At 39.1% G+C, this 283,266-nt stretch overlaps 4 protein-coding genes and 1 long non-coding RNA gene across 12 annotated transcripts; 3 read left to right on the top strand and 2 right to left on the bottom strand.

Moving 5' to 3' along the window:
- Positions 1-63,516: 63,516 nt before the first annotated feature.
- Nudcd1 (NudC domain containing 1) lies at positions 63,517-102,283 on the bottom strand. Of its 2 annotated transcripts, none has more exons than XM_075961053.1 (10): positions 102,060-102,283; positions 94,487-94,641; positions 82,163-82,345; positions 81,714-81,894; positions 78,954-79,136; positions 76,874-77,081; positions 74,440-74,584; positions 71,616-71,741; positions 68,575-68,734; positions 63,517-65,003 (listed from the first exon to the last, which is right to left on the bottom strand). In XM_075961053.1, the coding sequence occupies exons 1-10, from the start codon at positions 102,172-102,174 to the stop codon at positions 64,711-64,713; spliced, it is 1,749 nt and encodes a 582-aa protein (XP_075817168.1). In that variant the 5' UTR covers positions 102,175-102,283; the 3' UTR covers positions 63,517-64,710. The 2 variants fall into 2 exon arrangements, with proteins under 2 accessions (XP_075817168.1, XP_075817167.1); XM_075961052.1 differs by having other exon boundaries at positions 76,874-77,078; positions 102,060-102,282.
- Eny2 (ENY2 transcription and export complex 2 subunit) lies at positions 101,764-112,757 on the top strand. Of its 3 annotated transcripts, none has more exons than XM_075961055.1 (5): positions 101,764-102,567; positions 103,965-104,041; positions 107,391-107,461; positions 108,622-108,696; positions 110,046-112,757. In XM_075961055.1, exons 2-5 carry the CDS (start codon positions 103,974-103,976, stop codon positions 110,120-110,122), a joined length of 291 nt encoding a protein of 96 aa, XP_075817170.1. In that variant the 5' UTR covers positions 101,764-102,567; positions 103,965-103,973; the 3' UTR covers positions 110,123-112,757. The 3 variants fall into 3 exon arrangements, with proteins under 3 accessions (XP_075817170.1, XP_075817169.1, XP_075817171.1); XM_075961054.1 differs by having other exon boundaries at positions 102,477-102,639; XM_075961056.1 differs by having other exon boundaries at positions 102,548-102,571.
- An 8,716-nt stretch (positions 112,758-121,473) lies between these two features.
- Pkhd1l1 (PKHD1 like 1) lies at positions 121,474-247,764 on the top strand. Of its 3 annotated transcripts, none has more exons than XM_075961047.1 (78): positions 121,474-121,621; positions 123,468-123,557; positions 130,218-130,362; positions 131,295-131,403; positions 133,165-133,222; positions 134,477-134,570; positions 137,598-137,651; positions 138,140-138,213; positions 139,636-139,678; positions 143,343-143,413; positions 145,009-145,119; positions 146,031-146,120; positions 148,094-148,362; positions 150,190-150,281; positions 150,905-151,064; positions 151,415-151,550; positions 152,189-152,332; positions 152,906-153,063; positions 154,288-154,401; positions 156,016-156,165; positions 156,732-156,856; positions 157,809-157,972; positions 158,542-158,714; positions 163,054-163,201; positions 164,263-164,417; positions 166,306-166,428; positions 167,409-167,514; positions 170,835-170,945; positions 172,144-172,308; positions 173,643-173,764; positions 175,550-175,682; positions 176,417-176,609; positions 178,074-178,216; positions 178,852-178,956; positions 181,329-181,517; positions 182,240-182,410; positions 182,677-182,900; positions 183,611-184,595; positions 186,662-186,910; positions 187,537-187,686; positions 189,313-189,487; positions 190,435-190,591; positions 191,173-191,329; positions 192,276-192,355; positions 193,024-193,153; positions 194,089-194,218; positions 197,741-197,982; positions 199,720-199,856; positions 201,634-202,663; positions 204,348-204,539; positions 207,662-207,813; positions 209,021-209,180; positions 211,305-211,476; positions 212,715-212,803; positions 213,558-213,706; positions 215,434-215,563; positions 216,762-216,880; positions 217,478-217,607; positions 219,058-219,231; positions 221,136-221,239; positions 222,796-222,925; positions 224,150-224,271; positions 226,174-226,264; positions 227,176-227,324; positions 227,405-227,527; positions 228,094-228,205; positions 228,286-228,402; positions 231,293-231,458; positions 234,619-234,851; positions 235,052-235,219; positions 235,976-236,133; positions 237,565-237,700; positions 240,016-240,357; positions 242,834-242,985; positions 244,114-244,260; positions 244,595-244,748; positions 245,688-245,936; positions 247,552-247,764. In XM_075961047.1, exons 1-78 carry the CDS (start codon positions 121,549-121,551, stop codon positions 247,560-247,562), a joined length of 12,738 nt encoding a protein of 4,245 aa, XP_075817162.1. In that variant the 5' UTR covers positions 121,474-121,548; the 3' UTR covers positions 247,563-247,764. The 3 variants fall into 3 exon arrangements, with proteins under 3 accessions (XP_075817162.1, XP_075817161.1, XP_075817163.1); XM_075961046.1 differs by having other exon boundaries at positions 182,674-182,900; XM_075961048.1 differs by lacking the exon at positions 172,144-172,308 and having other exon boundaries at positions 182,674-182,900.
- A 272-nt stretch (positions 247,765-248,036) lies between these two features.
- On the bottom strand, positions 248,037-252,577 carry LOC142843545 (uncharacterized). The gene is made up of 3 exons (XR_012909649.1): positions 251,254-252,577; positions 248,712-248,752; positions 248,037-248,180 (listed from the first exon to the last, which is right to left on the bottom strand). It is a non-coding gene; the product is annotated as an uncharacterized LOC142843545 (long non-coding RNA).
- A 9,561-nt stretch (positions 252,578-262,138) lies between these two features.
- Ebag9 (estrogen receptor binding site associated antigen 9) lies at positions 262,139-279,010 on the top strand. 3 transcript variants are annotated; one of them, XM_075961049.1, is made up of 7 exons: positions 262,139-262,385; positions 266,977-267,074; positions 270,211-270,289; positions 270,968-271,126; positions 272,542-272,649; positions 273,874-273,965; positions 278,274-279,010. In XM_075961049.1, exons 1-7 carry the CDS (start codon positions 262,212-262,214, stop codon positions 278,392-278,394), a joined length of 831 nt encoding a protein of 276 aa, XP_075817164.1. In that variant the 5' UTR covers positions 262,139-262,211; the 3' UTR covers positions 278,395-279,010. The 3 variants fall into 3 exon arrangements, with proteins under 3 accessions (XP_075817164.1, XP_075817165.1, XP_075817166.1); XM_075961050.1 differs by having other exon boundaries at positions 262,384-262,912; XM_075961051.1 differs by lacking the exon at positions 262,139-262,385 and adding an exon at positions 262,584-262,951.
- Positions 279,011-283,266: the final 4,256 nt, after the last annotated feature.

Genomic DNA, 283,266 nt, shown 5'->3' with positions numbered 1-283,266 from the left:
TCTCAGTCATCAAAATCCTATTTAAAGGTTGTCCACTCTCTACATATCTATTCAATATAGTTCTTGAGGTTCTGGCTAGAGAAATAAGACAACAAAAGGAGATCAAATGGCTACATTTTGGAAACAACAAACTCAAACTCTCACTATTTGCTGATGACATGATAGTTTAGATAAGTGACCCAAAAACTCTACCAAGGAACTTATACAACTCACAAACACATTCAGTAATGTAAGACGATACAAGATTAACTCAAAAAAAAATCAGTAACCCTCCTTTACACAGATGATAAATGAGCTGAGAAAGAAATCAGAGAAACATCACCCTTCACAATAGCCACAAATAGCATAAAAAATCTTGGAGTAACTCTAACCAAACAAGTAGAAGACCTGTATGACAAGAACTTTAAATATTTGAAGAAATAAATTGAAGAAGACACTAAAATTGGGGGGGGGGATCTCCCATGCTCTTGGGTAGGTAGAATTAACATAGTAAAGTGGCAATCTTACCAAAAGCAATCTACAGATTCAATGCAATGCCCATCTAAATCCCAACACAATTCTTCACAGACCTCGAAAGAACAATTCTCTACTTCACATGGAAAAGCAAAAAACTGCAGCATAGCAAAAAAAATTCATGTACAATAAAGGAACTTCTAGAGGCATCACAATCCCTGACTTTAAACTCTACTACAGAGCTACAGTACTGAAAACAGCTTGGTATTGGCATAAAAACTGACAGGAGGACCAATGGAACCAAATCGAAGACCCAGACATCAATCCGCATACGTTGAACACCTGATTTTTGACAAAGAAGCAAAAAACATAAAATGGAAAAAAGAAAGGATATTCAACAAATGGCTGGCATAACTAGATATCAAAATGTAGAAGAATGAAAACAGATCCATATCTGTTGCCATGCATAAAACTCAAGTCCAAATGGATCAAAGACCTCAACATAAAACTAACAACACTGAACTTCATAGAAGAGAAAGTAGGAAGAACACTAGAACGCATTGTCACAGGATATGACTTCCTAAATATAATCCTAGTAACACAGACACTGAGAAAAACGACTAATAAATGGGACCTCCTGAAACTGAGAAGCTTCTATAAAGCAAAGGATGCGATCAACAAGACAAAACGGCAGCCTACAGAATGGAAAAAGATCTTCACCAACCCCACACCAGACAGAGGGCTGATCTCTGGAAATACAAAGAACTCAAGAAATTGATCACCAACAAATAATCCAATAAAAAATGGGGTACAGACCTAAACAGAAAACTCTCAACAGAGGAATTTAAAATGGCTGAAAGACACGTAAGGAAATGCTCAACAGAGAAATGCAAATCAAAACAACTCTGAGATTCCATCTTGCACCTGACATAATGACCAAATTCAAAAGCACTGATGACAACGTATGCTGGAGAGGATTTGGTGTAAAGGGAACATTCCTTCATTACTGGTGGGAGTGCAAACTAGTACAGCCACTTTGGATATCAGTGTGGTGATTTCTCAGAAAATTAGAAAACAACCTTCCTCAATACCACTTTTAGGAATATACCAAAAGGATGCTCAATCAATACCACAAGGGCATGTGTTCAACTATGTTCATAGCATCATTGTTTGTCATAGCCAGAACCTGGAAACAACCTAAATGCCCCTCAACCAAAGAATGGATAAGGAAAACGTGGTCCATTTACACAATGGAGTACTACACAGCAGAAAAAAATAATAACATCTTGAAGTTTGTGGGTAAATGGATGGATCTAGAAAACATCATATTAAGTGAGGTAATTCAGACCCAGAAAGGCAAATATTATATGTACTCACTCATAAGTGTCTTTTAGACATAAAGCAAAGAAAAACCAATCCACAATTCACAATCCTAGAGAACCCAGACAACACTGAAGACCTTAAGAGAGACATACATGGCTCTGATCTACATGGGAAGTAGAAAAAGACATGATATTCTGAGTAAATTGTGAGCATGGGGACCATAGGAGAGGAAGGGAGGGGAGCATAGAAAAATATGTAGCTCAATAAAATTAATAAAAAAAATTTAAATCCTATTTAAATTAACATTATTGTATAAAATCATTACTTCAGTTAAACAATACATCTTATGGGAAAATCATCTTTATAATAATTCACAGGTAAAAATACCCAGTAAAATAAGATATTTCCATGAGATAATCATACCACATTAGAGTCAGTCAGCAGGGATCTCCCCACATCCATTCACACCATTCCAGATACAAGAGAAAAATGGCAGTGGCAAACATGCAAAGGCACAGCAGTAGCAAGAGACATCCTGGGGCCAAGGCCCTGGGGGCCTTGCCTATTTGAGATTCACCCATCAGTGCCTTGCCTGCTGGTGGGGTGATGCTCTGAAGTTAATTGCTACCTGTTGTTCTTCTGACTGGCCTCCAGCAGGTGTGGTTTATGATAGGTCAATTCCATTCCTGTGTTCATACCCAGGAGTATATGAACAGCATAAATTGGAATTGATGTGCTATTATTTTAAAAATTAAGAGAACACAAAATTGGGAAGTTAGCAAGGTTGGGTTGAACTGGGAGGAGTTGTAGGTGAAGGTGATAAAAATACATTGTATGAAATTCAAAAATTAATAAAATATTTTAATTAACCTAAAAAGAGGGCCAATTCTACTATTGCAACTAAGTAAAATATACAAAGTGCCCACGGAGGCAACAGATTGCTCATTCAATATAGTGTTTGCTGGGCAATTATGAGGACCTGAGTTCAGATTTTCAGAAGTCTCTTAAAAGCCAGGCACAGCTGTACACATAACCCCAGGACTGGGGAGGTGGAGAAAGGTGACTCCCTGGGATTCACTTCCAACCAAGTCCTTGCTAAAGCAGTGAGTTTCCGGTTCACTGAGAGACTCTATTTCAAAACTTAAGATGTAGAACAATTAAGAAAGTTGTTTCACATCAGCCTTTGGCTCTACATGTACCCACATTTACACATGTGTAAATATACGTACATACACACACACATGCTTACAAGGAATCAGACAATAGATGCTGGTCATAGTATTGTTAAAATACTGTTGTTACAGACAATTGAATGCTAAATAAAAGGCTAAAAGAATGTTATTTTTCTAAGGTGATCGCCAGGTATAATAGATCCACTGAGTTGACACTACCCACCTAGCAGATCAAAGGACCACTGCAGAAATGCTTCCCACTGTTGCTGCTCTCTGCTTGTGTCCTCTCTTCCAGGGCTATCAAAGGGCTCTGTTATAGTTGGTGTAGAATTTTGTAAAGATAGCAGGGAAGGCACTTGGATTTGTCTATAATGAGAACATCCAATGCCTATTTATTCAGTTCAGCAGTTGGTCAAGGGAAACACAATGATCCCCAAGTGATGGTTAGAACAAGTCCATGTTGCCAAATAGAAATTAGCCATCTGACTTATCTCAATTCCCAATGCTTGTCTGCAGCAGACACGGGATTCACATTAAACCTGATTACAAGTTTGCTAACTTTCTGTCACAAGGTTATGGCCCCCAAGAGTTGATCTCAGATGAGGGGAGGCACTTCTGATTTTCAGTGTAACTAAAGTTCAGAAAAAGAAATGTGTGAATACACTGAGCTAGAGAACAGAGTTGGGGTGCCTTGTAATCAAATTTTGTACTCAAAATTCCATTTTGCTTGATTCTCTGAAGAGAAGAGAGTTTCGCAGATTAGATTTCATGATTGAGTAAAAACAATAGGGTTGGTACAGTGCGTGAACCATGGTGGGTGTGGGTAGTCATGAGAGCTGATACTTATCCTGCTTTTTACTTTAAGCTTGGAAACTATTTGTGGGTCTGTCTGTGACACGGGTTCAGATTTTCTGTTTTCCAAAGAATGTTTTCAGCTCCCAATAGTTCACTTCTAGATGCAACAGATGTTCCTTCTAAATGATTCATTTCGTGGAGCTTAGAGAAAGCCTTTGGGATGGCAGCTCCCTTGATCTCTTGCTGAACTTCAGAAAATCAAAAGTAATTCTTTCAATCTGGTAAGGATTCTTTTTACTCAGTCCTGTTGAGGTATGACTTTATACAGGAAACAGTATGGTAATACTTAATGCATGCAATTATTAAATGTGTTTGGATAAATGCATAATTTGTACTTGTGCCTATGTATATATGTGTATGTATATATATATATATATATGTATATGTATATAATTTGTGTGCATTCATGTGTGTGAGTGTAAGTGTACGCATCATAATGTACATGTAGCAGTTGAAGGACACCCTTGGGTATCTGTCATCTTCCACCTTGTTTGAGGGAGGATATCTGAAATTGCCGCTAACTGACCTTGAAGATTCTGAAGATTGTTGTGTCTTCATAACCTAGACCTCCACAGTAGTACTGAAACTACAGACAGGTACTCTTGTACCCTGCTTATGTGGGTTCTGAGAACTCAACATTAGCTCCTCGCACTTGGAGGGCCAGTGTTTTACCCCTGAACCCAAGTAATATACTTTATGTGAAAACTTTTGGTGTTTCTTTTTCCTGGAATGTTCTATCATTATTAAGTGTAATACATGTTTTTTACTGTAATTCTAAGAATTTATCTTATAGTATAGAGCTCATAAAATTTCTATTGAATCATCTAATGACGAATTTCTGGGTGATATGGATTGCATGGAAACATCAAACCTCACAGCATTAAGTTCCCAGTATGGAAATAGTGTTCTTTTGTTATAATCTTTGCCAAAGTGCATAATCAATGTTATTTTCTTACCAGACATTCTTCTGGTTTGAAATTTTGAAAGCCATTTATTCATAATTATCTTCTCAAATTTCTTAAACATTTTACAATTTTGTATTGAAGCAAGTCAAGGTCAATGAATGAATGACTAGATAGTTCAAGGGATGTCTTGGAACTTAGGATCAATTATTCCTCAATAACAATCCAATTACATCAAAAATGATTGAAATGCATTTAATGGTAATGATAATAACAATGTCAGACACTATGGTTACAATTCTGTGTTTTCTGTATGCCAAGTACTACATGCAGAATTCAACTCACTTAATCCAAACCATTCTAAAAACTTAGGCCTAATTATTATTGAGCTACAAGTAGATACATGAAGACATCGGAGACTGTAATTTAGCCAAATTTATACATTTAGCCAGGTTTATACACAAAGCAACCTGTAAACAAATTTATCTAAATGCTTAGGCTCAGGCTCTTATTACTACCACATCCCATCATTCAATTGCAGAATTGTTGGTATTGGTATGCATGTGCGTGCATTGCCTTGTAATTATCAAATTCCTATTTTTACTATCAATATGTGTCTCTAAAGAACAACTAAAAGAGACAAAAGGGGAAGTTTGGTAAAACTGATGAATATTTCTTAATTTCTACAAGTTAGCCAGGAGTTGTCTATATTGACACAAATAGAACAATCTTAATTTTTTCTTCCTTGTCTAAATTCTCATCAGTGCCACTATCTTGGCTTTTTTCCAAAAGTAAACAAGGTGGCATTTGAAAATACTGCTGGGGTGATATATGTGGTATGCATTTTACATTTTCTAAGTATTTCCCTGCCATGCAAAGTATTGTGTCCTAGGAAAATATGTTTTCATAAAAATAAAAACCTAATAGTTTTGACATATAGTATTTATTCTACACGACAAATGTTCAGAGTTAAGTCACACAGCACAGCCTATATTGTACTATGTGCCCTGTTCATTAAATCTAAGCAAGGTTTAATACAATAAACAGTTGTTCAATCCCTACTGTGTACCGGGGTTTGCATTTGGAACCAGTGAGACTGTCGTGAACTACTCAGACACTGCCTTTACTTTCAGAAGATAAAACCGATACATATGTTTGCAGAAAATATTTCAACAAAACACATAATCCGGTCTTGAAAGGGGAGGAGGGACATGGGTGGGAAAAAGAGATGAAGGCTTTTCTTCTAGCAATAGGAATCCCCCTCACCCTTGTGTTCCAGAGCTAATGAAGAGTCTAGTTGGTTTGCCTGGAGGACAGACTTTAACATGAAAAGTAAATCATGGCCCCACCAGTCAATGCATGTCAGCATCTTTAGTAATTCTAGATTTTACCCAGAACACAACAGGAAGTCTTTAACAAGTTTCCCTTTACTACATATCTAGAAATACCCTAAAAATAACCTGCATTCTTGCTACAGAACAAAGGAATGAATTAGAATCAAACTGAATTTCTATAGGGAGACCAGGTGGGTGACAGTTATGATAATGAGGAAGACAATGTTCAAAACCTAGAGGAAGAGCCCCAGAACTAGACAAATTCCATCAGTACAAACACAACAGAATTTCCGTGGATTTATATGATTTGGTGTGATGAAATAGAGATTGATGTCAAGACTGACTCTCAGGTTTGAGGTTGTGTTCAGAATTACGGAAGGTTCAATTTTGCATATTAATTCAACAAACTTATTTCTGAGCAGAGATGATAGCCCTGGGCTGCTTTGGGTGCTGGAGAAAATTTTTGTGGGGAAAATGAGTCCCTGGTGAGCTGTGACTTATCTCCTAATATGGAGATATTCAAGCAGAAATGTCGAACAACTGTTCCCAGTGTTCTAAAGCAGTATCTCTGCCAAAAAGTGTTATTTCAGTGCTGTTCCAACATCTGGCCTAAAACTTAACATCAGTTTAGATTTAATAGCTCCCAATCGAAACACTGGAAATACAGCCATGTGCGAAATAAGGCCGCTCTTTTGATTGAAATGCAGTTCTTGTTAGATAAGAGTTCTGCTAAACTATAAAGCACAGTATGGCATGTGAGCAAAAGCCACGGTGCATTAAAGGAAGGCAGGGTGGAGAAGGCTAGTAGAAGTGAGGCTTGGTCATATTGTAAAGAAGGACTCTCAACTTGGTAGGAACATGAAGCTTTGGGGCTTGGAGAATTTGATCAACTCATGGAACACTGAGAATCAGGGAGTTTAAAGGATCCATGTCTTACTTTGGGTGTATGTGTTCATATAGTTTTCTTTGATAAACTACATATAGTCTTTTTGGGGAGAGAAGGGTACAATTTTAACCAAAATATAAATTTACCTTATTTCATTTGTATTTTTGCTTGGTTAGCTGTCTTGAGCTTTGTTTGTGCTGTGTTTGTGTTTTCTTAAAACCTTATAGCATGTAGCCCTGGGGGCATTACATACATCCCTCTCATTCACATTGGGGCCACCACATTTTCAACTCTGACATGTGCTAAAGTCAATTGGGAAGATAGCTTTTGCTAAATATTAAAGTCTCAGATCCCTCTTCATAGATTGAAGTTTGAAGGGTTCTTAAGTGGGGCTAGAGCTTTGCTTTATTTAAACTCCCGAAATCATCCCCAATGCTGCCCGCCTGAGAAGTACCCTGCCAAGGAGATGATCAACCAGATGTCAGACAGATCATTTCTGCTTTGGGTTGTCTTGGTAAAAGCTAATTAAATTGGTGTTTACACAGTTCTTGGTATTTCTCGACAAAAAGTCATCCCTAATTTCTTTCCCTAGCAAAATGCTAGTAATTTCTCTGTGGAGATAAGCAGAAAATTAAAATTCAAAACTGCAAAACTCAAGCATAAACAAGCCATCATGTACAGCCTTAAATGCATGTTTGTATTTTTTCTTATTCTCGTCCTCCTTCGAGGATTAAAAACAATGTCACAGTGTTTGAAGCTCTGAACAAACTGAACTGTATCACATTGTTATTTTATCAATAGAAATGAAGGACATCAGAATAATTAGGAAAATAGTGATTAAGAAGCAAGCGTAAGTACCCTAATTGAAGGTGCAGATATTATGTCGGCTAGGTGATGATGGAGATCAATGACAGATAGCAGGCTTTGATATATTCAGAACTCCAGGTCTGAGGATGCTGTTTATCCCAATTAGCTGTGCCTCCTCTTAAAGTGGAGGGTCTGAGAAACCAGACTGGAATATGTTTTGGAAAAATCTCCAATAATTTGACAGATTGGTAGGAAGTGCAAATTATTCGCAACTTGTCTGTATGCTGTGTTGTGTCTTGTGTCAAGGCCCTAGACAGCTTCCCTTTTTGACTAAATCCCTTCTATACATCTACACTATAAATAATAACTAAGAATGACCTCCCAATAAATATTTTGTTGTTTCTCTGACAGGAATACATTAGCTCATCAAAAGATAGTCTCACTAGTCAATCATGCTTCGTGCAAGCCCACAGGAGGCCTGTCCCTTTCTGAATGGACATGAAGGAGGAGTGGACGGGAGGAGAGGTGGGTGGGAAAGGGAAGGCAACAGGAGGAGAGGAGGGAGGGGAAACTGGTTAGTATGTAAAACAAGTGAAAAAAAGAATGTTTTTAAATAAAAACAAGTAAAGATTTCTCTATAAGAATTAAAACATTCACAATATTTCTCATGTGATGAGCACATATGTGTCAGGATTTAGCTAGTCATAAATGTTCATCATATCATTTAATTCATCCAGGAATGATCTGATGAAATATCCTTTTTAAGCCTCACATTACTGAATAAGGAAAAAATATTTCCTGAGTTCTGAACCCAAAGCCAGCCATCACGTGGTCGTCTTGGAGGGCATTGCAGTGTGTGCAGCCTAGTGCTGGTGTGCTGCAAAGTGGCACAGCATGCCAGTTCTCCGGTCCTTATGAACTCATAAAGAAGATTCCCCTCCCACAGTTGTGTGATATTTCTGAAGCTTGGTGGCTCTTCCTCGTGATCTCATGGCTTAAGTTACTTATACGCATCGTGTGATCCTCGAAATGCATTTGTGAAGAAAACTGTGCAACTTCCTATTTTTCAAACAAGAAAACAAAGGCTTTTCTAAGTTCAGTACTGTGTTTGAGTCTATGAGGAGTTGGTGGCCCTGACTAAATTGGTTCCAGGATTCACAGATCCTAACTCCTCCACTTCTCATCACTGCCCTATAGTGCAGCATCATCAGACAGCAGCCACTGCTTCGTAATTCTCCAAAAGGAGCTCCAGTCCTCCTGTAAGAAGAAAAGCATGAGTGGAAACAGATTTCAATACAAAATACGTATCGTTTTATCTATTCATTTTGTGAATTCTAATTTCCTTTTGCTATATTATACATATACTGAATATAATTCAAGTGTATGTGTGTGACCATGTGCAGTTAGGAATATACCTTGGATGAAATTTCACTTCTAAAGATCAGAAAGGGATCTATCAGCCCCCAAACTTAAATCTTCAGCTTTTACACTTCAGAATGCTCTCTTCCATTGGCAGTGCTTATAGACTGTGCAGAGTTGCCTCAACTGAAAATAGCTTCATTCAGTATCTTGATACATGTACTCTAAAAAGGAAAGGAAGATTCTGGGAATGAACGGTTATTTGACCTAGGAATCAGTACATCAGTACATTGACCTTAATCCTAAGAGACGTCAGAATGGCACTACTTTCCTTAAGCAAATTTGTAAAATGTTCAATTCTTAGAGCTTCTTACATATATATAGACACATATGTTCCACACACAAAACAGACTGACAGAGACAGAGAACGTAATATTCCTTTCTTTCAAACTTTCTGCCTCTGGTTGTATTATGATAATACTGCGTCTTGTTCTAGCTTTTCTCTCACCATCTTGGAGTCACTAGTTAGATGAAAACCTCTCATCCTGAACCACACATTGCAGAAATGTGAAGACTGAGTCCGATTTCTATACCTGTTGTTTTTGACATCATTTCTGGCACATACTCGGCTTTTGGTGTTTGTAATGGGGATGACTATAAATACAAATAAATAAATACCTTTCCGACAGAGTTAATTATGAAACATACACACTTTTCTGAACTATGAAAAGGCTTCCAAGACTATTCTTCCTTGGCTCCCCTTTAATTACTGACGTCTGCAGCTAATCAGTGTAAAGCTTCGGCAGGGTTTCATTTTCCTTCCTGAGTTCTAAATAGCTCCTTATTTTACAGTTATTATTTGCATTTTATGAAAAAATGTCTTTTTTCAACAGCTTCCGAGACTTGTCTTCGGAATCACTTATTTATCTGCTTTTAGAAAGATATTTATTCCCAGCAGAAACTCATGGTATCAGAAACTCCAAATTCCCTGTCCCCTCAGCTCTCACGGTGAATGGGTGTCTCCAATGATGAGGTTAGCTGCAGTGCACCTTTTCCTTCCCAGTCTCCCGTAGCTGTGTTCTCTCATAGGTTCGTGTCTTACACATACCCCTGCCATGCCAAAGAAATCGGAAAACACCTTCAGAACCAAACACCTGGTACTATTTAAGGGATCTAAATGTCTGCCATGATTTTTGTGTTAAAAGCTTTGTCTCTGCCTGTGGTGGTTTTTGTTGGTGGGAAGAGGAAAGGCGTAATTAGAAGAAGCCTGGTCACTGGGAACATTTTCTTGCCAGGGATACTGGGAGCCCCATTCCATTCTTCCTTTCCTTCTTTGCTTCCTAGCCATCATCAGATGAGCAGGTCTCCACCACACACTCCTGTGCCGGTATCTGATGACGTCATGGATCCAAAACAATACACTATGTGACCATGGACTTCAAACTCTGGAAATATGAGCCTACCAGTCCTTTCTTCATTTAATTATCTGAGATGTTGTGTTTCAGCGACTAAAATCTGATTGGCCAACCCATAAATGGAAAGCTAGCATCCATGGCATTTGCGCCACACACACGCTATCCATCTACTTAGGCAACTCTACTCCTTTTCCAAAAAGGAATCCATAGAGAAAATACTTAGTATCTGCTATCTGTCTTCCACAGCATTTTTCTGTCTCTGAGTATTGTCTATCAGGATGAGTCAAGTGTTCAGTCTTTCTCTCCAGTAATTCTTAGTACATAGTGCTCTGAGTCACAAAGAATGGCAGGAAGCACCAGATTCTGTGTCCGTGTTCACCTAATGGTGGGACCTCAACAGTATCTTAATTTTTCATCTGTCAAGATTTTCAGCATTTTCCTAGGATCTTAAACCATCATTCTAAAATATGTTTGAGAAAAGGGCAACTGTAATAAACATGAATATTATTACAGAATAAAATTTAAGTTGCATACTATTCCTAATGTACCTTGCAACAAAATGGTTTTCTCTTTCCATAGCTGATGAATTGAACTATAATTCAGACAGGGTAATGTTCTTCCCTGTTGGTTGTTGTTCAAGTGAGAATAGACCTCTTCCTCATATGGCTAATTGACTCCACCATACATAGCTAAAATAAGAAAGATTAGTAGAGTCGAGTACTAATGCTTAGTCTTCTGGTTTACACAGACACAGACACACACACACCAAATATTGCATATTTTGAAATGAATTTTCCAAATGTCTATATTACGGCACTAAGACAGCACCCCACACACAAACACAATGACGTGTTGCAAAGATGGAAACAGAAAGGAAACTGTTTCTACTGTAGTTTCTATGATGAATAAACACAGCTTTAACCTATAGTAGTTACAGAGAAAGAAGTGAAACCTGGTGTGTTTACTGGATAGAAAGGGGATCAAGGTTCCCACTGGGAAGATGAAGGGTGTGGGAGTCTCTGCAGCCTTCACAGCCAAGAAAGTATTGATCTATATGAAGCAGGACGGAAGTCCAGTTCAACACACTCAGTAGCTGAAGATAGGTCAAGATGCCAGAGTCTGACACTGGGCAGTTGACTTTAGGCATATTTTTTTCCATTATACAAAATGGGGTGCTTATTAATGTTTTATCCGAAGGATAATCAGAAACTAAAGCCTTATAACTCTCTACTACAGCTGTGGCAATGGAAGAGGACATTAGGGCTGGGCTTGCTGGCTAAGTACTCATTGAGCATATGTAACAGGCCCTGGATTTGATCCCCAGAAACCCCAAAACAAAGGGAGAAAATAAAATGGAGGTAATACCATATTGATAATCAAAAAGAGGAACTGAAGAGATGGCCCAGAGGTAAAGGATGCACAGTGCCCTTGCAGAGGACCTAGCTCGTTCCTAGTAGCCACACAGCAGGGTGGCACACTGTCATCAGATCTGTGGGATCTGACCCCTCCAGCCCCCCCAAACAATGGCACCACCCACTTGCACAAACCCAAACACACACACCTAAAAATAAAATAAGCCTCTTCTTTCTTTTAGAAATCAAAAAGGCCAGTTGTGTTTTGTGCATACTTGTAGTCCTAGGGGAGGATCTAATATGGTCTCAGTCATACAGATAGCATAGTGGTCACCTAGGCTACTAACCATCTCTGGCCTTGCTTGTAAGAGTCTGGGAGAGCCAGATGTAGTCTGGCCCTACTGATAGCTCAGAGGTCAGCTAGGTTATTAATCACCCCTGCTCTCAAACTTCTGGGCAGAAAATAGGTTATATAACTACCCCTAAAGAGACAACCGTGAACGTTCAACATTCCTGGTTTCGCTGGTGCTTAGCTGTGAGCACGAGGACCTCTATGCTTCCAGCAGAAGGTGATGTCTGGACTCAGAGTCTGGAGCAGGCCTCAGCCTGTGTGGGAATGTGAATTTGAAGGCCAGACTTCTAGGAAAAAGTAGGTGGTGCTTTGGGTGGAAAAGGAAAGAGGAAGCAATTTGGTGTCCTTAATTTAAAATGTATTGGAAAAAAATTTAACTTGCACCCTTGTCTTTGTGCATCCACTCCCACTAGGACCAAATTAAGGGACAGTGTGAGCTTGAAGCAGCTTGAGTCAGTAACCCAAGTCTCCAAATAACACATTTGCAGAACTTGGTGTGCCTTAGTAACTGGAGCATGATTTCTGATTGGTCTTAATAATAAAAACCCAGAGCCAGATATTAGGGGGTGAGAACTGAGAGATCAGAGTTCAGAGCAGCCAACCACTAATGCTTACCTCCAGGAAATCCTCAGACTAAATGGGGTATCCTGTCTCTACAAGTCCTCAGACTGAATGCTGTCTCTACGAAACCTCAGACTGAATTCGAGCTCCTGTCTCCTCCTACTTTATATTCCTCTCTCCTCCCAGGCATATCACTTCCTGTCTCTATTTCTCCAGTGCTGGGATTAAAGGTGTGAGCCATCACCACTTGGCTCGGTTTCTCTTTTAGACTGATTTATTCTCTCTCACCTAGCCCAGGGTGGCCTTGAAGTCACAGAGATCCATCTGCCTCTGTTTCCCAAGTGCTGGAATTGAAAGTGTGTTCCACAACTGCCTGGCCTCTATGATTTACTAGTGTGGCCAGCTCCCACCCTGATCTTCAGGCAAAGCTTTATTTGTTAAAGAACACACAAAATATCACCACACACCACAAGTAACTCCTAACTTTTTAAAGTTCTCTCTCTCTCTCTCTCTCTCTCTCTCTCTCTCTCTCTCTCTCTCTCTCTCTGTGTGTGTGTGTGTGTGTGTGTGTGTGTGTGTGTGTGTGTGTGTGTACACAAACATGATCAAGCTAAAGTCTCTAGGACAGTACTCGTCTCTCAGATTTGCCTTTGGAAGTTCACTTACCAATAACTTCCTCAAGATTTTTTAGATCTCAACTTTATAGAGAAAGAATGGGGATTGTGGTAGGTGTGGTCCTATCTCAAAACTGTAATCCTTAAAAAAAACAGGTCTGTTTGCAAAGTCATCTGTGCCTGGCAAATATGAATTTGACTGTTTTGCTGTTCTCAGCAAACATTTAACTGATAAAGTGTGACCGATCTACAGCTACGGAGTTTAAGCTGGGTATCAGATCTACATCTGAGAGTGTGGGATAATGTCACTTTCTCTGCAGAAGATGCAATTTGGCCAAGCTCCATCAATAGCCATGGACATCTCTAATAGGCTTGTCTAGGCGGAAACATTATATGACCATACACCATTTGTATTGGTTGAGAATATGCTGTGTGTCTCTTTGTGGGATGGAGATGACATAAGAAAGATCACAGAGACTTAAAAACCTTTTCTTCTTCCCTTCTGATCCATGTATGTAATTTACCGTATAGTTACAGGGTTAGTCATCTACAGTAAGGCTTCTTGGACCTTTCTTGAAAATCTCATAAGGCGTTTTGGACTTTTTCAAAATAGTACTTCCTATTTTATTTCCTAAATTTATAAGACACGAACTCTCAGGGTCCTCATGTTATGTTGTGTGAAGAAAACTGTATGATAGAATGAGTTCAGGATGCCCTGGAACACAAAAAGAGAAATCTTTTCTGTGTCCTTATAAAGGCGGGCAAACTTCCCTTGAGAATTTAAGCTTATTCTGACCCCCGAATGATTAGGGGAGAGCCAGATGGCTGCAGTTTTTAGATTCTGGTATGTTCTTTAATACAATGTCAGAAAATAACCCTCAACACAGCACTCGAAACTGTAATTATCAGGACACTGAAATTTTAAGAGTACTAGCAATTTGCCCTCTCACAATCACAGGTCTTATCTAGTCCAAATATGTCTCCATGGCAACAGGAAAGAACCAACTTATTGTCTCCAACTGGTTCAGAATTCATACTTGCTTTGTTCATAAGTACTGATCATTAACCACTGATCCTGCTTCCATGTCGTTTCTTGAGGACATGTTATCTGTGTTTTTGCATCCACTGTCTCCTGGATAAATTGATCTTCATAGGTAAGTTATAGGGACCATTCACAGAGCCTACACTCCAGTCTTTAAGTAGCCTGATTCTGATGTTCTTCGTCCCCTCTTTAAAGAATTGTTTATAAGAAGTTTTCTTTACTAGATGGTTGATAGTTTAAAAATATTTTAATGATTTATGATATAAACACTAATTCATATGAAAATCCTAGTAAACAACTAAAAAAGAAACATTCTCCATCGCTTAAGACACTGCTTCCTGTTGTATTCGAAATAAGTAGAAACTGAAGCAACAGCTGAGCTCTATTTCTGAAGTTCTTGGTTCAATCAACTGACAGTACAGCTGAAGAATTTCTTTTCTGTTAAGGCTAAGGATAGAACCCAGGACGTCACTCATGCTATGTAAGTGCTCTACCACTGAGTTTTACCCATAGCTCAGGAATTGTATTTCTATGTCCTCCAGTCATACAGACGCTGTTATTCGGGGGTCAGATTTTGAGATTCACCGGTCTAAGCACTAGAAGAGCAAACTAATATTTCTCAAACCAGCAGATGTCACTACCTGAAAACCCAAAAACAGCGTCAAAGACCTGGCTTTGCTCTGTAAAAGGTTTTAATTATTATGATACTATCATGATAATTATAGAAAGTTAATAGTTTGTTCTAAAGCATCTAAATGACCACATCATTTTCATATGATTCAGTATCTATATTGCATTTATACTTAAAATTGCATTGATACTAAATAGCACTCCTTTAGTTGCTAGACAACTAGACAATTGGATATAGAGAGAGGTTGACTGATTACATAAACGGCATATTCATACTTGGTGAAAATCAAATGAGATTATAAACATGACTAACAAAGATTTAGCAGCATTTAGAATACAAAGCACGCAGCAGAGAAAGATTGGCGCTATCCATCCAGAGCTCAAGAAATACAGGCAAATCTCAATTACAATAAGCCACATGGCAGTAGAACGTACCGTATTCTCTTGAGGAATAGTGATTTAGTTTGGGGAAAATATGAGTTCTCACACTGACTTAGTTGCCATTGATTCCAAGAATTGCGTTTCAGTGAAGTACTGTTTGAAACATCAGTAGGAGAATATATCTCTTCTCATTTGAGCTGCTTTGGCAAACTTTTGAAACTTCCAGTGCCTATAATCTTATCAAGATTAGCAGTCTTTAATTATAATCTTATCAGGCAACCTCCTGGGTAACTGGAGTTCAGCCATAGAGGACAAAGCTGCCACTAAGCTTCTAATTGTTGCTGTAATGAGAAGCTTAGTGTTTCAATCTCTTTTAAATTCTTTCTGTGAGGTGCCAAAAGCTAATGAACAAAAATGTATTTTCATATGAGAGAACTACAAACCACAAGCAGATGTGGATGCAAACTAAGGTACAAAGTAAGAACATAGAGTAACTGACAGAAATCAGAGAGTAATGAAACAGGGAAAAGAACTCAGCATGAGTGTGCCTGAGAATATAATGAAACATCTCTGGAAAGGGCAAAGACATACATTATGCCTTATATTTGAGGCGAGTATGAAATCTAATTGCTATGATAAGATTCTTGCGGACAATGAGGACTACTGAGAACTCAAGAACAATGGCAATGGGTTTTTTTTATCCTACTGCACGTACTGGCTTTTTGGGAGCCTAGGCAGTTTGGATGCTCACCTTACTTTGGATGGAGGTGGGTGGTCCATGGACTTCCCACAGGTCAGGGAACCCTGATTGCTCTTGGAGCTGATGAGGGAGGGGGACTTGTTCAGGGGAGGGGGGGAAATGGGAGGTGGTGGCGGGGAAGAGGCAGAAATCTTTAATAAATAAATAAATAAAGATTTGTAAAAGAAGCCTATGAATCTTTTTCTTTATGCTATGCTAGAATTTATCCATCAGTGTTAGCTATCTCTCAACTTTATTCAGCATCGACTGAGCAAACAAATGACAGTAGCTTAAGGGAACAGATAGAACTGAGCAGCTCAGCAATTCACAAGTACGATTGCGCTTTAAAATGTCACAAACTAGGAGCTAGCCTAGGTCTACAGTCATAAGTAAAACCTATATAAACATCATTTTCATGGGATTCATAGTATTGAGGATAAAATTCCAGAAACACAGAGGGGACACCTGCCTGGGTTAAGATGGCCAGCCTTGCTTACATGAGCTGGTGAGGAAGGGAGGGGTTATCAGTAGGTCTGCAAATTATCAGTAGGTCTTTCCTAAAAGAGGAGGAAAGTCTGTCTCTGAAAGATTTGAAGAATACCTATCTAACTGAAATATATCTCTATATATCTAGAAAACCTAACTAACATAACTACAAAGTGACTATTATAGATCATTATCTACTAACTTATATTTCTTATTTATACATTACATTTTTAAATGAGCTGCACAAACACAATACCTTAATCAAAAGCAGAAATATATATACACAGTATAACAAAATTGACCTTAAATTGTATCAATAGACCAAAATCCATACCAATGCAAAGTATCCATCTCTGTAGTATATCCTCCCTTTAAATGTAAACAAACTTTTATAGGCAATATTTGAGAATATGGGCATAGTCATTCTCCAAACTCCTTCCGGCTGTTTATTGGACAAAGCAATTTTTTGAGAGGTGTTCAAGGCGATCCTTCAGGGGTCTTGGTCCATCAAGCCACATTAGTCTGGAAGCAATCCACATGTTCTCATCCTCTGTGGAAATAAAAGAAGAACCTCTTTTGCAAAGCAATATATTCTCAAATTCAAATTTTGAAGTCAAGAAACCTTTAAAATATATGTGTTGGTTTAGCTTAGCAGTCCCCAGAAACAAATTTCTCTCTGCAGTCAAAAAATTCAAAGAAGGCTTTGTTTACGAGCTAACCAACCAGCACGGAGACCTGATCTCAGCGCCAGGAGAGCCAGCATTGGGGAGAGCCATCATTGGGCATGGAGATCTGATCTCGGCACCAGGAGAGCCATCACTAGGGAGAGCCATCACTGGGAAGGTACATCAGTAGGCAAGGAGACCTGATCCAGTAAAAGAAGATCCATAGGGGAGCATTTGGAGGAAGAGATGGGCAGACGCCAATGCAAGAATTCACCCAACAATTTGAAAAGCAACATGAAGCCACCAGAAACCAGCAACCTCACAACGGGAGGACATGAACACCTTAATCAAAAAGAAGTAGAAAAGATTGACTTCATGAAAGTGATTGATACCCTTAAACAGCATGTAAAGAACGCCCTTATAGAAATGGATGAGAAGTATAACAGAAAGTTTGAAGAATTGAATAAATCAGTGAATGATACCCCAGAAAACCAAGGAAAAACAATCAAGCAGATAATGGAAACAGTTCAAGACTTGAAAACTGAAATGGAGGCAAAGAAGAAAACACAAACAGAGGGCCAGCTGGACATGGAAAATTTAAGTAAACAAACAGAGTCTACAGAAACAAGCATAACCAACAGAATACAAGAGTTAGAAGAAAGAATCTCAGATTCTGAAGATACCATAGAGAAAATAAACACACTGATCAAAGAAAACAGCAAGTCCAACAAACTCTCATCACAAAACATTCAGAAAATCCGGGACACAATAAAAAGACCAAACCTAAGATTAATAGGAGTAGAAGAACGAGAAGAAGTGCAGCTCAATGGTCCAGAAAATATATTTAATAAAATTATAGAAGAAAACTTTCCCAACCTAAAGAAAGATATACCTATGAAGGTTCAAGAAGCATACAGAACACCGAATAGGCTGGATCAAAAAAAAAAAAAACACATCCCCTCGCCATATAATAATCAAAACACAAAGCATACAGAATAAGAAAAGAATATTAAGAGCTGCAAAGGAAAAAGGCCAAGTCACTTATAAAGGTAAACCTATCAGACTTACACCTGACTTCTCCATGGAAACCATGAAAGCCAGAAGGTCCTGGATAGATGTACTGCAGAAACTGAGAGACCATGGATGCAAGCCCAGACTACTATACCCAGCCAAGCTTTCGTTCACTATAAATGGAGAAAATAAAATTTTCCAGGATAAAAACAAATTTAAACAATACACAGCCACAAATCCAGCCTTACAGAAAGTAATAGAAGAAAAATCACTAACCAAGGAGTCCAACAATGACCACAATAACTCAGACATCTAGAGACCCTTCACCAACACAACTCAAAGAAGGGAAACACACAAACCATACTACTAAAAAGGTGACCGGAGTTTAACAACCACTGGTCATTAATATCACTTAATGTCAATGAACTCAATTCACCTATAAAATGGCACAGGCTAAGAGACTGGATATGAAAACAGGATCCAACATTCTGCTGTTTACAAGAAACACACCTCAACCACAAAGACAGGCACCTACTCAGAGTAAAGGGCTGGGAAAAGGCTTATCAAGCAAATGTACCTAAGAAACAAGCAGGTGTGGCCATACTAATCTCTAACAAAATTGACTTCAAACTTAAATCAATCAGAAGAGATGGAGAGGAGCATTTTATACTCATAACAGGAACAGTTCATCAGGATGAAGTCTCAATCCTGAACATCTATGCCCCTAATATAAAAGCACCCACGTACATAAAAGAAACATTGCTAAAACTCAAGGCAGCCATCAAACCGCACACACTAATAGTAGGAGACTTCAACATTCCTCTCTCACCAATGGACAGGTCAATCAGACAGAAACCTAACAGAAAAATAAGAGAATTAATGGAGGTAATGAAGCAAATGGACTTAACAGACATCTATAGAACATTCCACCCAAATAGGAAAGAATATACCTTCTTCTCTGCAGCTCATGGAACCTTCTTGAAAATCGACCACATAGTCGGTAACAAAGCAAACATCCACAGTTACAAAAAAATATTAGTAACCACCTGTGTCTTATCAGATCAACATGGATTAAAGTTAGAATTCAACAACAATGCTACCCCCAGAAAGCCTACAAATTCATGGAAACTGAACAGTCAACTACTGAACCATACCTGGATTAAGGAAGAAATAAAGAAAGAAATTAAAGTCTTCCTGGAATTCAATGAAAATAAAGATACAACATACTCGAACTTATGGGACACTAAGAAAGCAGTCCTAAGAGGAAAGTTCATAGCACTAAGTGCCCACTTAAAAAAAACAGAGAAAGCTCACATTGGAGACTTAACAGCCCACCTGAAAGCTCTAGAAAAAAAAGAAGCAGACTCACCTAGGAGGAGTAGAAGACTGGAAATAATCAAACTGAGGGCTGAAATCAACAAAATTGAAACACAGAAAACAATCCAAAGAATCAATGATTCTTGGAGAAAATCAACAAAATCGACAAACCCCTATCCAAACTAATTAAACGACAGAGAGAGAACGCACAAATAAATAAGATCAGAAATGAAAAGGGGGACATAACCACAGACACAGAGGAAATTCAGAGAATCATTAGATCTTACTACAAAAGCCTGTATGCCACAAAACTGGAAAATACAAAAGAAATGGACATTTTTTAAAATAAGTACCATATACCAAAGCTAAACCAAGACCAGGTGAATGATCTAAATAGACCTGTTAGTCGCGAAGAATTAGAAACGGTTAACAAAAATCTCCTTTCGAAAAAAAGCCCAGGACCAGATGGTTTCGATGCAGAATTCTACCAGAACTTCCAAGAAGAGCTAATACCTATACGCCTTAATGTATTTCACAATATAGAAACAGAAGAGGCATTGCCAAATTCCTTTTATGACACTACAGTTACCCTGATACCAAAACCACACAAAGACCCAACCAAGAAAGAAAATTACAGGCCTATCTCATTCATGAATATCAATGCAAAAATTCTCAATAAAATATTGGCAAACCGAATCCAAGAACACTTTAGAAAAATTATCCATTATGATCAAGTAAGCTTCATCCCAGAGATGCAGGGCTGGTTCAACATATGCAAATCTATAAATGTAATCCACCATATAAATAAACTGAAAGAAAAAAGCCATATGATCATTTCATTAGATGCTGAAAAAGCATTCGACAAAATTCAACACCCCTTTATGATAAAGGTCTTGAAGAGATTAGGGATACAAGGGTCATACCTAAATATAATAAAAGCTATTTATAGCAAGCCGACAATTAACATTAAATTAAACAGGGAGAAACTCAAAGCCATCCCACTAAAATCAGGAACACGACAAGGATGTCCACTCTCTCCATACCTCTTCAATATAGTGCTTGAAGTTCTAGCAATAGCAATAAAACAACATAAGGGGATCAAGGGAATTCGTATTGGAAAGGAAGAAGTTAAGCTTTCGTTATTTGCAGATGATATGATAGTATACATAAGCGACCCCAAAAACTCTACCAAAGAACTCCTTCAGCTGATAAACACCTTTAGTTATGTGGCAGGATACAAGATCAACTCCAAAAAATCAGTTGCCTTCCTATACACTAAGGATGAGGAAGCAGAGAGGGAAATCAGAGAAGCATCACCTTTCACGATAGCCACAAATAGCATAAAATATCTTGGGGTAACTCTGACCAAGGAAGTGAAAGATCTATTTGACAAGAAATTTAAGTCTTTGAAGAAAGAAATTGAAGAGGACACCAGAAAATGGAAGGACCTCTCTTGCTCTTGGATTGGGAGGATCAACATAGTAAAAATGGCAATTCTACCAAAAGCAATCTATAGATTCAATGCAATCCCCATCAAAATCCTATCAAAATTCTTCACAGATCTTGAGAGGACAATAATCAACTTTATATGGAAAAAAAACCAGGATAACCAAAACAATCCTATACAATAAAGGATCTTCTGGAGGCATTACCATCCCTGACTTCAAACTCTATTACAGAGCTACAGTGATGAAAACAGTGTGGTGCTGGCATAAAAACAGAGAAGTCGACCAATGGAATCGTATAGAAGACCCAAATTTTAACCCACAAACCTATGATCACCTCATTTTCGATAAAGGAGCTAAAAGTATACAATGGAAGAAAGAAAGCATCTTTAACAAATGGTGCTGGCATAACTGGATATCAACCTATAGAAGAAGGAAAATAGACCCATATCTATCACTATGCACAAAACTCAAGTCCAAATGGATTAAAGACCTCAATATCAGTCCGAACACATTGAACCTAATAGAAGAGAAAGTGGGAAGTACCCTACAACAGATGGGCACAGGAGATCACTTCCTATGTATAACCCCAGCAGCACAGACATTAAGGGCAACATTGAATAAATGGGACCTACTAAAACTGAGAAGCTTCTGTAAAGCAAAGGACACTGTCACTAAGACAAAAAGGCAACCTACTGACTGGGAGAAGATCTTCACCAACCCCGCAACAGACAGAGGTCTGATCTCCAAAATATATAGAGAACTCAGGAAACTAGACTTTAAAATGCTAATTAACCCAATTAAAAAATGGGGCACTGAAATGAACAGAGAATTCTCAACAGAAGAAGTTCAAATGGCCAAAAGACACTTAAGGTCATGCTCAACCTCCTTAGCGATCAGGGAAATGCAAATCAAAACAACTTTGAGATATCATCTTACACCTGTCAGAATGGCTAAAATAAAAAACTCCAATGATAGCCTTTGCTGGAGAGGCTGTGGAGGAAGGGGTACCCTCATCCATTGCTGGTGGGAATGCAATCTTGTGCAACCACTTTGGAAATCAGTGTTTTGGTTTCTCAGGAAATTTGGGATCAACCTACCCCTGGACCCAGCAATACCACTCCTGGGAATATACCTAAGAGATGCCCTATCATATGACAAGAGCATTTGTTCAACTATGTTCATAGCAGTATTATTTGTAATAGCCAGAACCTGGAAACAACCTAGATGCCCTTCATAGGAAGAATGGATGAAGAAAGTGTGGAATATATACACATTAGAGTACTACGCTGCGGTAAAAAACAATGACTTCTCAAATTTTGCATGCAAATGGATGGAAATAGAAAACACTATATTGAGTGAGGTAACCCAGACTCAAAAAGATGAACATGGGATGTACTCACTCATAATTGGTTTCTAGCCATAAATAAGGGTCACGGAGTCTACATATGGTGAACCTAAAGAAGCTAAGTAAGAAGGTGAACCCAAGGAAAAACATATAGTTATCCTCTTGGCTAAGGGAAGTAGACAAAATTGCCGGGGAGAAAATTGGGATCTTGGGGGTGGGGTGGGATGGGTGTAAGGGGAGATGGGGAGAGAAAAGGGAAAAGGGGAGGATGGGGGGAACTTGGGGAAACAGGAGGATTGGGATAAAGGAAGGTTGGATAGGGGAGCACGGAAGCACAATTCTTAGTTAAGGGAGCCACCTTAGGGTTGGCAAGAGACTTGAACATAGAGTGGCTCCCAGGAGCCCAAGGCAATGTCCCCAGTTAGTTCCTTGGGCAGCTGAGGATAGGGAACCTGAAATGACCCTATCCTATAGCAATACTGACTTATATCTTGCATATCACCATAGAACCTTCATCTGGTGATGGATGGAGATGAAGATAGAGACAGAGACCCACACTGGAGCACTGGACTGAGCTCCCAAGGTCCCAATGAGGATCAGAAGGATGGAGAACATGAGCAAGGAAGTCGGGACCACGAGGGGTGCACCCACCCACTGAGACAGTGGGGCTGATCTATTGGGAGCTCACCAAGGCCAGCTGGACTGTGACTGAAAAAGCATGAGATAAAACCGGACTCTCTGAACATGGTGAACAATGAGGGCTGATGAGAAGTGAAGGACAATGGCACTGGGTTTTGATCCTACTTAATGTGCTGGCTTTGTGGGAGCCTAGCCAGTTTGGATGTTCACCTTCCTAGATATGGACGGAGGGGGGAGGACCTTGGACTTTCCACAGGGCAGGGATCCCTGACTGCTCTTTGGACTGGAGAGGGAGGGGGAAAGGAGTAGGGAGAGGGGGAGAAGGGTGGGAGGAGGGGGAGGGAAATGGGAGGCTGGGAGGAGGCAGAAACTTGTTTTTTTCCTTTTCTCAATAAAAAAAAAAATTCAAAGAAAACACGATATACATAATCCAGACTCTCTGTGTGTATATTCTCTTTATGTTGCTTATTTTTCTTTATTCCTATTACTTTTTCTACAAGTTTACTCTATTTCCTTAAGAATTTTGTTTTATTTTTATTATAAATCATTTACTTCCTTTTTTAACTCTTTATACTCTTTTTCTTCTCTCTCCCAAGCCTACGTAGATTTATCCAACACTGTGATCCATTTAGAGGTCTTTTTCATCTGAATTTGTTTTTATTGTGTATTTGTAATCCTTTTCTGGCCAGGATTGTTTCCTAAAATGCTAAGTGCTTCTTAAACAGCTAAGCAGCGGCATGACTAGGACCAAGGCTGTTTTGCCTTTTGGCTCTGCCTAGTTGAACTTGGTGGATGCGTATTCACTGCCTCTGCAAGCAGCACACACACAGAGTTCCAAGTATGCAGCGGGTTTATGTTGCACCATTAAGCCTTTTATAGCACTCTGCTCACAGAACCTATTTAAATGCTCAGCCTCCTGAAAGAGCCAGAATTTGTGCTGGCAGCACAGCCTAAGAAGCAGCCATTTCGAAAGTATGTGGTTTTTGCTGCTACTCCTGAGTCAGGAAACTGTCTCTTAAAAAAATCTTGCCTTTGTTTGCTTTTAGCAAACAGAGCCCACCCCATCCCCCAAAAAATGCTTAACTTCTTTTTTGTCTAGAATTCCTTTTCAAGTCTTGTCAGGTTTTATGCAGATTTAGCTAGCACATGTTGGAGTGCCAATGGGAGATCCCTCTGTCTATGTGTTACTTTTATTGGTTAATGAATAAAGAAACTGCTTTGGCCTACAGCAAGGAAGAACTCAGCTAGGTGGGGAAAACTAAACTAAATGCTGGAAGAAAGAAGGTGGAGTCAGTGAGAAACCATGTAGCCCTGCCAAAGACAGATTCTGGAACTTTACCCAGTAAGCCACAGACTTATGGCGATACACAGATTAATGGAGATGGGTTAATTTAAGATATGAGTTAGCCAGAAATACACTTAAGCTATTGGCCAAACAGTATTGCAAATAATATACTTTCTGTGTGGTTATTTTGGGGCTGAGGAGTCAGAAACAAACAAGTAGTCTCCTACTACAATCTTGAACCTAGAACTTAACTGCAGCATGTAAAAGGAATCGACAAGCAGTTTTGAGGGCCCAATTGTTATTCTCTTCACATCCAGAAAGATGGCTTCCTAAGGCATGAAGAAACAAGTGCTTGGCAGCTATGAGGGAGGAACTCTTGCATCATTAAGGTAAGGATTAAGAAGTAAAATGAAAGCATCTGTCATCAATTGAGAATCTATAGATACTAATCCTTCTCTCAAGATATAAAAGGGATGGATGAGACCTTCAGTGTCTTCTGGGCCACCATCTGACTTCACGAAGGAAAATGCAGGACACAAAGTAAGCTGTTCTCCTATGTAGTTTGAGACTTAGGCATGGGAATTTGGCATTTGGTAATGTTTATTCATATTTTGCAATGTCTTCCTAGCACTTTAAGCCATCTCTTAGCTTTAAAGCCACCATGAGAAGAGAGAAATAACTGGCTGCATCATTCCCTGTAACTACAAAAAGCAGTCATCAAATCATTGCCTAATACCTGTGTGTAAGGTAAATAGTTTCAACTTATTTAACCTTCCTTCCTTCCTTCCTTGTCCTGCTTTAACACCTGTTTTTAGATTCTCAGTGCTAAAACCTTTTTGAAAAATATGAAGATCAGAGGAAAACACAATGCTTTTATAAGGAGGAAAATTACCCATCAATTTTATGACATAAGCAATAATTTTATTTTAAACAACACCCAAGTATTGCTAATCTGTAAAACAGTGTTTTTAAGAGGTGAACATTAAGTGGATTCTTCCCTGAATGTAATTACCCAGAGGTGCTTTAATGGAATAAGAAAGGTCAGGGGCTTGTTCATGTGCAGACTGCTAGTTCAGTAGAACCAGGATTATGTTTCCATCCACTCTCTTGCCTACTCTCTGTTTCTGGATAAACCCCCATCAACTGACCTAAACAACTGCACTGGCCTCTTCACTGCTATAGCCCATATATTCACATCTTTTCTTCTTTAACCTACATTCTAGACTTCATCCAAAGTTCTTCTCCAAAGATTGCATTAGCTCCTCAGTTAAAATTTCAAAATGACTTTCAGTGCTCTGGGGACAAATGATCAAGATTTTAACTGTTCTCTTTTAAGTGTGCCTCTTTGGCCCATTCCACCACATAACCATATCTTTTCATTTCAAAAAGCAGTTCCTTCTTCCTTTCAATTTCATCAGGCCAATTATGACTAGTAGGTCTTTACATATGCAGCTTTCTCTGCTTGAAATGCTCGTTCCCTTCATTTTCTCTTTTGTCAATTGTTCACTGCTTTTACCCAGGTTCTCAAGTCATCTATTGTCATCACACATATTCCAAGTAATCATATAACCATCGCTCCCCTATAGCTGGTATCGTTCAAATATGAGATGCTCCAACAAGTTCATGTACTTAACATGATAGTGCTGCTGTAGGAGGTTATGGAAGCATTACAGGCAGGAGATGGAAGGTCAATGGCAGAAGACTGTACAGGGTTGTAGCCTGTCTATCCTATCTATGCTTTAGGACTGAGTTATCTGCTTCGAGATTGTGACCAGGTCCCGAGAAATGATCCTTTATCTTGTGTTCCTACCAGCATTATCATAAGTCATAATAAAATTGTATTTATGCCATTGCTGAGTTTGTCATAATCTCAGCAATTATGGCATATGCTTTTTTTCCTACTTACTTAAAATTTTCCCTCACTATTGCTTCTTGAAAGGGGGCTTATTTTGCTTTTAACTCTACACTATTTCTGTCCATACAAGATGCTTCAGGCTCATACTGTATATATTCTAGCCCAGTCCGAGAAATAGTCATTCTAAAAGAAAAGTGGAGCTTTCCATTGAAATAAAATACACACACACACACACACACACACACACACACACACACACAAACTGGGTGGTGTTAGGTATACTGAGAGATGATGCCATTGTTTCTTGGTCTTCTGTAAAAAATTTAAAAAAGAAGAAAATTTAGAGGGGGGGTGAGAGAGGTCTGTGTGTATGCATTATTAGTATGCATTTTAGCATATATAGGGATAGATAGAGATAAAGTCTTTCAGGTTGAAGTAAGCATGAATTTGTACCCAAACCTCCAACTTCAATTCAGTTATCTAGACATCTCCCCTTGTTCATCTAAACCTCTAGCTCAAACAGTAAAAACCTGGTTAAAATCCATCTGCCTTCCTGTTACTAAGCTATTCAATCACAGTAAGCTTGGATAATGACATCAAGTCATTGGCTCACAACTCCATAAAATACAGCTTTATCAGCTAGAGTGTAGTGCTTACGTGCAGTTCTTTTTGCCTTTCGACCATTGATTTACACTCATTTGCAGTATCACTTAGTTCATCTTTTTTTTTTCAGTAAGGCTGTTTTGTGCCCTGTAGGGGAGTTGGAGTCCTCCTTCCTACGTTCCTTTCTCCCCTTAAGGTACTCTTTGGAGATTTGCCATGCATTGTGCTTTATGACGACATCCTCCCAGTCTGCTCCAAGCAAGCAGACCTCAGTATGGCTGTCCTTAGCCATCTTGTTTTCTTGATCTGAGCATACACTTTGTCCTGGGGCCATAAGGAAAGTCATAAACATTCAGTGTTCAGTGTATTCTACCACTTCTTGTTGTGAACAGGAATGAAGACTTCTAAATTCTTCCTTTAGAGTGTTGATATCAGTGGCTGTTGCTGTTATTCAGGGCCATGTAGATGACCAGGGTCTGGGCCACCACCTGGGGCCATGTTAGAATCTGAGGACTATGCAGTCACTGGACCCCATAAAGATCTGAGTGTCCTGTGATGCTACTCCTGGTCATGGCAACATCTGGGCCCAAGCTGCTGCTGAAGGCCACGTCTGGGTCCGTGGTCCTGCTGCAACTGAGGTATGTGTCAATATCCTGCCTGTGTTAACATGGGAGCCCATTCAAACCATGCGTGTAGAAGTCTAAGGGACATTCAGAGAAGGTTTCATCCTTCACTGGCCCTAGAAGAGCTGGCCCCTGTTGACTCCGGCATGGGAGAGATGGCCCCATCCCTCAGAGGAAAGCTGGCTCCACCCTTCAATATGGATGTGGGAGAGCTGGCTTAATCCCTCATCGGAGAAGGTGGTCGGTCTCAGAGGTCCAGACTGTCCAACTCAACTACCAGACAGACACACAATCAAGCCTTTGAGTTGGCTCACCCCCAACATCTACCCCATCTATGACCATGGAACCATAGCCACAAGATCTCCATGACTTGGGGCAAAAACAGGATATCCAAGAAGAATTTCAATTTGTGGAAATAAATGTATCTTTTCTTGATATCCTAGTTTTCAATGTTATTGCTATGATTTTTTTCAGATTAAAAGTAATTATTGAGGGGGTAGAAACATGTATATTGACTCCATAATAGATGTGTATGAAAATATAAAACAAACAAGGTATATAAAGCAATTAGGCGCTGACAGAGATCTATTACTGGTCAATGTCCTGAGACTAAGTGACTATAAATGCTTAACCCAAAGGAGTTAGCTATATGAGCCTCCTCACACCAACGTTTCAGGGAACGTTGTGGGAGAGTAGGCAGGAAGAATGTAAGAGCCTGAGGAATGGATTGAGAGCTATGACACTCAGGGTCCTGGACATGATGAGATGATGTATGCATGAATTCGCGGCAGTTGTGGATCCCTGCATAAGAACTGCACAAATTCAAACCAGTCATAGTTCCAGCATGGATGCCAGAGGCCCCACCTCTAGCTAAGGAGCTATTGTCAAGTGGCAGCTGCCGAGGAAGGGAGAATCAGTTTTCTTTGGAGACATGTTTGCTGATAGGCTGTCCCTGGCCTGGTAGATGACCCTACAGCTATTTGCATTTGTTCAACACTCACTGGACTCAGGGAATTTATAATGATAATAATAAAAAAATAGGACATGCAGTCAGAAGGGATATGGGTTTATGAGTCTGGTTAAAGTTGAAAATAGGTAGAAGAAGATGGATGAAATCAATAATACATTGCATATATATGTGTGTGTGTGTGTGAAATTTTCAAGGAATAAATCAAATAATATTTCCATTTTAACTAATTAAGAATTTAAAAGAAGCACAAGAAGCTAATTACACTTCTAAAATTAGCAATGTTTCAGACATTCATATATGAATCAATGAAAGAATCATTTTATTTTTGCTGGAGTGTTGTAACTTAATGGCATGTAATTTTGTTGTTGGTTTTTGTTTTTAAATTTTAGTTATCTGGAACATTTTTCAATATGAAATTTTTGCAGTTGTAGTAGAAAGTGAATTCCACATAGAAATTTTTATGTTATTTGTTTTAGATTTAGTATTCATCATTCAATAAAGACATTAAAATATATCAAACCAGAATTTAAAATATTTATTCTGATTTTCTGATGCTTTATTTTGTAAAGGGTCAACATTTTATATATCCTATGACATAATTTAAAATATAATATAATTAACATGCAATTTCATGCTAGTTGCCTTACCAGATTAGGAAGTGAAACATTTCATTCACAGAATTCGGAGAAAAATTAAATTTGTCAAAGTTTTGATAGGGCTTTTAATACCTATACAAGATATTCAAGAGTTCCAACACTCTGAAGACAGGTCACTGCATATCTACAAACCCATTTAGGAAAGAGAGATATGTTTGTTATGCCCTTTCTTCACAGCTATTTATAGTAGTTATCCATTACATTGAATGTTACATGTAATTACATTATAACAAAGTGGCCATCGTAGTAAGATGATTTATTGGTTTATAATTTCTAAAAACTGCCTTGTTGCTTATTTCTGGTTCTATATCATCTTAAATGAGAACAGACCATGTTGGGGAATCTATCACTCGAGGAGCATTCATAATTGGTTTTTCAGTAGTTGTTGAAGCATGTGTTAAGGCATTACTCAGAAGATGAAGCTACATTTCTTCTCAACAAGCTGAGAACTTGATTTAGTATAGGCTTTATTGATAAGAAACAGAATGGAGATTTTTCTATTAATTTAATTAAAAGCCTAAAGCCCCCAATTTTGACAAAATTTATTTAAGACATGTGGAAAGATGAGATACAGCATTTTATAAAAGTATCCTGACAAAGTTATGTAAAATTATTTTTGCTTTGAATCTTACCTCCATTCTTAGTTCACTGGATTAAACTATATGATTCTAAGTGCAAAAATAACAGATATAATTACTAGTAACTTGAAGGGTACTGGAAAAGTATTTTTGGTACAACTCCCAGCATCTGAGAAAACAAATGACTTCAATAATGGCTAGCAAACCTTAATAAGTGAATTGATTTTCAATTCTTGGCATCAATGAAACTGAAGACTGGCCTAATAGAATAGGTCAGCTAATAGGTCATTAAATCTGACTTCTGATGTCAGACCATAATGAGATACTTGGCTGATCACTCAGAAAATATCCAAAGAATTAAGTTAATTACATTCTCATCTACTTATCAGCAGGTAAAATCCATTTCACTCTAGGATTCAAATCTATATGGGCTGATGATGAAGCTTCCCCATCTTACTCAAGTGGTCAGTATATTCATCCAGAGTTTCATTATATCAGTCAGGGTTCTCTTCAGTAACAGAACTTATAGAACAATGTTTTCAGGCTGCAGTCCTACTGATCCAACAGTGACTGACTATGAATGGAAAAATCCAAGAATCTAGAAGTTGCTCAGCCCACAAAGCTGAATGTCTCATGTATGCTGTATAGGCTGGAATCCTGAAGAAGTCGGCTCTAATGTCAGTGAATTGCTAGTGAGGTGAGGGCAAGCAGGCAAAGAACAAACTCTTCTTTCTTCTGTGATGTTATATAGGCTTCCAACAGACTGGCTGGCCCAGATGAAAGGTATGACTTCCTTCCTCAAGAACCGGAAATCACAACAGTTCAAAATGCAGAGAACAGGTGATCGTGTACTACTCAGCCCCACCTTATCCGTCTGTCAGTACTTGTTTCATGTTTAGATGATATAAAGGGAGATACAATTATGAGGTGGTATGATGGCTATACTTGGTTGTCAACTTGACTGTTTCTGGAATAAACTATAATCCAGAAATGGGGGGCACCCTTATGATCTGGATTTTGAGGCTGGAAGACATCTGCCTTTAATCCAGATCTTGGGGCGGGGGGGGGGAGCACACCTTTAATCTGGGCCACAGTTTCTTTTGGAAGTCTATAGAAGGGCAAGGGAAGAAGGAAGGGAATGTGTTCATTCGTATATATTCATGTACATATATATATATAATATATAATGTATATATAGAGAGATTAACTCATAAATTCTGTGACTCCAGAAAATGCTGAATAACACAGATTTTGGTACCAGAGTGACTCTAGAGAAACAGAAGTATAAGGATGACTCTTTTAAGTATCTGAAATAGGCTTTTTAATTTTCGAGCACCTTCAGATTCACTAGCATCTTCAGCTACTGAAGCCTCGCCAGTCATTCTCTTTCCTGGGAGCTCAGAAACCACCAAAAGGCCATGGTGTAAACTATAATTTTCCTTTCTCCTCTCCTGGTTGGCTTTCCCTGAAACCCCTTCTTAGGCTGCTGCCAAACTAGGTAGCTGCCTTGAAATCCAGTCAGGCTTTTACTGTTCTATGCAAGAGCAATAAGCCACACATCTTCATCACCTTCGGCAGCAGATTTAGTGAGAAAAATGGGCTCAGAGCTAGCCACACTAGTCAGCCATACAGGCCAGGCAGTGGTGGCACACACCTTTAATCTCAGCAACCACATTAATTAGCAATGGAGGCCAGGCAATGGTGGTGCATGCCTTTAATCCCAGCACTAGAGAGAAAGATGAGGTAGGATGAGACAGAAATTTGCTCTCTTTTTACACTGAAAATTTCATAGAGGAAAAAGTATTCTAGTAACTTGGCTTCTTTGCTTTTCTGATCTTCAGCTTGAACCCCAATATCCATCTCTTAATTTTTATTGGGCATGCTATACTTCTCTCCAGCAGCCACAGAGCTGGAGTTGTGGAAAATCAAACCAAAGGCCTCATTATAAGGCTGGCTAAATTATAGCAAAAATTCCAGTCTCAGCCTCAGAGAGTGCCAGCCGTTAAAGTCGGGGCATTAATAGGCAGAGAATGGGATGATGCAACTTGGGATGGGGAAGTATGGGAAGACTATTAAAACTGAGAATTTTGAGCCCTCAGATTCTCAGGGATTTATTTTGCCTGAGGAAGTAGTGGCCTCAGCCCCACCCCTTGAAATATTCCCCCTTTTCAGCTTTTACTGAGGAAATTGATCCTTCAGTGTCTGCTAAACCAGCAGTGACTTTTCTGAAGAAAATCCCGGGTAGGACGATACTGTGTTCCTTACGGCCCACCAGTCACTGCCTCTAGACACCTATAACCAGACTCAGGGTAAAGCTGGCTTTTAGAGGGAAGGAAGAAAGTGGGGTCCATGAGGATATAAACTATACTACGGAGGAGCTTGATGATTTGCTAATTTATTCAAGCATAATTCTGGGGAATATTTGTGAAAATGCATTTTAAGGGTGTGGGATAAGGGTAAAAAGAAAATAAAACTAGATCAGACTGAGTATATTAATATGGGCCCTCTGAGTGGAGAGTCTCAGTTAAATATGGAAGCTTGCACAGTTGAAAAAAAGGTATCAAAAGTTTGTTTGAATGGTTGATTAAAGAGTTTATCAAAAGATGGCCTACTGACTAGGTGTTGGAAATGCCTGATATACCTTAGGTTCGAGTTGATGAAGGCATTTTAAGTCTCCAGGAAACTGTAATGTCAGAATAGGTGTGCTCTATAAAATCGAATCCTCCATGTAGAACTTTGAAAGAAAATGGACCCAAAGGGAGTGGCACCAATGGGACATGTAGCCTTGCTGGAGGAAGTGTGTCACTGTGGAGGTGGGCTTTGCGCTCTCCTATGCTCGAGATATCACTGCCTGCCTGCCACCAAGTTTCACCATGGTGGAATGGACTGAACTTGTGAACTGTGAGTGAGTCACCCCAATAAATGTGTTCCTTTATTGGAGTTTCCATGCCCATAGTGTCTCTTCACACAATACAAACACTGACTAAGACAGTCTACAACGGAAAGGCTCAAAGACATGCCCTTCACAAATCCTATAAGACATAAAATAGCGAGAGGGGCGCCAGCATATTTGAAGAGTTTTGGTTTTTGTCTTATGCCAGACCTGAGGGTTGGAGATGCAGCTGCTCAACTGGATGAATGAAATGGAATGGTTTTAATTTGGCTCAAATAGCAGGGGACAGGTGGCAGCACTGAATCACCAAAGGCAATTCGATCATAGTTATTATAATGAGCAACACAGAAAAAACAATATTCATAATGACCAAACCCATAATGGTCAGCACAGGCAAGGTGAATTTTATAGTGGCATGACTCATTTGGACCTTTGAAACTAGCTAATCAATCATGGTGCTTCCAAGCATGAAATAGATTTTAAAAAAAAAACTCTACTGCATTTCTGTTTGATCTGTGTATAAACAGAAAAATTCTCAAAGAAAAAAATGGGAAAAAGCTGTACAGAATCATAACAAAATGCAATCCCTGCCATGAATCACTTTCCAATCTTGAGCCAGTTTACAGACCTACAACCCCTTGAATGAAAGGGTGACCATGTTCACCTTAGGAAGGACCCTAATAATCTTTCCAATTAGCCCTTTTCCCATTCCTTCCAAAAAGAAACTATGGCCTTCTAAAAGGGTAACTGTACATTTGATGAGAAGAGAAATAATCAGATTTTCTGGGGTTTGTTGAATACTGGTTCAGAATTCACACTAATTCTGGGAGGTTCCAAGTAACATTATGGTCCTCCAATTAAAGTAGGAGTTTATGGAGACCAAGTGGTTAATGGAATTTTGGCTGATGTCCAACTCACAGTAGGTCCCAAAACTCCTCCTGTGGTTATTTCCCCAGTTCCAGAATGAATAATTTAGATTTATCTACTTAGAAGCGGGCAGAATCCTCACATTGGTTCCCTGACCTGTGGAGTGAGGGCTATTATGGTTGAAAAGGCTAAATGGAAGCCTTTAGAGTTGCTGCTGCCAAAGGAAGTAGTAAATCAAAATCAGTCTTGCATCCTGGAGGAACTGCAGAAATTAGTGCCACCATCAAGAACTTGAAAGATTCAGGGGTTGTGGTTTCCACCATATCTCCCTTTATCTCTTCTCTCTGACCAGTGCAGAAAACAGATGGATCATGGAGAATGACCATTGACTATTGAAAACTCAACCAGGTAGTAACTCCAATTGCAGGTACTGTACCACATGTAGTGACCTTACTTGAGCAAATTAACACATCTCATAATATGTGTTATGCGTGATATGCAGCTATTAACCTAAAAATTGCCTTTTTTTAGTTCCTGTCTATAAAGACCACCAGAAACAATTTGCTTTCAGTTGCCAACAGCACAGCTTTTTACAATTTTGCCTCAGGGATATATTAACTCTACTGTGTCATAATGTAGTTAGAGGAATACTGATTGTCTGTCTCTTCCAGTAGATATCACACTGGTGCACTGTGTTTGTGACATTATGCTGAATGGAGCAAATAAGTAGAAGACAGAAACCACTTTTAATTCATTGGCAACACATATGCTTATCAGAAAATGGAAAGTAAATCCAACCAAAACTCAAGGACCTTCTACCTCAGTGAAATTCTCATGGTGTGGGACATGCCGAGAAATTTTTTCTAAGGCGAAGGATAAGTTGTTGCATCTAGCCCTTCTCAGAACTAAGAAAGAAACACAATGTTTGGTGGGCTTATTTGGATTCTGGAGACAGCACATTCCCCACTTGGCTGTGTTGCCCTGCCCCATACACCAGGTGACTAAGAAAAGCTGCTGTCTTTGTTTGGGGCCTGGAACAGGAAAGAGAAAGCTCATCAACAGGTCCAGGCTGCTGCTCACCCTGTTCTACTATTGGACCATAGACTCATCAGAGCCTATGGTACCTGAGGTGCCAGTGGCAGTTAGGGATGACTTTGGCAGGCTAGTACAGGTGAATCACAAAAATAAATGAGATTTTGGAGCAAGGCAATGACATCATCTGAGGACAACTCTTCTCCTTTGGAAAGAAAGCTCTTGGCCTGCTATTGGACCTTAGTGGACACTGAACATTTGACAATGGGCCACCAAGTTACCAAGCAAGCTGAGCTGCCCATCATGAACTGGGTGTTATCGGAGCCACTATAAAGTGGTGAAAAGGGGAATATTTATTTCCCCTTACCGTCACCCTGTAGCCCACTAAGAGAGTGTTTGCTTCCTATTCTTGCAACCCTCAATTCTGATGGCCTAAAAAGTTTTGTTTCCGCAGAGGGAGTGCTCTTGCCAGGAGCCACAGCAAACATTCCATTGAACTGGAAGCTCAGATTTCCCCCTGGTCACTTTGGGCTTCTAATGCCCTTAAACCAATAAGATAAGAAAGGGATAACAGTGTTAGGAGGGATGATAGATCCAGATTACCATGGGGAAATTGGATTGCCTCTCCAGAATGGAGGTAAGAAAGATTATGTTTGGAGTACAGGAAATCCTTTAGGGTGTCTCTTGGTGATACCACATCCTGTGATTAAAATCAATGGGAAGCTACAACAGCCTAATCCAGGCAGGATGCCAAAGGTCACAGACTCACCAAGAATGAAGGTAAGGGTCACTCCTGTATCAAAAGAGCCAGAGTCTGCTGAATTGCTTGCAGGGGGAGGAGGAAATGCAGAGTGTGTAGTAGAGGAGGCAGTTTTAAATACCATCTAAGGCCATATGATCAGTTACAGAAATGAGGATTATAATTGACATGAGTTCTTCTGCTGTATTTGTTAAGAATGCATTTGTACAGATATTTGTGTTTTCTTTCAATTCCCTTATCATACATTGTAACATCAATCAAGTGAATATCAGTAGTTATCATTTGTAAGTTTGAGTTACTAGAAAGATGTCCCCCCTATCTATTCTAAACTTGCAATGCCTTTGTAGTTGTACAAGGGATAGTTATATCATGTTAGGTGTAATCATGGCCTGGTTCGATATATAACACATTTGTAATTGGATATGAGATAGTTAAATAGTTTAAGTGTTATTATTACAACTCAAATTCCAGTTTCTAGTGAATATATGATGCTTTCACATATATATTAAGTCAAAGAACAAAACCACAAAACAGAAAGAAAACCTGCCAAACAAAAGAAAATAACCAAACCAGAACACAAGATGTCTTCTTATCTTAAGTTGGAGACCATTTGTACACAGTTCCCAGCAAATCAATAACTGAATTATTTGAAAGAAAAGTTGGAAAATGAGCTCAGGGCTGAGAAGAGTAACTTTTTTCTGCATGACTGGATGGACTAGTTTCCTTTAATTTCTTTTTATTTTTCTTCTGAGAGTGCAGAAAAGGAAAAGAAAAGAAAGAAAATAGTTACACAGTGAGAGACCAAAATATCCTATAGTACTCCAGGTCCTTTAAAAAAAAATCCCAGCACACACACACTCATTAATCAAAATGTGGCTACTAGTAAAAGTACAAGAACAGCTTTGTTTTTTTTTTCTATTTATTTATTTATTAAAGATTTCTGCCTCCTCCCCGCAACCGCCTCCCATTACCCTCCCCCTTCCCCAATCAACTCCCCCTCCCTCATCAGCCCAACGAGAAGTCAGGGTTCCCTGCCCTGTGGGAAGTCCAAGGACCTCCCACCTCCTTCCAGGTCTACTGAGGTGAGCATCCAAACAGCCTAGGCTCCCACAAAGCCAGTATGTGCAGTAGGATCAAAACCCAGTGCCATTGTTCTTGACTTCTCAGCAGTCCTCATTGTCCACTATAAGAACAGCTTTGTGATAAACATTCTGGGGGATGTAGGTGAGATCTGGTTCTATAGATAGCAAAGAGATATCTGACACTGACAAGTGTCACTAGGTTCCCCTCTTTCTCTGAGTTTATATGAGCAGCAATGACTGCTTAGAGACAATTTCAGACAAGAGGAGCTACTGAAAAATGTACAAAACAGCCAAGACACGGGAAGAGACTTTTTCTGACTCATTGAGTTGCCTGCAAGCTATGCAGTAAGCTCTAGGATTTTCATCAATTGTTATCCATACTAGGATGTAGTTTTGATAATATAGCTATCTTGGTGTCATTTCCGTACCTGTAAAATATCCATCACCGAAAAATTCATTGATTCACCAAATTGGACTTTGGTGGTATCTAAATCTGTTGTCAATTCACTGCTGTAGGATAATGCTTTTGTGTACTGTAAAGATTTGTCGCTCATATTGGTTTAATAAAGTGCTGATTGGCCAGTAGCCAGGCTTGACATATAAGTGGGGCAACCAGACTAGGAGAATTCTGGGAAGAGAAAAGGCTCAGTCTGCAGTTGCCACCCAGATGCAGAGGAACTTGATGAAAATTGTGCACTGAGGAAAGGTGCATGGCTAAACATAGATAAGAATTGAGGGTTGATTTAAGTTTTGGAAGTTAGTTGGTGATAATCCTGAGCTAACAGGCCAACCAGTTTATAATTAATATAAGCTTCTGTATGTTTTGTTGGGACTGAACGACTGCAGGACCAGGCAGAACAGAAATTTCCATCTACAATTCACTGTCTGGGGTGAATCTCTCCAGAAGTAGTATCAACAGTTTGAGTGTGTGGGGGGGGGGGGGTTCAGGTGACTGGGGAGGACAGATGAGGGCACTGCATCTCCTAGAGCTGGAGTTACAGGTGTTTGTGATTAGTACTTGGAGCAGTAGTACAGGAACCATGCTGAAGTCCTCTGCTAGAGCAGCAAGCACTTTTAACTGTCGGACCATCTTTCTAGCCCCACAAGCTGTGCTTTTCACTCTCCACTTTTCTAAACTGTAAGTCTATTTTCCAGTTTCCTCTTTTATTTGTTTAAATATTTTTGAAAACTTTAAGATTTCTTATAGAGCATTCTCCATTCACACTTAAATCAAATGACACAGATCTTTTCATTGTGTGCACACAAAAAAATGTACAGATTTTTTTTATCGAAGTCTTTTGCTAATATTTTCCCCATTTGTAGTTTGTGGTGTCATTCTTTTGATAGTATCATAAAGTGGATAAATGTTGCATCGCAATCAGATAGCCTACGACCTAAGCCTATGACCCCAAACTATTACTTCAGCTTTCTCTGAGAGTCCTTCTGCTCCACGTTCACTGTGTGTCTCGTATATTCTGTTTTGAATTCATTTATATCTACCTCCCACTTCTAAATCCGCAGATCTCCTATAGCCTACTCATTTCTTCAAAACATTCCTTCCTGAAATTATAATTGCAATGTACATCTTTAATACTCAAATCAGAATAAAAATAACTCTAATAAGTCGGATGCCAGGAGAAGAAGTCTTTAGGACATAGAATCTAAGGAACCAAGAAAGAAATGATGCTTATCACAGCTATGGAATAATGAAGATCAGAGGTGTTTCAAATTTAATTTAGATTAACTTGGCACAGCTGGCTGGTTGTGGTGACTATGAAAGGGTGCCGATATTATTAAATAGGTTAAATTAGAAACCTTTAGAAGAGTCTTTTAAATGGATCCGGCTATGCAGGCTTGAGCTGTCTTTTCATGGGCCTAAAGTGTACAAATATTCCCTTCTCTTTGTGTTTCTATACTTGGCATAGCTCAGTAACACTTTGTAAACATAGCATACCCCAGGAGAAAGCTCGATCTGAGTTTTTTTATTCTAAGTTTTCTCCAAATTCAATTAATAATGCCACTTTTCATTAATCTGGGGTGAATAGGAACCAGCTGCAGCCCTTTTTTATAGTCTACAGTTCATATCCAATGCATCAGGACGTCTGGTTAGCTCTTACTTTCTGGGTTTCTTAAATGATTATTTTCCCATTCTTCCATGGCTCTCAAATTAGAACAACACATCATCTCTTCTAACAGAACAATAATAATCCTACATAAAGGCAAAACTGCAGAGGGAGAAGACTTCAGGAAAACAGAAATCCAATGCCCTTAAAAAGATCAATACTTATTATGTATACTGTCCAACCAAATCTAAAGAAAAAATCAGATATGTTCATAGATCTCATTAACCATGCACAATGGAAAAGTCACGCCGAAAGGGCTCGGATATTATTAAATAAAACCTGTTATAACAGACCTCAGCCCTTAAATACCTGGAAGGGACTTCCTTGGTTGAACCAGCTAAATTTAGTTACCTACTCATTGATTACATTGACTCCCTCTTGTTTCTCCACAGTCCACATGTAGTCAAATTGCTCTCCTAAAATCTAAGTCAGACCACATAATTCCCTTGCCAGAATCTTTCCAATGTAGCCAAAGTATGAATTCTTGTCATGGCACACAATAACTCTTCTGTCCTTTGCCTACCTCTTTAATCTCATCTCCCTCCCCAGGCTTAGGGCTCTCCAGACACAGCGTCTTTCTTACTATTGATTTGTATGATTAGGCTTATCAGGATTTCAAAATCTTTACACTCCATTCGTGTCTATACACAAATGTCCCCTTTAGAGATTGATTCCCTGACCATGGATCTCATCAAAGTTAGTTCTCCCCTTGCTTCCATCAATTATTCTCTGACCTTTTAACTTGATTTGTGATTTTCACAGGGTTTACATTCACTTGGACTCACTCGATTATGTGTTCAACTGTCTTCTCTTTTCCCATGCCGATTCTTGAGAGATAAAAACTATCTGCCTCATTCATCACTGCACCTCCAATAACTAGAAAAAAAATGTTTTATATGCCAAATAGTAAAGACTTGGTTTTTAATGGAGGAAGAAATGAGTTTTCTCTTATTCAATATGACCATCTAGTAAAGGAAAAGGTGTAGATCATCTAGTGTCATATTTTGCATTTACTTTCACCTCAGTTGGCATCTAGGCTTACTTTTATTTTAAAGTATTATCCAAATGCATTGGTGGCAGATAAAAAGGAAGAAAGCTCCAATGAGATTCTTGGTGGCAAAAGAATGAGTATGGTGAAAAATCTATTTATAAACTCTTCATTCCTTTAGATCGATGCTGTAAGTCACAAGATTCCAAATCATAACACACCAATAAAAATTAAAATATCCCAAAAGCCATAGTAAAGATGAAAGCTACCCTTCTTACCTCTTTGGACAATGAATCTATTTTTATGTTTAGTTCTTTCCGTAATTCAAGTAGTAAAGAATTGCATGTTGCAACAAGAGACAAGGTTTTGCAAGATTAAAGCCTTAGATATGTCGATACCCTCTGATCAGAGGCCACAGGACCACGCCTGTGCTGGGACAAAGTTGAGCTTATTGATTTATTCTGAAGAGGGAGTTGATACACCACAAGGACCCATGGGGTTTCTCGGTGAGGACTCACAGAATTGATCTCTCATTTTGTTTGTTGGAGCAAATTGGAATTTGTGCTGGGGACATCCAAGTTGGCAGGACATTATTCTGAATGGGAAGCTACCCAGAAGTGCAATAATTTTATGAATTATTTTAGGAAATCTTAGCTATTCTTTGGAAGGTTATGAAATTAGGATAAATGTGTGGTGGACAATGGCACAACTGTTAGCTAACACAAGAGAACACTGGGTCATCTTGTTCAGACAATACTTTGTCTGTATTCATTCAGACATGGTTATAGAGTAGTCTTGTTTTGTCTTGAATTTTCTAAGGGTGGTGTGGCCTGTCTAACATCATCATTTGTGCCTCACCTCAGAGTTCACGTTCTTGAGCCCAACTATTCCTCATCAACTGAAGGCTTTGGTTCAGTGATGGCAAAGTAAAATCTGTGTTCCAAATCTGGTGCACATATATAGGTTTTATCTGTGTCTCCTGCTATCTTTTCATGATGAAATGAGTTCCTCATGTTTTAGTCGGGGAATTTTATGGAAGATAAATTCACATTGACTTGTCTGGAAAAATACATATCCTTTGCGATTCTGGATCTGAACGCTTGCCTGGCAACACTCAGCTGGGGCTGAGGAAGAGCCTGGCATGTGCCTTGCTCCCCTCAGGCATATGGGCTTGGCTGATCTGAGCTGGAGGTTCAGGTTCACATCCTTCCCTTCAGGGCGTACTCTGCCAGCATCCACAGTTGTTTCAATGACTTCTGGGAACCCGTCCAGCACTGGGAATCCAAGTCGCATAGCCTTCCCTCAAAGCGATCCTGGTTCTCCCTTTATGTCAATTTCATAGCTCTATATTGGCTGTGGAAGTCTCAACCAATGAAGATATCAATGTCAGCCATCTCTGACGACAGCTTATAACCTCTACCCACCCTCTTTGTCTCCTACTGGAACTCTCAGTCGTCCCATATAGACCTTGTATTCTTTTAATCAGCTCACCCCCTTTTTCCAATATTCCCTTTTCATCATCAGTGCTGCCAGCCACATTAGAGTGTAGTGCTTCTAAAAAATGGTTAGTTCATCCAACAGTCCATTCATAGGAGCTCTTAGGCAGTACTTGTGTTAAAGAAGTGAGGTCTGTCTGTTGTTCTCTGATCTGATCTTCATTCATGTATAACTTCCTGACAAAGAGATTCAGGAACCACATGCTTGGCATCCCAGTCTCCAGAACTGTGAGCCAGATAAATTTCTATTCTTTTCCATAAACAGTATGTGACATTCATATGTAACACAGAACATGGATTCAAGTAGACAACTTCCTGAGTACCTAAAGACCATGGAACCTTTAAAATAGCAAGACAGTGCTATCTGAATTATAGCTCTATTTTAGAGCATGTGAGGAGTTGTAGAGAGAAAAGTATTACAACTGAGGATACCAAAAATAAACAACCATAGAGATGGGAAAGAATAGGAGATAATGGTGTCATAAAAAGTAAGACAAAAAGATGTTCACGGAATGCTGTGCAGTACCAAGAATGAATGTGGGTGGAGGCTGAAAACTAACCACTGGGTTGAGAACTGGGGTCGAACTGATATCTTAGTAAGAGACCTTACAGCAGGTTGCTAAGAGAAACCAGGGAGCTGTGTGGGAAGAGATTAAAGGAAAGTAGGAACGCAATTACTGTTTACTTCGTCTGGATGTTTTATAGGGTAAGAAAGAGCAGACAGGGAGAATATAAACGAGGTATACGTTTTCATTGAAAAACTAGTTTGGGGGCTTAATTGCTTTTTATGTGTTATCTAATCTTTGAAATAAAACTTCGAAAATGACAATGACCGTAATTGAGGTAATTTAGGCTTCTTAAAAGGAGTATGTAATTTCTTTCCCTAGCGTCATGCAACCCTTCTCTACCATGACTTAGTATCAATTTGAAATATTTAGTGCTTTCCCTATAATTAATGGGCTTTAGCAATAGTTCCTATTTTATATTTGATTTCCTACTGACATTTTGTGTTGCTTTGTATTATCTTAATATTTTGAATCTGTACAATGCCATAGAAATCACTTCTCAAGAGTAGAGAATTAGATAATTCATTACATATAGAAAATCTGTGGTTTCTCATTTTCTGTTCTTCTAAAATACCTACTCATTGTTACTAGTTTGGAATGGAAAGGAAAGAAGTAGTTTCAAAAAAGCGTCTGTGTGACTTAAGCCACTGAGTATATAATGCTCAAGTTTGGTTTACTGTTTTCAGTAGAAACTTTTATCAATTTTGTTTGAAATTTTTAAATCTATTTTTTGCTTTTCTTAGGAATACCAACTCTTGCTAAATAGCAAAGCCTTATGTTTTTGACTAGTACCTCTTATGTCTCAAATAAGCCCCCTCCCACCAAAAAAGCCAAAAAATTAGTATGTATTCCCATACATTTAAATCATTAAGTGAAGTTATGTTTAATTCTTTCAGCTACTCATTTTTTCTCCTAATGATAAATATATAAAAACCTGACACATGTGAGGCGAATATCAACAAGAATCTGAGGCACCTGAAACTAATGTAAACAATGCTTCAAGATTGTTACCTGGGGGAAAAAATATATAAAAAAAAAGAATTTCCTTCTTTCAGACACACTGTGTCTCCAGAACTCACAGAAGTGGTACCAGCTGGGTAAGGAAGTATCCGCGCTCTGTTTCAGCAATAAAAACACGGTTTACAAATTGAAATCTTTCACTGCACCTATTGCTCAATGTTTCTGTTGGTTTCATTTACACTTCCGGTTTTTTGGGCTCTTTTTTTATTATTGATTCTTTGTGAACTTCACATCACACACGCCAATTCTGCTCACTTCCCAGTTTCTTCATATCTGCTCTTCACCCTTGCAGAGTCCCCCCCAAAAGAAACTTTTTAAAAATCTGAAACAAAACAGACAAAAAAATTAAAAAAATATAAAAACTTTACATTCCTCATCTTTCTTGCCTCTCCAACACCTCTTCATTCCTCCTAGTGGCATTGGGAGCTAAGGTGTGTCTCACAGTAGACCCTTTTGTCCAATCAGCTTTACTAGCAAATGTTCGTTGCAATGAGTCATTGGTCTGTCCAAGGCCTGTGGTTTCTGGTACACCATCATCACTGGGTCTTCACTGAGACTCCTCTGATATCCTGTAGCCTCACCAACTCATGGAGATCCTGTGGTTATAGTTCCACAGGACCAATCCCTTCACGTGATCCAGCAGGACATAGATGAGGTAGATATTAGGATGAACCAACCGAAGGCCCTGGATGTGGGCCTGGCAGGCAGCTGAGCTGGTTATTCCAGGCCACTGGGGCTCCAACCCTCCCTTAGGTGAGGGGTGAGGCCATCTCTCCCTAGTGTTGGGAGCCCTGTGACTTAGTTTTGGACCAGCATATGAACACTTGTCCAATGGGTCTCCAAGAGGCAAAACTCATGCAGATGGTATCTCAGTTGACAAGAGCCGGTGGATCTCAGGACAGCACAGAATACTGCTGAGACCACACAGCTGGCATGCTCTCTTTTCCCTCATAATGTGGATGATTCTCTTGGCAGCTCTTGGTTTCACTTTGCCAGTCATGCATGGGACAGTTGTGATCATTCCTGGAAACGCCATTTTTTCTCCAATATTTTCCCCTAAAATTCTTTGGGCACTGACACTTCTCAGGTCTCTTATAGAGAGGCTTAGTTGTGCAGGACCCTTTTGTAGGACAAGGGAACAGTTGGAGAAACTGTGTGCATGCAGTTTTTGGCAAATCATCCCTAGTTCCATAAATATGCCTTGTTAAAGTTTGGATGACATTGTAGTTCTTGAAAATGTGTGCCTATGTTTGTTATCTTTTAGCTTTGTAAGGACAGGACGTGACTGACTTTACATTTAGCCAAGCTAACAAAATGCTTGTTTTTGTTTTAAAAGTTGTCTTGATAAACAAGATGGGGAAACAAAACCTATTTTTGTTTATTCCAGAGGTTAATCCTGGAAGGTAAGAAAAACACGTTTATTTTTAAAGTAAAAATAAAGATGGTTCGAGCTCTTCAGAGCTGGCCACTTGTGTGAAATTCACCTGGTGGTCAGACAATTCATATTCTGCTGATGGGCCTTCTTAATCAGGACCTGAACCCAGGCTGCGGCAGGACCGAGGCACCCAAGTGCAAAAAGCCAGCTCTCCCGTGAGAATCGGGGCCAGTTCTCTTGAAGTAATGTCCAGCAAAGGGCAGGGCCAACTTACCCAGGGCCAGTGAAGTATGGGGCTGGCTCAGCATGACCTTCTGATTTCATCACACATGGTTCATATAACCCCCTGTGATAACACAGGCCATAGACAGCAATGCATATCCTAGCTGCAGCAAGACCACGGACCCAGACATGGCCCTCAGCAGCAGTTCAGGCTTGATCAGCACCATGACTCTGGGACACTGAGATCAGGATAGTTCTGGCAGTGAAACAACCCTCAGACACCAACAAGGCCACAGGTTGCAGCCAATATCCTGACTTTTGGTGGCTACATGGACCCTAGACTCCAACACAGACCCCCTGCTGTGGTAGGATCACGGATCCAGATGTGGTCCTCAGCAGCCACCTGACCTGAATGTCACCATTACCTCAGGTGACAGTGCTGGCCACTCAGATTGTCATGGCCCCAGTGGTATCATGGCCTTCAGACACCTACATGGCCACAGGGAACAGCCTAGACACTGGGCATCCTTGTGGCTCTTGGCGGCAACTTGGACCAAGGGTGTCAACACAGACTCTGGCTGTGGTAGAACCACAGATCCTGACATGTCCCTTGGCAGCTGCTTGGGCCGGGATGTTCCCATGGCCCTAGGTGGCACACAGGCTACCCACATCAGCCCGTTTTTTACCACTTTCTCTTCTTCCACCATGTCTCTCTCCACAGCACGTGAACCACTCCACTTCTCTTTCCCTCCCATTTCTCCACCACACATTTGCTCATCAAAACGGCATCCACCTGCCCTGAGTGTCTGTGGCTGTCTTCCTGCCAATCAAGGCCTTGAGGACCCAGGCTGGTCCACAGGTGGTTAACACCCGCCTGAGCAAGATTGACTCCCTTTAAAAATTCTGTTCTTAGGTAAGTCATATTCCCAGTGGGTACTCATTTTCATACAGTTATCAGTTAAGATCAAAGAATCGTACACTTTAGGCTGTTAATTATTGTCAACTTGCTGAATATATTTTGCCAGCCTTGGTATGACAGTTTGTGTATACTCCTATTGTATCTTGTTATGCTGTATACCATTAATACTCCTAGGAGAACTCCTCTTTCCTGAAGGGAAATGGAGGTACAATGAATCAGAGGGAGAGGGGTAATGTGGGAGTGTCGTATATCAATCTGTTGATTTCATTGGTTAAGCAATAAAGAAACTGCTAGGCCCATTTGATAGGCCCACCCTTAGGTGGGTGGAGTAAACAGAACAGAAGGCTGGGAGAAAGGAGCTGAGTCAGTGAGTCGCCATGATTCCTCCACTCCAGGCAGAAGCAGGTTAAGATCATTCCTGGTAAGCCAGCTCGTGGGCTAAACAGATTATTAGAAATGGGCTAGTCCAGGTGCGAGAGCTAGCCTAGAAGAGGCTAGATATAATGGGCCAAGCGATGTTTAAAAGAATACAGTTTCCGACTATCCTGTGTGAGGTATCCCAGACCCAAAAAGATGAACATGGGATGTACTCACTCATAATTGGTTTCTAGCCATAAATAGGGGTCACGGAGTCTACAATAGGCGAATCTAAAGAAGCTAAGTAAGAAGGTGAACCCAAGGAAAAACATATAGTTATCCTCTTGGATAAGGGAAGTAGACAAAATTGCCGGGGAGAAAAGTGGGATCTTGGGGGTGGGGTGGGATGAGGGTTAGGGGAGATGGGGAGAGAAAAGGTAGAAGGGAAGGAGGGGGGACTTGGGGAAACAGGAGGATCGGGATAAAGGAAGGTTGGATAGGGGAGCACGGAACCACAATTTTTAGTTAAGGGACCCACTTTAGGGTGGGCAGGAGACTTGACCCTAGAGGGGCTCCCAGGTGCCCAAGCTGAGGTCCCCAGTTAGTTCCCTGGGCAGCTGAGGATAGGGAACCGGAAATGACCCTACCCTAGAGCAATACTGACGAATATATTGCATATCATCCTAGAACTTGCATCTGGCGATGGATGGAGATAGAGACAGAGACCCACACTGGAGCACTGGACTGAGCTCCCAAGGTCCCAATGAGGAGCAGAAAGAGTGAGAACATGAGCAAAGATGTTGGGACCACGAGGAGTTCACCCACCCACTGAGACAGTGGAGATGATCTACTGGGAGCTCACCAAGGCCAGCTGGACTGTTACCAGAAAAAGCATGGGATAAAACTGGACTCTCGGAACATGGCGAACAATGAGGGCTGATGAGACGCCAAGGACATTGGCACGCGGTTTTGATCCTACTCAATGTGCTGGCTTGGTGGGAGCCTAGCCAGTCTGGATGTTCACCTTCCTAGATATGGATGGAGGGGGGAGGACCTAGGACTTACCACAGGGCAGGGAACCCTGACAGCTCTTTGGACTGGAAAGGGAGGGGGAGAGGAGTGGGGGGAAGGGGAGAGGGGTGGGAGGAGAGGGAGAAGAGTGGGAGGAGGGGGAGAAGATTGGGAGGAGGGGGAGGGAAATGGGAGGCTGGTGGGAGGAGGTGGAAATTTGTTTTTTTTTTTCTTTTCTTTATCCTCCTTTTATCAATAAAAAAATTAAAAAAAAAAAGAATACAGTTTCCGTATAATTATTTCGAGCAAAGCTAGCCGTGGGGCAGCCGGGTGCAGGGGACACAGCCCCGCCGCTCCTAATTACAACAGAGTGGCACCCAACGTGCTAATGAACTCCATGTAAAACCTGAGAGGGCTTAAAAAGGAGAGAGAGAGAATTTAAGACAGATCTATGCTGTTTGTGGATTGAGTGCCACAAAGAAATTTTCCTGACTCAGCAGCAGGAAAAAAACTGGCTGTTTTAAAATGCCGGCTTTCTGGGCTGTGCCGCCATTGCGATCTCTGTCTGGCTTCTGCAGCAGACAGAGCTTTTAAATGGAGCATTTGGAGTAATGTGCTACGGTTTTGTTGATGGCAATGTGGACTGCTGTGTGCCTGGAACTGTGTGTGGCTCAGGGACACCAAAAGGCTCTGAGGCAGGAGCTGCTAGGCTCCGCCATGATGAACTGTGCTGGTCTCAGGCAGGAACTACCATAATTACCATAAAAACAGCGCAGTTAAGGTTTAGACTGGGCAGGAAACAGGCTGTACCTTATTACCATATTACTTGTACATGGTGCAACTTAAGTTTTTAAGAACTGCTTAACATTTTAAGAAATGCTCCTGGATATTAAAAAAATTACAGATTCACAATAAAACAGATTCAGACATAAAAGACCACACTGTTGGATGAATGTACGTAGACTTGGGAGAGAGAAGAAAAAAAATATACAAAATAAAGTTAATGGTTTTAAAAAAAAGGTAAAGTCTTTAAAGAGACAGAGTACAGATAGTTAAGAGATTAAAAGAAATAAAGAAAAATAAGCCACGTAAAAATGGAAAATTCACAGAGAGTCTGGATTATGTACATTGTGTTTTCTTTAAAATTTTTGACTGTAAAGGAGCTAATTACAGAGAGACATTTCATTACATGGGCTGCCAAGCTAAACCAAAATGGATATAAGGGTATTACGATTTCAAAATTTGGGTCTAAGAATATGATGCTTTGGAGAGGGTCTTCTTTTGTTTTCACAGAGGACCAGACCCTATGGATTTCTTCTATTACAATTTGGTATGATAGACCACGCCCTCCTGAAAGGTTGCTGTGAACATCTTCAGAAAATTGCTTCGCTCAACTGCCAACTGAGATAAAACTAGCACACAGGTTATACCATGAAAGACCTAATTAACAACGCCCCCATTCAGCAGGAAGCAGTTTGGAGAGAAAAAACTGCGCCCATGTTCCCAAATATGGTTTATAAATGTTCTTTTACATTTAAAGGGGGATATGATATAGGTATGAATAATTTGCATTGGTATGGATTTTAAGGTCAATTTTGTTATATGTATATGTATTTCTGATCTTGAATAAGGTGTTGTGATTGTGTAGTTCATTTTTAAAATGTAATGTATAATTAGGAAATATAGGTTGTTGATGGATAATCATAAATAATAGTCAAGTTTGTAGTCATGTTACTTAGATTTTCTAGATATATAGAGATATATTTCAGATAGGCATTCTTCATATCTCTCAAAGGCTATAGAATATGGCATTTAAAATATTTTAATAACTTAGGACTTTTCATGACAATGAGACACTCTGCTCCTGGCAGCACCAATCTACTTCAAGAGGAAGATGGGCATCAAAGAGGATCCTTATGGAGTTTGATAGCCATTTGGGCAAGAAACTGTTCTTGCCTGGACTGTTGCATAAACTGGACAAAGAGAACCCGCAGAGAGAGGACTGCTGAACTTGCCTAAAGGTGAGATGGTCTTTCGGGGTTCCTGACTCATGAAAGAGTCTGCGAGACATTCTGCAGGACACAGCAGATAGTGACTGAACTGTCTTTGGAATTTCCTGCTTCATGGAAATGTCTGCTGGATACTTTGGGCCTGAAGGCTGAAGATGGATGCCCCAAGGGTACAAAAGAACTTTGGGTGACTGTCCAGGCAGCGAGATGTCTCTGTCATTTCTAGAGTTTTCTTATTTCTTGTTAGGTAGTATTATATCCTTCTGGAGTCTTTGATGGAGTTGAAGAATGAATAGATAGTTATAGTTTTCCTTAGTTATGATAAAAGATAAAATAGATATAAATATTATAACTATAATTCTTGCTTGATAACTTTTTGTTATATGTAATTTTACTATGTTAAAGTTAAAGCCTTCCTTTTTTTTGTTTAAACAGAAAAAGGGGAAGTGATGTGGGAGTGTCATATATCAATCTGTTGATTTCATTGGTTAAGCAATAAAGAAACTGCTAGGCCCATTTGATAGGCCCACCCTTAGGTGGGTGGAGTAAACAGAACAGAAGGCTGGGAGAAAGGAGCTGAGTCAGTGAGTCGCCATGATTCCCCCACTCCAGGCAGAAGCAGGTTAAGATCATTCCTGGTAAGCCAGCTCGTGGGCTAAACAGATTATTAGAAATGGGCTAGTCCAGGTGCGAGTGTTAGCCGAGAAAAGGCTAGATATAATGGGCCAAGCGGTGTTTAAAAGAATACAGTTTCCGTATAATTATTTCGAGTAAAGCTAGCCGTGGGGCGGCCGGGTGCCGGGGACACAGCCCCGCCGCTCCTAATTACAACAGAGGGGGAGTAGGAACTGGGAGGAGTAGAGAGATGGTCATCTGTGGTTGGGTTGTATTGTATGAGCAAATAAATGAAAAGGAAAAAAAGTTATACTACAACAGCAAGAACAAAAAGACTTGATTTTCTAAGGTCTCATCACTGGACTCAGGGGGCACATCTAGAACTTGGACAGTGTTTGTCAGGCAGGACACTTTCTACCAAACCAGTTCTTCCCTCTCTCATTTAGAGAGAATTTATCTCTGCTTACTAAAATTTCTTTTGAGATAAGTTTTCGAAGAATCTTTTATCCCTGATGACAATACCTATAAGCCCTTTAGTATGATTCTGACTCAGCCTTCCAGAAGTAGAGTCTTTGTACATTGAATCACAGAGTCTGTGGCTCTATCAAATATAGTAGAATATAGTAGGAAGATACTTGACTTCGAAGACTGACCCATGAAGTATGACACATCTTCTGCCAGATTTTCAGAAGCTGTTGAGATTGGGGACGTATACCACTATGGAAGAAATGGGCAATTCAAGACATATAACCCTGGCCTGGGACCAACAGTCTACACGGAAACCAAGCAATATGAGGAAAACATATCCAGACACCTTAGTCAGGATTAGAGTCTTTGATCTAAACAACTGAGGAACCAGATATGAATCCAACCACTGAGTCCCCCTTTGTGTCCTTCTGGCTGAGGTCCCAGACTCTGGATGGGAAACAAGTCACCTACAATACACGCTGATGGAAAGAATCCTCAGAATCATGACAGCAATAAAATAGTCATTGTTTTGAGCACCAAGTGTTAAGGGAGTTTATTACGTGTCAGTAGTAACCGCACAAATCAAAGAAGAGTCATAGAAATCTGTGGAGTGCAATGTTTAAGAGTGCTGAATTGTTGAGCAGTCCTGTCTGCCCTCCTCTCCAGCTCAGCAGGGATAATGGCCTGTCCTTGTACCTTAGAAGGAGCTCCCCAGTTAATGACTGCTTTAAACAACGAGGTGCCCACAAGGATTCAAACTGCCTTCTTCATGTGCCACTTTTGCTGTTACTCCTGTTCACACTGAACCAACATGAGCCTTGTTCCTTTCCTTTCAGTTTCCTTTTTGGTGGTAATGAAATTGAACCCAGGACCTCGAGCATGCAAAGCAAGAGCTCTGCTGTTGAACTACAGCCCTAGCCCTACACTGGCTTTTGAAAATTAGTCAACTTATCTTCCCCCACTTGACCTGCTGCTGCTTCAGGGACAGCAGGTGCCCTCACTTCTGGATTCACTTGACACTATCTGAATTGCATTGACATTACTTTGGCCTCTTGGAGGCAGCAACAGCTGCTGATCTTGGGGACCCCTCTTCAAATCTCTGATCATCATCTTGGAGGCAGTAAGTACTGGAGCCTGTGCTCTGAGTGACCAGGTAATGCAAAATTGGCTCCAATTTTTTTCCAGCCCTGGAGTGCAATGGTTGTATAGGTTCTTCTGAAATCAAATGTCCCTCAGCTTAGGTCAAACCATCCTGTGGTTGCACTTGCACTTCCTTTTGCTATTGTAACTGTTCCCCTGTTTCAAATCTTAGCCCTTGAAATCTCTTTTGCAGGTTGTATTGCAAACTGTTCCATTAGAGTGATGACTATCGTCTTGACATAAACCAAGCAATAAGGCTACCAGGAGCCTGAGATTTGTTCTTTTGTTTGTTTTGTTTTTCTTCATTCAACAGACTTTTAGCAAACATCTACAAATAGAAGCATTTACTTGACTTTGGAAATAAAAGATAGGCACTACCCAGTCCTTTTATTCAGGGAAATAAAAGGATGTAAAAAGCCAACCTTAAGTGGATTATGTACCCATCATATTGTTTGCAGTCTAACATATCACTGGCAGCCCACTGATCAATACCAAGAGTATCTTGTATTGCATTTACCTCTACTAATTTTGACTGCTTTGGGTATGTGTCCTACTTTTTTAGGTTTGGCTCTTAAAATGAAGACACATACATTGTGACTCACTCACTTTTATCTTTCTTAAAGATGTACGTAACTCCATGAGTCCTAAACACCAAATTATTAGCCAGAGTAGAGATAGGTTAGTAAATATGATTTCATTTAAGCATCTTTTATATATATATATATATATATATATATATATATTTATTTATTTATTATGTATGCAGTGTTCTGCCAGCATGTATCCCTGCAGCCCAGAAGAGGGCACCAGATCTCCTTATGGATGGTTGTGAGCCACCATGTGGTTGCTGGGAATTGAACTCAGGACCTCTGGAAGAGCAGCCAGTGCTCTTAACCTCTGAGCCATCTCTCCAGCCGCTTAAGCATCTTTTTTTATAACACAAAAGGGTATATTGCAGAAATATTTAGTAAAATGGATGAAGAGTGAGAGAAAAGTTGCAAACCAAATGTAGTTTTAAGATGTTTGAGAATAATTCTTTGAAGAAAAAAAATCCATACTCTCTCTTCTGTTTGAAAATGTATCATAAAACAAGAAAAGGCCTTATTCATATAATTATTCAAATAATCTTGTTTATTTTGAGACCAACTTTTTTTAATGGCCCTTTCCTCTTTCTGCTATCTTGTGAAACTGCCAGTATCTTTGCCTGAGATACTTGCTGGCAAGTATCAACCTACAAAAGTCAAAATGGTAAATTTATCATAAGAATATTGGTGGTTCTCACTGACATGAGAAATACATTGGATATAGAATTATTGAAACCAGGGTATTAAATGTTTAGGTGTAATGGCAAAAATAAAATGATGCCATTACCAAGGGGCCCACAGGTCACGAAGGGCAGTGGGTACCTGGCAGGGAGCAGCATGGCCAGTGAGAGACCTCGGAGGGAAGAAGGAAGGGGTGACTGTTGTTAGCCTACCCATTTCACTGACCAGAACGGCCTGTGGGTTTCCAGGGAATGCCTACTGTCATTGGAGGCAAGGGTAAACAGATGAGCAAGTTAGGATAGGAAGTCTGTAGGACCCCCTGGAGAAGGGACCCACAGGAGGAAGGGAGGCTGCAGCAGGTGTTTGTTGCAGAGCTGGGGATGTGACCAGGGGATCGGACTTGGAGGAGTAGAAGTGGAGACTGCAGTTAGCCTACCTGCTTCCTTGACCAGTGTGGTCTGTAGGTTCCCAGGGAGGGCCTGCTGGAGTTGGCGGCGGGAGTAAAGCAATGGGTGGGGTGAGAGAGGTGAGGAGGGAAAGATTGATGGGATCCACTATAGAGAGGAAGAGGAATGAGACTGTCACAGGCTCTGCTACAGAGCCGAGGTTGAGGCTGGGTGATTGGAGTTGGCAGGATAGACACAGAGGGAAAGATGTGGTATAAGTTACCCTCCATGTTTCCCTGACCAGAGCTGATATAATTCCTCTTAAGCATCTACTCTAGGTGTTCTAACATATCACCCTAAGTATGACTTTTAACAATCTTGTAACAAACCTACATCTATCCACGCTAGGCACTGTGACTCTGCTAAGTGGTTGTATCATTCAGGGACTGACCAGGAAACAAAATCACATGAGCATTTAATACAGATTTGATATCAGATAGCTTTATCCAGACTTTCTTAATCCAAAGTCTCTGCAGCTTTTCCCAAAACACTTTCTAGCATCATAGCTGGCCTTTCAGCTCTTAAACCCTAAAGAGCAATATTAAGAACGACTAAGATCGCTCTGAGAAATAAACAGGCATATAGTCCAAGTCACGAAGATAGGGTAATAAATAGGCAAATGGGTCCAAGTGGCAACGACAAGGGTACAGGGCACAGTTGTACTTAAGAGTCTGGCCACAGACCATGAATCTTTTTCTGTTAAACAAAACAAAAATTTTGCTCTAACTTTTTACATAAATCATTATTGTTCTATTTAATGGGGCTGCTGTAAACTCAATAACCTGAAGGATTTGCAAACATTTTAATGAAAAATGGACTGGCATTTTAGAGGAAATTAATTTGGTCCAGAGAGAGATAGTTTGGATACAGGGGGAATTTATCCTAGATAATCTGCCATGAGTTCTGTTACCTGGGTGATATAACACATTACAAAAGATGAGTTTATGCGATAAATTGCTGCAAGCAACATGCAGAACCTGAAGGTGAGTGGAAGGGCTCAGAAGAAGGATGAGTTACCCAGGATGCCAAGTGGAGATGAGGGAAGATGGGCTGGGCTGTGAAATAAAGAACACTTTGAGAAGAGTGGATTGCTAGGAGAAGTTTTCTGGATTTGTTGTTAGGAACTTGCTAACCAATCACTAACTTGTAAAAGTGTGTGCATGGTTGTGCCATGTGCTAAATTCTCCATCTTGAGTTCTTGAAAACCAGGTGTTCACATATTCCGATATCAAAAATAAAGTTTTCTGTGCTTGATGATTACCATTATTTTCCTTGAAGAAAATGAGAGCATATATAATACTTGAGTGTGTGTGTGTGTGTGTGTTAGTTTGGGGGTTTTTCTTGCTTGCTTATTGTGCTGTGCACACAAGCTAAGCTCAGAACTCTTAGCTTTTCTTGGCCTCTTAAAATGAGGGAACAGAGGAATTCCCATCCCACAGCCGAGCTGCTGGCGAACCTGGTTCCTGTCACCACAATTACGGCCGAGAGAAAAGTTTACAAACCAAGGCCATCTGAACGCCAACACTGGGATTTCTTCTCTTTCCTTTTTCTTTCTTCTTTTTTGTGACTAGCAGATTGTAAATCATTATTAGTGAGGAATATTGTAAACTGTGACAAGTCAAACTGTCAGCAGACAGAGAAATCCTAGAAGCAGCATGATAGTGTGCAGGTGATGTACAAGAAGAAGAACCCAGACAGGATGTGTGTCAATGGTTTTGAAGTTCTAGTTCATGTTCTCAAGTCCCACATAGCTCCTGGTTCATGAAGCTCATTCCTCCCAAGAAATGCATCTGTTAGAACCAAAGTCCTTGCTGAACGTAGCTGCTATAGGCGTAATAACAGTGATTCAAATCCATAAGATTTCTTTCAAACCACCTCTTTATTCGTGAAGCTTTCTCCCCCTCCCTGCCCCGGTAAGGCCTCTCCCCTATTTTCAAAGACAAAAGTTAATTCCTAGGGAAGTTTACATTCTTCCTACCACTTGAGTAAGTGGACTCAGCTTCTTGTATGTAAATTACCTGTACCAAATCACAAATTGAAAACACCATAGCCTCTTGTGTGAACCTCCTCATAAAATTCACGCATTCACATATGTGAGTTCAACATATTGTACAATGATTTAGTGGCACTTGAGGAATAGCCACATGGTATATCTCATGGCCTTTTGTTTTCCACATTTATTTGTACATACGTTTGTGTGTACACACTCACATGCCTGGGTGTGTGCCCACACACAAGTGTGCCAAGGCACACTCAGTGGACAACTTGTAGGAGTTGGTTTCTTATTCCACCGTGTAGGTCCCAAGGTTGAAACCCAGGTCACCAGTTTTAGTCACAAGCACCTTTATCAACTGAGTCTCCTCACCAGCCCCCTCAGGGCCGTTTACTGTAGGTACCACATTCTCCCCTGTAATCACCCCTTCCTCCTCTCTAGGATATATGTTCATATATCAGTTATTTGGTTGTTAGAACTACATTTTCACCTCTGTGAACACAAAACCATTTCCTAATGTCTCACAAAGGCAAAGACGAGGGTTAAAATTTAAACTTCAAAGCCTGAGATCACATCACAGTATTTGAATCATGCCTTCTTTATCTTCAATTTTGTATTTTGTTCAGGAATCCGATTTACCATTTGCTGTCTTATACATAATAAGTATGCTTAGCATACTGAGTAGGTAAAACATGGATTCCACTCCCTGAGGCTTTTCATCTTGAAACCTTGTTCCTCAGTCTATCAACTGCTGATTCCTCTGCTTCTATAGCTGTCCAAGGAGACTCTTCTTATCACTTCATTTCCTGGTCTGGTATTTCTTATGCTTTCTCTTGGTTCTTTCTCTCATGCATTTGACAAACCGTACTTAGTAAGAAAATCTTCACCATTCTGAGAGCTTACACACAGCAATGTATCCAATCTGAACTTACATTGAACTGATGGTTTGTAGGATAAAAGTTTCTAGATTGGAAATAACTTTATGACAGAATTTTTAATTTACTGTGTCCTTATTTTTATTTGTCAGTATAACTTGGGGCAAATTAGTGAACTGGGTTTTTTCCCTTTGAAGTACATAGGTTTAGAATTTTGTGTTGTTATTGTGAAAGCTTGGTCTCCCTGTAAAAATTCAGTCCTTTTAGGCTTAGGACTCTTTTTTGTTTTGCTAATATTCACACAATTGTCATTACTGATAACCATCCAAATTTGTTTAAAATGTCATGTCATAGCACCATTGATCATATTCTCTGATATTGAGAATATTGATTATTTTTAGATGAAGTCATTTTCCAGGGAACAAGAACAGCAACCAAGCCCCTCCTTAACCTAGGAAATCCAGGGAGGAATTCAGTGTCTGTTCATTAGTACAAAGCACCCTGCTATGAGCCAGCAGAGAGCCATCTGCGAAGCTACAGCTCTTTCCAAATTCTCAAATGAGAGAGACTTTTCTCAGAAATGTTAACGTCTTTACCACGAATGTGGGTTCAGAGAATCCGTCCTGGTTTTTGCACTTGAGTAGAAAAGGCCACAGATGCTCTTCTGTCTTGAAGAACGCTACATCCTTGTGGCCTGTGAACATGGAAGAGGAGGAAAAAGGAAGCCCCAGGTCCATTTGCTCCTATGGAAACAAGAGAGTTGCCTAAGTAGTCCCTCTGATTGGGTCTGATTGTGGATCGCTCATGTTGTCAGGTGGAGTTCCATCTTGGTGATCTGGTTCCTGTTCCCTCAGTAGCCTTCTCAAAGTGTCTCTAAAACAAAACAAAACAAAGCAAAAAGAAAAAGACAGAAAAGAAAAAAGAAAATACAACCAGAGAACTTATTAAACAGAATGAGGGAGAGGCCCATGAAATTCCATCCCTACAGAGGAGCTGAGCTATTGCCAATGGTTTGAGGAAAAGGAGAGTCGATATCATTCAGCTGTACAATCCCTGAAAGTCTACACATGCTTGCTTCCGTAGATGGCCCTACACTCCCCCACATACATGAAACACCAAATGGACTCAGTAGTTTTTTAAAAAAAAACAAAGAAAAGAGCACATGAAGGTGAAATGGAAAAACGGCAGTGGTGCTGGGTGATGTAGAGGAACTGGAAGGAAGGGAGAGGTGAGGAGATTTGATCGATCCACTCAGTCCATCAAGGCACATCACATGCATGCACGGAACTGGGAGTTAAAAATAAAATGCGGCCAAAAGTCAAACAGTTCCCGCCGAGGAGCTGGTAAGGGACCTGAGCAGGTAAAGGCACCTGCGCCAAAGCCAAGGACCTGAGTTGGATCCTGCAACTCACTAGGAGGAGAGAACTGATTCCATGTTCACCGACCTGCACAGGACCCATTCTGCCTAAAATAAATAAACAGACAGAAGTCCACAAATGAACCATTGCCTGAAAGACAGATATTCAGGAGCGGCTCAGGCAGCTTTCCTTTCCGTGGTTCCAAGCACTAACCTTTTAAAGCCTGTTTGGCGCCATCCTATCCCACAGCTCAAGTCGCTGGTTCCTTCAGAGCACAGCAGAAGTCATAAAAAGGAATTCATTCAGAAGCAATTTCAGAAACAGCGTTCATGAAAATCACAGTGGAAAGCAACCTATCTGTCATGTATGAGATAAAGTCATGAGCTTTCTAACATCACAAATCAAGTTTCCCACTGCTTTGAACCATTTTTTCAAAGCCCTTCTCCTTGAAGACAGTGAATTTTGACAACTGTAAGGAAAGTCACAAACACCAAGATAAAAGCAGTTGTTGAGACATGCATGTGTGCCCCATGCTCTATCTGCCTATTATACTAAAGACGTAGGACAGAGACGATTTAAGTCATCATCATCAGAATCATGAAAACTCAGCCATCAACTTAAGACCCAGCTCAGTGCTACACTGCCGGCTTAGCACACCAGGAACCTTTGGTTCTCAGCAATGAAGGGAAGCACTGATAAGCTGCTGTTTGTCTAAAGCAGACCTGATTATCTTGGTTCAAATCAAGGCCTCACCACTCACCGACTGTGCAACTCAGACAAGCTACTTCATTTCTCTTTCAGGTTGCTATAAAAATAAGATTAATGTGTAAAGTGTCCTAACACTGGCTGGTTCAAAGTAGCGCTCTAGACATATTCGCTTCTGTAGCCGTTCAATCCGCCACTACACGTCTAAGTTTAAGGTGTGTTTGTTCATTCATCTTGTTTCAAGATCTCAAGAGCTTTGCTATTGTTTCTGAAAGGAGAATTCTGTCTTTAAAGTGAGGTTTTTCAAAGGAATTTAAGACTGAGTAGTAACAGGAGAACAAACCCCACCCCTCACACCTGTCAAGCTAACACTGTGCTGCTTGGCTACACCACTTGAAGAAGAAGGTTTGCAAGGGTCAGTTTATTTCCTGTACATCTTAGCCCCGAAATTCCTTCAGTTCCTTGTCTCTAAAACTTAAATTTTAAGGCCCTATCCAATTTAATGATAACTTAATGTTCCAAACCTACTTCTACCAGCTCACTACTCTATCACAGCAGCCCACCATGAACACTTTTCTTCCCAACACATATTTCGTCGTCTTCATTGTCAAAGACTAGACTCAGAAACACCTAGAAGACTGAAAAGAGAGGGTCCACATTTAAACGTGCGGCATCATCCCATGAGGGACCCAGCCTGAAGAAAAGCAATAAGGAGAAAGCCAGATGAGCAGCCGGATTCCCTCCTGCTCCACCTCAGTGTGAGCGGCTTTCTGTTCCCACAGTTGGGAGCCGCTCCTGCTGCATAGGTCTTAGCACTAACAGCCTGCATCCCCTAACCATGGAGCAGAACCTGCCGTCCTTCACTTACATCTTGTCCTAGAGAGGAGAAAAGCAACTAGATACTGAAAAGAGGAGATGCTGCTGTGGCGAACGCGGATCATTGTTTTGTGGGACTCATGCACAACAGGGTGCAGCTGTGGGTTAGAGGTCCTAGAACGGTGGGAAGCTGGGGAAGCAGTGATGATGGGCTGTTCCTCTGAGTTTGGAAGACTTGAACGCCAAGTCAAATACAGGTAGCCATGGTTTCAGAAGGGGACAGATTCTGATAGAGGCTCATCGGTCAGGTTCTCTACAGGAACAGAATCAAGATGAGGACTCTCTCTCTCTCTCTCTCTCTCTCTCTCTCTCTCTCTCTCTCACACACACACACACACACACACACATCTCAGAACTTTTTTAAGTGAGCTTTTAAATAATAAGACAGCCAAATCACATCTCAGATGCTAAGAACACGGCATTGGGTCCTCAAGGCTGAGTGCCTCAACAGTCAGAATGGTCCCAGAGAAGCTCTCCCTCACTAGGAGGTAATGACCAGCAGTTTGTCAGCCCACAAAGCAGGGTGCCTCAGCAGTCCCAGTTTGGTACTGGAAGCCTGGAAAGTGCCTGAGAGCCGCTGGTGCCTAGTTCAGGAAAGCTTGGGGAGGCTGATTCTGCTACGGGTGGTGGTGGTGGTGGTGGTGGTGGAGTGAGGAGTGGGAGGAGCAACAGGGCAAATCAGCTTGGCAAGAGGGAAGGCCAAGTCAGTAAGCGAGAACTTCCGTCTAAAATGTCCTTTATTATCTGGCTTGCTACCCGAAGGTGATCATCCTTCCCACAGCAAGTCAATTCTTCAGGTGGGGTCTCTCTTGAGTTGATTCTGAATTGTGGCAAGTTGGCATTAAAACCAACCATTACAAAGGACCTGATTGTTTTGCCTGCGTACTGCAAAGTTGGATGAGGCTAAATTCAAAAGCCAGGGACTAAGCTGTAGTGCCTGCACTACAGGACGGTATGCGAGCCGGGAACTAGGATGGAGATTTAAAAACATACGCACACAGAGACACGGGGGACACGGGTCATCCTTGAAACAAGAATGCCAACTTTATTGTGCTCCAGGGAAGTTTATATAGGGATCCTTAACTGATAGCCATTCCCCAGCTCTTGGGATTTCGAGCTGTAAAACCTACCAGAATTCACTCCCCTGTCATCAGGAACTCATGAGGGTCTCGTGCTCAGAACAGCTGCAAACACAGGAAAACAAGTTGTTTTGCTCAGTTAACTCCAGCAGGCAAATGGTCTGAGGCAAGCAAAGAAAGTCAAGGGGCCAGGGGTCTGCAGCCCCCAACACTAGGTCGTTTGGCAGACAACACAACATCCAGGCAGTGGCATGGCTGTTCCACTTACTTCACTAGGGACTTGCAGTGTGGGAGAATAGAAATGGATTCAGTCTGAGATGGAAGCAGAGCACATTATGTGGAAAATGTACCATTCAGGCAAGGAGAGCAAAGTGAACCTGGTTAAAATCGGGGGCAGGCATGCATTTACCAGGAAGGGAGCCTGAGCCTGCTTAAAGTTTAGAACAAGCTCAGAAGTCATCTACAGTTGACTGCAAGGAGCCCTCAGCAGGGAGCTTTTTTAAGAGATGAACATGTTTAACTTCAACAAAAACAGAGCTATTGATTTAGGGATTATATGGCAAAAAAGGAATGTTAGATCAACATATATTTCATAATTTAATTGTGCAGCTTATTGTATGTTAACCAGTTCAAATGATACCACAAAGATTAAAAAAAGATTGTCTTTAGGAAGAGGAATTCATAATTGAAGTTCAGGAGAAGATTCAGGGATTTAGGTAGTTGTCCATCAGTGTCCCAAACAAGGTGTAGCAAGTAGGAGCTTAAATGGGACACTGAAGTCTGAGAAAGAACAGGGGACACAGGACACGGCAGAAAGATTGTATTAGCAGAGCAGTAATGTCCGTAAGTCAAGTCGGCTGACATCTCAACCCCCTGGGCACAGTGCAATCCAGGAGTCTGATGCCTGTGGCTGGAATGGAGGGGCATATTCTAGGCAGCGCCTGGGGCTGTGCGTACACAGTTTACTAGCTCCCTGTCTGAAAAGCCAGCTTTATTGCATTACATCTTTCTTCTGAATTTCAGTCAATCCTTTAGTAATACTGTGATAAGGTTTAAATGAGGGATTGAGAATTATCAAAATTCTCCATATAATCCTTATTTTGCTACAGTTCCATTTTTATTAACTTTTCTTATAAAGCCATGGCTTCTCAATACTCATTTCTTGTATTTTGAGCATCAGCATCCACCCTCCTTCGTACTGGAAGCCACACTATCACTTCCAATTCTATGTATTTGTATGTTACTGGATCCGGTCTTGGCACCAGTGTGGAGAATATCGCAAAGGAGAAGCCAGTTGCAAGGTCCCTGGTGACTGTTTTCTGCTCCAGTGAGCACTTGACCCCCTTAAACCAATTGTTTACAATAAGTATTTGCTACCACCTTTGCAACAGACATTGATTGGATACGACAGTAATGAGGTTTAAAGACTTGTATTGATCACTGCAGTTAGGCAAAAACTTTTCACACTACACAGCCAACTGAGAGATGGAGCTTAGTGGCTGTAGAGAAAATGGGCTGCGATGGTATATTGGTACTACCTACTACCAATGCTCAGCTCTGGTTTTGGACATCCTGGTAATGTGACTCTCTATGGCTTCTTTTCGGCCAAGTTACTGTAGGTCAGGTGTTCCTATTTGTACTCAGAAGAGGCGTGTGTGTGTGTGTGTGTGTGTGTGTGTGTGTGTGTGTGTGTGTGTAACTATACCCTCCATATCTTATTTCCATTTGTTTATGGATAAGATTTTTTATTTCATTTCCAAACAGTTTGGCAACTCCTCAAAGATACATATTTATATAAAAATAAAATGAAAGAACCGTCTTTGATACCAAGAAGGAAAGATAAAAGAAAAGTTGCAGAATCTTTTAATCCTGAAAATGTTCAGAAATTTCTCTATCTGAATGATACATCTCTATTCTATATGGGAAAGGACTGTTCTGTAATAATCTGAGGCCATTTAAACTTCCCTCTGGAAACTGCATTCTGAGGAAGAGCTGAGTCACTCACTTTCCTGGGCATCAAACACAGCGCCTTCAACAGTGTTGCCGTATTTCATTCTGGTCTTGCCAGTCTTTGGGATCTCTGCTGAAAGAATTCAGACGAAACACACCGTGCAGTGTATAAGACAGGCAGAGTTTATTAGAAGGTAAAGAGTCATTGTTGACAACGAGGAGGGCAATGGCCTGAGCGGTCACTGGGGGGTGGGGGGAGTGGGATTGGGCATCATGGGGGGAACCTCAAGGTGAAAGGGAGCAATGGTCAGAGAGACTATTGTACTGACCTACATTCTTAGGTGTGCTTTGTATTACTTCTTTGAGTCCCTAGAATTCCTTCCTGGGCCTTTTCTTCCTGGGCCCAGGTGACTGACAGGCTCATCTGAATTAACTCTTAAGGGAAGAGAACAGGTCATCTTTGTTTTTTTGTTAGAAACCCTCACAAATAGTAACCTTAGCATCTTTTCAACAGTTCCACTGGGATCTCAGAGCCCATTCTTTTGGCTACTAATCAGGGTTCCACAGCTTGCATTCCTTGTTTAACATGATGATTATAAAAGGGTCCAAGTGCAGTGATCTTTAATCTTATTACTCCTGGGCAGTAATCTTACTACTCCTAGATAGTAGCTCTACCACTGAGCAATGAAGAATTTAGATGTGTAATCTTCTTTCCTCTTTTGTCTCTCAAGATGGCCTGCCTTCATTGCTTTGCTCCTTCCTTTCTTATTCTCACTCACTATGCTGGGGAACAAATGCAAGAATTTACACACACTAAACTTTAAATTCAGTCAAACTAGATGTTGTGGTCCATGCCCTTCAGAAGACTGAAGTAAGAAAAGGATGACCATGAGTTCCAGGCCAGCCTGGGCTACAGTGAGAACTGTCTCAAAAATTGAACTTAGCCACAGCAACAACAAAGTTACACCTAACTGAAACTACCCAGTCAAATACTGGCTAAAACTCTTTCTCCCTCTCTCCCTCTTTCCCTTTTTCCCTCCCTCCCTCCCTCCCTCCCTCCCTCCCTCCCTCCCTCCCTCCCTCTCTCTCTCTCTCTCTCTCTCTCTCTCTCTCTCTCTCTCTCTCTCTCTCATGTTTATGAGTCTATGCGCATGTGTATATGCATGCTTGTGGAGGACAAATGTTCAAATGTTGACATGAGGAGCTTTGCTCATCTGAACCCGGAGTTCAGCTGATCTGGCTAGACTGTGTGGCCAGCTTGTCTCCGCCTAGCAAGTGTGTCGGGATTTTATATGCATACAGCTGTGCCCACTTGTTTTTCTTTTCTTTTTCTAATGTGAGGAACAGGAATCTAAAACTCGGGTCTTTATGCTTATGCTGCAATCACTTTACTGACAGAGCCATCTCCTTAGACCAGAAACTTCTTTTTTTTTAAATTTATTTATTTATTAAGGGTTTCTGCCTCCTCCCCACAACCGCCTCCCATTTCCCTCCCCCTCCCCCGATCAAGTCCCCCTCCCTCATCTGCTCGAAGAGCAATCAGGGTTCCCTGACCTGTGGGAAGCCCAAGGACCGCCCATCTCTATCCAGGTCTCCTAAGATGAGCATCCAAACTGCCTAGGCTCCCCCAAAGCCAGTACGTGCAGTAGGATCAAAAAACCACTGCCATTGTTCTTGAGTTCTCAGTATTCCTCATTGTCCGCTATGTTCAGCTAGTCCGGATTTATCCCATGCTTTTTCAGACCCAGGCCAGCGGGCCTTGGTGAGTTCCCGATAGAACATCCCCATTGTCTCAGTGTGTGGGTGCACCCCTCGCGGCCCTGAGTTCCTTGCTCGTGCTCCGTCTCCTTCTGCTCCTGATTTGGACCTTGAGATTTCTGTCCCGTGCTCCAATGTGGGTCTCTGTCTCTGTCTCCTTTCATCGCCTGATGAAGGTTAATATTCATGAGGATGCCTATGTGTTTGTCTTTGGATTCACCTTCTTATTTAGCTTCTCTAGGAACATGAATTCTAAGCTCAATGTCCTTTATTTATGACTAGAAACCAAATATGAGTGAGTACATCCCATGTTCCTCTTTTTGGGTCTGGCTTACCTCACTCAGGATAGTGTTTTCTATTTCCATCCATTTGTATGCAAAATTCAAGAAGTCCTTGTTTTTTACTGCTGAGTAATACTCTAATATGTATATATTCCATACTTTCTTCATCCATTCTTCCGTTGAAGGGCATCTAGGTTGTTTCCAGGTTCTGGCTATTACAAACAATGCTGCCATGAACATAGTTGAGTATATACTTTTCAGAAACTTCTTTAAATTGAATTCAGTCCCATGTTTGTTCCAGATAGGCAAAACATATATTCATACAAATATTTTCTATCTTATGATCCTTTATTTTCTTTCTCTTTAATTAAATTTTTAAAGACATTAATAAAATATGAACTCTAAAAATAATGTAAAAATAAAACAAAACAAATCCACAATAAATACAAATTGAAAGAAGTTTGGAGAATAATTCTGAGCCACAAATATTTGTGAAGAAAAAAATTAATGTGGAAATAAATAAACTGTGAGAAAAGTAAGGAGCTCTTAGTAAGACAAATGTATTATAATCTGTCCTATGTGTCTGTCACCTCAATGGCCCCAACATACCACAGCTCTGCTGTCTGTCGGCCGTGTGAGTCACACTGTCCATGTGTTTTAGCAATCATGAAAATCCAAGCTTGGCAAACCCTTGCACCCTGGGGTTTGCTCTTAGAATGTGTTCTCTGTCATGGCAGGACGCACAGCCAGCCTACTAGAGACAAGAGACCATCTAGAGCATGAAGACCCAATTCACAGAACCATGAAAAACCATAAAGCTTGAGTTGCTTTTCTTTTTTGAGACAAGGTCTTGATATGTGGCCCAGGCTGGCCTTGAACTGGTATTTCTCCAGCCTTAGCTTCCCAGGAGCTGGAATAATCTCTTAAACACCTGAATTTTGTGGTATTTGGTTATGCAATAATGGAAAATGCTTCTCTGATATAGTAGAGCAAACCTATGCTTACATAAGCAAATCTATGCTATGAAAATAATTAAGGTTTATAAGCAAACATCAAAACTGCTGTACTCTTACAACTCTAGACTTACAACAATTTTTCTGTAGTTTTCAACCTGTTAAAATACCTTATAATACTCAGTGTTTGACTGCTACCCACACATTCTATGGAGTGACTATACCAATCTAAACAATGAGCTAGGTACATGATAAATAGTTTTATTTTTAAACAATGAATTTATATTTTTTCATATAAAAGATGAGATTTAATCACCAGGTTTTAAAAAATAACTATATTTGCCAATATCTTCATTTTTTACAGAAGCCAATTTCTCTAAATCTGAAGCTTCATCTATCACATAGCTTTTACAGATTCATAATCTCTTGAATACATTTCCAATATCCTTTAAAAATAAAACTTCATAAAGGATGTTTGTAGTTAGCACAGTAAAACCTAACAAGTTACAGGACAACTGTCTAGCCCTCCAGGTACCACTGGATACTTGATTTCAACCAAATATTGGAGGATTAATTCTCTGTATTTACTTTTATTAAAAAGAGGTTTTTGGTAGTGAGAACAAATAATCTCTCGTTTGTTGCCTGAAAGCCTAAAATAGGATCATTCGTTTCTAGGCTTGCTACTTGCTGCTTAGCAACCTGGCCCACGTGCCTGCCTTCCTTCCTGTTGTAGAGCACAGTGGACATGGGAGCAGGCTGCCGATAGATGAACACTCGGCGAAGGCACTCACAGAGGGCTGCATAGGAGGAGTTTGGAGAACAGGCAAAAAATTTCTTGTCTCTCTTTGATGCTTGGACATAACCTGCCAAAAACATAAGGGAAAAAAAAACTGATATGTTAAAATAAAGGGAGAAAAGTCAGGATTTAAGGCTTACTATTTCACAGTAACCATCACAAACTTAAATCTTTCAGTAAAACATATACCATAGTCAACAATAAATGAATTCAGCATCATTATTCTAAGCCACAGTTTCTTCTAAAAGTGCAAAAATACAACTTTAATTACTAAGAAACAAAACAGGGTTTCTCTTCAACAAAGCATAATACAGTCCCATTTAATTTCCATGAGATAAAAAAATAAGAATTTGAAATCTTAAATACCAAAACACATAAAAATTTAAATGCCTAGGTCAAAAGTAAAAAACCTAAAATGATGTCTTAAAAAACTTTTAATGAAGAAAACACTAGATGATGGGAAGAGCTCCCATGCCCTTGGGTTGGCAAAAGTAGTGCTGAAAAATGGCTACATTAGTGAAATTGAAAGTTTAAGAAAGATCCTCATCAAATTATAATGACATTCTTTACAGAAACAGAAAAACAATCCTAATATTCATAAGGGAACACAAAGGACACTAAATAGACAAAGAAATCCTATGCAGAAAATAATGGCTAGAGGTTACGACAATACTTACTGATCTACAGAGCCACAAGACAAAAGCAGCATACATAATAACAACAGACACACAGACCAACGGAATGGTATAAATAAACACAGCCAAGGCGACAGCACAGCCGACAATAGAGGTGCCGCCAGCAGGCATTAGCATCCTACAGCCTCTGTGACAAGAATACTGGGAAACGGTATCCACAGGAAAAGAAGGAGACTAGTCTCAGTTTGAAGAATCAACTCAAAGTGGACCAAAAACTTTAAGACCTGTAATTCTGAAATTAGTAAAAAAAAGATATAAATAACAATTAATAAAAAAGGAAAGAATTTCTGGGAAGGACTACAATAGCTCCAAAAATAAAACAAAAGACGCCATTGGGTCACACGGGTTAAACAGGTAATGCATGGCAAGGGAACAACTAATGTCACAGAGGATAGAAGCTGCCTGTGCACTGGACAGATGACTTGTACCCAGAAGATACAAGGGAACAACTGATTGTCACAGAGTGTCGGAGCTGCCTGTGCACTGCAGAGATGACTTGTACCCAGAAGATACAAGGGAACAACTGATTGTCACAGAGTATCGAAGCTTCCTGTGCACTGCAGAGATGACTTGTACCCAGAAGATACAAGGGAACAACTGATTGTCACAGAGTATCGAAGCTTCCTGTGCACTGCAGAGATGACTTGTACCCAGAAGATACAAGGGAACAAATGATTGTCACAGAGTGTCGGAGCTGCCTGTGCACTGCAGAGATGACTTGTACCCAGAATATACAAAGAGGTCACAAACTACCCCAATCCCAAACAATTCAGTGTATAAATGGGTGATGAAATGAACCGGCAGTTCCCAAAAGTTGAAGCACAAATGTCCAGTAAACATATAAAGAATGTTCAGCATCTTTACTGTGGAAATTCAAATTAGATCCCTCTGAGATTCTACTGGAGAGTAGGCAGTATAGCTGTTGTTAAGAGAACAAAGGACAATCAATGTCGAGGAGAATGTGGGCAAAGAAGAGCAGACAGGAGTGTACGCTGGTGCAGACTATGGAAGTCAGCACAGCCTGAAAGACAGAACTACCATATGATCCAGTTATAGGGTCATCTAATGGCAGAAACCAGTTAGCGCCCATGTTTATTACAACACTATTCACCGAAGTGAAAATACAGAATTAGCTTAGATACCCAACAAATGAATGCATAAAGAAAATGTTATATACACACTACCAAAATACGGTGTTTTAGCTACCAGAAAAGACAAAATTCTGTCATCTATAAACACAGCGAGGGATAGAAAGGTTGATCAGGCAGATGACAATGTAGGGAGAAGAAGGGTTCTAAAGGAAATGGGAAGTGAAGAAGGAAGGAAAAGGGAAGAGACAAAATAGCAGTTTTTCTCGGATGCAAACTAGATTTAAACGCAAACATATATTCATATTCTTTACATGGGTTTACATATACACATGAACTGAGTAAGTCATGAGACGCAACAGGTCAATACTGCTTTTAAAACATGACGTAGGATGCAAAGAGGGAAAAGTGAAGATACAGGGATCTATTTGAGTAGATGAACATAAACTGTACAGGCAACTTTGATAGTAATGTCCATAAGAACTCAAGAGTCCTATCTACTAGAGAATTGATTTAAGTTAGGATCAAGCACAGCAGAAGTCATCTGCAGGAAGGTGTTGCCATGCAATGAAGACTCTAAGCATCTAAAAGTGACCTGGAAGAACTTTCCTTTTCCTGAAGGAAGAAGATAATTACAAAATAGGAACTACAGTAGAGCCGTTAATTAATCCATCAAACCTCCCAAACTATTGCAAGACATACAAATCCACTTAGAGTCCAAGTGAAGCCGTTTAGTCATATGTGCTAGGTGATAAATTCCTCATCAATTAAAGTTCTACAAACATAGGCTTTAAAACCCACACTTTTACATTTATGCTGCCAGTTTAAAATAAGTGTCCAATAAAGTAATAATTGTAGCTAATTCATATAGCAGACCTCCCACATAATATGGGTATATTTCAACATAAAAACCAATCAAAGTGTAGTCTATAGTTACTACTTCCTCTTGTTTTCACTGTGGTTTGGATTTTGAGTCAGACTCTTGCTATATAACTGGCTGGTATCACACTCCTGCCTCATCCATCCAGGTGGTGGGAATGTAGGTATGTACCACCAGGTCTGGCTTCTTTAGCACTTAAGTTCAAAGAAGTATGCCTTCTCATTAAAAATGTGCATCCCTATACAGCAGCTGTATAACGTTTTAGAAGATTACTCTGAAGATACTTAAACAAGTTGCATGTACTGCAATGTCAAAGACCCTGATGATAATGTATTTTAAGTTTGTATTTAATTCAACTCATTAGAAAGATTCAAATGGTTATATTGCCACTTCCATGTCCATTCTGTGTTATCTTCCATGCAACTGTAATAACAGGTTCATCTTTGTATTTTAACACTTTAACCCCGGTCAACAGAACACAGACACCCAAACTGCAGCATGAACCTATTAACTAGCAGGCCTGGCTCAAATGAAACAGAGCAGCTTTCATCTGAGACAACGACTGCTAGGGCAGCCTGGAACCCTCCTGAGGAGCAGGCTTTCTACCTAGGGCAGCCTGGAACCCTCCTGAGGAGCAGGCTTTCTACCTAGGGTGGACTGGAACCCTCCTGAGGAGCAGGCTTTCTACCTAGGGTGGACTGGAACCCTCCTGAGGAGCAGGCTTTCTACCTAGGGTGGACTGGAACCCTCCTGAGGAGCAGGCTTTCTACCTAGGGCGGACTGGAACCCTCCTGAGGAGCAGGCTTTCTACCTAGGGCGGACTGGAACCCTCCTGAGGAGCAGGCTTTCTACCTAGGGCGGACTGGAACCCTCCTGAGGAGCAGGCTTTCTACCTAGGGCGGACTGGAACCCTCCTGAGGAGCAGGCTTTCTACCTAGGGCGGACTGGAACCCTCCTGAGGAGCAGGCTTTCTACCTAGGGCATTGAAGGTGGCGATGTGCTCCCACAGGTCATCCTGCTGGCTGCAGTGCGGCTGCCAGAGGAGGGCATCGACGTCATGGCGCAGACAGAAACAGGGCATTTCTTTAGGATCCACGGTGACTGAGAACAGATACTGGTTGCTGCCAAGATTCACCTAAAGGGATCAAAATCAATTTATTCAAAAGTTAGTAATGAAAATGGACATAAGACATAACTGTTTTGAAACCAACTTTTCCTCCTCCATTCTTCCTAAGACAAGGTTTAAGTCCGCAGCCCAGGCTGCCTCGTACTTGGCAGTCCTGCCCCAGCCCAGGATTTCTCACGTGTACCAGCCATCATGTTTTGCTTGCTCTAAACTCTGAGGACCTGGTTTCTGGATTGATTCCTCATAGAGATCCTGAAAGGAATGTCTCTGTTGCACTCATTTTAAAGCTGACAGAAGCAATGATGTGGGGCACTTAACTTGTCCAAGGTCAGGATGCGCTGAAGCTACCGACAAGAAATTTGGACCCGGACTCTCTGTTCTTAACCATTATGCCATCTGAAGGGACATTAGCCCACTAGAACATGTGGCTCTGGCAGGCCTCGCCCCTCTCCTCTCCTATTTCCTCACCTTACTAAAAAGTATTAGATTACATTCCTGAAGCTAGCCCCCAAGGTCTATTCCCTTATTTGGCCACTTCCCTCTCCTGAGGCTGACCACCAAGTTCCAGCTACCAAGTATGGAAATCCAGCAATTAAAATCCCCCTTTGGCTCACACAATTAACACCTCATCCTAATGTGGGTTTCCCCCTTTACCTTTACCAACAGCCATTCTCCTATGGGCCATATCTGCCTCCTCTCTATTCAAAGGCAGTCCTTTGTCCCCTTCCCCTTCTCCCTCATCCTCTATTTCCTGTCTTTGTCTCTTATTCCCTGCCCTCTGTCCCTCTGGGCCAAAGAAATCTTCTTTGTGCGGAGAACTTGGTCGTGGGCGTCCTTTCACTATCCACCCCTCAGTGTCAGTAGTCAGTTTAACATTTGACAGGAAGTACCAACTGAAAAACAAGAAGAGTGCTAAATCACAGAACACAGACATTAAACTTGCCTAGTGTTAACTTGTAAATAATACCAAGAATAATTAGCAGCCACTACAACTTAGGAGCACATTCTATATGCCAGGCATGTTTTAAGTACTAATCTGCATAGCTCAAGAGGCTGTTGTTATCTTCATGCAATAGTTGAAAGTACTGCCTTGAGATTTTGAGTAATTGCTTCTATGCTACAAGGAAAAAAAAAAATCACATTATCAGATAAGGCCTCAGATCTACTTATCAATAGCTCCACTGTGTTCCTGAATCATGTTACTGTTACTATCAATAATATTGTTAGCAGCTGTTACTGTAATACTGATACTTCAGGAACTCCATTTCACTAATTTGAGACTCACAGTTGGATCTCACTCACAGGGAAATTTCTTTAACAGCGCCAGGTTGCAGCCATATTCCTCATCAACCATTTTATTATTGGAGGTTTAAATATCAGCAGAAATCATATCAAATGTAGATAGTAAGGTTAGGGTCAGGGCTGAGAGGCCCAGTGTATGATATATGCTGACGTGAGTCCATAAATTCTACAGTCCAGTGAAGAACGAGATGTTGGTTAGGACGCTTGAGGCTAAGGAAAGCTGTGAAGGCTGTAGCGTGAGGATTCAATGGTTCACCAGGGCAACCTACAAAGCTGCCCGCTCATGAGAACAACACCCAGGAGCAGGCATTTAGAGAGTCTCAGAGCTCTCTCTGCAGCAAGGAAATGGCTGCTGTGCTCTCGCCACTGTTTATTTCTTCCTTCCCTTTGCTCTGGACTGTCAGTGGCTAAGTGAGACTTATTTTCAAAATTCCACTGGCAAATGACTGTTACGAAAGCCGCAGAGGACCCAGCACTGCTTCAGCTCTTTCCTCACATCCATCATTTTCCTCTGGATTACTGAGGGCTTTCCCAGAAGGACAAACCTAACTGAGGTACAGGAAGGCTACAATAGAATCTACATAAAAATGTGTTTACTGTGAAGTGAGTATTACCATTCCTAAGGACAGAACTAACTCATCCCTGAGTCTCCTATGCACGACTGGAGAGCAGCACCAACTGAAAGCTCAACTAAGAGAGATCAACCACGCAAGCAAGAGGGTGAGTCCCTTGTTCTCATTAGCTTGTTCTCTTCTTCCTTCTCTTCTTCCGTTTACTTCACCCATACTTGTGCTATATGGTATATCAAAGTGTATTCCAGTCTGCCTTTACTGACTCCTCTCGTCCTCTTACACATTCTTCTTATCCCCCAATACACTGTGCAGTCATCACCTGTTCCTGGAATACTTATCATGATCCCATTTCAAAACTGATCATATTTGATGTTTAATAAATCATAACTGTCATCAAATTTGACCAAAGTATTCTAATAAAAAATATAAGCATATTGAATGAATTACACAAATGAATTCTATGCCGAAATTTGTAATTGGCTGTTCAAAAGTGAAGGAGAAAGCGACACTACACCTAAATGTAGTGCTGCATGGGCTGAGTTGGGGAGTTACGGCCGAACGCTGCTAGAAAGCACATCACTGGAACAGACAGTGCAATCTGAGCATCAGCTTTACAGTGAGACTATTCTATCAATATTAAATTTCCTTAATGGTATTCTGGTTACACCAAAAGAATGCCTTCATCTTTAGTGCCTGCATCAAGTAGACAAAGGAACAATAAATGCAGTTCATTCTTAAACTCTACAGCCAGAAGAAGAAAGGAAGAACAGAGGAAAAAATATGGTGGCAAAAACTTGGCAACTGCTAAGATTTGAGCTACGGACTGAATTGCAGCCCCCTCCCCCATACATGATGTACCATACCCTGGCATTGCAGAATGTGCCTATGTTATTTATCACATCCAATACCTTTCAAGCAAACTATTTTTGCAAAACTTGTATTTCGTTCAATTTTTATCTGCCAACTTTCTATTTATTATCCACAGCTTTTTAGAATTCCTATTATCAAGAACTTACCACATGGGTTGTTTTTAATGTATTGCCATCAAATCTGCATAAACTGGAGCTCTCTTCAAAGAAAATATCACATTCTTCTAATTCCTGAGCATTACATGGAGGTTTCTCTTTATCTGGATTTGGATTCTTAAGCCAAATAAATAAAATAAATAATTAAAAAACAAGTAATAATCAAACAATAAGAAATAATTTATTCATCCTAAAAAAGATGTCAAAATGGCAGCTTTGGTCATCTGGACAGAGTGTCTCAGGCCTATGAACCCATGACTCAAATGCTGGAGACAGAAGGACCAAGCATCATGACTTCAAAGCCAGTCTGGGTACACAGAGAGACCAGGCTGGACCTGCATCCTGTACCAAGACACTAAAACCAATCAACCAACCAACCAGTCAACCAGCCAGCAACAACAAAAACACTTAGGTACTGTAAATATATTTTATATACTCAAAGACGAAAAGAAAACTGGGCATGTTGAGATATGGAAGACAGAAAAAAAGGAGCTAGTGAATTTTTTCCATATGAAAATGCAAAGTGAGAATAGAAAACCAAACATGAGATAGGTGATTAGCCAATGCATGAGTATAAAGACAGAACACTAAACACTACAGCACATCACAAATCACGGTATGTTTAAAAACATCAGAGTACTGCAAGTCACAATAATACGACTGCTGAAAAGCCATGATAAAGAGAAACACTAGCAGCAGTCAGGAGAAACTATTTTGCATGGCTGAACAAAGATTCAAATATCTGACTTCTCACAAAAGCTCTTTCAGCCAAATACAAAACAGCCTTTCTAAAACGAACAATAACTGTGCTACCACTGAATCATAATCCTCACAAAGGCAAATGAAAGAACTTAAGCAAGAAAAGTAAGTCTACCAACAAAAGCCGAGAGAATTAATCACCAGATTATATACACCACTGCAGGCAACACTGAGGGAAATTCTTCAAGGAGGGAAGAATGTAAGTGACAGCTGAGTCAACACAAATGGAAAGCAGAGGAAATGAGGACCACGTAAGTGAATGACTTGTCTCTCTCACTTTTGCTCCTCTTCAAAAATCTGACTAAGGCTAAAAATACTGTATTATGAGGGATCGGAGACAGAAATAAAATATATGACAATAATACAAATGATAAGGGAATGGATATATTATATAATTCTTAAGTTGTACATAAATCTTTTTAAAAGACAAATAATGTCAGAGATAGACATGACATATACACAAATATTCACCCAAAAGTGTATACATTAAATGATTATTTTAAAAATTAATTATATAAACTACTTTGAAAGCAGAAAAATAACAAACTAAGCAGAGGAGAGAGATAAACATAGCAATTAAAAAGAGAGAAAATTTAAAGTCAACAGAAAGTGATATTTAAGGTAACACTCTGTATTAAATTGAATTGTTAAAAACACCAAAAAAGGGAACTCAGAGCTCAGATGGCTAAGACACAACAGCAACATTACATAATCTCTTCCATGATGGAGGACGAATTCCCTAATCACTTTATGATATAAGCATTACCTAGGTATCAAAAGTGGGTAGACAACTTCCAAAAGTGGAAAAAGAGAGCAATTTACAATCTACCATTTCCCTAGCTTACTGATGTTAGATATATATGACAATACTGTATGTCTCTATTTTTCATAAAACATAAAACACTGTTTGGGGCATAAGTAACTTCTCTCATAAATATCAATGCTTCTTTGAAACCATGAAGTTTAAAAAGCCCTCAGCTTAATAGTTCATTCATTAAAACAATTACTGAGCTAGAAGATGGTGAAGTGGAAACAAAGAGCAATCTTCCCCACAAATCTTAACTCAAGACTAGACTTGAGAAAGAAGTAGGAGGCGCAGAAAGGCAAAGGACAGCAATAAGCACAGACACAAAACAGATAAAGATAAGAACCCTGACTGCTATAAATGACTTATAAAGGAGCAAAGCTCCAACTCCAGGAGACAGCAAGGGGATGCAGGGACTCGGTGACACTAACAGAGAGACATGGCTACTGTTGTTTCTATTTTATTTTTATCTCACTTTATCCTTTTTTTAAATTAGGTTTTATATTGGTTAGGCTTTGACTGTTCTGTTCACCAATGTATGCTCGTGATGACGTGGGGGAAGAAGGACTTACACACTTGCTGGGCGTGGAATGCGGTACAGCTCACACCCATGGCAGTTTTGCGAGGAAACTCCAGAGTAATTTCTACACTGCTTACGTATGTAGTGCAGAGACATCTGTACATTTATGCTTATTATAGCACTATTTACAATAATTTACTATACAATCAAGTCTCGGATATTGGCATATAAATGGCACAATTGTAATTGCTGCTTCTGTCAACATCGGTTGATTCTTTTAAGGAATCTCAAGATATAAATACACACATACACCATGTAAAATATGCCTTCACATTTCTGTATATATATTCATAGTAAAACATATAAATATTAAAATTTCAATCCATATTAAAACATTAATTAGGTTGATAATCACTTATTGGTGGCATTTACATAAGGAAAGGCACATTAATGTTTGACATGGCATAATTTTCATATAAGATACTCCTGGGGGCTGGAGAGATGGCTCAGAGGTTAAGAGCACTGACTACTCTTCCAGAGGTCCTGAGTTCAATTCCCAGCAACCACAAGGTGGCTCACAACCATCTGTAAATGAGATCTGGTGCCCTCTTCTGGCCAGCAAGCATACAGACAGACAGAACACTGTATACATAATAAATAAATAAATCTTAATAAAAAAAAAGATACTCCTGGATTCTTGGACAGTGTCTTATACTACTGTACTTGCTTACCAGTTCGTCGGAGGTCAGGTGCATCAAGCGTTCTGCTATTGCAGCACACTGGGCTGGGTCCCTTATAAGTTCCCCCTGTTTATCACCAACGACCAGCTCTGGCCACATCAGACCTTCATTCTTCTTAATCAAGGTAATCTCCAAGCTAAATGATTAAATGAGAAACACGATGCTACATTAAATATTATTCATTTAAACCGGTGCAGTATTTCATTACAGTATCCCAGCACTCAGTAGGCTCAAACAGCAAAGAATTAAGAGTTCATGGCTACTTGAGGCCAAGGAGTGAGAGCACATATCAGAATTAGAGAGAGAGGAAAAAGAGCAAAGGGGAAGACTAGAAAGAAAGGAGGAGGAGAGGGAGGTAAAAATTACCTATCTAGTATCTAGAGAGTATTTTACCAAAAATCTCACTCACGTTGACGTTTATCTATAATCCAATGATAACCTAAACTTCATAACTAAGCACGAAAGTGCCACCTAAAAGGAGCTCCACGTGGCCTGAAGACAGAATTGGAGTGACTGAGAAAACAGAAAATGGAATGCAGGTATGTAGCGTGCTACTAAATCCAAGTAATAAAGCACAAGAAGCATGGATCTATGGGACACAGCAGATAGATGAGCAGTGCACCATATACAACAACAACTGACCCACAACTAACCTCTTAAGATACAGACCCAACAATTTACTATCAGAAACTAAGAGCCTTAACATGTAATTTTAATCAAAGACAGGGCAAGTTAAATTAATGTCAATGGTAATTTTTAAAACATCAACTTTTAAAAAACTGAAAACAAATGTAGGAATTAAAAAGAAACTTTGTAACACAGGAAAAATGTTAATACAGTCTATATAACTTGCTTTATATCTAATTCTACACATTTAAGCCGTTAAACAGAAACTTCAATTGCACTAGGCAGGCCGTGCCAGAGAGACCCAGTGATGAGAAACTTCTGCTGCAGGAAAATGAAGTTGTGAGTATGGACAGACCACAGGCAAAGGAGGAAGCAGCCGCCTGTGTCTTTTGGACAGGAGAGGCAACCCAGGTAGCAGGCCTTGTGTTGCCCCCACAGTAAGGAAGCTTTTCCATGCATTAAATGTGCAGCACACTAACTCACATCCTGGAACAGCTTCAAGCACACAAATCCAAGAATACAATATGACCTATTATTGTAATTATCAAAGTAAACATGCAAACTTATCAACTATTCTTTAGCAAGGCTGTTGTTATCACGAATTCATAAAACAATTAAAGCACTAATTTTTTTCTGCAACTATTTAAGAGACTATACAAAATAATATCACTAGCCGGACGGTGGTGGCGCACGCCTTTAATCCCAGCACTCGGGAGGCAGAGGCAGGCGGATCTCTGTGAGTTCGAGACCAGCCTGGTCTACAAGAGCTAATTCCAGGACAGGCTCCAAAACCAGAGAGAAACCCTGTCACGAAAAAACCAAAATAATATCACTTACATAATAAAAGTTCTTATCATTAACACTGAAAATTACCACCACAATCAATAATGCCCAGACTTAGTTATATTCTCTAAGGAATTTGCCAGTCTGATGAGAATGGTAACAAAAGCAACAACACTGGCTCACACTCACCTAATGCTTTACCCTGTGAGAGGGACTACCTCGGGCACTTCATGTTTTCCCTCATCTACTGCTTCACACAACCAAATAAATGTCTTTATGTCCATGTTCCAAATAGGAATGGAAAACACCTAAGTGGTTAAGCAACTTCCAACTGAGCAGTGTGTTCGAGCTACCAACTGTACTGGCTGATTTTTAATTGCCAATTCTAAAAGCTATCAAGACTTTTGCATACACATAAACACAGTCAAACAGATGTGGAAACATACTGTTTCAAAAGAACTTCAAACATAATTGTTTTTCCATATATTATAAAAACCAAAAAAAACAGTAAATTTGTGCATGCTGAGCAATCCCTCTACCAACTGAAATACAGTCTAAGCCCCTTGGTTATCTTAGGAGTTTGTAGGGCTTTTATACAGTGAAAATGTCTTTTATATAAATATTTTCTTAACGGTTCATGTGTTGCTTTTAAAAAACATTAATAGATGAGCAAAAAATTTTGAGGTTAGCCTGGTCTACAAGAGCTAGTTCCAGGACAGGCTCCAAACCCTGTCTCAAAAAACCATATATGTATGTATGTATGTATGTATGTGTATGTATGTATATATATATATATATATATATATATATATATATATATATATCACAGAAGCACAGCAGCATTTTTACTCTTAACTACTTTTTTATGTAGTTTCAGCATTTTTAATCTATCTAAAAAGTCACCAATATGGATGGAACTATTAACATTCATCTTTAACATAACTACTGTAGAGAGAAAATATTAAAAAGTAAAATCATAAAAATTAAAATTTCAAATGTAAAACTACAAAAATACCTGTCATTCTCTTTAATTGTCCATGCACTGCTTTCACGATCAATAGATGAATAGAGCTTTCCTTTCAAAACCTGGACATCCTTCAGCATAACGCTGATGTTATCAGGCAAAAATCGTATTTCAATATCTTCCTTTGCACAGTTTTCTGGAAGCCTTACTGTTATTGTCAAATCATCATCAGTTTGCTGCCAGTAATACAGAGGTTCTACTGAGAAAAAGAAAATGCACTACATAATAAAAATTAGACATAACACACAAAATCAAAGAGAAAACCTATCCAGCCAATCACTGTATTTCCTAGTGAGTATTCTCTCACATATACACAAATTGTAAGCACAAAGACTTCAAGGAATTTGACACAAAGAGTTGTAACAAATGCACACGATACTTTCCTCTTCCAGGCTCACCCAATACATTAAGAGACGGGTGACGGCACTCATAAATACTACTGACAGCAACCCCTTACTTTGTTACTTCACTTTCTGCCTCTTTTTAACCTCCCCCTTCTTCTCCCTCTTATTTACATCTCTCTCTCTCTCTCTCTCTCTCTCTCTCTCTCTCTCTCTCTCTCTCTCTCTCTCTCTCTCCAGTCTCTCTGAAATGTGAACATATCAGTTACTCAATCTAATCACATAATGGATAACTTCTGACAATAAGGCTAAGAGGAACCTGTAAAATTACATGTTTTAGTGAAAACAGACTAAAGAAAATTATTACGATAATACCAAATAGTCCACAAGTACCATTTTCATGAGGTTTACAGAGAATAAAACCAGTTTCTATTCTCAGAAGTGTTAAGAATGCTAACCAATCAAACATATATAATTTAAAATATCCTCTTTTCCTTTATCATCGTGAAAATATCACAAACAATAATTGATAAATTGCAAGATGTAACACAAAGCATCAACAAGAAAACCAGCAGTTGGACATAAACGCACACTGTGCTCTGCTGGGACTGGTTTGCCATGGTCACAGCATGGAGGCAGAGACATCCCCAGTGATCAAGGCTCTCAGTCCTTCACACCTGCTCAGGGAATGAGTTCTAAGGGCACGGAGGTTTGCTTTAAGAACACTGACTTGGTAAAGACTTTTAGTACATTTAGCAATGAAATAAGGTTACTGTATTTATTGGGAAGACGTCCATGTCTAACAAAAACTGTATGTGAGGTAACAAAGTGAGGAAAGAGAAGAAAAGGCCCTAAAGGCACAACTCTTTCAGTATCGAGAGGCTCATATATTCATAAATTTGGGAACATATTTTTAACATTAATTACATTAGTATATTTAAATATGCCATAAAGGATTAATCTTTTTAAAAAAGTACTCAAATTTACTGAGGCCAATTTTATTTTAAAGCTTTCTTTATTTCTATTTAATATGTATGAGTGCTCACATGTATGTACTGGAGATAAGAATGGTTGTGAGCCACCACGTGGGTGCTAGGTATCACACCCAGGTCAGCAAGATCAGCAAGTGCTCTTAACTTCTGAGTCATCTCTTCAGTCCCCAATTTTATTCCAAATAATTTAGTCGTTTCAGAATAAAAGGCAGATGCAAAGAATGTGACTATCAAATGCTATATAATTTTGTTAAATATACTATTCTGGGATATGCAAAAAATAGCCTTTATTTATAAATACAAGTTTCTTCCAGAAGCCCTTGCTAATGTTTTTATTCTAAGGCATGACCTCCTGACATTTATCCACTTACCGTCAAGAAACTGCCAGTTTAAATCAAGGTAAGAATATGGATATTAGACCTTATTTTAGAAGAGCATTATCATACTGCCTTATCCATTATTAACATAAACATTGTTTATTATCTATTAAGTATTATTTATTAAGTATTAAACAGAGAATCAAGTAAGCCAACTGCAATTTCTAAAACACCGTATTATTACAAAATTACGAAGGTAAACTAGTTCACATCATTCAGGGAGAATCTTCCGAAAAAATGGGCCCATGAAATAAAATTAAAAGAAAGCAATCTATTGTGCCCTAGTGGGACTCATAACAAAGCAGACATACATGTATATGTACATAAGTGCACATGAGCGCCCCCTGGCAGGTTAAATTACCTTTGATTTTCTCTGACCTGTCTTCATCCATACTTTCTTCAAGCTCCTGATCAACTGAAACAACCTTGAAGGACTTATAGGACACAACCATGAGGCCGTTTCCGTCAGGCTCAACAGCAGCGTAATGTGGCACCGACTTTCCACGGAGAACGTGATGCTTCGTAATCTCATACTTTTTACTGTCTGGAGAAATTAAGTATTATGAAAAGCTAAAATATAAAAAAAAATCTTTTTAGGAATAGAAAATTGACAACTTATGGCCACCAAGGCAGCTAGCTCAGTGAGTAAGGGCTCTTGTCACCAAGCCTGATCACAAGAGTCTGATCCACAGACCCACATGGTGGAAGAGAGAACCGACTCGCATAACTATCCTCTGGCCTCCACATTCACACACACACACACACACACACACACACACACACACACACACACACCACATATATACACACAAAAAACCCACACACACACACACACACACCACATATATACACACAAAAAACCCACACACATACACATACTCCTGACAACTTTATCTACCTCAAATAAATCCCTACTTTAATATACTGGTTTGATGAAATTTTCTCTAAATTGTACTGTCCAGTACAGCAGCCACTTGCTGCAAATGGCAGCTTAATTAAAATTAGGTAAATGTTAAAATGCACTTCCTCCGTTACTTCTCCACATTTCCAGTGCTCAATAGTCACACGTGCCTGGTGGCTGATCCCAGTGAATGCCACATACCTAAAGTACATCAAACCTGCACAATTTCGTCTGGAGAACAAAGTCTAGACCTTCAGGGGACTAACTACTTTCCCCCACTGGCATGTAATAGTCACCTTTTGAAAAGAGACACTAGCTGAGAGCGAGGGGGAACGTGCGGAATGAATTTTTTTTCTCGTTACTAATGAAGGCTTCTAAAAATAAAACATTTACAGAGTAATTGATTCCTATATACCAAAATAGAACTATACAATTATTATAATTAATAATGAAATAACAACTTAAAACCTTTACAATAAATACCAATTTAACTGAATTTTAAAGTTTTAATGAACCTATTCTCTGATGAAGACAGATTGTTTTCTACATACTCCAAACACTTCAGATAAAAGAACTACTCTTTACCAAAAATCCCACAGGCAACACGGTTGGCTGGGACCCTGAACACTGCATTGACACACTTCCTGCAACAAGGCCACACCTCCTAATAGTGCCACTCCTTCTTACAAAGAAAACATTTAACTGGGTGGACTACAGTTCAGAGGTTGAGTCCGTTATCATCATGCTGGGACATGGCAATGTGCAGGACATGATGCTGGAGGAGCTTAGCGTCCTCCATCTTAATCAGAATGCCATAGGAAGTGAACTGAGACACTGTCGTGGCCTGAATGTGTATCAGACATCACAGTGTCATTTTTGCTCCAAGGCCACACCTACTCTAACGAGGCCATATTTCCTAGTAGTGCCACTCCCTATGAGCTTATGGGGACCAATCACATTCAAACTACCACAGGAATCTACGCAGAAGATGACGTGGAAAGGCCAGAGGTAGAAGATAACTTCAAGGAAGCAGTGTTATCGAGACAAAACAGGGCTAATACACCTATGAACTCAGAGCCTGTGACAGTATGCACAGACCTATACAAGTTCATGCCAGATAAAACTCTAGCACAAAGAAGTATACGTCAAAGTGTATGCAAAGTCCCACTACTAATGAGGAGGTAATTAGCAATAGATACCTGCTGGTAAAATGAAAATCAGCTTTTCCCAATGCAGTATCACTGGGTAGACAAGCACACTTCAGGACAGGGTAGTTGACCAATACTTTGGTTCCCAAAATATACATGTAAAACTCCAAGAGGATTGTTTTCTTTTGTGGGTGTGTTTGTGTTTGTACGCACACACTCTTTTTGGTTTTTTGTTTGTTTGTTTGATTTTGCTTGTTTTTTTTGTTTTGGGACCTTTTGGTGTTTTGAGAAAGAATGAAGGAACATGATGTTGGGTAGGGAGTATCTGGGAGGACTTGGGGGAGGAGAAAGAATGTGATCAAAATAAATCACACAAAAATTTTTAAAATGTAATAATTTAAAAATATAATAAGGAAGGAAAGAATACAAACCAGTGAGCAAACAAAAAAATCATTTCAGGTGATTATATACCTTTAAGTATTCATATTTTTATAAATATGTGCTCTGAAATAATCCACTTGTACACTATAAATATTTGGCACTCAAATTGGTTTAATAAAATGGTGATGACCAGTAATCTGGCAGAAAGTAAAGACAGGGTGACCAAACTAAGGATGATTGGAAGAAAAGGCAGAGTCTGAGGAGTTGCCAGCCAGATGCAGAGGGAGTAGAAGATGAACATGCCATGTTAATAAAGGTCCCACCATGTTGCAGAGTGTAAATAGGGCGTATGGGTTAACTTAAAGGTGAGAGCTAGTTAGTGACAAGCCTGAGCTCCTGGCCCAGCACTTATAATTGTTATTAAGCCTCTATGTAGTAATTTGGGAAATGGTGGCTGGGCATTTGGGAACTGGCAGACGGGACAAGAAACTACTGTTTACAATTTGAGGTCTCGAAAATTCATGTCATTCTTTTAAATAAACTGCATAGTTGGTTGTATTATAGAAGCATATCATAGTCTTTTTAGAAGCATAGTTTATTACATTTCTCAAGAAGCAAACAGTAAATCTTCCATTTCAAGCCCACATAAGGGAAGACTAACTAGAGAGGTTTGGAATCTTGTTTACTTTACCTTCGTTTTTCTTACTGACAGTGACCCACTCCAAAGAAACATAGAAACCACTTCCTTTCATGTCCAATTCCTCCTTCTCTATTCGAAGAAGAAGCACAGCTACTGAATGTTCTTCAGCTTTCAGCAACGAGATACTGTGAATTATAATAAACGGATTCCCAAGTTCTTCATTAAACACAATCTGTAAGGGAAAAATTACACATATTTAAATGCATAGTTTATAAAAGAGAAATATGATCAGCACTCTTGACAAGAGAAAAAAAAAGACCAAATAACAGGACACTTGAAAGGAATGGACAGGAGGAAAAGAAAGAAAGCAATGTCCCAGAATTATGACAGGAAAGGGTGCTTCACAGAGCACACAGCGCAGTCAGAAAGTGGCTCTCCGTCTAGTTTGCATACACCTTCTGGATTCTGCACAAGTCTTACAAAGAACAAAAACAACTCACTTCCCATTTTTCAGGATTATTTCCACGGTCACCTGTTCCGATAACATATAATCTTCCAGTTCCATCTGACAAGGTAACCCAGGTAGGGGATGTAAAATGGATAGATGCACAAAGACGATTGTCATATGCTGTCAAATCTGTAGGAAGACGAAAAACCTCTCGAGGTTTTCCTAAGGCAGTGTCCTGAAACGAAACCAAGGATTATAAGCAAATCCCTCTCTTCCTGATCTATACACATGCAAAATACCGACAGTACAGCTGATTCTTCCATATTCGAAAGTTGCATCAATTTCCCTTCAAGTATGAACTTTATGTACTGATTTTAACAAATAACAGTAGATGGGAGAGGTGGCGTACAACCTCTAGGATATTACAAAACAAGTTACATCACCATCTTTGCCCTTTCTTAGGTTACATGCTGCAAGGGGGCTAGCCAGAAGCTGTGGTGATGATCAGATAGGGGAGTAAATACCCACGCAAGGAGGAACCCAACAATCACAGAACCCTGTGACTGTCATAGAGTTTCCCATGAGAAACCAAGGGAGACTGCCACTTTGCGATTCCTGACAGAGACTGAGATGATTTCCAAGTGACTGGGTACTGTAGCTGTTATGTCAAAGAGGCTAGTACAGCACGCTAATCTCATTTCTTTCTCTTAGCTTTAGGGCTAATGATCACTAGTGTTAATTTTCTAACTAGAAATACCACATTGTATTTCAAATGCCTGTGTGGATAATATTCTACACCAGTGATTTCCAGCCTTCGTATCACTGTGACCTTTAAATACAGTTAATCACGTGGTGCTGACCCCCAACCATAAAATATTTTTTGTTGCTACTTCATAGCTATAATTTTGCTGCTGTTATGAATTGCAATGTAAGTATCTTTGGTTTTTTTTTTTTAATGGTCTTAGGTGACCCCTGTGAAAGGACTGTGACTTCCAAATGGGTCATGACCCACAGGTTGAGAACCACTGTTCTACAGCAAAAAAAAAAAAGTATTATTGAATAAAAACGAACCCCCTCAAAAATCCTGAAAAACAAGTAAATGTGCCTTTAATTCCAGAACTCAGAAGGCAGAAGCAGGTGGATCTCTGTGAGTGAGGCCAGCCTGGTATACAGAGCGAGTTCCAGGACAGACAGGGCTATACAGGGAAGCCCTGTCTGAAGGCAAGGGGAAGTATTACATTTAGATAATGCAAACTTAGATTTCTGTTCACAAATTTTCAGTTGTTATCTGCCTTTACGATATAGAGCTATGATAAGAATCACCAAAATGTTTCATAAAAAAATATGTTCAAAATTTACCATTTAGGAAATAAATGCTCATAAATCACTATATTTTCTATATTCAATTGTACGTTTAAAAAATGTTTAATTGTCAGAGCTCCGTACAGAGGAAAGTGATCCTTGATTAATGTATTTTAATCTTGTGATTCTATAATTGTTTTAATCTATACTTTTTTAACTACAAGATTTCGAAAAAAGCAAACCACTTTAATCATTTATGAAATTATCTTTCATTTTTTTACTCACGTTGTTATATTTGGTAATGTCGAATTAAATAAGAAATATAAAATAGCAAGCACAGCAAACAACAACTGCTTTTAGAAACATCATATATGAATACTGACAATGTAAAACAGGATTATATCAAGATTATATATTATATCAGTACTGAAATGCATTATACACAGTGCAGTACAGCCACCGTCAGTAAACATTTGGCTTATTGCAGTTTACAGAGGAAACAGAACAAGATCCAATCAGGTAGATGGAGGTCAGTTAACAGAAATTGTGCCGTAGGCTGATGTCCACGCCTGCATTTAGAACACGACATGGTACTTCCACAAAATGAAAACAGACAGACTCATCAACAAGTGATACTGGTACACTAGCTTACTTCTGGGGAACCTCATCTGACAAACACAGGAATACCACATATTTCAGTAGGACTGTTAATCTGAAGGCTTTACAGGAAAAGTTAAACGACTGACAGGGGACAGTTTAATAATTGTAGGATAGTCAGTCGATGATTGTCCATACAAAAAAGCGACACACAGGAAACAAAGAAGCACACACAGGGCTAATATCCAGGTAAACATTGACTTGTTCTTGAAACCTCAAGAGCCCCTAAAGCCTGTTAAAAAATGTCTTTTAAAGGTAAAATAATATTCTACCATTATCAAGAGAAAAAAATTAGACTTGCAATGCCTATCCTTGGCTTAAGTGCCCTATTGGCAGAAGAAATACGTATAGGCTTATAAAAAAATGGTAAGAAATCAAATTTAACGATATAATTATACGCTTTGATATAATCCAACCTACAGGGATTTATATAGTATTTCTATTAATATAAGCTCAAGCATACAGAAAAAGAAAATTTAAGCCAGTGAAAACTGGGATGTCGTGTAACAGCAGCTCCTGATGCAGCTCCCGCAGGTCTTGGTTTGGCTACAAAATCCAAAATTACAACATTCTTCTACTGAACATAAATGTCAGACAAACACTGCGACTACAACGGGACAAGACAAAACAGCGTCACTCCATGAGAATTTCCACACAGAAGAACACATCACTACAAGCAGGATCTACAGCACGTGACAGGAGCCACTGCGTCTACCTGACTGTCACAGGCAGAGCTCCAGTCCAGTCTTCTATCCTAGGTGACACTTGACAGCCCCATCTCCCGCTTCCTGCAACCCTGCCGCTCCAAATCACCCCACGAGTCAGATCCCTTACTATCACCAATGCTAAATCCTCCCAGACACCCTGTGGCTCTCCTTCACTTATGTTTCCCCTTACTGCAAGGAGTAATAGATCCAACTTGTTCAAACAGTGTGACTGTTCTGTCGTCTAGAAAGTGCTGGCAAAGAAATAGAACAGCCACTCTAAGGAAACCCAAATACCAGATAAATGTACTCAGATAGATTTGTATCGCTAACAAAAAATAATAAACTCAATGAGATACTGACAAAGAAAAAGACAGAATGATATAATGTGCTTACCATTCAACATGAATTCATACATGCACAAACAAATGTGAGGCGCCATCAGCTCACAGCAATGACAGACACGGAACAGTGCTTAGCATCAGGAAGAGAAATAAGACTGGAGTGTGGCTGGGCAGGGAGACTGCTGGCAAAGGCTTTAAATATGTTGTGATTCTTGTTCCATACCAAATCATTTGTATAGCACACATAATTTAAAAATATAAATAAAGAGATAAAATAATAAAGGTAAAATAGACTTCCACAAAGCAGGTGTTGACTGCATGATCTGTCAGACTTACTCTGGCGAACCATCATTAAGAAGGAAGGCTAAACTAGGCAATCGCTGTTCAAGTGTTTTAGGCCATTTTCTTTTAAATACATGGCTAAACATGACTGAAGTTAATAGAAATATAATTATCAGATAAATTGGTGCAATATCTAATAGAATAATTAAGACACTTGAGTATACAAATGTGAACCAAAATTAACGAACTTAAAACACACAGTGTTTGCCTCACTTGAGTTAAATAATAAAATGAAAACAACCCAAATGTTCCCAATTTAGAATTTAGTTCAGTTCTAAAGTGTCCTCATAATAATGCCTCAGGAAAGTGACATCTCCAGCTCCAGGCTCCACATATTATCCTTTACTCACAAACAAAGCAAAACAAAACAAAACAAAACAAAAATGTAACCATGTTAAAAATTACTAGAAAATCACTTGGGGTAATAATTCCCTGCTGATTTGCAGAACTGGAATTGTGCTGGCAAATTTAATACTCAATGAGGGACTACAGCATGAAGCATTTTCAACTTTGGCCATCTCATTTAAACATCACCAAACTGATGAAGCTGCAATCATTAACCCAGCTTAAGAGGGGTTCACATGGATCAATCCAACTGAAACTCCATGGCGACAGGGCCAAGATTCCAGTCCTACCGAGTCCTGTAGATGGTAAATCTCTCTTCCTTGTCGTTATCATCTAGGAAAGAAACCATTTTTTCTAACAAATACTTCAAATCTCAACGCAATGCACAAATGCCATTCCCTAAAACATTCACTCTGCAATTAGCACATTAAGTTTTTCTTTAACCAGACATGGTATTTTTGGCTATATTGGCTCCTATGCCATAAGCATAATGTAAGTTATAATGTTCATATATTATAGATGGACGACATTATAAAGGAATAGTCAATAGCATTTATACTGCATATATTTATCTAAATTAGATTTTGGGGTCCTTGTAGTTACAGCCGGAAACAGAAAAGCTTTGAATAAATGAAATATTTTGTTTTTGTTTTTTAATACTTACACTCCTATGGGGAAACTGGAGGTTAAAAACATGTTCAAGCAGAACTTGGGAGGGATGCCACCCAGGAGTGCTGTTACAATGGGATTAACATCAACCATTGTGAAACATGAACTTCATTTCTTAAACTTTTTTCTATTCTTTCTTTTATTGTTTTTATTAAGCTATATATATTTTTTATGCTCCCCTCCCTTCCTCCCCCATCCCCTTCTACTCTTTCCCATGATCCCCACACTTCCAATTTACTCAGGAGGTCTTAACTTTTTCTACTTCCCATGTAGATTACATCCATGTATGTCTCTCTTAGGGTCCTCATGGTTGTCTAAATTGTCTGGGATTGTGAATTTTAGGCTGTTTTTTTCTTTGTTTTATGTCTAAAAGCCACTTGTGAGTACAATTTGTCTTTCTAGGTCTGCGTTACCTCACTCAATATGGTGTTTTCTAGATCCTACAAATTTGCCTACAAATTTCAAGATGTCATTATTTTTTTCTGCCGTGTAGTACTCCATTGTGTAAATGGACTACGTTTTCCTTACCTATTCTTTAGTCGAAGGCCATTTAGGTTGTTTCCAGGTTCTAGTTATTGCTAATAATGTTGCTATGAACATAGCTGAACACATGTCCTTGTGGTATGATTGAACATCCTTTGGGTATATACCCAAAAGTGGTATTGCTAAATTTTGAGGAAGGTTGTTTCCTAATTTTCTGAGAAATCGCCACACTGATATCCAAAGGAGCTGCACCAGTTTGCACTCCTACCAGCAATGCAGAAGTGTTCCCTTTACCCCACATCCTCTCCAGCATAAGTTGTCATTAGTGTTTTTGGTCCTGCCCATTCTGATAGGTGTAAGAGTGAATCTCAGAGTTGTTTTGATTTGCATTTTTCTGATGGCTAAGGATGTTGAGCATTTTTTTAAGTGCCTTTCAGGTATTTTAGATTCCTCTGTTGAGAGTTCTCTGTTTAGATCTGTACTCCATTTTTTTTATTGGATTATTTGTTCTTTAGATGACTAATTTCTTGAGTTCTTTGTATATTTTGAAGATCAGCCCTCTATCCAATGTAGGGTTGGTGAAGATCTTTTCCCATTCTGTAGGCTGCCGTTTTGTCTTGTTGACTGTGTCCTTTGCTTTACAGGTTATACTTTGAAAACGTGTACTCCAAAAAATTGGAAAATTTAAAAGAAATAGAAATTTTCTGGATAAATATCACTTACCAAAATTAAATTAAGACCAAATAAGCATATTAAATATACCTATAACCACTAAAGAAATAGAAACAGTCATCAAAACTCTTCCAACCAAAAAAAGCCCAGGACCAGATTGTTTCAGGCAGAATTCTACAAGATTTTCAAAGAACTAATACCAATATTCCCCAAACTGTTCCACACAATAGAAACAAAAGGAACATTGCCAAACTCTTTTTAGGAGCCTACAATTACCCTGATACCCAAAGCACGCAAAGATATTACTAAGAAAGAAAATTACAGACCACTCAACTCATGAACATTGATGCAAAAATACTCAATAAAATACTGGCAAACTGAATCCAAGAATACATCAGAAAAACCATCCACCATGACCAAGCAGGTTTCATCCCAGAAAGGCAGGGATGGTTCAACATACGAAAATCTGTCAATGTAATCCACCATATAAACAAACTGAAAAAAAAAACACATGATCTTATTAGATGCTGGAAAAGCCTTCAACAAAATATGGCATCCCTTCCTGACAAAGGTCTTGGAGAGAGCAGGGATACAGGGACATACCTAAACACATAAAGGCAATATACAGCAAGCCAACACACATCAAGCTAAATGGAGAGAAACTCAAAGCGATCCTACTAAAATGAGGAACAAGACAAGGTTGTCCGCTCTCTCTATAGCTGTTTATTATAGTACTTGAGGTTCCAGGCAGAGCAATAGGACAACAAAAGGACATCAAGGGGCTACAAATAGAAATAGAAGTCAAAATCTCACTATTTGCTGAAGATATGATAGTTTACATAAGTGACTCCAAAAATTCTAACAAGGAACTTCTATAACTCATAAACACCTTCAGTAAAGTAGCAGGAATCAAGATTAACTCAAAAAATCAGTAGCCCTCCTTTATACAGATGATAAATGGGCTGAGAAAGAAATCACCCTTCACAATAGACACAAATACATAAAATATCTTGGAGTAACTCTAAGCAAACAAGTGGAAGACCTGTATGACAAAACTTTAAATCTTTGAAGAAAGAAATTGAAGAAGACAGCAGAAAATGGAAAGATCTCCCATGTTCTTGGGTAGGTGGAATTAATATAGTAAAAATAAATAAACAAGGCAAGCTTCAGGACTCGAAACAGCCTACTGGCACCCAAGGATCTGGGCTACAAAGTAATTATTACTTGTTTCTCTATGGCATAGTCACACATTACATGAAATCCAAGAGCTACTCCCCACACTTTAAAGACACCACAGAAAATGACATTCTTGTTACTAGAGAAAATAAGAACGCTTGCCAAGTAAACAGAAGTCTGTTATGACAGAAATATTCTAAATATTGAGAAGCAGCAAGTTTCAGTAAATTGAGCAGTAGCAGTAGCCCCCCAAGGCTTTTTCTACACCCTAAACACACTTTCTCCTCATCGACATTCCTAAAAGCTTAAATATTGCAAGCCTACAGTGAAACTTGCTTGGCGTGGAAGGCCTCTTACAGCTACACTGAGTTGCTGCCATCTGCTGGCTCTCACAGGTAGGGAAGGCCTTTCATTTTCACAAGGTATCATTTTGCAGATTTAACAAGGGTGCTCATTTACACCAGCCACAAGGAAAGGCTGGTCTCTAATTAGTGGTCTGCATTCTTCACATGCTCTCAACAGAGCAGCTCAAAGAATTTGCTGGTTTATTTTGTTGCTGGAGAGAAACAAAATACTAAGCATGGTATTCCACTGGCCAGCACCGGGCAGCAAGACTTCATCGCCACTAGGGCCCTGGGAAAATCGCCTACTGTGCTGGATAAAATTTTAAATTTCCAGACCACTGTCAGCCACAACACACTGATTCAGAGTCTTTGAAAATGGAATTCTGAAATTAGTTCTTATGTTAGCTAAGTACTATACATGATTCTCAGGTGAAGTGGAATTGGAAAATCAAAGAAAAAAGCTGAATTGATGGAGAAAAAAACAAAGCAAACAAAACAAAAACAAAACCCCCGAAACCTGGCTTTTTATAATATAACATATACATTATAGGTAACAGCATCTTTTGAAAACTTGATTGGGTAAACAGAGGAATATTACAGAAAAGAGAAAAGGCAATAACTAAACTAAAAAAAAAAGTATAACCACTTTCTCTAAGTTGCCCATAAAGAAGACAAATTAGGTCAGAAAAAAATGAATATCAAAAGTATTGATATTTGCCCCAATTACACATCAAATAATCTGTTTGGATATAATTATAGTAACTTGTTTCCTGGGGAAGTTTCCAACAGAGAAAAATACTAGGACCAAACCACAGTGGTTCTGGTGATTTCCAGGGAAAATAAGTTTTATCTCAGATTTCTAATAAAGTATTTGTGGTTTAAGCTGGGCATGGCACTGCAAGTCCTGGTCATCAGCAAGACAACTGATAACAACCAAGCTCGTGGCTCTAACTGTGACCCTGTACACCCACCCCTTCCAGTTCAGCACAGTGCCTACAGGGAGTCACCATGCCTTAACCTTGTCAAGTGTGTTTCTACGTTGCCAAAATGCCCATCACCCCAATGTAAAAGGCAAGTTCTTTTCTTTCTTTCCCCAACTAGAGACAGTTTTGTTTAGGTAGCTCAGTTTGCATCTGACTTCTGGTTCTCCCATTTCCATGTCCTGAGGAATGGGATGAGCAGTGCATCATCAAGCCCAGCTCCTGTGAGGCAAACTCTACTCCACCCCTCAAATCTCTGTGGAGGTGACATCAACCGCATCCCTAACATCTGTCGTGTACTCCCGTGTACTATTGCGCATCTCACGGCTGTACTTCACTTCGGCATGCTATCAATTTATTTTTAACTAACCATATAGAAACATTCAATCATGTTTAAAGAAAAATATTTCTTTACCCAGGAAATTAATTTATCTCAAAAACTAAAGATAACTAAAATGTGTATTCATGTTGGTTTTTTTTAAAAAAAAATACTAAATGGTGAAAAATTAGTAAAACAGAATAAAAGGGGTTATAAATGAGCCTTTTATGGAGTGCTAATGGAGCTTTCCCCTTCAAGAACACTACATTTTATTGAAAATATTCCCCTTAGAGCAAGCTATTTCTACTTTACTAAAAATTTTGAGAGAAAAATGAACAAAGAAATATGATTTCACTGATGAATAATGGTAGCATATCCGCATGTCTAAAGTAGGCCAAACTGATTCTCAGCACATAATTCAAGGAGCTCAGAGACACTATTCAGAGGACAGACTGAAAGAGGCAGTCTGATGGGCTATTTACAAGGGACTCAGAGCGTCCACCTTAGCCGCCCACTCTTCTTCCTTCACGTGTGCTAACGAGGTTCGCGCTTACCTTACTCACCAATTCAAGTCAGTATCATACACTCTAGTGACAATGGCATAAAAACCCTAAGAAATCGTTTGACGAGAGTTAAAAATGTATATAGAGTTCAAGTGGTTATTTCAGAAACACAATGTCACCTGTGGAACATGCAGGCCTATGGTTTTTACCAGGTAAGTTTCCCTGCCAGCAGATCCAGAGGCCAGAATTAAAGGAATGACCATTATACCTGGAATTCAAAAAGTGCCTTCTATGGGATGATCCATTAATATTTATGTAAGAATGAAATCATATTCTAGACTGATTGCTATTCTGTATGCCCATTTTGGACAGGAACTTCTACGAATAAATAAATAAATAACCAACCAACCATATGGAGCAGATGAAAACACACAGAACTGCCCCTGGAGTCATCCTGGAAAAAATAAAGGAGGGAGGATCCGTATCCACTGTTGGGAGGTAGTGTGGCTACTATGGAAACCAGTGCGGGGGCTTCTCAAAACACAAGCCATAGGACTAATGTGAGCTAGCTACACCATTTCTGGACATATACACAAAACCCAGAGATACCTGCATATCCATTGCTAACACTGTTCTAGTCACATTAGCAAGGAAATGGAGTCAAGCTAGATGAATGGATAATGAAAATGTGGAACATATTACAATGATATTTATGAAATCATGGATAGAACTAGAAAATACTGTATAACAAGATGCAGATAAACAGATCCTAGACTCCAAGTGTTAAACATGTGTTTCCAGATGGGAGTAAAAATGGGTAAAGACAGGACACTAGAAAAAAGCCCAAGTGAGTAGGGGAAAAAAAGAGGCTTTCAGGGAGTGGAGAGGGGGAAGACAATACAAAGGTGAAGACAGAGAGCAAAGGGAGAGTAAATAAGGAAGGAGAATCAGCCAAAACAATACAAATATATGGTAATCTCTTACTTTTTAAGTTAATTTAAAAAGTAAAAATAAATTATAAATATGCTCTATGTCCTATGCTTAACAACATCTATCTGTTCCTCCTAATCTATTACTCTATACCTAACTTCTGTGGTTCTATGCATTGTAGCTTGGGTATAATTGATTTCACAGCTACTACCAGACAAAAGAAAATACAGACCATATTTGTCTTTTTTCAGTGTGGGATACCTCACTCAAGCTGATTTTTTTTTTCTAATTCCATCCATTTACCTGCAAAACTACTTATTTCATTTTTAAACAGCTGAATAATACTCCATTTTGTAAATGTATCACATTTTCTTTATCCATTCTGTTGACAGACATCTAGATTATTTTCAATTTGTGGCTATTATGAATAGAGCAGCAATGAACATGGTATTAGTCATTCTGATGGGTGTAAGACAAAATCTCAAAGTAGTTTTCATTTTCCTGATGATGACGGATGCTGAACATTTCTTTAAGTGTTTCTCGGCCATTTGAGTTTCTACTTTTGACAATTCTATTTAGATCTGTATTCCATTTTCAATTGGGTTTATATTATTTGAGGCTATTGTGAAAGGTGCTGTTTCTTCTATTTCTTTCTCAGACTGCTTGTTATTTGTACTTAGGAATGTTACTGATTTTTGTGAGTTAATTATGTATCCAGCTACCTTGCTGAAAGTGTTTATCACCTGGAGGGGTTTCCTGGTGGAATTTTTAGGGTCATTTATGTATACTTTAGCATCATCTGCAAATAAATGTATTTTGCCTCTTCTATTTTCTATCTCCTTGATCCCCTTCAGTTGTCTTATTGTTCTAGCTAAGACTCCAAGTATACCGAATTTGTATGGCGTGTAGACAACCTTACCTTGTCCTTGATTTTAGTGGAATTGCTTCTTAGTTTCTCTCCATTCAAGTTTATGTTGGCTATGGACTTGCTGTAAACTGCCTTTATTATGTTAAGGCATATCCCTGGTATCCATAATCTCTCCATAACTTTTATCATGAAGAGGTGTTGGATTTTGCCAAAGGTCTTTTCTTCATCTAATGATGATTGTGTTTTTTATCTTTCAGTTTCTTTATCTGGTGGATTATATTTATCAATTTCTGTATGTTGAACTGTCCCTGTACTTCTGGGATGAAGCCTACTGAGTTATGAACAATCTTTTTGATGTTCTTGGATTCAGTTTGCAAGAACTTTATTGAGTATTTTTGTATCTGTGTTCACACGGAAAACTGGTCTGTAATTATTTTTTTTCTTTGGGTCTTTATATGGTTTGAGTATCAGAGTGACTGGCCTCTTAAATGAATTGGGCAGTGCTCCTTCTGTTCCCATGTTGTGAAATGATTTGAGGAGTACTGGCATTAATTCTTCTTGTGTGCTAAAACCATCTAGTCTGAGGCTTTCTTTGGTTGGGAGCTTTTAATAACTGTTTCTATTTCACTAGGAGTTATAGGTCTTTTTAAATTGCTCACCTGGTCTTGATTTAACTTTGGCGAGTGGTATGTATTGAGAGAATTAGCCATTTCTTTTAGATTTTCCAATTTGGTGGAGTACAGGTTTTTAAAGTATGTCCTTAGGGTTCTCCAATTCCCTAGGTATCAGTTGCTATACTCCTGTTTTCATTTCTAATTTTGTTAACTTGGATAAATGAATACATAACATATTGAAACTTACAAAACACAATGAAGGTGGTTCTAAGAGGCAAATCCATAGCAATAAGTGCCTACATTAAAAAAAAAAAAAACAGAAATCTCATAGTAGTAACTTAACAGTACACTTGAGAATTCTATAACAACAAAAATAAATCACACCTAAAAGTACACAGCAGGAAATAATCAAACTCAGGGCTGAAATCAGAAACAGAAACAACCAGAAAACCAAAAACATAACCAACAACAAATACAAAAAATTAGTAAAGCATACAGTTGGATTTTTGAGAAAAAACAGTAAGACTGACAAACCCTTATCAAAATTAACTACAAGCTACTTATAAGAGATGCACTTTTAACTTTAACCCTTTGAAAGTAAGAACACTAATAAATACAAAGAGAAAAGAAAAAGAACACTTTGTGTGTACCTGTGAGTGTCATCACACCAAGACTTTTGACACAGGCTCTAGGTATGGAACTCAGATTCAGAAGAGTCAAGCACTTTACTGACTGAGATTTCTCCCTAGCCAGAATTTTAGTTTTGAAGTCAGTTGTGACTCTATTAATATCAATCCAACAAGATTTCAAGGGAAAGAAAATTATTCCCAAGACCTAGAGAAAAAAGGACTACTTCATAATGCTAAAAGAATCAACTCAAACAACCAAACATAAATGTTAACATAGTTTAAATCACAAAATGGCTGGGTAGAGGGATTATAAAAACTAGAACAAGAGTAAAAGCTCCAATTGACATAAGCAGAAAGGAGCGTTACAGCTTGATGACATGTTTCCACATTCCAGAGGAATATGCACCATGACTGTCGGGATATCAAACTCAAAGAGACTATAAGGAGCCAACACAACAGGATGAGCTGTCTTTACACTCTGCATGATTTTCTTACCAGCATCACTGTTAAGTTCATGATCCTCCCAAGGTTATCAATGTAGTAGACACTGTCTTGATACCAGGCATCACAGTGCAGATAATTATACATTCCAAAAGCATGCATGTGCTCCAGTGTATACTGGTCATCCCGAAGTTTTACTTCTGCTACAGCTGAAAGACAATATAAGTAAATAAACACACATGTTTACATATATATATAGCTATGAACACAATCATCAAAACATACACCTCAGATCATTCCTTTGTAGAGAATGCCTACAGGGCACAGAACTCAGGCAGTGCCAGCTACAGAGGCTAGAACATGCAGGACTTTCATAGGACAATCCTCTTCCTTAATGGACCTCTACAATTTTGAATTATAAGAATAGAAATTCTAAAAACAAAGGACTTCTAATCTAAGAACAAACAAGCCCAGCTTGTAAATTCTTACCCTAGTGTATTGTTCATCTTTATCACACAAAAGGGTACAGATAAACTGTACTATATGATTATACAGCTAGAAAACTATCTCTGATGGGAACAGATGGCCCAGATGATCCAATGATTCAGACGATCTCTGTTCTACTTTCCTCGGAGTTCTGCATCCAGAATACCTTCAAGGCTGCTGCTGGCTAAAATAATCCAGGCTCACAGACTACTCCAGTCAGGAATTTACCATAATCCCAAAGATAAGCAATGTCCCCAATCAACAAGAAGTAGTCTAGAGAACTATGCCCACCTTCCCAAAAATAACTTACGGATATTTGTCATTGTTTAGGGGTTTGTTTTCAAATTATTATTGGTCATGGTAAAAAAAAAGCAAAAAACTAAACAAATGAGTGAAATTCCAAGATTTCTTTCTAAAGGAAAAAAGAGATAATATATAGTACTGATAGGATAAAAGGATAGATTACTGAATCTACTTTAAACCCCCCCCCCCAAAAAAAAAACAGCTATTAATCTCAGGATATTTTACATTGGCATGGAGTTTAGTTTATTGATACAAATTTAAAGTTATTTCTGTTATACTGCATTTTTCTATGCTTGTTTGGGATATTGTGCTTATACAGCTCATTTAAAAATATAACAGATAATTAAAAATACAGATTCATAGTCATCTATAATAGTCAAACTTATAGTTATGTTAGATATATTTTCAAGGTCATAGAGAGAAATATTTCAGACAGATGGGTAATCTTCAAACACTTCAAAGACCTCAGAATATGACATTTAATATGTTTAATATTTAAGGCTTTTCATGACAGTGAGACATATCTATTTCTGGCAGCACCAATCTACTTCAAAGAAAATAATGGGCAGTGAGGAAACTCTATATGGAGTTTACTTTCTTTGTGGCAAAAGAGAGTCATTGGGCAAAGAAACTACCCTTGCCTCAATTGCTAATAACTACTGCCCAAATTGGACCAGCAGGATGCAAGAAAGGTAACTGCCAAACTTTTCAAAAACAAGTAGGAGGACAGTCCTTCAGAATTCCCTGCTTCACAGGAAAATCTGTCAGATACGTTAGGACTGTAGGCCAGAGTTGGATGCCTCAACATTACAGAGAAACTCTGGATGACTGTCCAGGCAGCCTATTGTCCCTTTCACTAGATAACATTTCACCCTTTGGGGGTCTTTGTTCAACATCCATCAAAGACCCCAAAAGGGTGAAATGCAAATCAAAACAACTCTGAGATTCCATCTTATACCTGTAAGAATGGCCAAGATCAAAAACACTGATGACAACTTATGCTGGAGAGGTTGTGAGGAAAAGGGAACACTTCTGCATTGCTGGTGGAAATGCAAGCTGGTACAACCCCTTTGGATGTCAGTCTGGCGATTTCTCAGAAAATTAGGAAACAACCTTCCTCAAGACCCAGTAATACCACTTTTGGGTATATATCTGAAGGATGCTCAATCGTGCCACAAGGACATGTGCTCAACTATGTTCACAGCAGCTTTGTTTGCCATAGGCAGGACCTGGAAACAATGTAAATGCTCCTCGACTGAAGAATGGATAAGGAAAATGTGGTACATTTACACAATGGAGTACTACACAGCAGAAAAAAATGACATCTTGAATTTTACAGGAAAATGGATGGAGCTAGAAAACATTATTTTGAGTGAGGTAACCCAGACACAGAAAGACAATTATCACATGTACTAACTCATAGGTGGTTTTTCAACATAAAGCAAAGGAAGCCAGCCTACAAACCACAATCCCAGAGAACTTAGACAACAATACAGATACTAAGAGAGACTTACATAGATCTAATCTACATGAGAAATAGAAAAAGACAAGATCTTCAGAGTAAATTGGGATCATGGGGACCTTGAGGGAGGATTGAAGGGGAGAGGGGAAAGGCAGGGAGGGGAGGTAGAAAAATGTAGAGCTCAATAAATATCAATTTAAAAAAAAACAGAAAAAACCAAACTACTAGTTTTAAATGTTTTACACTGGACTAGATTTTTGTATATTGTATACAAAATTTGTATATTGATACAAACTTGAGATAAATTTTGTAAAAGAAAAAAAACAGAAAGAGAATGAATGTGCACTAGGTGCTAAAATCATCTTTTCCTGTCACTCAAGTCAGGGCCCAACCCACTAAACGGTATGCCTTCCCACCTCAATTAACTGAACCTCAATTAATTCTCATACTCATACCCACAGGCCAACCTAATCTATTCCTTATAATCTCAATAAGGGGGACTCCAGATTGTGTCAAGGTGACAGTTAGAACTAGCCACCACCCTGGCTTTGTAAAATACAAGAACTATGTACCAAGAACAGCTGCAAAGGAATGCAGCTGGAGAGTGAGCACAACAATTAGATTTCTATAACCCAATGTGACTTCATCTTCACTTCTTCCTTTATAAACTCACTGTAAGGATCCACTGGTTCCTAAACAGGAGGTGGAAGTTCAGATTTGGGTTCCTGAGACAGTACTTCATGCAGCAGACAGAGAAGGGGTAAAACCACTAGCAAGTTAATAAGGTCATCCAAGTCACATCCAACTCACACCAAGAGGATGACTGAAGCCGGGAAACACTTCGGTTCACAGGCCAACTCCTAAGCTTATAGAACACTGATGGGGGGTGTGGAAACTCCTAAGCTTATAGAACACTGATGGGGGGTGTGGAAACTCCTAAGCGTATAGAACACTGATGGGGGGTGTGGAAACTCCTAAGCGTATAGAACACTGATGGGGGGTGTGGAAACTCCTAAGCTTATAGAACACTGATGGGGGTTGTGGAAACTCCTAAGCTTATAGAACACTGATGGGGGGGTGTGGAAGCTCCTAAGCTTATAGAACACTGATGGGGGTCATGGAAACGTCCCCTTTAGTTTAAGGAAGTATTATTTTATAAGGAGCAGTTAGAAATATATACTCATTAAATAAGAGTGAGTTGGTTTTCTAGCACCACCGTGTGGATGAAACTTAATAATGCAGGAAGCATGTATGAACATAATAGCTCAAAGCAGTAACGATATAAGACAATAATAAGCTAAGTATGTTCTGCCATATTTGGATAAAGAGTCCTGAGTAACCTTAAACAAACCAAAAGTTTTTAACTTTTTGCCTCATTATAACACCACCCACAAACATAGATCTGGATATGATTGACAGATTTTTATAAGATATTCACATATCATTAGAATACATAAGCCAGCAGTGGGTTTATAACATGATGACTATTTTATAAATCTGCTTGTTAGGTCACAGAAAAAGGCTGCCTCTCTGGCCCCAAAGGAGCACTGAAGAGTTGTCACTGCAGTTATCATGCCGATCATCTTAAATAGAAGGAGGGGTGCAGAGCTCCACAGAGGAGGAAGCAGAGTTCGGTCCATGGCAGAACTTAAGCACCAGAAGAACTCTTCCAGAAAGCCTGCCCATCCCAAGAAATAGATGAGGGCCCAGGCTGGACCTAATCTGGTGAAGATCAGTTTTACAGAGAAGCTCAAAGTCGGTGTTTTATTATTTAATGTTACCATGAATTATAAATAAGCATTAATTAAAAAGTCATTATTTTAGAAAGAACTCAGGATCCAAGGAGCTCTCCCCTAAAGCTTTACAACTCCTGCCCCAACAGACCCTCCAAAGCCTATGTGGTTATACATTGGCTATCTACTACAGGCCAGGCACCGACTGCATTTGGCTTTGGGCACACACTGCTGAGGAAAGTCGACGTCACTCTTGCACTAAAGGTGTTAACAATGCTACTCGCTACTACTCCTGACCTCTAGGAATATACTATTCGGCTGAACTCATGAAATTCCCTGTATTTAACTCTTGGCCAATGAAGTATGAAACATCTCATATGTTTATAAGTGCACTAGTTTACAATAGGGAACACAAGGAACACTGTTTGCAAAGTTGACTTTGAGACCATGAGCACCATAACTTTTCCTTTACATTGTGACAAGAACAAGCAACTAACACAGTCTACCTGCACTTCTCAAACTTCTTTACAGAGCTGTGTCCTCTTCCATTCTACCCACCCTTAGCAACCATTCCCAATTGTTTCCCATTCAAATGCTCCACAGAAATCATTTTTTCACTTAAAATACATCTTGAACAGTATTTATTTCCAACCAAGGCACAATAACAGAACCTAACTTCTTTTTCATCAAAACAACCAGTAAGACAAATCAGACAAAACTACATGAAACAACAGTTTCCAAAAACGACACACAGGCAGCTAAGGATTGCGATCCTTGAGACACCAGACACACAGAAGGGCAGCCGACCATGCCCCAGCTTACAGTTGACCATGCCTCAGCTAACCGTCCTGAAAAGCTTCCAGAGCGTGGGACAAGGTGCCTAAGATAGAAGACAGCAAAGTCCTTGACTTGAAGACACTGCCCGGTGATTCTAAGAAGGCCAAAGGGGCCACAGTTCCTTGGGCAGAGCAGCAGCGAAAGGAAGAAGAGCACAAAACACAATCCTGCAGATGGACACAAGGTCTCCCCCAGCACCCAGCACAGCAGAAGCTGTCTGAGTTGATGGAAGTAACGAGCCAAAGTAAGAGACACAGCAAGGATTAGAGGAACAGTGCTAGACCTCACACAAGGCTGGGAATGACTAACACCAGCAGATAGAATGGGAAATGTGCGAATCAAGGAATACTGGGAAGGTCTTGAATAGTTTGTCCTACCCTGAGCACTATTCCCTACCAGCTTCGAGATAAAAACAAGGCCCACTGGTCTTAATGTTTCCAAGTAACTGAAGCATAGCCTAAAGAAAAAAAATTAAGAAGACTGTAGGATTGTAAAAGTGTTCTATATCCACATAACAAATGTAAATACAATATCATCTTCTTAATCAATTCAGAAAAGGCACTAGACTAAGTTCATAATATCTTCATGACAAAAGTCCTAGAGAAATTAGGACTACACCTCAAAATAAGAAGTAACAAGCCCATAACCAACCTTATATGTTAAATGGGGAAAAAAATGAGAGTATTTCTTCTAAAACTAAGATAAGAGTACTCACTTTTTCCATCTTGTTTAATACAGCATTTGATGTCTGAGGTAGAGCAATAGAAAATAGATCCTTGCACATCCATGTGTGCTCTGCTCTGCTCACAATAGCTAGGAAGCAGAATCAATCTAGATGTTCATCAATAGAGGAACAAATAAAGCACACTTATCACTCTGGATCGAGACCCTCTGCTAGGGCCTTCCAACAATGACTCTTGATTTGATCACTTAATTTGCTTTGGCCAATAGCACAAGTAGAAACTTGTCAAAAGCACACTGAAACAGCACTTGTACACGGTGACCTCCCTCCTGCAAAAGGCCTGGGATGGCCTGCAGAAAAGATGGCCAACCACGTGGGGGCTCAAGTCAAGATTATATGACAATATCTGAAACAAGGGACTAGCCAGCAGAGTCTCCTCACACCAAGATGACCAGAACTGCCCCTGCCAACCCATCCCTGAGCAAAGATGCATGGATGAGCCCTGTGAGAGGACCTGCTGACCCGTCCATTTGAGAGCAACAATACCTTCTGGTCTGAGCAAAAAGGCTTTGTGCATTTAGGTTTTGTTTCCAATGAATCAGCTAACTGAACATAGCGGTATCTGTTACTGGCATGGAGACAAAAACATCAAAAGCCCAAGAGGAAGAGGAAAAGAAAGGAAGCTCCTCTTTGCTGCTGCCCGACAGCTACACTCAACTCAGTTCTCCAGGATGCTTTCCCAGATATACCATTGCATGCTCACTTCCTAGCCCTGCTTGCCCAGACTGTAGATGCTTCTTAAACGGATTATGATTCGTCAGCTACTTATGAACTGTTTCCTACCAGTCATGACCATCATAGTATAACACAAAACAGACCCACAAAGATTACGTCTAAATTGAATAAACAAATTTAAAAACAGGCATTTGTTGGCCTGCATGGGGGCACGGGAGAGTATGCCTTTAAATCCCAGCACTCAGGAGGCAGAGGAAGCTGGGTATCTGTAAGTTCGGGCCAGCCCAGTCTACAAAGCAAGTGCCAAGTAGTCAAGGCTACAGAGTCACTCTCTAAACAAATGAACGAACAAATATCAACATTTGCTCGATTTTTAAACGTCTACTAATACTTCTGGATCAGTATTTCTCCAAGCGTAACCCTCGGGAAACATGTATAAGAAACAGAATTTGCAGAGGCGTGTATTAAAAAACACAAAAATCTCTGGGCGTTTTCGTTAATAAAATTGCAGTTCCTTTTTTTTTTTTTTTTTTTTTTTGGTTTTTCAAGACAATTTCTCTGTGGCTTTGAAGCCTGTCCTAAAACTAGCTCTTGTAGACCAGGCTGGCCTCAGATATCCGCCTCCCTCTGCCTCCTGAGTGCTGGGATTAAAGGCGTGCGCCACCACCACCTGGCAAAATTGCAGTTCTTAACGTTGTAAAAAGAAGTTTGAGCCAACCTGGTCTACAGAGCAAGTTGTAGGACTGGCTCCATAGCTACTAGGAAACACTGTCTCTAAAAACCAAAAAGAAAAACAATATATAAAAGAGAGAGAGAGAACTTTGAGAATAGCCTCTGGCCAGTTACAAATGAAGTAAGTAGCAGCAGTATGCAGTACTAAGCGCACTAAATCTGTTTCCCTCAATAACTTGTAGGGTCGTTGTGTGTGTATTGGGGACCTGAGTACATGACCCTGCTAACTAAATGTGGGCGGGGGGGGGGTGGGGAGGATTCTCCAAAGAAATGATTCTGCGTCAGAAGAAAAAGGGAGCTGGGGATTTTCCAAGGAGGCGTGGCTTCCTGGTGAACACGTTCACAAAAAGGTGCTTGCTTCGGGGAAGGAAAGGCAACCTCCAGAGCAGCGGGGGGCCAGGGATGCAGGGAACCTCCGAGCTCGGCTGCGGGTGCCAGACAGAACCCAGGGTCCCGAGGCTCGGACGCGGAGGGAAGGGGATACCCCCGGGTCCCCGAGTGGGTAGCGGTCTCCGGGAACGGCCGCTCTAGGTGCAGCCCCGCAGGACGCGTCCAGGGAAAGGCCACCATGCCTGGCCAGCCAGAGTGACAGAGGGTCGCGCCGATGGCAGCCTAAACGAAAAGGAACCGCGTGCGAGAGGGCGCCGCCGATCCCACCTGCATCGAGCTCCAGCTGGTAGCAGGGCAGCGGCTCGAGAGACAGCTTGTAGCCCTCGAAGCGGGGATCCAGCAAGGGTCGCTTCACCCGCAGGGAGCAATTGGCTGCCTCCATGGCGTTCCGGGAGCCCAGCAAGAGAATCAATAAAGCTCTTGTTGAAAGGTCCGCGCTTCGCTCCTGGAACTGAGGGTGGGAAGCGGCGTGGTTCCCATCCCAGAGGACTCTGCGGCGCCCAGTCTTGTCTGGGAAATGTAGTATCCTTGAGAAAGCTGACTCGTGTTGCCTCCTAGGAAGTGTAGTTCACCGAGGACAAACGCCCGCCCGCTAAGCCGACTCCGGACTTCCCTACCCAGAAGGCCGAGCGACCAGAAGGCGGCCCGCGCTAGTTGAATTCTCACATTATAGGCAGGGTGGCCAGATCCCGCCCCGGAAATGCGTGGTCTAGCTTTCTGTGTGCTTAGGTGCCCGAGCTACTGAGGGTCTAAGTCCGGGCAGCCGAAGAGTGTGGTAGGTAACGGTCGTCAGCGCAAGGGTCATTTCGTCGCTGGGAAGGGACGGCCCTCGCCCGCGGTGATGGTGGTGAGCTATGCCCGTGGTCCTCAGGGCCGGGACCCGGGCCCAGCCCAGGCTCCTTTCGATGTGCTGTCTTCTCGTTAGCTTCCCCGACCCGCGCTCGCGGGCCTGTAGGGCTCTCCGACAGGGCGTGCTGCTGGAGTTGGCCCGGAGCCAGACCTCGCTTTGTTTTCTGGCTCCTCCCCTCCCGCCTCTCCAGCTGTCTCGGCCGGGGTGCCTTTTCCCCAAGAATGTCAGAGCGGGGAGGGGTTCCCTATCCTAGCGCCCTTGTTTTACCAGTGAGAAAACTGAGGCCTTTGGGAAGTAAGTGACTTGGCCAAGGTCACCAGCCGTGATTTCTTTAGGGGCCCAGACGAGGTGAAGTTTCGCTGTGCTCGGTGTGGGTATGACTGAACTTTGCAGGTATTTTGAAAAGGTTAAGCGCTAGACACAGGAGTAGGACATTCCCTAGTTATTAACCCTCTGCTCTCCTGTGCCTTGCCTAACCCGACACTGAAAATTCTGTCAGTCCGAGTTTTCATATAGACGAGGTGGGCAGCTACCCAGTAGTCTCAAGTTAGTGACACTAAGTAGGAAAACATTAACTTAGTTCTGACTTTATTTTAAACCTTTAAAAGGCAAAAATGCCCTCAAAACTTAACCTTGCTTTTTTTTAAAAATGAAAATGGAGAATTTTCTCAATTAAGGACTAGTTTGAGATTTGTTTTCTCTTATCATACCGTCCAGAAAAAGTGTGTTTGTGGGCACAGATACCCACAATTAGGGTGGCAGTTGTAATTCTCAGTAAATTTTAGTGAACACTAAAGCACACAGAGTCCTATTTCATTCTTCACGATAGTATCTCTTATTGGTGTGCATACTATATGCCTGTCCCAAAATTTGAATGCGGTTAAGATGCAGAAATGAGCAGTAGTCAATTATTAATCTGCAGCTAAGTGAGGTGTTTGGGGCTCTTGGTGGCTGAGTGCCTGAGTTCAAATTTACCCATCACCATTTTCTGTTTCTGTGCCTCAGTGTTCTCATCTGTAAAATAAAGTCGTGTTCACAGAGCGAGTGTGGGAGTTCAGGATGCTCGGTGTTCGGTAGTAAGCGCTTGATGAAGTTGTTCCCTTCAGCTCATGAATGAAGAGCACAGACAGGAAGGGGGTAGTATAGCGAAGGTGAATTGGGATGCGGTAACTAATACTAAGAATAATGATGCCATGTCACATACTTGAAGTTCTCATCCTCTCCTTCCTGGTGAATGTGTTGTTAGGATGGTTGTCTAGAGAGGACTTAGCAGGAACCGGTTCTCTAAATGTGATGTATCTCACACTCATGTTGCTGTCCAGGTTAGCAAGATGAACAAAGATGCGCAGATGAGAGCAGCGATTAACCAAAAGTTAATAGAAACTGGAGAGAGAGAACGGTGAGTAGTCAACTGGGTTCACAAGTCAGGTTTTCCCGTCCTTAATGGCTACGTGTGAATGGAAGAATTTCTAGTGTCCATGGACAAAACCTATCTGGAAAGAATTAGAGAGAAGGAAAGATTACCAAAGTTTCTGTTCTTAACATCTATAATAGTCGGAACAAGCATTGCAAGATTTGAAGAGTCACATACAAAGACAGCAGTAAAGGGTACTGCTGGAGCATGACTCACAAAACCAAGAGAGCATGGACACAAATAACTACTGCCGGAGAGTATGCCAGGTTTAGTTACCTCGTGCTCTTAGCTCTGCAGAATTGGGCTGTTACTCTTTGTCGAAGTGCTTTCTTCCTCTTCTATTCAGTTACTTATCTTCAAATTCTAGCTCTTGTATCCACTATGTATTCCATTAGTTTATGGTCGTCAGTGTAATCCAGGTTCCATGAGAGAAATGCCTTTGTATACCCATTATATAACATTATGCTTAAAACCTTATTTAAGTAGCAAATGTTTAAAGAAATATAAAAAGGCTCCCAGAGCAGAGTAATAATTTACAAAAGGAAGCCAGGCAGTGGTGGCACACACCTTTAATCCCAGCACTTGGGAAGCAGAGGCAGGCGGATCTCTGAATTCAATGCCAGCCTGGACTAGAAGAGCTAGTTACAGGACAGTTAGGGCTATTACACAGAGAAATCTAGTCTTAAAAAAAGAGAGAGAGAGCCGGGCGGTGGTGGCGCACGCCTTTAATCCCAGCACTCGGGAGGCAGAGGCAGGCGGATCTCTGTGAGTTCGAGACCAGCCTGGTCTACAAGAGCTAGTTCCAGGACAGGCTCCAAAACCACAGAGAAACCCTGTCTCGAAAAACCAAAAAAAAAAAAAAGAGAGAGAGAGAGAGAGAAAATTTACAAAAGGAAAGTGCCTTTACAGGAACGGAGGGATTTCTCCCATTTTATCTGAAGGTGATTGGGTAAATTTCAATAATAAAATCTGGATGCTAGTGGTGCACGCCTTTAATCCCAGTTGAGGCAGGTGGATCTCTGAGTTCAAAGCCAGCCTAGTCTATAAGAGCTAGTTCCAGGACAGGCTCCAAAAGCTACAGAGAAAAAAAAAAGATTTCCACATAGGATAGAAGAAGAATCAGCAGTTCTCTAGGTCAGAACGGGAAAAGATGGTCTAGGCATGTGGAGCAGGAGGCGCATCCAGAGCTTTGGTACCTGATAAGTGCTCAGGGAACTTCAGGATATAGAATAGAGAGAGAGTGTGAGAGCTCGTGACTGGAGCAGGGTGCAGAAGTGTGGAATTTCGTGTAAGAACTCTGTCCTTTGAAAACATACTGAATTTTACAAGTGTTTAACCAGTGGCATATTTAAGCCCATGTAATGAAAACATTGACGATCTGAAGATGCTTTTTACATCACTGTCCGGGCCCTGGAAACGGTGGCACATGGTGTCTCTTTTTCCCCGCAGCTCTCCTTTCCTCTGTTGTCTTTATTCCCAAGCAGGCCCTACTCACAGGTGGCAGAGGTTAGCAGTTCAAAATTTACATCCTACCTGCAAAGAGCCTCACTTGGTTACCATCTTGCTTAGGTAATAGGCAAGTTATGATCAGCCATGCGCAGGTCATATTTCAAATTACAAGAATCTTCTAACTAAATAAATAAATAAGAATCTTCTCAGCCGGGTGATGGTGGTGCATGCCTTTAATCCCAGCACTTGGGAGGCAGAGGCAGGTGAATCTCTGTGAGTTCGAGGCCAGCCTGGTCTACAGAGCGAGTTCCAGGACAGGCTCCAAAGCTACAGAGAAACCCTGTCTCGAAAAACCAAAAAAAGAAAAAAAAAAAGAATCTTCTCCATATTTGTATGGGGAGAGTGACTCAGTAGAGCTGTTTGCTTGTGTTTCTGTTACAGAGCAGAAAACTGAGTTTGCACAAGCATATGTTGCTGTCTTTGTCCTTAGGTGATGGGAATTTTTGGAAAGGAAGTGACTAAGCTACATTGTCCTTGTAGGGATATTATTTTGGCAGTGTGAATGTAGATTTGAAGGGGGTAAGATAGACGGTAGGAAGATTAGTTAGAAAGGTGATGGGGTGAAGGTGAAAAGCAGCCATTAGAAAGCAGGAAATAGCCGTGTACTTTTTCCAAATGGGAGGTAAAGCAGACACCCATATGGAGAGAGATAAGATGCTGTGCTGGGTGCGTGCAGATAGCATGGGTAGCAGTGTGTGTAGAGAATTGCCGTTCTCTTTCTTATTCATGCACTGGGAGACTTTGAAGGGAATGTCATAATCAAGGGAGCAGGTGGGGAGGTGATATAGGAAGTTAGGTGTGAGTCCAGACAAGAAAGATGGTGGCTAGAACTAGGGTACTCTTGGCAGAGAAACATTTAAATTCTAGATAAACATTTTAAAACTGAAACTGCAGGATTTACTCATACATTGCATGCATAGTGAGTTGAAGGATGCTCCCAAGTGTCCAGAAGAATGAAGAATGACATTGTCATTTTGAGAAGAAGGAGGGAAAGTGGGAGGGAAAATGAAGCTGTGTTTTGGCTCTCGAAAGCCCTACTCAGGCATCAAGGTTGACGTGTCACATGGTCAGTCTCTGGGGCTATTGAGAGACTGGTGGTCTGCAGGGAAAGAGAGTTTCAGAGAAGAAAATCCTGCTAATTATGGTACAGTGGCCATGCCAGTTTTGCTGAAGTGTGGGAATCGAGAGAGACACGGGGCAGCTTAAGACTGGAGTCAGTGAATGGGGACAGACAGGGGGCAGGTTAGGACTGGAGTCTGTGAATGGAGACAGACATGGGGCAGGTTAGGACTGGAGTCAATGAATGGAGACAGACATGGGGCAGGTTAGGACTGGAGTCAGTGAATGGAGACAGACATGGGGCAGGTTAAGACTGGAGTCGGTGAATGGGGACAGACATGGGGCAAGTTAAGACTGGAGTTAGTGAATGGAGACAGACATGGGGCAGGTTAAGACTGGAGTTAGTGAATGGAGACAGACATGGGGCAGGTTAAGACTGGAGTCGGTGAATGGGGACAGACATGGGGCAGGTTATCAGTGAATGGGGACAGACATGGGGCAGGTTATCAGTGAATGGAGACAGACACGGGGCAGGCTAAGACTGGAGTCCGTGAATGGATTCGGAACCTGACGATAAGTGAGGCCGAGATCTGGCTTGTGTGACGTCTGAAAACTAAGCAGTGACTCAGGATCTGACCCCAGATAAAGCCTGGGGACGGAAAGCAGGGGGTTTTAGTTGAACAGTTTGTACTTGTACATTGCTTCAGACATTGCTATTTAAAGTATCTTGCTACGATTGATTTGAAAACATTTCCTTTTAAAACAGCCTCAAAGAGTTGCTGCGAGCTAAATTAATCGAGTGCGGCTGGAAGGATCAGTTGAAGGCACACTGTAAAGGTAATCAGTTTCACTTAGATATGCCATGGCTGTTGTCTGAACTGGGTTGGTCTGGGAATCATTACAATAAAGAATAGTTCATATCTTACAGTTCAATCCTCAGTCATCATTTTAAGCAGATAGGAAAGTGAGTCTTATGGTGAGAGTTTTCTTCTCAGTGATATTTTTAGACTTAATTCCTGAATTTTTAGAATTTTCCAAAATTGAAGCATAACTACTAAGATTCTGTGGGACCAAAGTATAGTCGTCTGTGTTTTCTCGTAATGCTAGTGATCTTGATGTACTTTTCATTAAAACAAGCACTTGATGGTTGGTAGATGTAGAGGAACTGTGTGTTCTGTTACACTGTGGTCGGGGAATTAAGCATACTGTAGAAAATATACAATAAAAGTCTTGTGTTTTTGGTAGCTATGAGTCCCTTTTATGGCACAGCTTTTGATAGATTGAAATTCTAGATATTTTTAATGAGTTGTCCTTATTACATTTCCTACAAGTAAAAAATAATAGACTGTGTCTTTATTAACTGTTAAAAAAAAAAACATCTGGACAAGTAAAAGGGGAAGCTGAGTTGTGCAAACCTTGGCCAGAGCTCATTTTTGGCCATGTATTGAACTTTATGCTTTAGTTGCCTCGCCTTTGACATGGGTACTGAAAGTTGTAAATGCTAAAGGGTCCAGTAAATGTGATTGTGTTCCCTCTTGTTTCCTTTGGTCCCGACTGGAGAAGAGAAAAAAGCAAAGTAGCTCAACATTCTAATTCTTGCCTATAAAGTTATAACATAGGCTCCAATAATAAATTTTATTTCCTTGATTCATTTAAACTTAATATAATTATAGTAAAATCTGTTCAATTACAAATTTCCAGATTTTTACAAAAGTTACATTTGACACAGCACAGTTTTTATTTATTCTGAGTATTCCTGCTATTTGTTTGCTTAAAAAAGTCATTTAGTGGAAGGATAAACCAACTGTCTGTAATCTGGAGATTAATACATTTATGAGGCAATTAATTTTCATTAAAAAAGAAAAAAGAAGTGTCCTCTTTTTATATAAAAGACCAATCTATACTCTAAAAACATGATTTTAACCCTTCCTCTATGAAAATCTTTCTTACAGATAATGATTTTAAATGATATGATTTGTTTTTTGCTTTTGCATAAGAGGTAATTAAAGAAAAAGGACTAGAACACGTTACTGTTGATGACTTGGTGGCTGAAATCACTCCAAAAGGCAGAGGTAAGAAGCACAAATTATGTCAGAGGAAATACAGGCTTTCTGTAAGAAAACATCCTTGCCAAAATCATGGAGTTGTTCTTCCTGTGGGAAAGGTTTAAGTACAGTTGCCCAGCTGACTGTTGGAGAAGTCTGGAGTAGTTGGTATAAATTGGCATGCTCCCTGTCTGCGGTGATAGGTTGATGGTTTGTATTAGTAAGGCAGATCATTTTTGACATGAGATTTTATACAGGAAAATGTCACCTGAATCTTGGATTTATAAAGTTTATTAGATATGGCCTGACTCCACTTAAATATTTAATAATTCAGAGTTTTACTCCAGTCCTGAGTCATTGTCCTACTATCTCTTTCCTTATTAATGATTAATGAAAGTCTGTCTTCTTGAATGTCTAATTAAGAATTTGGTAATTCAGGGTGATACATATTTAAGACTTAGAAGTGAAAGCATCTAAATTAGCTGAGTTGTAGGATGTCTTTACACATGGCCACAGTCAAAATCCTTGACTATAAAATAAATACCTGAAAATTACACAGAATACTCATTCCATGTTAAGAAGGAAGCATAAAACCCATGGTCCTTTTCTTAAAGTTTATTTACCACTGAAAAACATTTGTTTTATTAACTGTGGCTCAGGAAAAACATTTGTTCATTTTATCCATTTATACTTTAAGCTGATTTTCTCTGATTTCTTTTTCTACTTTTTTTCTTAATCTTTTAACATTGCTTAGACATTGTTTATTTAAGTAGGAAATTATCCTGTTTCCCCTTCAATGTTTCCAACTTGGATTTATTCTTATCTTTCAGATTTTCTATTGGTTTCCAGTAAAAATTGACTTTTTTGAGATTATAATTACAACATTTTTTCCTTTCCCTTTTCTCCCTCTTAGTCTTCCCGCATCTCTCCCACTTCTTCAAATTTATGGCCTCTGTTTTAAAGAAAAGTTTTGTGTATTTTGTACACATGTTTAGATCTATTTAGCCACCACCTCAAGGTTTACAAACCCCCCCTCCCCAAAGATTCTCTTAAGCTCCATCGATGACTTTATAGTCAGACAATTCAGAGGTGACATGTTTGGTGTAGGTCTTGTTTAAGTCGGATTTATCAGTGTGGCTTTGCATTTTCAAATGGACTTGTATATATCTAGTTTAAAGAATTTCCCAGGCTTTTGCTTCTCATTGATGTGCTGTGTGTTTAGGTCTTAGATGTTAAAGTCCTGATACCATCTTTTTGTTTTTTCATTCAAACATGAATGTTCTGTAAAATCCCTGTATTGGTAATCTGTAATAAAACATCAAGTCAAATTGATATGTGATCACTGGAGTCCTCTGACTTTGATTTTTATGTTTCAGCCCTGGTACCTGACAGTGTAAAGAAGGAACTCCTACAAAGAATAAGAACATTCCTTGCTCAGCATGCCAGTCTTTAAGGGTGAACTAGAATGTGTTGTTCTGTGGGTTTATTTCTGAAAGTAAAACTTGCCATAAATTAGAAATTGATTTCCCAAAATAAAGTCCTTTTTTGTATGATGGTATACAGTTTTCAGTAATGATGTATACATTGTATTGGTTTTTTCCCTAAATGTGTTATTTTAATAAATATCTCATGAATGAGTTTCAATTTTTTTCAATTTTGGAATAAATGGGACTGTGTTTATTACTGATTGAGTAGATATGTTGAGAGAAAATGCCAGCAATTACTTACTATAATTCAGTATTTCTATGTGTGATTCTCTGTACTAACAGCTGAGAAGGCTTTCTGGGTTGTCTAGTTATGGTATTTTCCTCTTTTGAATTCTCATATTTGATAACTGTTATGCCCCCATCTTATACTGTAGGTTATTTGTCTTATTTGTTACAAGTTCAGAGGGTTAGGACTGGGTCTTATCTGTATGTGCCTTTCTTGTGCTTCAAAGAATTTACCATCTAGTGGAAGACAACATTTACAAGCTGGCTGCACACCATCTGAACTTTGAAAGCAGCATCTCTAAATTGCATCCCTATATACTGAGGTCAAGAAAGAACATAAATGGAAACTAATACTCTGTACCCACTAGCTTTCCTCTGCCATCTGGATTGCTAGATCTAATGGACTCTTGTCTGTTAATGTGACCTTCGCAGGGTGATAATGTTGACCATCCTTCCATTTGGAACTTTGCCTCCCATTCCTCGCATTGCTTACTACCATTCGAAGTTCTTTCTGCTTGTTTTTGGTTGCTTGGGTTTTTTTCATGTGTTTTGTCGAGTACTTCTTGTTCTGTGTAACCTTCAAATAATGTTCTGTAGGACTTTCTTGAGTCCTCTAGTTAACAGTATATTTTTCCCTGGCTTGAAACCCAGGAAATGGGTCTGACCATGGCTTCAAATACCAACAGATTGATAAATGCTAAACTTCCTCACAGCCAGACTTCATTCCAGCCTCAATACCCATATACCTATCAACGAATCTAGTTCCTTGGATATTACACAAACACCTTAAAATGACCATACTTTAAATAGTAACTTTCTCCCTGGTAACTCCCCTTGTTGTATTCCTTATTCATGGAATATATCAGATACAGATGACTCAAGATGATTGTTAATGCTATTTCTGAAGGTAAGAGATAAGAGGATTATTTCTGAGACACCCTAAGCTTGTGTTACTGCTGCTGATTGAGGACCGCTGTGAGAATACCCGACATCAACTTGGATCATCCTTTTTGGCCCTCTTAAGCCCAAGTGACTGCAGTGACCCCTTTGTGCCTCCATTATCTCTCCCTTACTGTTACTGCCTTTGTGGCCTTATAAAATTTAAGTCTGATCATTTTATTCCCCTACTTGAAATGTTTCAATTCTAGATGAAATCCAAACTCTATATATTAGCTAGGCCGTCCTAAGTCTAGTATTTACTCATCTCCCCAATCTGTAGAATCCCCAACATATTACATCCCCAACATATTACATTGTTCTACCCCTTAGTCCTTTTCAAAACCCATCAACCTGGGAAGCCCTCTACGTCATCTCATTACTACTTTCCCTTCAGAGTTCAGCTTGAGTTTTAAATGTTCTGACAGTCCTATGATTTAAATTCCTTGTCACTGATTTCTTTTTGGATTTTTGAGATTGACTGTCCCTGTGTAGGCCAGATAGCCTCAAACTCATATAGCCCAGGCTGGCCTTGAACATGAATCCTGAGAGCTGGGTTTACAGGCATTTGGTGGTACATCTGTAGGGGAGGAAACATGACTTCATTGTATGATGTACGTTTCTGAATGGATGAGTAAGGGAATGAATGGGCTGTTCTGCAGGAGCATGAGATAAAGTCCTGATAAATGGGGGTGTAACTGAGAAAAGGTTTCTCAATTTTTGGTTCATAGTTCACACTTAATGTCATGAGTTCAAATGTCATCGAGTAATTTGCATAACTGTAAATTATATTTGGATCTTGATCTATGTACACACACAAAATCTTACCCAAAGTAATGTTGTGTTTCAGTTTCATAATGTAGAGTATTGATAGGGTTGTTCATTTGTTGCCCATTTTCAGAAAGGAAATAGTCTTACATGGTACACATAAAATACTAGAGATAAGGGGTAGTTCTTCATAATTCTGTACATAGAAACAAATGGAAAAAGGGCTTATAAAGATACTGTTTTAATATCCTAAAAGTTAAAAGAAATAACCAAGTTTTGGAAATACCTTGAAAATGGGAAAAATAGCTGAATTGAAAATACTTTGTAGAAATTTAAGTAAGAACATAGATTTTGGGTTTTGAAGGTGTTTTTTGTTTTGTTTTTCATGTTCTTTTGGGGTTTTGCCGTTTGTTTTGAGACAGGGTCACATGTAGTCCAGGCTTTCCCTGTACTTGCTATGTAGCCTAGGTAAGCCTTGAATACCTGCTCCTCCTACCTCTACCTCCCAAGTGCTGGGATTACAGGTGTGTGCCACCGCCGGGGCCCATAACTAAGTCTAGATTTAAATAATGCTAAGACTCCCCTACCACTTTTTTCTTTGGCATCTTATAAATGTCTTGTAGATTGAATCTAGAATCACTGGTATTTGTAAATAAATCAACTTTGTGAACATTTTGGCTCTCATTGATTTATGTAAAGAAGCAATACACTGAAACCACTTCACCCTTTCACACTGAGTGTTGGAAATGTAATACAGTTCCATGCTGTGCTGGGTTAGTATGATCGGCATCGCTATCCTCTGTTATAGGGTAAAAGAAGACCCAACTAAATTATTTATACAATCACTTTGGGCATTACAAGTGTATCATTTGGTTAAGCATTGCCAAGCTAGAGACTGGTTGATGCTGGGGGTTAGTAATTGGATACAGGACTTTACATAACTTGGTAGAAAGTTCCACCCAACACAAGAGAACTGTGACAGCTGCTCAGTAGCTGGCGTTGGAATTGATCCTGCGCACGTGTGGGGTGTGTCACACATGCACCTGCATGTGCCTGACCCTTGTAGAAGCCTAGCTTGTGTTTGACATCATACATTCCTACATATTTTCTACTAGGAACCTTTGAACAGAAATTGAGTGAACCTATCAAGAAAACTGTTAAGTATAAGCAGATCATTCTGGTTCTGAACTCATTTATGAAACTGGATTAACAGTTGAGGACAACTCTTGCCTTGATTTCTCTGTATAGTAAATCATATATCCTGCCTGGAATTAATAAAGACTTAAATACTGATAGGGTAATGAGAGCATGTGGATTTATGTTACCAAAAACTGTAGAAAGGGTGTGATTGTGTGTTTTCCTACACTTTTGTATGGAATGAATCCCATTAGTCGGGAGTTTCTAGATGGTATTAACCACTCTGCGATGCATTCCAAAATGGTGTTCTTGGGGTTGGGGACTAGTTCAGTTTAGCTGCATACTTCTCAATGATTCAAATTTGTTTCTCAGGATCAGTGTCACTGAAGCCCTTAACAAGGAGGATTGAAATATAGTCATTTTTAGCCTTTTTATCTATGGCTTGGAGTGTATCACATTTACCTTTCTGTCTTCAGTACTTAACAGAATCCTTAAGATGATGGTCTTTTAACTAAATCAACGGCAAGAAAGATACAAATTTGTGGCAAGTACAGTCAATATGTTCCTGTTTATTCCAGATTTAAAATTGTATTTAGTTACTCTGCTTGTCAGCCACAAGGGGGCCCCTGGCACCCATACTTATTCCTCCCTGGAACTCACTAATTGAACTGAGTATCACATTTTACCAGGCCCAGTTCCAATCTAGAGGCCAACCAGCTTGTTCAAGAGAAAAGTGTTGTTGGATTAAAACTTAATATGAGAACATATAATGTGCTTCTGATACAAATAAGGTGCCTTTGTCATATGGTGTAGATGACCGGATCTTCAGAAGCCAATTCAGAAATTCAGGAACTTGACTAAGAGTATATACGACTCCCAAAATAGAAAGAGCATGTACGAGTCCTAAAATACTGTGATCTCACTGATTTATAACCAGAAAGGGAAATAGATTTTAATTAATTAACCTGTGTTTTTAATCACAATGGAGGGGTCTCACTCACACTATAGATGGTTATTGCTGAGCTGCATCCCAGGCCCAGGGGTCTTAACAAATGAAATAAAAATGTTTTAATTCTTCCCAAAAGAATAATACTCATTTTTTTCCTTTTCATTCTTTGTTCTATTTTAAAGAGGAAAGATATAGGGCATATGTGATACCCAAAGCCCGTGGACATTCAATGATGCGTTTTACAATGACAGCAGCAATCCAAACGAAATCAAAGAGCATGTGGGCTCCAGGCTCATGTCGCAGTGTTGCACCAGAGTAGTTCGAAGTGTAGATGGCAGCACCATATTTACTGCATAGTTTGGTGTTGTGCTTGAATCACCAGAATTAAGTAAACGACTTTCAGTTGGCCTAATTTTGGTTGAAGACATATCCTTCAAAATGTATCCATTCTAGGTAGTTACCTACAGCAAAGTTGGGCTTTGACAAGGTAAGAGCCACAAGATAGGATAATCAATACAGAAATGCCCACAGAACTATAATTTGGTTCTGTTCCACTGATTGAAGTGATGCTATGCATTGTATGGTGTGCATATTCAGTTGGGTGGAGATACAGACACTGAGGCCAAGATACTACCAGCATAGGAGTATTGTTTCTACCATAATATGCTTAAGGACTTCTTTAGTTATCTAAGAGTTCCACCTGACAGTGCCTTATCAATAGGAACAGTCACAGTGTAATGAAGTATGAGATTATGGGTGTGCCTCCTAAGAAAGGTGATATAAAGTCAAAGAAATGGAAAGACCCTAGCACACATATTCTAACGTTCGGTCCTCAAAAATGGCGCTACACATAAGGTTTGTCTTTCATCTTCTGCCCATCCATAAAGACAGGTTTTGCACAGTACAAGCATATTTAGTAAAAATATGACATTTATCTGCTGCATTCACTATTCTCCAATTCTGTCACTTTGTAGTACAGACTTCAGTGAAGTCACTGCCCTTTTCTATTTTATTTATTTATTTTCGGGGGGCAGGGTTTCTCTGTAGCTTTGGAACCTGCTGGAACTAGCTCTTCTAGACAAGGCTAGCCTGCAACTCACAGAGATCCTGCCTTGCCTCCCGAGTGCTGGGATTAAAGGCATAGCCAGCACCCAGCCTTTTATTCCTATAGTAACTCCTCAGACCTGTAAGTACTTCCCTTGAGCTCAGAGTTTATGGTTTATCATTAGAACCCCCTTGCCTGCTTCTTGTTTCTAACCACACACAGTTCCATGTAATAACTTACACATGACTGCCCCAAACTTACTCAGTGTAGACACCTACCGTTTGAACTTTGTTGAAGAATACTTCATTGTCCTTCTAAGTTTGTTTTAAAAATAACAGAATTCTAAATATCACTTGGCATTGGTTTTGATATGGCGCTATTGTGGTATCAATGATTCTGCTTAAGGTCATTTGGCCTTGTGCACTTGGGCAGAACATTATATTGGCAGAAGCCTGTGGTAGAGAAGGCCCTGCATTTCATGTCAGACAGAAAGGAGCCAGGGACCTATTTCCTCCAGCAAAGCTCCCCATTCAGAATTCACCACCACCTCCCAAAATAGAAACAAAGCACTGAGGACATGGGCCCGTGGGAGACATTTTATATTCAAAGTATATCAAATCTTGATTAAATGTGCTGCATTGTTTTTGCTAACCTGACAAAAACTAAAGTCAAGTGGGAAGAAGAAACCTCAACTGAGGAATTGCTTCCAACAGATTAGCTTGTGGGCATGTCTGTGGGACCGTTTCCTGACTGCTCATTGATGTGAAAGGGCCCAGTCTACTGTGGGTGGTGGCTGGGAGGTATTAAAAAAAAAAAGTGGCTGGCTGGGTGGGGCTTGAGTTTAATATACACCACCACAGAAGGAACAAGCAAACAAATGAAGATAACATACTTTGTTTGTGGAATAATAATCACAATCAAATGCCCCTCTTTACAGTATACAAAATGCGAAAAGTATTTGAAGGGGATAAATCAGTAAACTGAAGAAAGTTTGCCCTTCTACAAATTAATAAACTACAATATCTCTATTTCTTTGTAATTTTTAGCAAGAATAAATGACTTTAACAATTGACTTAATAGTCAAATGTATTTGACAATGATTAGGCTATGTATCTTCTTAGAGAGTTAGGAATTTTACTTAATTCCAGTTATGTGTGACTTTAACACACAGTATAAGACTTCAACTCTTTCCAGGTGTTGAATACAATTGTTAGATATTCTGCACATTTTCCTCACATATTGTCTATTGCAAGAATATAGCCTCTATAAGTATGGAAAATTTAAATGCATAACTATATTCTTATTGTCCCCAGTGTTAAATATTTGCTAAAAGCGAACTACTGTTTTGTAGATAGTTCATTCTGCTCATCCTCACAGGTAAGTCTGGTCGTAAAGTCAGGCCTCAGCATTCAGCTGGTTTTCAAGGTTAAGTCAAACACTCACAGGTGGGTGCTCCATTCCCTCTGCTTCCATACAAACTTTTACCAACCCCTTTCACTTTCTGCTTGTTTTAGAGTCAAGAGATGGGTTTTAATGTCTCTGTGTCTCAGCACACAGTTAAGAAGGAGAGCAAGCAACACAATGTGCAATGTGCACACAGCGTGCAAAGTGAGAACAAGGAGCCTCTGCCTCAGACTGGGAAGGACTCAGGACAGATCTAAACTACACAGGCAACTGCAACACTCAGGTGCCCACGGCCCAGCCCTGCAGGCAAGGATTTGTTAGAGCTGGAATTTTTGTTGTTTTGTTTTGTTTAATCTTAAAAAGGAAATACATGACATCATGGTTAGGGTTTGCTTTTGTGCCTTCTCATGCTCCTGCCCTTTGATGGCTCTAAATTACAAAAGAGTTTGAGGATGTATACAGTTTTAGTCATAAACCACATAGACACATTTTTGGACCCTAGGAGACCCTTTAGTTACATGAATTTTCATTAGGTTACATTTATTTATTGCCACATTACCCACTCAAATTATTTTGAAAATTCAGGATTAAGACTCTCCCTTGTGTGATTTTACCATATGGAGTTTATTTATCATATAAATAAGTACAATTTAAAGAGGGAAAATCAGTTAAAGATGCTCATTCATTGCACAGAAGCTTATTAAAAATTTATATATGCCAAGTATAGTGCTTGGATCTTCAAGAAGTCAAGCATGATAAGAAAGGAGGCTAATTGCCTTTAAAAAAATTAACTTTCTTAAAGCCAATTAGCCCAATGATCTAGAGGATGTATTTGAGTGACCAACTTGTCAAGGTGGAAATATTTGTCTGTTTTTAATAGGATTTTTTAGTTGGGATACATATTATATATAAAATGAATCAGTAATATTGATATAACATATGCATCATGCATGTATATGGCAATATACATGCAAACTTATTTCTGCGCATACACACATAATTACATGTACACATACAAACTTAAGCTGTTAAAAAGGCTAGTGTTGATAAAAGAGAGGCTCAGTAGAAAAGACAACTGTAATTGATCAGGTAATTGGTCTTCGTTAAGTAGAAATGTAAAATAAGGACACAATAGGTCCAGAAAGATGTCCCAGAGAGTACAGGCACTTATCACCAAGTCTAAGGCTCTGAGTTTGATCCCTGGATCTCACAAGGAAGAAAGGAGGAGCTGACCACTGAAAGTTGCCTTCCATATGCCAAATACTCGCTGCGGCACAAGTACCCGTGCCCACACATGAACATTCATACAAACAAATAAATGTAAATTTTAAGATGTTAAAAAATAAAATACAATTGAAGTAATCAATATTGTATATTAAGTAGTGAATACTATATGCAACTTTTTAGACTATATTGTCTAAAAAGTTTTAGAAGAACTGTAAAAGCTGGCCTTGGTGATGGAGGCCAGTAATCCTAGCTCTTCAGGAGGCTAGGGCAAGAGCATCGCACATTTTGAAGGCCTATCTGGACTACAAAGTGAGTTCTAGGTCAGTCTGGGCAACTTAGCAAGGCTTTCTCAGATTTAAAATCAAGCAAGCAAACAGAAATCAGTGCTGAGTATATAGCTGAATGGCAAAGCACTTAGCTACCACAAGCTGAACCCTGGATTCGTTCTCAGCATGGCCTCCCTCACCTCGCCTTCACTGCAGGAGCTGGGGGAGAAAGAAAAGAAAAGAAATCTTAAAACCATTAAACGTTAAGGACAAATACATTTAGTAAAAATAAATCTTGTATCACTCTGCTGATACCCGGAATGCAGCACAGTTTTCCTTTCTGTTGTTAACCGTAAACATCATTTCTGCAGGAGAGCTTGTCTCCCCCAGTGACCCCTTATTAGAAGTCATAGCTTCTGGATACAAGGACCAATGCTTTCAACTATTTTTCCAATCTTTTTATAATTTCTTCCAGCATCATTTTCATAATTTTAATACTGAAAGCATTTTAATATTCTTCTAGCATCGCTTAGCTTCATCCTCAAATCTATTTTATTTTGTAAACTCAGAAGCATCTGAAAAGCTGGGGATGGACCTCAGAGGTAAAGTATTTGCATAGCATGAAAGGGTTTCCGGATTTAATTCCACAAAGCATAACACGAAAGTATCTGTAAAAAATTATAGTTTAGGTAAACCTCTCAAAGTTTAATTCAGGTTAATTTAAAACCGAATCATCTAAAGGAATCAAACAATTTCATGAATAAAAAAAATCTCATACTAAGTTTCACTTTGCTTGCTGTTGGTTTCCTGCTTACTCCCTGCATCTATAAAAGAGTGCCCTGTGGCGTGAGCTGAGCCACAGCAATGCCGACATTATCACACAATACCAGAGAGAGATGGCCGAAAGGGAAGTCTGCTCAGAGAATGGGATTTCCTAGGTCAGAATGTATGTGCGCGGAGGACCCCTGGTGTGTCTACACACGTACTAACTGCTCACAGTAGCTACCGCAGTACTCTGAAGGTCAGTTTGCAGAGATCTCTTAGAGCTATGGAATGACCTGAATAATGAATGTTATTGTCGAAGGCTCAGCTTGATAGCAAGAGTGCCTCAGATGCTAAACAACAATGAATTTATCTTACTAATTTTGGAGTTGCCATTGGTAAATAATAAGACAAGCAGGAGTTAAATTTGAATTTCAGATATGATATGAAAAATTTTAGTATAGGTTATATCTTAAACAGTGGATTTCATCAGATATAAACACGCAGAGGAGGAGAAAAGAAGGGTTGCTATTATCTTGAATTCAAATTATACCTATATATTTCTTGCAAAATTAAATACGTAACTGCTTTATCTGTCAAGCGTCCCTCTAAATTCTACCTGTCCCCCATCCTTCAAGCACTTGGGACAGAACTTGGAACACAAACTGCCTCTTGGTGTACATGAATACTATGAGCAGTGGCCTTGGACAGAGAGTTTATTCATGTTGAAAGCTTTTCGAGAACTGTAAAAACACAAGTTTGGCATTCTACCATATTTTTTTTTTTAAAGATAAAGGTCTAGCTGGGTGTGGTGGCACAGGACTGTAATTGCATCCTTTAGAAATGCGGAGAGGAGGATCCAGAGTTTGAGGCTAGCCCAAGCTGTATAGTAAGACACTGTCAGGAACACACACACAATTACATGCACCACCACCCACACACACATTATTTTTAGTCTTTACATAATGAAAATTGTGCCTATTTCTAGCAAAAGTGGGCAAGAGGAGAGGGCACTCATCAGGAGATAAAAGGGATGTTGATGAAGCACTAAGGTGGGTAAGAACAGGTTTTGAGGGTGCACAGGATGTTGATGAAGCACTAAGGTGGGTAAGAACAGGTTTTGAGGGTGCACAGGATGTTGATGAAGCACTAAGGTGGGTAAGAACAGGAGATAAAGGGATGTTGATGAAGCACTAAGGTGGGTAAGAGCAGGTTTTGAGGGTGCACAGGATGTTGATGAAGCACTAAGGTGGGTAAGAACAGGTTTTGAGGGTGCACAGGATGTTGATGAAGCACTAAGGTGGGTAAGAACAGGTTTTGAGGGTGCACAGGATGTTGATGAAGCACTAAGGTGGGTAAGAACAGGTTTTGAGGGTGCACAGGATGTTGATGGAGCACTAAGGTGGGTAAGAACAGGTTTTGAGGGCGCACAAGCAGGGGCATGTACTGAAAGAAAAGTATTTCTTCCCAAAAGAGTGAAAAGTGAAAATATGAACAGAGAATTTGAAATGCTCTATTTAGGAGAATTTTCAAAATTACAATTTTCAAAACGGGAAAGCATATGGATCCCTAAATTCTAAAATTATTGAAAAATTCTAGATTTTATTTAATCACCATTCACGTTTCTTTTTACATATTTTCTTTGGCCAAACACATGAGATTAGTTCTAGGCACGATGATGCAGCAACCCTAAATGCTGCAGCATGCAGTTCTAACACGTGAACAATCCCCCTCATGGAATAACACATTATTCGGTTAGTCTCCTTTTTCAAACAAACCCGTCCACCCTGTCTTTTAGTTAGTTCTCGGTCTGTAGTCAGCTCCCTTAAGCATCCTGTCAGGTGCAGGATGTGTGGAGTAGAAGGAGGAGGTGGACAGTCAAGGTTAGAGTATTAATAGTTGCCTCGAGGAGTGTTTTGTAGTTGTGAGATTCACAAAGTCCAGAGGTGGGCACTGATGGCTCATTCTTCTGCTACCTGGCACCCTGATGCACAGGGCAGCAGCGCCTGCTATCCCTTCAGCCCCTCTGCAGAGATCTGCCTCTTGAGGCTCTGGGTAGAAAAAGCAGGCTGTGTCGACTCTGGCACAGCGCTAAGCCCTCCCTCCACTAGGCTCATATCCCTGAGCAAACTGCTTAAAGTCACTCTGCCTCAGTCTCCTAGGACAGTGGGGCCAGTACTAACAAGGACGTTTCCAATTGTGAGTTCTGTCTGCTCTGCTGTAGACACGGGCTTTGGGAAACTTTGAGCTATCAGCACAGCTATCCTGTGTGAAAGAGAGTGGGGTTTGTGTATTAGCTGGTCTTATAATTAACATATCTTGGACGATTAATGAGAAGGTAGACAGGCAAATAAAGATGTAACTAAAAATATATAACTCCAGAATTTAAAAGAAGAAAAATAAAAGGTGGGGGAAATAATGGGAAAGTGGTGTGTGTGTGTGTGTGTGTGTGTGTGTGTGTGTGTGTGTGTGTGTGTGTGTGAGAGAGAGAGAGAGATCCTAAAGGCGCAGCGGGCAAGCTGGGGGCGGGGCGGGGCGGTCCTGTGTTGGCCAAGTTCTTCTTGGCTTCTGGGGCGAGTCCCGTGCGCCTGAGCAGCGTCTGGAGCCAAGTTTCAGCGCGGGAGGCTGCTGAGAGCCAGCGGCTGGTGCAGACTTCGCAGCACCGGCTTGGCCATGGGACACCTGTGGCTCTCGAAAACCTGGTTTCTCTTGGGGCTGTTTCGGTGTGCAGCAGACGCCAGCAAAGGTAAGCAGTTGAGAAGGTAGGGAGCCAATCCAGACATCCAGCTCCACGGGTCACAGAGAGGCGGGACCACCTGCCGTCTGCCCTGGGCAGAGGCACTCATGGGAACTTGGAGTCCTGGAGGAAGGCCTAACAGGAGCCTTCTGACGTAGTACAGAGACAGTACTGAGAGAGGCTGAGACAAGGTGGGGTCCAGAGAAAGACACCACACTGGTAGGGCTAGCTAAAAAAACAAAAAAACAAACAAAACAAAAAAAACCCCAAAACAACCCCCCCCCAAAAAACAACAAAACAAACAAAAAACTTACAAATGTTATCAGTGCTGGGGTTTGAACTGAGGAAGTTCCTCACCTCCCTTCAAATTGACACAGTTAAAAAGAGACTAGAAAAGCTGCTAGGTGATGGGTGAGCGACAGTTGGTAGGCCCCACCTGAATCATCCCCCTGACTCCATCTTCTTGGATCTCTTTCCCTACGAAAGGGAAGACTAGTCCCAGGAAGCCAGGAATAGGTCCTTGTGATGGGTGTCAGTCAAATTCAGGGTAAGCTGCCCAGAATCTTCAAAGCAATCCCCAGGAGAGGGCTGGGGAGAAAGTGATAAGAAATTGGAGTTGAGCTCTGAGGTAAGGAGAGGAGGAATTTGAGAGAGGGGAGGCCGCAAGGTCTGGAGATAGGATCCCGCTCCATGCAGATCCTCTCTCGGCTCTCTGGGGCAGGCACAGAAAGTAGGAACACACCGCAATACGTGGCAAACTCGAGATCTATGCTAACCTGAAGCTCACAGACCTTGGGTCTCGGCGCTGGAGCCTCCTTTGGCCTCCTGTTATACTGACGAGCTACGGCTGCCGTAAATCAAGTCCATGCTACATGTTTTTAGACCGTCATGAACTAGACAATCATAATTTCCTTAACGTTTCATTTCCGAGCATCCATTTCAAAGCAATAATTTCTGTTTTTGTGTCTTAAGATTTTCTATTTACTCTGATAAATTGTTTTTGCTTCTAGTTAAAATGCCACTCTAAGCAAAAAATAAAAAACACTTCTGGCCACCACTCACTGTATTTCTAATTCATGCTAAAAAAATTTTTGAGCAGTTCTCCAGAGAAACGTCTGGCTTGCTCTGCTGGTCTTGCAACTCCCTCTATTAGAACCTTCCTCCTATTTCTTGATGGTAGATCCAGGCTCACTAGCTCATATTTGCCCTTTGAGATACAGCAGAGGGATCCCTGTCTAGAAACTAGTGTGATCCCAGAAGTGTGAGTAAAATGTTTTTTCCAAAACACCCAGAACCCTGAGTTGTTCGTCATTTTGTACTAACCTAGACTTTGGGGGAGCAGGTACTAACGCTCTCTTCCCAATCTGCAGGAAGCGAGCCTAGTTTGGTGAGAGGATTAGTGGTCTTTCCACTAAGCACTCATCTTCCTTAGGACATTGTTAGGCTGTAGGAACTGACAGGGCACACTTTTTCTTTGTAATGCAGCGTTTGTCTTTGCACCTCCTTATCACTGCACTTCCGTGCTTGACAGCAGTCTGTTTCTCTGGGCAGGTGCTGCCTGTGTTTGTAAGCTGCTGTGTGTGGTTCTGGATCTGTAGCTAGTGGAGCATGACATGTAATTACAGGTTTACAAGTGTGTTATAATACGGTATGTGTGCATGTTGAGAATGGTTATGTAATTCTTCCTCTTTGTCAACCCCAAAAGTTCTTCACCCAAGGCCAGTGAGTGTTACTTAAGTATTTGAATCCCGGTTTGGGCATTAGTCACCTTCATTCCCATCTTACGAGTGGGAAATGCGGTGTTTGAAATGAGCTCATGATTGATTCACAACTGCCATCTTCGTGCGTCTTTCAGATGGCTCTGAGACAATCCCCAAAGTGACAGAAGTTATACCTAAATACGGCAGCATAAATGGAGCAACAAGGCTGACTATCAAAGGAGAAGGTATGGTTGCCCTGTGTCGGCCTTCACGCAAACATCAAAGACTGGGGTATTTTCATTTTTAAATTGTGTGGTACTGGGGTTCCACTTTAATATTCCACATAACTCAGGACGTCATACATTCTAGGTGGGTACTCATCCCCTCTTAGAGTTTTATGTGTAAAGTAACCCTTAACACAAAGCACATACCACTACTATAGTTTCTGTACTTGACCGACTTGGTTAAAATCTTCCTCCTTGATAGCAAAACAAACAAACAAATAAACAAACACACAGCAACACCACATTATTGTCAGCTTCATCACCTGGACTCTAATTACAGTGACTTATTTGACATTAAAAGATCTGGATTTAATGGTCAAAGTGAACTCCAGTTCTTTCCCTTACTCCTCAAGGTCTGGTGATTTTCCTCTGTCAGAGTTTGAATGTAACAGGCTGCGGGTGGAGAGGCCGGATGTTGGGATAGAAATGGAATGTTAGTGAAAGATGGAAGATAGCAGGAGGCCAAGCGTGGGCTCCCGCCCGCTGCCACCCAAGCCCTATCACATGCTGCATCAAGACATGAGTTATGTATGATGCCTGCGCCTTGCCTGGTCTCAGAAGGAAAGGATAGAAGGGAGATAGATTTAAAGTACACTTCCTCCTAGCATGAAATAAATAGATGGTCCATCAGCCACCAGGCCTTTGTAATAACAATGGCACTACTACTCAGACACTTAGGAATGTTTGAAGGACATGAAAGAAGCACTTTTAAAAAAAAGAAACATTAGCAAAATCTTCTATTTGATCTTTAACAAATAAACCTTTGGAGTCAGAATTGACATACGGAAATACTTATTATCATATACATTAAAATGTATTTTATTACATTTAACACTTCTATAAAATTCAGTACCTCAATGATATGATTAAAGCAGATTATATTCCTGAAGGGTGAGCAATACATTTAACTGCCCCCCTTTTTTGTGTGCAGTTAGGAATGGGAAACCTTATTTGTTAAAGATTTTAAGACATCTTAATCTTATCTACTTCATATTGTAAAATGCTGTCATGTTGGCAGCTGTTAGGTTTCATTATAAATTTAAATGCCACAAGAAGAAAGTTCGAGTTAAAATGAAGCAAAGCAAACACCCCAGCATTGCCTTCTGTCTCCAAACCTGAACTCCTGGCACAGGAGCCACGGCTAGCTTAGCTACCCAGAGTCAGAGCATGTCTGGTGGGGACTGTTTTCAAATGTTGTCAAAGACACGGTCCCTCAGCTGTCATCTTTGCCCTTTGGTGACCCTTGAGGCAATCAGAGTTAGACATCTCAGTAATGAAGTATAAGGTGTTAAGATATACTTTTTCTTTTCCTTGTGATCCCTGGTATCTAAATACTTTGGGCACAGTTTATAGATGAGTCAGGTCCCATTTGAACTGGAGACACCTGCATCCTCATGTTTACATCTTTTCCCTTTCTCTGCTTTAATAATTCTCTCTGTGACTCCAGACTGACAGCGGGGAACCTGCATAGGACCAAACTAGGCCCTCTGTGTGACAGTTGTGTATAACACCCGATTTTGTGTTACACCCTTGGTACAGTTCGCGCGCCACTGTACCGTACCTGAGTCAGGCAAGGGCCTGGAGATTGAAAGAACACACAAAGAGACCTGGGTCATTCGAAAGGAGATCAGCTGAAAGCGGTTTATTCAACCTTGGGGAAATCCTTATAGACCTAGCTGTTGCACAAGAATTTCCACCCAGGCAGGTGGGAAATTACCATACCAAAGATGGAGTCAACAATACCCTACAGCTAATCACCAGGCGGGGCAGAAGGAGCACAGGAACAAAGAGAATGCTTTAGTTAGCTGACCAGAAACTGTCCTCAAGATGAACCTCAGGAACAAGGGTAGACCCGGGCCCTACAGTTGTGTGGCTTGGGCAGTTTGTGGGTCTGTGGAAAGTGGGATCAGGATTTATCCCTAGTATACAAACTGGCTTTTTGGAGCCCATTGCCTTGGAGCCCAAGCCCATACCTTGCTCAGCCTAGATCCAGGGGAAAGCCTGATCCTTCCTCAAAGTGAAGTGGCAGACTTTGTTGACTCCCCAGGGAAGGCCTCACCCTCTCTGAGAAGTAGATGGGGGTGGGGTGGGGAGAAGGTGGGGGGAGTATTAGTTGGGGAGGGAGGGAGAACTGGGATTGGTATGTAAAATTTAAAAAAGGGTTTTTTTTTGTTTTTGTTTTTTCAGTAACTCTCTGTGGCTAACTAAAGCTGTGTTGATTGTGTTGCTTTCGGGGCATACTTATATTGTTTGGTGGGCTTTGCTATCAAGTCTCTGTGTTAAGAAGTTGGTTAGATGAGGGGAACTTTGGTTACTTTTTCTGTTTCTCTATGACAGTAGCTGGCAGACACATTGTGTTGAAGCGTTCAATCATAGACACTTTACAGTATTTTGGAAAAGACATGCATTTTGGTCCAGTCCAACTGACTTTTTTTTTTTTTTTTTTTTGGTTTTTCGAGACAGGGTTTCTCTGTGGCTTTGGAGCCTGTCCTGGAACTAGCTCTGTAGTAGTCCAACTGACTTTTAATTGGACTTTACATTGCAGCAAGTTAATTCTGTGATTGCTGCTTTCTCATCAGTCAACCAGGTATCATTTCCCAGCTTCACAGGGTTGTGGACCAGAACCCAGGTGCCTGTTACATACTCTAAGCTCTACTCATTATTTTACTTCTATTCTTCTGTATTTACAGGCTTGGTTTTATCCTCCCACCTATTCCTCTGAATCTTTCCTCCTCTTGGTTTTACAACATTTAAGGACATCTCATTCTCATGCCAGCTTTGTAAGCTAGAGAAACCAAAACAGCCTGCACTTCATGACAACGGCCAGTTTGAACAGCACTGCCGTTTTCCACGATAACAGCGTGGGTGTGACTGCTGGACTGCTGCTATCAGCGGACCCAGCCTGTGTACCTGGCAATGCCTGTCTCCAGCTTTTCTTCAAAAAAGAAAAGAAACATGTCAGGACTTTCCATCCGAAGCCTCATCCTCTCTGTTTCCAGGGTACACCCAACCCTTCCTGTAATCTGCGCTGTGGAAAACTTCCAGAGGCGTCAGCTTTTTATCCAATGGTTTATTTAGAATTATACTTAGAATTAATTCTACCAAATAATCTGTTTGTACTCCTTTTTACTCCCTGAGTTAATTTAATATCAGAGATATTCTATACTTTTTCAGCATTTCTTTTTATTTATTTTTTTCGTTTTATTTCACCTGGTTGACAAGCATGTCTGTGCACCACATGCATGCCCCGTTTCCATGGAAGTCAGAGAGGGTGTGAGACCCTATGGAATTGAGTGACAGGTGGTTGTGAGCTGCCATGTGTGTTCTAGGACTCAAACCCAGGTCCTTCAGAAGAACAGTTAATGCTCTTAGCTTCTGAACAATCTCCCCAGTCCCATTAATCTCTGTTTTCAAGGCAAAAAATGTATAATTAAAATGTTTAAATATCTTGCTAATTTCTTCATATTTTCTCATTGGTTTTCCTTGGAAAACTTCACACATTCATGCTTGATATTATAGGTACTCCCAAGGTAAAACCGATATTGTCATTGGATAGTTTTATTATTGAATGCTGTACTTGTCTGCAGAAGCCAGAGTGCAGACCTGTGTGAGAATATCACCAATGCAGCATGTACCCAATATAAAAACAAACACATGTGTCACATCCTGAGGCATATCACAAGTAAAATATTCCATTCTTTAGTTTCCAGCAGCCCTCCTGCGTGCTGTGAACTCACTGTGAACCCCAAAGATAAGCAGAAGTTGGCAAAGAAAAAGATTGGGTTCTCAAGTGCTTGTCTTGGGCTTTTGAAGGATTTTTTTCATGACTCTATTTTATTACTAACTGCCTTGATAGTCTTAAAACTTCAAATTATATGATAGTATCTTTCATATGGCAGATTTATAAATGTATTTTTTTTGTGAATCTATGCTGGATACATTTTCTGATTTGGGTTTCCATTTTGAGGAATAAGGTCTCTATCCTTTGCTGAGTTTCTTCTTACTTTTATTGCCCACAAAAGAAAAGACGGGAGAAGAATTGAACAATAGAGGATGGTGGAAGCTAGAATTGGTGACAAATAACAGCACTGGTTGGATCCTGTGTTATTTTTAAAAAGGATATGAATGCTGGACCTAAATGTTAGAGTTTCCATGAGTTCAAACTCACTGTGAGTCAAAAATTTCGTCATACTAGTATTTCAAAGTGTTTTGATATTTTTAGGAAAATATTCTTAAGTATACTTATTCAAAATTTAACAATTTTAAATTCAAAATTTAACAATTTTGGATTTTAAGCAATGTAGACAAAATGGTAGGAAATTAAATTTATAAAACAATTGTACCTTAGATAATTCCATACGTGTACATGATTTACCTTTATACTAGAATGACAGTAAGTGCCTCTTAGCTTTATTTTCGTTAATATTACTTAACATCTTAAAAGAGTTTGTACATCATAAACTACTTAGTCTATCTTTAATTACTCCTATCTATACTTTCTCATTACCATGTAAGATTAAGCTAAATAAATAAGGTTAAACTAAGTTTCTGCTATTTTGCACTAGCCGATTTCTGGGTTCAGTTTCATTATCTCCATCAGCCTGATGATACACTCTCATTTTGTCTACCTGAAAATAATGTTAAAGAAATATCACTAGGCTCCTTACTCTGCCTGCCTGCCATGTCCAGCTCTAGTCCAAGTTCTCTGGCTCCTTTTAGAGTAAATGTTAGCAAGCTCTGTCTTCTGTGCTTATTGCTTTTAGACAAGTTGCTAATCCGAACATTTTCCCTCATTTGGTGAGAAGTTCGTGGTCAGAATAGCAGTGAATCTAGAAAGGCCATTGAACTCAAAGCCTTGAGTGTTTCTCCACACACAGAAATGTTCTAAACACTTGCCCAGTTTTTCATCCTCTTCATTTTCATACTTAGACTTCCCCAACCATAGCTTCCATTACTTGGTTCTACAAACACAATCTGACACCTGCCTGGGTACATTCTCTTCCCTCTACCTGAGAGGCATTTCTTTTAGATATTCATAGGCCTTCCACCCTCTGAAAAGTTCCCACGACCATCTTCACGATATGTCTCCTGCATCTCTGTCACGTAACACCATCACTTCTGATTTCAGTCCAGATACCACAAAGCCACTGCCAATGTTTGTCTCCCCTGCCAACTTCCCTGGTAGTTTGAGCCGTGAAGATCATACAGCCAGTGACTTCACATGCAGAAGGGAGTGGCTGGCTCAGCATTAAGGGATATCTGTGCATGGCTCCAAGGGAGTAGCTGATACAGGGTCTAAAAGGAAAAGCAATGAAAGATCAGAACAAGGAATTCTTAGAAATGAGCAGGTGAAGACACTCATGGCACCCAGAGCAAAGTGGGCAAATCTATGTCTCACACTAACTCCCATAAGGGGGCGTCCTCACAGGGGAATGGAACATGCAGGCTGATTCCGTGACTCAAGACACCAGCTTCTCTCCTTGGCTAACTCAAGGCTTGTGCAATAGGTGTGTGGAAAACAGCCCTGTGGTGGAGGCTGTACATGGAGGGAAAGAGGCATTGTTTTTCACCAAAGCAATCACTGAATGCCATTTCTGTCAGGAACAGAGAAATCTTAGGTCATGCTGGACTTGAACTTGCTGTCCAAGTTCCTAGGTAGGAAATGCTTCTCTTAGGGATTACAATGTAGGTTTTGACCTAAACTGCGTGGAAAGAGTCAGTACTACTCATTAGCTTGATGTCATCAAGCATTCTGAGTTCATGACTGAGATAATTCATTCTGCTTATCACAGAGAGGTAATGATGTTTTGCTTCATCATAACGGGAAGGAGTGTATCTGGAATTTATGGTATTTGGGGGCACATATCTCTTGGCTCCCATATCTAAGGATAACTGTGACAGGGTAACTGTAGCACTGTAATTCATTAAAAAAGAAGGCAATTAAGATTTCTGACCACCTAGAGCTGAAGGTTGTTGTCACCCTGATCATTGGGAAACTGGGTAAGGCTGAGAGGCATCTATAATAAGAATCAGGAGTTCAAGGCCTGTCTGGGATGTAGGATACCCTTCATTAGAAAAAAAAAGAAAAGAAAAGGAAGAAAGTGTACAGCATAGTGGTTTTGTGTAGAATAAGGAATAGTGTCTACTCTGTGCTTTGGAAGGGGCTGGCTTTACACTCTCTTGTTTTCCCTTTTCTTTCTAATCACAACTTCAGCAAATAGACGTCTATGCACTTTGGCTCACTCTGTGCCTGTCCCTTCCTCAAAGTTCCCACATCTTTGTTGCCTCAAATGGCTTTTCTGATGAAATCAAGTAGAGCCGTGAAACTTATATAGTGCATGCCCACAGGAAGCTTCATTCTATAGGATTGTAGAGTATATAAATGAAAGTGTGACCTCTCTCTCCACCTTATGTGTATCGAACAAAAATGTTCATGAATAAGTTAATTCAAGACCAATACTTATGCTCCCAGAGTATTAATATGGGGATAAGTATGAAATGAATTTAACTTCTTCCTTCAGTACTGTTCATTATTACATTACGAATAGTTCAATATTGGGTTATGTCTGTTAGAGCTCAAGAAATAGAATGTCATTAATAATGGTTTCATTACTCTTGCAGGCTTTTCTCAAGCAAATCAGTTCAACTATGGAGCCGACAATACTGAATTGGGAAACCATGTGCAATTAGTTTCGTCTTTCCAGTCAATTACTTGTGATGTGGAAAAAGATTCAAGCCATTCAACTCAAATTACATGCTATACTAGGTCCGTTTAAACATGCCTTTAATAGCATTATTTTCATCATGTCAGAAATCAGTTATGTATATTGGTATTTTAGCAGTTTGGTCACTCTGCCTATTATAGGTAATAGTTAACAGTTAACAGTCATTATATTTGATTTCATGATGCTGATATTAGTTTATACGCTTATTATGGTCAATTGTAATGCTCTTTATACATGATGACATTATAAATATATACCCTGCGCTCATTCTGCTGTTGTTGGCACTATCATATTTTATCATTCCTGGACTCTTCTAAGACGTGAATGGCTGCTATTCATAGTTAGTAATGGTGTGTCTCAAAATATTCAAATCATGCATTCCTGTTCAGGTTAACTGACCTTATTCAAATATTCATATATTTACTACAATTAAAGGTGATAATTTTGTATGGTGACATTTCAAGTTCTTTGCTAGCACCTCAAATCGATCAGCATTATTAATAATTTAGTGGAGCATTAAATCATTTTAAAATGCGACTTCTAGTACAGACTCAAACACATGTTCCGAAGGACATTGTCTGCATTAGGCTTGCTCACTGTATGGGGGCTGTAGAAACTTTTAAGAGAGACCTTGTTAACAGCTTTTGAAATGCGTAGCACAGAGTCACTGAGTCTACCAAGATGGCACACTGAACATGATTATTATTGCTGGATGTGATACCATTTATTTTACTTTTTAACACAAACCCATGTGCGTACCCACAATAAACATTTGTTATATGGTATTGTAATTTGCAATATAGGGTGATTTAGAAAGAACGCTTTTTATAATATAAAAGTGGAACTTAGTAGTAGACCACTGAGGATCTGAAGCTTGATTAACCATGAAGACAACTAAAGCAGTAGTTCTCATTATTACTATATGCTGGGAGCAGTCACTGTGTGTCTCGTGTGTTCTTCACGTCTTTCCCAGAGCAATGCCAGAAGATACCTACACCGTCAGAGTCAGCGTGGATGGGGTGCCCATTGCAGAAAACAACACCTGCCGAGGACTGGCCAGCAGCCGAGCCTGCAGCTTCAGTGTATGTGGGATCGTTTCATCGCTGATAATTGAGCTTGTGTCTTTCTCACAAAACCGAACCTTTTTTAGTTTTTATAGATTGTTATCCATTTCCACATTAACAGATATATTAACAAGTAGCGAAATGTAATTTTCTATTTTAATTGACTTCCATATTAACTTAACCTCATTTACTGCTGCTTTGTTTCTTCCTCCTTAACACTACGTTTATCAATGAATTAAATGCTCACATCCTCAATTCATTTTCCTGCTGATCATTTATTCCCCTCCTTCTAAATTCTGCTCTTGGTTTGATTTTCTCCTTTCTTCTTTTAAGGGAGTTACCCCCCTCCCTGTTTTAAATAGTAATGTTAACGTGTCTTCCTTCTATATAATTGCCAATGTAATGAGTCTAAAGGAACATATTCGCCCCTCCAGTTCAGGTTTTTATAAATAATGACATTTAGGAAAATATGTTTCTTCAATTATTGTCTTATACATTCTTTAAAATTCCACTTAGGTTTCAAGTTGTTTATTATTGAGTACCGAGATGTCTCCGTGCTACTTAGGATGACTAATCTGTCCTTTAGCTCTGCTCTTTATATAATCAATATTAACTTTTTTGCACACTAGTATTTGTCTTTTTTATTAGCCATCTTTGATTTTGCTTTGCAAAAAGAAATAGACATGTTTATTTGATTAATAATATATTAGTCAATATAATTCAATGTAATTATTCAAAATAATGCATCATTTACTGTATGTCTGGCTGTGTTATAAGTGTTTAGTGATTATAAACTTTTTGTTTATATAACAATCTCACTTTCGGATGCTCATATTATTGTCTCTAAAGTTGATGCACAGAAGGATTCTATTACTTGCATGTAATCACATGACTAGCAGGTGGTTGAGCTTAATATATCAATTTGGACTATTGACTCTCTCCCCTTCATGCACGTACTCAAGCATGTCTGAAACGTTAAGCATTTGTTTCTGTAGATCACAAGTCCGGTGTGGGTCTAAGTTGGCAAGGTGCCTATGAGGGGTATTCTTTCCAGAGACTAGAGGGAGAACATGTTTCCTTGACTTTTCTTGCTCCAGTATGTTGCCACATTCCTTAGCTCCTGGTCTTCTCCCACTGTCTCGAAACCAGCAAAGGTGGTCTAATGCTTCCTTACGTCTCTTTCACTTTGCTTCCAACATCACTTCAAGGCCAGCTACTTAGCAATCTTCAGTCCACTTAGCCATCTGTGTATATCCCGACAGACTCATACTGGAACACAGGCACCTTTGGGGGCTGTTGTCCCAGGGACTGGAGTTTATGTCATACTGATGACCTCCCTGTCATTCTTAAGAATTACACCGGTGTTGCATGGTGACTTAGCCTTGCTGAGCTCTTTCTATGTTTCATTTTGATGTTTTGAAATATACTTTGTTTCTTATTTTTCTTTAGAAGTAAATCTTAAAAATGTATTTTATCCACTCCTGAAAGACTTTACTGGAGGGTTATTGCTGTGGTTTCGCTTATACTGTTTACAAAGGCATGATTGACTTTTTAAATTCCAGACTACAAATATTAGGAAATTCCAGTCAATTTTTAGAGGATAAAGATCTTGAAAAAAAGCAGAAAATGTCCCAAACTTCATTTTCTATATGAAAAGCTATTTTGACAGTCAGATTATGAGTAATGTTGAAATAAAACTGATACAGAAAACAGAGTTGTGAAATTAGGATCAAAATAGAGGTAAGAATGCTAGCTGACATGGCTATTAATATTTTACAGGCAAAAGGTTTTAGAACCCCAACAATAAGAAGCATCACACCTTTATCTGGGACTCCAGGTCTGTTCTATGGCAATTGAACCGTGTTGGGACTTGTGGCAATTGATTTATTTTTAGCATACAAAAGTATAGTTAATTTATAAATATTATTTTTCTGATTATAATAATAATGGCTAATTTAAAATTATGTTCAAAGGTTGAATCTTAATCACTAATAATGTGTTTTCTTTGTCAGAGATTGAGCTAGTATCTAGTGTTCTTTTGATAATGTGATCTTATCAGTTTATAATCTTGTAGAAATAAGTGAGAATGCGCTTTTCTTCAGCCTGGACTAATGGAAGTCCTAATTGTTGTCAAGAATTTTGTGGCAGGTACAGGTTGCATATACCTATAACTCTAGAGATAAAGGCAGGACTTAGCTGATACATAGTGACAGTTTCAAAAAGTTTGATTAAAAAAAAATAACTGCTAAAAAAAAGCCCTGCATTTAAATCTTCCCCTGTCTTTGATGTCTACCACCAAATTTATTTAAGATTTGTTTCTTGTTGTCTTCTTTTAAATTTTGTTCATTTATTTGGTTTTTGAAAAATTGAGACAAGACCTTGCTATGTACTCTTGGTTGGCCTGAAACTCACTTTGTAGACCAGGCTGGACCTGAATTCACAACAGTTCTTTTGTGGTGCAGGCCCAGATGTGACTACCATGCCAGGGTCTTACTTGAATTTAATGATAACCATGCTTTCTTTGTTTCAATGATATTAGATGTTCGTATTTGTCATATATGTAGGAAACATACTTTGAATTTATAATTTGCTTTAAATTTTCATTAATAGTTTTTCTGTGAAGTAATTTTCTTCATTAAGTCTATAGATTTTAATGTCTTTTTTCCCTTCCTGGGGAAGACATTGCATCCTGATTATATAATAGGACATAAAATTTCTACCTAGTTTTCAGGATTTTTTAATTTCATTTTTATATTGTTTTTATCTAAGTTACATTTTTAACATTTGGAGTAATGTGGGACTTTTTTCTTTTCAAGCAAGCTAAATATTGACTCAACTAATATTTACTAAAGAATTCATTCTGTTGTTCATTTTATAGCGCATTAATCTAGGACTCCTTAGTGATGTTCTCATGTTTTATTGTATTTTTAGCTATTTCAAAGCAATGCTGAAAATAGTGTTGAGAAATCAATATAGATGTCTCGATTCTGTTTTATTGGGAAAATCTATAATGTTTGGGAATGAAATGTACAGACAGGTACTCTCAACCAGAATCAATTTGAGGATTTGTTTTGTTTTGTGTTGCTTTTAGGAACGTTAATAACTATTCAAGGCCGGCTCTTCACGGACGTCTATGGAAGTAATATTGCACTGAGCTCAAATGGAAGAAATGTTAGGATTTTGAGGTAATCTTTTAGTGTGGAAATATTGCAATAGTCCTATAACTTACAGATGAGACAGGATATCCTAAATATACTAGAGTCTTGGTGGTATAAAAGCCAACTACAACTAGATAGAACTAGTCAGAATTTCAGTCCTAGAGGAAGAGAACCAGACTACAGTTGATTCCTTCTTTTCTGGTCTGATATGACTTTTTTCTCTCTGAAAGCAAAGTCAGTAATAATTACAGGATAGCCTCGGAACTTCATTAATAGAGAATCGTATTCCTTATCCAGCTACATTTTACATATGTGAACATACCTAAGGCCTGAAATGGATAGCTCAGTCAAGATCAGTAGTAGAATCCAGGGCTTCTAACACAATCTACATTTTTCTACCACACTTTGAAACAGGGGAGAGTATAGGAAGTAGGCATAGTCAACAGCTCATGAGCAGCGAGAGCTTTAGTCCTGGTTGCTCTGTTTACCAACTCTTGGCCAGATGAGATAGCACTGGTTAGTCCAAAAACTTCCACCCCCTTTTGGACTGGAGATCTTTGCTGTCATGGGAGAGTTTTCCTGTGGCATACGTGGGGTTATCTCAGCCCTTTCTTAAAAGCCTGAAAGGTGTCCGTTTCTTTCCTAAGGAAGTGGATGCCATAATGTTGTTTTTAGGGTGCTTCCTGCCTACTGAATACTTGTACCAGAGAGATAAATGGATGAACTCAATTTACAATTTATACAGCAGTTAGAAGTTTTGTTAAGTACTAAAAAGGTAATAGATCATACACACACGCACATATACACTTTTCCAAACAAGCAATGTAAAAATTTATACTAAATGAAATCAAAGTGATTTATCTAGCATATTGTGAGCCAGAACTCACAATTAAATCAGGGTAGTATATAATGTTTTGCAATCATTTATAATGAATATGTATACAGAGGAAAATAATTACGAGAGAAATGTTTTATGTGCACAATTTAGTGTAAGTAAAGAGTGTCTGCTTCAGCATAATTGAGAATTATGGATGCCTTATATTACTACTATTAGAATTTCCTCACTTGCCTTTTCCTATAATGAATGGAAACTATAAGCTTCAAAGTGAGATTCTGAGTCACCAAAATGGTGACTTCAGCAGGTCAAAGTGTTTGCAAACAAGCTCATCTCTCTGAGTTTAATCCTCAGAGCCCATGGAACTCTGACCTCCACATGCAAGCACGCAAGCTCCAGCCTGTGAGAGGCTTCATGTATGCATGTTACACACACACATACGCAATAATAAATAAAACCAAGATTGAGAAGAGATTCCTCTCCCTACCATCAGAATTTATTTCTGTGCCCTACCAGGAAATCAATGAAAACTGTTTTCTGAAATCATAATATCCTTCAGAAGGGACCTGACTCTTGTCATCTGGAAACCTTGAGAGGTGACAGGCAAGTGTAGAGGACCTTTCACCTACTAAGAGGATGAGAATTCTTACACACTTAGTGACCTCATGGGCACCTTGCTGATGATGACACTGGGACTCCCAAGACACTGACTGATTCTACCTGAGTTGCAAAGAGTCTCTGCTCTAGGGACAAAATCAGAAGATCTTCTACCTGTCAGGCCTTGTCCTTTCTGCCAAATTTCCCAATCTGGTCTAGGTACAAATCATAAAAGACACTCAAATGAGTTGAGGAACTTGCCCCTGTTCACAAGTTGTTGACCTAGAAGTTTCAACAAGCAAAATTCTAATCTGTATCTGTATCTAGTCAAGCAGAGTGCTATTTTCATTTATTCATTTATTATGTATACAATATTCTGTCTGTGTGTATTGTATGTCTGCAGGCCAGCAGAGGGCACCAGGCCCCATTACAGATGGTTGTGAGCTACCATGTGGTTGCTGGGAATTGAACTCAGGACCTTTAAAAGAGCAGGCAATGCTCTTAACCTCTGGGATATCTCTCCAGCTCTGCTATTTTAGACATATACTTTTTCTATCCAGGGGAGTTAGCACATGTGAGAACACAGAACACGTGATTTGAATCCTTACCGTATCCCTTACTAGCTAGATGTCGACAAGCTACTTCACATCTCTGTCTCAGTGTCTTCATCAGCAAGTAGAAGAAAATAGGAGGATGATAAGTATTAAATTATAGCATGATCACAATTGTTAAATCTGTCTAATCAGAGCCTATGTTAGCTGATAAATTTATCATTTAGTTGGAATAAAACAGAAGGTTAAAAGGAGAATTTGACTTGACAGAGCTCTCCAATGGGAATAATATTTTTTTATTTTTACTTAAGAAGCCTAATGTAAAGTTTAAATAAAACATACATATTCATGTGTGTGTGAGAGAGAGACAATAACAAAGTTGTCATAAACTTGGAAGGATGCAGTGGGAATAGGGACATAGAAGGGGCCTGAGGGAGAAAAGAGAATGGGAAAATTTATGTAATTATATTTTGATTTAAGAAAATGAAAAAAAAGGACTGTGTACAAAAGTCCATTTAAAATATCAGTGTTTCCTTCTAATAGAAGTCATCAACACTTATAGTTCACGTCTCTGAGCAGCTTGGGATTCAGTTCACACAAGCTGGGTGACATGTTCTGATGCTACAAACCATCAATTCTGATATAGCAAGACCCTTGTCAACTGTGAGCCTCCAAAATCATTTGGTGATGACATCGGGCATTCTGATGTTCGATTTCTACATCTTAATCTTACAAAAATACATCTTATTTGACTTGATTAAACTTTCACTGGAGAAGTCCCTATTTTGTTTTACACTTAAATTATACCAAAAGTGTTATGATTACTATATTTATTTCCCAGATAATTGTCTGTCACAAAAGCATAGAGAAATCTCACATTCACAGATTTGTCTTCGTGCCAAGAGAAAGAACTGACACATAGGGATGATGAATAGATGTTTAAGGAGTGAGTGATGAAAAATAAGCAACCAAGGAAAAAATAAGGTAGCCATTGATTTTAGTAAAAAGAGTATAATTTTAAATTTATTAAATTTGACTTGATTTTTTTTCTAATGCAAAATATTTGTACAGAACCTATATTGGAGGAATGCCCTGTGAACTCCTTCTGCCACATTCTGATGATTTGTAAGTAATTAAAGTAATTTTTAAAATAAAAATCCATATAAATATAATACTTTTAAGTAGTAATTATTAGCAATAATGCATAGCTATATGGGTTGTAATAATTACCTTTTATGTAATAAATTAGTATTCATTTATAACTGGCTTTTTCCTTATACACAAATATATGTCACTAATGTAACATACTATTTAGGTTCTTATTTCTACTAAGAAATAACTTTATGACATCATTGTTGCACTTGATATAGCATTTGAAATGCCTTAAAAGTAACATTAACAAAAATACCACAATTAATCATAAGCTATTTCAGTGATAAATGTATTTGATTGAAATATCTCCAATAAAGTCTGAGAAATGATTCGTTTTGCTGAAATTTTCATTGCAGCAATAGCAGCAATATACATACTGTGATATAAAGAGATGTTTTTAGGAAATAACAGTATCTAAATAGTCAATAAGAGCCTTAATGTGAACATATTTACTTTGCTAGGTATGGTCTAAAACTCGATCATCCCAGTGGAGATACAGGGTCTGTGACATGTAAGACAACAGGGACTTACATTGGTAAGTGTTAGCCTTCCTCTTGCCAAGCCTGGCTCTTCCCTGGTTTATTTTCTCCACGACATTCCCTGGGTTATTTTCCCCTCAAATCTATCACTTGGGTTTTTTCTAAAGTTTACATATGATGTGATTTTTGGCTTCTTCTTTTACTCCTTTCTTCCCTCAGAGGATACATGACTAACTCTGCTGCTGTATTGAGTCTTTAATTTAGAACATATTTTTTTCCTCTCAGAGTGTATACTCCAAATATACAGATCTTTTAGTTCTTTAAGGTTTTATTGGCACACATTAGCGCTTCACTGAGACATTTCATACATGTCTATAATGTACTTTGCCATATTCAGCCCTCTCCTGACTCCCTCCAGCTCCCATTGCATGGTTTTTAATTTGTGAGCAAGCTTCCTCCTTTCTGTCTCAGATCCTGCATAAACATTCTAGCCTGAACATTTCAGATAAAATTGTTGGCCAGGAACTCTTTCTCGGAGCTCTGTTTTCCATCCTCAAACCTCGCTTTCCTTTTCTTTGATAACCTTATCCCAATAATTCCAATAGATAGCTTTTGGTGCCATTGCTCTTGACCGAGATGATATGCCGTGCTAGAAGGACATGGATTCTGTTTCGCTGTGTCTGCTCCTGCTGCCCAAAGCTCTTAATGATTCAAAAGCTTTTGGATGAATGAAAGGACCTCAGGGCAGTACACATGTGCATCTTTTATCATTCATCATGTGTAATCATATTTTGTCAGATTTTCCAGTTATAACCTCAAAATACCCACTTATATGTTTTTATATTGTACATACTTTAAAAATAGTTCATTTCTTATTTAGCTTCTCTAGGAACATGAATTATAAGCTCAATGTCCTTTATTTATGGCTAGAAACCAAATATGAGAGTACATCCCATGTTCCTCTTTTTGGGTCTGGCTTACCTCACTCAGGATAGTGTTTTCTATTTCCATCCATTTGTATGCAAAATTCAAGAAGTCCTTGTTTTTTACTGCTGAGTAATACTCTAATATGTATATATTCCATACTTTCTTCATCCATTCTTCCGTTGAAGGGCATCTAGGTTGTTTCCAGGTTCTGGCCTAGGCAGTTTGGATGCTCACCTTACTAGACCTGGATAGAGGTGGGCGGTCCTTGGGCTTCCCACAGGTCAGGGAACCCTGATTGCTCTTCGAGCAGATGAGGGAGGGGGACTTGATAGGGGGAGGGGGAGGGAAATGGGAGGCGGTGGCAGGGAGGAGGCAGAAATCCTTAATAAATAAATAAATTAAAAAAATAGTTCATTTCCACCTCATTAGGACTTTATAGGTCAAGTATTTATTATATAAATTTCTCTAAACTTTAATCAGCCTTCTAATGTAGAATTATTGTTCTTTTCTGATTGAGAATTTAATTGATTATGTATTTTAATTAATTTCAGGTCATCACAATGTCAGCTTCATCTTAGATAGTGATTATGGAAGGTAGGCCATTTTGTAAATAATAATTTTCATAATTTATTCAAATGGGTAAATAAAGTATATATTTACTTTGCTCTATTGATGCAGAGATTAGAGGATTAATCATTTTCCTCACAAAAATATTTACATTCAAAGAGTCTGTAACTCCTGTTCACTTATAACTTTCAACTCACAAAAAGCTCTTTCTATTACTGGGACTCTCGCTTGTAAACATGATATGGAAAAAGTGCTATTTTATGTCTTATTCCTCATATGTTTTAATTGTAATTCTTTTCAGAACAAAAATAAAATTTGTTTTGAATTAATGTAAGAATAAATAAAACCTCATGATTAGTGTTACCTTAAAAATTTTTTTGATATATCCGTGCTCAGAATGTTGCAAAGGTGATAACAGTTTTCAAGACTGTGTCTTAGTATAACTACTAATAACACACAGCTATGTCTATCCAGAATTTATTTCCAAATTTCCTATTCACATATTTCAGTAAAATACTTTCATGTATTTATAGAAAAGTAAGTCTGTGCATCTCTCCTTGTTGTTGCTCATGTTATACAGTGCAGGCGTGGTATTAGACATGGTTCCTATGCTATCTAGATTCGTCTTCCGGAGAACCTACAAAATAAGCTATTACCCATCCTGTTTCCCACTGGGAAAAAAATGAGATGAATATTAAATAGTTCATCAGAAATATCTTGTGAGCAGAACCAGCTAGTGCATGCTGTCTAAATCCATGCCCTAGGCACATGGTCTCAGCGCTCTGCCATGACTGATGGCGGGTTCAGCCCTCAGTACCACATCTCATCATTATCTAAATTTCTGACATAGAAGTCTTTCTGAGCAGGACTACTGCACTCTTGGGAGCGTTTGAAGATGTGTGTAGGGGCAGCATTTACTGACTGTCGGTAAAACTGTGTGTGCTAATGACTCTTGTGGGCAGGACCATGATGATCAAACTTAAATGAGTTGTCCTGCCCCAAATGTCAAAGTGTTATTGACAGGATGAGCTAGTTGACAGACTTCCAAATGAGTAATACTCTTTACTAATAAAGTTGTAGTGTATCAATAATAGATAGGCCTATTGATTTCTTTTTGTGATTAAAGGGCTCAGTGATTAAAAGTGTGAAATGACTGCCAGCAGTTCAATAAAAGTAGATGGTGTCATTCTCCTGAGTGTCCCAGGCTGAAGGAGGGATTCAGAGTTTGTTCCTCCCTGCATGGAACTGCAATTACAATTTGGTCAAGGTCAATTATCATTGTATTTAGAGATCAGTTAGCTCTAAACACATAGAAACAAATATTTTATAACAAAATCATGCCCAAGCTGGATGCTTTATTGTAGATCAATGTGGATTGGAAAAGAAACCTGAAGCTTAGTATAATTCAAGGACAAATCAGGGTAGAAGGTGCATAAGTGTATTAGAAAACACCTTTGAAAACTATTCAAGGCAAAGAACTTCAAGTTCAATGTGACTTAAAAGCTGTTTTCTGTAAGAACAGACCCATGTGCAAAGAACTTGTAAATTAGGCAGTAGAATTTTACCAAAGGGTTTATAAAACAGTGTCAGGACCAACCATTACTGGGTTTTAAATTCTTCCTAGGACAACATAGAGTTCTTTTAGGCTCTCGGTTTCATTCTTTTTAAGATGAAATAAAATGAATTTGCTTCTGAGTCTATATAAAAAGTGTTAATTGCCAAATCCATCATACATCTCTCAGAGAAGTAATTACCCTAAAGTAAATGGTTTGAGTGATCAAGGCTGAATATTACTGTGCAGCTTACATAAATCAATCTGCTGCAACAACAGACTCAGACTCCATCTAAAAATCCGGCAAAGGCTGAACAGGAAAACACTCAAGAAACCGAGACAGGAGGATTGTGATAAGTTTGAGACCCATCTGGGCTATGTAATGAATTTCAGTCTCGTCTGGGTTAAAAAGTGAAACCCTGTTTCAAAAAATAATTTGTAAAGCTTGCAAATTCACACATAATATTAGCAAGAATGCTCCATTTCCCTGTTAATTCTGTGGTCTTGATTTCTAACTTCATTTTCAGTCTTTTTAAAGCTAATGACTAACTGGGCATAGTGGTGTGCATCTGCAAACCCAGCGCTTGAGAGGTTGAGACAAGAGATTTATCATAAGTTTAAGGACACCACAGGCTACAAAATGAATACCAGGCAACCAGGGCTACAAAACACGGCCCTGTCTCTAAACAACAAAAGAAAGAAAGAAAGCCTATGGCTGATAGTTTTACATTAATGACATATAATTTAGTAAAGTATGTTTCTCTATAAAATAGTCTTAGGAATTAAAAATAACTATTAAAACATGAAATTTACCACATAGAAATCCACGGTTTAAAATTGCAGGGTATTTTTTAAAAGTGTTAAATCATTTTATAACTTATAAAATTCATATATTACAAGTTTTAAGAGCACCCCTGCATATAAAATGAAACAAAGACCACATTGGCACACATTCTGCATTTCTTGGGAATGCCCAACCTTTGATGCTCCGTTTCCGCAAGTTCAAACAACAGCTGTTCCAAACTGATAAGGTTCAGATGAGACCGTCTTAATTGAGAAATGCCTAGTCATTATCAATAAATTAGTGGAAATCACCCCAGTGTCATCCACAATAAATTACATTCAAATTTTATTTCAGGAGGCAATTTTCCTGTTAACTTCAGAAGCAGCATTAATTTTTGAGATGCATCGTCTGCCCAGACACAGTGTTATTGATGCTGGCATGGATTCAGATCAGGGGAATCAACCGGAAAGTTTATGATATGAAAACAGACAAATTAAGATGGTCTCCTTAAGCAACAAATTTTTTCCTAGATTCTTTAGTGTTGAAAGTGCACATTGTAAAACCTGGGTGAGATTGACAGCAGAGTTGGCTATGGTCTCGTCCACAAGACTCGCATATCCAAGAGACTAGTTCAGCGGATTTTCAGAATTCTGGTTTTTTTTTTCAGTATTCTAGGTTACGGAATTATAACTGTCTATAAAAATATATAAAAATATTAGAGTCTGTGTTTGTGAAGGATGATTTAAACCTCGTGAATAAACCTTGCTCTCACCATTTTTATTATCACACACATAGTGGGCTGGCTAGGGGTACTGTGTAGTGTCTAGTTAGGTGGGCACTGGATACAAGGGGCCTGGGCTGTGGTTCTGCTTCTGCCACTTACTGGCTTTGTATTCTTGACTAAATTAATTCTTTGATGTTTATCTCCGTCACGTGTGAAGATCAGTTGACACAATAAACCGAGCACTATTAGCTCAGTGTCCTTGGACCCTGGGGAGACGCTAGGCAAAGGGACCGTGTGGGTGACAGGAGGAACAGCTCACCTATACAAAACGGAATCTTCCTGCTGGCTTCTGTTTTAATCCTTTTGCAAAAGAAAAAAAGAAAGAAAGATTTCTAAAGTGAATTTTATTAAATATTTAGCAGTTTAATAAGTCCTCAGAGATCTACATACATGCAGAACCGGTAAGTGTATGAGGATGTGGCCCATTCGATTGTTTCCTTCAGCGGTTCTACCCTGCTCCGCTGCGGGCCATGCCTTAATTTCTGTCATTGGAGCAACCAAATTGAGTGACAAAATCCATCAATATAGGTGATTTTTAAAACAAAGAACTTCTGCTTTTTTTTCCCAACAGGAGTTTCCCAGAGAAAATGACATACTTTGTTTCATCTCTCAATAAAATTTCAATGTTTCAGACATATGCAGGTATGTGACACGTCCCCCAGCTCCGTGTGAAAGAGGTGTCGTACCCTTCAGTTTCCCCAACCAGGTGTAGTCACACCAGTAAAGTGTATATTAGTGTATGTCCTGCTAGGAAACGAAAAGTACCCATAATGGGGCATGTGATTGAAGGCGTGACAGGGAGCTAGAACCCCTCAAAGCTACGCATAGTGTAAGGTTGAGAAATAGACTCGTTCCCTAGCAGGGAGAGCACTGAAACAGCCCAGCTCGACCTTAGTTGTTGAGTTAAAGATAAAAAACCTCTCAGTTTCAACCACATGCCAGGATTGTCAGGTTTATGCTCCTAGTGTGAGCACCCAAAAATCCCTTACCAGACTTTAATTATATTGAATTATTTTGAAGTAACTACTCCAGGTTAAACTACTCCCAGGAGAGTATCAAAAGCAAGTACCAGTTTGCTGGAAGAACTGTCCTCCTTCCCAGATCACGGGTAACTGAAGGACAGGCTAAGATTCCAAGAGCACTAAAAATGTGGCGGGTTCTGGCGCTGGGGAGATGATGACTCAGCGGTTAAGAGCACTGGCTGCTCTTCGAGAGAACCCAGGTTCAATTCTCAGCACCCACATGACAGTTCACAGCTGTCTATGTAATCCAGTTCTAGGGAAGCTGGTTCCCACTTACATACTTGCAGGCAAAACACCAATGTGTATAAAATAAAAATAAATTATTTAAAAATGGAAGAATAGTGTGACTGCTCATATCAATTGACTGTGGGAAATCTTGACTTGTGTTCAAATTTATTTACTGAAAAATTCACATGCAATAGCAATATATTGAATCATTATATATAATAATAATCTGAGATTGAGGTTACTTTAGAAGGCTCACACCTATTTATGAGATCATGTTAAATGTTACATATTATATGTAAATAAAAGAAAAATTATGAAATCAATTAGTAATGATTTACCATATGTCTTGGACTTGATGGACTGGGCTGTTTTAATTATATTAAACCTTTTCTGTACAAAAAAAAATAACCATAGTTAAGTCCATTTTTTTTTTTTTTGAGAAAATATCAGATGTCAATCCAAAGCCAAACACAGCTCCTGTCTGTGATTCTGGTGCTCAGGAGGCTGAGGCGGAAGCTTTCCAGTGAGCTCAAGGTCAACCTTGGCAACACACCCAGTACTAAGCCCACTAGGGTTATACATCACCCTGCCAAAACCAACGTGTTGCTCTATAGATGCGTGCTCTTCAAAATCCTGTAGAAAGAGGGCTGCTTCTACCTTAATTCTGCCCATTTTCTTTGGGAATTGGCTCTGCTCAGCTCATGTTTTCTCTACTTTCTCATCCATTTGAGGGCTTTTTAGCACCAATCACTACCCACACCTGTCAGAGACTCTATGAAAGTTGAAAGTTGTGTTCTCAGCGTCTTTGCTGGACCGCAAGGGTCAAAGCCTGAATTCACTCCTCCCTGGCAATCCACCTTAGGTGTTCTCAAGCTCTCCTGTGTTAGGAATGGTGACTAGAATATGTGGAAATCTTGGTAAAAGGAAGCAGATTGGATTTGTGTGTGACATTTACAACATTTTACATACCGTGCCTTCCTTCCTCAGAGGTCACAACAATCTCCCCTTCAAAAGGCAGCATTCAAGGTGGCACCGTTCTGACGATACAGGGGCGGTTCTTTGATCAGACCGATCTCCCAGTGAGAGTTCTAATTGGAGGTATTTTATGTATTACTACTTTGTAAAAACAAATCCTGCCTGTTCTTTAGGAATTTGTATGGAACGTTGCCATTTCATTATTGTTATCTGTTAGGAATATTTCCTAACCGAGCCACTCCATGGACACAAAATAACCCCAATCAAGCCAAATCAGACCAGATTAAAATATATCCAGGTTTAATTAGACACCTGCGCTCCAGGGTAGCCCCGAGGAAAACAGGAAGCTGCCAACACGGCCACCAGGCCTCCGGAGAGGAAACCAAGTGTTTATTTTCTGGGGAGCAGTTTAAATAGCCTGTGGGAGTGGTTTTGACCTTTTCTGGAGAGGGGTCAATGTTTGGTGGGCACAGGGGAAGGACCTCCAAAGATGGAGGCCGAGGCTGGGAAGACTCCCATGGGAGTCATCAAAGTCTGTAGCATCACTTGAGGAAGGACCAAGTCCCCGCTCCCTCAGTTTCTAGGCTGAGCAAGGTATCCCTTCATAGGGAATAGGTTCCAAAAAGCCAGTTCATGCTCTAGGGATAAAGACTGGTCCGACTGCCAGTGGCCCCACAAACTGCCCAAGCCACACAATTAAAAAAAAAAAAACTAAAACAAAAAATTCAAGGGCTGGAGAGATGTTTCAGGGATTAAGAGCATTTAATGCTCTCACAGTGGATCGACTTGAGTTCAATTTTCGCCACGCACACTGTGGTTCACAACCATGCCTAACTCTAGTTCCAGGGAAGCCAATGCCCTTTTCTGACCTTCCCAGGCACGAAGCATGCATGTGGTGGGCAAGCATACACTCAAGCTAAATGAACATAAAATAAAATGAATAAATCTAATAAAAATTTCACAGCATTTTAAGATAGGCTGGTGTGATTTACATTCGAAAGCCTGTTTGTATTTTATATTTTACTTCTCTATAGGTCAAGCCTGTGATATTTTGAATGTCACAGAAAATAGTATACATTGCAAGACTCCTCCCAAACCTACGAGCCTCAAAACCCTCTATCCAGGTAAGTTATCATAAGTTAGAATGTCAATTTCTGTGTTTGCAGGAAAAGTTATTACTGATGTATATTCTTAGGTTAAGAATATGAGTTCAACTTTTAGGAACTTTAATAAAGTTCCTAAAAGCTTTCTAGTTTACAATGTCTCACTTCATAGGTATTTTTCTAGCAGCCACTCTGTCAACCCTGAGAATGTTTTTATTAAAATAGTTGCATCAAAGCTGTAACCTAAATCCTAACACCTTGCTGTAATACAGTGTGACCTTATTGAAAAAAAATAAAATGGTTTAACTCTTTGAATCACATTGTGGCACAAAGTGAAATTCTTAACAGCCTAGGAGGCCTCAATTGTACACAAAGAGCTACAGGCAGCTAAGGAATGCTGATACTGGGATAAACTGTCTTCACCAGGGAAGATCATATAAAATAGTTATCCAAGGCTAAGTGGTCATCCCTGAAAACAGGCTTACAAGTAACTGTGTGAAATCTTAGCAAGGTCTATTTAGAAATTATTAGGAATTAGGAATATATATTAAATATATATATGTAGCCTATATATTAAGATATATGCAATATATTAAGAAATTAATAAAAACAATTAAGGAAAAAGAGGCCATGAATTTAGAGAAGAGTGGGGAAGAATATACAGGAGAGTTTTGAGGAAGAAAAGGGATAAATCTTGTAAATATATTATAATCCTAAAAATAATGCTTTTTTCAAAATGATTAAAAAGGCTTTCTGTGCTAAAAGCATAACTATGGGAGATTAAATCTTACTGGTTTAGAATGATCTGGGCATAAAAGTAGAGGAAAGAAACACCACTCAGAGTTTCCCCAGACTTCCTCATTCTGGCCCCTTGAAATAGCCATGTCTGGACCCTGCTCCTGCCTCCTGCATCTTGGAAAATCTGTGTGCGTAGCAGCAGCTGCTTATCTTTTGGAAGCAGTAAAATCTATTCTTTATCATGCCGTTGGTGTTTGTAGTATAACAAATTATCGTTTGCAACCTCCAAATTGCTTTGAATATCAGGAAAGCATTCTCAATTTACAAAAGAATGTTGATCTTAATGATTGCTGATTCAGTGGAAGTTGTGTATCAATGACCACTGACACCATAAAAGGCTGACTTTAATCTGCTCAAGATTTTTCTCAGCAAGTGCAGGTGAAGAGCATTAGCTATTATTTTTCAGATGCACACAAACAAAAGGCGGCTGAGGAAGGTGTTGGCCTCAGGATGCTGCATCTTTCAGGAACAAGCATTTGACAACTCCTTTCTGATTGAGAAGAGATGAATCCACATGCTTGCCTCACGTGTATAGTCACACCGAACTTTCCCTCTGTGGTTCTATCTAAGAAGCAGATGACATGTCACAGTTTATCCTACAAGTGGAGATACACCTAATCTAGAAGCAGGTGACATCTTAGCACAGGATCGCTCTTCGGAAAAGCAGCAACAGAAGAAAGCAAATACTGAGACAAATATTAAAACACCAATATCTGTCTTTTTGCTACATGCTTTGCGTGCCGGTTATTGACTAACTTTTATTAGAGAAAATGATCAAGACAAGTTTGTTTATTTTTAATAATAAAATGGTTTGAATTTTGGAGCTGTGGGACTTTGCTATGTGAAACACCAGTCATACATTTGAACAACATAGTATAGCCACATGTTACCATCTTACCTAAAGGGTAACTACATATAAAATGTTTAAAATGCATATCAACCACATTATATTTCCATGTGCAGTATGGATGGAAATGTCAACTCAGGTAGATCAAGTCATAATAATTAAAGAGTGGACGAGTCTAAGAGCAAGTGCTCTGTCTCTAGGATCAGCACGTGTAGGGTGTGTGCAACTGTTTACACACATGCTCTGAAAATGCAGCTGACACAGGACCACAGTAACTACCACCTAATAGGTCATCAAGATATAGCAACCTCATCCTGATGAACAATTTCATTTATTGCATTATATTTAGGTGGAAGAGGCCTAAAGATGGAGGTTTGGAATAATAGCCGGCCAGTACATCTTGAAGAGATTCTTGAATATAATGAACATACCCCAGGGTACCTGGGTGCCAGTTGGATAGATTCTGCTTCCTATATTTGGCCCATGGAACAAGATACATTTGTTGCACGTATCAGTGGATTTTTGGTGCCTCCAGATTCTGATGTTTATAGATTTTATATCAAAGGTGATGACCGCTATGCTATTTATTTCAGCCAGACTGGACATCCAGAGGATAAGGTAGGGAACCTGCAATATGTTAATGGATAGCATGAAAACACTATTATAAATTCTTTAATGTGTTTCACATATTTTAATTGAAATTAGTAAATATATTAAAAACTATATGAAAAATGATTTTATGAGATTAGGTCCTTGCTATTTTAACACATATGTGATCCAATACTATAAACTTCTAGTAGGAACTTGACAGTCTCAAAAAAAATTTTTGTTCCTAACTCAAATCCTTTGTCAAGGGAAGTACCCCCCGCCACACACACAGAGGAAGTTTTCTTTATTATGAAGGAATTATAACCATAATAAGAGAAATTTAAAAATCTTTTACATTTTCTTGGTTATAAGATGAAAATCTGTCTTAATGTTACAATCTGTATTTGAGGTTTGCATAGAAAGAATCATAAATCCAATTTTCTAGTCATCTTTTGTAGTATATTAGTATTATATGGTAAGGATATTTGTTGTTTATTGACATTTTAAATTAATAACTATGCTACTCCATGGGTTTACTAAGCATATATATATCACCACTAATGACTTTTAAACTTTGGATTTTTTTTTGGTTTTTCGAGACAGGGTTTCTCTGTAGCTTTAGAGGTTGTCCTGGAACTAGCTCTTGTAGACCAGGCAGGCCTCGAACTCACAGAGATTCACCTACCTCTGCCTCCTGAGTGCTGGGATTAAAGACGTGCGCCACCACCACCCAGCAAACTTTGGATTTTTTTATACCCATGAATAAATATGCTGTCGACTACCAGTATTTATTTGAAGTTTTAACGTTATGAACGAGTCTCTCAAGAGAGGTTTAAGAATGTGAAAATAATAAATCAAAATTTAAAATCACACTTCAGTACTCAATTTATTTGACAAAATGTTTTCTTATACTGACTATGTAGGCTTAGGTTGTTATTTGCAGTCTATAAATTCTAATGCTCTATAACTTGTCCACACCATTATCCAAAGATGATGTAGTCATTCTTAGTAAGAAGCATAAAGTCCTCTCGCCCTCCTATGTATTTAGCTCGCTTGGGTAACTTTCAAGTATACATACAATTAAGTAATTTAGATCAAATCTGTAGTAATAGGAGCAGCGGGGCTACGTCCCCAACACCCCAGCTGCCTGCTCGGCTAGCTTTTCCCCCGAAATAATTACACGAACACTGTATTCTTTTAATCACTGCTTGGTCCTTTAGCTCTAGCCCTTACTGGCTAATTCTGATATCCCGATCAACCCATCTCTAATAATCTGTGAGCACCTGTCTTACCGGGAAGATTCTAGCCTAAGTCCATCCTGGGTCGGAGCTTCATCGCGAGTGTCTGTCCGGGAGCGGGGCATGGCGTCTCTCCGAGGCGTCTGCTCCCAAGAGGAGAGCTGTGGAGTCTGAGCTCACTTCCTCTTCCTCCCAGCGTTCTGTTCTGTTTACTCCACCTACCTATGTTCTAACCAATAAAATGGGCCAAGGCAGTTCCTTTATTAGCCAATGACCTTCCTCCATCACAAATCTTTAAGAGTTTTTTCATAACAAAAGTCCAGTAAATAATAATAACAGCTCTATCTCTAGTTTGTATTTCTGCTGTTTTCTATTGCAGTTCTATTATTAGAAAGACTAGAACGATGTGGTAGATTTGGGTAGTGACATTGGTATCAGTAAAGGATGAAACAAATGAAGATTTGATATTTTAAAGTAAATGTTGCTATGGATCTTAGAAGAAGAAGGTGGATTTTCACATTTTCCCGTTGATAAAAATTTTTTAAAATAAAGAAGTGATAAATTAAAATTAATTGTAGAAAAGTTTTGTGTTAAAATTCTTCTCTCTTTCTTGGATAAGGTGAAGATTGCATATCACTCAGCCAATGCCAACAGTTATTTTTCAAGTTCAACACAAAAATCAGACGAGATTCATCTTCAGAAAGGAAAAGCGTAAGGGTATTTTCCTTGTATTTAAGTTCTTGTATGGAATTTAAAAATGTAACCTTATATTTTAATACAGTTTGATTTGTTTTAACTGGTGTGCACAATGGCCTATTGGCTTAATTAGAGAGTTAATCATTCCCAAAGGCCGAGGGCACTGCTAATTGTACAAACTCGCCAAGTGTGCTCAAAGCCCCAGGTCCAGTGTCCTGTAGCTGTAATTGTAACTGTTTACTTTCCACAATTTTGTGAGTTACAGAAGTATGATAAATGTAACCAGAACGGCTGTTTTCTCTGAAACCTAAGCTTCTACATTAACTCCCTTCTCCTGCAGTGTTGTGTCCCAGAAAATTATCACGGTCTGAACCTTTGTGCCAGCTCCACAAGGTTGAGGCTGGTGTCTTCTCTAGTAAAATATTTATTAACTATCCTGAATCAGGAATACTTTTTAAAAATGTTTGTATATTCTAGAATTAATTTTGTTTAACAGACTGCTAAAAAAACTTGTATTAATTGTACATTTATACATTATTATAATTTAATAACTTTTGTGTTACTGGTTTTATTCATTTAAAAAAGATCTCATGACATGTTTTGGGGAAAATATTTATCTTCCTTACTCTATTTCTCAGATATTACATTGAAATCTTGCTGCAAGAGTATAGACTGAGTGCTTTTGTTGATGTCGGACTATACCAATATAAGAATGTCTTCACTGAACAGCAGACAGGAGACGCAGTAAATGAAGTACAAGTCATTAAGGCTCAGTCAACAGTCATCCCGGAAGTACAGGTTTGCAGTGATGACATATCTACTTCATTGAAAACCAGTGTGTGGTACTGGGATCATCACTGGGATATTTGCATAACATCTGTGAGGCTTAAAAGAGTAAATGTATGCGGACCGGCTCCGTTCAGTTATTACGTTGTGTGCTGGGGGATTATAATTACATAGCTGTTGAATTTCCTCTTCATATACTTATATTATAACAACCAGGATTTCATTTCTTAAGGATTTAGACATGTTTTAGAATATCATTTTCATTAAAATATAACAATGGAGATACATTACATAGCTCAATTACAATTATGTAAAGTTCAGTTAATCTATATTTTAATTTTCTTATTTTTTTTGGAAAATAGATTATAACCTTGGAAAACTGGGAGACAACTAATGCTACGAATGAAGCTCAGCAGGTTGCAGTCACCAGCCCATGTGTGGGAACTAACTCATGCTCACGTTCCCAATACAGATTCATCTACAACAAGGAAAAAACTGGTAAGCTATACTAATGAGAGAATTATTTGCCTTTGCATATAAACATAGGTTATAAGGAATTTGCTCTAGCACAATGATAATTTAGAAGCGATAGCTTCAGTAGCATGCTAGAGAAAGGAGTAGAAATATATTTTGAAGAAAAGTTTCTACTAAGATTAGAACAACTTTCTGGCATATACTATTGTATTTATTTATTAAAACATATACATATTTATACATATTGACTCTCAGGTATAAGTTCAGAAACTAGAAATGAAAATTACCATAATAGAGAATAAATACACCTTTGAATTTGTCTTATAATTAACCTACAAAGTACTAATTTTCAGTTAATAACATATTCTATGTTAATAAATTCTAAAAATTAATAATCCTAAACAATTATTTTTGCTGTCTTGAGTAAGACATATCAAATAATGTATTCAGTACTTATTATAGAATATTAAAATAAAATATGGTTCCCTACTGTCAAAGACATTACTAACCAATTAAACAGTCAACATTATTATCCAGGTCAGTTTTCTGCTTGATAACTTCAATGTTCCCAAGAATAAATTTAAATACAAGACACCAGTTTGGGTTGCAAAAGTCTAGGAAGATTTCAATTCTTCTATTTTCCTTTTTTAATTCATCCAAAGTCTGGCTACCTGCTGATGCTTCTGACTTCATGTTGCAGTCAGCTTTAAATGACCTTTGGTCTATAAAGCCAGATTCAGTGCAAGTGACCAGCAAGAGGAATCTTCAGACCTTTATCTACACAATAACCTTTGTGTCAACTAGAGGTAAGCTTGTGCTTCGTTTTTATTAAGGAACATAGAGAAACTCTGAAACTTCAACAGAGACCTTAACAAATAAATGGCAAAATCAAAACAGGGTATATGACAAGACTGTACCCAACAGAGAGAGGCAGTGAAGTTCAGGGCCTCACCTGCTACAAAGTAGTACCTTGAACAAGCCCATGAATGTAAGCTGTTATTGGAAATCCACTTCGTGTTCTGTAATTGATAGTCATCAAAACTAAACAGATTTTTGCACTAAAATACTGACATCAAAAATACAATAAATTAATGTTTTGAATGCCCAGTTGCTCCCTTCACCTTTACTATCTGATTTGATTGTAACCTGCTTTTTTATGTTTATTCTGAACCTGAATTTAAATGGATCAAATGTCATTTTGCTCTTTCTGTTGTGACTAAATATACTATACTATGATATCCTGCATCTTTCCCATTCCTATTTCTTTTATGTTAATGGAGCTCCAAATACAATCAGTTTGGTTACAGTTGAATGTCACTTTTAGATGTATGGGTGTGATGTAATTGTCTCTTTAAAATTCTATTTGGTGCCACATGCAGGAGATTTTGATCTGCTTGGTTATGAAGTATTTGAAGGGAATAATGTCACACTGGATATCACGGAACAAACCAGAGGAAAACCCAATTTGGAGACGTTCACACTAAACTGGGATGGGATTGCTTCTAAGCCCCTTGCCCCGGAGTCATCGGAAGCTGAAGTATGCTCTAGAAGCATTCTAACATGTATTTCTTCTCAATCTTTAACAGTTCACACTGGCTATTCATACACAAAAGAGAAAAGACTTTGCTTCATGGCATCAGCGACAATCACTTAACATCTGGTTAACTAATGAAAAGTTTATTATAAATGATTCTTGTCTCACGTGGGCACAAAGTCAATCTAGTGTGATTACCCATTTTTCTGAGAAATCATCTTAAAACCACCGCAGCCATCCTCCATGTTTGTTTGGAAGATGAATGCCCCTTACCCGCCCCAGAACTCTCCTTCACCACAAATCTAAGTGTTTATTATGAACAAGTCAAAGAGACCTTTAGATATGGATACAACAAAGACTCTATAAAAAATTTAAATATTTTGTTATTTTATTTAAAAGATACCATCTAAATGTCAAGCTTATGATGTAAATAATACTTTCAGGAGATGTAATACAGTCTGCTACTGTCTTGGTCAATCATTGTAAGCCAACAGGGGAAGAGCTATTACAAAGACTAAAAGAAGAAAAAAGTGATTTTTTGACCTGTGTCAACATGGCCTGTTGTGCTGGGTAGTGTTGGAGTGGGGGCTGTTTTTAAACAAAGCATGCTTGTGAATTACCCGGTCATGGAAAGTGTACAGTGGGTTTCAATTACTATTTGCTTGGGAATTAAATACTATGTATTGCCTTAAGCCTTTAATTCCTAAGCCACAATAATTTTCTGTGTTTTGCTAGACACATAGAAGTAAAAGTTATGACTCAGTAGTGTATAATAATCCCTATTTAATCCAGAATACTTAATGTTTTAGAAAATTGGAAGTTTTGGGTTACAGTCAGAATTTAATCTGTTCTTTTGAAAATAGATTTCATTTGAGCATATTTTTATAGATAATTTGATGTATCAGGGAAATCATTTATTTGGAATATATTTAATTGGGTAATTGTTTATTTCAAATTTTATTGCTCTCCTTAAAAGACTTAACAAAATTCCTGCATTATATAAAAACGAGACATAATCATCCTTAAATAAATCTCTTGATAAGACCAATAGACACTAAAATAGTAACATATTGAAAATTCTTACAAAATTATAGATGAAAGTATCCTAATTATGGCTAATATAGGAATTATCTCGTGAAAATATTCTGATAGCTAATTAGTCAAACTAATAATAGAGTTACTTATATCTTAAGTTGATTAGAGATAAGAGTAATATTGTCCATTTAGTTTCAGGCAGCTGTGGAAGAGATGGTGAGTGCCAAGTGTCCACCAGAAATCTCACATCTGGAAGAAGGATATCTAGTAAAATACTTCAGAGACTACGAAACTGATTTTGAACTGGTATGTAGTGTTTAGTGAACGTTGAGAGGGACTCAGTAAAACTTCCCATTAGTGTTTGAGATTTTGCAGTTTCTCTTCTTGAGCCAGCATTAGTTGTTAGTAGTATTCTACGTCAGACAGCAGAGGTCATTTAGTTACAGGCTTGCTTTCAAGGCTCAGTCTAGCATCTTCCCTAACTCTGAGTCAATAGTGAAAAGAGTACTCCCAACACTCATGGGTTTACTTGATAAATAGACAGTAAGCAAAATGGGTGCTTACGTGTTTTCTTCAAATGAGTGAAGTATGTGTTCTCTCCCTTCTTGGCTTCAGAGCATATAATTTGTATTGGAATGAGTCATACAGTAAATTTCTTGTCTTGCTTTGAAGTCACTTAGTCTAATTAAGCATTACAATGCTTAATTCTTATTTCTTTCTTTATGAGATTTATAAATTTTCTTTAGTAAACAGAGGAAAATATTAAACATATACTTTCTAATTTTTGTTCTGAATACTTGAGGATGCTAGATATGCATGCTTTCCAAGCGACATCCCAAGAATATGAAATGCAGGCATGGAGAGAGGGTCGGTGAGTGAAACACTTATACAAATGGGAGGAGCTGAGTTCATATTTCCAGAACCCAAGTAAAGCCAGCCATAGTGGCAAGTTTCTACAATTCCAGCACTCATATAGTGACATTGGAGGTAGAGACATGAGAATTCCAAGAAGCTTGCAACCAGCTAGCCTGTATATGTAACAGTAAACAAGAGACCCAGATGAGGTGGAAGGTGTATACTGATTGTTAAATGTGTGCCATGGCATGTGTGCAACACACGTATGAACATGCATGTATACAAATCATCCACACACATATATGCACAAAGATCGAACAGAAGGTCTAGGTATTTAAACGTGACCAATACTCTAGAAATAACCATGAATAACTAAAATATTTACTACATGATATTTTGCGTTAGCAGATTTATTAGAAATAAATGGAAATTTTTCGGCTTAATGGCAGCATGTGTATATGAGTGTAGTCCTGTTGATGGTGAGGATTAGATTATCCTCCATTCCTTCCTAGGTGTATCTCTGTCTCTATCCAGCATTCATGTATGGGCTCTGCTTGGCTTCAGCTATTAGCAACTCTAGGATCTTCCTCTCTTTGCTGTTTCACCCTCTGAAGTCAGTTGATTCTTTCTCTGATTTGGACAATTCCTATTTATCTTTAAGGGCAACTCATTTGTCTCTTCCAGTGAGGTTTCTTTATGTGAGCTAGAAACCTCTCACCAAGATTAATATAACCCTTAGTTCTTTTGTCCCAAAGGGTTACCCCCTTCTTATGAAGATAGTGTTCTTCATCACTTGAATTATGACAAATAAAATAAAAGTAATCAAAAACTTAGTACCTGGTACTAAACAAATATTCATGAAAAACGAATAGGCACTTTTAATGAGATGATAGTAAAAGAAAAGATGATGGGACTTGAGAAGCCTCCACACAGAAACACAATGGATGAATATGATTAGGAATCAGAATGAATGTATGAAGAATTTCATAGATGGAAGAGACTGTTTCAAGTTGAAAAGCAGGATAATAAATCACGTTTTCCTTTGAAATATTGTTGTTTCTGTAGGATCATATTAATAGAGGGCAGAAGACGGCCGAGACAGACGCTTACTGTGGCCGCTACTCCCTGAAAAACCCAGCTGTCCTTTTTGACTCAGCAGATGTTAAGCCAAACAAATTACCATATGGAGATATTTTATTATTTCCTCATAATCAGGTGAGCTTGTGAAAACTGCATGCTAATCCAATCTGGGAAATCGCCTGCTAATAAAATTCATGGAATTTTAAGACTAGAAAAAGCACTTGCCTTTTGAAATCATGTCATGTGGGACAGGAATAATGATTCTGATTCTGTGATCATCTTTCTCCTGGTGATTCTCAGAAGACAAAAGAAGGAAGAGGGGCAGGGAGGGAGAGAGCAATAGTGAGCAGGAAATAAATCATCATAGTTTATGCTTTTTCTTGAAAATTTAGAATAAATTATATAAGGTTTAATTGGAATTTTATATAACTCACTCTTATAGAAAGTGAAATGTTTTCTATTTTTAAAGGAAATTGCATTCAAATACATGAAGACATTATTATTAGGTTTTGTCTTCCTTAAGTGAAAGTATCCCAATTCTCTCACAGCTAACTGGTTGAAATCTACTGTTTTTTAAGTATTCTTGTATACTTTATATGAAAATGTTCAATAAATATATATTTTCATTGTAGTCACTTGAATTGTTATAATACAAAATAATTGTAAAATATTGTTATTAACCGCTTTCATATCTTTATTAGTTTTGTTTCGCATACAAAGGATCCTTAGCCAACCACATTGGTCTGAAGTTCAAGTACCAAGACAGTGGCAAGATCTTTAGAAGTGCTGACATGCAATTTGAATATGACTTTTCTTCTGGAAATAAGTAAGACACATCATGGGTTCACAACAAATTATACTACAATACACAGACTAGTCTCATTTCTTTTTCTTACCATGATCCAGTTGGCTTCATTCTGGAGGTTCAGGAACAACTCAGCACACACAAATCAACAAACAATGAATATATTAAAGAACAGAAATCATAACCTTCTTTTAATAGATACAGAAGAGTTTTAGACAAAATCCAGAATCCCTTCATGACAAAACCCCCAAAGAGATAAGTAATAGAAGAAACATGTCTTGACTTAAAAAGGCTATATGTAATAAGCCTATAGGCAATATTATATACTAAAAAAATAAACAAACCTCAAAGTATTTTCACTAAAATTAGAATCAGAACTTACTTTTCAATTTCCCATATAGTTAAGAAGTAGTTGATTTCATGCTATTTTGTCTTTATTATTGTGCTCTATTCAAACTGTGCTTCTTAACTTCCTAAATACCATGATGGAAAGTTATTTTACATCTCTATAGGTAAAGCCGAGGCTACAAACAAAACCTCTACATGTACACAGCATTAATATCTCATTATCAGTAAAGTCTTTCATTCTATTGCATTTTAGGTTAGTTTCTGCTCGTGTGTGTATATACACATGCCTGTGGGCATGTGTGCAAGTGTGTACACATATGTAAACACCAGAGGTTAGTATTGGACATTTTCCTTAGTCACTTTCCACCTGATGGAAACCGGGAGCTCACTAGTTGGGCTAGGACTATAGGCAATCAGATTCAGAACTCTTCCTGACTCTGCCCCCCAGGTGCTGTGGCTAAAGCCTGTGGCACCAGGCTTTTGCATGGATGTTGGGGATTTGAACTCAGGCCCTTTTGTTTGTGCAGTGAACACTTTCTAAATAGAGCCATCTCTAGCCTGTTGTAGCACTTATATTATGTATACTTATTACTAATTAAACACAACATTATGCAACATATTTCAGGTGGACCTACACTTGCATAGATCTTCTAGATTTCTTACAAACCAAATATGTGGGGACAAGTTTTTCTCTACAAAGGATTAGCTTACAAAAATCATCCGAATGCCAGCCCGTCTATGTGGATGCAGTGTACGTTGGACAAACACCTACAGTCTCAGCTTTGGGTGGTATGTGGACTCATTTTATTTACAGTTCAACCTTCAAAATCTAGCTTTTAAAATATTACCATGGAAATCACTCTCATATTCAGTGGTAAAGACAAAATACTAATCCATAAATATTAATGATCTGCTCTTTTATCTCAGTAGTATTATGAATTAACTTTACTTTTAATGGATAGGGCTGCGTGGTTACTTTAACAATGAATAAATTCTTAATGTCAGCCTCTTCCAATCATAGCAATTACTAGTTTATGATTCTGGATTTGGCTTGTTAATAAATAAACTATAGTAAACTTTGCTTATACATACATACCTTTGCTTATCTTGGAGAAAGCAACTATGAAGAAGGAAAGCTGTTCTTCAATTGCAACTATTTGACAGTGACGACTTTCTGATATGGTGGACTTGAAAGTTTTCATAGACTTATGTGATAATAATGCGACAAGGGAAAATTTTATTTACACATCTTGGCATCATTTACCAAGTCCTATTGATAGATTTATGCACATATGAATTCTGTCAATAACATAGCGAAACCTTAACACTGTAATCTTATCTCCCACTGACTTTTACAGAAATACCAAAGAGAAGACCTCCAGCACTAGCAAACAAAGGAATATTTTTAAAGCATTTTCAGGTGAATAAGACCAAAATAAATGGATCAACTACAGCGATTCAGTATTCTGTTACCATGACTTCATATAACTGCAGTCACAATATCCCCATGATGGCTGTGAACTTTGGGCAGGTAAGCCTTTATAGTTACCACTTTCAACTTCATGACCTTCAGATTTGATGGAGTATATTTTCTTAATTTAAAAAAAATAGCTAGTATATAATTGAATAACATTCATGCCAAAGCAATGAACCTGGTGTATAGACTTATTAAACATGAAGACAAAAATGCTTTGAGATTTTTAAAAAATGTGTCTGTAAGGAAAAACCAGGGGTAAATACCCATAAAAAAACAAAACTAGAGTCCTATGACATGACTCGGTGGGCAAAGGTGCCTGCTGCCAGTCTTGATGGCCCAAGTTCAATCCCTCCCACAAGGTGGAAAGAAATAACCAGGTCCTACAAAATACCCTATCACCTCCTCAGTGCGCCATGACATCTCTCTCTCTCTCTCTCCCTCTCTCTCTCTCTCTCTCTCTCTCTCTCACTCACACACACACACATGCACGCACACACACACAGAATTAAAATGTAAAAAAAGAAGAAAGTATGTAAGTGTTACGTAGAATCTTCCTTGTAGATATAAAAATTCATGGGCTCATTCAGTATAGATTAATTTTTAAATTGATTTATATGTATGAGAGTTTGCCTTCATGTGTGCCTGTCATTAGACGTGTGCAGTACCTGTAGAGGCCAGAAAGGTCATGGGATCACTGGACCTGCAGTTACAGATGGTTGTGAGCTGCTGTGTGCGTGCTGGAGATTAAACTTGTATCCTTTGAAGGCCAGCCAGGGTTTTTCACCTCCGAGCGTCTCAAATATAAACCACTGAAGGACAGTTGGATTCTGCAATGTTTTAAAGTTATTTCTGTTATAAACAGCAGCATTTCATTTTTTGCATCAAAATCTGTACAGATAGGGAGAATGCAGTTTTCTATGGATCCAAAAGAATTTGAGCAGTAAAACAGCTTTAATTAGGAAATTCAACCGGAATTCCATGCTAAAAATATAATGAACATTTTAAAACTTAATTTCCCGTGAACATCCACAGTTAAAAACAAATATACAAGAGTTCGAGATTAAAGTTTAGTCGACCCTTATGATTAGAGACCCTGCAGAGAACCTCTCACCCCTTAACAACTTTACAACCGAAGAGAACGACGAACTTTATAGTCTCCAGAACATTGTCTTCACGTCATTCTGGGTCAGTGCTTAGTGTTGCTGCCTTCAAGATGGTCATTTTATAAACATGTCCTGTAAATGGTTTGCTTACCCGTAGTATAAAATGTGTGGAATTGCGGCTTTGTGTTCCTCAATCACAAGCAACAATACTCTCATTTCCCAAGATCCTTCATTTGCACCAATCACTGCTCATTTTAACCCAGTTTTTATTGTCTATTCAAGGTTAAATTGGAGATTAGGGGACTTATTTGGTGGTGGTGTGTGTGTGTGTGTGTGTGTGTATGTGTGCGTGCGTGCTATATGTACATGTTGTGATATATGTGTATGCACAGAAGCGGAGGCCTGACGAGGATGTAAGGGGCATGCTCTACACATCTCCACCTTATGTTCTTGAGATACAATTTCTCTCTCAACCCTAGATGTGCTTGTGGTCAACAAGCTGCACCTATTTTCCTGTCTCTTTTTATGGCTGTGGGATCACAGGCATTTATGAATATATCTGTCTTTTTAGGCGGGTGTTGGGATCCAATGTCAAATCCCCATCTTTGACTAACAATTGCTCTCACCTGCTGAGCCATCTCACCAGTCCTCAGAATATGTTTTGCTAAATTTATATGTAATTATTTCAATTTTGAAGCAATTATAAATGGTCTTGCGTTTTTTATTGAAAATACATTATTTTCTCACACAATACATCCCAACGACAGTTTTCCTTCCCTCCACTCCTCCCAGAGCCCCCCACCTTCCTTCTCCATCAGATCCACTCCTTTGCCTTTTCCCTTCAAAAAGGGGCAGCTCTCCAGGTGACCACACCCAAACATGGCAAGACAAGATACAATACGACAAGGAAAATGCCCTCATCTCGAGACTGGCTAAGGCAACCCAAGAGCAGGTAAAAGAGTCAGAGCAATGTCTACTCCCACAAAAACATCAAACTGACAGTTGTAACATATGTGCAGAGGACCTGGTCCAGATCCATGCAGGCCCTGTGCTTGTTGCTTCAGTCTCGGTGAGCCCGTCTGAGCCCTCCTTAGTTGATTTGCATGTTCTCCTGGGATCCTTCATCCTCTCTGCTTCCTACAATCTTTCCTCCCCCTCTTCTGCCTGCAGAAGGGTTCTGACTGAAGGGACCGATTGGAACCCTCCAATTTAGACTCTCTCTACATAATGTCTGGTTGCGGGTCTCTGCTTCTGCTCCCCCGCCCCCACAACTGCTGCCGGAGAAGCGTCTCTAATGACGACTGGACAAGGGACTGATCTATGAGTATAGCAGAATAATATGATTAGGAGTCATTTCGTTGATTCCCCTCCGTCACATGCTTCAGTCATGTTCCTTCTACTCTAGGTCTCTGGGCTCTATCTATTCAGTCTCTGATTCCTGGCCCTACAGTGATGTAGGCATTGTCTCCCTCTGGTGGCACAGGCCTCTAGTTAGACCAAACATTCGTTGGCCACTCCCACAAGTTCTGTGTCAGCATTGCCCCAGTGTATCTTGCAGGCAGGAAAAGCTGTAGATGGATGGTTTTGTGACTGTGTTGGTGAACAGGTTGCTCTTTCGGTAGCCTTCAGAGTTACCTTTCCACATCACAGAGACTATAGAATGGAAGGATAAAGACTCCACTCCAGTGAGCTGTGCACATGTCCTTGGCGATGGGTCCCCACTATCAGTTTCTGGAGAGAGGGCCCATGTCCTAGCATTTGTCTGGGTTGTTTAGGGACCATCTGGGCCAAAAAATTCTACTGTATGCAACCCAGTCCCACAACTGGACACCTCTTCTGGCTACAAAAGGTGGCTAGTTGAGACTCCACATCCTCCATTCCTAGGAGTCCTCATGAGGATTCCCTCATAGATTCCAGTAAGTCTCCACTACACTAGGTTTCCACACTACCCTTCAAATGTCCCTCAATTCCAGCATTTCTCCCTGTGTTCTCTCCCTCCACACCCCTACCACCTGACCCCTCCCACCCCTATTCCCACTGGCCACTAGTCCACCCGCAAAACCTATTCTATTTCTCTTTCCCAGGGAGACCCACGAATATTCTCCCAGCCCCACCCCCCACCAAGAAGGCTCCTCTTTTCCTAACCCTCTGGATCTGTGGATTGTAGCTCAATTATCATTTACCTAACAGCTAATATATACTTTTTAAAGTGAATAGATAAATAGTCTTTTATTTTAAATTATGGTTTCCAGCTGTTCTTTATTTGTACTTAGAGATATGATTGGGCTTTTGTCATTGCTGTTTATCCTGTATCCTTGAACGTTGGTGAACTCAATGAGTTTTTGCAAATCAACTTTGATTATTGAGATCACTTCAGATTGCAGAAAAGAAAGCCATTAGTCCACGGGAGCTTTCCCCACGACTGCTATTTTGCCTTCTAGTATCAACAATTCACTTTCCCTATTTTTAAACTTCATTCCAATAGAATCATAAAAGTTCACATGATTTAAAACAAATTTTGTTTATCAATATTGCAGGATTCCTTTGCTACCTTTAGTGATAGCTCGCTCTTTTGAGCTGCTGTGTGTTATAGTAGAAAGAACGCTGCTTGTCCTTGTTGTTGACGGAGGTTTATACTATTTCTAATCTTTAGCACAGATAAAGTTGGTGTGCACTTACGCACACAGGTGTTTCTTTCTATCATTTAAGTTACTTCTTTCTATATGGGTTTCAGTTCTACAAGAAGGACAGGAAACTTCAAAAGACCAGAAATTTACAACCTGCGAAGATGGATTAGCACGTATTTCTTCTGTCAGTCGATTGGTGTTCAATATTTAAAAATTATTCAGAGGGCTGGAACAGTTGTCCTACTATACTGTTGGTTATGTAACTACAATTATTTCCCCAAAAGGTGTTTAAGTCGTTTTGTAGTGAGGACTATTTTTCATGCTTATTTGCCTCCACACAGTGGTGTGCTTTGTACCTTAAACAGAGTGCTTGCTCGATAAATATTTGCTCCTTGAGTGATGGAGAGTATGCTCTGAATTAATGAGGTATTACTGTGACTCCAGCTGATGGCAGCACAGATGACTGCGTTGACTTTGGTCTCATTATTGCAGCTGTACAGGCACGGCCTCTGTTGATTTATGGAACTCTCCTTAATGTCCCGAGGAATCCTGAGTATATGAGGCTCATTTATGTCATGTCACAGGATCCTGCATGATGAAATGGAAATTGTGTCACCCATTGTTAGGTTTAATCGTTCTATCAATATTTATTTTGGAAATTAGGCAATCACAAATGAGACAAAGAATGAGTCGGTTTACAGAGGAAATAATTGGCCGGGGGAGTCAAAGATTCGCATTCAAAAAATTCGTGAAGCTTCTCCACCGATAAGTGGCAGCTTTGACATCCATGCTTACGGACATACCCTGAAAGGTACATTTGAATGCTTGGAATTAGCAGAGATATACCAAAGCTGTTCAAATACACATGTATGCACAGTGTATGCATACTGAATGTTAACTATTCCTAATAATTGCTATGTATGGTTATCTTACATTCAAATACCTAAATAAATGATAAATAATCATATGTATATATTAAAGGCAGTAATAACATTTTTGTCTCAGAATTATTCTTTTGGTAGTTTAGAAAAGAATGCACTCATATAAAGTCGTAAGTGTCCTCTTCCTGGAGGTGATTGAAACTATGGCCTCATATAAAGTTACATTCTGATATGCTGCATACATTGAAAGAGATCATTACTGTGATATCCAGAGATGTTATAACTTTAAAATACTTATAAAATGGGATTGGAATAGTATTTTTAAATACAATCATAATTAAATCATGTAGACTTGTGTTGTTCAAAATGGTACCTATTACCATATGTGTCCACTGAAAGCTCTGGCTGAAATAAGCACCATACGTTGAAATCAATAACATTTATATATGGCTTCATACTTGTTTAGTCTTAATTTTAGCACATTTTAGTTTTACTTTATAAAATATTACTACTAGTACCAGAAAAAGAAATGTTTATTTAAATCTTGCATCACAATCTATCAAACAGAGAGAGTGTGCTGATTTAAACAAAAGTAATATATGTTTGGTACACTTATTTTTAGCAAGACTATCTACATGACTTATATAGTTCAAATTGTCAGTAACATGAAATAAGATTGTCTGGAATAAGTGGCATCTGAATGATTTCTTCACTGCCTTATTACATACCACTGTTTATTTTCTAGAAGTTTCTCTTACATTCATGACTTATAGATTATTCATAAAGCAAACTGACTTTCAGATGAAAGTTTTTAACCCCAGACAATGCTGAGATGCATTGCTCATATAATTTTGTTTCTCACTATTGCCCTCTTGGGATAAGAGTTCTAGATTTCTCTTTGACTAGAGTGGAGTAGGTGTGTGATTGAACTTGAGACAGACAGTACTTTGAGGAGTGCTCCATTTGTGAGTCTTTGCTCTTTGTGCTGCAGGCATCCCTGCTGCTGTGTCAGCCTCAGACTTGCAGTTCGCCCTGCAGAGCCTGGAAGAAACAGGACAAGTCTCAGTAACCAGAGAGGGAAACTGTGCTGGGTACTCATGGGCCATCCAGTGGAAAAGCCCCCGTGGAAAGCAGCCGCTTCTGCAGGTCCCTTCTTTAGGACAGCTTTTAGTTCCTTAGCAGTGCTTTTTGCTACTTTGTTCCAGTATCAGTGCTCTTGGCCACTCTGTTTCTTTAGCGATACTTTTTGCTACTTTGTTTCCTTAACAGTGCTATTTGCTACTTTGTTCCCCTATCAGCGCTCTTTGCCACTTTGTTTCTTTAGCGATACATTTTGCTACATTGTTTCTTTATCTGCGCTCTTTGCTACTTTATTTTTTTGGCAGTACTTTTTGCTACATTGTTTCCTTATCTGAGCTCTTCACTTTGTTTCTTTGGCAGTACTTTTTGCTACATTGTTTGCTTATCTGAGCTCTTTGCTACTTCGGTTCCTTATCTGCCCTCTTTGCTAATTTGCACTCTTTCTTAGATTCCTTAAAGGAACTGGAGACTGGGTTTTTCAAAAACAAACCATAAACTAATTTTATCTTTTTTTTTGATTTTGTTTTTTGCTTTTTACATAGGGTTTCACTATGTGTCCTTGACTGGCCTAGTACTTCCTTTATAGACACAGCTAGCAGTGGAGGGATAGAAATCCACCTGCCTCTTCCTCCCAAGTGCTGGGATTAAAACTGTGTGCCACGGAACCCGGCTCATAAATAAACTTCTAAAATTATTTGGAGAAAAGGAAACTACTGTGCATTAGAATGACTAGGAAGGCGTTCTTTTTTTTTTTTATGGAGAATAGCTGTTGATACTTTAAATTTTTTGTGAGAAGCCCACAAATTTGATGGTATACAGGCATGGCCAATCTCACAAATAAATTCAGCTGTAATTTAGAGAGGACATAAGAATAACTGGCTTCATCACCTGTAATTCTTCCACTGGCTCTGTATGGAAAGACTGCAAACTTGCTTTTTGTAAAGACGACCTCTCAAGTCAAATCAACAGTTGTCATCTATTTGACACTGTAACATTTTGCATACAGGAGTGGAAGAGAAGTGAATGGCGGTACGTGTGAAGAAAATTAGTGTAGAAGAGCTGGGGACATATAAAGTCTAAAAGTAAATGACTATTATGCAGCCATACATAGGACCCACATATATTCTCCAGGAACGATGCTACAACATAACGTGGAAAAAGTACAGAGTCCTAATCAGGAAGTATTTGAATGGGAGAGAGAAAGTAGAAGACAAAAACACACAAAAGCATGTAGCCATGGAATTCACATGGATGTGTAGAGTATAACAGCTACAAGACACAGAGGTTATTTTACAGGCACAAATTTGGAACTAGAATTCTAAAATTCTCTAGTTGAGACTGTCCTCCTCTTGCTAGCTCTGCTCGTATCTGGTGTCCATCTCTTTTCCCATGAGTCTCCTTGGCTAATTCATCATTGCTGTCCTTCATCACTAGCTCATACAGAATCCATTATAAAGACACCTCTGTCCTTGCTGGTGTCTGGATGTATCAGAAGGTGGCCATACTGGAATAAGGATTTTGAAATGACCAGATTATACATGTGGATGTAATTTAGCTTTGCTTTTATGACTATAAGACAATATAATTTAAGAATGAGAGATCAGGAGAGCCAGAGAAAAAAATGCTAAAGGGAAAAATAGCTCAACTTTTTAACTATTTAAAATAATTTACCAAAGTAGCTATGATGACCAAGAGCAGAGAACATTTTAAGATATAAAATTAAATAAATTTGCTTTATTTAGACTCATTTATATTTTAATTATGAAATATATTATAATGAAAAAGTCTAATCATTTTCTTTGATTGATTATTATTTCTCTAGAAAAGATTTTTTAACCAAAACGACTAAATTTTTAAATTTTTTTCAATCATAAGTGTTTACTTCCTTTACCCATGCTTAAATTGGTTAAATTCTTCATTACTATTCTAGTAAATTCATTTTGTGTAAAAATAGATTAATGATTCCAACATTACTGGAGAAGAAGCTAATGTGTCAGTCACCACAATAAAGGAAGGTGGATTATTTAGACACCGTATACTTGGAGACATGCTCCGCACACCTAATCAGCAACCACAGGTATTTTTCAAACTTTTCTCATAATATTTATAATTTTAAATACATAACTAATTTGTGCCAATGTACCAAAGACCTTTCAAAAGAGGAGTGTGAACAGGTCTAGTCCCATGGGAATATTGCTGTTGACAGTTGACCAACTCATTATTTTCCTCCAACTTCTGGGGGAGATTATCTTCCTAGTAATAAAAGATTCTTTTAACTCTACCACTGACAGAATTAGCAACTATATCTTTTTATTTAACATTTATGTACTTATGTCAGATAATTATTAATGTTGCCACTTCAGTGATGAGAATATTAAACTATAGAGAGTATAGGTGAGTTTCCTTAAAGCAATCTCTACTTTTCTTCATAAAACTAATTAAACAGTACTTTCATGATTTAAGTATTGAAACTTTTCATCCTACATTTGCTATAATTTGAAGGACAACAAGGATGCTGGGTTTTTTTTCCCGTTTTTAAAAAATTTATTTACTTATTTTGAATATAGAGTTCTGTCTGCATGTATGCCTGCAGGACAGAAGAGGGCACCAGGTTTCATTACAGATGGTTGTGAGGCACCATGTGGTTGCTGGGAATTGAACTCAGGACCTCTGGAAGAACAATCAGTGCTCTTAATCTCTGAGCCATCTCTCCAGCCTATGATGCTGTTTATTTCACATATTTATTATACTCCTATTTACAACTCCATCAGAAGCCCAATGGCGCATTGGCTGTGCAAATGAATAGATGAATAAATGAATAATAATAATGATGATGAATAATGAATGGATGGATAGACAAATGAATGAGATGTCAAAGTAGAGTGCATAAACACATTTTTACAGACAATGTTCTATTTGTTCTAAGTCCTGTGCATAAAAGACTATACTTTCAGGAATTATTACTATACTTTGTTACTGAATTCAATGCATATTGTACTGAGTTCTACTGTCTTTTTATTCCTGTTCACTTCTGGGTCTGTGTTTCTTGACTTGAAGGTTGAAGTCTATGTCAATGGAATTCCAGCTAAATGTTCAGGTGACTGTGGCTTTACATGGGATCCTATGACTACACCTATCGTTTTGACAGTAACACCTTCTGAAGGTAACATCTTGCTTTTAAATTCGGAATATAGGTGTAGGGTAACTAGAAAAATGAGTTCTCTGACAATGATTTTTAAATATATGTCACTGTCACTAAGGCAAGCAAACAGTTCATCATAGTCAAAACTGTGTATTAGTTGAAACTGTGGAAAGAACATTCACTACTTACTTGGAAAAAAAATACCACCTATGAAGCCAATGTATGTCATTAATCTCTCTATTCTTCATTTTCAAAGTTAGAATTGGTCTCCATAATTTCCCTGTGATTTTGAAACGTTGCTCTTCTACTACACCAGTGTGTGTATTAACATCCATCGTGAGAACATGTCCAGTGTGTGTATTAGCATCCATCGTGAGAACATGTCCAGTGTGTGTATTAACATCCATCGTGAGAACATATCCAGTGTGTGTATTAACATCCATCGTGAGAACATGTCCAGTGTGTGTATTAACATCCATCGTGAGAACATGTCCAGTGTGTGTATTAACATCCATCGTGAGAACATGTCCAGTGTGTGTATTAACATCCATCGTGAGAACATGTCCAGTGTGTGTATTAACATCCATCGTGAGAACATGTCCAGTGTGTGTATTAACATCCATCGTGAGAACATGTCCAGTGTGTGTATTAACATCCATCGTGAGAACATGTCCAGTGTGTGTATTAACATCCATCGTGAGAACATGTCCAGTGTGTGTATTAGCATCCATCGTGAGAACATGTCCAGTGTGTGTATTAACATCCATCGTGAGAACATATCCAGTGTGTGTATTAACATCCATCGTGAGAACATGTCCAGTGTGTGTATTAACATCCATCGTGAGAACATGTCCAGTGTGTGTATTAACATCCATCGTGAGAACATGTCCAGTGTGTGTATTAACATCCATCGTGAGAACATGTCCAGTGTGTGTATTAACATCCATCGTGAGAACATGTCCAGTGTGTGTATTAACATCCATCGTGAGAACATGTCCAGTGTGTGTATTAACATCCATCGTGAGAACATGTCCAGTGTGTGTATTAACATCCATCGTGAGAACATATCCAGTGTGTGTATTAACATCCATCGTGAGAACATGTCCAGTGTGTGTATTAGCATCCATCGTGAGAACATGTCCAGTGTGTGTATTAACATCCATCGTGAGAACATGTCCAGTGTGTGTATTAACATCCATCGTGAGAACATGTCCAGTGTGTGTATTAACATCCATCGTGAGAACATGTCCAGTGTGTGTATTAACATCCATCGTGAGAACATGTCCAGTGTGTGTATTAACATCCATCGTGAGAACATGTCCAGTGTGTGTATTAACATCCATCGTGAGAACATGTCCAGTGTGTGTATTAACATCCATCGTGAGAACATGTCCAGTGTGTGTATTAACATCCATCGTGAGAACATGTCCAGTGTGTGTATTAACATCTATCGTGAGAACATGTCCAGTGTGTGTATTAACATCCATCGTGAGAACATGTCCAGTGTGTGTATTAACATCCATCGTGAGAACATGTCCAGTGTGTGTATTAACATCTATCGTGAGAACATGTCCAGTGTGTGTATTAACATCCATCGTGAGAACATATCCAGTGTGTGTATTAACATCTATCGTGAGAACATGTCCAGTGTGTGTATTAACATCCATCGTGAGAACATGTCCAGTGTGTGTATTAACATCCATCATGAGAACATGTCCAGTGTGTGTATTAACATCCATCGTGAGAACATGTCCAGTGTGTGTATTAACATCCATCGTGAGAACATGTCCAGTGTGTGTATTAACATCCATCGTGAGAACATGTCCAGTGTGTGTATTAACATCCATCGTGAGAACATGTCCAGTGTGTGTATTAACATCCATCGTGAGAACATGTCCAGTGTGTGTATTAAGATCCATCGTGAGAACATGTCCAGTGTGTGTATTAGTATCCATCGTGAGAACATGTCCAGTGTGTGTATTAACATCTATCGTGAGAACATGTCCAGTGTGTGTATTAACATCTATCGTGAGAACATGTCCAGCAGAGCTAGGAAGCAGGCAAACAACATAGCTGCAGTTTTCTGAAAGAAGAGAACTGAGTGCTCATGTGAAGAAAACAGAACAATTAATGCCAAGAACTCATCTCAACCTTAGGGGATGAGTTCTTATTGGGAGGAGGAGGAATGTAATTTATGTGAGCTCCTAAAAATTTAAATAAGAATCATTGATAAGGAATGTAAGGAGTGAGTTTTTAACCACAGTGATAAATTCAGAAATCATAACCTCACCTTGGGTTTTTGTAGCTGATAGTAACCCTTATCTGGTTAGTGCCCTTTGTTTTTACCAGTGATTTTTTCCATGTTTGTATACAAAATCTTAAAAATTACCTTGGGCTCAAAATAATTAACAACTTGAACTGCCTTTTTATATTTGATCAACTTAAAAATAATGGAAAATATAATATACTGAGTGCAATAGAACCGACCCGTGTCCTTCCTTCACAGTTAGGGGCAGCTTTCATCTTGTTATACACATTCAGATCACCAGTTTACAGAATACAACAGAAGCTAAAGCTCTCTTTAAGCATCCTCCTCCTAGTCCCCTGGGCTCCCAGAGGCAACCACAGTGACACATTTTGTGTTTTCTTCCGTGCTGTTTTACTGCCTTCTGTATGTGACATATAGATGTAGTAATTTTGATGTGTGTGTGCGCATCTGTGTGTGGGGTGGGGGTGAGAGGTCAACCCTAGGTGTCATTTTGCAGCGCCTGTCTACTTTGTTTTTATTTATAATTAGAATGTTCTGATAGCACATAATATACAGTTTCATTATAACATTCCCGTACATGTATCTAATGTATTTTGATCATATTCACCTTCCATTACTGTCTCTCCTCTCCTCTCCTCTCCTCTTCTTTCTAGTTCCTTCTCTCCACTTCCCCATCTTCTGCCTTCAAGGTCCATCTCCTCTCCCCGTGCCCTTTGCAAATGAAAACTGTCACTTGTAGGTCATTCCTTCCTCCACAGTTTCATGATGGCTTACTGCCCTATCAACTTTCTTGCCATTAGAGTATTTTTTTCTTTTCCCATTTAATTCCATAAGTCAATGAAGTAATTTTCTGATATATATTAATGCAGAGATCCAAAATAAAATATGAATCCACACAGAGTAATTATATGAAAAACATCATCACCAAATAAATGTCTTTGCCCCCTCTTTAATTTCAGGTTTATGGTTTATATCTTTTAAAAGATAGGCATATTCTTGTAAATGTCTGATTTTATAATAACAAATTCTATTTTTTATATAAAATATAGTGACTGAAACTTATCACTTTCAGGGTCCTATGCAGAAAGCACGATACTAACCGTAGCAGGCTCTGGATTTTCTCCTACTTCAGCTGTAACCGTCTCTGTTGGGTCTACCAGTTGTTCTCTTCTTTCTGTGGATGGTAGGTTCTTCTCAATGTCACAAAGTCCTGCTGTTTTCTCCAAGAGAACCTGGAAGAAAGATCTATCACAAATATAATTGTCCTCTCATATATATGTTATGGAGTCATGAAATTAGCAGCCTGGTCTGGAGAATTATATATATATATATATTTTCTCTGATTATGACCACACACTAATTGTTTGGGTGTTATACGGTGTCTTCATCCCATTAAGGGTGACCCACCATACATCTATCCATACATACCTTACAAACTGATTGCACAAGATTTTTCATACTTGGATGTATCTTTGAGACACAAAAATATTCAAAGTACTATTTTCTTGTCCCATGCTCCCTGACCATGCTTGTTGTTGTTGCTGTTTGTTTGGTTTTTGTATGTATGAGGGATGGAACCCAGGGCCTAAGGTATGTTAGGTAAGTGCTCAGCCACTGAACTACATTACAATCCTGTGACTTAGCTGTGACAATGCCATAGTAGTCATGAGGCAGGAGGACATGACGATACTCTTTGACTTCTAGTTCAGCGAGACCTCTCTCCAGTTGTGCAGAATTTAAATGCCAGTTACATTTTTAACTTCTTGACATTGGTGGAAACACTGTTACTTAATTTCACCCCAAGTTATTCACATTCTAGATATTTTCCTGATTTAAATCCCATGAACAAGACCAGTTACCAAATCATTTCTGTTGATTTGTATTGAAAAGTGTCTTTGAGGTCAAATAGCCAATATTTTAACAGTTTACCTAAACTGCAGTAAATAAAGTGAAGCAAATATTGTCACTTAATTTATCACTTTATTATAGAACATGCTATTTTACTCAGTTTTGGACATGTTGAGCCAAAAATGTAGTAAAATTTTTTTTAGTATAAGTTCTAATTAAAAGTTAGAATGATAAAAATCTTGATGTGGACCTCTTTTGGGCAATGGTTTGAGACTGGTTTTCATAGTTGGTTTACAGTTTTCTAGAAGTAACTAACTTTTAGCAGCTGATAGTTTACAAAGATTCTACCTCCCCACTAAGATTTCCCTGTCCCTATCAGAATATGAATAGTTTACCTTGGTTATATTTCTTGGAGTCTAAAAACATAGCTCACTGTTAATATTTGCAGATTAATTTTACTGAGGTTTTTTTTAATCTTAAAAACTCCAACCTCCACATTTATTTTTATCATTTTCTTCTTTTTTTATGACAAGAAAATGAAATCCAGTGCCAGATTCTGAACGGAAGTGCTGGGCACGTCCCCGTGGCTGTGTCCATTGCTGATGTTGGACTAGCACAGAATCTAGATGATGAGGGATCCCACTTCGTTTATCGGAGTCAGATCTCCCATGTCTGGCCTGATTCTGGAAGCCTGGCAGGTAATAGCTAACAGTTCTCAACACAAGTGACCACATACATCCCCACCACTGCGTTTCCAGGGCTTTGTTTCTAGTGCCAGGAAAACAGCATGGACCCCAAGGCTCTCAGGACAAAGGAGAATGTTCTTTCAAATGGCACAGAGATTAAGTGACTGACTAATATTTTTATTCCTTGTGAAGCACAAGTCGGGGGTGTCTTATGCTTACATCATAGGTTATTGAATTAATATCATCAATTATTACATGTTTCTATAACAACCTCATTAATTATGTCAAGATGAGATTTATTAGTTATTATTCTGCTTACCAGCTGCTCCACATGTAGTCAGAGTCTCAACGGAGCTCCGTGACCTGGAATAAAGTTCTAGGACAAACAGGACAAAGGAAGGAAGGCACAGACAATAACACATCTTTCTTGTGCTGTTTCACTTACTTTGTATATTTTTAACATGATCAATATTGGAAACTGTACTTTCACATCGATGTGTATGTATGTGTATGTGTGCTTTAATTGCTTTATTTTTACTTGAGTGTATGTGTTCTTTCTCTTCTACTTTTACTTTATTGTGTTTTTACTCTTAGATTTCCCCTTGCTTGGAGATATTAAAATTTCAGTCTTATTGACCCTCATCCCCTACACATGAGCTAAAGCAAAGAGAAACAGGGTAACTTCTTCCCAAGATGGAGTGGTTGCTGCTTATATATCCCAAAGCCAATAAGGGAAATCCATGCAATTGAGAGCTTAGCCGGGCTTGTGGTGGTGGTTATGTTCATGGCTGATTCTCCACCACGTGATTGAGAGCTTAGCTGTGACTGTGGCGGTAATTATGTTCATGGCTGATTCTCCACCACGCGATTGAGAGCTTAGCTGTGACTGTGGTGGTGGTTATGTGCGTGGTTGATTCTCCACCACATGACTGAGAGCTTAGCTGTGACTGTGGTGGTGATTATGTTCATGGCTGATTCTCCACCACGCGATTGAGAGCTTAGCTGTGACTGTGGTGGTGATTATGTTCATGGCTGATTCTCCACCACGCGATTGAGAGCTTAGCTGTGACTGTGGTGGTGGTTATGTGCGTGGTTGATTCTCCACCACATGACTGAGAGCTTAGCTGTGACTGTGGTGGTGATTATGTTCATGGCTGATTCTCCACCACGCGATTGAGAGCTTAGCTGTGACTGTGGCGGTGATTATGTACATGGCTGATTCTCCACCCGCTAGTCATCCATCTGGTGTGACCAGATGATTTGGCAATGATAAGTTAGACGGTGAGAAAGTTATTGTGGTAGTTGATCTGACTTTTGGTTTTATTTTCTTTGTTTTTCTTATAAAGGTGGTACTCTACTGACTGTATCTGGATTTGGTTTTAGTGAAAATTCAACTGTTTTAGTTGGAAATGAAACCTGCAATGTGATGGAAGGAGATTTGAACAGGATAACCTGCAGAACATCAAAAGTAAGGCCTCTGACTCCTTTCATCCCTCATCTAAAACAGACCTAACCTTACGAGCTAGAAAACATGTAGGCAGGTGGTTACACAAGGGTCATAAATTTATAAATTCCAGAGTTTTCATTATTATCTGGAAAAACTGTTTCTTTGAAATCTTTTAACTAAAATCCAAAACAAAAAATATTATCTCTATATAGGAGACATTTAAAAATCATGATGAAGATGTATACACAAAACTATAATCAAAAACAGTGCATCTCACCTGAAATAATAGAAATAGATACAAAGATAGTGAGAGACTTCAACCCTCCACTCTCACCACTGGACAGGTCTGCCAGACAGAAACTTAACAGAGAAATAAGGGAACTAACAGATGTTATGTCTCAAATGGACTTAACAGACATTATAGAATATTCCATCCAAACAGAAAAGAATATACCTTCTTCTTAACACCTCACGGAACCTTCTCAAAAACTGAACACAAAACAAACAAACAAACAAAGAAATAGATACAAAGTAAAGATAACATTCAATGGAAATGGGAGATCAGAGTTAACGTCAGCTGGGTGGTGGTTGTGCACGCCTTTAATTCCAGCACTCAGGAGACAGAGGCAGGAGGATCTCAATGAGTTTGAGGACAGCCTGGTCTACAAAGTGAGTTACAGGGCTACTCAGAGAAAGTCTGTTTAAAAATACACCTCCAACCTCAAAAATTATCCTTAAATTTCAGTCAGGTCAATGGTTCACTAATTATGAGCAAACAGGTGATAAATGTAAATGCAGTCACTAACACCAAATCTCAAAACACAGCAAAGTAAGTAGAGACATAGGATAAGGTGTCTAGGAAAGAAATTTCTTTTTTTTTTTTATGGTTTTTTGAGACAGGGTTTCTCTGTAGCTTTGGTGCTTGTCCCGAAACTAGCTCTTGTAAACCAGGCTGGCCTCGAACTTCCAGAGATTCGCCTGCCTCTGCCTCCCGAGTGCTGGGATTAAAGGCCTGGCCTGGGAAGAAATTTCTTTTGTGTGTGTTGGATTGAATGATAAAATAAGGATTGAGAGGCTATTACAATGTAAAAAACATTTTGTTGAATTCATTCAGTTAAACACAACATGTGCATTAATCCTATGCCCGACAATAAAGTCTGCCTAACTGGGAATTGCACAGATGCCATCGTGGAAGTGTAAAGTGCTTTTTAGTGTTTAAGCTTAGAACAGATAAGTAGATCAGCTAAATACACAACCTAGTTTGTGAATGAAGTAGACTTGTTTGAGTCTATTGCAAGAGAACAAGGGTTAAAAATGGTATCTCACTCTTTATCAGTCAGAGAACCTTTTGCCCAGAGCATCTCAGTTGCACTGTGTAGCCCTTAAAGTCCAATAATATAAATAATATAGATGCAGTTAAATGATCTCTGTCTTGAGACTTTAAATGCAGAATCTATGTTTAATACAACTTTAAATACCTGAGAACTACCTGTGTTTCATGACTGAAAACAACTTCAGAATGTTGTTTACAGTGATTCTTTCTTAAGTCACTGTGTGTGTATGTCTGTCTGTGTGTGTGTGTGTGTGTGTGTGTGTTCACAGCCTTGAGTGTAGTTCCCCAAGAATTGTCCATCATGTTTGTTTTAGATAGGCTGTCTCACTGGCTAGGTGTTGCTAACAAGGCTAGGAAGGAAGGTCAAGTTATCACATCTGCGACACATTTACTGATGATCTCCCAGCTAAATGACTCTATTTCAATTCAATACCTCATCGCTTAAAATTTTCCTTTTTTTCCATTTATTTCAGAGAATTGAGGGTACTGTTGATATTTCTGTTATTACCAATGGAATTCAAGTCACAGCAAAAGATAGTTTTAGCTACAACTGCTTACAAACACCAGTTATCACTGATTTCAGCCCAAAAGAACGGGCAATTTTGGGTAAGAAATTCTTCAGTGAGATCACTCAGTCATTTTTCTGGTTCTGGGTTAACTCATTCAGCCTGATGATTTCAAGTTCCATCAATTTACTTGAGGATTTCATAATGTCCTTTTCCTTCATAGCTGAATAAGATTCTGTCGTGCATACGTGCATTTGCTTTGTCCATTCATCAGTCAAGGAAGGTCTAGGACAGTGAAGACTTCATAAATAGTAGTAGATTGTTGTGTAATCTCCACCCATTCTTAATTTTATCTTTATTATAGCACCTATCACAGGGCTGTAATTTTGAGTCCACAAGTGACTTTTCCCACTTTTTCTTGAGCACAAATAGGAAAAAAAATCAATCGTTTGATGGATATATGGAAGCCACTTCCAGAAAGTCTTTCAAAGCATGGTTTCTCACTCAAGTTTTGCTCCTTATAATGTGCTCTTTACTTTCCTTTGCTTTTAAATATAAATAACTGAACTTATAATTTTGCTCTCAACATGAAAAATGGTGAGAAAGATATATATCTTTGAAAAATTATTTAAATACTTTTTCCCTTGTGAAGCATGCATTTTATATGTACATAGAAGCATGAACTCATTCTTTGGAATTTTGCCTCTGAATGTGTCAACAGTTTCTAAATCCTATGAAAGATGAATATGTTGGTTTGGTTAAAGTACAAGTTTTGTACCGGATTAAAAAGTTAACTTTTATATAAGAAGTTGTATTTTTATTTTAAAACAATAGGAAACATCAATTTAACAATTAAGGGCTATAACTTTGGAAATGAACTCGCACAAAATATGGTGTATGTTGGAGGGAAAGCCTGCCAGGTTCTTCATTCAAACTTCACAGATATTACATGCCTTTTGCCCAAGTTACCGCCAGGAAAACATGACATCCATGTTAAAGTCAGAAACTGGGGTTTGGCATCAACAAGGTATGATACTGATTATAATTGTTAGAGCTGTGGAATGCATGGGGCTAATAAAACTGGGATAAAAAAGTCATTAATTTTCAAATATCTTGATTGCTTTCTTTACCTTTTTATATCTCATAAGAAAAAAAATCTTTAAAATTCTCATGAAATATGTAATAATGCTTTGGTTTTTTTGAACAAACCATTTGGAACGGATTATAAAAATTCTCTGTGTAGTTGGATTTCTGTAACTGTTGTGTGGCTTATGTTCATCCTGGAAATGTTTTTCAAGCAATTTTGGCAGTGGGGGAGAGCATTTGTTTAACTCTGGACTTGCAATAATTTCCTGTGCTGTTGGTGCTCAAGATATTGTTAAATGATTACTGCAACAATTACATATGTGAAAAGTTTACTAATAGTAAATCTTAGGAGTTACAAAAGTGTGTAATGGACAATAGAATAGGGCAGGATTCTCTGAGGAGATTTACCTGGCCATCTAAAGAAAGGGGTGGAGATAATCCCTCACTGATTCTGTTCTGAATTTTCTTCCCTGATACTGTTAACAGGAACATTTTATTTCTTCTCTGAAACAATTGCTAGTTTAGAATACTCTGAAGAAGAGCAAGATAGATTAGTAGCTTTAAAAGAAGGCAAAGAAAGCAAATATCAGAATAGAAGGACATAGGATTGTCACAAAATCTTATAGGGACTGAGGACCAGTAAACAGAATCCAGGGGTTGCATTTTTGTTGAGTTCACAGGGAAGAGCTCACAGGGTTCTTGAACAGCTGCTAACTTCTGCTGTTCCTGGATGATAGTATATGAAGAGTCAAACCCAAACTATTTGTTTAGATGGCAGATGGAGAAACAGTAATTTGGCATGCTAAAGGAGTCATGTAAAGCAACACAAAGCCCCATTGGGATCTACAGAGATTGTGCTCTCATGGTAGGACTTAGGACGTAGGATGTATCAGGTCAAAAGAACATTGGACATTTCGATGGTGCCCTAGCAGGCATAATATCTTATAGGAAAGCAAAGTGAAAAAAAATGTTTTCCCTGAGATTATGAGAAAGTTTTGACAAAGTTTCAAAAAGAGAAGTTAAACTGAATTGTACAAAAAATTAATTACTCTTATGTATGAAATTTTGTGGTATCTTTGTTTTACATGTATATTTGCTTTTATAAGTCATTATAGTAAAAGTGCAAAATACTTTAAAGAATTTCGTGTGCCATCATTTCTCACAATCATATTTCCTATATTATCATAAGACTTTTCATCTCACATACTTTTGCTATTAGATTTTTAAAAACTCTAGATTTCAAAATTAATATACTTATTTAACAAAAGTACAAATGATTGTCAGATTATCTGGTCTGAGAAATTAATGTGTAATTACACATGTATTAGATTATTTCTTATTCTCAAAACATTGGGGACCTGAGGTGAGGAAGCTCATTGGAAATATATTCTTTTTTTCTTTTCAGGAACAAGTTAAATGCTTCCATACGATACATTTTGGAAGTCACCCACATGTCTCCACACAGAGGCTCTTTGTACGGTGGCACCGAGCTCACTATAATGGGTTTGGGGTTCAGCCCAATACCAACCGAAAATTCCGTCCTCTTAGGTAAAACATTTTCCCTGTAGGGGGCGCTGTTAAGGTTTTTCTTGGCTAAAAGGATCTGCTGGAGGCACTGGGTTGTTAAGCAAATGCTTTCAATGTTTTTTTCCATATCGTAAGAAAGGTTACACAAATACTGTTAGTTGCTTTTCTATATTTTAATGTGTGTGCATGGAGGAGAGGGGTCCATGTTTATGGGTGCTCATAGAGGTCAGAGTAAGACACTGGACACCCTGGCGTTGGAGTCATAGGTAGCTGTGGGTCACTCAGCACAGGTGGTAGGAACTGAACTTGGAGCACTTGCAAAAGCATCAAGAGCTTCTAAGTACTGAGACCTCTCTCCAGAACATTTTTTTAAATTAATGTAGAAAAAAAAAGTCAAGTGTATGTAGTTAAATGGATGATCAAAAGGTGAACAGCTTTTGAATGTTTCAGCTTTAATCAGTTCTCATTGTATATTTAATGTGTGTAAAATCCTTCTGTGAAAATACAGCTAGAGTCAGCCTCAGGAGCACAAAATATCAAAGATCCTCCCCTATAACACAGAGCTTTGTTAAACATTGGCTCTTTATGACTGATAGTTCTTCTCTATAGGTCACAAAGTCACCTGAAAATGTTTCTCCTACCTTTTATATTTTTAGGTTCTTTCCCATGCGACATTACCTCATCATCAGAAAATGTCATCAAATGTACTCTTCATTCGACAGGAACTGTATTCAATATTACCAACAATGGCTCACATTTAGGTACCAATCAACATTTTTCTTTAAATAAAAATTTATTTATTCTTCTTTCACACAATACAGTTTCCCCTCCTTCTCCACCCAGGTACCCACATCTCTTCTCCCTCTGGTCTAATCCCCCACCCCCGCTGTCACCCCACCCCCCCCATCCCCAGTATCCCCCCAGAAAAAAGCAGGCTCCCAGGGACATCAGCTGAAGACTGAAAACAAGATACAACAATAGGCACAAATCCTCACAAAAAGCCTGGATGAGGTAACACAGTAGGGGGAAAAAGCAAAAGAGTCAGAAATACCTCCCCTCCCTCTGTCAGGAGCGGCCCCCAAACACCAAGCAAACAACCTTAACATTAGCACAGGACCTAGTGCAGACCTGTGTGTGCTCTGTGATTGCTGCTTCAGTCTCTGTGAGCACCCATGAGCCCTGCTTCGTTGATTCCCTTGGGCCATGTTTTCCCAAGGTCTTTGACCTTTCCGGATCCCACAGTTCCTCCTCCCCCTCTTCCATTGGGTTTCCTGAGCTCTGAAGATGGGGTGCAGATGGAGACTACCAACTGGGTTCTCTCTGCCTAAAGTTTAGCTGTGGGTTTCTGCTGCCTCTCTAATGACAACTGGGGTAGGCTTCAATCTATGAGTATAACAGCCAGTCGTGGGTTCCCTCTCCTGGTGTGGGCCTCAAATTAGACCAGTCCTTGTTTAGCCATTCCCACACGTTCAGTGCCATCATTACCCTAGCACATCTTGCAGGCAGGAAAGAGAAGGTCGAAGGTTTTGTGGCTGGGTTGGTGTCTAATTGCATCACTGGAAGCCTTGGAAGCCTTGCCTGGTTCCGGAAGATGGACAGTTCAAGTTCCATACTCTCCATTGCTAGGAGTCCTAGCAAGGGTCACCCTTGCATATTCCAGAGGGTTTCCACTGCACTAGGTTCTTTCAGCGCTCAAATGCCCCCAAGGTCCAGTAGTCCGTCCCTGTACTCTCTCCGTCCATCCCCCACATGATCCCTCCTACACCCATCCCCACCCATCCCTCATCTGCCCACAAAATCTTTTCTATTTCCCTTCTCAGGAAGATCCACGTGTCACATTAGAGACTACTTATTACCTAACCTCTTTGGGTCTGTGAATTGTAGCATGGATAATAGCTTTAATCCTATAAGCATCTAATATCCACTTACAAGTGAGAGCATATCATATGTGTCTTTGTGGGTCTCAGTTACCTCACTCAGGATGATTTATTTCCATTTCCATCCATTTGCCTGCAAATTTCATAATGCCATTTCTTTTTCACTGCTGAGTGATACTCCACGATGGAAAAGTATCAGATTTACTTTATCTGATCTGCAGTTGAAGGACATTTATGTTGTTTCTAGTTTCTGGCTGTTATGAATAAAGCCATTATGAACATAACTGAGCAAGTTTCTTTGTGATAGGATGAAGCACCCTTTGAGTATGTGCACAAAACTTGTATAGCTGCTTTTTCTTGAGATAGATCAATTTTCTGAGGAGCTGCCATATTGATTTCCATAGTGGTTGTACAAGTTTGCACTCCCGGCATTAATGGAGGAGTGTTCCTTTTGCTTCACATCCTGGCCAGCATGAGCTTGTTATTGATCTTAGCCATTCTGACCCTGCAAGCCAAAGTAGTTTTTTTTCCATTTCCCTAATGGATAAGATATCAAGGAACACTAATATTTTAGAAAAAAAAGGAAAGACTTCATGCCTAAATTAAGTTTATTTTTATTTTGCATTTCAAGCTGTTCAAATAATTGATGTTATTTCTTGTCTACTTCTGCAACGTTCTCCTTATGCAGTTAAAAAGTCAAGTACATAGTGTATATGTAGTCACACGTGTGATGAGCTTGAATTAAGAAGGCCAGGCTATATACTACATATGTTGTCATATATGAGATGCTCTTGCATTAAGAAGGCCAGGGACTTTGTGGCAGTCCAGGACCTCCAGAGTTGCTGCAGCTTATTACTGCAGTCATGAGTTTCAGAAATAAAATTTGAGTTGAAATTATGAGCATGCCCAGTTGTTCCCAAAATTTTTTTATGTAAGAAGAGTTGATCGACTCCTTTCAAACACTCCACGCAATATTTCCAAACAGCTTATTTACTGAACATCCAACTTTTTTTAGTGTCTCCTGCCCATCATTTCTAGAGATATTGGTTGCAATTTACTTCTTCCTTTTCACCTCGTTATCCTGCTTTCTAGTAATCCTGGTTTTATTTTGTTCGATTGTTTAAATTATGTACCAAGAGAAGTATAGTACTAATTTGAACATTGTTCTCCCTTTGTAAAAATGACCATTTTCATGGTTGATTTTTCAGACATTTGCTTCTTTGACTTTTAAAATCTGCCTCCATTCTTCTTCCCAGAGCACGGACTAGGTTATGCCTGGTCACCACCTGTCTTAAATGTGACTGTGGGGGATACTGTGGTGTGGCGCTGGCGAGCACAGCCCTTTCTTAGGAGTATAGGGTACAGGGTTTTCTCAGTCTCCAGCCCTGGAAGTGTGACTTATGACGGCAAAGGATTTACAAATGGAAAACAAAAGTCTGCATCAGGTACTTTTCTGTTTTCTTGAAGTTTTTATCGTGTTCCTTTGTTCTAAGATTCAGTAAATATGTTTACATAAATTACCAGTACAAATAAAACCATGAAGTAGTTAACTTAGCATTTTTATGCCTATTTAAAAAACATTGTAAATAAGTCTAAACAATTGTCTTAAACATGCCATAATAAATCTGGTCTTTATTACCTTTATTGATTCCATGATAACTGACCACTTGAAATGTGTTATTCAGCAAAGTACAATGAAAATAAGAACTGTTTTACTCACATTGATCTGATAACAAACAATGAACTTTTGTTGATTGGAATCAGCTTATCAACCTTTCTTGTAGAACATCTAGTGGTAGTGTGCCTTTCCAATTGACTAGTTTGTTCTGTGCTTGCACCAATATATTTACATTTTCATTGCATGCTATTTTTCTTTCAAATTTGATAAATTAGGCCTGACTTTCCATGGTTTTCTTTAAAAAGTAAAGCTGGATCTTGCCTTTTTGTATCAAATTTCCATATATACATATATGTATATATATATATATTTACACTTTATAGTCAGTGAATTATTCTCTACTACTTCCCCTTGAGCTATTAGACATTTGAAAAATAAGAAAATTGTCATTTGCATGTGCATTTAAATGATAATTCCCACTTCCTCACCTAGTTTTCAAAGAGTCATTAATTGCTTGTATTTCTTGTGTACAATCTTACTTTATGGCAGGTTCATTTTCTTATGAGTTTACATCTCCTGGAATCCATTACTACAGCAGCGGGTATGTTGATGAGACCCACTCCATATCTCTCCAAGGAGTCATTAACGTTTTACCAGCCGAAAGCAGGCATGTTCCCCTGCGAGTGTTTGTGGGAAACATTGAGGCAACGCATGCTACAGGTAAGATGGTTAAACGTGGAAAGGGCAGCAGTGGAGCTGGGCTGAAAATGACCTTTGTAGAGTAGATGCCGGTAGATGTCAGATGGCTGGGTCAACCTGTGTTTGTCTCCTCCTAAGGCTGGAATATATTCCACAAAGTCACTCTGCTAATAGAATACCCAAGTCTCACCCACCTCCTTCACTGAAGGAAGCAGTAATGGGGTCTGAATCCAGTTCTTGTACAGGATAGCCTACATGGCTTACAGATCGCTCTTTGTCTAAAGCAGGCTCAGAGAATTCGTACTTGGCAAGTACGGCAGCAGGCTGCCTAGCAACAGAACCCTTGTGTGGCCTGAATGATACCAGGGTTAGAAAAACAGATCAATTACTCTTTGAGTTTTCACATTGTGTCTCACCATCTATAAGCAACATTACTCCTTCTACGGGAACAGTGAATGAACTCATAACTATCAGTGGACACGGCTTCAGTCTTCTTGCATGTGCTAATAAGGTAAGAAAATAAAACCTCTTCTCGGTGTCCACATACTCAGTAAAAAGGAGACATTTGGCCACAATCTCTTTGACTTCATCAGATTTATGGTCTGTAACTGGCACACTACTTGGTCACTTCAAGTTTATAAATGTGTGTGGTGGTTTGGGGGGGTGGTTGTATAATAATAATGGAGTTGTATACCTGTGACTGGAATAATTTTTCAAACATGTCATAATCATAAAAGAAACCTCCTTGAACATAAGTCACTTCCTTCATCCATTTCAGCATACCAGCAATCGCTAATCTCTTTTCCTCCTTATAGGTGTGCCTATCCTGAACATCTTTCTACAATGTACAGTTCCTCATAAACATCTATTTCCATTTGGTATAATATATGGAAATTCATTCATGTTTCGTTGCTTTTTATGGCTAAATAAATACTTCATATATCACATTAAGTCTGTTCATTCATCCAGTTTATAGATAGTTTTTATACTTTTCGGCTAATGTGAAGAGCACAGTTATTAACACACTTGCGCCAATTATAAGAATACTTTTTACATTTTTTTTTAAGACATGTCTTCATCGGCTCCCCAAATTAATTTTATGAATACAGATTTTTCCATGGGATTCTCTTTTTAAAAATACAATTGATGCTAATACAAACACAAATTTCATATGAGAGTAATGTATTAACGTATTTGATCTTACATTCATTTTTCTTCCAGGTTACAGTTGGTAGCTACCCTTGTGTTGTAGAAGAAAGCAGTGAAAATTCTATTATGTGTCGTATTGACCCTCAAAACTCAATGGATGTTGGCATCAGAGAAATTGTTACTTTGACTGTCTACAACCTGGGTGCCGCTATCAACACAGTGCCCAACGAATTTGACAGGCGGTTTGTCCTTTTGCCAAACATAGATATGGTGTTGCCAAGCGTGGGATCGACTACAGGAATGACAAGGGTGACCATCCACGGCTCTGGATTTGTGGCTTCTTCTGCCAGTGTAGACGTCTTTATGGGTGATTTCCCATGTAAAGTTCTTACTGTGACCTACACAGCTATTGAATGTGAAACGACTCCTGCTCCCCAACAGCTTCTTCCTGTTGACCTTGTGATACATGGAGTCCCCTCCCAATGTCAGGGCAACTGCAGCTTTTCATACCTAGAAAACCTTGCTCCTTATGTAACTGGACTCTTCCCAGACTCTATCAAAGGACCTGGAAATCTCCTTATTGAAGGAGAGGGTTTTGGGACATTGTTGGAAGACGTTTCTATATTTATTGGAAGTCAACAGTTGAGAACAATCGAAGTGAATGAAAATAACATCAGTGTTTCTATGACTCCTCTACCAGCGGGACTTCATTCTCTCCATGTCGTGGTTGGGTCTAAGGGCTTGGCTCTGGGAAACCTGACTGTCAGCAGCCCTGCAGTAGCTTCTGTCTCACCAACCACCGGAAGCATCGCTGGTGGAACCTTTTTGGTGATCACAGGCAATGGCTTTGCTCCTGGCAATACCACAGTGACTGTTGGGAACAACCCTTGTCAGATTGTGTTCACCAACTCCAGTGAGGTCTACTGCAGCTCCCCGGCTGGGAGAGCTGGAACAGCCAGTCTCAAGATCTCTGTGAATGCAATTGTTTACCCACCTCTGTCATTTACATATGCCATGGAGGATACTCCATTTCTCAAAAGAATTATCCCGAATAGAGGTACTTTATTATCTACATGCATTTTTATTGTATTGATGTCATATTATAGTCATTTTCATTATTATGGGTTATGACATTCAAGTATATATTTTACTTAGTCCTATTTAAACTAATTAATATAATGCATGGGACTCAAGTTCTGTGCAGTGTTATGCATTTTTTTCATACATTCTCAGTATAAAATTCCAACTTTTATATGGGAAGACAATGTACATCAACTTGATCTAAATTAAAAATGAGGAAAAAATAGATGACTATCTTGGAAGCAAAATGAGTAGTTTATGTCATTAATACTGATGTGGCATAAGAAGCAACTATTAAGACTCATGTGTGAGACCAGGCAGTGGTGGTGCACACCTTTAATCTCAGCACTCGGGAGGCAGAGGCAGGCAGATCTTTGTGAGTTCAAGGCCAGCCTGGTCTACAAGAGTGAGTTCCAGGACAGCTAGGACGGTTACCCAGAGAAAGTTTGTCTCAAAAAACGAACAAACAAACAATTAACAAGTGATTGATCTCATTAACACTGATAATTGTCCAGGGTATATTACTTCTATAAGCACCAACTGATTATTGTTTGTACAACAGAATTCTTTATGAACTTTATGAGGAAGTGACATATCCAGAGGAAGATGGCATCTTACCCTCTGCCGTATGCCACAGTTTCTAATCCTCACACTATTTGAATCTTCATCATCTGTGTGAAGGATCCTAGAAAAGCAGCTGCAGCTAACTAGAGTCAATAGAATGGCTGTCTTAGTTTGCTTTCTGTTGCTAGGATAACTGAAAACAACATGCAACTTGGGTAGAAAATGGTTTATTTGGTGAACACATCCTTATTACAGTCCATCATATAAGGAAGTCAAGGCAGGAACCTTGGGGGCATGTTCTGAAACAGGCCATGAAGGAGCACTGCTTAATGGCTTACTCTTCATGGCCTCTGTTTTCTTTGGTAATTAAATAAATAATAAATATAAGATTGGCTGAAAAATATACAAAAGTATACACACACACACACACACACAGTGACTACATGGGAAAATGGAAACCCAAAAGCAGCTATAAATTTTTATTTTATTGTTTTATGTATTAATGTTTGCTTACAAGTATGTATGTGTGCCACACGTGGGACCATTGTGAACCAGCATGTGGATGCTGGAGATCAAACTGGGTATTCTTGAATATCACCAGTTCTCTTAATTGCTGAGCCATCACTCCAGCCCTTCAAAGACAGTTGTGCCTAACTGCCATTGCACAAAGTCAGACATGTGCAAAACTTACTAGAATACATGGGAAGGTTAAAAAATAAAAGCATTATTCTACCAAAAAATTAAAAGAAAAAATAAAATGAAAATTTTGGCCTTGTATATATTTTTAATGCCTTAACATCAATATTTTCTTTACTAGTCCCCTGTCCTCTGTTTTCTACTATAACTATTTAACTACATATCATGTCATATTTTTCTCAAAGTCTAGCTTCTGAACATACTTGAGTAACAGAAAATACAGCTTGTTCTAAAAATGAATTGCTATGATCAAAAGCACAGATAGCATAAAATACTGTCTCATGTTCAGAAATCCATAGATCAGCAATCCACAAAAATCCAATGACCCTCTAGATCATTCTGCCCTCTTTCTCTTTTTTCTATCAGTCTAAAGAAGTAATTTATATGTTATCATGGACAGAAGAACTAGAAATCGGTGCACAGTGATATAAGTCAAAAGTAATGAATGTACAATAGGCTGGTATATACCATAGTAAAGATGTGCGTAACACATGTGTACTGTTACTTATATAGTTTTTAAACATTAGATATTATTTTGTTTGGGTTTTGGTTTTGGTTTTCAAGATAGTTTCTCAATCTGGAATTTACTCTGTAGACCCTGCTAGCATTGAACTCAGTGATGTGGATCCACCTGCCTCTTTCTTCCTCTAGAGTATTGGGGTTAAAGGCGCCCAGTTCAGATGAATATTATTTTATTCACAGGGGTAAAGCTACATATCTTCAAATGCATACAGAAACATTAACGTGTAACATGTATTTGTATTGTTTCCTTTTTGTTTTAAGGTCCACCAGGAACTGAAGTTGAAATAACGGGGTCAAACCTTGGATTTGATATCGCGGATGTTTCAGTGATGATAAAAGACACTGCATGCAACGTGACTGCCGTCAATGACACTGTGTTGCAGTGCATTGTGGGAGAACATGCAGGGGGCATGTTTCCTGTGACGATGCTTCACAAGACAAAAGGCTCTGCCCTCTCCTCTGTTGAATTTGAGTACCCACTTTATATTCAGAATATTTATCCAAGACAAGGTGATCAGTTAGTTTATGTTATTTCAGCACTCACTTAGAAAGAATATATTCTTAAAGCCCTACCATAACTTGCTTCTTATAAGCATAAAAATACCTACCTTAATTTGTCCAACAAGTTAAAATACAAGAGTATTAATTTGTCATTCCAAAATAATATGTTCTATATTTATTTTATGGCAGTATCATTTGCTTAAAAGTTATCAAATTTTAAATTGGCAAGTTACGTGTATAAATTTTAAAAATATTTATTTTAACTGAAATATAATTGTTTCCACAGAAAATGGTGCTTCTAGTTGAAAATGAACAATTAAAACCTCTACAATGTATGATGAAAATATTCAATTAAGTAGTAATATTATATGTATGTTTTGAGTACTCTGAAATCATTTGTGACATCTCTTCTAAATTAAATTTTAGTTTCTAGAATTACTACTTGTTAACAGAAATAACATTTATTCATTGAAGATTTAAACACTGCAATTAGAAGGTATTTGGTTTTATTAATAATATAAATTTCAGAGCTAAGAAAGTTTGTGTAAAGTACTTTCCTCTTCAGATTTTTAACTGAAGCAAATATGTACAGAGAAGAAGTTCTCTGCTTATTCATTTGGTTTTGTCTGATTCAGGGAGCTTTGGTGGTGGCCAAACCATGACTGTGACCGGCGCGGGGTTTGATCCACAGAATTCAGCTGTATTGGTCTGTGGCTACAAATGTGCAGTAGACAGACTTGGGTCTGACTCTACAACGCTGCTCTGTGAGACTCCACCGAATAATGGTAAGTACTTAAAAAAAAAAAAGATGAATGGCTGCCTTTGAGGAATGCAAATTTTAGTACAATTACAGTCTCTTTTCTCAAGTTGTTGAATTCTCTGATGTGATTGAGTCTGATTTATTACCATCCTTACTTTAAGAAATTTGGTAAGAGCCTTTCTTTCTACCATTGTAACTCCAAGGACTTTGGTTTGTGGCATCAATTGGTGCCTGGGTCTTAGTTACCCATTCAAATGGAGAACATGTCTTTGGTTCTTGTTAGTTAAGTTTTCTTAAAGGCAACTAACAAATGCTGAGAAACAGATAAATAATATTCTCCAGGGAATAGCACACCAACAGGTTATCCAATCCCAAAACATAAACCCAAGTAACATTCGACAGACTGATCATGTTGTATTTGGAAATATATGATATATATGTATACATATATGAATCTAAGAACAAATGCTAGAAAAAGAGACCATAAACTTGAAAGAGAGCAAGGAAGGGTATATGGGAGGTTTTGGAGGACAAGAAGAAAAGAAGGCAAATTATGTATTTACAGTATAATCTCAAAAAATAAAAGTAATTTTAAAAGATGAACTAGTACAATTCTTTTGTGTACAAACCTTGGCAGTCATCAACAGGATTTGACCCCTAAGCATTTCTTTGGAAAAAGTTTTCAACCTCTGTCTGCCTCAGCTTCTTCACGGACCAAATTAAGTTTAACAGAATGGTGTTCTTCATAGGATTATTGTGAGGTTAACATATGTAGGAGGGTGGATATCTGGAACGTGATACATGATTTCCTACTGTTATAATTCTTTCTCATTTTTACTGGTTGAAAAATAAAACCTAATTCTGGGTAGCCCCTAAATCTCATATTTTGCCACTTCTTTTTTATTTCCAAGTAAGTAGGTGTCTTCCTACTCCATATTTTCTGTTAAATGGAGACACTAAGAGTCCTAATTTGGTGGGTGCTGAACCTCAACAATCCAGTATGAAGTAAAGATTTGTCATCATTATTTAACAAAATTTAGGAAGGTATTTAAATGGCTTTTTAGACAAGGAACAGGCTTTAAATGGAAATATTTTGACATAATATTTTACTTTTGTGAACTTTTTGCAGTTTAGTTGTATTCATCATCTCAAAACTAGAGTTGATATCTTGATAAAACTACACAGCAACACTGTTGAAAACTGGCAGGGTGTGGTTCTCAGCACTGACTCCTCTTCTTTCGTGCATGTTTCATGGGCTCTACGTTGTGTTTCAGCTCCTTCCGACTCCTGTGTTGTCTGTGCTTCTATATCTCCTTTTTCAAACTCTAATTTGCAGCATTGGACTTCCTGGGATTGGAAATCTAAGCAGGCAGGTTTTTAGAACTATCCACAAGAGCAGTTCTAAGGGAAGACTGAGAGGGTTCCTTTTTTTTTTTTTTCCCTTTTCTCTCCCCTTTCCTGTTAATGGTGGATATAGGTTCTATGATTTTTTTTAGCTGTTGCTAGAGGACTTTGCTAGTTCGTGTACAATCTGTGTGCATTATGAAGTGGTCATGGGGAAAACAGGATTATAATGAAAATATTGAGGGGTTTTGAGAGTGCATTTGGGCCTGACGGCAGAGCTATGCTCAGTCTGCGTCCCTCTCCATAGGCAGTGGACCAGAACAAGCCTGTGGCGTGAGTGTGGTCAACGGAAAGGACTCAACCCAGTCCACGATGCCGTTTACATACACCTTGTCTCTCACTCCACTCATCGCTGAAATATCACCCAGGAGAGGCAGCACCGCAGGGGGCACCAGACTTACAGTCACAGGATCCGGATTCAGGTACCGTCTTCACACAGGGGCACACTAACACGCTTCTAGACGCGAGCCGAACAGTTTTCTCTCCTAATACTCACAGTAATCAAGGACAGTCTCGGAGCATGAACTTTTCTGTCTCTAAGTCATGCTTAAGGCACAAAATAGCACCTAACAGCCTGCATTCACTGAATACATACTCTGTGCTGGGGACCTTCTTACCCGCGGAAGGTTCCTTTTCCTCCATATAAGAGTTTTTGGTTTTGTTTGTTTGTTTTATCCCACTTCATGTTCAGGAGGCTAAGGTGCAAGAGATGAAATGAGTTGCCCCAAACCAGCAATAAGTTGACAAACACAAATAAACCATTTGTTCTGCTTTCTCCTCAGCTTCTCTCCAGTCACAGTATGTTTCACGGGTGGAAAAGAAACATCTTTTCCCTAAACCAAATCCATTCCTTTGCAACCAGCCAGGCTCTTTTTCAGATGCCATCAGGCAGAGGCTCTGCCATCATTCTTCAGGAGAGAAAGCTGACTTCAAGGCATTGAGGACTAGTTTAGTGTCTCAAGGGATAACAGTTCCTTAAAACGTGTGTTTCATGTAGACGTTACATTCTAAGGCTTGTGACTGTGCTTAAAATATTGCAAAGGGAAACATTCACGAGCAGTTTCTACAATTTGTAAAATGCAACTGTTTGGAGACCACAATGAATCTTGGTGGCTTGAGGCCAAGCAGCTTTTCCTTTAATGTTGGGACACATGCTGCTTTCTACAGTTCTGGATCCTGACATCTTATAGTCTTGGTTTCCTTTTTCTCAATAAATATTTCTAACTCTTTAATATACTGCCAGCCTGCGCTTTGATAGGCCATAGGGCACAACCGCTGGTTTTACAGTAACATATGGATGCAGAGCTTTTAATATGTGAAGTAGAAATTCAAGGTAATTGTACATGGTTAACCTTTTCTTTCTTTACAGCGAAAACACACAGGATGTTCATGTCTCCATAGCCCGTGACAAATGTGATGTCCAGCATTCCAACAGGACACATATCATCTGCATGACGAGGGCTCATGCTCCTTCAGGGTGGGCTCCAGTTCATGTCAGCATCAGAAACATCGGCATGGCCAAACTGGTAATCATGGCAGCTGTATATGGTAACCACAGCAATTAAATCTCGCACCCGGGAGGTGGGCTGATTGCTAGTGGATATCTTATTTTAATAGCTCCCACAGATAATTTAACTCTTCCTGTACTCTACTTAAGCTGTGCACAGTTTTGTGCTTTATCATTCATATTTTTATTCTCTATTTTAATTATTCCATGTGTGATATAATTCATAATACATTTTAACATTTTATAATCATGAAATAATTGTGTCATCTGTAACATCTTTAAAGTAAGCTTCATTTCATTACTTAGACAGTGTATCTTGTTCTAGATTTTTGTTTTGTTTTTGAAGACAGGGTTTCTCGGTAGCTTTGGAGCCTGTCCTGGAACTTGCTCTGTAGACAGGCTGGCTTCGAACTCACAGAGATCTGCCTGTCTCTGCCTCCCGAGTGCTGAGATTAAAGACAAGCACCATCACCTGTTTTTTTTTTTTTTTTTTTTGTTGTTGTTTTTGGTTGGTTGGTTTTTTGTTCTGTTTTGGTTTGGTTTTTGAGATATTTCCTGATAAATCCTCTGAATCTATGACTTCTTTACACACTGTTACAGGAGAATACTGACTTCTTATATGTTGATGCTTGGTCTGCCAACTCCTCATGGGGAGGAAATCCCCCACCAGAAGAAGGGTCACTTGCTGTTATTACAAAAGGACAAATAATTCTGCTGGATCAAAGTACTCCTATTCTGAAAATGTTACTCATTCAAGGTGAATTTGTGACAATCTGTATATTAGACTTTGCTGACAATTTCTATGAAGTTAATTTCACCAAAATTCATTATTATGAACATTTATCTTTGCACTAGGCTTCTAAAATCTGATTGCAGATTATGAATTTATTTTGTGTGCTGCCACTAGCATTCTTCAAACTTTGTCTCATGAAACTTTTTCTTCAGTACTAATAGGGGAGGCTGGTGAGCATCTTGATGTGCTCATATTTAATTCATTAAAATAACAGCATTTCCCATGTCAAGAATATTAAGACAGTGGATCCCAGAGGCTACAAAACTGTATCAGTTCGCTCAAGTCAATCCTAAACAATTCCTGACTGCCCTTGAAAACTGACCACAGTTCTCTCCTTTGTCACGAATCTTTCAGTTATAATTCTGCTTCTTGGTATTCTGGTTCTATTATAATAATGAAATAGTTACCGCAATTACAATTATACACTAAAGAAATTTTCAACAGAAATTATAAAGTACGCAGGAATTTTGTGTATAAACCTTGGCATAATGGTTGTGTGTGTTTGAAGACTGCTGCAATTTTATGATTGTTTTTAGCTTCTGCAAAATGATTTTTATTTGAAGATAAAGTTGTACTATCTTCAAATTGACATCAGTCTTTTAAAAGGCATCTTAGTATATCCTAAACAATGCTACTCAAACTATTCATGTGGCACAAATCCGTACAAATTTCAGAGCTAACTTTTTTTTTAAGAACAGAGATAATGTTGCCATTATAATGGTTTTTATAAAGATAACTATTTCTTTGTTTTTAATCTATATTTTGAATTCATGTTTTATAGAATTAGTTTGTCTAGTTGTGCTGTTTAATGGTAGTGGAAATAACCCTAGCATTTCTTCAGTTGCCCTAGAATTTCTTTTGCTGTAACCTCTTGGGGGTCTCATGACATATTAATATTTGTGGTTCATAGGTGGGACTCTGATATTTGATGAAGCTGATATTGAACTCCAGGCAGAAAATATCCTAATCACAGATGGGGGTGTTCTTCAGGTATAAAAAATAATGTATTTACCTAATTTTATTGTTTAAAATATTATGTGTAAAATAAGTTGTTAATCCTACCATATTTTCCTGAAGTTGTCTTTGTTTAGACAGGTCTAATTAGTGGAAAACTTGCCAGAGGTTGATTCTCAGAATATTTCTCCATTTTATTAGAAAAAAACATAGTGTGTTGTTGAATTTAAAATAAAAGAAAAACTGCTCTGGGTCGATTAGCATGCCTTCTGGAGGTCAGCTGTTGTATATTGACCTATTAGAAAATTCAGGTCTTAGGCTTGAGGGAGCTAACAAGATGACACAGAAAAAGTCAACAGCACCTGAGGAACAACCCTGGAGGTCATATTCTAGTTTTTATGGGTAGAACCAATCATTGGCTTTAATCGCACTTGAGGTACCAGGGTAACATTGTTTACAAGCTTCTGATTTTGATGTTTTCTGTGTTACAGTAGCACACACATGCACCTGTGCAGACAGGAAAACACACGCGCACACACACACACACAGACACACAAATATAAGGTTCACATTGTGAAAGAAAGGTATGAATGACGAGGCAATTCTTAAATGGGGAAGAAAATGGAAAACAATTACTTTCACTTGACAAGAATTGTCAATTGCTGAGTTTTACTTTTCTGAACGGTTTGTTTGAATTCTTTCAGATTGGGACAGAAGCATCTCCATTTCAACACAAGGCTGTCATTACGCTGCATGGACATCTTCGATCCCCTGAGCTCCCTGTGTATGGAGCTAAGACCTTGGCTGTGCGAGAGGGCACACTGGACTTGCACGGTAGACTAGAGACACTCCGGAATAAACTTTATCCAAAGAGGCTTCTGCTCTCTTTGGATAGTCTTTGTTCCCTGTTTCTTTCTGACTCTACCACTTAGTCTAGAAAGCTCCCCCTACACAATCAAGTCTCAGATCAAGGCGATGCCTTCCTTGTGACCCATCCCATACTCTTTTCATTGCTGTTCCTATGAATGGGCAGCACTGTTACCCCCATTTGCAATTCAGGCTTTTAATCCCTTATGGACTCTGCCTACTCAGTACTCTGTCTGAAAGGGCACTAATTTTGGAATTAGAAGAAGGTAATATCTTCATTTTTACTTCTAAATATAGGATATTTCTAAAATATAAAAATAAATATACAGCTGTACTTTTCTATAGCTATAATTTAGGAAATTGCCATCCATTAATGGGTTTGATCATGTTTGAGGGGCCAGGGTGACATTCCTTAAGTATAAAGGCAGTCATTTTTTTCACACTGATGTCTTCCACCTGAGGAAAATCATAGCCTTTTTTGAATATGGAATGCCATGAACAGGAATATTATGACCATAAATGTCCTATGTGGGACTAATATCCATCCGACTGTAATTCTTAGAAATTTATATGTATGATTTATCTGTAGATTATCAGTTTAAACAGTCCATGCTAACAATAATAATATCACAATTTATGCTGTTTCATAACATAAGATTTTCATAAACATAAGATATCTTTGCAGAAGCACAATTTATTAACATCGAACATAAATACATCATTATGGAAGCATGTTCTTGTCAATTTTCCAAAGGAAGAATTTTCATTTTTTTTTTGAGATAAGTGGTGAAATCCTAAGGTAGAATAAGTCTTCCTCAATTCGACAGAATTCAAATGCAGAGAGCACTTAGTAACCCCGAAAAGACATCGGAGGAAATGCCGGGCGTTTGTGTGCCTTCCAGGTCTCCCCGTGCCTGTGGTCTGGACTCGTTTGGCTCACACCGCAAATGCGGGAGAGTGGACGTTGATTGTACAAGAGGCAGTGACGTGGAAAGCGGGAGAGAGCATCGTGATTGCTAGCACAGGACACAGGTATCTAGCGATGCTGATTTATTTAAGATACACTTTTTTTTTAATCTGTGTAAAAAACAAACAATTTGGAATTCACCCAAACTATTTTATTCTGACTTGAGTCATTTGGTAAAGAACCCTAAACAGCCAAATGCATGTGGGTCGGATGTTAGCCTCTGTGAGATCACCAGGGTGTTGAGGTTTTAGTGACTGATCTGAATCATAATAAAACAATGTGTAGCAATAAAATGCTTTTTCACAGGGTTAGGTTCTTCAGTGAGATTTCCCCGGAAAGGAGCATTCTGCTCCTAAAAGTCATTTGAAATCGACTCACTGTGCTGAGAAACCTAAAGACAACCATGGAAATAAACATGTAAATGAGCTTTTTTGTGTGGGGGTCACAGGAGGACGTGCTGAGCAGCAGCCAGAACTCCTTCATCCCACAGGCTTGGCAGCGTTTCCCACTGAGCAAACCTGGAGGCAGCGACAGAATGGGCGAAGAAATCCATAGGCAATGAGGGAGCTAGCAGAACTTCCCACAACTGAAGTTACCCACGCCCCTTAATTTCCATGTAGTTACATATTCCAGCAATTAAGAAATTAAACATATAGTGCAGCTTTCCCGAGGCTATGGGGGAGCCAGGATGAGAGGAGCTTTCATTTGTTTTAGCTTTAGCTTGCTATTTAAATTACAGACACTAAGTTTGAATGTCGTTATGTTTACCAGGAAACAAAGAGTAATTATGACAAGAAACAGACCTGCCAAGTCCATGGTTGACTTTAAAAAAATTAAAATGCAAGATGCCATTTTTAAAGTTAAAAATAGGCTTGCAGATGTTGGGAAGAGATAAATATATACTTACAAACTTAGTTCTGTAAGTGCCTTTTTTTTTCTCCCCTTGGAAGGAAATTTAAATTATATAATGACAAAAAAAGGAAGAAAATAATGGTGCTCATTAATATAATAGAAAATCTTTATTTATAGCCTTTCTATGTGAAATCTTTACAATTTAGAATAGAGCTGCTTTTAAGAAACATGAGTTAGGACTGGAAGCTAGGCTCACAACCAAAACATCAGGAAAAAAGTTAAGGGGTTTCCCATCAAATTTAATTCATTATTCACAGGTGAATCCAATCTGAGAATTTACAAAATCAGAGTTAAGAAAATAGCTTTTCTGGATGCAGAAAACACTGGGCCAATCTTGAGAGTCCAGGTGATGAGAGGGAGGAGGGATTGTTTGAGCCAGAGGGGTCAGGATCATGACAGAGAACGCCTCAGAGACTGCTGACCTGAGCTAATGGGAGCTCATGGACTCTGGACCGGCAGCTAAGGATCCTGCATGGGACCGACCTGGACCCTCCGCATGTGGATGACAGTTGTGTAGCTTGGTACATTTGTGGGGTCCCTAGCAGTGGGATCAGGACCTGTTCCTGGTGCTGGCACAGGAGCCGGCTTTTTGGAACCTAGTCCCCATGCAGGGAGGCCTCGGCCAGCCTTGTTGCAGAGGAAAAGGAACTTGGTCCTGTCTTAAGTTTTTTTGTTTTGTTTTATTTTTTTTATATAGCCTCTTGAGCTAAGACAGTTCAAGAACAGCCTGAACTGCTTCCACATACCACCCGTGGGATCTGACTTTGAGTCACTCTTAAACATCCTGGAGTCTCCACCTCTCCGTGTTACCGCAACTCCTCCATGGGTCCTTAGGGATCTAGGTTCCTGTGGTCCCTTACCATCTGGGAAAGCCATTTTGTTTTGTGTCCTCTAGTTTCTTTCACCATTATCCTTTAAAAACTATCAATAAACTGTTTAAAAATTTCCATGTCTATTTCACGCCATGAGTCCTTTTTCCCCTTGTAAGAGTCTCAACTACTTCAATGGAGCATTGGGGTGCCCCTGACCTTATCCTTCTATGCATCAAATCCCTTCAGCTCTGACCTTGAACGTCTGTCCCATTAGCTTTCCCTGCTTCCAGTTTCACTTCGTTTACCACGTCTGGATGACCGCAGTGTCTTTCTAGTTTTTTTTAAGTGCTCAGCAGGCAAAATAATTCCAAATAATTCCATGTGCAGCAGCCAGACCCGAAGACGAGACAGAGAAATAGGCACGACAGAGGACCACAATATGGTCCTTCTGAGTGCCAACAGAGCAGTCTGCAAGCTGTAATAACAATCTAGACGGGGTGAGAGAGATGGCAGAGTTCACTTTTAATCTAGCTTATATATGACACTGGCATTTTACCCAGTTTTTCAAGCTAAGAAAGAATTATGGGAAAAAGAAGAACAAAAGAAAGCACAGTCATCTCTGCTGAGCTTGCCTGTCACCAATCACACTTTGTGGAAACTGTGAAATAACATCTTGGTGCACTCAGCTTAAAGTCAGAGGCCCTTTCTGCTTGCTGTTTCCAGGGTTTGTCTCTATGCCTGGAAAGCAAACTAGACCCCTAGAAAACAAACTGGATAAAGAACTGAATATATGAATGTGTGCATCATAGAATTTACAAGACTTAACAAGAGTCATTTACTGTAGCTGAAATTTTGAGGATATTAGAGAATAAACTGCAACCGAAAATTTTCTCTGCTTAGAAACTTCTAATGGCGTTCCTTTCTAAGAGTTTCTCTACCTCGCCATGACTGGTACCTTGACCAGATGATCGTGGCTGCAGGAAGGCTTCATCTGTGTCTTACAGAATGCTCAGCAGGCTCTCTGGCCTCTCTCCATTGATGCCAGCAGCCCAGTCCTTCCCACCAAAGCTGTTTACAGTCCTCGCTGGGAGTATACAGTCATTCTCATTAGAGAACCTCTGAGGATGATCCCTAAAGCTATAGATGAATATTTTTGTACTCTCTGAAATAATCTAGCCCTTGGGTTTGAGTCATAAAACTTACTCTAAATACAAAATAATTTTCTCAAATATCCTCTCAGAATAGGGCATGACATTTTAAAAAAAGTACCTTCCTTGAGAGGACGGAAGGGAAACTGCAGTCAGGATGTAAAATAAAAAAAATATTTAATTAATTAATAAAAAAGAATATAAATGTCAGCTATAATACAGATAAATATTTTACTTCTATTCTCAAGACTTAACAGTCTTGATTCTGTCCATAACTTAATTTGTATTAACTGGAACTTTAATTACGTTACTCAGTGCTGTGAGTCGAATACAAAATGTTCCCTATAGATTTGTGTATTTGCAAACTTGGTTCCCAAATGGGGATGCTGTTTGGAAGGCTGTAGAGCCTTTAGGAGGTTGGAGCCTGGTTAAAGGAAGCATTGGACACGGCCATTCTGCTCTCTTCCTGGTGGTGGAGGCCATGTGAGCCCTGAGCTCCTGCCACCACACCTTCCACGACAGGGTGGGCTACATCTGTTAAAGTACATTTTAGAATAAATCCTTCCATTTAGTTTTATTTTCTTAGATATTTAGTCACATCAGTAAAAAAGTAATTAATAAAAATCCTTACTTTATGACGGAAGCATTCAAACGTGTAAAACAAATATGGCAAATGTGTATGCTAATTTGTAATTTTTTTCTTAAAATTTTATAGACACAGTCAAGGAGAGAATGAAAAACGGACCATTGCATCGGTGTCATCTGACGGGATGAACATAACACTAACCAGGCCACTAAACTACACACACTTAGGAATTACTGTCACGCTCCCAGATGGAACTGTGTTTGAAGCAAGGGCAGAGGTTGGACTTCTTACAAGAAATATCTTGATAAGAGGGTCTGAAAATGTGGAATGGAATGACAAAATCCCATCGTGTCCTGATGGATTTGACACAGGTATTCTTCCCATCCATTGTCCGACAGTGATCATGCTAATTTTCAAGACATGTTGATTTCTACGGAAGTGTGTTATTCTATTTTCAACATCCAAACATACCATGTGGGCATAAAGTATGGAAAATTGGAATCTCTGATGGCTTGAAAATATCTGTAATATAGTGATGAAAATGACCATTACCGGTACCAAAGTGGAAGAAATGAGTGTACTTGGAATCCATTGATGAAGTCCCTCCCCATTCTTGTGGTTTCTTGTTATACGTTTCAATTCTCAAGGTCCTTCGTCATGTGGTCTTGGGTAACTCCAGAGTCATAAATCATCCAGAAGCTACATCACTTACGTTTACCAAGAAAATGCGGAATACAGTATTTGATGTTTTATTTAGCAAGTCTTTACATCTTTTCCAAAGTCTGCATTATATATGAGGGTAATTTCATCATAGATACATATTGTAAAAGGTAGTTCATGAACAATGTTGACTAGATGGAAAATTTGATATATGAGAAGATAAAGAGACATGAATGTAGATATATAGGTCTATAACTTTTAAGATAGGCTAGAATAGCTCCAATGCCTTTGAAATTTTGGTCTGAGTCATTCTTTGCATGAGATTCTATCCTATGCCCTGAAGGATGTTTTGCAATATGCCTGATGTATATGAATTAAATATTAGTAACATTCCCATCACTGTGTCAGCCAAAAATGGTTTCCAGATGTTGCAAAAGTTTTCTCTGGAAACAACATTATCCCATAGTTGCAAGCACAGGGCTACACTATGCCCCATTAGTCAACAAGCCTAAAATATCCATGATGTTCACTGACAAAGGATACTTCTTATTCATGCTTCATCTGTCTGGTCCTTCAACAGGAGGCCCTTCTCATTACCATCCCAGAATTCAGATTGATGTCGCCTTTGTCTCAATATGGGCTTTAATCATCTCAGAAGCAAAGATGAGATGACGAGAGGAGCAAGCCACATATTAATTTGCTTAGGTTCTGAAACGATGTATATTGTTTCTGTTTATGTGACATTGGCCAGACATTAGTCAACAGCTATGATGTCTAAGGGAATTAGTGAAAGGCCCTGAACACACAGTAGAGAATTATTGGATATTGATGCATCTTAATGATGTGTTTATACTATGAAGCAGAATATCTTTTGACAAGTTATCTCTTAATATTTTTGTAATCATTAGTAAGTGATGATAAAACAGCAGACACAAGTTAGCTAATAGCTTTTTCTTCAAAGGCAAGCATAGGTTCATTGGATTTTATGTTAAATGACCAATTTTCTGATTCCAGTTTATCTGCATCAATCTCACAGTAAACATGAAAGCAAGCCTCAAGCTGTTAAAAGGAAAAGACTTCCTGTTATGCAAATTGAGCTGTCAGAATCTACCGCTAATCAAGCGTAATTTTGCGTTATGGTAATTTCCAATTTGAAGAGGAAGCTTCAGAAACCATAAACAAAATACAATTATCATTATTTACTCAACCATTCAAATATTATTTGATATTATCTCCAAAAGATGCCCTAGAATATGCAAAGATGAATAAGACAGTACACTTAGCTTTCTTATTAGCTAGAAAAAAAAAAGACATGAATATGTAAGAATTATATTTGAGACTAAGGTTAAAATTACATGTAAATAAAGAAATATGAAATGAGTATAAGGAAATTTTTAACAATAATGTTGTTGGAACGTCTTGAATATTGCTTTGAAATATTTTTACAGGAGAATTTGCTACACAGACATGCCTTCAAGGGAAGTTCGGAGAAGAAATAGGAAGTGACCAGTTTGGAGGCTGCATTATGCTGCACGCTCCTTTACCTGGAGCTAACATGGTAACTGGAAGAATAGAATATGTAGAGGTAAGGACCATTATGGTTAAATCACCAAGGTGTCATACAATAAATATGTACTCAGCTCCTGCTGTGTGCCATACTCTACGTCCAATATGATAGCAGACAGATAAACGAACAGTTTTAGTACAGCCAATTATTCACTTATTTGATCATTACAAATATTTGTTTATTTTTTATTTTTACTTTTTTGATTTTTCAAGACAAGGTTTCTCTGTGTAGCTTTGGTACCTGTCCTGGAACCAGCTCTTGTAGACCAGGCTGGCCTCGGACTCACAGCGATCCGCCTGCCTCTGCCTGCCCAGTGCTGGGATTCAAGTCATGTACCACCTGCCCAGCTGTTTCTTTGTTTTTAAAAGCATAAATCATATCTGGGTACACACACAATTCAAAACCTAATTATGGCATCATAGCACATCTAAAACACAAAATTCCATTCTCTTTCGTGGGACCATGGGACCTGAATTCTAGCTATTTATGATTTTGTCACCTTTGACTTGTTCAAGTCAGCTTAGACACCTGGGCCTCCTTATGTAACTATGTCAAGCACATTTCTGACTTATGTCCACAGTCCATGTTCTTTGTTCAGTTGAAAATGTTATTCATCAAAGCTTGCATACTTCACGTTCCTCTCAATGTCACTTCATAAGAGAGCCCTCTTCTTACCGTGTTCACTTAAAATTGCTACCTGGTTACCTTTACTCAAACTCTAATATTTTATGAATTTCAGAATCATCTTCATGTCTTTTCAATAATCAGACTTAATAATCCTCAGGATGTACCAGTTGTTATCAAGTACTCAGTGAAGAAAAGAGGAGGGAGGGAATTAGATGTACAATACCAAGATCCATAAACCCATTTTGGGAACTCCTAGATAGCAATGATAGTAGCAGAGTCAACACTTCCATCTTGTCATAGCCTTTTCTTAAGATAAATTACACATGTGACATCTGAGATATGAACTGACTGAGTTTCCAGAATTGAGTTGTATATTATGTATTAGTGATAGCTAATTTTGTAGAAAAAATAAGAATAAATAGCTATTCTAATATTTTCTTTCCATAGACAATTAGCTTATGTTAAATCACTTGTTAGCATCTTGTGTATTAGATCATAGATAATTAGATAATTTAGATACTAGGTAATAGAGTTAATTAGAGCATAGACTTGAAAGAAGAGAGAGCTGAATGGTTAGTAACAGCGCCTAATCTGGACTCATTCCCACCTGGATTGCATTGAACTTTGCAGGTGTAAACAAGGCACTCGAACTGTTTACATTTTCTTCATCTGTGAGATGAAGTAAGTGGTGACCTCTTATGATTATGGTAAAGACTGTGACCTTGCATATAAAGCAATACAGTGTCTGGCACGTGATAAATATCCCAAGTGTATCTTATAGATAGGAATCAAAGGATCAGGAAAAAGAAGACATTTAGAGAACTTTCTTTTGTTAAATAGAAAAGTTCAGTAGTAGAATTTAGTTGTAGAGAGAAGATAAAACGCAAAAGAGTCAAAGATGGGATTGAGCATAGTAAAGAGCAAAGCTACCTTGCAACAATAGGTTTGCCATTACATTTGTGTGCTTGTTCACTCTGTTCATGACCTAACACATATTGTCCTGTTGTATTCAATTATATCAAATATTGTATTTAGAATAAAATACTATTTTCAAGTAATAGCATGAATAATATGGAGGATATTAATATAAATATATTTATATCTTAATATGAACTTGGAGATTATTTTGAAACAGCAAGTTACTGAACAGTTATTTCTGGCATGACAGGTATTCCATGCTGGTCAAGCTTTCCGTTTGGGACGATACCCAATACATTGGCACCTACTTGGAGATTTACAGTTCAAGTCTTATGTAAAAGGCTGTGCAATTCATCAAACATACAACAGAGCTGTTACAATCCACAATACACATCACCTTCTTGTTGAGAGGAATATTATATATGATATAAAGGGAGGAGCCTTTTTCATAGAGGATGGCATTGAACATGGCAATATTCTACAGTATAACTTGGCCATCTTTGTACAACAAAGTACTAGTCTCCTCAATGATGACGTGACTCCAGCCGCATTCTGGGTAACCAACCCTAACAACACCATACGGCACAATGTGGCTGCTGGTGGCACTCACTTTGGCTTTTGGTACAGAATGAATGATCACCCAGATGGCCCCTCCTATGACCGAAACATCTGCCAAAAAAGAATTCCTCTTGGAGAATTCTTTAACAATACTGTTCATTCTCAAGGGTGGTTTGGACTGTGGATTTTTGAAGAATATTTCCCCATGCAAACAGGATCTTGTACCTCTACAGTGCCCGTACCTGCTATCTTTAATTCACTCACTGTCTGGAATTGCCAAAAAGGAGCCGAGTGGGTCCATGGAGGGGCTCTGCAGTTCCACAACTTTCTGACGGTGAATAATTACGAGGCTGGGATTGAGACCAAGAGGATTCTGGCCCCTTATGTTGGAGGATGGGGTGAAACCAATGGAGCTGTGATTAAAAATGCCAAAATTGTTGGTCACCTTGATGAACTGGGAATGGGGTCTGAGTTTTGCACTTCGAAAGGCCTCGTTCTCCCATTTAGTCAAGGCCTGACTGTGTCCTCTGTACACTTCATGAATTTTGACCGTCGTGACTGTGTGGCCTTGGGAATAACAACCATCACTGGGGTCTGTAATGACCGATGCGGGGGCTGGAGTACAAAGTTTGTTGACATCCAGTATTTCCACACCCCAAATAAGGCTGGCTTCCGATGGGAGCACGAAGCAGTTCTGATCGATGTCGATGGTTCACTTACAGGTAATATTGCTCTTCAATCTGTGATAAAAGGATATCAGAGCTATACTTAAGCTTACGTGAAGTTGAATAATTAAGGCTGATTCACGAGTATCACAGATTATAGCCCAGCAGTAAACTATACTACTGAAAATTACAGGAAACACTAGGCACTGATGAGAGATTCGTTTTTGAAAGAGCTTTAAACTGTCAGACGCAGCCTCCAAACAAATTCTTTTTCTCTACCGTTTGCAACTGGACTATGAGCTAGTGATGGTGCTAAGAACATTAGTGGAGATACTTACTGCTTGCTGCCATTTCAGTGCTGGAGCTCCTCTATCTGCCTTCAGTTTTCATTCAGATAAAAATTGTCTTCATTATTCCCAAGTGTATACACTCAATACAAATGGATATAAATTCAAACCCCATTTTTAAATCATGCAGTCAGAATATGCCCTTATTAGAATACATTCAAAAAGAAGTGGCAAGACTGCTCTCAACTCCTTTGTAGTTTAAATTCTAAATTTGTATTTGTTTAAAAATATGTTAAATTGACAAGAATTAAGAGAGAGGATATAATATAGTTTTTTTCTAGTTCTAACTCTGTTAAGGATTTTGTTTTTGTTTTGATGGTGGATAGATACATAAAAATATATTTGATAATAAGTGTGTAAAATTCAATGTATAGCTCCATAGCTTCAGAGTGGCTATTCTAACTGTATCAAACTTTATTGAGATATATGCACTTGGATTTGGTTAAAGTCAGTGTGTGATGATTTTTATTTGCCAATTTTTTTAATAAAGAAGTTTATGAAATTATTAAATAGGTATGTTAAACCTAGAAAAATACCAATATGTGTCCTATGTTTTTCTATTATTTTAAGTAACGTAAGTTCAAATATGTCATATTTTCTATAAATATATTCATGATTTCTCAAGGGTTTTAGCTTTACAAATTGTTAATTTTGGACCTGTCTAAACAGAGTGGGAAGCGTAGGTGGGTGCATTGCCGAATACTTTTTAAGAATCAACTGTCAGATAAACCTAGAGATAGTAGTGACTGGGTTCTGAAGGTCTCCTTGAAAGATGAAATGCATTCTTTTCCATGCTCACATGGTCCGAGTTCTCAGAGACAGCTGATAAAGTCTGTCTCCCTTTCTAATTCTAGCTTTTAGACTGCTGTCGTGGTTCTCACTCTAGTTCTGTGTAGCTTTCACTCACTGACTTAACGCAGGTTCTAAAGGTGACTTTACGTCATTGGCCCACAGAGATCTTGCTTAGTGCTTGGCCGGAATGGTATCTAGTCCCCTTGGTCCTTCCGAAGGCTTTGTTCCCTCTCCCATCATCAGAGTCAGTGTAGTGACTCATCATGAATTTCTTTAGAAGCACGGTATATGAGCAGACGTCATATACCATTCATCAGAATCGAATCCTTTTGTGGATCCCGAATCAAGCCACTTGAGCTCCCTTACATCCATTACTTTGACTCTCGTGGATGCTTCATGTCTTGTGTTCCAAATAGATTTGTGGTGAGTCCCTTAACAGAAAAGTCTACTGTGAAACCAATGCATCCTTGTCTCTTGAAAACAAAACCCTCTACCAAGACGTCTACAATTTATTAGTAATGCTGTCACCACAGGACTGTAGATCGATTTTATGAATTTTCTGATAGAAAATAGCAATTATGCTGCTTCTGTTTGTTCCCCAGGGCACAGAGGGCACACCGTCATTCCCCACAGCTCCCTACTAGACCCTTCCCACTGCGCTCAAGAGGCTGCATGGAGCATTGGTTTTCCTGGATCTGTCTGTGACGCCTCGGTCAGTTTCCACCGGGTAGCATTCAACAAGCCTTCTCCAGTGTCTCTACTTGAAAAAGATGTAGTTCTCTCAGACTCTTTTGGTAAGTGAATTGGAACAGTTTGAGTCAGTAAGTCCAATGTTTTGCTTTCCTAAATGTTTCTTATTATCTTCTTCACGGTGTTCTGAACATTGCAAAAAGCACATTTATACCAGACATAGTCCAGGCAGGACAGCAGTTACTCAAAGTGAGGGCTGGAGGGACAATAAATAGGTGTATGATATTCTGTTGGTTGAGGAGCCACCAGAAAATATTATGACAAACAACAGGAAAGTTGCCAAAGCCATTGGAGCAAGGCAGTAAAGGTAGATATATTAAGCTGAAGACAATTTTTTTGCTACGCTTGTTTAATGACACAGAATGTGTTTAGCAACTCCTAGGTCAATAGATGTATATGTAGTGCTATGGATTGTTGATTAGTAACAGGATTACTGTGCTTAGTACACCTGCTGAACTTGGCATCATTACCAGACTAGGTTGTACTAATTTATTATTCTTCACAATGCATATCCAACTTTTCAGCCAAAAGGGGATGTGGTCATAACCTTGCTTTTCGTATGTCATAAATCTTCGGTAGTTGCACTGACCTCTGCAGGTCCTTACAGTGTGTAATGTTGCCACGCATCTGTCAATTACAGCAACAAAGGCCTGAGAAAATAATTAACTGGTACAGAGAAAGATTTATCTGGGCTCAGTTTTGGAACTTCCCATCTGTGATCAGTAAGACCAATTGTTTTTGAGCCTGTCGCAAGACGGTCCATCCTGGAGAGGAACACATAATGAAATAAAAGGACTGAGTCCTTGTCTCACATTCCTATTGTGAGAGCCCATTCTTAATGACCCAAATACCTCCCACAGGGCTGCACTTTTTCAAAGTTCTATTGCTTTTGAATAGCACCATCCTGAGACTATACCTTCAGGCTATGCAGGACAATTATCTTGGTTAATGTCTAGGAAGCATGGTTCTTAGTCCCCTTAGTCCTTACTAAGAGTCAGTTTGGGGATTTCTCTAAGTATATATTTTCTCATTTACATCTTGGCTAGCCTACCTTGGGTGACTCAAATCTGCATATCCATCTATCTCTATTTCACCTATCAATTTGTCTTCTATTGAGAAATTATTAATATTCTTTGACTTTCAATGGGTTGTATTCTGATAAACCCATTCCTAATCGAAAATGTAGTAACATTGGAAATGCAGCTGCTACACATAACACATTAAAGAGGACAGTTCAGTCTAGCTCACTTTACCCGTGCTTGGACAGTTGCTCTAGCCCCTAGCTCAGAAAAGTCATCTAACACAGAGCCTATTTTAGAATAATGGCTTGAATATCTAATGTAATTAATTGGATAGTAAGTTATTGTTATTTTATGACCTGCCAGTGTAGAGTCCAAAACTCATTAAGATGAACCATCATAAATTATATCTTCTCTGTATAAATATCTGTCTATAATGAAACAATTTTGTTTTCTGCATCCTGTGATGACAGAATGGAGATCTGACAATGAGTGAAAGCTTCTGATAATCAAGGATTTTCTAGACAACATATTTACAAATGTTATTCTTTACATTTTCTGGGTAAAGTCAAATGATGCAGTTTTTGATGACTAAATCACTACCTGTGAATGTCTAATCCCAACACATTAGGAATTATGATTATAGAAAAGGGCTTTGTCAACAAATCGAGTGCTCTTGACTGTCCTTTGGTGATATCAATATTTATCATTCTTTGTTTTGTGATATTTTTCTCTTTTTGCTTTTTGAGGGGCTCACCAACCATTTCCCAAATAAATAATACACAGAGAGACTTATTCTTAGTTATGAATGCCCAATCTTAGCTTGGCTTGTTTCTTGTCTGATTTTTTTAACTTATCCTGTCTACTTTTTCTTTGTGGGCTTTTATCTTTCTCTATTTCTGTGTATTTTACTTCCCTTCTTATTCCGTGGCTGGCTGTGTGGCTGGGTGACTGGCCCCTGACGTCCTCCTCTCCTTGTGCTCTTGCTCCTCATTCTCTTATTTATCCTCTCTGTCTGCCAGCCCCACCTATCCTTGCTCCTGTCTCACTATTGGTCATTCATCTCTTTTTTTAGGACCATCAGGTGTTTTAGACAGGCACAGTAACACAGCTTCACAGAGTTAAACAAATGTGCGTAAACAAAAGTCACACACCTGAAAATAATATTTCCCAACAACTCTTCCTCAAAACTTTGCAAATATTTACAAAATGGCAGTATAATATGCTCTCAATATTGCCCAATACACCAACCCCCATTTAACTATATTAATAAAGTGACTGATGATTTGAAACAAAAATCAGGCATTTCAATAGTAGCCTATTCCACTTTGAAATTTACAACATGAATATACCAGCAATATGCTAACTACTAAAAGTACCTGTTACCAGTCTAATTCATGATGATGTATTGGAATATTCTTATTCTTTACACATTAGATTCTCTCAAGATTTTCCTTGCAAAACTCCAAGTTTTCCCCCCATTTCAAGCAGAACTCTGCACCTTTTTACTGTGCATTATGAAACTGGGTAAACACCTGTGCCCCATTCCTCGACTTACTTTGAGATTGAGTAAAGATTCAGTCCAACATCGACTTTCACAGTTCCCTTTCTAGATGGTGGATTATGCAAGCAAGCGTGGTGGTTTATACAAGGGCGGTGGTTTTGAAAATGTCCACTGTTCCTTCCCTCTCAGCTCAGTAGCTTTTGCTCTTTGAACTGGTAAGGACCTGGAAAATAAAGACGTGGTCAATTATTCAGTAACGGACTTCTGTTCCTCAGAAGTCAATGCAGAAATTATTATTTCTGTATAAAGTATATGGTAGCAAATTTATGATCTCTAAAAAATCTATCACCAAGCAGGTCGGGAAAGGATGACTTGAGAAAAGGGAGAGGAATCTGGAGACAGAAAGCACTAGTGTGAAGTAGGCTGTCTCATAGCAACCAACCATGCTCTGTCCTAGGCGTTGCAGGTGTCCACTAGGACTCAATACTGCCCCCTAGAGAGAGAGTTACAGAAATTAGACCTTCTTCCCTTGTCTGTCTCAGGACAACCAGAAGATGGGATTTTGTATTTTCTCTTGTTCAGAAACAGAGGCCTTTCATAAGGTGGAGATTATGGCTGCTCCTTGTTTTATGTTCTCCTACAGGCACCAGCATCGTTCCCTTTCAGAAGAAACGGCTGACCCATATGTCTGGCTGGATGGCTCTGATTCCAAATGCAAATCACATTAATTGGTATTTTAGAGGTGTGGAACATTTAACCAACATATCATACACATCAACTTTCTATGGATTTAAGGTAAATGAAGGGCTACAAAAAACAGAACAGCAGCCTACACCATCATCCTCACACACCCATCTTCTTTTCTTTTCTCTTCTGAGTTTGTATGTAAATTTATGTATTCTGTTATATGCGCATATATGTATAAAGATGGGAACCTCTGTATCTTTATCGGTCTCCACCTTATTTCCTTGAGATAGGTGATCTCCCTTGACACAGACTCTCTTATTTAACGCAGAACTAGCCTGAAGATTGGAAAGCCCCAGAAATCCTCCAGTTTGCACAATTAATCACTGGCACCATGAGTCACACTTGGCTTTTGTGGGGGGCCTTGGAATTGGAGCTCAGGTGGTCCTGCTTCCACACCAAGCAGTTCTATCCATTGAACATTTCAGTAACTTCTTAGCCATTTCTCAATCCAGCATGCTCTTACTTCATAAATCAATCTTTCAAAGCCCTACGATGCACCCAGAATGATCTACTAACTCTAAATCTAAGAAGGAGGCAATTTTTGCCATATTCCCATGTTATGCTTTTTCCTGACTTCTTTGTCCTTATTTCTGTGGCAATCGCTTACACATATTGAGTTCCAAGTACCAGTTAAGGGTTTATTTGTACCATGAGCTAGGATAGAGAACATTAATTACAGAATACAATATTTGTATTTCCACCACATATCTCTACCATCATATTTTCAAATATTAACGATCTTTGAAAAGGAATAAAAGTTTGTGAAGATAGTAGGGGCTCCATTCTCTGACCTCAGTAATTGTATTCAGCATCTTGATGAGGTGTTTGCTCCTACATTCTTCTATGAATGCTACATATGTGTGTGGCCCAGAAACCATATGCAGCATTACTTTTTAAATTGTAAGGTATCACAGGAAAAGCATAGATCTTAAAAACACACACACACATATATATACGTGTGAAACTTATATACCCATGTGTACATGAGTGAAGAACCTGCACATGCATGTGGAGAGAGAAGAAAAAAAGAAGAAAAAGAATAAAGACTCTTTTCTTATATTGATAATGGAGCTAGCATTGTTGACATAGACCTGCAACATGTTAAACAATATAAAAGCCCCCATTGGAAGGTAAATGGGAAACTAACTTTGCATGTAATACACTACAGGGGCTACGTGCATGGTATTGAAACCAAGTTATAATAGGCGATACATTTTTATATAAATCAAGCCACATTTTTCTGCAACAATTTTAGGAGGAAGACTATGTAATTATATCACATAACTTCACTCAAAATCCTGATATGTTTAATGTTGTTGACATGCGGAATGGCTCGTCCAACCCACTGAGCTGGAATACCAGCAAGAATGGAGATTGGCATCTTGAAGCAAATACTAGTACTCTCTATTACTTAGGTATGTATTCATTGGGCAGAGTGATTTTTTTACCTAATAATTCTCCATAGAAATATGTGACACACAGTAGCCTGTATTATCAGAACTTGATAAATATTTGTTGAATAAAAGTATGGCACATAAAGTTTATGCTGGAAAAGTCTTATTATTTTTTTTTATTGAGAAAAGGAAAAAAAACAAGTTTCTGCCTCCTCCCAGCCTCCCATTTCCCTCCCCGTCCTCCCACCCTTCTTCCCCTCCCCCTACTCCTCTCCCCCTCCCTTTCCAGTCCAAAGAGCAGTCAGGGTTCCCTGCCCTGTGGTAAGTCCTAGGTCCTCCCCCCTCCGTCCATATCTAGGAAGGTGAACATCCAAACTGGCTAGGCTCCCACAAAGCCAGCACATTAAGTAGGATCAAAACCCCGTGCCATTGTCCTTGGCTTCTCATCAGCCCTCATTGTTCGCCATGTTCAGAGAGTCCGGTTTTATCCCATGCTTTTTCAGTCACAGTCCAGCTGGCCTTGGTGAGCTCCCAATAGATCAGCTCCACTGTCTCAGTGGGTGGGTGCACCCCTCGTGGTCCCGACTTCTTTGCTCATGTTCTCCCTCCTTCTGCTCCTCATTGGGACCTTGGGAGCTCAGTCCAGTTCTCCAGTGTGGGTCTCTGTCTCTATCTCCATCCATCACCAGATGAAGGTTCTATGGTGATATGCAAGATATTCGTCAGTATTGCTATAGGATAGGGTCATTTCAGGTTCCCTATCCTCAGCTGCCCAAGGAACTAACTGGGGACATCGTCTTGGGCTCCTGGGAGCCACTCTAGGTTCAAGTCTCTTGCCATCCCTAAGGTGGCTCCCTTAACTAAGAATTGTGCTTCCGTGCTCCCCTATCCAACCTTCCTTTATCCCAATCCTCCTTTTCCCCCAAGTTCCCCCCATCCTCCCCTTCTCCCTTTTCTCTCCCCATCTCCCCTTCCCCCCATTCCACCCCACCCCCGAGATCCCCATTTTCTCCCTGGCAATTTTGTCTACTTCCCATCTCGGCACCAGGAGAGCCATCACTGGGAAGGTACATCAGTAGGCAAGGAGACCTGATCCGGTAAAAGACGATCCATAAGGGAGAATTTGGAAGAAGAGATGGGCAGATGCCAATGCAAGAATTCACCCAACAATCTGGAAAAGCCTTTAATTTAAAAGCTTCAGTTAAGCCGGGCGGTGGTGGCGCACACCTTTAATCCCAGCACTCGGGAGGCAGAGGCAGGTGGATCTCTGTGAGTTAGAGACCAGCCTGGTCTACAGAGCTAGTTCCAGGACAGGTTCCAAAAGCCATAGTGAAACCCTGTCTCGAGAAACCAAAAAAAAAAAAAAAAAAAAAAGCTTGAGTTAAATTTTTGAAGATAATACTCATATAATTTACACAAGGTCCTGATTACATTATTTACAGAATTAGCGAAAACAAATACAATGGCAGCTTGTATACATTCCATTGCTATTAAAAATATTTTTAGAAAATAAAAGTATTTAAGAATAAAATTAAAACTGGATAGTGGTGGTGTACACCTTTAATCCCAACACCCAGGAAGCAGAGGGAGGAAGTTTGAGGCCAGCCAGGACAATCAGGGCAACACAGAGAAATCCAGTCTCCAAAATCCAAATGCCAACCACCCCCAGAAAGAATAAAATTTAAATTTAAAAAATAGATATTATTAAACTAATTTTAAAGCACACATATTTTATTTTATGTACATGTGTGTTTATTTTATGTTTTGCTTGCATATGTGCATCTGTACCATGTGGTTTCCTTGTGTTCACAGAGGCCAGAAGAAGGGCATCAGATTCCTACAACAGAAGTTATAGACAGTTCTAAGCTGCCATGTGGGTGCTGGGAATAAAATCGGGTACCCTGGAAGAGTAACCCATGCTTTTAACAGCTGAACCCTCTCTCTAGCCCCTTAAGGCATTCGTTTTCACTAATTCTTCTTAATATCTCATCTCCTAAAATGATACCTATTTTGTTGATGTTTCCCAATGCTTATTTTCTGTTTCTGAGTAAGTGACGTTTCCAAAATGCTATGGCTTCGTACAGATTTAAGTACTATGGTCATCCTGTTAACATGTTCATTGAAACCATATTGATTTTGCTTCAGTGTCAGGGAGAAGCGACCTTCCTCAGAGCCAGCCCATTCCTGGGACGCTAGATCCTGACGTGAAAGATGTCATCATTAATTTCACAGCCTACTGCTGTGTTCTCCAAGACTGCTTTCCCATTCACCCCCCATCAAGAAAGCCAGTTCCCAGGAAACGCCCAGCCGTTTACATGTAAGTAGGCCTTCTTCTGCTAATATCTTCGATGCAATCTAAATCTCTCCTGCGGGAAATAAAACTGCCTCCCTCCTGCACGACGACTTTTCACAAAGTACATCCACACCCATGCTTTTCTCTTTTTGCAATTCACTCCCCACGCAAAACTGGAGAAAACTCACAAAAAGTGGGTGCAAAAGTTGCTGACAGTGTTAACACTAGTGGAGAGTTAGCTTGGATTCTGATAGCTGTCCCAAGTCCTTTATTGTATAGGTGAGAAAGATGCCATCCAGTGACATAAGTGAGCTGTGTGAGTTCTGTCAATGGAGTTAGGGCATGTCCAGTCCAGCACAGCGTCTGAGCTTCTTCATTATTCCAAGCGGTGTCAACCTCACAAGAAAACTTTGCATTGTATTCAAGTATTGATCTCAATTTTAATGCTTCTAGTTAAAATCCTTCCCTTCTGTCTGATCAGATTTTACAGCTCCCTACTTTTTTTTACCCGTGTGAATCACCACAGTTTCGTTACTGTGTAAATGGCTCTCTTGCATCTCAGTACTAATCATTTCCAGCCAGAAGGTATCAACTTTCTAATCACATCCCTTAGGAAATTTTCCATTGGCTGCCAGTTTCTAGAAGGCACAATTACAAGAAGGGCAAGGCCCCTTCTTTCCAATGCGTTTTCCATGTTTATTCCAGCTTAAGGCAGCCTTCATTCTGGATGCAAACCTATCACCCCAAGTCCCTGTGCTGCCATTGCTCAGGGCATAACCCCAATTTGTCCCTGACAAATAAGAGATCATTTTGACTGCCCTTCCATTCACAGAATCTACCCAAATATGTCCTTAAAGTGTACTTGGTGAAATAGCACCATTTGCCAGGGGCCCGTAAACAAATAGAGGATGTATTGCTTTTCAACCTCCTGTGGCCAAATCTTAAGAAAATGAAATAATTGGCATATCTCAAATGAAATTAAAGTTTGGTTAAATTGGTGTATACCAAAATAAGAATTCAATGTGAAGAAAGGTGTTCAAATTTTTAAAAGTAATATTGTTCAGTAGAAAAAGTACGTTGTTTGTATATGTTTTGTGAATGCTACTAATTGTACATATTAGCTTGCCTAGTTAGTAAAATTATTAAATATCTGATTCACATTCTACCATTCCCAGGACATCTAATGCACTGCTTCGCCTTAAGGAAGTGCTCACTAAATACATAGAGGTGGCAATTAATGGCAGTATTCCTTTTCTTTTCAGTTTATGGTCAAATGAGTCTTTTTGGCAATCATCCCCAGAGAACAACTATACTGTACCTCACCCAGGAGCAAATGTGGTTATTCCTGAAGGTAAGCACACAAGTGTACATAAGTCACATGTTAGCCTTTAGGGAACATTAAGGCTGGCGTGGAGCAGGCGTGTTAATGGTTACATCTCTGTCTTCAAGCGTCATATGCTGGGAAGAGATGTGTCAGGGGATGAAGCATAATCTTTATGTTTTCTGTACATGATAGGTTAGATGGGTGTGGTACAGTTTCCTGCTTTCCCTGAGACTCCAAAGACCAACAAGGGAGTGCGTGGCTTAAGTTCATGGGTTCAAAACCTAAGTTATACACAGCAACAGTGTTTTCTTCTTCTTCTTCTTCTTCTTCTTCTTCTTCTTCTTCTTCTTCTTCTTCTTCTTCTTCTTCTTCTTCTTCTTCTTCTTCTTCTTCCTCCTCCTCCTTCTCCTCCTCCTTCTCCTCCTCCTCTTACTCCTCCTCTTCCTTTTCCTCCTCCTTCTCCTCCTCCTTTTCATCCTCCTCTTTATCCTCGTTCTTCTGAAAGGATTTCTCTGTGTTGCTCTTGCTGGCTTCGAACTCACAGAGATCCACCTGCCTCTACCTCCCGAGTGCCGGGATTAAAAGCATGCGCCACCACCGCCCAGCCACAGCTGTTTCAAAAACTAAAAAGTCACAAGGACGACAAAACCATAATAGCATAATTTCTGTAAGAAGCAGAAATCATTAAGTGAAAAGAAATCACGGACTTCAACAACAAGATTCTGGAGTAAGTTTTCAATGTTGTGTCGTGGGTTGCATTGCGTTTCTTATTGTTTTTTAGGATCATGGATAGTAGCTGACACAGATATACCCCCAATGGAAAAACTCATTATTTGGGGAGTTCTGGAAATAGAAGACAGATCTGAAGTGGGATCTGCAGCCCCTTCTTATAGAAGAGTTGTTTTGAATGCCACCTACATATCAGTGCAGGTAGGGGTGATGTCTCATCTTTTATATTTTTAATCTTATTAATTTCTGACATGAAAATTTAAGGAATTAGCATTCAATGTGTAGATAACCACACACACACACACACACACAGAGAGAGAGAGAGAGAGAGAGAGAGAGAGAGAGAGAGAGAGAGAGAGAGAGACAGAGAGACAGAGAGAGCGAGAGCGAGAGCGAGAGAGAGAGAGAGAGAGAGAACTGTTGTAGCCCAGAAAACGCAAGTGTCACACACCTCCTAAGTCTTCTTTCTGCTCTCTTTTAAATCATGGTTTCATCTTCCTTACTGGGGTAATTATCAGCATACACTTGAATGTGTGGTTGTCCCTGTTTTCATGCTACTTAAAATATTTGTATTGATATTATATAAAGCTTAACTATGAGTTCATACCAACGAATACCAAATCATTAGGTGTTCTAAAGAGAAAAGATTTTTACTATTTTTTAAAGAAAACTTACGGTGCTTCTTAAAAATTAATGGGCATAGATGGGATTATGAAAACAAAAGTAATCAGTTTCACTGCTTCAGTGACGTGGAATGGTCACCCGGTTCTTCTATAAACCTCAGGTGGTCTTGAGCTTGTAACAGCTTAATCAGCTTAATTGTCTTGTCACTCTGCTGCTATTTATGAGAAAAGAATCGCTAAACAAAAAAGCTATTAGGGATTTATTTTAAAGAGCTTTTATTGCACAAATAAACTTTCCTGATGCGATCCGGATGCTAAACTAACAGTCCACAAGTAGAGATGTAAATGCAGCTATAAACGTAGATAGTGGTTTGATACTATGTCTGTCCATTTGATGCATAGTAATAGTAGGTTCACCCCTGAGGCCACTGAATGCCCTAAAATGGGTTCTTGGCCAATTAACATGCTTCAGTTAGATGGCTTTATACCCATGGGCAGCACAAATTGGTTTGGGTGGGTTAGTTATAAAAATGGAAGAGAAAATAAAGACATGAAATTGGGAACAGGAGGCAGGAGTGGAACTGGATGGACAGGAGTTAGAGGGGGGTGTGGGAGGTGAATAGGATCCAGACATCGAAAGAAATTCTCAAGGAATGAATAAAAATGTTGTATTTAACAGAATTTGCTAGCTTTTTATGAAAATATAAAGAACAGAAACTCCTTTTGATGCTTTACAGAGCATAAGATTTTGGGCAGATGTATGGAATTGAGGATTAATGCTGCATGTGTCTTTACTTCACTGTTTATTAGTTTATTAAAATGTTAAATGGTGAATAAGTTGTCTGACTGCTTTCATTTAAGCATCAGTTTTCTCACTTATGAAATAAAAATAAAAATACAAATTCATGAGTTTAGTATGAAGGCTAAAGTTTATAATTAATATAGATGAAGTCCTACATTAGGTTCATTTGATGACAGCCATCACTAGCAATGCTGGCCCTTGTGGGTATAGCTTAGATGGAGTGTTAGGAGCATATTGTGTGTGTCTATTCAAACATCACTAGCTTAGGTCTTGGGAGATCTTAGTTCTAGATCTGACAGTAAATAGATATTGAATTTGACCATGGAAAAGCATTTAGACTATCTATCCTATGGCAAAAGGATAAAGTCACTTCCAACCACACTACTGACCTAACAAAATGTCTCCATTTACCAGGGAAGCTTCTGGCTTCTTTTTTCTAACGGGTGCACTTTATTCCTGCTCATTTTTTTTTAAAGTCCTAACCATTTTCTGCTTTATGGCAGGGAGGGAGATTAATTGGTGGCTGGGAAGATAACCCTTTTAAAGGAGAATTGCAGATTGTTCTTCGAGGAAATCATTCTACCCCAGAATGGGCTTTTCCGGAAGGACCAAATCAAGGGGCAAAGGTCTTAGGTAAGGGATGTCATATACTGAATGTCTCTTGTCTTTTTTCTTAGTCTCCATACACAGCCCTAAAGTACTCAGCTCATGATGGAGTGGCTTCACAATCTTTTACAGCCTTTCATTTATCCTAAACACAAAAGGGCCAGAGATTTTAAGATATTAAATAATGTCATATTACAGTTTGATAACAGATGTAGATGTGTATACTTCAAATTGAAATTAGTTATTATAAGATTAAATTTAACAAAGTTCTCTATATGCGTATCATTTCTTTAGACTAGTGTCTTCATAATCTTTTTTTTTTTTTGCTATGGAAGAACAATAATACTTTTCGTATTTTGTGGCTTCTCCCTTCCCTACCCATAATTCTATTTCAATATTCATCAACATTCTTTGGCTCAGTTGGCTGTGCTGTTAGTTCCCCACTTACAGCTGCAGCCGAGCTTAATTTCCCCAGGGCATTGGTGTGTTGTGCACAGTCCTATTTAAATCTAGACGGCAAAGTTCTTACAGGAGTAATTAACAGCTGCTTTCATTAATACTATTGCATATTCATTTAGGAGACACGTAAGAATGCCAGTACAACATTGAGGCAGGCGAGCACAAATATCCTTAAAGATATTTGTATGTCTACGTTTATTTTTCAAAAATGACATCAACCAGTGCAAAATAATACCAAGAAAAAAAACTATTAAACACATGTGTCTTTTCAGCTCCAATCTGAAGAAAACTAGTATTAGGTAACAATTTTCTATCTTTTCTTGCACATATATTGTTTATAATTATTTATTGGGTTTTTCCTTTTGTTAAAACATGGTTAAAATTAACACATCATGAGGCAGCTTTTTGTGTCTTTGCTAACATATTATGGATATATGGTTTAGATCAATTGGTGCCCACAGAGAAAACTCTCCTTTTTTTAGAATATTGTTTCCCACTGTTAAAATAATTAAAACATTTATAATAATTTATGTACATCTTCATTAATTCCATTTTTTATTGTTCCAAAATAACGTTGTTGCAAGACTCCTAATTTGTTTCTTTTCACGCCGGGTTTACTATGGTCTAACTGCCAATACTTTTTGCACAGCCAACCTCATTTCATTCCATTCATTCTCAAATGTTTAGTAGCTTGCTAAAATAGTCTCATTCTACACTAGCTCCCAACTAGGCCTGTGCAATCAGTGGGAATGCTTCTCTCTTTCAGGGGTGTTTGGTGAGCTGGACCTGCATGGACTTCCACATTCGATCTATAAAACTAAACTATCAGAAACTGCAGAGGCAGGCTCCAGAATCTTATCTCTGGGAGATGCTGTGGATTGGCAGGTAGAGAACAAATCACGATGTCAAGTGTTTATCAAACCATATCAGGAGCATCACGTGTACATTAGTTATAAAACAAAAATATGTAAGCTGTTGGTTATAAATATTTGTAACTTATAATTTCTTGAAGGAGAGACAGTAGAACTATTTAAATATATTTTACTGTTATCTCTGTTACCTTATCCTTTGTCATTGTTGATGTTATATTTCAGCATTTGAAAAGCAAACAAACTTCGAAGCACAATGAAATCCAAGTGATATCTATAGCAAATGAGAGAATAGTGGAATGCTAATAGAAACCTCATGATTTAGACTTTGTTACATTTTATTTATTCATGGAGCACATGATTTTTATGGGGTGGTTGAGGGGGAAGGACATGCCACACGTGTGTTTGTGGGCATGGGGTAGTGTCATACTATAGAATTCTTAATATCAACAAAGCACAGTTGTTGTTAGAGATCTAGATGTATACTTAATTTTTGCTGGTAATACCCCGATTACTAATAAAACATAAATTTGGAATTATTTATGATTGTTCCTAAGAAATATAAACCTACTTTTAAAATTGCTCTTGCATTTGGCACTTGAATTTTTCTAAGGAGGGAGAAGATATTGTGATAACTACCACAAGCTATGATTTACATCAGACAGAGACTAGAAGGATTGCTAAAATCCTGCATGGGCACAAAATTCTCGTCCTCAATGACAGCCTTTCCTACACTCACCTTGGTAAGTGGCGGCTCTTTAATCAGGGGGCTATGCAATTAAAATGTCTGGAAATGTCCATATTTTAGCTATATATCCTTTAATTATAATTCTTTGATTGAACTTCACAAATATTTTGCAAGCATAGTTGGCTTGGGTGCCAGTGGATTCTACTGTTCATGTCTAGGCTTCCAAAACCCTTTGCAATATATAATGTATTTTTTGTTCATTCATTTACTCATTCAGCAAATATCCAACAAAGACCTACTATAGAATATTCTATGGAGTAAAACTCTGTCCTTTTCTAAGTGTCCAGGAAATTCTTAATATACCATGGAATTGTAAAAGTTTTTTACTTCGTGACAGTTAAGAGCACTGGCTACTCTTCCAGAAGTATGGGATTCAATTCCCAGCACCTACATGGTGGCTTATAGCAATCTATAACTCCAGTTCCAGGAGATCCACCACCCTCTTCTGGCCTTTGAGTGCACAGAGATACGCAAATGACATATAAAATAAATAAAAACAAAAAGATGTAAATTGTGCTTGATACACTTCTAACAGAATTCTGGTTCATATGCTATATACATATAAAAGTAGAACAATCCCATGACTAGGATCTGGGAAAAAAAAAACAGTATCAATTCTACTCAGGGTCCAGGGAAACATTTTTTAAATAACACAGTTTCCTCATTGACTAAAACTAAAACAAGTATTTTAAATAGCATTGCAATAATATGATCATGTGTAACTTTATATAATTGCAAACCACCTCCAAAGATTTTCGAAAGGAACTCGTATTTAAAATAATCTTAAGCACTGTCTACATTTCAATTATTTTTCATTAGTGTGTATTCATTGCTTGTGGTACTGTGTTATATAAGAATGTTTTCATACAAGTATAGAATGTACTTTGAGTTTATTCTTTCTAGACTATCTTATTTTTCTTACTGTTCATAATAATTTATTCCTGGAACAAACCTAGGTGTTCATCAACAGAAAAATGGATAAAGAAAGTATAGTGTACATAGATAGTAAACTTTCCAAGCATAAAGAACAAAAGTTACATTGTTTTCAGGAGCACCAATGCAAGTGGAAACAGAAATATTAAGTGAAATAAGTCATTCCTAGAAAAACCAGTGCTGGATTTCTTCTCATATGTGTACTTCATAGATTTAACAAAGGTATAAAACTGTCGAGAGAAACAAAAGGAAAGAAGAGGAAAGCAATAGTTTTAATTCCTAATTTTAATAATTTTATTACATAAACAGATGTCATGTCTTGGATGCACTAGTATATAAATAAAATAGTTTCTTAATTCAGCCTACCATTTATCTCCATTTAAACAGTGTATCAATGTATACATTTATGCCGACACTTGGCATGTCAGAAAATTGCTTATCTTAGGAATTATAAAGAAACGAATAATCAAATATTTCTTAGCATTGTCAGTGGCCCACCTTTTTGATTGCAGCTGAGAGACAGCAAATCCCTGGAACTGGGCAGGGTTACACATTAGCAGCTGATGTGGGGATTCTGAGTAGGAACATCAAAATAGTCGGTGAAGATTACCCAGTTTGGTCCAGGGAGTCTTTCGGTGCACGGATCCTGGTTGGCTCATTCACTGGACACATGATGACATTTAAAGGTTGGTAAATTTTCTGTCTTTTTTTGTGAAATATATAACATAGTTTCTTGTGTGTATAATTCTCATTTCTTCACCGGAGCACAGAGAAAAATAAAGCTTCAAGAGTGATTATGCATTCTGTGTTCCTCTCCGAATAAATTTCCTAACATTATTAGTTATTTATTTTATCTTCTTAGACAGTAAAAGTTATCAAACCAGGAAAGGATAAAGTGATAACTAGGCTGGCCTCTAAGCCAAACAGAAATCATTTCATAACTTCTCTTGCCTTTACTTTAAGGAAACCTTCAAATACACCGAATACAGAGAAACACAATGTAGTAAATTCTACTGTCACTGTCACCGCTAGTGATCATCAACTACCAGTTTCAGCCAATCCTGTTTTATCTGGTAGTATTTATCTTTGTCACTCCCTCCCCATTTGAAATCTAGAAAACTTTTTTTGATAAGTTTTATTAAACCCCACGGCCTGGAAGTAGAGTTCCTGCAGCAAATGCAGGGAAAATCCTATACCATTGGTGAAAGTGGGGTGTTGAAGTCTCCCTTTATTAAACTGTGAGCTTTTCTGTGTGTTTTAAGCTTTAGTAACGTTTCTATTACAAATGTGGGTACCCTTGTATTTGAGGCATAGAAGTTAAGAATTGAGACTTCATCTTGATGGATTTTTCCTGTGATGAATATGAAATGTCCTTTTCCATTTCTTTTGAGTAATTTTAGTGTAAAGTCTATTTTTGTTAGATGTTAAAATAGCTATGCTAGCTTGCTTCTTAAGTCTGTTTGATTGGAAAATCTTTTTCAACTCTTTACTCTGAGGTAATGTCAGTCTCTGATGTTGAGGTGTGTTCCTTGTATGAATTCTTTCTCACATACATTCTGTTAGTCTGTGTCTTTTTAATGGTGAATTGAGTGTGTTTATATTAAGAGATATTAATGACCATTAATTGTTAATTTCTATTATTCACAACATCAAGAGGGGAAATCCCATATCAGTTGGGGGTCACCACAGCATGAGGAACAGTGTTTAAAGGATGCAGCATTAGGAAGGTTGAGAATCACTGAGTCTACTTCACTATGATTCTTTGTTGTGTTGGTATTTCAATGCCCTACCATTTACCTTAGTAACCTTTCCATTTTAATGACTAAATCCTTTACAAAGGAGCTAATAATTTTAAGTCTTCATTTTCCAATATAGCAAACACTTATTGCAGGTTTTTTTTTTCTGGAATTAAGAACCAGTCATTTCTGTAGCTAGCCCTGGTTATATAACCTTGGTGACATAGGAACCCAGTGCATCCAATTGACTTCAGCGACTTCCCGAAGCTTCAGAACCTGGCATAAAGTAATCTCCTATAGATTGTTACCACTGTTTTTACTGATCTGCAATATCATTTTTTGTCACCTCAGTGGTACTATGACAAACTGGCCAGCAGGTGATTGCCAATACCCTTTCTGAAAGAGCCTCTGAAATAGAAATCTCTTAATAAAATCTCTTTATAACTGCAAGACTGAAACATCAAGTATATAGTGCTTCCATACTTTATGTGTGCTTTCTTAGCAAGGAAATATTACCATCAAGTAGAAGAAAACTGGTCCTTTAGATACGATTATAAATAAATAACACATAACAAATAAATAATCTCAGCTATTGCAATGATTTGTGATATTCCAAAGGATCAGCATGTAATTTAGATACATGTTAAATCTATATAATTTAAATTTTCTGATTTTGCAGGGAAAGAGGGAAAAATTCAAAGACAAAAACAATGGGAAAAGATCGAGAATGTTTCATTTGAATCAAAGAAAAATAAGGTTTCCATGAAAAATTTGAGTAGTTTTATACAGCTTTTCAGTGTTTTCTTATTTTATTCATCTTTAGGAAATTTTCTTTTCATCTTATACTCCCACAGGAAATGCAAGAATAAGTAATGTGGAATTTTATCACAGTGGCCAGGAAGGCTTCAGCGATAGCACAGACCCAAGATACGCCGTGACATTCCTTAACTTGGGACAGGTTTGTGCTTTGATTTTTGTACGTGTTCAAAATAAAATTTCTTTTTTATACAAAAATCTTCATTGTACTAACCTTCAAATGTTATACCACACAGCTAGATTAATATAGTCACTTAAGCAACCACCAAAGTCTCTGTATCTTTTCACCCTTTCGCTATAAATTGCTTACTTCTGTATTTACTACAAAAATTGAAAAACCTATGACAGAGTTAAATTTAAAAGAATCTTTAGCTTTAGCACCTCTTTCTCAACTAATATATCCTTTACCTGCAATGTTTAATCTAGAAGAGGTTTGTGGTAAGTTTTTATATATGTTCAAAATAAAATATGCACATTTTGAAATTTATTTGACTAAATAGTTGTCTTCAGATAGATAAATGTATCTTCTAATATTCCAGAAGTTCTTTGACCATATTGCCCATGATCATTTATAGACATAGTAACATTTGTTTCAATCATTTCCTGTATAGTTAAGGTCAAAGGTCATAGGAAAATTAATAAAATTGAACTGTGTGATGTTGTAGCACATGCACGATGCTCAGAGGATAGCTTTGCGAGTTGGTTCTTTGCTTCCACCATGTAGGTCCCGGGATTGAACTCAGTTTATCGGCTCAGTGGAAAGTATTTTTGTCCACTGTGCCATATCATAGGCCCAGCTTAGTTTTCACTGGCAAAGAATAACTTTCTGTTAAGTGAAGTGAGTACTGTTTAGGTTTCTCAGAAGACAAACAGATTTAAATATCTCTGTCCCCAGTGAAAGGAGAGAACAATTATCCTAAGACTGGAAAGTTAAGAGAGATGGAAGAGAGTGTTTCTTTAAAGGAAATAACATGAATGTTTCTAGGCTTAACGTTGAAACCTCTTGAGCCTGTGATATGGCTCACCGGGCATAAGTGCTTTCTACTGAGCTGACAACCTGAGTTCAGTCCCGGAACCTGTATAGTGGAAGGAGGGGACCCACTTCCAAAGCTGTCCTCTGACTTCAAGCATATACTGCAACACACACACACACACACACACACACACACACACACACACACACACACACACACACACAGAGAGAGAGAGAGAGAGAGAGAGAGAGAGAGAGAGAGAGAGAGAGAGAGAAAATAACGAAATAAAGAAATGCAGACATGTTTTTATATTTGAAAACCCCTGACCTATTCACTGACTTATTCCTATCAACATCTGGATTATGATTCTTGCCTGGAGTGTTACTATTGAATTTGTTAAAATCACTACTAGCAGTTTAATTATTCTGTAAAACAATTTTTATCCCATTAGCATTTTGAAGGTAATAATAGAAATCTGGACACACTGAAAAAGCCCTTGGGAAAATTCTAATCTCTATTTAAGGTGACCATATGGTTTCTACTTTATTTAATCATAAGTTCATGACATGAAAATCTTCCATGATTAAAAGACTACAGGGAAATCATGTCTTTTAAGAAAGAGCGTGCGTATGTAATCAAGGCTTGTTTGTTAAAAATCACCTAATTAAGATTTTTCTTTAAATTTTTATTATAAAAATGTTCATGCCTTCCAACTATTCCCAAGACTGAAGAACATGGTTTGTCTTATGTTCGAGGCTGTGCATTTCATCACGGCTTCTCGCCAGCAATCGGTGTGTTTGGGACAGATGGACTGGACATAGATGACAACATCATCCACTTTACAGTAGGAGAAGGTAATAGAATAACATTTGGTTCACATAGTGCACCCTTCTGCGGCAATCTTCCTGTAAACGCTATAGCTAGGCTGTCCAGTTGATCTTCCTGTGAGGGTGGAAATGGGCTGTCTGTGCTGTCCAATCAGGCAGTCACTAAGCCACATGTGGTGATTTAGCCTCTGAATTGTGGCTCGTGCAACTGGAGAGATGAACTTGTGTTTTGATTTTACTTAGTTATAGTTCATTTGCATCCAAATTGCCACCAGCAGCTATGACTGTACTATCAAATAGTAGAGACCTCAACCTAATGTGAGTTATTGAATCACTTATCTTTTCAGTTACTATGGGTTAGACTGGAAAGATGCCTCAGTAGTTAAAGACATTTGTTGCTGGATTCCTATTACCACCAAGGTGGTTCACAACCACTCATAACTCCAGATCTAGGAGATTTATACCCTCTTCTGACTTCTGCAGGCACCAGGAATATATGTGGTTCATATCCATACATACATGCAAAAAAACTTTTATAAACATAAAAGGATCTACAATTTAATTGCTATGACTCTATGTTACATTTTAAATGTGTGTATCGTTATTCTGTGTGTGTCTGAAGTGGACAGGAAAGGGGCCTTCATGCCATGGCATGCATGTGCTGGTAAGAGGACATGAGGAGTCTGTTTACTGTTTCCCTTAGTATAGGCTCCTGGGATGGGACCTGTGTAGCCAGGCTTTGAGACAAACGTGTTTACTCACTGAGCCACTGAGCCTACCGATTTACTATGACTTTTAGGATACCCCTCACGTATCAATCATAAAGATTATCCATGGGTAAGTTTATTTTATTTAAAAAATAATGCACAATATGAATATGTTTCTTTCATTTTTATCATATGAAGTACACTGCAAACTTATTTAATGTACAAAAGTAATGCATGTATTTAATAAAATATGAAGTAAACTAATTTAGCATTCATCTAGAGCAGGGGTTCTCAACCCTCCTAATGCCGGGATTCTTGCAGTTCTCCATGCTGTGGTGACTCCCAATGATGAATTTATTTCGTTGTTCCTGCATAGCTGAAATTTTGCTATTGTTGTGAATTTTAATGTAAATATATGACATATTTACATTAAAAGACCCCTTTCTGAGTCTCACCCTAGGAAAAAAAGAAAAGAAATTGCAGAAACAATTAAAAACATTCCATATAGTATCTATTACAAAATTGCTATCTTTTTAAAACACAGGTATAAGAATATGGGGAGATGCCAACAGAGTTCGTGGAAATTTGGTTACCCTTTCTGTTTGGCCAGGAACCTACCAGAACAGAAAAGACTTGAGTTCAACTCTTTGGCATGCAGCCATCGAGGTAGGGAGAGCACCTTTATAATTATGAATGATTGTAACATAAACATCAATTCTGTGAAAGTTGTATCTCTCAAAATTGAATAGGATTTTTTTCCTTAGATATTGATGATCTATTAAAGTAAATTGGTTGAAGAAGTGAATGAGCTTTCTTAAAAATTATTTTTTTCTTTGAGAATTCCATGGATGTCTATAACTCATTTTTATCATCCCCGCCTTCATTCCCACCTCCCGCTTTCATGAGAATTCTCTCTACACAACCTTCTCCCAACTTCATGTCCTCTTCCTGTATTTTTATAGCCCACTAAGTCTTCCTCTATGCTCATGGGTGTGAGGCAGTCTGCTGGAGCATTGGCAACCTGCTAGGAACCACAGTCTCAAAAAACTGAACTTCCTGCTCTAGCCATCATAAATTAGCAATAGCTCCGCAGCTGGGGTGGAGCCACATAAGCCTTTTTCTTCTCCATTATGGGACACTGACTAGCCTGATCTTGTGCAGATTTTGTGGGTTCGTGGACAGAATGACCCTACATCTCCATAAGACACTATTTTACAGCAATCTTTGGCTTTTACAGCCTTTCTAGCTCCCCTTGCATCATGTTCTCTGAGTCTTAGGGACATGTGATGTGATGTAGATGTTCAGTTGCAGGCTGTATGAACTTTGAAAAATTGCAAATTCTGATTGCTATTGAGTTTGTTGATGATGGTGTGTGTGTGTGTGTGTGTGTGTGTGTGTGTGTGTGTGTGTGTGTGTTTAGGTTTTCCTACCAATGTTTGTTAGTTTAAACAATTATCTTTCTTCTCCAACATTATTCATCATTTTTAGGTTCTGTTATGGGGCCTCTCTGCTACTATTAGACTGGGCATCTTGTGGACATTGTAAATGCAAGATTGTTAATATTTATTAAAGATTACACATTTTATCCTTATTTCCCATGAAGTTCTTTGCAAATACTGCAGTATATTTTAGCTATAGAGTCAGACTTCAAATGGGAAATGGAAATTATAAAAGGATTTAGACAAAAGTCAAATACCTCTTTAATTTACTGACTATAGTATAGTAAGAGAAATTAATTTTAAAATAGCTGTTTTTAGAAAATGGGATAAGAATTAAGTTTTGTTGTTGTCTTCCTACTAAGTTCCTTAAGGAAAAACCCAAAAACTGAATACAACATACATGTGTGTGGTAAAAAATAAATATTCTTCTTTTCATCTATTTATTGTTAAAGTGCAATCAAACATCAATTCCAAATCTGTAAAATTATCTATAGAATTTTTAAAAAGTTATTACAGTCTAGAAAATAATTGCTTAATGTGCTTCAAATGGTGAAAGAGTTTTTGCTTTTGTCTGTGTTTATTACTGCTTTGTTGATATTTCTATAATGCACACCTTCATTTTCCTTGACTTTGACTCAGCTCATACAGTGAAATTGTAGATTAATTACTATTACTTGAACTAAACAGGTCTATGATGGGAACAGATGTTGCTAAAGTAATCACGGAATCTTATACTCCATTGTACTGTCCTCAGATATCTTTCTTTTAATGGACCAGTTAAATTGACAACAAATTATAACAAAAATATCTTCTGATAATTTTGGACTTTGCCCCAAAGCTTGTAAAACTCTCACCACATCTATGACTAAAATAAGAAGCAACCTCTGTGGTGTACCTTTCTAATGAAGAACTTAAAAGCTAAGCGAACTAGCATATAAAGCACAGAGTACAACCTCCAGCACCACGAAAGGAAAAACATGATTTCATTTGTACTAATATTTGAATGGGATTAGTTATGATAATTAAAGCAAAACACTGAATAAGGATTTTTCCACACATGTTTTCAATACATTCCTTGCATAATGGTGTACTAGATTAACCCTAAGCATTTCATCTTTGGCCATGCCAGGTAAACAGAGGGACCAATACAGTCTTGCAGAACAACGTGGTTGCTGGATTTGGAAGAGCAGGATACCGCATTGATGGTGAACCATGCTCAAGTGAGTCCTTTAACATGACATTGCTAAAACCCATGAAAAACTTGTCCGAATCATGAAAATAAGTGCTTTTATCATTTTGATGTCTGGTATGTCCTCCTTTTAAAGACTTAAACAAGGTACACAGTTTCAAAAACATCCAGTCTACCAGACAGATCCACCTGTTGCGTATGTTTGTGTGACACTGAGGATTGATGCCGGGTCTTGTGAATCCTGGGCAAGTACTCTATCCCACAACACCTGGATCCACTTTAAAGGAAAACCTTTTCTTTCTGTTGTTATCATCCCCAAGTTCCAATGGCCATATCAGTTCTTGACTCAGTGGGTGTTAGAATGATGATCTTGTTCCACTGCCACTTTATCCAATTCAGCATTTCCAAGCATACAGATGCATGCCCCTGGGGATGTGACTGTTTCCCTCCTGACCTAGAAGAATGAGTGCCAATAGCATGTAGTAAAAGCTGTGGCTAGGAAATTCGAGAGAGAGAGAGAGAGAGAGAGAGAGAGAGAGAGAGAGAGAGAGAGAGAAGAATGGAGATAAATTTGACACATGCAAATCATTGTGTTTCAAGTTTATACTTGTTTTCATCTAAACCTCATGCTTTTTCAAATCAAACCTATGCTTGATTTAAATGGATGCTGTAATTAGAGGAGTTAATAATGCAAGTGACTATACAATATGCCAGTGACTCCACAATTATTCAGAGTAATAAAAGGCAAATTAGATAAAGATAATGCCAAGCCAAAAAAAAAATGAGAGCAAACCCATTAAAATATCACATTAAAACATATTGAGAAAAATACATACATATATACATATATGTGTATATATAATATTATCTTTAACCAATAGTGATTAAAATTACAAAACATTCCTTGTAACATTAAGTTTCTGGCTCTCTATTTTTTTTAAGATCAGGCTAATCCCATGGAAAACTGGTTCGACAATGAAGCCCACGGGGGTTTGTATGGAATCTACATGAATGAGGATGGACTTCCTGGATGTTCTCTTATACAAGGATTTACCATTTGGTCATGCTGGGATTATGGAATTTATTTTCAGGTGAATATGATTGAGACGGCGATGGCTCATTTTCTGTTATGCTCATTCTTAGCACTGTCTAACTACAGCTTGTATTACAGACCACAGAGAGCGTGCACATCTATAATGTGACTCTGGTGAACAACGGGATGGCCATTTTTCCCATGATCTACATGCCACCATCGGTGTCTCACAAAATTTCTAGTAAAACAGTAAAAATTAAGGTAAGGAGAAAGGATGCTAGTGAAGAAAGTAAAATTATTGAAAGTCTAATGAGAATAATGTCCCGAGTGTCTCTCTGATTAGCCCGTGGCTTTGAGATCACACAGACCTTTTTCCTGACCACTCTGCTTTCTCCACTCACCTCTTTTTATCCACATAATCGGTGACAGTCACTGCAATTTCATCCTCTCCCTCAAGATGTTTCCTCAAACCGCAGAGAAGCTAATGGCATGACCTCCACTTTGTATTTCCCCTAATTCTGCAAACGTCCTTATTTCTATCATCATAGAAACAGAACATTTCATTTACTATAATTATTCGCATGCATAATATATAATCATGCTTATAAATATTTGCTGGAGAGCAAGCTTAATTACTTGCTCTCACTGGAGTCTCATTCCTGTTGCTATCATCAGTCTCAATTTTTGTTCCCTGAGATTTTTGTTTAATGAGCGCTTTACTTCTGACATTTTTAGCTTGTGTTTGGTTGGCATACAGTTCAGTATGATTATGTTTCCTCTTAGGAAAAGTAAGTATTAATGCTGTCTCATTTGACTGTTTTTGATAGAACTCATTAATTGTTGGAAGCAGCCCTGAATTTAACTGCTCTGATGTCCTCAGTAACGACAATCTTGATGTGGAACTCACCTCTGCACATCGAAGTTCTAGACCTCCATCAGGTAAAAATTCGGGATCTTCCTGTTGGGTACCATGCATATGGGAATGCAGTTGCTGTTAACCTGTTTCTCTTTGCTAAAAGGTGGGAGAAGTGGGATTTGTTGGCCGACATTTGCTTCAGCTCATAACATGGCACCTCGGAAGCCCCACGCAGGGATCATGAGTTACAATGCAATCAGTGGCCTTCTGGATGTCTCAGGCAAGTTAAATATAGTCTCTTACAAATCTGCTCAATTTCTATAGAAATATGTAAAGCACCTATTAATTAATAATGCTTAATTATCAGGAGAATGTATTTAAATTGATTTCTATAGTGATATGTTGAATATGTTCTAATACTTTGCTTTTGCTTTATGTGCATTAGTGTTTTGCCTACATGTATGTCTGTGTGAAGGTGTCAGATCTCCTGGAACTAGAGTTACAGACAGTTGTGAGATGCCATGTGGATGCTGGGAATTAAACCCAGGTAGTCTGGAAAAGCGGCCAGTGCTTATAACTTCTGGCCATCTCTCCAGCCCCTGCTGACTATATTTTAGCACGACAATTAAAGAAATCAGATTTCAGAACCATTTTAAGCGTGGTTCTCTAGTGAAATTTAGACGTGTTGTATGTGTGTAAGCCGAATATGAATTAGTACGTGGGTATGAGTGAGGGCACAGTGAAGGCTAGCGGAGGAGGTTTCTCATCTTCTATCATTTAGTCTTATTGCCTTGAGATATGAAAGCTTGCAGTTTTGGCCGAGCTGGTTAGCCAGGAGTCTCACAAGACCTGATTGTCTCTGACCCCTCAGGACATGCATAGCCATGCTTGGCCTATTCCATGGTTCATAGTTTACAAACTGAGGTCTTCATACTTGCAGACCAACCACTCTGACACCCTGAGCCATCTCCCTAGACTCCTAATGTTTACATATTGAAGAATGATATTTAACATTTCTTCAAGAACAACAGAAAAATGCTGGCATAGTGATTTAATATTAATTTGCCTACTTTTCAGTAGGGTTTTTGGGTTGCTTCTAACCAAGCAGTTAAGACACTTAGTGCTACCCAAGAGTCTTTGTATGTGTCCTTCTCTCCTGGTTCACTGTGATAACACAGTTGAGACAAGCGAAACTACACCAACCACAGGAGGCATCTAAATTCATTATTTTATTACATTATAACTTAGGGCCACTTCACCAGTCAACTGTTTAGATCAGACTCCCTAGAGGTAAACTAGGAAGTGGAATATTTTGCAAAGTGATTTGTTCAGGGTATGTTTTTAGGAGAGAAAGCATAAAGGAGAAGGGATAGCAGGAAGTAGATAACAGAGTATGTGGATTCCCTAAGGTCCAGTTTTCACCTGATCATTCAGACAACTGTGACGGCCAAATTTCACCCCATATTTTTCCTGGCAGTCTTTCTTAATTCCTTTTGGTCAGGGCTGGCTATGCCTATATTGGCAGTGATGAGGAGTGTCTATGTCTTAGGGCAAAGGAGACTATAAAAGGTCAAGAGAAATTCTATGGGAATGAAACAGCTGTTGCTACTCTGTGGGCAACCCCTGAAGGAAGAGCTAGAGTTAAGCTTGCTGGCCTAGTGAAGCTCTAGACAAGGTACAAACAGCATCTATCCCTACATCTGATTTCTACATATCTATGTTATCATTCAATTATTCATACACAGATTTCTTAAGATAAAATATATTTAATAAAGGTAGTAGAGAAACTTATTTAAAAGTTCTGGAAATAACCTTTGAGTTATTGCATTGTAAGTATGATTTAAAAAAAATAAGTCTTTTATTTAATCCAACTTGGAGTACATAAAATATAAAAAGAGGCCTAAATAAAAACAACAGATCAATTAATTCTTGCTGCATAATAAATCACCCTGAAAACTTGAAAAGTTTTCAACAATTAGCCCACAATCAATGGATTTGCAATGTGGACTTTTCTCATCCAAGTAATTCTTTAGCTATTGTCCCTTAGGCATTTTCATTGAGTGTCCCCTAGTTTGTAGAATGAGTTTTGACTGGCTAGTTCATTAGAAATACCCTACTTCTTTCTATAAAACTTGGTGTCTGGTGACTATTGCTAACCACTAGCCATGGTGATGGGAACGATTGAGCCACATATTCCTAGGCTTGCTTATGCATTGAAAGTCATAGAATTTCAAGAAGCATCAAGACAACTACCCTTAACATGAAAGCATCATCCAGATGTCTTCTTATGCCACAATTAACATTGTTTTATAATTTAAACAAAGTGTCAGTGTCAAATTGAGATAAAATGTGGGAGAGAATTACTGGGGTCATGCAGATATTAAGTTGTAATCATCTACTATAAATAAAGGGAGGTGCCTTTGTCATACCAGCCCAGAACTCCAGGGTCAAGGCAGTGAGGAAGAGTATATTGGTTGAAATAATGAAATAATTGAGCTTATAATTAGTGATCCTAGAGAAGCTAAATAAGGAGAACCCAAAGAAAAACACATAGGCATCCTCCTGAATATTAACCTTCAGCAAGCGAGGAAAGGAGACAGAGACAGAGACCCAAATTGGAGCACAGGACTGAAATCTCAAGGTCCAAATCAGGAGCAGAAGGAGAGAGAGCACGAGCATGGAACTCAGGACCGCGAGGGGTGCACCCACACACTGAGACAATGGGGATGTTCTATTGGGAACTCAGCAAGGCCAGCTGGCCTGGGTCTGGAAAAGCCTGGGATAAAACCAGACTCGCTGAACATAGTGGACAATGAGGACTACTGACAACTCAAGAACAATGGCAATGGGTTTCTGATCCTACTGCACGCACTGGCTTTGTGGGAGCCTAGGCAGTTTGGATGCTCAACTTACTAGACCTGGATGGAGGTGGGGATTCCTTGGACTTCCCACAGGACAGGGAACCCTGATTGCTTTTCGGGCTGGGGGGGGGGACTTAATTGGGGGAGGGGGAGGGAAATGGGAGGCGGTGGCGGGGAAGAGACAGAAATCTTTAATAAATAAATAAATTAAAAATAAAATAAAAGTAATAAAGAAAAAAAAAGAAATAATTCTGGTCTCACATTGGTCTCCAGGGAAGGGTTATCATTTTTATATTACTTTTGTCTTAGGTTCAACATTTGTTGGCTTTAAGGATGTTTGTTCAGGAGAAACTAATGTGGTATTCATTACTAACCCTTTAAACGAGGATTTACAGCATCCAATCCACGTGAAGAACATACAGCTGGTTGACACTGCCGAGCAATCCAAAGTATTCATACACAGACCTGACATAAGGTATTGTTATGAAAACATATTCTTTATTAACTTCCTGTCCTCCATCCCCTGTTAAACATCTGAAAAGGTTACTATATTAAAATAACTGTTACTATCGAGAAACAGGTAGTTTTCACAGATATTCAGGCTTTGATAATGCAAATATAAGCATTCTCAGGTGTTTTTACAAACAAGCTTTACTGTATCTATCCTTACCCTGTTTTCCGTGCACCATTAGTAGCATCGTCATAAATGCAAAGTACGGGGATGCAGGCTTCATCTGCTTTCCACGTTAATGTTTTTCCATCATTAAGGGATAGGAGATATCTCTGTATCATTTCTTTTTTTTTTTTAAATCAAGATCTCAAAGTCTTTTGGCTTTAAAAAAACTTGCAGCAACAAACATGCCTTCTTGTTTCAAAAGGGAAGGATCAAGGCACAGTTACAATTAAATCAAACCTAAAATCCATCACTATTAATCAATTCCTGAGCTTACTGAGAGGCACCTTGTGTTCACTCATTGTATTCTCACTCTGAAGGCCATGAACTCTCACATTTCCTCAGGTCTGTCCTCCACAGCACATGCAGCCCGTCCTGCAGGCTCAGGCTGGCTTCATGCCTCTCCTTCTACCGTTCTTGGTTAAGATCATGTGGTCCGGGAATCTTGAGATCGCCACTGTAGCTCAGGTTGTTCCTTCACCAAAGGCTTTCCGTCAAGTACTCGGACTCTGGCATGTTGGGCCTCATTTCTCTTTTATTATGTTTTATTACCTGTGGTTTTCCAAATGGCCCATCACAGGCACTCCAAAAATGGGCTCAGGTACTGGACATCAGTTATTCTATTCCCAGTAATTATAATTACATAGAAACTTAGAACTAAGACCTTTTCTGATCAGTTAATGTCAAGATATTTCCAAAAAGAATGATTCTACAGATTTGAGGTCTTAGAATATTCTAGTCAACTCATAATATTTTTATAGGACTTATAAAACAGGAATTTAGTTGTAAGACTATATTAGAGAAAAGAAGTTTTCTGTCAGAAGTATTTGACCAGCTTGCAGAGACTAAGAGGGACAAAGCTCTGTAACTGAATGGATGTTTCCCACAGAGAAACACAATATTCCATCAATAGCTCAGCTTCATATGATTTGATTTTGATGACAGCCAACATTGACTTGTTAATCATTTTTGAACTGTGGTAGATTTATTCAGCACTAACACTAACATCGGCTATTTAGTGGTCATTGACTTCTTTGGATGTCAGGTATAATTTTGATGTCTAGGTCATGAAGACTGTATTGTGGTTTTGTTACGATTTGTTTTAGTTTTATTTGGAGTGGATATTGTTGGCAATCTTCCAGATCTTTGTTGCCAAACAGCGCACTCATCCTTCAAAACTTTGCAGCCAAGAGTGGCTTTTTACATTTGCTATTATAGAAATCCCTGCATTACAATTTATCATCAGCCTTGCAACCCATGGAAAATGACCAACTGATTCTGGAGAATTCTGTCTCACCCTGACTCAATGCAGTTCACTTACCAAAACCTTTTTATAGGATCAGAATGAAGCTGGTCTGAATCGGCCAGGCATGCTCCATGTTGCTTCTTTCCTTGTGTCTTGAGTTATCTTTCCACAACTCACACAAAAATTGACCTGTGAGGCTTTGGGGAACCTGAATGAAGGCTGTTAGGGTCTGAGAAAAGTCTCCCCAAAAGACCAACAGCCACGTATGCAATAACAAGAGTGCTTTATGAATTCCAACATTGGGGTGGCACTTAGCAACCTCCAAAGAAGGTCACAAGCTCCTTTTAGAGGGAGTTAGAGGAATTCCAGTGAGGAGGGATTAATCTGGGGCTGATTGGTGGAGCAAAGATTAGTATGGGGGCTGATTGATGGAAGGTCCTTTCCAGCAGCAGGATAGGGCAAGCTATCTTTAGCTTGCAGAAGTATGGGGGATGTCTGCTGAACTAGTAGAAGGACTTTGTGGGCCTGCTTAGCCAGCAGAAGGGCTTGTGGGGATGCTTACTAATGGTCACCCACAAGTTGTGGTTTTCATGAGACCTGCTTGCTCAGTTCTGTCCCATTCTAGTGAAGTGAAACTAAGGTCTGGTCTCTGTCAGGGCTCTGGTCTGCTGCCCGTCCCCCGGCCCTTTCCAGCCTTCTCACAAACAGCACACACAACCACACAGTTTGAGGGTACCTGAGCACCTTACAGATTAGATTACAAAAGCACCCAACACATACTTGAATATAAGGAACTCATTAACTACTGAAATAAGTTATTGAAATTCTCCCAAACATGTATTATAGCAAGAGATAACTGATAATATTTCTCTCATGACAAAAAAAAAATGAGAAGCAAACTAGGCTTCAGGTCCAAGATTTTCACTACTGCAATGTTGTTGGAACTCTGGGCATGAAATACATTTCTTCACTATATATCACAGCACCTTTAAATACACAGTATATGATTTGAACGTATGATACATTGCATGCTCAGCAATCTTTCATTATTATATCTGAGGACACTCAATTAACACTGCACGTGACAAAAGATGAAGCCAATATACTATTTTAAGTTGAACTGTGAAGACATTTACAGTATTGTCACCTCTAGAATGGTTACCACTATGTAACAGAAGGATCACAATCCAAGTTTATCAGTGTGTACATAGATAAAATTATTTAAGATTATATATCAGCCTTCAACTAGCAAAGACCCTAAGATTTCAGGTAGGAAGGTAAAAGAGACAACTATTATTAAATATTTATATTATCTAATAGTAAGTAGTACTTTATCATTTGTAGAGACAAGAATGGTGAGAAAATTAGCAGAGACTACCAGGCCAACACAGAGATTTCCATCATGTCACAACAAAATATTGACATCCACCTGAGGCATAGATAAATGTTAGTGATTTATGAACAACACACAAAAATCAAACCTACAATTATACAAAATATGGGATACCAACATGGAGTTCTAAGTATATCTCCCACCTGTATAACTTGTCATTTTGAAAGGCTAATAAATCCAGCAGAATGGACTAAATAAACACCATGAAAAAAATCACTCTTCTTTGCAATGCTAATTGCACAGGCTAGTTTGTCCCACTAGAATTTTTCTGAAAAAAGAATCAATCAGTGACCTCACTTGTTTGTTTTGCCTTTTCTCCCCAGTAAAGTGAACCCATCTGATTGTGTGGACATGGTTTGTGATGCCAAAAGAAAGTCCTTCCTTAGAGACATGGATGGTTCCTTCCTGGGGAACGTGGGGTCAGTGATCCCTCAGGCAGAATATGAATGGGATGGTAACAGCCGACTGGGGATTGGAGACTATCGAATTCCTAAGGCGATGCTCACCTTTCTGAATGGAAGTAGAATTCCTGTCATGGAGAAAGCACCTCATAAAGGTCTGTTGTTCTAGTAATAGAATCATAAGTCTATGATTAAACTTGAAGTTTATGGAATGAAGTTCCTTTTTTAAAAAAATTGGATAATGAACCAATAACTCGTTGCTTCTGTTTATTGATCCTATAAATAAGATAAGGACAATAAAAATACATTTTGCAGAGATCTACCATTTCTAAAACATTAATACTCATGTTTCTAGGGATTATTAGAGACACGACCTGTAAATACATCCCAGCATGGCAGAGCTATCAGTGTTCTGGAATGGAATACGCAATGATGGTTATAGAAAGCCTGGATTCTGACACAGAAACACGAAGACTCTCCCCAGTGGCTATCATGAGCAATGGCTATGTTGATCTCATTAATGGTAAGTGTTCTGTGTAAGTGGACGTGAATTAGTCAAAGCATTCATTTAATGTAGAGAGCTACATGAAAAATTATTTGCATATAAAACCAACAAATACAAAGACTTCTTGGCCTTCCATATTTAAGAAATAACTGTGTGCAAGAGTGAGATTTGACTCAGTGGTTTACCAAATAGGAGATCCAGGACATTTATTTCATATTGAGTATTTGATGGAATGTTGTAAGAAAGGCTGCTTGTTGGTTCCCGGCTGTTCAATCCCCCACAGCTCCGAATCAAATGTGTTGTGGAATTTATGGGTTGGCTAATAAACAAATGAGCAAGTGGCCAAAAAACATTAATGCATCTTGTTAGGGAATACAAATGTTCATTCTTTGCTGGCAGGTGTCTTAATGAAACAGCTATGCTAAATACATTTCCTAGAAAACGATCCCAGAAAGCTAAGTCTTGACCGTAGTGTTCTCTATTGTCATACAGTTCTCTAACACAAATCCTAGCTAACACATTGTCATCTTTTTACTCCCAATCAGTATGAAAGGAAGGATAATAGGAGCAAGTTGCTTCTCTGCCTTCCATTTTAAGCCAAAGTTTGAGAACCAGCTGGGTAGACAGAGGATAAATAATAGGTTTAACTGCTGAGCTTGCATCTGAACCAAACCTTTGCAATTTATTTTAAATATAAAGATTCTTCATATTTTGTAAGAAATAAACAAGTTCTAATGAAATAGGAACATGGACGTTGATTTTGCATGAATTTAGGCCCACAGGACCATGGTTGGTGTGCTGGGTATACATGCCAAAGAAGACTGTCCCTGTTCCATGGCATAGTGGCCCTGAACAAAATGTATGAGGTTTACTTCACTGGGACCAGTCCTCAGAATCTTCGGCTGATGTTGCTTAATGTTGAACATAGTAAGGTGAGCCTAGATAGAAATACTGCCTTACCGGTTGTCAGAGTTCCAAACTGCTGGCAATTAAGTCTCACTCCAGCCTTCTCTAATTTTGTCATCCTTCTAGCTCGTTTATAAAGATCCATTAGTGTAGTACTGAAAGTGCCATTAATCTGGACAGGGTTTCCTTTCTTGGAAGAATACATATGTACCAAACTCCTCCTTCCAATATGTGTTGATTCCTAAGTGCCATTTATGAGAACTGACTGATATTTATGATCGAGTGACGAGCAAGCAAGCCTAAATTTTTAGACTAAAATCATGTATGACTTAAAGTAATATATTTGTTTTTCCTATTCTTACATGTTGATATTATGCATATACATACCAGAAATATAGCTTTGGAATGTATTGCCATGTTTTCAGCATATTATTTTAAATATCTCTGATAGTGTCACATCTTTGCTGTCAATGTTACTCAGCTGGGAACATTAAATTTATTCAGACTGCCAGTGGGGAAAAGTATTGATCAGTAGTCCCATAATCCAGACTTTCTTTCTTTACTTATACAAGACTTTAAAGTCCTAGAGTGTTAAGTACAGGAATGTATCTGGCCAGATGAAGGAAGGGAACGGAGGAGAAATGAGAGACATCCTTTCTTCTCAGGTGATAGCCAGTCGATGCTTTGCATTGCTAAGGTAAAAACTCGGGCATCATTATTGTGCCCTCTCACTGTTTCATCCCATACCCAATCCAACTGTGAATTCTGCTGACTTTTCAAACAGCTGGAGTCAGAGAATCTCTTACCAAATCCACTGCTACCACTTAGTGAAGCAACTCTTGTCCCTAGAAGTAGGCAACTGCCTACACCTCTTCTTCCTGTGTCTTCTCTTGCCCTCCAGTGGTCTGCTCACCTCGGCCACGGAGGACACGTTAGGCCTCTCCTCTAGCAAACATGAGTTCCACTCATCTCTGTGTGAACAATTCTTCACAACGATCTATAAGACCCTATGGGAATCTCTTCATGCTTCAACTGAGTTTTGCCAGTCTTCATACCAAAGTTTTGTGAGATAGGTTTTAATATTACAGATTTAATTCTGTGTTCCTATAAAGCAGAACACTGTTAAGTATGTCCCAGCCACTGGCTTCAAACGTCTCTTTTGTACTTTGTTGTCTTTGCAAGGGACCCTGCCTTCAACTTGTACATGACTTCTCTAATAATTTCTTTCTTATGTTATATTCTTCTACTGGGATTCATCAACTAGGGGGTTAATATATCATATCTGCATGAATGGTTAAATGCAAGCATATTTTGAATTTTTCTAATATTTGCCCTAAGTTCACAAAAACTGATTATCTTACAAAAGGTGTACATAGTTAGAATACCTTTTTAAGAACTAAATTCTAAGCATTCTGTTCTATTGCTGTAATAAAAACATATAAATGTTCTTTTAACAGGCAGTTCTAGTAGGAATTTTCTTTTCTACACTTCAGCGTTTGGATGTCTATGTGAACAATTCACTGGTCTGTCCCAAAAATACAGCATGGAATGCCCAAAAGAAATTCTGTGAACTTGACAGACATCTGAACACAGGTATTTTCTTAGGATATTACACACGTTTTGTGTGTGTGTGTGTGTGTGTGCGCGTGTGCATGTGTGTGTGAATATATATATATTTTGTTCCTTGTAAACATTTTTTGAAACATTTTATTCTTCTACCAGTTCCTTAAGCGTTCATTGGTGAATAAAGAAGGAAGTATATTTCTTTCGTCCCATTCAACAAAAAACTAAGATGTTATCATTCATAAAGTGTTTTGAATGATCCCTGCTGGCAACTCTTTTTTTCTGTAGGTGGATTAAGACAAGCGCTTTTGTAATGGACATGCTTGTTACTTCCTGACTAAGTTTTTCTTCGGTGTGTGTGGTTTAACTGCTCTTGTGTTTAAAAGAGATTTCTCTCTGAATCTTCTGCTTGCCCTCTGCTTTATTTCTGTTCTATGGAGGTCAATTCCTGAATTAATTCTAGTTATCAGATATATTGTCAAGAAAGCTATCATAATACCGACATTATTAATTAAATATTATAAAATACACATGATATGTATGTAATACACCAAAAGGGCTGCATTTATCTACATAGTGATATTTATAAACCAAGAATTATCCCTGTTCATTTAGGGCTTTTTATTAGATAAAATTCTAATGTTGCTGATAGCAAACGTGTTTCATGAGTGGACTTAGATTACTTACCTCTGGGCTCCATAATCTTGGCCCTCTATTACAGAATTGTAAACAACAAACTATAAGCTAGACCTGGAAGTCTGAATGAGTTGTCAATAGTCTTTGTCATTTGTAAAACAAGTCTTGTTTTTGATACTAATAAAAGAGCTAAAATTTCCGAGACATTCTTACATGTCAGACACTCGGCCCCAAGTGCTTTATATGTAAATTCTTGTTATGTACCATTATACCTTAGATCAGTGGTTCTCAACCTTCCTAACGCTGTCACCTTTTAATGCAGTTGCTCATGTTGTGGTGACCCCCAGCCATAAAATTATTTTCATTACTACTTCATAACTGTAACTTTGATATTGTTTTGAATCGTAATGTAAATACCCTGTGTTTTCTGATGCTCTTGGGTGACCCCAGTGAAAGCAGTGTTTGCAACAAGGGGTGGCAACCCTTAGGTTGTGGATCACAGCCTTAGACGATAAGTAACATCTGAATAAAGTGAGGCAAGGGGCTGGAAATCAAACCACAGGTGCCTTTTAATAGATTAACAAGACTGTGTTTGTATGTTATCAGTTTGTTTTTTCTTAGTATTGCTGGGGTTTTTCTTGTTTTTGCTTTTTTTTCAGTGCTGATGCTCAAAAATGCAATTGCTTCTCTGGCCAAAAATTAAAGTAAAAAAAAAATTGCATTGTTTTTGCAGGATTTCTTCAAAGCTTTAGCACACTGAATGCGGAATGCCTTTGTAATACAAGCCTCTCTATTTTTTAAGGTTACCTGCAATGCTCTATTGTCTTGATCTCTATGTCCTTCATGACTTCAGTGACATAAAAAAGTCAGCTAAGACAGATGGCACAGGCGTGTTAACCAGAGTATGAACTGATACCTGCTCTGTAGCACGGGGCACATTCTTTAGATTCACACAATGAAGTACACCCAGACGCCACATGTTCTGTTCTACCACTGGAATACACTTCAGCCTTTGGGGCTTACATGGTGAAGATCTGCTGGTTCTTAATTGTGTTGACTCTCTCTCTCTCTCTCTCTCTCTCTCTCTCTCTCTCTCTCTCTCTCTCTCTCTCACACACACACACACACACACACACACACACTTCATAAAATCCAATTCCCTAGTAGAATTTGTTTTAATTAATCATAGTTTTTACAAGCTAGCTCATCATCCCATTTGCACAGCATAAGAGTCCTCTGAGATGTTTTAATAGATCCTTCATTTTATCACATACCTTCTGTCCTCAGTAGAACGAAAAATATTAACATGTATTGCTGAATGAATTAGAAGGCCATTTTAAATTTACACTTTTAAAGCACCAAATTCCTTCACCCATGGCTTTAAAATTCAGAATATGTAAATCATCTTCTATAACTTCAGAATAAATTTCTGGGTGCATAGTTTTTCAGTTTTTCATTTTTATTGTGGCAATAGATAATTCTTTTAGAAATCAATTTTGTATACAATGACTATTAATAGTATTATTTAATGGATTATCATGTTGCAAGTTAATTTCGTAGTCATTTGGATTTTAATTTGTACGCTTTGTTATGAAAATAATATCATTGAACTTTTGGGAGTTCAAACAAATATTAAATACTGCATTTGGCCATTATGCTAATAGAAATATATTCTGATATTTTGCTGTCTTGACCTTTTTTCTTCCTAGAGCAATTCCTCCCTAACCTGGCTTCCGCTGGCCCAGGTGAGAACTACTTTGACAGAGCCTACCAGATGTTGTACCTTGTGGTTAAAGGAACCACACCCGTGGAAGTCCACACTGCTGCAGTCATCTTTGTTTCTTTCCAACTGCCTACCATGACAGAGGACGATTTTTTTAGCTCTCACAATCTGGTTAGAAACCTTGCCTTGTTCCTAAAAATATCGAGTGACAAAATCCGTGTCAGCAGGATAATGGGAGGGAGTCTGCGAAGGAGGAGATCCGTGGGACGCGCAGTGGAATTGGAGATCGGAGCCGCTCCTGCTTGGTTCTTAAGCAACTCTACCGCAGGTACAGCCTTTGAGATAAAGGAATGTCATTGTCAAGTGTAAACTAGCCTACTAGGAAGCCCTGTTTTCTCTTTGTCTTGAACCCTAAAGGCCTACAAACCCTTTTACTTCTCTATTTCTATAATAATAACAACTTTGGAATTATGAAGAGGTTGCACATGAATAAATCAAACAAAAGGATCTGACTTAATAGGAAGTAACTTAATCTGAGTGCTAAAGGGTAAGAATAGGTTAAGATAGTCAATTAGAAGAGGAAGCTGCCTGTGGAACTCTGTTGCTTAGAAGAACATAGGACGTCTAGGTTGTAGTGATATTTCCTTCATATTTCAATAACTGAAGCTTGCCTGGGGATCGGGAAAGTAAAACAACCACAATGGCATATGCCTTTAATCGCAGTAGCCACACTACTTGCCATAAAAACCAGACAGTACATGACTTAAATCCCAGTGGTGCACATCTTGAATCCCAGCGCTAAAGAGGTTTATAAATCGGGAGGAGACAGCTCTCAGACACAGTCTCATTCTGAGATTCCTGGAGGCAAGACCACCATTTTGGACTGAGGTCGAGGTAAGAGCCAGTAGCTGGCTGTTTTGCTCTTTGGATCTTCAGGTTGAACCCCAGTTTCTCTCTCTGAGTTTTTATTGTTCTTGCTTCACTAGGCTTATGTTGCAGCAATGGTTTCTCTGATGTTATCTACCTCGAGTCATAGCTGACTTCCCTTCTTCAGCTCTGTTCTTCCTTGGATTATATGGCTAGTGTTCTGGTTTCAGTGTGACTTAACCTGTAGATTTAATCTAGGAGTTGCAGGGGCCCAGGGAACACCAGGCAGATTATTCATCCCTTTGTAGCAATGCCAGATAGACCTCGATAAATATAAGATAGAGGTCTGAGAACAAGGAGCATAGGAACATGAATGTAAAGAAAAGCAAGCCAATGGTGTGTTTATAAAGTAGAGTTTAGTGTAGGGTTGCACGTCTCAAGAAAAGTTCTAGAACTTTGCCTGGTGTGGATGAATCATGAAAAAACATAGAGAAGTAAAAAGATAGATGTGTACATAGTCGTCTAGCTGATCCATCACATCAGGGTATCCAGCATGTAAGCATCATACAATATGGCATTCACATAGTGTCAGGTACACCAGAAAGAGGGAGCACAGGTGCTGAGGAGATGTCTGGGTGGGTGGAGTCCTCAGGTCAGAGGTTTCCATGTCAAGGTCTTCAGTATTGAGATGGCAATCGGGAGAAATGGAAGAACAGCGCAGCGAAGGTTGCGTCTGCCACTGTGCTGAGAGCCAGTGACCATAAAGTAGCAGTGGCCATGGGATGATGCGCCTGGGTACATCTCCCCTAGACCACAGAAGCATTTACATTTCAGAGAGCTTAGAGAAGACATCTGGAAGGAGTCAGGGGAGAGGGAGGAAGCTGAAAGACTCAGCCTGTTTCTGAGACTCTGGGTCGTGCAAGGAAGACCTTTCGAAGTGAACTGAAAATTCCGAGTGTGGGTTCCAATGTGTTGTGTTAGGCAACACTGCTCAGCACACCAAGCTTTCTAGTATATTCTTAGTGGAAGAAATTCAGGGGTTTGAGTCATGAAGGCGTGACTTAGAATGTGGAAAACAGCGGATCTTTTAAGCCACAGGATCTTAATAACGTCTTGGTTACAGCAGTTTTCCAAGAATCACTCTGACTACAGTGTGTGGAATAAAGTAGAATTTAACAATTCTCATTTTGAGGGCATTTTGACAGTAAGGACAAAGGAAGTTGAAAATTAGTGTATGGTTAAATATAAATTGGTATGTAAGTGGAGAAGAAATCAAGAATAAGTATCAGACTCTCTCAAAAGGAATACGAAGGTGTGGTTAATAAAGTGGGAGTCCTTGGGGAGGTGATTAGTTTAGGAGGAAACCCCAGGTCCCCTGAAAGGAAGAGAGAAATGGAAGAATGTACTGTCTGAAAAGCAGCCTTCAAAACTTCCAGAAGTCCAAAGAAGGGAATGGATGGTTAGGAACCTGATAACTTCAGCAAGTTATTAATGCACACACTAATAATGGGTAGATCCTTATTATACTTCAGTTCTAAAAATACTCTGTTCTGGAAAAGTAATGTGTGCTGACAGGAAAGGCTGAAAATCCTTCACTTCTGACAAAGAATGACAGTAAAGTTTAAACCATGAGACACACTCTCTCATTGTGCTTTCAGGTGTGTGTGTGTGTGTGTGCGTGCGTGCGTGCACACACACACGTGCATTCTTTGTTACCTTTTTTCTTTCTTAAGTTGTATTTTCTAACATTCTCTTGATCTCTTCATTTCCCCCAATTTATTAATATGACTGTCATATTGTTTTCAGGTACCGAAGTCTTAGTAGTCTATAATGTGATGAAGAATGCAAACAAAATGAAAGCCAAAAACTTTCACATATTCACACATGTCTATATTCTTGTGATCCAAATAAATGCCCTAATGGATTTCCCCCCACAGGTCAGATGCACTTGTCCGAGCTCCAGGACATTTCTAGCTCTCTTGGCCAAGCTGTCATCTTAGGGAAAATTAGTACTGTCCTTGGATTCAATATTTCTTCCATGTCTATCACCAGTCCTATTCCCCAACCATCCGATTCTGGCTGGATTAAGGTAAGAACACACAGCTAGAGTAAAATGTAATTTATCTTTTAAAAAATGGTACTGCTTTAAAAAAAAGAAGATCTTCTTTATATTTCAAATATGAAACCTAGATAGCATGTCTTTCTAATTCATTTTTATGGGTTAACTGAAATGGTAATAATGTAGTTTAAAAAATAAAAAAAAATGGTGTTTCAGATATGGTTGGAACACTTGCAGTGCAAGCCTGTGTCTTAGTTGGGGTTTCTATTGCTGTGAGAAAACACCATGAGCAAAAGTAACTTGGGGGAAAATGAATTTATTTCAGCTTATAGCTGTAGTCCACCATAAAGGGGAGTCAGGGCAGGAACTCAAGGCAAAAACCTGGAGGCAGGAGCTAAAACAGAGGCCATGGAGGACTGCTGCTTACTGATTTGGTCCTCATAGTTTTTACAGCCTGTTTCCTTATGCAAATCAAGGCCATTGTCCAGGGCTGGCAAAACCCACCGTGGACTGGGTCCTCTTGCATCAATCATTAATCAAGAAAATGCTCGGTGGACCTTCTTAGAGGCCCATATTACACAGGCATTTTCCCAGTTGAGGTTCCCTCTTCCCAAATGACTCCAGCTTGCATCAATTTGATATAAAACTAATGAACACATATGAGGACTTGAATTTTGATTTCCATTATTCACGTTTAAAGCTAGGCATGGCCAGGCGTGCCTGTAGCCCATACTGGTCTGGGTGAGGGGACAGGGAGTTATTGTGACTTGATGAACAGGCATAAAAACAGCTAGTTCCAGGTTTACTGAGAGACCCAGTCCCAAGCATGGACAGTGGAAAGTGCTATCAAATGACTCCTTGTGTGTCCTCCTCTGGCCTTCATAGGTGGATGCACCTGCGCGCGCGCGCACACACACACACACACACACACACACACAGCATTGGACATGATCATACTTCTAAAACTTAGTTTTTCGCATGTATTTTGCATTGAATATGTGTCATAGCTATGATTTAGAGAGGTATGTATAGCAATGACCATTCCACATGTTGAATTTACTATTTCAAATGAACTCAATACTGCACTTGGCCTGGCTGCATTTGCTGTGACATGCAGCCAGTCCTGAAAAATTCCTTTCTTTGCTCTGTCCATGCCAGGTGACTGCCCAGCCAGTTGAAAGATCTGCATTTCCTGTCCACCACTTGGCCTTTGTGTCCTCACTCTCCGTGGTGGCTCAGCCGGTGGCAGCACAGCCAGGGCAGCCATTTTCTCAGCAGCCCTCGATAAAGGCCGCAGATGCGGAGGTGAGTCCGGAGTCGCCTGTCTCCAAGAGTGAAGAACTCTGACTGTAACCCCAGGAGGGAGCCACTTCTCCCGCGGCTTGAGTGTGAAAGTTATCTATCCACATGTATTAGACATGCATTAGACATGTGGATTGTCTCTTTTAGCTAGTGTTTCCAAAATGTTTCTTTGAAAGGAAACGCTTCTTTTCTGTTCATGCTCAGGGTCTCTTTCAGTGAGGTTAGGAGAGTCTTTAGATTCTTAATTTGTAATAGACATTTTTAAAATAGTTTATCTTTTTTGAAGATCTAGGACCGGGCATTTATTATATTCTCCACTGTTCTTTTTTTTCTTGAGGGTAATTGTGTATCAGTTGGAATTACGTCACTTACTTTAAAGGCTGTCCTAAAGGATTCCAATAACAACCAAGTTGGCGGCCTTAGTGGAAATACAACCATTCCATTTAGCAACTGTTGGGCAAATTATACAGATCTCACGCCTCACAGAACAGGTGAGTGGAGCATAGTAGGTCCTCCATTTCAGCAGTAAAAAGTTGTGTGTTTTCTTTGAATAGACAAAATATTCTATAATTCTTTGGTCAATAAACTGTAGAAATCAAAGTGCTATATTATGCCTTTTCCTGACTATAACTGTTCCCCTTATAAAATGCCCTTAATATACAAAAAATTAAAATATAATTAGAGAAATTTAAACATAATCAGCAATCATACATTAAAAATATCATAATTTGTATTCTCTTCTTGCCCGTTATTGCTCCAAAATTCTCACTAAATGTGTTACATTTATATTTTAAAAATTAATATATACTTTTTTTTAACTTAAGGTAGACTTGTAGTAACTTAATAATCTGCAAGTGTTCAGAGCTGAGCTAGAAAGTCACTTGTAGACTTTCTACAAGCTAATGAGAAAAGGGAAAATATGTACGGAGGAGGATTTGGGGAGCCTCGAGTTCTACAAACCAGTTGTTGTGGAGAATCTTCAGTGTTCTGGTTTATTTCCTGTTTCTATGATAAACACCAGGACCAAAGGCGTCTTAAAGGAAGAAACGGTTCCTTTCAGATTCTATGCTCAGAAAGTAATCCATCACTCAGGGAAGTCCAGGGAGGAATGCAAAGCAGGAAGCTGGCACAGAAACCACAGAGGACAGCTGCTCACCTGCTTCCTCCCTCACTTGTTCATGTGGCTTTCTGCACATCCTGGATCGACCTGCCTGGGGACAGTGCTGCTTCCCTTGCCTGTGGTTAGAAGCAGACTGAATGTCTGAGAATTTCATTATTTCCGTCTGTGCTCAAACTATGTCGCCAGACTCCACTGAAAAAAAATACTTCATTAGTAATTAGTACTGATTTTGAAGCCAATAAAAGACAAATGGGAATTGATTTAAAACAAGCAGCGAAGTCAACGACTACAATGTTTTTTCTCCCCCTAGGAAAAAATTATAAAATTGAATTTATCTTGACTAATGCGGTTCGGGTGGAATCTAGAACCTTCAGCCTGTCAGCACAGACGATCCCTGGTGGAGGCCAAAGCAGCGCTAGCAGCGGCAGCGGCCACAGCAGAGCATCCACTGTGGGGACACCTGTCCAGATACTGACTGTTGTAACAGGCTGTCTCATAGGAAGACTGTTGCTCTTGGAAGTCTTTATAGCTGCTGCTTTCATTTTGAACACAACCGCAGGTAAATGCCGTTCATTTTGTATGTAGCCTACGTCTCCCCATCGCAGGGGCCAGCAAGTGTTCCCTAAGCAAAAACTGTTCGCACAGCGGTTGTGCCTTGCACTGCTGGATATGCAGAGAAATTCAAGCTCAATGACAGACAAGATAACTCTATGGAAATGATGCCGCCATTACGTATTGGAATACAAAACTGTGGAGGTGGAGGCCTGAGGATAATCTCAGGTGTCACAAAGGGCAGACACAGCTTGAAATGCTTATGCAACTAATTAGCTAACTAAGCAACCTAGAAGTGGTCTGGTTTCTGGGCACTGTTTCTCCACCTCTCGGTTCTGTTCTCTTAGTGGTAGCTCCATTTCCAGGCTGGCTCCTCTACCCAGTCTTTGTGGTGACTGTCCCTGAACACCTGTTTGTGTTATACACCAGCAGCCAGCACAGCACACAAACACCTACATCCTCGACAGATCCGGCAGGCCCAGTCCGTGATCTAGATTGGGACCCAGGCTCTTTGGTGAACCAGTAGCGGTGGTCACGGGGCTCTAAAGGGCGTGGCCTGGGTGCCATCAGGTGTAAATAAGGTTAGGAGGAAATGTGGCAGGCAGACAGAGAGTGAACTTGAAAAGATTGAAAGCGAGAAAGGCCTTTCTGAGCTGGAATGATTCTAATGGTGTCTCAGCAGTTTGACTTGTTCACATTTTGGGAAGGGGGGCCTAGAGAGTCTGGTCAGTTTCAGGTACTTCCTGAAGCTATTTGGAACTGTTTACCTTCCTATTTAAGGACTTCACAGAAGGATGGATTGTTTCAATCTTGGAGAAAACTGTTATAGAACACTCAGGGAATTCAGAGGAACTCAGCTTCCCCAGCCTGGCTTTGCAGGTCGTGACTGTGCTGAATTAATCCAACATATAGATTTTGAAAATGCCTTGACTTCAAAATTTAAGTCAAAATATATGTTAATTTGGAGAAGAGGTTTTGCTTTTGTTTCCACGGAAAAGAAGAGGCTGTAGATTCATTCTGGGTTAAGAAAAATAAGGTTTGATCAAGGAAGACACCCTGAGAAATCTCCTATAGGAGCCAATGGCCCAGAGGTTTTTGGTTAAATGTGTCTAAAGAAACATGATCAAAATAACTTAGGAAATTGGTCATTAGTACTCATGTAATATTTATGGGCTTTTGTTTCATTATAAAAGTAGCATATATTCAACCTGGAAACTTGAAAAACCTAGAAAAAAGCAAGTTGAAAAATTGAAAAAGACCCAGAGCAAAACCAAAACCAGCCCAAGGTAGACAGAAGACAGGAAACCATAAAACAAGAATGGAAGTAACCTTTAAAATCAGACCTAAATACTGATTACCAATGGCTGTTAACATCATACAAAAAAGATGTCCAGAGATTTGTGCAAATGTATATGAATTGCAACTCTAAATACATTTCCACCAAAAAAATATTATTGATGGTAATGAAAATTTTATAAATTTTACAATGATTTTATGTTACTTTTACCTTGATAGTCAAACCATGAAATATTTAAAAAGTTAAAATTAATAGCACATACTTTTAAATGTACTGTATGTTATTAATCCTTTTTTTAAAAAAATGTATTATTGTCATTTTACAGGAAGCAACTAAAGTGCTATACTGAAGAAAACAAAGCTATAAGAACCGCTTATGTATGAACTATTTTGCTACTCAACAGGAAACAGCCCACAGTGTTCTCAATGAAAAGATGCTAAATTCCTTTAGTATTTTTATAATATTTGACATGTAATCATTATATTTAATCCAAAATTTCTGATTTCTTCAAAATACAAGTTTCTGTTGATTCCTTAAACTTGTATGTTCTTATTTCATTAAAAATTATAGGAATCTCACATCTGGAAGCAAATACTCCACCTCCAAGTACCATCAAAGCAGAGAATCCTTGAAGGAGTTGACAGAGTGAGGTGTAGTGGCTCAGGTCTTTAATTCTAGTGTTGAGGAGTCAGAGGCAGAAGTCTCCTCACAGTGAGTTCAAGGCACGCTAGGCTCCATAGTGTGGCTATCTCCATAGTGCAGCTCTCTCAAAAACAAAACAGGCAAACAAAATAAACTAATCTTTCCTGGTTAGTTTATTTTTGTATCCTTCACAAAGCTCAAGTTTCCAAAGGATGAAGTCATGGAACTTTCTGGCAGTCTTGGTGGTAAGATTGTTCTGGACCTTCAGCAGGCTGAACACTTGTCTTTCAGATCTGCAGGTATTCTGGGAATCTCAAAAGGAAAAAGAGTTTTCTTAGTGTCCCTAAAATTGGCTCTCAAAATTTTTAGTTTCCTCTTAGTCTTCTTTCCCATTCAAAACTATCTCTACTGAGTGTGTGTTCTGATTCCAGAGATCAACAGAATAAAATAATAATAATAAAAAGATAAACCAACCAACCAAAAACCTTTATTTTCCAAAGTGACAAACTGGAGAATTCAGAAAGGCACAGATTAATAAGGTTACCCAAAAGCCTTCAGACTATTAAAATGTAACTTGTCCTCAGAAAATATTAAAGGGACTGATTAACTTGGTGGAATGCCCATTAAAGGCCTGGCAGCCATTTGTGGCAGGTGCAGATGGATCTCAAAATGAATCTGGGATAGTTGATAAAATTCTATGAAGCCCATGCATTTGTCTCCTGCATACCATCTTCCGGGTACCATCTCCCAATATGTTCACCTTTGACCCCTGTTAGACATCCTTGGAAGTGAAAAAGAAAAGAAACAAGGTTGGGGGAGGGAGGCAACCTTCTGCCAACACACCTGAGAAAATTGTCTTTGTTCTGTTTCTCACAGGGATGTACCTAAAGCCAGATATAAAAACATAAATTTTGGCTAAGACAAAGTACAAAGAGAGATACCACACAAATATGTAACATGTTTCAAAGTAAAGTCACCTAAAAGCATAAAGATTACAAGATTTTTTTCAGAAGCTGATCTTTGGAGATGGCTGTACTTAGAAGCCACATTTCAAAGCAGAGGGGATAGCAAACACCAGCTTCTAATTCCAAGCCAAGAGAAAAGGACTTACACTTGGCTCATGGAAAACGTAATATATGCTCCTGAAGGTCAAGGTGTGTAAGTGTTGGTGACCCAAGATTTCCATCAGAGAACAGGTAGCAATCTCTTGTCTTGAAGGGAAGAACTTGCATGGTGCAGCATCTTCCGATGCACAGGGATGAGCTATGTATGAACTTCTCTGTGTGTGTTTGTATGTATGTGTGTGAGAGATGAGAGGTGGAAGAGAGGGAGAGAGAGAGAGAGGTGGGGGCAGCAAGCAGGAGAGAGTCTAACAGTGAGAAGCATGGTCTAGGAGGGTTGCCTGGAAGGGAAGGTGACTGGACAAGGAAGCAATGCATGACTAGAAGCAGTAGAAAATTCCAGTCACAGCTGGAATATGACGAGTCATGACTTTGCGGGAGAGGTCCTTGACAGGAGGTTTGGAGAAGACATGGGAAAGCTCCATGACAAACTTGCCTTGTCAGAGGATAGTGTTGGTACTTGTGACATTCCGCCAGGAACTGAACACTTTCATAGCCTCTTAGTCACTTACTGACAGCCTGCAAAGTGTGGTCCTGATGGGGTTGAGGAAGCCAAACACAACTCTATTCCATGCTGAGACGTACAATCAGGCTTCCTAAGGCCAGTCCCTTCTACTTTCCATTCACGGTACCTCATTTCTGATAGAAAATTAAATCCCGAGGTTTGTAATTTACCATCTCTAGGGCAACTCTGGGTTCTGGGAGAGATGCGTGTGTGGTAAAGGCCACACAATTAGCACCGTATGTAGCTCTTTCTCTAAGTTTTAATTTCATCCACTGGAAAGTTTTTGCCAGTTTTTTTTCCTGTAGACATTTAATCAAGAGGTTTTTTAATATGATACTTGGCAGTAAAAAGGATTTCTAAAAGCTTTCTTTTTTGCCACAGACTTGTTAAAAGCTACTAATTTAACTGTCCTAGCTGTTGGATGTTTGTTTTTTTTAAGAGCTTTCTAAAATTATCGTATTACTTTCCCATAATAGATAATGGGAAAAAAATCACAATTTAATCTCTACTTTTTTATATTTAGCCAGCTTTTAGGAATCCACAGGCAATGCCAATTTATATGTCTCAATTCATATACTAGCCTCCTTTTTTCTTTTGAATTTCTTTTTTTTAAATAATTTTTCTCTGACATTTTTGCCCTAGATAATGATATTTTAATTCTTAAAATAAGTTTAAACATTAGAATTCGCTATTCTATTCAGCTGCTGGAAGAAAAATCACTCTGTGTGTATGAATGTGTGTTTGGATGGTGTTGGTGTTGGGGGCACGTGTGTGTGTGTGTGTGTGTGTGTTATATTTTCATTTTTTGACTTATAACTCCCAAAGATCAGCCAAAGAACGCAATTTCTTTTCCCAAGGTGGGTCCCAAAAATTCAGCTCTTCCTTACTTTTCTCAGACTAACTTGTCTGAGAGTTAAGACTCTGTCCCTACCTCCATCTCAAAGATGGTTCTGTCTCATAGTTAGAAAGAAGCAATACTACAAGGACACACCAAGTGTCTGTACAGGTGTCCCAGGCTTGTTTTTCCCAGGTAGTCTGCTAGTATTAGATGAACTTGCCATAAAACCTTAAGCAGACAGCAGGGCTCAGAGAATTTCTGGATAAGTAAACTTGCAGAAGTCCCTGGATCATGCTGCCCTAAGAGCACATAGGTATGCTTTGTCTTTCTCATACCTCAGATAGTCATCGTTATACTTTTATAATGCCCCTTATAATAAATGTCTCTGTGTATGCCTTCATAAATTCTGGGAGCTTTTCAAACAATACAATCAAATCAGGGAGGGGGTGTGGTGATCCAGTTAAACAGAGGCACAGATAAGACAACCTGCAAGCTGGTGTGTGCCCCTGGCATTAAAGCCAAAGGAGCAGCTTGGGAACTGAGTCTTTACCTGGGACCCGATGCTATCTCCAGGTAGAAAACATCAGAATTGAATTAAATTCTCAGCCCCAGCTGGTGTCTGCTAAAGAGCTGACTGCTTCCTGTTTAAGGATACCAAAAACTCTATGCATGTAGCGTAAGATGCGATCTATGTGTGGTTTGAGCAAAATTGTCTAAGAAAAGTTGAATCCATGTTTGTTCTATCTGAGATCAGAGAAAATGGTCATCATGTTATTGCCATTGTGGTCTATGCAATGATCAGGGAATAGGAAGAAAATGAGAGTATCTGCCTATGTTTCCTAGAACAAATAAAATGTTTATGTCTTGTGACACTGTGACTAGCCTTTCTGGAATCTCTGCAATGATGGCCACAGGGCTCACCTGGTCTTGAGTCTTGTCTTCACCAACTCTTCTGTTGCTGGAATAAAACATTCTGACAGAAGCAGCTTCCGAGAGGAAAGTGTTTTCATTTGTTTTCTTTCTCATGGTTCAAGGGACCTGCACCTCATGTTGAGAAATCAAAACAAGAATCACATTGTACTGACAGGAAACAGAAAAGAATGAAGGCATACTAGTGTTCAGCCTGCTTTCTTTATTTTTATACAGCCAGGATCCCCGACCTGGAGAATGAACTTTCCCACAGTTGAGTGTTCCATGCCCAATTGCTAGGCCTCCTTAGCCTCCTTATTCCCCAGGGAAAGGTGAGTGGGCTACCCACCCATTCTGCATCCCTACAATGCACGACAATCAAGACATAATAGGGAGTCAAGTCAAAGCAGGAACTCAGTTTATTACTGAGAGCATCAGCTTATTATATAGGTTAAGTGACATCATGTGATGTGGGGGTAACTCCAGCCAATGAGAGACAGCCAAGCCCTTCCTCTGGCTGAAGAGGCATCTACCTGGATTTTTCTGTCTCATCCTCACTCAGTTCCTTCAAACTAGAGCCAGGCTTTTCTCTGTCCTGCAGGCCTCGAGGTACAGGTCCTAAGATAATTTTGGCCCAACATCTTTTCCTTTTGTTTTATATCCCACCCCCTACTCCAGTCACCAAGTCAGAATAGCCCACCGGGGAGAGAGAATGGGTCAGGACCACCCCTACCTGGAGTTTCAGTCTGGATACCCCCAAATTGAGAGTTCATCCGTGGGATGAGATGTATTGAGCCTATCATACTGTACTCGAAGGGCCATGAATTGTACCTGTTGTATCTGTTTTTGGGATGATTGTTTCAGCCTTTGGAGTGAAAAGACAGCCATGGGGTGAAAAGACAGATCAATAAACAAATAGCATGAGCCCAATTAGGGAAGAGATGAGTGTGGTAAATCATGGGGACCAATTAAACCGGGTCTCATACAAGGTCCTTGACTTAAATGAATCAATATCTTTTCTTAACTCATCTAGGGTTCTTGTAACTATCCTGGAATGACCCGCAAAGAAGCAACATTCTTTCCTAAGTGCCCTGCAAATTCCTCTCTGTTCCATAAACAGCAAGTCCAAGCCTCTCCTATTTTGTAAGGTTACCCTTGCTAAGGAATCCAAAGACTTTTGTAAATAACATAATGCAGCCTCTGTCTTTTCTAATTACATCCAGCCCAGTCTGCTCAAATCCCCAGGAAGAACAATTGTAATCAGGAGCTGCCCGGTGGTTTCTAATAGCAGAGGCAGTCCAGTTGCTTCCTGGGCAGACATAAAAGGGCGTCTGCAGGAGGACATGTCTCCTAAGGACATGAGAACACCCAGGATCATTAGGGTAAGATGCTTGGGGTAGGGTGCACCCTGAAAGCCTCTGCATTCAGGTCTCCCACCATGTCCCAGTTCCCACACGCCAAATCACAGAGGTCAAACATCAGGTCAGTCCACCACATCCAGGGTGTCCTCATCTGAGAAGTTTGGTTTAGGATCCTTCCTAAACCATCGCTTAACAGGATCCATGTCACCTTCTGTGGTTGGTGGGGGGCTGGACCTTGATCTCCGGGAGAAGAGTTAACATGATTACTGCCAGGAGGACCATCTGAAATAAAAAGACAACACTTTCCTCAAGTGTCAGTGTCCCTTGGGCAGTTGTTACTTTTCTTTTCTTGTGTTTGAATTTAGGGGTTGTCCACCATAATCTCTTTCTTTCTTTATTGGCCATTTCTTGGTCTTCCCCGTTGTCCTGAGAGGAGGGAAGAAATTCTAAGTTACTGAGCAGGCAGCCGTATAGGTGTTCCCCTTTGTTTGGGAAAACACATCCGTATCCTAGGCCCTGTGTCAACAAATGGTCTGGGCCCCTCCATTGGTTAGTAAGAGGATCCTTCCTCCTAACCTTTAGTAGAGATCCCCAATGTTTCTGAAATCTATTTTGTTCATCTGATTTTTGAAAATTTAAAACATTGATGGTTAACCTTTTGCAGTTGTAGATGGGGGAAGACTTCTCCCCCTTTTTGTTTTATAAGGACCTCTTTGAGATATTGTTGATGTCTTTCTACAATCACTTGACCCTGAGGGTTGTATGGGATCCTGGTGATATGGGATATATTCCATCTCTGGAAGAATTCTAATAATGTTTTACTTATAAAACAGGGGCCGTTGTCAATCTTGACCTGTTGTGGTCATCCCAATGTAGCAAAACATTTTAAGAAGTGGCTTTTGGCATGGGTTGCCTTTTCCCCTGAGTGGGCCTTAGCCAAGCATGCCTTAGAGTGGGCGTCTATGGTCACAAACATATATTTTAATTTGCCAAATGGAGGGTAATGTGTTACATGTTTGCCAGATGATATTGGGTCCTAACCCTTTTGGGTTCATCCCTGGCTCTTGTAAAAGGGAGTGGGTATGGAGAAACTGTTGGCAAGTCTTACATGTATCAACAAATTTTTTAAATTCTTTTGCAGGGATCTGGGGGTATGGGTATTTGAGTCCTTTCTAGTTGACATGAGTTAAGCCATGCATTTGGGTAGCATTTTATATGGGCGGAGTTGAGACCTCTATGAGACAGCACCCTGAAGCTGCAGCATCCGCAGCAGCATTCCCTTGGGAAATGAGGCCAGGGAGGTTTTAGTGTCCTCTGAGATGTTGAATGTATAAGCGTTTTTTCTCCCTTCTAAGAGCGATCTGAGTTGTATCATCAAGGCAGAAATAGGATTAGCATCCAATGTGATATAGACATAGGGTAAGTGTGGCATTAGGTTCACCACATAAGAGCTGTCTGAATAGAGGTTGCAGGGTTCTGGGACCTCTTGTAGGACAATATATATGGCCATAATTTCCTTATATTAAGCAGATCTTCCACAAGGGAGAATTTTGGTAATCTTTGTCTCGGCCCCCCCACCCCTGCAGGGAAAACTACAAAGGTGACCGCATTCTTCCCACCATTTGTGCAAGCAGTGAGTGTTTGCGTCAGGGGCCTAGAAGAAAAGACTAAGGGGACTCTCCAGTGTATTTCTTGATATAGCTTCACTAACCAGGACTCCTCAAAGTGGGTGTCCAGGGTCCCCAGAAATCTCTCCAGGGTGAGGGTCAATCGAGAACAATGTCTGGCTGCCAATTCTAAATCCTTAATTTTGGATGGAATTATTAATTTAGAGGAATTTTTTTCCATAATGTTGAAGGGATGTGTCCTGATTTTTGTGGTCATATAAGCTATTTGATCGACTAGAGAGTATACTCTGGGAGTGCCCTCCTTGGTGGCGTCCACACATTCTAGTGACTGCTGAACAATGGCAACCGGCATAGTCTTTTTTCCTAATAATATCCAGCCTTGGATTGGAATGTTAGGATTATATCTCACCAAAGAGCTGATGGAGCACATTGAGGAATTCAGGGAGTGCCTGACATGGGGTAAGGAAATGATCTCATAAGGTTGCCTCCCTTTTAGGAGATCTTATAACACATCTAGTCTCCCAGTCTCTAAGGCAAACAGGGCCTTACCCAGTTCATTTGTACCAGTATCTTTTGCATGGGAGAGGATATTTTGTAATCCCGATAAAGTGAGAGACTCAGGCAGGATTAATTGGGGTCCATTCACTTTGACTTGAGTATTAACTGGTCACCTGCCCCTCCATTTTCTTTGTTTCTCACATGGCATTCTCTCTCTGCTTTAAATTTTCTGCCCCCAGAATCCCCCCATCTCAATTTTTGTCTGACCTATATTCTATCTCTGTTCCCTTAATGCACTATCACAAATGGCCCCTTTCTATTTTTCTAGCTTCCAAATGTACACCAAATTAAACACAGAAAACAAAAGATTTTTAAAGCCAGGAGAAACATATGAACATGCAACTTTTGTCTGTAGTAATAAGGGTGGTGGGGCTGCGTCCCCAACACCCCAGCCGCCTTCTCGGCTAGCTTTTGCCCCGAAATAACAACACACAAACTGTATTCATTTAATCACTGCTTGGCCCTTTAGCTCTAGCCTTTACTGGCTAATTCTGATATCCCGATCAACCCATCTCTAATAATCTGTGAGCACCGGTCTTACTGGGAAGATTCTAGCCTATGTCCATCCTGGGTCGGAGCTTCATTGCTTGCGTCTGCCTGGGAGCTGGGAGCATGGCGTCTCTCTGAGGTGTCTGCTCCGGAGAGGAGAGCTGTGGAGTCTGAGCTCACTTCCTCTTCCTCCCGGCATTCTGTTCTGTTTAATCCACCTACCTATGTCCTAACCAATAAAATGGGCCAAGGCAGTTCCTTTATTAGCCAATGGCCTTCCTCCATCATTTGTCTCTCTGAGCCATGCTATATAATTTTTTCCAATAAACTGTTCTGGCTAACTTTATGTAAACTTGACATAGGCTAGAGAGACCTAGCCTATTTAACCTCAATTAAGACTGGGCTGTAGGCAAGCCTGTAGAGCATTTTCTTAATTAGTGATTGATGGGGGAGATCCTAGGCCACTGTGGGTAGGGCCATCCCTGGGCGGGTGGTCTCAGTTTCTATAAGAAAGAAAGCTGAGTGAGCCATGGGGAACAAGCCCATAAGTAACAACCCTCCATTGCCTCTTCATCGGCTCTTGCCTTCAGGTTCCTGCTCTGTTTGAGTTTCTCTCCTGACTTCCTTTAGTGATAGGCTATGGATGTGGAAGCGTAAGCCAAAAAAGCTCTTTCCTCTGCCAGCTTACTTTTTGTCGTGCTGTTTCACCATAGCAACATTAACCCAAACCAAGACATTATCTATACCACCTGAATCAGAAAAACCTATACCTTGATTTGACCCATTCTGTGGATAGTCAGAAAACTCTTATCTGTAGGGTCCAGACTCATCAGTGGGTGTTTTCAGCTTGCTCATGTGGGATCCAAATACCAAAACATCAATTTGCCAGTGAAAGAAACTTTACCATTTATTTATTCTGACTTCTTTCTAGACAGTCATTATATAAATTGTGTAATATCAAAGGAAAGTGCCTTCCAGAAGACAAGCAATAAGTGCTTGGATGCTTGGTATCCCATTCATAGGACATAATATATTAAGTAGCTCCATTATTATGAATCAATGGTTGAATACTTATGGAAACTGCACTGCCAGGAACACTATTTGCCCATGAGTGCTGATTTTGTTTGACTAGTTCCTTCTGGTTCAGGGTTATATGAGGATTTGACACACTGTGTATCTTTAAATTAGAAGAAATCTCTAAGTAAATTAAGTAATAGACAGAATAATGAAAAATTTCTTGCACTATATATTTTTCAGATAAAAAGATGTTTCCAAATTATTCCAGAAACTGTACTTCATTCTGACTTACAGCCCTCATGTTTTAAATAGCACTGTATAAAACCAACACTCAGTTACAGAACAAATAGTTATAGTTGCTATGGCAATGGAATCTGTGCCTATAAGCAGAGAAAGTAATTCCTTTTGGGTAAGGTATTTGTTACGAGTGTATCTGGTTACATGACAAGAGCATTTTCACAGTTTTTTTTTAGAGAAATTTATATATTTAGACTGATGAGCCTTTGTATATGCAAATTCTTTCTAAGAAAAAATATACACAACTTAAAATTTTTAGTATTTCTTGTGTGCTTACAACCTGAACTTAATTCTCACTGATAAAAGATTTAATTTCATTTTTAATATTTATTATAATATGAAATAAATAGCTTTACCATAGTAAATGTATAGTATACCTAGTGAAAGAACCAAGGAGCCAAACCAGTGCCATGACAGGCTCCTAATAGCCCTGTAAGGGAACAGGCCTCAGTTTTGGTTTATTGAAATTGAAAAAGCAGTACTTGGAAAGACCATAACTCAGGGGCAGCCAATCAGTAAGTACCCCACAGCCTTATGCAAGCTCAAGACTGCTAAATATAATGGTTGTAGAATATCATTTAAGGCATGTTGCTTTTATTTATGCTACACTTGTTTAACTCTGTGAAGCTGTGACTCTTTGCTTGTTTAAAACACTTGATAGTCTAATAAAGAGCTGAACCGCCAATAGTGAGGCAGGAGAAAGGATAGGCGAGGCTGGCAGGCAAAGAGAATAAATAGAAGGAAAAATCTGGAAGGGGGAGGAGCAATAAGAGAACAAGGAGAGGAGTCAGGAACTAGTCACACAACAAGCCATGGAGTAAGAGTGAAAGTAAGATATACAGAAGTAAGAAAAGGAAAAAGCCCATGGGCAAAAGGTAGTTAAGTTTAAAAAGAAAAAAAGCTGGCAAGAAACAAGCCAAGCTAAGGCCAGAAATTTATAAGAAAGAATAAACCTCTGTGTGATTTATTTGGGAACTGAGTGATGGGCCCCTCAAAGAACAAAAGAGCAAAGAGCCCCAAAGAATAAAAAGAATAAAAGCAAAAAACAGACAACTACAGATAGCTTCTCTCACACTACTGCTAAAAGTTCCTAACCACTAAAGCCACCAAACAATCCTGTAGCAACCCATAAACCTTGTGTCTAAACCCACCAAGCAGGGCCCAGACTAGCTGATCTTTAAGACATAGTGATTTTAGATATTTAAAAGCATTTAAATTTCCAGAATATTGATGTTAATTATTTTGAAAGCAAGTAAAATTCTGTAGTAGCCAGGCCAATAAAAACAATCTACTAAAATTATCAAAAAGTCTATGCTTTCAAACGTCTGTCCACACTCTCACTCAGTGCTATGAGCTGCAAGTCTTCTGTCTTGCCTGATCAGGAAATGGATGTGACTTCATAATCTGTATCCAACTGTGAACAGCTGCTCATTAATAAAACTCTACTAACATTCAAGTTTCATCAGTTGGTTTAAATTGAAAAACAAAAAAACAAAAGAACAAAAAAAAGAGGTATCCTTTGGTGAAAAGCCAGAAATTGGTCAACCACTGAACAGGGTTAGTGCAGAAGACTCAGCCACAGCTAGAGAACCTAAACAATGAAGACCCTCCCAAAGGGAGCCTGAATTAAATGAGGAGGAGGATGGTCAGTAGCTTTAAAATGGGCAAATATTTTATGCACAGAACAGGCAGGATGAACTAGACCCCACTGAGAAAGGCAATATAGAAAATGCCATGCACCTACAATTACTATCAGGAACAGTTACAATTAGGAACAGTTACAATCAGTAACAGTTACAATAAGGAAAAGTTACAAATCAGTAACAGTTACAATCAGGAAAAGTTACCCTATTGAGTGTTTTCTTATGGTAATTTTAGTGGGCTGTTGTGTTGCCCTTTCCACTGAGAATCTGAAAATCTCTTTTGTTCTTCCTACTTTATATCATCCTCCCCAGCTCCAGAACAAGACTTGAAGTTGCAAACTTAAAAGTGCTCTCTAATCGAGGGGCTGGCTCCAAAGTGCTAAGATTTAGCCCTAATAAGTCCTTTGTTTCTTGATTACTTTTTTTTCTCTTGCTGCCCTCTATGTGAATTTTCTCTGAGAGTTTTCCAAGGGTACAAAACACACAGAAAAACTTATTTGGAGCAGGGAGGTGGTGGTGCATGCCTTTAATCCCAGCACTTGGGAGGCAGAGGCAGGCAGATCTTTGTGAGTTCAAGGCCAGCCTGGTCTACAAGAGCTTGTTCCAGGACAGGCTCCAAAGCTACAGAGAACCCTGTCTCGAAAAATGAAAAACAACAACAACAACAAAAAAAAAACCACAAAAGAAAAAGAAACTTATTTGGAAAAATCCTGCAAACTGTGATATTCCTGAATCGGGTATTTGCATTTGGCAGCCCAGTCAGGTTGTTTTGAGAATATGGAAATCAACTTGCTTTAGTGCAAATATGGAAAACTGTAAAAAACACCCTTGGCTAAGTTAAGGTGTCTCAGTCCAGACGGAGGCTGATTCCCCTGTGCAGAGAAAGGCTAGAGACATCCTAAAGGTGAGGCGTGTCTTCATTCCCCAGACTTGCTTGAACTCACACCCGTATTCCAGGAGGGATCCTGAAGTGCTGACCTGTGAGATCACCAAGAAGATTTAAAATATTCTTATTGGCGTTTTAAAAGGAAATTCAGTTTTCAGTCTTTTGTTTGGTTGTCTTGGTTAGGGTTCTCATTGCCATGATGAAACACTATGACCAAAGCAGCTCTGGGAGAAACAAGCTTATTGGGCTCGCATTCAAATCACCCATCATTACTGTCGGAAATGACAGGAACTAAAAACAGGCAGGGACCTAGAGGCAGGAGCTGATGCAAATGTTATGGAGGAATGCTGCTTACTGGCTATCTCCACATGACTTGCTCAACCTGCTTTCATCTAGAAGTTAGAGCCACCAGTCCAGAGGTGGCCCCACCTTCAATTGGTTGAGTCTCTTCACAGAATCATTAATTAGGAGAATGCCCCCACGAACTTGACAACAGTCCTATCTTAGTATGTCATTTTTATTTTCAATGAAATTGAGGCTCCCTCTTTGATAATTCTAGCTCATGTCAAACTGACATAAAACTAGCCAGCCAGTACCATTGCTTTTCTATCGCTCTATGTTGTGAAGCAAGGATGCACTCAGTCACCAGGTTTTCTACAGAAGTGTGTGCCCTCCTTCCTTTTAATTGGAAGTGACAAATTAAAAGAGAAAAAAATCATAAAAAGGAAGAAATTAACATGGGATATAATAAGTAATTTGTAACAAAGGTGTAAATAATAAACTTAAAAAGATAAAACAGCCTAGTGGTGGTGTACACCTTTAGTCCCAGCACTTGGGATGCAAAGGCAGTTGGATCTCTGAGTTCAAGGTCAACCTGATCTATAGGGGCTACACAGGGAAACTCTATTTCGGAAAAAAAATCTCATGTCAGAATTATTGAATTTTGGAAATTCAAAAAATATTGGAAATGATAGATTATTGGAATTTGTACGATAAAAGAGATTATAGTTAAGATACCTGTTTAGCAGACTGCAGGGGACTTCTTTAAAGTGGTCAAGTGTTGAATGGCTATAATCTATGATTGCTTGGTATGTAACAGACTTCACAAAAAGTTTTGTAAGCAGTAAATTCACTTAAAAGGAAACCCAGATTAAGAAATTAAATAATGCGTTTGTGTTTACCTAGAATGCTAAATTCACTTTCTTCCTCCTTGCAGGGTAAGCATAACGAATTGTTGGTTTGAAATGGTGGTACATGTTAGTCATTCCAGAAAACCACGGAGGCTGAGGCAGGAGGGGCTTAAATTCAAGACCAGAAGACTCTCAAAGACAGATAAAGATAATAAAATATGCTGGGTGGTGGTGGTGAATGCCTTTAATCCCAGCACTCGAGAGGCAGAAGCAGGAGGATCTCTGTGAGTCTGATGCCAGTCTGGTCTACAAGAGCTAGTTCCAGGACATGTAGGCCTGTTACATAGAGAAATTCTGTCTCAAAAAACAAAAAACAAACAAACGAACAAAAAAGAAAACACACTAAATTACTAATAAAAGTGTGGAGCAGATTGCAGGGAGGAGGGTGGGCAGAATGCTGGAAGTTAAGTGACAGATAACAGATAACATGGTGGGAGAACAAAGGCAGTTGTCACTTTTTTCCAAATCTTTTTAAAATTGTTTTTATTGAGCTATACATTTTTCTTTGCTCCTCTCTCTTTCTCCCCATCTCCTTCTACCCTATCTCGTCATCCCCACGCTCCCAATTTACTCAAGAAATCTTGAAGAAAAAGACTAGTTGAGAAACAATTTGAAAAAAAGTGTTTTCAGCTTTTGGATATATCATACACACACACACACACACACACACACACACACACACACACACACACCAGCCACTTTCCAACAGTAGCTTAAGGGTTCCTAGTCCAATACAGTCATAAACTCTAAGTGGTTCTCAACCTTTCTAATGCTGTGACCCTTTAATACAGCTCATGTTGAGGTGACCCCAACCATAAAATCATTTTTGTTGCTATTCATAACTGTAATTTTGTACTATTAAGGGTTGTTCAAGCCTTAAAAGGCTTGCACCCACAGCTTGAGAACAGTTGCTCTAGGGTTTACTAGCATACAAGATAGAAGACAGCATGGAAACTCATAAATAAGTACAAGGAAACTGTCTAGGCTGTACACTGTAGGGGAACAAGGGTCTATGGGAGGTAGAAGGAAAAAAAGGGGGTGGTGTAGTGGGGTTCAAGATACAATGTATCCTTATGTGAAAGCATTTATATGGGACACAGTAATATGTACAATGAATATGTACAATAAAAAGTAAAAACAAAACAAAAATAAACAACATAAAAATATCCTATTCCAAGAGAGAACCACAAAAGAACAGGAGCTTGGTAAAATGCCTAGCCCTGATGCAGGCCAGGATATAACGAGGAACTTAGAGGAAATGCTCGTTTACGTCCAGTTAAAAACTGAACTAAGATTTTAGTCGAGCAGGCTAAATCCTGGAAGAGACTTGTAAACGTCTCAAGTGCTGCAATAACTGGAGTCTGTCCTAGTCCGTTTTAGAAGCTCCTCCAATGCTTCCTAATGTAGAGGCAGCTTCCCCTTGGCCCCATCTGGCGGGCAGGTTTTTACGAATGGAGCAGAAAGGGGATAGGTCACGGGCAAGACACTCATCTATACTAAAGAAAAGGAGGAAACTTGGCACAAACCCAATCGCTCCACGACTAAAATAAATAAATAAATGAATAAATCAGGGAAACCAACAACTACCGCTATCAAAAGGCCAAAGCTCAAGCTTCCTTATCACTGCTGTGCTAGCCACGCCCTCTACGCCCATTGGCTTGCGGCTTGTACGTCAAAGACGCATTCTATCTTCTTATTGGGCCAGAAGAGACCTGGGGCGGGGTGCGGAAGGGAGAGCCTGGAGACAGCAGTAGCTCCGCCTTGGAGGCGGGGACTGGGGCGGGGAGTAGGGCGGAGCCTGAGCGGATCCGGAGTCCGGGGCGGGCTTTCTGGCGAAGGGGCGGCCATGGCGGCTGCGCGGCGGCAACGGCGGCTGCGACGGAGCGCGCGCCCGGCTTTGAATGAGCGGAGCTGGGGCTGAGCCGGCCGAGCGCGAGCTCGGGGAAAAGCCGTGTGCGCGCCCGCGCGCCCGCCGGCCGAGCGCGCGCGCGTGTGTGTGTGCGCGTGCGCGCCCGCGCGCGCTGCCCGCGGCGGATCGGAGCCTCCGCCGGGCGGGCGGGCAGGGGGAGGGGCAGGTGAGTGTGTGCGGCCTGCGCGCGCCCGCCCGCCCGCGAGTGGGGGCTTGGCTCGACCCCACCCGCCTCCTTTCCACCCGCGGTCCCCCTCTGGGTCGTCCCGTACTTCCTGCTCTCCTGCCTTCCTCTTCGGCCCTCTTCCCGCGACCTCCTCCACGCCGGGCCACTCTGGGGGGGGGACTGTTTCCGGGTCAGGGTGACCTGTGGGGCGAGCCCGGCATGGCTAGGAACCGGCTGAGTCCGTGTGCCTTCGCCATGCCACGCGCACCGCCTGGGACACCGGCCTGTGCGCTGCCGACCCGGAAAAGCCCCGTGTTGAGTCTTCCCCAAGGGCAATGTGCCTCCTTCCTGTCCTCCCTCTCCGGGCCTCTCACCTCCGGGGCCCGAGGTCCCCAACCTTGGAATCCCAGCCCACCCGGCTGGCTCCCACCTCCTGTAGTGTAGAGCGCCTGGCATGATTCCCGCCGCCGGGCGTGGGATTGCGTAACCAGAAAGCTCGCGAGTTGTTTTGCTCATCTGTGCAGTGGGTATGATTTTCGTTTTTTCCCCCGTCGGCCAGATTCTAGGTGGGTCACGCGAAAGTGAAAATGATTTCAGTTAGGAAACTCTCCGCGGAGTCATTTCACCAGATGGCCCACCTAGATGGCTGCCCCAGCGGGGTCACATGCGAAGGCCCCATGGTACAGAGACGGTTTTTACTTCCAGCTTGCCAAAACAGCGCTGCTGGTTCTGCTTACTTGCCTCTGCTGGTGACCCGTCGTTTTTCCTGTTTGGGAGCAGGGGATTTTCATTGGAACCTTGGGGATTTTTAACTTTAGTAGTTCGGGGATTCCTTTGAGTTTGTTCTGTGCTGCTGTAGATTGTAGGACTTTGGAGTGTTTGTATGAAAAGGCTCGGGTTGTGAAGTACAGCACTAAATGACGCGTTGAATGGGTATCACTACTTGGCGTAATGAATTGTAGGCTGGATCTTTACTCCAGCATGTGATCAGTGAGCTCAAGGAGGGATTGACTTCATGCAGGATTCTTTTTCTTTATGCTTTCCACCCCGGCTGTAGAGAGATCTTTCTCAGTTGACACAACAGACATCTCATCCTACTTGCTTGATCGGAGATGTCATTTTCTCAAAATTCTTCTGTCATATATAAAGTTTCTGAATTTTGTTAGTCATTTTAAGGACTGCTTTTTAATCCATGTATTTTGGTAGTAGGCTATTTCAATATTGCCTGGTTCTAGAAAGCATTTTAAAGCACCCAAATTACAAAGTAGACCCAAATATTTTCCTAGTTGATAGGGTATTTTAGAAACCAGACTGTAGCGATATGTATACGATTAAACTAATTTCAGACGGAATATGTAGGGAGAGTCAGACCTTGGGATCTCTTCCAATTAATCCTGGTTTATAGGCCATGTTACCTGGGAATGGTGAAACATTTGGACTACATCCCGAACATGTTACGGCCCAAGGAATGCTGGTTCCTTTTCATTCAGGAAATATTTGAGCGCATAAATGCTGGCTCTGCCTAAGATTTAGAGATAAGAAACTGAGGCACACTGGAAGGGTCCTATCTTTCTAGGCTTTTTCTTTTGAATAAAGTAGATGTAGAAAGAAACTCAAGACTACCGAGTAGCAAAGAGGGTTTCTCTGTGCAGGGAAGTGTTTTCTCCTTAAGAGTGTAGCATATGTTACAGAGTGTGCGCCAATATCTCTTCACCTCTTTTTATTTGCAGTGTATGTACAAGTCCTGAGTAAGATTTGTCTACGAGTCAGTGTCATTGATAGAGTGTTACTTAATAGCTTGGGTACATTTTCCCCATTTTAGTGAAACTGGTTGGAAATTTTATCCTGGAACTTATATCTCCCCAGATTCATGAGGATGTTTGAGACTAGTTTGTTCTTGGTTTTCAAATTAAATCAATGTAGGTTTGAATGCAAGCAGTTGTATGAATGTGGAAATGTGCTCATTCTGTTTCTGTCTACTAGATGAGGAAATATCTATTCACTAGAAAGAAGTTCTGTAGGTTCAGTTAGCTAGTATTTAGGTGGTGCTTGGTTCATAATGGTTAGTAGATTGTAGGTCTCTTTCATTAATTACAGAAGCAGATTTCTCACAGAATCGGAATGCTGTTGTTAAGAGGGAATTCTCTTCTGTAATCAGTAATAATTCGACTTTCTGGTTTTTCACTTAAACTTGAAATCTTATTTCTACTTTTTGTTGGAGTCATTCAAGGTGACGGGTATTACTGAGTAGTGACACTTTGGATGTATAAGAAGTGTAGCTCCTCAAGACTGAATGAAGTTTGTTCTCAGCCTAAGGCGGCACCCTGTCACAGTACCAAAATAGTAAATGTCTTTTCCCCCCCCAAAAATCTTGCAGGAATATCTCTTTGCTGTATGTCCTTTCCTAGTGATGTATGCCATTGAGCTATAAAGCTACCTTTTAAATAATTTTTCTGAAAATTTATTTATTTATTTGTTTGGTTTTTTGAGACAGGGTTTCTCTGTAGCTTTGGAGTCTGTCCTGGAACTAGCTCTTGTAGACCAGGCTGGTCTCGAACTCACAGAGATCTGCCTGCCTCTGCCTCCTGAGTGCTGGGATTAAAGGCATGCGCCACTGCTGCCTTTATTATATTTTTTAAAATTTACCGGGAATTTTTATTAATGTATATTGACTGTATAAATTACTGGGCTCCATTATATTTCATTTCTTTATGTAATGCAGTTTGTTTTACCCCCTGCCCCCCATTACTATTGTTCTTCTGGCCCCCATCTTCTTACAAATAGTACCACATCTATTTTTGTGTCTTCCTGAATTGGAAATCTAGCTTGTACAAACGTTGGGGAAAATGCTGTCTTTGTCTTTCTGACTAGCTTATTTTGCTCAGCAATATGGTCTTTATTCCATCCATTTCCTGTGCAGGGCACTAATGCTTACTCAAATTTCTCTTTGGAAAGTTTGCTTTTCTATTTGTTGACAGGTACTTTTGACCAATCAACTTTAATGAAGCCTTAATTCACCATTTTATTCTGTTCATTCTACTTATAATGACGCATCAAATATTTCTTTCAAATTTTGTTTTGCAAATGATAACAACGTACCAGAGAAGTATTGGGTAGGGCACATAGGTAGTATATAGATATTACTATGCTGTGAAGTAGAAAAATGTGAAGTTTTTCAGTGGAAAAACACAGGCTAAGAAGACTATTCCACCAAGAGGGTAGGAAACAATATGGACAACTTTGGGAAACCAAATAATGCTTGTAAGCCATTGGCATCTCTGAGATTCGTTGAGAAAAAGGAGTCAGCTTTGTTGCAGGTTTTGAAACCAACTACACCACCTTGGGGATATTTGTCATAAATTGTGTGTGCGTGTGTGTGTGTGTGTGTGTGTGTGTGTGTAGTACTTGAAGAAGGAGATCGGTAATGTGCTCTTGGTTCCCTTTTGTTTAGCATCACTGTTCTTTGCCCTTGCTCAGTAGTGAGCCACCTCCAGCCTTGGACATTGAGTAGGCCATTCAGTTAAGATAGGCAGTCTTCATGTGCACAAAAGTACATGGGCGTTGCTAAGAGAACCTTGTGGAACTTTTCCGTTGTACCTTTAGTAGTCTGCATTCTACTGTTAACCCTAGAACCAGAAAGGACTAGCTGTGCTTCTTCAGAAGGAGCTGCCAGTTACTGACTACAGAGTAGTCAAGCTCAGGACCATGACAGTTAGTGTGTTTTCCTTGCTTTCTTGTTTTCTTCCTTCCTTTTCTTTACGATTTGGCTGTGTGTATTGAGCTTTTATATTGTGGTATAATATATAAATAATTTATGCAACAAAGCAAGTCCTGTTTTACCACTCAGGTTAAGATACAGATCTTAGTTTCCTAATGCGTCTGTATCTCCCCTCTCATCATGAGAGGCAAATATTTCTTATTATTTAATTTTTAACCTACTAATGTAAAACTTCATTTAGTTGAGGAAACTTCATTATGAGCTATCTTTAAAAACCTGCAAGTTACTGTTGGGTATGATTTGTCCTTATTCCTCAGAGACTAGATTAATAGACTTACTAAGTGCAGGCCCAAGCATCACTGTTTCTTTGAACAGATCACTAAGTTTGCAGACCTGAACTAGATGGGTTTTATCCTTTGCCTGAACTTACTAGCTATGCTTAGAACATGTTAGCTGACTTGACTCAGTTCAGTTTCGCCATCTGTGAAATAATGAGAGTATCTCAAGGTTAAAATGTTGAAAATATTTTTCATAGTGCTATGTTGAGGTGAATCAAATTTTAAAAGGTATAGAAAGGTTTAATATATACTATGCTGTCCTTTTTTGAGCGTTTAAATTGTAAGTAAATTTGTACTAGTTTAGGCAAAGCATTTTTTAGAGACTGAGGATGAAGAGTATTCTTCCTCACAACTATAAAATGACTTACATTGTATTGGAATTTAATGTTATAGTTGTATCTTTTAGAGAAAAATGAAGATGTCAAATTTCTCTTAGTGGATAAGGACTTTTTAGTTTGAATTCAAAAGAAGAGCATGGCTTCAGCAACGTGTCTAATACATTGTTTCTGTGTGCGTGTCTTTCCTTTTCCCACAGGTTTTGGTTCTCGCCATGGCCATCACTCAGTTTCGATTATTTAAAGTTTGTACCTGCCTGGCGACAGTGTTCTCATTCCTAAAGAGACTAATATGCAGGTAAATGATTTCTGTATTTACACTGACCTATTTGTCTCTTTATTGGTGAAGATTACTTCCTAACTTCAAAAGACATGGATATCGTATTTAAACTAGCTGTCCTGCTTAAAGTACGCATTAATCTCTATGCTTTTTCAAAACATTTTTGCAGATCTAGAAAGGATATCAGTTGTTTTTGTTCTTTCAGATGTTCACATCTTCCATTTAAATATATTAAGTAATTAGTCCTGTAAAATTTTGGAAAGAAGCAGACCAAGGTTAAATAGTACCGTGATAACAGATAATATGTATTCTCTCATGATTGGAATGTTTAGAAGTGGTTAGGCAAAGTTAAGCTTAGATATTTCTATGTATATTTCTATATAAGGGCTATTTTTGTATTTATTTTTTAAACTTTCAACAGAGAGGGGCTGGAGTGATGGCAGTGGCTAAGAGTTGTTGCTGCACTGGCAGAGAACCTGGGTTTGGTTCCTAGCATCCACATGGTGGCTCACAGATCTCTAAACTCCAGTTGTGGGGAATCCAGGGCCCTCTTCTGGCTTCTGCAGATAGCAGGTGTGCACATGATGCACAGGCACGTATAAGATATACACAGACACAGAAAAAAAAAAATGGATTTTTGAGACTTTAAACAAAGAAACTATAAAAAAGATGTGTGTGGCCAGAATAAAGTGTTTGGCTACATTTGGATTTCCTTAGATTCCAAATCCTTCTGTCTCAGCACATGACATACTCTATCTGTGGCTTCTCAACTCCAAGGTGCCACAGGACTCCCCGGGACATTCAGAAGTGTGTTCTAAGGGTTAAGAGTTTCCAGCAGAGCTGCAGTGGTCAGTAGCTGCTGAGCACTGGTAGAATCCAAATTCAGACAGCTCATATTTGCAGCACTGGGATCTGTAGCTTTGTTGGTAACATATCATTACAAAGCTACGTTCTTAGGTTGTAATTAAAAGTCATTATGCCACCAAAATTAATGTAGAGCAGAAAGTGAGGGTGTCTGTATTCAGTGTGATTGAAGGCTTCAGAGGCTATGTAATGCCCAAACGGCATATATATTTCAATAGTAAAAATTTGTATTTTATTCCAAATAAAAATAATAATTTTTATTTTCTGCCTTTTTTTTTCTTTTCTTGTTTTGAAACAAGATGTTGCTATTTCCCAAGCTGGCTTCTATATTTCTGTGTAGGTTAGGCTGTACTCAAGTTTGCATTCCTCCTTTCTCAGCTTTTTGGTCATGAGAGGGTTAAGAAAAGAAAGGTATATGTGTATTGAGATTTTCAATTGGCTACAAAGAACTTAGGACATCTATAAGTACTGAGTTGTTTGGGCCTAAGTCTTAATCAGGAATGGTTCATGCCTTTAATCACAGCATTTGGAAGGCAAAGGCAGGTGGATTTCTGTGAGGGAGCCAGAGCTGCATAAAGTGACTCTGTTTCAAAACAAACAAACAAAAGCTATCAATCAGAGGAACTGTTAGACTGTTAGGTCTTTTGGCGTAAGTTTTCCAGAGAAGCTTAGTGATAGGTAGGGTAGCAGGAAAGCAGATGTAAGTGGTAATCAGCCCTCTCTTCAGAAGGTAGTTTAGGAAGGTACACACAGTACTAGGGTGAGCCTGTTCAGAAGTTAGCATATTGATGAAATGCTGTGGAGTTGAAGAGATCACTGGGAGATGAGAAGTCAAGAAACACATGGAAGAAATGGAGTGGTTGACCCTTGAGGATTTGGTGAAAAAATGTTCTAGTCAGAGAATGAAAAAGAGTGACCAGAAATTTACTAGGGAAAGCAGGATGGGAGTAAATGCTAGTACCAGACAGAAGTCAAAGGCATCGTCAACCATTGTCTTGGAGCGTCGATGTCTTCATGTGTCTGCAGTTTCTAAAAGTCTAGTCAGTGTAGGTTAGTGTTAGAATAAGAAATGATATTTGGTGCCATATCAAGGCTTTGTTTGTTATCACTGTGAGTTTCTGTTGTCAGTGTCAGCATGTTTAGGACTGCATACATTCAGTTGTAAAGAAAACCAGCTCTTTATTAGGGTAAACTTAGGTGTCAAAATGAAGCTGGATTACGTGTTGTAAAATTCCATACTTGTGGAATAAATTTTGTAATAGGCTGTAATAGTTTTGTCTTTATAAAAGTGAATAAAAATAAAGTGAATAAAATAAAGCTTGTGAATTTGTCCTAAAATAACCCCCTTTGCTCTAAGGGAATGAGTTCCAGACTGCTGGGTTTAGTGGCTACTGTGTTTTTATATCTCACTATGTAGCTAATGTTATTCTAGCTGCTTTAAATACATTTCTTAGTTAAAGCCTTAAAAGAACCTTAGAAGTGTGGCTATCCAGTTGACAGATGAGGATACTGTAGCTGATGAATTAATTCTCATTAGCATCAGTAAAAAAGCTTTGAATGTCTTGTCAGTGTGGATTCTTTAGCTCATGTTAACAGCTGAATGATATTATATCCTGATTAATGTAGTATTTCTCTACAAATCCTTAGAAATCAATTGGTTTAGTTTAGCTAATTGATTTTCAAATTTTTCCTTTTTTAATTAATTTATTTTATTCCATGTGCATTGATGTTTTGTCTGGATGTATGTCTGTGTGAAGGTGTTAGATCTTGGAGTTGTAGACAATTGTGAGCTGCCATGTAAGTGTTGGGAACTGAACCTGGGTCCTCTGGAAGCAGAGTCAGTGCTCTTAACTGCTGAGTTGTCTCTCCAACCCCTGATTTTTAAACTTTTTAATAGTTGAATACTTAATTTTACCAAGCAATCTATGAAATGTAAAACCAGTCCTTCCTGATTAGTAGCTTAGAGCTTTATCTTCAGAACGCAGAACACTGGGGGAGCACAAGGCTCAGAGGGGCTTGCGTTTGTGTTTGATGTTCAGTTCATCCCAAATCCTATAAATTTGTCTATAATTCTAATCCTAACCGAAAAGCAGCTACATTGCCTAAGATTTGGGAAACATTGGCAAGATTGCTGAGTCATGCTTTTTCATCATAGCTTTTGGGGCAGTTATTGTTTAAAACAATAATTATAAAGTTGAAAAGTCCCATTTTCTGAGTAAATTATTATCTAAAATGTGTTTTCATGCATGCTTGTCTGGGTGTTTCTTGAAATATATCCTGTTTCTTTCAGATCTGGCAGAGGAAGGAAATTAAGTGGAGACCAAATAACTTTGCCCACCACAGTTGATTACTCGTCTGTCCCTAAGCAGGTAGTCTGTAATGGAGGTGTACTCCAGAACATGGCTTTCACACTAGATAAACTGCATCAGAAAGATTGGGTGGTCAGGATTCTCGGTGATTTTCTTATCGTTTGCTTACTTTTATTCAGTTCTTTATATTGTGTGTGTGTGTGTGTGTGTGTGTGTGTGTGTGTATCTTAACATCTAATTTCTCCCCTACTGATTTTAAGTACCTGCTACTTTTATGAAACATTTAGCATTTAAATTTTTGTATGTATCCTACATTTATATCATCGTGGGGTTGCCATTTTGTAATTAGTTTTGCATGTGAATTGAGATTCACGAATTCCTGATATATTGAAAATTCTGGTTTGTTTTTTGGGCATTTGTTATCACATTGAGACTTTTACTTCCCTCATGTCTTGTGGAAAATATTGATACATTTTTTTTTTAAAGTCAGGTGATTCTTTTGGTTAGGGTTGAATGGAAAGTTCCAGTCTACCCTATGTGTCCAGTACATGTAATGCTAACTCAGTTTTCAAAAGCACCTGCTTGAAGTAGTTTCAGAGTGTGGTTTGAATTGCATATATGTCTGTGGTTCAAGAGAGTTTTAAAACCAGTGTCTCAGAAAGCCTGTTTCTCTAATAAAGGTCGAGGTGATTGTTAGGTTGTCCTTTTGTGTCTCACAGTTCAATCAATTACATTTAGACAGATGTGGAGGAGTGGACTTCCTGGGATGAAGATGCACCCACAAGTGTCAAAATTGAAGGAGGGAATGGGAGTGTGGCAACACAACAAAACTCTTTGGAACAGCTGGAACCTGACTATTTCAAGGACATGACACCAACTATCAGGAAAACTCAGAAAGTACGTGGAAGATTCATGCTTTTGGAGTTTAGAATGCTTCCTAGATCCTCAGTAAAACTAGAGAGTATAATTGTGTTCATTAGAAAGCCTGTATATCACTTTGTTTTCTCTAAGATTAAATAAAATGTTATGTATTCACATGACCTAAAACAGATCTAATAATGCATATTCGAAGTTTTCTAAGTTAGCTAAGTATTTCCAGAAATTCTATTGGCTCTCAGATAGTAGGTGTTAGTCTCTGCTAAGAGAAACTTAAGCCAATAAAATTAGCAGTTTTAAGAAGTTCCAAGTATGATGATATCTATACATTAATAATTTCCCATCATATACCATGTACAGCTCTTGTAACCAGTCCTTGGTAGAACACTGTAAAGTTGTGAATTTGTTAGCTTTCCTCCCTTTTGAGGTGAGATGAGCTTGCATAGAGATGCAGAGATGTTGGAAAGAGCACAATGACAGTTTCCTGTTCTTTTACCAAAATAGGAGAATACTGGAGAGCTCATAATGAACCCTGACTGACTTTCTCATCACTCAGCCAATTCTGCTTCCCAAAGTAGCCACTGAATAACTTTTCTGTTGTTTGTGTATCACATACTGCTATTCCTGACACCAGTCATGCATACTGTCCTCTTACACCATAGTGTGATAAATAGTTAGTTCTGCTTCATCTCCTTCTAATGGTGTCGTGTTAGTCCATTCTGCTCTTCTATTTCAGAAACTCGTACTTTTTATTCAAATACAGGAACATTCTATAAAAATGTTTGTATATATGTAGATACATATATTTTATATAACATGAAAGTATTTTTTATTCAGCACTCCTTATGTATTTTCTTGCTGTCTTTTTCTTAGTTTCAGCTACATATATGCGTTTTTCTTTTTTAACTGTGTTCAAATATTCCAGTAAGGAAGGATACTTAACAAATTTCTCAGTTGATGTATATCTTATATTGTGGAACTATATTGCTGGGATTTAGTATATTATATCATGCCTTATTACATTAATTTAGATTAAAGGTGCTTTTCCTGAAATTTACAATATTTCAAGTAAATATATTATAATACCATTCCACGTATTAAAGATGGTAGGTATACTTTTGGTAGAACATATTAGATATGTTATTATTTTATTTAGTAATTTAAAGTACCAAATTAAATTTTAGTAACCCTCATAAAACAGGGAGAAGGAAAAGACAAGATTTTTTTAAAATGAGATACAAGTTTTTTTGATATGAAGCTGATTTATGTTATAATTGCATGGGAATTTTGGTACTGTTTACAGAATAACTCTTACTTCATTGTGTATTATAAAGACAAACAAGCACAATTTAAGCAATACCAAATACATTGATGAATTATTTCTATGTGGTTTTGTGTAGATTATCCTTGTAATCCTGTTGTCATTTATGTTTCAGATTGTCATTAAGAAGAGAGAACCGTTGAATTTTAGTATCCCAGATGGTGGCACAGGTTTCTCCAGTAGATTGGCAGCTACACAAGACATGCCTTTCATTCATCAGTCAGTAAGTATGCCAGTGCGAGCTAGGGTCAGCCTCTCTCTCTCTCTCTCTCTCTCTCTCTCTCTCTCTCTCTCTCTCTCTCTCTCTCTCTTTCTTTTAAGAAGAGAAAAATTCTCAGGACATTGAAGAAATTTAAAATTTCATCCAAAGCTTTATCAATATAATATTGAGTCAGATTACAAATTATATTGGACACTTAGTCAGGGTAACGTTATACACAGAAAAGACAGAGCAAAATTTGATGATATTTACATGTTAGAATTATAGGAGTTATCTCTAAAATGACTAAGGTAAGTTTTGACTTAGGGATATTTTTCCTCACAGAGTAAGTTTACATTTAAGCTGTGATGTAATTTAAGATAAATTCAAAGTACAAAGTTGCCAGTGTCTGCACCACTGAAGAAAATGTCTTTCTGCCCTGCTCCCATCCTCCAGCTATCAGTAAATGCTTGTAGGTTGTCAGGTGCAAAAGGGGCCTCATGAGCCCTCCCCACTTCCGTGAGGGGATGCTGAGAGGAGCTCTTCATCGGCGAGTCTTGTGCAGTTAGTCACAACTCCTGTGAGGACTGGAGTGCCCTTGCTATGCCATTTCAGAGAGGCTACATTTCACAGTGCTTTACCCATTCCTCCTGCCCCTTCCAGGTGTTTTCTGAGCCTGGCTAGCAGGTCTTAGAGGCTTCCTCTTAGAGTTAAGCATTCAGCAGTCACTGATGCTGGTCATTTTGAGCACTTAGGAGTCTACAGAAACCAGAGCTGATTGGAAAAAGAAGCTTCTCTGACTAAAGCTGACAGCAGCACCAGCTTATAGGCATAACGGTAAATCTTTAGAAGTTCATTTAGTGAGCACAGCACGCCTGTTCCCTACTCATGCCTACGTCCTCCCCAGCCATGGACTGTTGACCATGTTTATAGCACCAGCTGTGAATTCTCTGCTGTGGAGCAGACCTTAGATGCAGTCAGAAGTGGTTGGCTCCATGAGGCGGGCCATTATTATACCAGTCGTGCAGAACATTGTTTACCACTTGGGAAAGTCACACATCACAGCATTACTGTGAAACCTGCAGTTCTCGGCAGACTAGAGGCTAGATCATTTATGCCTGATGTAGGGAATGGTACAGTTTGGCTTAGACTTAAAACTGCTCCTTTTTTTTTTTTTTTAAACTGAACCACTGTGTAGAGAAATGACGGCTGTTTACGATCTTAGTTTCTCTTTGTTTTCCAATGTAGTCAGAACTAGGTGACTTAGATACCTGGCAAGAAAACACCAATGCCTGGGAAGAAGAAGAAGACGCGGCCTGGCAAGCAGAAGAAGTTCTGAGGTATGCAGATGACATTTATCTGACACCTTGAGTACAATGCTTGAATTTATTTCTTGTGTTTAAGATCAGGAAAGCCTACTCTGCCAAATGTCTGTCTGTCTCTATTTTTCCACACTGAACCTTATAGAACTTGTTTCTTATTGAACATGTTCTCAATTCCAGATTTCATATCTCATTATATGGATTTAAAGCACTGTCTAAATCAATGAATAATAACCTTAATGGTAAAGATTACTTGCCTATACATACCACGTGGTAGTCACAATCTCCTTCTGTGAAATGTAAGCCACCATGATACGCTGTTCTAGATTAGAAGTTGTCATTTTGATTTTATTGTTTCACAGTTTAATATAGTGTCTGAACTTCACATTTGAATAGAAGTAGCTAATAAAGTACCCTTAAAGTCTCCATGTGTCTTACCTTAGTGTCCACAAAAGTATCATAAAACAGGGAAGTCAGATTAACGACCCATGCTACAGAAAAGCAAATATTATTCTGTAGTTTTAAAGTTCATTTTTGTTCAATGGTCATTCTATATTTCATTGAGTAATAAACTTAGTTCTTGTACTCCGTTTTTTGTTTGTTTGTTTGGTCTTTTGTTGTTGTTTTGTTTTGTTTTTGAGACAGGGTTTCTCTTTGTAGCTTTGGTGACTGTCCTGGAACTTGCTTTGTAGACCAGGCTGGCCTCAAACTCACAGAGATCCACCTGTCTCTGCCTCCCGAGTGCTGGGATTAAAGGCGTGTGCCACCACCACCTGGCTAGTTCTTGTATTTCTAGGATGGGTCAAAAAATAAGGTAAGAAGAGTGAAAAGCAGAACTGTGAGTGTTATTATGGATGCAACCTCACATGTCAATCTGTCTAGTCTCTGTGTATTTAAGATCATCTAGCAAGGGGCTGGAAGATGGGTTGGTGAGTAAGAACACTTGCTTCTCTTCCAGAAGACCCAGGTTCTGTTCCCAGCACTCATAGGCTTCAGGGGATTCAGTTTCTCCTTCTGGCCTCTGTGTGTACTTGTATACACATAACACACACATACATGCAGGCTCATGCACATAAAATATATAAAAATAGCAAAATATAGTGATAGAATTTTTCTTTTAAAATTATGATTGTTTTTGCTCTATGGGTACAAAATGAATTACTTTTTCCTTGTACTTATTTTTATGTTTTTTTGTTCCTTTTTTGTCTTTGATGGTAAATTTATAGTAACCGTAAGTAACCAGCAGAGGGTGCAGTTAAATAGACATTTTGTTTTGTTGTTTTTTTTTTAAATCGTGTTTTCAGCATGTCTTTTTGTAAATGTTAGAGGGAATCACATTTTTAAAGTTGTGAGAGTTTTTCATATTTAGCTTTTATTTGGTCAGTATAAATGAGTCTTTAATAAAAGGTGTTTTTAAAATTGTGAACTAAAGTAATGATGTTGCAGGGATCATCAGACAGACATTTTTATCTGAATTTTAAAAATAATAGTTTCAAAAATCACCTATTTTTAGGAAATTTGAGGGGCTTTAATATTATTTTTGTGTGGCACGAGGATAAAAGAAAGAGCTGTTCATTTGACTCTAATAATTTTAATGACATTGTTATGGAATCTTTAGCCGTGAACGGAGCATCTTAATGTTATTATAAAACTTTCCATTTTCCATCATCTGTCTTGTTCCTTAAAACAAAAATGAAAACAGGAATATTTTACATTATAATGACAATTTAATTGAATGAGATTATTAAGATTAGAAAGACGAAAATCATGCTGTGTGCTGCACAAGCATGGGCCATGGAGGACAGGAGGACATGGAGGACATGGAGGACAGGAGGACATGGAGGACAGGAGGACATGGAGGACAGGAGGACAGGAGGACATGGAGGACAGGAGGACAGGAGGACAGGAGGACATGGAGGACAGGAGGACAGGAGGACATGGAGGACAGGAGGACAGGAGGACAGGAGGACATGGAGGACATGGAGGACAGGAGGACATGGAGGACAGGAGGACATGGAGGACAGGAGGACAGGAGGACATGGAGGACAGGAGGACAGGAGGACATGGAGGACAGGAGGACATGGAGGACAGGAGGACAGGAGGACATGGAGGACAGGAGGACATGGAGGACAGGAGGACATGGAGGACAGGAGGACATGGAGGACAGGAGGACATGGAGGACAGGAGGACAGGAGGACAGGAGGACATGGAGGACAGGAGGACATGGAGGACAGGAGGACATGGAGGACAGGAGGACATGGAGGACAGGAGGACATGGAGGACATGGAGGACAGGAGGACAGGAGGACAGGAGGACAGGAGGACATGGAGGACAGGAGGACATGGAGGACAGGAGGACATGGAGGACAGGAGGACAGGAGGACAGGAGGACAGGAGGACATGGAGGACATGGAGGACAGGAGGACAGGAGGACAGGAGGACAGGAGGACAGGAGGACATGGAGGACAGGAGGACATGGAGGACAGGAGGACATGGAGGACAGGAGGACAGGAGGACAGGAGGACAGGAGGACATGGAGGACAGGAGGACATGGAGGACAGGAGGACAGGAGGACATGGAGGACATGGAGGACAGGAGGACATGGAGGACATGGAGGACAGGAGGACATGGAGGACAGGAGGACAGGAGGACATGGAGGACAGGAGGACATGGAGGACAGGAGGACATGGAGGACATGGAGGACAGGAGGACATGGAGGACAGGAGGACAGGAGGACATGGAGGACATGGAGGACAGGAGGACATGGAGAATATGGAGGACAGGAGGACATGGAGGACAGGAGGACATGGAGGACAGGAGGACGTGGAGGACGTGGAGGACAGGAGGACATGGAGGACAGGAGGACATGGAGGACAGGAGGACATGGAGGACATGGAGGACATGGAGGACAGGAGGACATGGAGGACAGGAGGACATGGAGGACATGGAGGACATGGAGGACAGGAGGACATGGAGGACAGGAGGACATGGAGGACATGGAGGACAGGAGGACACGGAGGACATGGAGGCGTGTGGCATTGCTCCCTTTTAGACAGACACTGAGCGTTGTGAAAGTGGATCTGTGTCATTGCCACCCTCAATCCTCTAGCCGTGTGATCAGTCCAATGAGTCTTTACTCTAGTACTGAAGCAATTCCAGACTTGACTCTGGATGAGTAATATATTTGCCTTCAGTAATCTGAATTATTTCTTGTGCCTGGAATGTTCATTACTGATATTTTCATTTTAGATAGGAACTATGTCAAAGTTTATCTTCTTATAACCTATCCAGTCCTTTATAATTATTTTCCTTTCTACTTTTTAATGCTAATGCTTTGACTTAAGTAGAGCTAATGTAAAGTCGGTTTTCTTTAATTTTTTAAATGTGGTTAATTGACAGTGAAAGTTGGAGTGTTGGCACAAAGAATTTTTTCTCCTTTGTGGAATTTTGGTCATCTGCAACTGCCCCCTTGTATTTATAATTGTTACTGAAAATCAGAGGTGTGTGAATGCATATGAATATTTATGCATTAACATCATTTTCATAAACTTTAAGTTGTACATATGCAAATTTAGATGCCCCAGTCTGAAGTGTTCTGCATAGATCTAGGTCTTCCTATTCCATGCTCAGTGGTAACCTGTGCTTTCCCTCTTCAGTCTTCCGTATTGAGTTACTGTCTCACATCACACCCAGGGTCCCTCCCTCTCTCCTGTGTCATCTTTCTAGGCCCAGTCTCCCTTCCTACACAAGCCAATTGAGCAGAGTGTTTCTGTCATCTCTAGTCCCTGGAGTTATACCGGGCTAAGAGCCAGCTAGAGTCGTAGTGTGAAACTGATAAATTCCTGCTAGTGATGGCGCTGCTCAAATGCTAATCTGTAAATTCCTTGGTTCTGATCCATCTGAAATCCTTTCCTCTTTGCAATGTGTTTTTAACATCCTTTAGCTAATTTTTAAAAATCTATTTAATAATGAGAGAATTAATTACAATATCAAACTGTTTTGGATAGTTTCCTCCTGAAGTAGAGAGTTTTTGTAGAAATGAGGTGAAGGAGGAAAGTAAGAAGATATGGGTTCTTCTTCCTGGAGACATTAGTGCTGTGACTGCACACACCTCAGCTATACAGAAAGATAACATTTCTTTTTGTAAAGTCGTCTTCTAAGGATAAGCAGAAGTACTCCTATTGAAAAATCCTTGAAATTTTTAGAGAAATGAGAATATTAAACATTTATTTCTTGATTATAAGAAGATACCCTTTTTATAATTAATTTGCTATTTTAGCTGTGCAGTATTTTATGAAAGTAAAGATGCAAATGTGTTTCTTTTCAGGCAGCAGAAAATTGCGGACAGAGAAAAGAGAGCAGCAGAACAGCAAAGAAAGAAAATGGAGAAGGAAGCACAGCGGCTGATGAAGAAGGAGCAGAACAAAATCGGGGTGAAACTCTCCTAACACACGCTCCCCCCACCCCCCTGCTACACCCCAGTGCCAGTAGGAGAAGCCAGGACCTGCCGCCTACACAACAAGCATTTGTATGGACTGGAGATAATTTTCAGAATACAAATACTGCTTGATCTTAATGTGTTCATCGAGCCATCCAGGACACCAGGATTCTCCCACAGTACCTTGAACTGTCAGTAATCAAGACTCAAAACACAGAAATGATGAGACAATTATTTTCTTCAACATGTTCCAAATATAAGACAATTGTTTGCTGTAGAGAAGTTATTTCAAGTGGAATATACCAGACCAGTACCTCTCAAGCTAGTGTTTCTAGCTGAATAAAGTGGGTGTAAATAATTTTATGGTAGAAAAGTACTCTGCTATCTATTATGCTTTCATTCATTGTGCATAATTATAAGATAATTTTAATAGTCTTTGTTGCCATGATCACTTGACACAAATTAAACAAAGTTTAAGTGGGGCTTTATACCTCCTTAATTTTGTTTTCAGGTAGTGTTGATGTACATTTTCTTTAATTTGAACTGGCATTGTTTGGTACAACATTAAGGAATATGATTTGGATTTTCATGAAAATACATTAAATGCAATAATTTTATTTATCAAATATTTTGTATATCCTTATTTTCTTTTGGATGGTATTGTAATGTTATCTAGAGCTGTAATTTATAGTGCATGTATAAATGTTGAGAATCAGCTGCAGTGACAAATCTGTATAACTGAAGAACTAGCATTAGTAGCTGTTCCCTTTCATTACAGAGTCAGGATGCTCTCATTGTCTTTAAGGATCGTAGCTCTTCATTCTTCTTGAAAGCCATTAATTTTCAAATGCAGAAAGCCTTCAGTTTTAATTGATTTTATGAAAGTGATTCTGGAAATTTCTCTTTTTTTATCTTACACAATGCAGGGTATCTATATTTTTGGCTAGAGAACATTACAGATTCATTACAAACAAATTATAAGTATTTTTTGTTTGTGATACTCATTGACTTGTTTAAAGAAATAATTACATATTGTGTTTTATGGGGAAAGATCCTATCTCACAGTTTAAAATACCATTAAATTTTCTCCACAATTAAAATATAACTGGCCTGATTTTCTGTAGCTTTGGAATGTTTAAAGATGCTTTACTTCCTTCAAAGTTATTAGCCAGGATTAACATTTTGTGGGGCTTTAAAATGTCGTAGTGTACAGGCCAAGCATTACTAATATGGTTGAATTAAAGCAATACTTCATAGAAAAACCAGTAACTGTACATTGAGACTTTTAAAGTTTTCTTAGTCTGAGATTTGAGACTTAATTATGATCAGTTGACTAACTGGTGGGAGGAGGTTTTGGTCACCAGACCACATTGCCAGTTGCCGTGTTTACTGTTTCTCCAGTATATTCCCAGCTAGGTAGAATTTAACTGAGAATTTTAAGAATCTCTTCTCTCCCATGCGTTTGGTTTAGTCATTGTGAGAGTTTTATATGTAGAAGTCATAAAGGATAATTTTCCCTTAGTGTAGTTAATGTTACTGCCTTCTCCCAATAGTAGTAAGTACTGAGGTCCTCTTTAGTCAGGCTTTTTAAGTATATGAACTAATATTTATGTTTATCTCTTTAGCTTTTGAGAAATAAAAAAAACAGAAATTGCAGCTTATATGATCGACTAGGAAGAAATAGATTACTCTTTAACAATTGTGAAATATTTTCACCTAAATTTATATGTAAAATTGGGTATATGATCCCTGCAAGGTCCATGGAGTTAAATACACATAATAAATACTTCATGGTAGCAACCTGTATTCTTCAGCTTCCAAATTTATATCTTTTTCTTTTAGTTCTTTTGATTTTGATAAAGCATAATGGTTTGGTTTTGTTTGAGACAAAGTTTCTCTGTGTAGCCTTTGGCTGTCCTGAAACTCACTTTATAGACCAGGCTGACTTCAAACTCGGAGATCAGTCTGCCCTTGCCTCCCAAGCTCTGGGAATAAAGGCCTGTGCCGCCACAGCCTGGAATGATATAATGGGTTTTAGATGTTTACTAGAACAGACGAAGTATGCTAGATCTAAATAGTTTGTGAAGTTCTACTCATATGTTTGAGATAAGTCATCAAAGGCAGTGTAGAGCTTCTTTCATGTGTTTAATAGAAATGCTGACTTCCCAACCTTTTCTTAGTAAGCTTTAGCTAGATGTCCTTTCTTGGCTCTCTGTGATATTTGTCTGGATATTTTGAACTGATGAAGATATTTTCATCTGGATTCCTCAGTTTTGGGATGTACTCACTTCTGACCACAGCAGTCACCATTTCTGGATGAAGACTGGAAATTAAGAAGAAGATGGCAGTGATGGACCTGCATCTGGATCAGCTATTACCAAGTATAAACCTAACCATAACCAGTGTTCAAAAACCCTAAGACGATGATGATGGTTCATGTGCTAAAAGGATGGGCTGAGCCAGAGGTAGCTGGTTCGTTTACCTTAATTAAGCCTATCGACTTCGTGTTGGCTCTAATCTACCAATTGCTGTTACTTTCACACTCTATGTCCTTGTTCAAAGGAAATCCTTTAATTAGGTGTGGTAGGAATGTAATCATGGTGAGCTGAATGATTCTAGCTGAAGTCAAGTGGGGAGTGAGGCATGGGCTTTGTTCTACAGGTTGGCTGTCTTAGGAAAAGAGACCATGCCTTTTCAGAAGGAAGCTGGAAGCTGGGGAAGAGGGTAGATCTGTGAAAAGTACATTTGATTCACCAGTACCTTGGGCCTAGCTCATTGTATGTTCAAAAGAACTGTGTGCTCTTGCGTGCATGTGTGTGCGCGCACTGTGTGTGTGATTTCCTTTATTTTTCCTTAGAATATTCAGTTTTGTTCTAAGATCATAGGAGCAACTAGAACTAAGGATTCCCTTTTCTTCCCTGCCCCCTCCCCTGAACTGGTCCGGAACGTACTCTGTGGCCAGGCAAACCGATTTTAACTCTCCATCCTTTTGCCTTACCTCCCGAGGTGCTGAGATTACAGTCGTGGCCCACCAAATTTTCATGTACAACTTCTTTGTTTTCTTGCTTTACTTTCTTCTTACCTTTTAATCTTCTGTGTCCCCTAGCTATAGCCATTGGGCAGGTTTAGGAACTGGGGAGGTTTTTGAGAAGTGTTAAGGTGTGTTTTGACTAGAGGGTACCGTTCTGTCTTGTAGGGCTACAAAGGGACACCATTTTTAGGAACTTCTGAAATCCAGCCCAGCCTCACGCTAAAGATTTGTTCCAGACCTTGCATACCTACCTGTTGCTGACTGAAAATCTGGTCAGTTCCAATTAATCTGACCCTTCTCTTTCAGATGTCTCCAGCTAGTCTGCAGCTGTTTCCTTTACCCAGTGATCTGGTCACAGCAGTTTTGAAAACTCCATATAGTTGAAGAGATGGTACAAAATTAAGTTTGTCTGAGTTTGTAAGTTTTTTTTTTCTTTGAAATGGAGGAGGTGGTCTAATGATTAAATGAGATGGTAAAGGCATGGGGGGGGGAGCTGACCTATAATTTTCAAGACTTAGGAGGCTGAGAGAGAATTGCTTCGAATTAATGGCCAACCTGGACTACATAATTAGGCCTGCTGTAAAACATGAAAAAATAAATGGGGGTTGTCAGGCCCTGCCCACATTTCTTTGTGAGATCCTACACATACTTCTCCTAATTGCCTCTACAGTGCTATGGTTGGCCCTTGCAGAAGGTAGGAGAGGCTGGCTAGTTAGACACAGCAATAGTCTCTGCACTGAAGTCCAGATTTAGAATGTCAGCAGTTAGGGTGTGATGCTGTAGACCTTAAACTAATGTCCCTTGCTGGCTGTTATTCAAAGGCTTGGTGGCTAGCCTGTGGCCATAGGGGTGTACCATTGAAAGGGATGTTGGGACCATGGTCTACTTTATTTTCTGTGTTCCTTCTCAATTTCTACTGGTGAGAACATTTCCTCCACCCCATCCTTCCATGGAGTTGTCTGCCTTACCACAGTTCCAAAAACAATGCAATCAGGACACAGTGTGGACTATAACCTCTGAAACAGTAAGCCAATATTTTGTCATAGCAATGGAGACCCTAAATATCATATGCTTAAGCCTCCTGGCAATCCAGTAAGTCAATTATCATTTTATATACAGAGAAAGCAAAGCTTAGGAAGTTTGATCATCACAGTATAAAATGTCAAACTTCAGAGGAGGTTTATGCAAGTGATTAATAAGAATTCCTAGTGGATTATGACTTCTATGAAATTCAAACTGAAAAGATTATGAATTGCCAGAAATATTGGGTGTAAGGTGTTCTCCCCACTTCTAACTCAGTGAAGATAGAATTAATAAATGATAGCAAATAGCATCTGTTTGTGTTTTCTAAAAACTTATTTAAAATAGGCATGGTACCACATGCCTTTAGTCCCAGCCCCGAGGAGTCAAGATTTACCTCCGGTAATCTCTGAGTCCAAAGATAGCTTTGACTACATAGTGAGTTCCAGGCCAGCCAGATCTACATAGTGAGACCTTGTATTGGTTTGGGGCTGGGGGATCTGGGATGAGACACTTACTTAATAAAATTGGAAGAAATTAGCTTAGCTTTATTTTCTGTAACTGATGACTGTCACTAAGTGGCAGTGCTACGTCATTAGGTGTTCACAGTTTATTTGGGTCACATGTGGCCTAGTGTGCAGGTGTCATTCATGTGCGGACTGGTATTACAGCCTCTTAAGAGACCTTTCTGCTGCGGACGCCTATAGCCATCTTTAGGGTTGGTTGGAGGCAGAATGACAGAAAAACATTCAACTTCTCACACAGAAAATCTAAAAGACATGGTTACTCAGTGTTATATTTTCTTACTCTTTGGTCAGTTTTGTTTTCTTA

Source organism: Microtus pennsylvanicus, chromosome 2 (genome assembly GCF_037038515.1).
Source record: "Microtus pennsylvanicus isolate mMicPen1 chromosome 2, mMicPen1.hap1, whole genome shotgun sequence".
NCBI lineage: Eukaryota > Metazoa > Chordata > Mammalia > Rodentia > Cricetidae > Microtus > Microtus pennsylvanicus.
This window is presented reverse-complemented; position numbering and strand designations above follow the sequence as displayed.

Coding starts and splice junctions, on each gene's coding strand:
- Ebag9 (XM_075961049.1), top strand. CDS start 262,212: ATGAGCGGAGCTGGGGCTGAGCCGGCCGAGCGCGAGCTCGGGGAAAAG. Junction 270,290..270,967: donor ACTCGTCTGTCCCTAAGCAG/GTAGTCTGTAAT, acceptor AATTACATTTAG/ACAGATGTGGAGGAGTGGAC. Junction 273,966..278,273: donor CAAGCAGAAGAAGTTCTGAG/GTATGCAGATGA, acceptor GTTTCTTTTCAG/GCAGCAGAAAATTGCGGACA.
- Nudcd1 (XM_075961053.1), bottom strand. CDS start 102,174: ATGGAGGCAGCCAATTGCTCCCTGCGGGTGAAGCGACCCTTGCTGGAT. Junction 81,895..82,162: donor ATAATCCTGAAAAATGGGAA/GTGAGTTGTTTT, acceptor TTTCCCTTACAG/ATTGTGTTTAATGAAGAACT. Junction 77,082..78,953: donor CAGGTCAGAGAAAATCAAAG/GTAATTTAACCT, acceptor TCTTTTTCTCAG/TAGAACCTCTGTATTACTGG.
- Pkhd1l1 (XM_075961046.1), top strand. CDS start 121,549: ATGGGACACCTGTGGCTCTCGAAAACCTGGTTTCTCTTGGGGCTGTTT. Junction 191,330..192,275: donor GAAAATGTTACTCATTCAAG/GTGAATTTGTGA, acceptor TGTGGTTCATAG/GTGGGACTCTGATATTTGAT. Junction 227,528..228,093: donor GTAAAACAGTAAAAATTAAG/GTAAGGAGAAAG, acceptor TGTTTTTGATAG/AACTCATTAATTGTTGGAAG.
- Eny2 (XM_075961054.1), top strand. Junction 107,462..108,621: donor GTTGAAGGCACACTGTAAAG/GTAATCAGTTTC, acceptor CTTTTGCATAAG/AGGTAATTAAAGAAAAAGGA. Junction 108,697..110,045: donor AATCACTCCAAAAGGCAGAG/GTAAGAAGCACA, acceptor TTTATGTTTCAG/CCCTGGTACCTGACAGTGTA.